Genomic DNA, 288,358 nt, shown 5'->3' with positions numbered 1-288,358 from the left:
AAAAACTAAGTTCCAATTGCAAATTAAAAAGATATCATTAACACAATTCCAAAAAAAAAAAATTAACCTCACAAAAAAAGTTAATTAAAATAAGGCCACATCATGTGTTACTTATCCTCTCTCGATCTAAAATATTTTTAAAACGCTTCACTTAAGCACTAACTAAAAACAAAAGATGTATTAGTTATTGATATTTATCAATGTGACACATGCTACGTAATCGTAAACGTACATAAACACAATTTAAAAAACAGTAAAACACATTAATAATATCACATCAGTATTTACGGCAAGTTTAAATTCCAAAAGTATAATCAAATATTATACAATACTTATACAATATTGTACAATTTTTTGGTATTTTTGCGAACAAGCCATTAGCAATTGAACATGGAACAGAATTCCTCTTCTTCTTCTTCTTTATCATAACTCATTTTGGCCTACAGTTTTATCGCAGCCATAAGCAAGTATAGTACCCCCGTTTCCATAGTAACAGCAAACAAAGAGCTCATATTGGGAGTGGTATAGAAACGATTATCAATGCTGCCCAGGGTTACTGCAAAAATGATGCAAATGCTGTATTGATGAGGGTGACACAACGACCTAGAGATATATAGACTGCTAGTGGGAGGCCATCTTTGATTCCAATTGAATTTGACAGAATGGTGGGCAAACAGTGCTTTGTTAGCAGACGACATACGTTGACAGCAGAAAAGTGGCAGTGTACTAAGTTAATTATGAAATTGCATTGAATCTGAAATATTAACAGTAAAGAGACAACTAAAACTCGTAATGAACGAATACGACTACAATAATAACAAACCCACACATCATTTAAAAGTGGTCATTATTCCATTGCAGTCGATTATTTTAAATTAATAGTACTTAGTTGAGATAAATTCCACGTACTGTATCAAATTACCTACACGAAATACATATTTAATAGGTTCAATAACTGATGTACATATATTGGTCACAAACGTTGGGTCGAAGAAGGGTTAGCTATTTTCTAGCGCATTTAATGTCGTAAATACACATCGCATTACAATGAAACTGTATTTATAATTATATTTCACTCGTTCCATCTTTAAGTATTACCCGCAAAAACTGTAAAATTGCGAAAAACCTACATTTTTAGGGAATTTACTAGCAACTTGCATCTTTCTCCCATAAGAACCAATGCTTTTGCAGCTATGTTTTGCCCACCATTCTGTCAAAACAGCTCTCTGTCTCTCTCGCTCGGATTGTAGTTCCCCAGTATGCCGTCGACAGCAGCAATTGGCGCTGAAAGCAGGGTGACAAGCAGTCTATATATCTCTAGGTCGTTGGGGTGACATCACAAGGAAGATGCGTAATTAGTAACCGATAAGGCTACGAGTCTGGTTTGTGATGAGCATATTTAGCAATTAGTAGACATAACATAGAGACATGAGAAAAAGGAAAGTTACAATGTGATATTTTTAACACTTATAAATGCTAACATAACTTCGTTAGACCGGAAGTTCAACGATGACAATACATATTCCCTAATTTATGGAGAATATAGACCACATGCTATAAGTATTTGTACATAACTCTTGTTTGAAAGATATGACATTGATACATTATATTGTGTACGCTACCCGCCTCGAACTGCTGTAGCCAATTTTGAAATGTCTCAGCTTCTGGCTTGCCACATCTGATTGAAAATTAAGAATTAAGAATTAAGACTTAGTCGTGTACTTACCATATGACTCTATGTAAACTAGTGGAATGGTTTATGATTGTCGTGTGTGAATTTTGTCGGGTCGTGTGTGAACCATATGATGACTTAAGACTTAACAGAAATGGTATTTTATATTTTTCGTTAAGACTTAAGGGAAGCGACCAATCACAACAATCCAGAACCTTTCAGCCGGAAGTTTATGTCTTGGTATTGGACCGAGTGAGGCAGTATTTTTGGTAAGAATTCGTATATTTGTAATTACGAATTAATTTATACATGAGTGAACATTCTGACGCCGACCGCCGGTGCTCCCTCTGGTTCGCACAGGCCGTTATGTCACGACAACACCTCGTAAGTGCATCGAACACGCCCGAGCATGATTTCCGCCGAGTGTGTAAAAGTGCGCCGCGACGAACACCGAAGCGACGACAGCACCCGGCCGGGTGTGGCAATGCGCCGAATTAAATACGTAATTATTATGTTCAAATCAAAAACAACCAATTTAATAACAATTTAAAACATAATTTGAGGGAAATCATGTCTAATTATTGTATAATCATATATTGTGTAACATGTCTTTTAAACCCAAAACTGGCCGGATCTGTTTTCCCGCGCTCCACGCGTTTAGGCGCGAGGCCGCAGGGCGGTCTCAAACTCAGTTACCGTCGGGAGCTCGCAGGGGTCGGACGCTCCGCGAACGTCGAGCCATCAACTTTCGCGCTACACCCACATATCAGCAATAGTGTAAGTTTTAAAATCCTTCTTCCAGCTCGGCACCGACCCCACCCAGTCGCACGATATTTCGTGCGACTCGTAACTAAATAATCTTATCCCAACAGGGAATTTAACATATTTTACGTAATTCCATGTCCAGTCTAAGGACAGCGTAATTAAGGTACGCAGCTTTTCGGCTTCACAGCCAATTAATTGTTATCGTCGAAGACTCTTAGTAACGTGTGTCGAGTTCTTACTCGTTAATTTACGTCTCTTAACTTTCATCGCCTGTAAATGTGTAACTTGTAACATGCAATCTAACCGAGTATCTTCTGATTAATAAGTGACTGTAACGTGTATGATTCCAGCGTAGCGGGTTACATACTTTTTCGGGACCTTAATATTTCGCCACAGGTTAGATTGTAAATAACTTTGGAACGTCCGTTTATATGTGCTGTTTTCAATGCTAACGTAACTGCCCGTAGAAGTTCTTGCAGCACAGGAGATCTGTGGCTATCCGCCGCGCCATTCACATGTATAATCGCCCACTGTAGAAGTTCGTGTACACCACTTGGCAACCTATCCTGGTCGCGCGTGATGTTCACCGTAGAGAAATACGCGTGTCGCAGCGGTCAGACAACAGAAGCGGCCAGTAACTGGACCAACAAGTGTATCGGTTCTGAATAAATGCAGTGTCGTGTCAAATCGTTTACCAGTTATTTATAAGGCGTCCTGGGTGGCCTGAACAGCCCGGGTAGGTTTCGAACAGAGACGCGCTCCTGCCTGCAGCCACGAGGCCGAACCCTCGTTAAAACCCGTGAGATAAATAAATCAACACGCTCTTCAAGCAAGTAAATAAAAAATCAAAACAAACTGAGCAGCTAAGGCCAACTGCTCAGATTAAATTAATATTCACCCCCCTTCCCCCCCTTTGAATTTAAATTTTTAACTTAAAGGGAGGGCTGGACAACACACGAGTTTAAAGTAGAGTCACCACACGAAATTACTGTAGATTATACCAGGTCACTTGCAACAAAACACAGCTTCGCAGCTTATTTAAAAGTCAGTCACACAAAAAGTCAAAACCAAAAACACATTAGGCAAAACAGGAGGTTATGGGTCGGCAGTAAGCCACCTGGTACTCCTAAAGGGTCGCGGAGTTCGATGCCAAGATGCGGCATTCGGGCCCCGCGGCCCTCATCGGCGATGATGTTATCCCTTTATCAGTCAGACGAGAGTCTGCTGAGGGGGTGCTTCATTAAGCACATATATACTGAGCCACTTTCAACATTAATAATCAATTTAAAAACTTAGACAGGCAGCGGGAGTGGCGTCGTATGGCGCGCAACTAGTGTGGCTTTTAAAAAACGAACTTTTGAACGTATTTTAAACTGCAAAGTACACCAAAATTAATTTAGCACGAGTGAGTTCTAAGGCCGGCAAGTGGCATTTAGTTTTTGTGACTTTTATAACATTTCGGGACTATTCACTAAGGAACATTTTGCCGTCACCCGACCTCTGTGAAAGGTCCGGGGGGTACCTGACGGGCGCTACGGGCGTCGCGATGCTCTTGTTGTCCGGAGGGGCGCCAGGCTAGCGGGCTGTTAGGCCATTGGTGTTGGGTCGTGGGTACTCTGCCCCCGCATGCCCCGCCAGGTACACGGCTTGAATGTAACCTGAATGGCTCTTCCTTGACTGTGAAGGCCGCTCGGCCGTGTGGAGGACGGAAGACTACGGAAAAATTGTGTACACCAGGTGGTGAGAATTACCTTTAATTTAGTCCTGCTACAAAACACTCTCACCAACACTTAGCGACGTCTAGCCGTTACACAATTAACACAAAAAACATAACACTACACGACACTAATGGTACCGCGGAAGTCTCGCGGGGCGTGGGTCGATGCTCGCTGGAGAAGGCCAGCGCCGAAAGTTAACGGGTGCAGGGGGGGGGGGTCGATGAGCGGGCTCCTAAGTTCGGCGAAACACTTACGTGAGTGATACGATACGCAGCGCGGTATCACGATGAAGACGGTCGGGATAGGCCCGGTTCCATAAAATACGCGCCGAGTCGACGTGGGCAGCGATGAATTAACAAAAGGTTTTAAATTTAAAGGTTTAGTACAGAATAAAAATAATCAATGAAAGAAACTTGAATGCTGCTTACGGAACACGTCTGTTCCCGGCGCGGCGTGGTTGGAGACTGCCGAACATGGCCGCCTCGCAAGGAAGAGAAACTTTCTCTTCTTTGTGAGTCGGCGTCAAAAAACTTATATTAATTGAATTTATTCTATCACCAGTTAAAACATGTTCCAGGTGCCTAATTAAAATGTAGCACCTGGTAATTGGGTGCTTAAGGCTTAACAATGGTTTTAATGTATTTAATTATTTAAATTGTGACATCAAGTTGGCGACTGTAAATTTACTAACATATTGTCCCACTGCGAATTGTTTTAGAGGGATTTCTCCTATTCTGACTTGATCATAGTCACGGGCATTTTAATTAAGGCCAGTGGCCGCGGTGACTGTTATGAGGTTTGTTGTCTGCTCCGTGCGTGGTGTACTCGCCCGGAGTGACTACTATGCACTTATTACATGTCGGGTAATTAGTAATTTCGTACTAATGGCTTTTCCCTTAATTGAATTATGGGTTCGAGCCTCCGGGGTTCCGTACCTTTAAATTTCATTATGTCTATTGGGGTCACGCCCGAGGCTCTCACCTGACTCAATCCGGCTGGGCAAGGGGCGCGCTCCGAAAACGGGATACGGTACCGGCGGTGCGGAGCACGGGCTTAACAGCCATGGTCGGTACAACGTCAATTTGTATTTCAAAAAATCTTAATTTTATTTTCATAACTCCAACGCGACAGTCTCACCCCAAGGCAGCAGCGGAAGCCGGCGCGCCAGGTCACGGAATACGGCGCCTAAGATAGCAACGGGAGACGACGCGGCGAGATAGCGACGGGAGACACGAGGATCGGTTTCCCCGCGACGTGATAACGTCGGCACCGCGAGATACGGCCGGGATTAGTTACACGGCGTCTCACCGTGATCAGTTACGTCTCGTAACCGCGGGAACAGCGCGCAGCAACTGCGGGACAGCTGCTCGGCTCAGACTGACGTCACAGGACACAGACAGCCGCGCACGGCCGCGCTCGCATCACCGGGCTTCCGCGGGACAGGAGGCGTGCGAGCATGGGACACTGACTCGGGGGTGAGAGGAGGCGGTCCTCCCTACCTGCTCGCGCCCTGTCATCGACGTCCTGATCCGTCTTCCGGACAGTCTGTGACAGGTCACACGTCAACATGAACGGGGACGACCCATGGGAGACGTGCTTACGGGCGGTAAAGCATACCGCGGAAACAGACGCCGCAGGGTGTCCCGGGGACAATAGTGACCAGACCGTAAAACAGGAGCCGCAGAAACCGAATGTACGAGTAGGTGAATGCGGGGCCTCGCAGTGCCGCGGACAGTCTGACGAGTTAACCACTTGCTACCAGTGTGGCACGCTGCGCCACCGAACATGTACCGTCGCGCGAGAATTCCTGGTTTTTCGTGACGGACTCTTTATATGCCAGGCATGTGAAAGTAAGGCGACCGCGCTGACGCAAGTAGCGGTCATGGCTGGCCCAGCCCGCGCAGGCACCGGAATTAGGCTCCCCGAGTTCGCCGGACAGGAACACGAGGACCCACGAACATTCGGTCGCCACTGCCACGACCTTTTGGCCCGTTACGGCGTTCCACTCAACGAGTGTACGGAGCGAGTGAGTGACCAGCTCAGAGGAGCCGCCCGTGACTGGTGGGCCATGGTCGGGGAAGGTGAAATGGCATGTGACGCCTTTATCTCTCGGCTGGAGAGCCGGTTCGACGACGCGCGTACACGGGCGCAGTGCCAGCGCTCCCTCTGGTGTACCCCGCAAGGTGAAGACGAGGACGTTGAGTCGTTCATATGAGCCAAAGTTCGACTTCATTGCCGTCTTACCACTGAAAGCCACATGAGCGAGGCCCTTGGACTGGTGGTCGAATTGATGAGGTAGGAGATGCGCCCACATCTGAGGGGCGCCACCGGACGTGGCCTAGAGGACTTCGTGCAACTGGCCAAGGAAATTGAGCGAGACATGCAGCCGCTACCGCAGCCGCTCACCACAAGAGCTCGGCAACAGGGGACGGCGCGACAACAGCACATAGCACCAGAAGACAGGCAGGTGGTGGTGCCTTATAGAGTTCCGGCACCTCAGAACGCTACACTGGTGGGCGAGGTGCGGGGGCGCACTCCCCCGACAACAACAGCACGCCTGCCTGAACGTGATGGTCATAGCATGGTGCCTTACTGCTTCGGCGGCCTGTTGGCCTGCTGGTAAGCGCGGCGATATTGCCCAGTTGAGACGCAGCACCGCACCAGTAGCGTTCTCGGCAGGCGGTGGCGACGGCGTCGGGGGCGGCGTAATCGGTTGCAGTGGCATCGGGAGTATACTCGTCTCAGGCAGAGACATTGTGAGAAGCGTGTTGGCGTCCGCACAGTGTAACCACTCGGCTTTCGTGGTTGTCTGGCCCCAAGGAGTTGTGGATGTGTGAACTTCCAGGGCCGGCATCGTGACGATTGCGGCCCCGCCTGTACACTGCTTCTTTCGGCAACGTTCACACCTCAATCCAAACACCTCCGCCTTTTCTCGAGCGATCGGATGTAAACACTCATTGTGCAATAAACTCCCGCACGTCCAGCAGAACCACCCGTCAGATGTCCTGCCGGGGCATGATGGCATACAGCACATCGTCATGCCATACGTCCGGTACTCGTAACTAAATCCACATTCATAATTTGAGTAGTGCCAGCAACTCTCGCCTGGTTCTGGGAAGTCCGCGTCGGCCCATGACTCATATGCTTCCTGGAAGTCGTTCATGTTGATAACGATGTGCGGCCTCTGTCACGCGGTCGCGGCAGACTGTCCGAACAATGTATCAGGACGTCGATGACAGGGCGCGAGCAGGTAGGGAGGACCGCCTCCCCTCACCCCCGAGTCACGTGTGTCCTGTGCTCGCACACCTCCTGTCCCGCGGAAGCCCGGTGATGGGTGCGCAGCCGTGCGCGACTGTCTGTCTGTGTCTTCTGTGACGTCACTCTGCGCCGAGCAGCTGTCCCGGGGTAGCTGCACGCTGTCCCCGCGGTGCCGAGTCGTAACTGATCGCGGTGAGACGCCGTGTAACCGATCCCGGCCGTATCTCGCGGTGCCGACGTTATCACATCGCGGCGAAACTGATCCTCGTCTCTCCCGTCGCTATCTCGCCGCGTCGTCTCCCGTCGCTATCTCGCGGTGCCGTATCCCGTGACCTGGCGCGCCGGTTTCCGCTGCCGCCTTGGCGTGAGACTGTCACGTTGGAATTATTAAAATAAAATTAAAATTTTGTGAAATACAAATGTTCTTTAGTGAATAGTCCCGGATTGTTATAACAGTTACAAAAACTAAATGCCACTTGCCGGCCTTAGAACTTACTCGTGCTAAATTAATTTTGATGTACTTTGAAATTTGAAAGACGTTCGAAAGTTCGTTTTTCAAAAGCCCCACGTTGGGCTCCATTTGAAGCCACTCCTGCTGCCTGTCTAAGTTTTTTTATTGATTATTAATGTTGAAAGTGATCTCAGGGGTTTTAACGGGGGTTCGGCCCCGTGGCTGCAGGCAGGAGCGCGTCGATGTTCGAAACCTACCCGGGCTGGTCAGGCCACCCAGGACGCCTTATAAATAACTGGTAAACGATTTGACATGACACTGTAATTTATTTTGAACCGATACACTTATTAGTCCAGGTACTGGCCGCTCCTGTTGTCTAACCGCTGCGACACGCGTATCTTTCTACGTAAACGGTACGCGCGACCAGGATAGGTTGCCAAGTGGTGTACACGGACTTATACAGTGGCCGATTATAAATGTGAATGGCGCGGCGGATAGCCACAGATCTTCTGTGCTGCAAGAACTTCTACAGGTAGTTACGTTAGAATTGAAAACAGCACATACAAACGGACGTTCGAAAGTTATTTACAATCTAACCTATGGCGAAATATTAAGGTCCCGAAAAAGTACGTAACCCGGTACGCTGGAATCATACACGTTACAGTCACTTATTAATCAGAAGATACTCGGTTAGATTGCATGTTACAAGTTACACATTTACAGACGATGAAAGTTAAAAGGCGAAAGTTTGCGAGTAAGAACTCGACACACGTTCCTAAGGGTCTTCGATGATAACAATTAATTGGCTGTGAAGCCGAACCTGCGTAACACAATTACGTTGTCCTTAATCTCTGGACACGAAATTACGTAGAAAAAGTAAAGTTCCCTGTTGGGATAAATTTAATTAGTTACGAGTCGCACGAAATATCGTGCGACTGGGTGGGGTCGGCGCCGAGCTGGAAGAAGGATTTTAAAACTTACACTATTTCTGATATGTTGATGGCTCGACGTTCGCGGAGCGTCCGACCCCTGCGAGCTCCCGACGGTAACTGAGTTCGAGACCACCCTGCGGCCTCGCGCCTAAACCCGTGGAGCGCGGGAAAACAGATCCGGCCAGTTTTGGGCTTAAAAGACATGTTACACAATATATGATTATAAAACAATTAGACATGATTTCCCTTAAATCAATTATGTTTTTAATTGTTATTAAATTGTTTGTTTTTGATTTGAACAGAATAATTAGGTACGTATTTAATTCGGCGCATTGCCACACCCGGCCGGGCGCTGTCGTCGCATTGGTGTTCGTCGCGGCGCACTTTTACACACTCGGCGGAAATCACGCTCGGGCATGTTTGATGCACTTAAGAGTAAGTGTTGTTGTGACATCACGGCCTGTGCAAACGAGAGGGAGCACTGGCATTCGGCGTCAGTCTGGTACCTAATACTTTCCTCAATTACTTGATGCATTAGTATCCAGATTCTCTTAAGGAATACCTCACTGCCATTGACTGCCAGTGCTATTTACAGCGAACCTTAAGAGGTTTATAAATTTAGATGTTAAGGGCGCCTTTAGACTACTGACTTATAAATTAGACAAATGAAAAAGGATCTTTCGCATGATTAGAATTTAATTTCGTTTACTTCACACAGTAACCAGAGTCACAATATATTTATAATTAACCATTTAAATTACAATTATAATTTAATGTTACTGTGAGAGATATACCTTCTTTAAGTACGTAAGAGTAAAGCCTTTCCTAACTAGTTGTATTTCAACATACTTTTGCATGTATAGATCTGTCTAACTCACCATCAACAGTCTAGGTACCGACTAAACTAGTATATCGGATAACACGGGCGATGATTCAGGATTTCTGGGAATCTTCCTGGATTCGGGTAGGCAATGGATTTAAACTGAAAAGAATGTCTAAAGCTACGGCGAATTCGACGTCTCGTTCCGCAGCGACTTGACGTCTCTCTGGCTCTGGAAAGTGTGAATACCAGAACAGATAAACCTCACCAAACAGTCCGCTCGCAGAAGAAGACACGGCCACGTCCGACGACAGCGGGATGTCGTCACGGCAAGGACTCGTCCTGCGGGTGTCGAGGTCGGCACTGACAAACGCTAGAAGCGTCTGATGTCTTCCTAAAGGAGTCGTTCCGAAGATTTTAAATGTCTTTCTCGTAGTTAATCACCAACAACCGTAACAACCGACGCAGTTGAATATTCTCTTCAAGTTCTGAAATTTGCCTAATTTCGTCAATAAAATTGCAGAAGTTACTATAAACTCATCGTCGTCAGCTATAGAACGCTTTCCGTGGTTGTCCCAGATCAATTTAGAGTATTTCGATAGAAAATAGCCGTCCAACCCGAATATACGTCTACTCTCTTCGGAGATCTCTTTTTTTTTAATGCCTAGAATCCTTCAAATGTTCTAACAAAAAAATATTATTTTGACAACCAACGACGAAGTAATTTATTTTAAAAAAAACCTAGTATGAGAAAGGAAGAAGATGACAGCGCTAAGTTTGAAATATCGAACATATAAAATCCATAGAAGACTGGAATAACCAATCAATACTTTCTCTACTGATATTTAAATCATAAAATAAATAAAATTTAGGCTTCACTCGCACGTATTCCAGAAAAATAACTCGTGTACCGGTACATAATTTGTTACATTAATTAAAATCAATTTATTTATCTACAAACGAATTCAGCGTTTATAATATCATTGATAGCCTGTCTGACACACTTACAGATACATCCTGGAGTATCAGAGAGGTTTATTTCGTGCAGGTGTTGCTTGAAACCACCTTGATGGGGGCATATATTAACAATGGTTGTTATTAATCCCCTTTTATTAATCACTACACAATACCATACTTCAGTCTATAGTTGCGGTTCAGCCAATCGGTATGACTGTCCTGTCTTTCAAGCATCCCAGTCCTTTGTCCACTGCTGTCAAATTTCCATCTAAATAAATTGAGAAGATTCACTAGAGTTAAATTTCCGAAAGAGTCACAAGAAAATGTATGCATTTTAGCAAGTTTGTCTGCATGCTCATTTTCTCGTACACCCAAGTGACTTGGTAACCAGATTAATTGGAAGTCACCACCAGTCTTGCACATTTATTATACATTGGTTTTCAGTATTAGATCGGCAACACCATTTTATGACTAGTGGGAAGAGGTCAATAATGAGATTGCACTATATGAATCAATATAAATGGATGAGTACACAGGATCTTGAGGAGAAAAACTTAACCGCTTGATAGATAGCATACATTTCTGTGTAAATGACACTGGTAGAGTAAGGGAGTTTATACAACTCAGAGATTTTAAGTTCAGCAATATACATCGCTCAACCAACTAGATAACCCAGTTAAGACTGACGTCGTCTGGCCGACGACCACCCCAGAGCCCGACCTGCACCCGCCAGTATACGCTCCCGCTAACGGAACACACCCCTGGCCATGGCCCACCCGAGTCAGGCGACCCGAACAGCAATTAAAGACAAAGCCGCGGAAACCTGAGTAGACAAGAGAAGAACCGTACCCATTCCTCCTGAAACATTAAATGAGGATTTTAGCGACAATAAAATCTCTTCCAGAGACACCCGTTTAGAGTCTAGCGTAATGAGGTCACGCCTGGCGCGAGAGAGGCCCAGCCTCCCTCGGACGCCATGCCAGTTCGGCAGTTCAACGCAGCTCACGGGCCGGGGCGGACCTACGTCCCACGGAGAGGCAACATCCTTTGTCTACATTGAAAGTAACGTCCGGTAAATATAGTCACTAATTAACCAAACCCCTTTTATTACTTAACCTCTCCGTGAGTACCCGGTCCCCTTTTTTTTTCGGTCCCGGACCTAATCCGGCCGCACCAACTTAAGGACACCCCGCACCACACTTGGTCAGCGGGGCTGCTCTTCAGCATACGGCACGGGCCGTCTCCCGCAACGTACAGAACTTTGTTTAAGGTCACGCGCACGGCGCTGACCACAAACCCGCAAGGGAACTTGGACAAACTTAATTGCGGTGCGTGTTTCACCACAGTGGGCACAACACCCGCGCCGAGACATTTGCATACGGGATTGGCCGTCTCCAATCGCCCGCCCCTTAATTCAGTGTATTTTTGTATCCCGTATTTTGTACTGCTAACTTACGTTACCCGAGTAACGAGTGCCACGTAACTTGTGCGCGCCCCCTTAATCCAGTGTATTTTTGTATCCCGTGTTTTGTATTGCTAACTTACGTCACCCGAGTAACGAGTGCCACGTAACTTGTGCGCACCCCCTTAATTCAGTGTATTTTTGTATCCCGTATTTTGTATTGCTAACTTACGTTACCCGAGTAACGAGTGCCACGTAACCTGTACGCGCCCCCTTAATTCAGTGTATTTTGTGTCCCGCCTTTGTGTTACGAAATTACGTTACCTGCGTACCCAGTGAGACGTCTGAGACATAACAGCATCCGAGGCCACGTAACGCGGAACACAAACAATACGGCGCCACGGAATAACAAGTAAAACCCCCCGGGGACCTCTGTAGAGTGTTGTATTGTGTACGACTCGCTCCTCTGAATAAAAGGTACGACACCGCCACCTCAACTCCACGTCTCTTATTTAAAATCATCTCACGCAACACCGCAGCCGGCCCTAGTGGGCCACGCAGGGGCACATACATCCACGACCCCAAATTCACGACTAGAAACGAGCTAGTCTGGCGCCCACCCGGACAACACAGATCAAGAACCGCCTTTTCCCACTAGGAGCCACACCGGGACTCGAGCCCGAGACCCCGGACGACGGCATTTGGCGCGCAACGTGGGGCGGAAAATAACGTGAAATTTTTTTTTTTCTCACTTCTGGACATTTTCGAAATAAATTCACCAACAGGCGACAGCGGAGACACGAAACGGCCATTTTGGACACAGGAAGGGTCGAAGGCCAGACAGACCGGCGCGACGAGGCGAGCGGACAAAGGACACTCCAACCACCCCCACCCCCGCACGTCATCACGGCGAGGCGAGCAACGGAGCGACGTCACCACCCCCACTCCGCACGGACCGTTTTCGCCTCCTCTTTGTGCAGCTGTCCGGGCACCTACCCCCACCTCGTCACCCCGCTTCACGCTCTCCGCTTCGGGCAACCATCCTGATACCCCCACTCCGCGCGGACCGTTTCCGCCTCCTCTTTGTGCGGCTGTCCGGGAACCTGCCCGCCGCTGATCTCAAACCCGCGCGCTACAACACGCGCCCAGACTACAAACAGCCCGTCACAGACGGCGAACTTGAACGTACAACATACAACTCAACATGCAGGCACCACCTACAGACCTCGTGTGCACGCGTTGCCTATTACCAAGGGAAATAGACCTATTGACGGGATCACTGCCGTGGTACAGGACATGCCAATGCGCGAACACCCGGGACAACGTCACTGAGCAGACCTGGGGCAAGCCCTGGAGCGAGACGTTACTCGGCGAGCCGCACACCCAATTACCGTGGTCATGGGCACCGCTTAAGACGGAGGCACAAGCTAACGTCACACTGGGAGGCATACTACCGACTATGGGCCTCACGAGTGCGCGGACCAATCCGGCACCCAAATACATCCCACCACCAAGCGCAATCACCGGACCAAACACGGGGATGCATACACGCAACCCGTGCTACACAGGGAAGTTAGCACTACCCGAGTTCAGCGGAATAGGGCACGAAGTACCCAGAGACTTCCTAACACACTGCGAGGTCAGACTGGCACGGTCCGGAATACCGACCGATGAGTGGTCGGGGCGAGCGAGCGAACAGCTGAAGGGGACCGCCCGCCAATGGTGGAACACCTGGGGACGCTTCGGCATGCCCTGGGAGGAGTTTGCCATGTCGTTCAACCGCCGATTTGACACGGAACACGCACTGGTCCAATGCACGACACAGTTCTATGGCGAACGCCAACGCGACGGCGAACCCGTCGAGCAGTTTCTGGCCAAGAAAATACAACTGTTCAATCGAGTAGCACCCGGCGCCGCGCCAGCCACCGCGCTCGCAACCATTACCACCCTCCTACACAATGAACTGCAACCGTTCATGCGGTGTTACCGCGCAGAGGAAGTTGAGGACTACGTCCGACAAGCCATAGACACGGAACGGAACATCCGGGGACTGCGACACTACGACCCCCCGAACACCGACCGGGACCTGGCCAGACGCCCAATGGGTCAGAGAATAGCCAGCGTCCAGAACCGGGAAGCAGGGGGCTACCCACCCGACCGCCCGCGACGAGCCATCGAGGACGCACCACCACCTGGTAGGCCCGATGGGTCATCGACACAGCAGGAACCCCCACTACCGCGATGCCAGTTGGGCTGCCCCGCAGGTACCCGCCACTGGCATGTCGACTGCCCACGCCGGCAAACACCACACCTCACCAACACGTCGGGAAACGCCCACCCGGGGGCACGGCGGTAAAACCCGCGCCTCCGAGCAAACCGAGCCAACCCACACCCGCCGCGGAAATAGCCACACCGCAACTAAACCAGCTAGTCCGTCCCCGCGACGGCCTACTCCGCATCCCCGTGAAAGTCAACGGACAACCCACGGAGGCCCTGGTAGACACGGGCGCGAGCCACGTGTTTGTGGCCCCCCACCTGGTACCCCCCGGCGCGCTGCAGCCCCACTAAGCCGAGTTACGGTTAGCAACCAGCACGCAACCGGGAAGGACAGTGGGGCAAGCCGAACTCGAGGTACGCATTCGGGACGACGTCACCACGGTAACCGCCCTAGTGGTAGAGGACTTACACGAAGGGATAGTACTAGGCCAACCATGGTTAGCGAGACAAGATGCGGTGATCGAAATGAAACCCAGACGAGTTTACATTGGCACCCGCGAGCGGCTCACGGTGTACGCCATAGGCACTACCCCCGAGAGTCAGGGGGAGAAAGTAACCTTAGACCAGTTCCACCACAACGTCCCCCACGAGTACCGAGCAGCAGTGGAACGCGTGTTGGCAGAAAGGCAGGACGTCTTCGCGGTAGCCGACCCACTGAAGCGCACCACCATCACCGAACACCACATCCCGACCACCCACGACAACCCAGTACACGAGGCCCCGAGAGGCTACGGGTTCTGGGAGCAGAGGACCATCCGGGAGCAAGTGGCGGACATGCTTCGCGACGGGGTAGTCGAACCGTCCAACAGTCATTACAATGCTTGCGTCGTATTAGCCCCAAAGAAAGACGGTTCGCTACGCTTCTGCGTCGACTTTCGGCCGCTAAACGCGATCACGATTAGCTCACCCCCACCTCAAATCAGCGTCGACGCCACCATAGCCGGACTCGGCCGCGCGAAAGTCTTCAGTACGCTCGACCTGAAGGCTGGGTATTGGCAAGTGCCCATACGGGCGGAAGACAGGGGGAAAACCGCGTTCACGATACCAGACGGGCGGAAGTTTCAATTTCGCGCCATGCCTTTTGGGCTAAAGTGCGCACCGGCCACGTTCCAGGGAATGATGACCCGAGTGTTGGAGGGGTACCTGGGCCGGTTTGCGATCGCGTACCTCGACGACGTGATCGTCTTCTCCGAGATGTGGGAGGACCACGCCAGACACCTGGCGCTGGTCCTAGAACGCTTAGCCACACACCATCTCATGGCCGCACACCACAAGTGTCATATAGGGACCCAGGAGGTCGAATTCCTGGGCCACCTAGTAAGCGCGGCTGGCAACCGACCCCAACCCGTTCACTTGCGCAAGATCGCTGAGGCGGCACCACCGCGGACGAGGAAGCAACTCCAACGGTTTATCGGCCTAGTGAACTGGCTCAGGGGGTACATTCCCGACTTCTCCCGTACCATCGCACCGCTAACCGACCTCCTGTCACCACGGGCACGGTACCATTGGGGCGAACCCGCGCAACGCGCCTTTGAAGAAATTAAAGCCGCCTTCACTCGCTGTCACACCCTCACACGAATAGACCCCGGACGCCGCCTCTACCTCCAGACCGACGCCAGCGCACTCGGTGTGGGCGCGGTGCTCTTCCACACGGACCCGAACGGGGTCCGCGAGGTCATCGACTACGCTAGCGCAAAGCTCGGACCGGCCGAACGCCGGTACCACAGCAACGAGCAAGAGTGCCTAGCCGTAGTCTGGGCCATGAAGAAGTACCGGCCCCACCTGGAGGGGAAGTGCTTCACACTGAGGATGGACAACAGCTGCCTCACCTGGCTGCGTACGATGCAGGGGCGGAAAGGCAAACTCATACGATGGGCGCTATTCCTCCAGTCGTTCGACTTCGACGTCGAGCACGTTCCCGGCACGGAGAACCAGCTCCCCGACTTACTGTCGCGGGAACCCGACGACCGAACAGAGCTGACGGACGAGGACGACTGGGAGGAGATTCTACCCCCAGACACACCACACGGACACGCATCGCACGACTCGGCATGCGCGCGCATCACGGCCGACGCGGACGGGGACGAAGACCCACCCAACACCGTGGCCGACGTCCAAGACTGGGTACGTCGAGCACAGGAAACGTCAATAGACGCGGCAAGACGCCGCCAGCAAGCGACCGCCGGACATGAGGCGTGGCGCGTGCAAGACAGCCTGATTCAGACTCACACACCCGGACACCAGGAAGACTGGAGGACCTACGTCCCGACGGAAGCCCGAGAAGCGGTCCTTCAGTTCTTCCACGACCACGACCTCGCTGGACACCTGGGGACCGATCAGACACGACGAGAAGTCACCCGGCACTACCACTGGCCCCGCGTCACGTACGACGTACGTACGTACGTGCGCGAATGCGAGGTCTGTCAGGCGAGGAAAGCGAGGCGGCGTGACGGCGAGGAGCAACAACGACCCAGGGAACCCACCACCGCCTTCCAAAAGATAGCCTTAGACGTAATGGGCCCCTACCCCCGCACGCCGCGCGGCAAACGCTTCCTCCTCGTCGTGACAGACCTCTTCACGCGGTGGACAGAGGCGTATCCATGCGGGAACGTGCGCACACCTACCATCATCAGCCTGCTGACCAGGGAATTCCTGTCACGTTGGGGATACCCCCAGTCGGTGTTGACGGACAACGCCAGTCAGTTCCTGGGGCGACATTGGAAGGGCTGGTGCGACGAACACCAGATCGAGCACCACACGACGCCCGCCTACCACCCGAGAGCGAACCCGACAGAGCGCCGGAACCAGGAACTGAAGGCACAGCTCCGGATCCGGCTGGGGGCGGACCACACGCAGTGGGACCTGCACGTGGCTGACGCCCTCTTCTGTGTACGACGCCGCACCAACGCCGCAACCGGCCGCACACCGGCCGAAATTATACAGGGCCACAACCTGCCCTTACCGGGAGAATGGGCCACACACGGCACTCCACACCCCGACGAGACGACGGAGGAACGTGACCAACGACGGGTGACTCAGCACGACGAGGCAAGACGTAGACAGGAGAGGTACGCCAACCGGATCACCCCAACCACAGATCATCCTCCACCCGCCGTGCAGGTCGGCGATCAGGTGTTCGCGCGACTACACCCACTTTCAGCCGCACCCCGCAACTATTGCGCGGGACTGGCCCCGCGCTGGGGCGGGCCATACACGGTACGGCGACGACTAGGCAGGACGACGTACTTAGTCCGCACGGAGGGACGGCGCCTGAAGAAGGTGCACAGGGACGACATCCGGCTCACCGCCCTACCTGGGGAGAGGAACCCAGACGGAGACGCAGGACCCCCCACTCCGGACGAAAACGGACGCCGTACGCCGGAGAGCGACGTAGTCCAGGAAGAGGACGACTCGCCAGAAGCGACCCCCGCTAGGAGCCGACCCGAACCGCGCCCATACCGCACCCTGGTGTTCACGAACACCACGTCCAACAGGCCCCGCGACGAACCCGCGGACACGCCCGTGACATCACCCGCAGAGGCCGCGTCAGACGACGAGGCGAGGCCACAACCACGGCGGTGGCGGCGCCCGCCCACGTACCTCGATGATTACGCACTTAGCACGGCCACGGGGGACACCGGGGGCGACCCCGCCCACGACGTGCCAGACGAGCCGGAAGAGGTCCACGAGGACGCACCGGAGACGGCAGTGGTACCTTGGGAGGGGAGCGTGGTGTACGAGAGCCCCCCACCGCAATACTACCCACGGGGCAAGGACGAAGAGGCCGTGGAGATCGCCGAGCTTTCGCACAGCATAGGTCAATCCGATGCATGCAACGACGACGGGCCAACGCCGATCGTCACGCAACCCGGAGAGACCGACTCGGAGATCGCCGCCTCAGCATCAGCCGCCATACCCGAACGGGAATGGACCCCGTACCAGTCCACGAACTGTCAACCGCCGCCGAAGGAGGACCTCCGCGGACCGGGACATCGACTGGGGACAAGCGAACCCGCCAGCGAGCCCGCGGAACGACCCCGACGGGCCCACAGACCTCCAGTTCGCCTGGCCGACTACGACCTGGGAACAGGGCGCGGAGCCTGTCAGCCGCAAGGCCACCTCGACGAGTCGACCCCCGGATGTTCGGCGTGGGACGACCCGGGACAGGTGCTCGGGCCCTACCAACTGCGGCCACCGCGAGCACCACCCGGGTGGAGCTGTTGCCGGAGCTAGGAGGCGCCACGACGCCGCCCCCGGCACGTCCGCCACGACGGCAACCGGGGCGGCGCGCACGCTGGCCCAGTCGGCCACGATCACCAGGTCCAGTGCGCTGACCCTATCAGCCGCTGAACCCGCCCAGGCGCCACGACGCCGCCCCTGGCACGTCTGCAACGACGGCAACCGGGGCGGCGCGCACGTTGGCCCAGTCGGCCACGATCACCAGGTCCAGTGCGCTGACCCTACCAGCCGCTGACCACACACCGGCACCACGACGCCGCCCCCGGCACGCCTGCCACGACGGCAACCGGGGCGGCGCGCACGCTGTCCCAGTCGGCCACAATCACCAGGTCCAGTGCGCTGACCCTATCAGCCGCTGACCCCGCACAGGCGCCACGACGCCGCCCCCGGCACGCCTGCCACGACGGCAACCGGGGCGGCGCGCACGTTGGCCCAGTCGGCCTTGATCACCAGGTCCAGTACGCAGAGCCAACCAGCTGCTGAGCCGCGAACCACGCCGGGATGGGGCGGCCGGAGCTAGGGTTGGCCCCATGTTAGCGGGACCATAAGCGGCGCAAGGTCGGGCTTCACAGGGGGGGGGGGGGGGCGTTTGACGTCGTCTGGCCGACGACCACCCCAGAGCCCGACCTGCACCCGCCAGTATACGCTCCTGCTAACGGAACACACCCCTGGCCATGGCCCACCCGAGTCAGGCGACCCGAACAGCAATTAAAGACAAAGCCGCGGAAACCTGAGTAGACAAGAGAAGAACCGTACCCATTCCTCCTGAAACATTAAATGAGGATTTTAGCGACAATAAAATCTCTTCCAGAGACACCCGTTTAGAGTCTAGCGTAATGAGGTCACGCCTGGCGCGAGAGAGGCCGAGCCTCCCTCGGACGCCATGCCAGTTCGGCAGTTCAACGCAGCTCACGGGCCGGGGCGGACCTACGTCCCACGGAGAGGCAACATCCTTTGTCTACATTGAAAGTAACGTCCGGTAAATATAGTCACTAATTAACCAAACCCCTTTTATTACTTAACCTCTCCGTGAGTAACCGGTCCCCTTTTTTTTCGGTCCCGGACCTAATCCGGCCGCACCAACTTAAGGACACCCCGCACCACACTTGGTCAGCGGGGCTGCTCTTCAGCATACGGCACGGGCCGTCTCCCGCAACGTACAGAACTTTGTTTAAGGTCACGCGCACGGCGCTGACCACAAACCCGCAAGGGAACTTGGACAAACTTAATTGCGGTGCGTGTTTCACCACAGTGGGCACAACACCCGCGCCGAGACATTTGCATACGGGATTGGCCGTCTCCAATCGCCCGCCCCTTAATTCAGTGTATTTTTGTATCCCGTATTTTGTACTGCTAACTTACGTTACCCGAGTAACGAGTGCCACGTAACTTGTGCGCGCCCCCTTAATCCAGTGTATTTTTGTATCCCGTGTTTTGTATTGCTAACTTACGTCACCCGAGTAACGAGTGCCACGTAACTTGTGCGCACCCCCTTAATTCAGTGTATTTTTGTATCCCGTATTTTGTATTGCTAACTTACGTTACCCGAGTAACGAGTGCCACGTAACCTGTACGCGCCCCCTTAATTCAGTGTATTTTGTGTCCCGCCTTTGTGTTACGAAATTACGTTACCTGCGTACCCAGTGAGACGTCTGAGACATAACAGCATCCGAGGCCACGTAACGCGGAACACAAACAATACGGCGCCACGGAATAACAAGTAAAACCCCCCGGGGACCTCTGTAGAGTGTTGTATTGTGTACGGCTCGCTCCTCTGAATAAAAGGTACGACACCGCCACCTCAACTCCACGTCTCTTATTTAAAATCATCTCACGCAACACCGCAGCCGGCCCTAGTGGGCCACGCAGGGGCACATACATCCACGACCCCAAATTCACGACTAGAAACGAGCTAGTCTGGCGCCCACCCGGACAACACAGATCAAGAACCGCCTTTTCCCACTAGGAGCCACACCGGGACACGAGCCCGAGACCCCGGACGACGGCAAGACCCAACTGTCAATGTGTAGGTACATAAAATCTTGAGTACAGCTTTAGTGTGTAAATGTATTATGCAGGCAGCATGCTTCTATTATGAGAAGCTGAGAACAGTTATGTCCAAGAATAACTATACACTATTAACTTTATTCAGCACTTACATTTTCAACAAAAAAAACTTATCCAATATGGTGTATGGGTAAATCATGAAGTCATTTTAATGGTATACTTCTCCTGTCGAGGAATAGTTATGAAGGTAAATCGTGTACTGATTTTTTTGGTGCAATTGTTTTGTATTTTTCATAATATTAAATGTACACATTATAAACAGGTCATCATTTGTCCCCCCAGTAACCCGCAATCAAGAACACTATTTAATTATTACGACCACATAGCACTGACAAGCATCTTACATTGTACATTAATTATAAAATACATACGCACTGTAATAAATGTCAATAATGCTTGATGCCATCTAGGTTTCGGTTGCGGTACCACTCGTCGCCTATATCCCAAAGCTTGCGTAGAGAAGCCTGTAGGATACTGCTTTCTTTGGGAGGCGGCCATGTTGGTTTCAGAGGGGAGCATGTCGCACTTACACAAGGGGCCGAGGCCAATTGCAGGACACGACAATTCGCCCCCTCCATCTGTGGCCTCGGCCTGGATCGTCGCACCTGTCAGAGGTCAGTAACCTGGGTTTCAGTCCCAGGGCTGACCTCTCTACACTGGCCACTGCACTCTGCTGAGGTTAGCCGGCAATGGGCTGGTCTGACCAGCTGTTCCCAGGGTCGTAGGGTCCTGGAGGTACGGCCCTTCCCTGGTGGAGAGGGACTAGTAGGTTCCTGGGGGTTCAGGGTTTTTTTTGGCAGATCTGTTTTCTGCCTCCGTGGCTGCAGGTGAATCCTGTTCTGGGGAGTCCATAGTCCTTGGTCTTGAAAGGACTCTTTATTCCAGCTGCATCTTGCCTTTATGGAGGCGTCGCTCAACGGCTGTCTCCATGACTGCATGGTCGATTTTCCCTTTGGGGTTCCTCCTTTCTGACACCACTGAAAACCGCTGCCTGAGTTATTTTGGCTCAGCTTCGTTGTGACAGAGCGTGGGGAAGGAGTTTCTTGGGGTCGCTGGTCCCCTTGCATCAACACAACCATAGGGTGGTCTCTTGGTTGTTCCGTGCAGATTCCCGGATTAGGGATAGCACCACTTTGATTAGGGGTGTTCAGGTCACCCATTCCTTTGGTGCCCCAGTTAAGAGTTCGGCGGGACGTTCGTCCGAAGTGTATAGTTTTATCTTCGAAGTCCAATGTCGCCTGCTGCTGCGTGAGCCAATCTTGGCCCAGCACGAGTTCTTCTCGAAGGTCCTTTGCGACTAGACATGGGATCTCCATCTCCACATCGGCTAAGCAGCATTGCACCACAGCATTGCCCAGTAAGGTCATGGTGGATCCCTGGGTGGCAAGCTGGGCCATTTGGGGTTGGGAATTAATAGGTGTCCCTGTTATCTGCACAACACTCTCACGCACATAAATAGTGGTGGCAACTGAGTCGATAAGAGCCTGAATGGGCTGTGAGTCCAGTTGCACCTTGACTCTTGGCAGTTCTTGTTGTGGGTGGTGCTGTACGCACATAATGCTCGGGGTCGGTCTACTTTTGAGCCGAGCTTGGGAGTTGAGGTATTCTACCTTCGGTGTAGGGGTAGGGCTCGTTGGCACCACTTTTTCCCTCCAGGGGCCTACTGTCTTGAGGCTGTTCCTTTCAGACTGTTTGCAGCGGAGCACTGGGCAGTCTTAGTGAAAGTGTTGTTCAGGACAGTGCCAACACTTCGGCAATCTTTTGTTAGGGGTAGCATACTCTTGTACCAGGGTTGGTGGTGACCAAGGTTTACATGTTAAAGTGCCCCTAGTTTCGAGACAGTCTCGCTGCACGGCAGTGGCTCGAACCATAAGTTCGGATAAATTCTCGGGAGGTGGATGCCGCAGAAATGGCTGTAGGTTGGGCCGCACCAGCTCCAACAAGGTAGGGAGAAATTTATTTGGGTCTCTTCCTGGGTGTAGCATCTCATAAAGTTTCTTTTCTGTAGTAATAAACTTTCGACATCTTCTGCTTCCTTTTGTTTGGTACCATACAATTGGGCGGTAAGCTTTGCCAGTTTTGGCTGGTTTCCAAAATGGTTCAGGAAGCACTCTGTTAACTCTTCCCAGGTGTCATACAGACCTTCATGGTTATTCCACCATCTAGAGGCTTCTCCAAGTAGTAATGGACCTATCATGTTCACCCATTCGGTGGGGTGGATTGCATATGACCGTAGGGCTTGCTCCCATTGGTGGACAGATTGCACAGGGTCCTAATGATCCTGACCTCTAAAGGGCCGAGGTGCAATTGCAGATCTTGTACTTGAAGGTGCAGTGGGATTAACTCTACACTGGGCGCAGGTAAATGACATCCAAGCAAGATCCAGTGGTGTATCTTCCCAGCCTAGACAGGCGAGATGGTAGTCTCGATAGCAGGCCTGGCAGGTGACGAGGACTAGGGCTGTCCCAGGGCAGTTTGGCATAAAGCAGTGCCGGGGAGCTGGAACTGTTGGCTTCTTCTCCAGCAGAAGTTGTCTGCAGGGCTGGCATATGTGGATATACGCTCGTTCAATGACTTGTTCCATGAAACCAAGGCATTGTAGGTGAAACTGGGCATTGCAGCATACACAGGGAATGCTGGGTCCATCTGCTGCACTGCAGCGAGGTGCTGCCCAGGATCCAGACATCTTTCAGTTAGATTGGGCGCCACCAGGTGTTTTCTGCACTCCTGGAAGTGAATGTTGCTCTGGCTGTGATGAGAATCTCTAGTGGTGGTTGATTGTGGTCCTCAGCCTATCTAGACTGACACAGGCCCCACGTTGGGCGCCAATTGATGTGTCCCGGCAACAGCGTCCAGTGCTGGAGTGGTGTGAGGTGGAGTGAAAGACCCCCTGGGCGTAGTGCGGTCACACGTTGTCGCAGAACAGCTCCTTCAGGCGGGTAGTGCCCAATGCTGAAAGGGGCTATGGAGGGGAGGGGTAAGGTAAGGAACGAGGAAGGGGTATCAGTCGGAGCCCTAGAGCGAGCTCCCGAAGGCCGCTCAAAAGGGGTTGGAGAGGTAGGAATCCTAGAGCGGGCTCCCAAGGGCCGCTCCAGGGGAAGGGAGCCTAGAGCGCGCTCCCAAGGGCCGCTCCAGGGGAGGGGAATCTAGAGCGAGCTCCCGAAGGCCGCTCTAGAGGAAGGAAGAGAATGAGGGCAGGAGGGGGAGATGAGAGGAGAGCAGAAAGCAATAAGCGAAATTCCAAATTCCTGCTTTATTTCCCCCAGGTTTCTCTGGGGTAGGGATCTCTGGCTAGTTTTTTTTTTCTAACCTAAATTAAAACTAAGTGTATTTGGGAGGGGTCTGGGTTAGGGAGAGACTCTAAGTGCGTCTCAGGCCGAAGCCTATACGCTCTAATCATGCAGGGGTTAGCCATGCGGGAGAGGGTGAATGCATTGTGTGCTAAGAGGGGATTGGCCAGCCATGGCAGCAATTGGCACCATGACTAACTCCCCTCACTGACTATTCTAGACTAAAAACTAGATAAGTTGGGCCCAGGTAAAACCTGCATAGACACAGGGAAAACCCTGGGCACTTACATGCGGGATGCAAAAATTCATGCATTATTGGCAAGCAGGTTTAATACGGGAAACAGAAGGATGGTTCAGGAAAATAGTTAGACAGAGTAGAAAAGATTCAACCATGCGGGGGGTTGGGGGCTTGCACATTGCTGTGCGCATTGTATTTGGATGGTACTGGTTGTTTTGGGGGCGACTTTAGTCTTTTCCTGCCAGGCTGCCAGCCAGCCAAGTTAATTGAAAGAACCTAAATTTAATTATATGACCTCAGCTCCCAGGTTTCCCCAGTCACCGTGGCTATGTATACCCGACACATTGTGCTGCCAGCCTGGGCATGTCAATCATTGGCTAGTCCAATGTTGCTTATTTGCACCGCAGGACATGGTCAGACACATGGTCAGACACCTATTAAACGATGGTGAGACTGCTCACTTAATAATTAAAATATGTGCATATTAAATAACATATATATGTCCGCAGCACCCAGGTTTCCCTAGTTGCCGCAGCCATGTATTCCGACTCATTGTGCTGCCAGTCTGGGCATGTCAATCATTGGCTAGTCCAATGTTGCTTATTTGCACCGCAGGACGTGGTCAGACACATGGTCAAACATCTATAAAGCATTGGTGAGTCTGCTCACTTAAATAATTAAAAATATGCATTTCTAAAAAATAATGGGTAAATTTTGTAGCCGAAGCTATGCGGATACGCACTCCAATGTACTCGGCACAAATCTGAAGGCTTTATTAGCTTACCGTGTCGTGCGTCTGTGTCTGTCGGGCCTCGCTGCTGGGTTACAGCTCAGCTAGTGTACTGGGAGTGGTGGGATCCGACACATTATGCTGCCAGCCTGGGCATGTCAATCATTGGCTAGTCCAATGTTACTTATTTGCACCGCAGGACGTGGTCAGGCACATGGTCAGAATCCTATTAATTAATACTTAATATTATACTTAATAATAGTATGTTTAATTCTAAATCTGAAGCTGTCAGAATACGAGTGTCGATCTGCGCGGAATTTTCTCGCCAGTCCGCAACCGCAGTGTTGGGGTCAGGCCTCGGCTCCGCGCAGGTGCGCTGTGATTGGCCGGAGCTGCCAGCCAATCACAGGCCACTATGGTGGTCTGTGCGCCAGGATGGATTTCGGGCGTTTGTATTTTTTGTTACGTCTGGATCGTAATTTCCAAGTGAGGAAACATGAGGATTTAAGTTATTTTCGCATTTATCATAAAAAGTTTGCGTTGTACGAATGTAAAAGTCTTGCAGAGTTTCGGACTCGGTTTCCCTATGCAATGCTTCTACTGGACAGTATCTCGGGGCATCTGTAGCGATTCGAATTCACCTGTTCTGTATTCGCTGTAATTTAAGTAAGTGTGTAGGGGCAGCTGTTGCCCAGACTGGGGCTGCGTACGTAATTATTGGGCGAATTAGAGCTTTGTACAGCAGTAGGCCGGATTTAACCTTGCTGCCGCATCGCCTACTCATTACTGTGTATAGTGCACTATTCCTAGCCTGCGCTTGCACTCGTTTAGTGTCAATGTGATTGCGCCAGAGTAGTTTCCTATCCATGTGTACGCCTAGATACTTCACTACATCCTTATGCGGTATTTGTTCGTCAAACAAATGTATTTGCGGCCTGTGTTCTGCAGGCGGGAGATTTTTGCGGGTAAACACAATAGCCTCTGATTTAGTTGTGTTTACTTTTATACGCCAAGTCGTGCACCATCGTTCGAACTCAGTGAGCGTGACTTTCAATCTATTTGTAGCTAGTCGGAGGTTGTGGGACCTGCTATACAGCACTGTGTCATCTGCATAACAGCCCAGCTTTACTAGTCGGTGTGCGGGGTGTGGCATGTCACTGACATATATATTAAAGAGTACAGGACCTAAAACACTTCCCTGTGGAACACCTGCTCGTATTTGTTTTATGTCGGATAGAGCTCCTTCAGTAAATACTCTAAAGGTTCTGTCTGCTAAATAGGACGTGACTAGTTTAATATAACAGTCCGGGAATCCTGTTTGGTAAAGTTTGTAGATTAACACCGCATGAAATACTCTGTCGAAAGCTTTCTCTACGTCTATTAACGTAGCGACTACGTAGTCTTGTATGTTAAATGCGCTTGTGATTTCCTCAGTCAGGCGCACTAGCTGATGCACTGTCGAGTGTGTACTGCGAAAGCCGAACTGTTCATTCGGCAATGTGTTATTCTCGTGAATGTGTACATTAAGTATGTGTAGTATAATACTCTCCACGTCTTTAGACACAGTGCTTAGCAGACTGATAGGCAGTGTTTTGTTTTTGCCTGGCTTGTGGACGACTATAACTCTAGCCTCTTTCCACTGCGAGGGGAAAATATTTAACCTAAACATTGCATTTATGCACTCGGCTAGATATTCTAGTGTTTCGTTCGGGAGTTGTTTGAGAACAACAGCCTGTATGCCGTCATTCCCGGGAGCTTTTCGCGGCTTCATTTTTTGATAGCACATTTTATTTCTTGTGCCTGTGTTAGCAGAGGTGCAGAGAGTGTAGGTAGTTGCAGTTTAACACGGAGTTCGCGGTAAATTTGCGCTGTGAATATCCTATCGCAGGGCTGCATGTTGGGCTGGAATGCTGTTTCCAGTGTGTCGGCGAAAGCTTGTGCCTTGTCGCGGGGCTGGAAAGCGACGCCATTGTTTGTTTCTATGGGTGGTATTTTGTTCGATTTGTTTAGAATACGCTTCGTCATTGTCCAGGCGCTTCCGTCCTGGGGGTCGAGTCTTACGATTTTGGTTTCCCACTGGCTGCTTCGCCAGAGGGAAATTTCGTCAGATATTACTGTCTGTAATTCGTTTATTCGGCGTTTCGTCTGTTGTTTGCGACGCCGTGTGTATTCGCGCCGCAGTCGATTTTTTTGTGTAATTAAGCTGCGGATGTATTCTGACAGTTCGTCGTGTGCTAACCTAATCTCCTTTTCTGGGATGCACTGGCTAATACCATCCTGGATTTTCTCCGTTAATTCTAGAATCGCGGAATTTAAGTTAACGCCGTTTTCAATGTTTATTTCAGCCGCGTCAGGGAAATTTATTGATAAATTATTTTTAAATCGTTGCCAGTTCACATTTCTGTAGTCCCTGATTTTTCGTGGTGGGTTAGTGTCTACGTTTGCATCATCAAAGATCAAGTGGACTGGGAAATGATCCGATGGCATGTCGTGTACAACCTCGAGTTTGAATCCCGTGTTGACACGTTTGTTCAGGGGTAAATCTAAAATATTAGGCATGACATTCGGTCTGCCTGAGTCATGTGTGTGCTCTGAGGGAGCATGTACATGGTAGTTTTTGTTAATTTGATGAGTGTAAAGTAGTCTGCCGTTCGCTGTAGCGCACCTGCAATTCCACTCTATGTGCTTGGCATTTATGTCGCCTACAGCGAGGAAGCTCGGGGCCGCCCCATACAGAGCGTCCAGGTCCGCCTCGCCGAGGGACCTACCTGGAGGAGCATACATGAAGATTAGTTTAATCTGCTGTCTATCTATGTTTAGATTAATACCTATAGCCTCAAGGTGCTGAAAATCAGGGAGCTGGTAAGCAGAATGTTTTACACTATTGTGGACAGCAAGGGCTACTCCGCCGCCTCGTGCGTCTCGATCGCGCCTATAGATGACATAATTAAGTATTGTCAGCCTGTCGGTCGGAGTCAGATGTGTTTCGTTTATCGCAGCTATTTTTATTTTATATTTATTCAGGTGGTTGATAAATTCCAGTAATTTATTTTTAATGCCGCGTGCATTCCAGAATAGGAGGGAATGTAACTTATTACTAGTGGCTGTGTTTGTGCTGCAATTCGGGGCCGAATTATTGCTGGTCATTAACGACTCCAGCAAGCGCACACACGCAATCCATGGTGGCACGTATTTTGTCGGCCATGGATTTGGACGTGTCTAGCCAGATGACCAGAAGCTGGCACAGAGGACCTATGGCACTCTGCAGTCGGGCATTGCCCCTGATGGCCTCGTGAGTGTGGATGACCGTCTGGATGTCCGCGAGCTGCGGTGCCTGTGCGCTGGTGGACAGTGTCAGCTGGGCAGTTGGCAGTTGTGGTGCTGCATCAACTGCCATTGCTGCCACGGTTGCGGCCAGCCGCTGGGTGGGGGCTGGCGTTCTCTTCGCCGGTGTTGGTGCTGGCTTGGTGGCTGCCAGCTTGTCTTGGGCGGGCTGTTGGGGCCTGTCCTGGGCGGGGCGCAGGGGCTTTCCTTAGCCGTTCTTGTGGCCCGTGGGATTCTTCTTGAATCCCTTCTTCCATTGCCACGGGTTGTTGGCAAGGACTGGGTAGTCCAGCTCGTTGTGGCTGGGCTCCCAGTGCTGCTGCAGGGGCGCGAACAGGCTCCCACTGGCCTGCGCCAGGTAGTCGCCGAAGCTCGATGGCGGAGGGCCCCAGGGGTTGTGTCTTGGGGGGCGTGGTGTCCCTGCGGTGCACGCTGTTGGGGCTGGGGCTGGTCGGTGGCGCGCGTGTTGTCGCACATGTCGCGGCGGGACTGCTGCTCCCGCTTCTTGCGCTCTTGGGGAGCAAGGTGCCTCCACGTCTCCTTCTTGTAGGCACTGCACCCCTTGAAATTGGCGCAGTGCGGTTCCTCGCAGTGAGCACACTTTTTGTGCTCCTGCTGGCCCCCGTGCGGGCATTCGGTTGCGGAGTGAGGGCCGCTGCACCATCTTCAGACTGGTGCCGCGCTGCAGCCCTTGCCCACGTGGTTAAAATGCTGGCAGTTGCTGCATTGTGCAGGGCCCTTTTGTCGCCTGTAGTCGTCTATGCGAATCCGCATTCCAGCGAATATGCGCAGAGCCTGGATTTTCACTGTGTCGCACGACTGCGGCACCTCGATGACGAGGGCGTCGCACTTCTCCCGCCTCCTCCTGTTTTCCAGGTACCAGTGGTTCTGGACAGGCAGGTTTAGCACGGCGAACTCCTCAATCAGAAAGTCCGCGGGTGTTTAGCGATGCACGCCTCTCAGCACGAACTTTTTGGGGACTTCGTGCTGTTGCAGCAGCACAGAATGTTGCGCCCCAATGGCCTGAAGGGCCTTAATGGCACGTTGGTATTCTTGAATGCTCGCGGTGTCCACTAGAATCTCGTCCCTACCGCGGTTCATGCACGTGAAGTGTTCGGTTAGGGCGTTTTTCAAGGCGTGGTACACATGCGGGTATTGATGTCCCTTTCAAGGAACACTAAGAGTGGCTTGACACGAGGGGCCTTGGTCGCTGTTGGATAGGGGGGGGGGTGTGGCCCGCCTGCTGGTCTGAGGTAGAGGCCACCATCTCGAGGTGCGACCTCTTGACCTTCTTGGTGGTGACTGTCTGCCAGTCGCCGTCAGTTGCTTCCTCCTGAGGGGAAGGCATTGAGTCGTCCATCTCAGTCATTTTCAGTCTGTGCCTCACACTCTAGCGCACCCACTGACCGACCCCCGGGGCTAAGTTAGCCGGGTTTAGGCTTGGCTGTAGGGGATATAACTCCCCAGGTGCCACAGAGCTCATTTTTCGTCAATACGAATACCTATACCTGCCTGCGCACACTGGGTGCACAGGATACCTTTCAAAATACCACTGTGTAGCACTGAGAAGTGCTAAACAACTTAGATTCGAAGGTCAGTACTAATAGCTCTTAGATAAATTCATCTTCCTCCAAAGCACATCTGGAACATCCTTTTCTTTTCTCTGACTGGGTAAAGTTATACCTAGCTTAAATGCAATGCCCCCATACAATAGTTACTGATACAAGCGATACACATTATAAACAGGTCATCATTTGTCCCCCCAGTAACCCGCAATCAAGAACACCATTTACTTATTAAGCCCACATAGCACTGACAAGCATCTTACATTGTAAATTAATTATAAAATACATACGCACTGTAATAATGTCAATAATGCTTGATGCCATTTAGGTTTGGGTTGCAGTACCACTCGTTGCCTATATCCCAAAGCTTGCGTAGAGAAGCCTGTAGGATACTGCTTTCTTTGGGAGGCGGCCATGTTGGTTTCAGAGGGGAACATGTCGCACTTGCACAAGGGGCCGAGGCCAATTGCAGGATACGACAGTATTGTGATTTTTAGGGAAGTTAAAAACTTATTTAATACATTACATATATTGATGATGATGATGATTTATTTATGAATTATAATTGGATTAGAGTATTTTTAAACATGTATTTCATCAATAATTACAGGTTATGTGAATTATATCCTTATATACGATCTTCAGTTCAAACACATACAACATAATTTTTTTAATGCCACCATGCCGTACCGTTGTCACCTAGCCACAAACCGGGCCGCGAACTCAGTCTAGCCAGTGGCAGGAAATTCACTCAAACAAAAGCAACGTCTGCCCATTCAGGTGCCGGTAACTGTACATGCTTGATTACTCATAATGCAAAGTGTTCAAGTATTTGAGACAAAACTAGAAGTACCTATTACGGCATGCAGATTGTCATGAAGGCGACACTTATGTTGGTCGCACATTAGTTTTAAGTAAGTCAACTGTGCGCACAATCGTATGAAAAAGGGACTCTTACCAAAAGTTTATATGTCTAATGCTGTTGGTTGTACTAGCGGGAATATATTTGACATTAGATACAGGAACAGAAATGAAGAGATGATTCACGTGGGAAAGGTTGTTAAATGAATGTTGCAATGAAAAAAAAATCATAGGCCTGACAGGATTGGTGTAAACCAGGCAGTGATACTCGAATAAGCACTTTATTTTTTAAAAAATTAAAATATAACTATCTGGACTGTAATATCGGTTTCACTGTCAGTAAAGAATGGTTTGGAAAGGTACGCGATGAGAGTCGAAGGTCACGCCGGGGCGGGCAAGTCAGGCAGCCGACTGAAGATAAAGTAAATAACCACGTATCTCCCATTACACTGTGTCGTATTTGTCATACAAAGTGTGATGGAGGCATATAAATATTAATGGTGTGACATATTTTTATTTGAGTGGTATTCAATGCATTAATATTACGTAAAGTTTATTTTCCTACACAATTTTGGAACACATTAAATAAATTAGCCTTGCTATTTATGGTGGCTAATGCTTCAGAATAGGCGATTTCGAATAACATGAGCATTGTTAGGAACGAATTAAGTGAGGGATAGGTGTATTGGAGATTCTGTTAAAATTTAAAAATTCCTTTTAATTGCAAAGTATTTTTTGAGTTAATTTTCTGGAAAATGCTGGTTTAATAACTAAAGGAAAAGAATGGCCAAGTAATAGCCTGAAGGTGACACACTGACACAGTTTCATAGATGGACTATCCCAAGCAGTTTATAGGTGTATAGCTAAAGCATTGGTGATATTGTAGCTGTTGACTTGATCATACATACCTACAAAAAAAACACTGAAATTGTGATATTCGGAACTGTAAATTAAGCTCCTTATATGTTTCGAGGTTATGACATGTCATAATTACTAGTATAGTTCCTAATGGCATAGATGAATGTCACAAAATTATTACAATAAAAAATCAATTACAAGTAACTGTCACAACTTTCAAAAACGGTCAGACAAACAAGACGTCGTCCGGCCGAAAGCCACCCTAAAGCCTGACCTGCAACCGCCAGTATCCGATCCCGCTAACGGAACGCACCTCTAGCCATGGCCCACCCGAGTCAGTCGAGCACCGCGGAGCAAAGGTAGAATTAAAGCCCATGCCCTAATCAACCATACAACACGACAGTTTGTGCATCAGTCTGATTTGTATGAGAAATTTGATTATGTCTACTAACTGAAAAACAGCTGCCAGAGTACAAATCGTTATTTACAATAAAAAAATTCTTTGAAGGAACACTAGACCTAGTTAACCACTTATCTAATAATGTATATACAGGTTTTACAGTTACTGGTAACACAGTACCAATGTTTCCTGCATTTCTCACACCACTTAATACCTTCTTAGTATTTAAACATCTATCTAAAAAAAAAAGTGAGTTTAGATGCACTGACAATAAATTCACAAACAGCATCACATATTTTTGTAGCAATTTGAAATTTGCCTTTGATATTTAAATGCAAGCCATGAGTTGTGTACATATTTCTGATCATAGTGTAAGCATCAACACATTTCCCATTTGGGAATTTAGCACATAGCATCTTATACTTACAATTTGTTTCATCAACCGCCAAATTTACACAAGATGTACTTATGAGATCATGCCTGTAGGGAATATTTACCACAATCACTGATTTATGATTTATTTTTCACAGATTCTCTTCCAGGCACTGAACAGCTTTCTCTCCTTCATTTTGAGCTACATCAATTGCACCACCAATTAACACTAATATATCATAATTTTTGACACTTGTAGGATCTTCTTGAATGCACCGTAGCACTTCACTTAGAGGCGCACCTGGTTTAATGAAGCCCACAGTACTGATGTCTGGTTTGATGGTTTTAACCTGCTCAGCAATGCCTTTAGCATGACTATCGCCCACAATCAACATTTTTTTAATCTGTTGTTTGATAGGCTTTTTATCTGTTAAAAACTCAAAATTCCCTCGGTGATAGCTCTTAGGCCCATATATCGATTTTTCTTTGTGCAATTTAGAACTTTTCCTTTGTTTCTTGATATAAATTTTACTATTGTACATTTTATTGTCTTTCCTATCAAAATTGTATGCAAGAGGTGGGAAGTCAGATATCGATTCAGCTAAAACAGAATATTTATTAGTTAACGGCGTAACAAGATTTTGTGATAACGAGTCGTGGTTCACTAATTTACTTGACCTACCATTTGCTTCACCTGTCCATACATCTTCCAACTTGTTAGGAGTATTAAGCATCTTACGACTCACAGAAAGTTCTTCCTTTAGAATACATATAACTTCTTTCAGCGAATCAATCTCTATTTGATTTCCATGTTCGGAGTCTGTTGTAGTAGGTACATCCGATTTCTTCCCTTCTATTCTCACTGGCTTCTTCGCCGAGATGGTTAATATCTTCATCTAAATGGTTAACACTTTTTACTGACACATTGCCACTTATTTTCCGGTATTTTATTTTCTTCAACATCGCAGCACTTGCTATAAAGATACCACATATCGCAATTATCACAAAGTATTCCATTACGTACATTTTTAAAGCATTTTCTACATTTACCATCATATAACACTACATTTTTGTGCACAGTTGATACAACGGACTTTCTAGTCGGCGCCATCTTTTTAAATACTATGCACTCAACAAGATATCACAGTAAACACAATTTTTAAATCAAGTGGAACTAATATGATTTAAAAACAAATATGAAATAATTAGTAATTATTTGTTTGGAGATTTGAAAGTTTTAGTTCTGGCACAAAGCTCAAGAAAAAATCCTAGTCACTGCTTATCCGTTTTGCTGCTATTTCTGTGTTAGAAAAAAATGGAAAGATGTTTGAATGGATTATTAGTTTTACTTAAGCACAGCTTGGGTGCAGCATAAGAAAAAATTTAGCATTTAAGTAGTCTAAGACAGCGCTTTCGTAATTCTTAATGCCTATAAACAACAATGGTTGAAAACTTTGTTTTGCCTAGAACATGGTGGCCTACCCAGGCCCTCTTGTTTACAATGTTTGTACAGGCATGTACTGCCTCCACTTCTCCTTCCCTTCTCTTTAACCATGGAGATAGCACAGCCATAGTGATAGGTCTGACATTTTCGACAACTTCCCTTTAATGTTTGCTTAATAAATTGGGTTTGAAATTTTAAAAAAATGTCAGAATTATTAACTTAACCTGCACACCGACGAGCATGTGCGTAAGTAATATCATGTATATGTTTGAAATAGTGGTAGTTTAATCCAGTCAATAAAAATGGACGGGAAAGTATCCATGTTATTTAAGTTGATTGTTTGTATTCATAGGTATTGTCTGCATTATGAAGTGCATTTCGTTTTGGAATCGTTATCGATTTATAATTTTTTCAACATAACATTTTTATCCATGGTGAAATTTTTAATGTGCCTACTTGAAACGCCAGACACACTGTTACGACCGAAACTAAAAATTGAAACATTTCAGCTTATAATCTAAAATCCGTACACAAATCAGAATCGAAGATATTTACGTTTAATATTTTAAAACAATTTACTTCTAATACTAATACGGTACTTACATATTAACGCCAAGGCAGCTACAGATTTGGCGGTTTTTAAGTGCCGCCAATCTACACCTAAAGTTTTTGTGACAAATCATAAAATAAAACATTTTATTTAAAATCAAAACACTTTCAAAATGCAAAACACTTTATTTAAAAACAAAGTAGTCAATCGGATTTCGGTGGAAAATGGGCCGATATAGAGATTAACATAGATTCAAAACAGTCTCTATTTTCTTTCACCTGATGTTTCGCGATATGAACTCTGATAAATAAGATTCCAAATGATGTCTCGCTGTCCCCCTCTATCTCTTGTTCCTCCATTTAACACTGTCCCACATTCTCTCAACTGTTGGAATATGAACTCCTGTAACAGGATCAATAGAATTGTATTTATGATTAACTTTAGCATGTAGGAAACCTATTTCTATTCTATTTGTTTGGTAAAATTTCCAACTGTCAGAATAAATTGTGCTACCATCTACAATGTTTTCAATAATTTTTATCAAGAAGGGTAGAGCCAGTTCTATTAGGAACAGTGACAACAAACGAATATTTTGTTTCTCTACATATACCACCAAACACCCACTATTCGGGTAATATTCGACCACAATTATTTTTATGTTTAGTAAACAAACTTTGATCAATTTCCACAATGCAATCTGGTCCACCTACCTTCTTTTTTAGTTTATTCTCTATAGCCAAGACACATAATTCACGCATGTAATTGTTCCAATCTATAACAGTTTTATCCGATAAATCAAGTTGCTTTTCACAAAATTTAATCAACGTTAACTCCTCGCACCAGCAGTATATGCATCTCAAAGCTGAACAAAATGGAATTCTGCTTCCCTCAAACCAGTTGTCTTATCTAATTCCCACTTGCTGATCACACTGTCTTAAATTACATTTCCAATACTTACGTTTACCAAAATAAAGTTTCATGTCATGGGAATTGGTACATTTTCGTTTGTTTTTTTTGACGTGACAACGTCTAATAAATCGATGAACGCCGGCTGCACGCACGAATAAGTGTCCCGTAACGCACATTGTCCCACTACGGATGTCCCACTACGGATGTGTCCTGTTATGCTCATTGTACGCATGCGTGGCATATCTCTTCCACTCGATTGGAACAACCATCGATTTGACTTTTCAATCATATTTTCGTCGTTTGAATTATTAATATTAATATGCAATTTAACGATCGTCCACCGATTTTAAGCACAATCGGTACGGTTATTAATTTCCCGCCTACAACTATAAGAAATAAACATGGCGGACTACATACGTTTTTAAAACTTCCACAAAACAAAACAAAATTTTTATAAATATATATAACATCTGAAACAATTGTTTCCAATATGGCCTCGTGGCCATGCGCTTAGCATCGCTGACTACGACAGATCGAATCCTGGCCGCTGCGAAATTTCCATTTTTGTACTTGTAAAAATAAATATGGCGCGCGCGACACTACAAAAGCAATAAATGTATTTGAATTAATGAATGCAAATAAAAGTAAATTTATCAATTAAATTGTAGATTTCATTTCACTCCTTCTTTGTATCCATACAAAATAGTGATAACTCGATAAAAATGATTCAATTATATTCATAAAAGTATGCAGAGGTAGATTTTATCATACAAAAGATAGAAAAATTTAAAAAAAAAATTCTTCCTCAAATAATATAATATTTTTAATGCCTAAATGGTTTGGTTGCAAAAACCTATTACGGCTCAGTCTCAGGCCGAACATGATATTTCATTTTCTTCTGGATCAATCATTTCATCTATGTTTTGTTATGACGTTGTCACGTTAAACTATCGTCCGTAAACCGACTTTACAGACAACCAATTTTTTTTGGGTAAAATATTTCGCTCCTGAAAAAATAAAATTGCATCTTGTTCTGTTTTTGGCAAATCCCAAATACGCATTTTCGTAGCACTAAAAAATGACGTCAAAAAGCAGCAAACTACAAGGCAACAAGGAATCCAAAAGATAACTGCATGTGCGTGCAAACAACAAGATTGCTCTTTATTGCCGCATTAGCGCAACTTCTGCTGCGTTGGCGTTAATACGTAAGTAACGCTAATACCTATCATATATTCAAGACACCATAAAATGGCTTCACAGTTATAAGCATATTTATAAATTGTAAATACATGTTTACATCCTCGTATATTTGCAAAAATTAACCACAAACACGTCAAAATAATTTTTTTCCGAAATCTTAAAATAAAATAGATATTCCAATCAGAGCTCTTTTAATGTTTCGTGCAATGTTATTCTACGTAACTTATCATTTCTTAAAATGATGCTAGTTGGCATCACCCACAACTTCGTGTTCGAAACCCGAGGTGATTCTAGTGGGTTTTCTGGCTCTCTGATGTAGATTATACGGGAGGGAACCAGGCTAGTCTACAATTAACCAAGTTTGATGAGTGGGCTGTTGGCCTCAGCATGGTCCCCCTAGGCCCTAGGCTGCTGGTTGGTGTCTGGTGGGCATTGTAGCTAAGTGATGGGTGAGCAGTCCCTATGCAGCATAGTACACTGATACATAACAGGGTAGTCTGCAATTACGGAATGAGAAGTACTCGGTTGGATAAACATAACTTTATTCGGCATGTGGCATTGACGAAAAGTTACATAAAATTAGCATGGTGCTCAAACCATTACACAAAATAAACACTTTAGTCTGACATTGACAACTAGTGTGTTACACATAAAGACACACTCGAGTTTGTTACTTATTTAGTTAGCATTAGGTACCCTGGCGTCAGTCTCGCTAGGGGAGTGAGGGTTGTGACTGGAGGTGATCAATCCCGTAAGTTTCTAGCGTAACTAGTCTCTTCACATGGCTGCTCAGGCTGTGAATCTATCTTAGTTAAAATCAAAGAGTTTACGGTAACAGCAGACGTATGAGTCTTCTGTAGTCGGCCAGTCCCATATAAGGTGGACTCCACGGTGTGGTCAAGTGGCGTGGTGAAGTTTAAGGCGATCGGGAAGCCCGTCACTGCAAAATGACCCGGAAAACGTGGGAAGCTAAGCGAAAAGGTTTCGGACGATGAATTATAATTACCAGAATTATGCTATCAGTCGATAATAAAGTTGGATGCTCCCCACGGAACAGCGCATCCGCCGCAGATCGTGGCCTGTTGGAATCTGCTGGGAGAGGTGGCATGAAGGAGAGTTACAACGCCAACAAGCGCCAAAAGCCACCAAGAAAATACGGTAAAACGAGAAACCAACATATTACCTAAATTTATGTGGCACACCTGCCCTAATGAATAATAGTGTATTGTAGTGACAATTAGTTTTATAAGAATATCAGGCATTCGTCATCAGATATTGTGCAATTTGCAGAGTTTATGGGGTAGTGAATGTGGGGACGGTGGGTATGGCCGTGACCGCTGGCCAGTGGGCGCTTTCCGCAAGTAGGGGCGACTGTTGATAACGGGTTGGGGACCGGGCATCAGTTTTCGTGAGAGGCACTACATCATAGTATCTTCGTAATTCATACTATTTCGTACTACATCATAACCTGCTTTCCCAACGAAACATTATTTTGCGCCAACAACACGTTCTATTTGGCACTTCCAATATTATTCCCAAGGAATAATATAAAATATTACCATCTCTGCTAGATTTACAATCAACATATGATTCAAGATTCACACACGACCCATCAAAATTTCTAAACGACAATCATAAACCATTCCACAAGTATACATAGAGTCATATGTTAAGAACACTACTATTTCTGATTTTTTTTTTTACCAATCATAAAGGTAGTAGGTATGTAATAGTTCCTCCGGGCACAGGCGCTCGCAGGAGGAGCCAGAGGAGCTGACCGCCATCTTGGATTGTGAAGTCACGGTGGCCATCTTGGATGACCGTGACCTTGACCTTTGACCTTGACCTTTGAGATTGACCTTGACCTTGACCCCAGTGGCCATATTGGATCCGCCATCTTTAAATCGAGTGCCTCACTCACTCATGATGAAATTTTCGTCACGGCCGCCATACCGATTATTTTTTTGTTCTGCTGGAGGCCCCCATCTTGGATACCGTCGACTTTGTTTCCGCTGTTTGTTCCTAGAGAGCGCCAGCATCGCTCTCTCTCATCACATATGGCCGATGTTCCATTACCTACCATAGCTATTATGCTCCTTATCGACATATTAATTTTAATTTTTTATATAAAATACATTGGAAGTGCTGTGATGCGAACCATCGCAGCTCTGATCTCTAGGTTGGAAAACATACTCCTTTAACCGCACGGCCATTGAGACATTTACCAGCCAGATATTTAAATAAGGCATATATAAAAATAACATGCATATTCGGACTTGTATTTTTTTTAATTTTAAGTAATAATAGCACCGCCTGTTCGAGACAGAACCACCATCTTGTATTAAGTCACAACTGTTGCAATTTCGCGTTACGACCGCCATATTGAAAATCCGTAATTTTAATGCTAGTATTCCGAAAAAATTCCAAAAAATATTTAAAAAATTGCATACTACAAATGTTTAGTTACTTTATTAATTCGGTGCTCGGTTCGATTCCCGGCGAGAGTAAACCAGTAATTTATTAATATATTTAAAAAATTCTACATAAAAAGTAATAAAAATGTTTTACACCACACGCGACATTCTGAACTATGTCACCACTTATATCAATTATTGTGAAAGGCGCCATCTTGAAAATCTATATTTATTATCCAATTTTAATGAAAAAAGTTCAAAATTCACCAAAACATTAACTTATTAGAATACTGATTGATTAGATCGATTCCCGTCCTTGGTTAGAAACCAGTAAGAACAAAAAAAAAATTATAGATTCTTCCTCCTCAGAAGCCACCTACAGTCTGACCTACCACCACCAATAACAAGGTATATATCATAAGCTGGTATGACATAATGTCCGCCATCTTGTCTTCGTCTGCTGGAGACCACCATCTTGTTTTCGTCTGCTAGAGTGTGCTGATGGCATGTTAGTATATTTTTCTGTTCACCATACATTTGACCTCGACTATAGGCACTGAACTTTGACATTAACCTTGAACTTTGACCTTGAACTTGACCTTGAACTTGACCTAGAACCATAAATTTGACATTGACCTTGAAATTTGACCTTGACTTTGAAATTCAACTTTGACCTAGACGACCATCATGGATCCGGCATTTTGTGTTCAGTACATGCTACCAGGAGCTACCACCTGCTAGAGGACATTGCTACCATCTTGTTTTCGTCTGCTGGAGGACACCATCTGGTGTGTGTACTCGCCTTATAGAGTGCATTACCATCATGCTAGTTTTATTCCAACCCGCTAGAGTGCAGTAATCATTTATTATTACTGAGGTGCCCACCATCTTGAAATTTGGGCACCATATTGGAATCGTGTAATTATTTAGCTAGAAATTCGGGAAAAATTCCAAAATTCACCTAACAATTTACAAACAATTTACAAATTGATTCGATCAGTTCCTGTCCTTTGTTCGATACTTGAACAGTGACAAGTGTAACTAAATATTAAATAAATTTTAGATTCTGTTTTCCATTACCTTTCGCGGAGTTTATTAATCATTCTCTCTTCAAAAATAAAACTCAAGACAATGTACGACAATGTTCGACGAATTAAATACGTTGCCAATAAGCCCAACATGAAAGTCTAGTTTTTCGATAATCTGAATAACCTATAAATCGTTCATGTTGTACTGCACGCAGAGCAAGCTTTTGAAAGCCCCACTTTGTTAGTTTAATCTGTAGAGCTACTATAGGAAAAAGACTCCACTTTGAGTAAGTCAGTTTGTGTATGTGCTATTCCTTCTAAGCCAAAGTTAGGTATTTAATTATGTGCAGTTACTACTAGCTTAACTGCTTTTGCTATTTGCTTATATTGACACATAGATGAGTATACACATGTAATTTATAGGTATGGAATACAGTTGGTAATTGGTAGATTATAATATCATACAAAACACAATGGTAATTTAATTATTTATAAATGAAATTCAAAGTATTTCAGGTTTATATCAAAAAGCAGAAACATTTATTGATTTCAAAAAACCGAACCATTGTTGGCACTGCAGAACACATATATATTGAAAATGTCTGGAGTGACGATGCGCACATTTATTAAATAATCGAGTGTCTCTTTTGTTCGGGTTCGAAAATCTCATACACAGATTCAGTATATAATTAGGATTTACATAAGTCTTTACCTTGGCTAGATCACAATAACTTAAGTCGGTAGAGCTCTGATGCTCTCTCTCCCAGACCACTGGGTGATTACAGTTGTGTTTTAAAATAGTGTGTCAAATTAGGTTCACTAAGTTAATTTTACAATAGTAGTAGTATGTAAATGGGGCTCCGAGATCTGGCTTCTGACTGTGGATTGAGATTGTCGGTCCGCCATCTTAGATAGTGACACTATGGCGGCCATCTTGGATGGCCTTGACCTTGGTCATTGACCTTGACCTTGGCAGCCATTTTTGGACCGCATTTTGGATTTGGGCGCCATTTTGTTTTATGATGTCATCGCCACCATGTTGTTTTACGATCGCAGCCATTTTGTATTCTGGAACATTACGCCATTTTGAAATTTGAGTGTTGCACGTTTTAGTTATGGTCGTCATATTTAACTCTTTTATTTAGTATCGAAAAAATTAGGGGAAAAAATTAAAAATAATAAAACATTTAATTACTAAAATGTTAATAAATTTTTTATATACAAGACTTACAATTAAAAGTCATCGGTTCGAACCCGGTGAGGGCAAAAAATGAAAATGGCGACAGGTTCTTCCCTCACTGTGGCTGCTGGCAGACTGATCCCCACCACTTATGTCAAAGTATATATATCGTCAGGGAACATGACATCATGTCCGCCATCTTGTCTTCGTTTGCTGGAAGCCATCATCATTGTATCGTCGGCTAGAGCGTGCTGACGCCATGTTAGTTTAATTCTTACCTGCTAGAGTGCAGTAATCATTTATTATTACTGTGACACCCGCCATATTGTCATTTGGATGCCATTTTGGAATTGTGTAATTATTTAGCTATAAATTCGGGAAAAATTCCAAAATTCATTAAATAAATCACTCATTAATTTACATATTGATTTGATCGATTCCTGTCCTTGGTTCGATACCCGATCGATGCAATAATGTTTAATTTTATGAAAAAATAATTATTATTTCAATAAACCATGTTCAAAATTCTTAAAGAGACTTTAAATCCTCTACTACCATCATCCTATAAGCCATCAAGACCACCATATTGTAAATTCGTAATAATTAACCTAGAAATTCAGGAAAAAGTTCAGAATTCATTAAATAAATTTGCAATCAATATACTGATTAATTAGATCGACTAAGGTCCTTGGTACGATCCCTGGGTGATACAAAACAACTTTAATTTAAAAAAAGTACTACGAAAGTGACAGGTTTGAGAAAATAAAAACACCACAAGTTCTTATACAAAACAAATAATTTTATTACATAAATTATACACTACTACAAGTACAAAAAAACAACAGACAAATTACTAAAGTCTTGTGGATTTCTCGATTCAATCAGTCTTCTTAATGGACAAAGTAAGTCCTTTACAATTACAAAAAAAAAAATACAAAACATATTCTGATAGCTTGTGAACTTCTTATTGTTGAGCAAAGATAGAGTTCTAGTAAAAGCCAGAAGTTTATGTATTTTTTGTAATTTATTTCATTTAAATTTTTTTTATTATTTATTTTTATTTATTAAATATTTTTCTGTAATTTCATGGTATCAAACAAAAGTGTGATGGTTTTCTCCGTGTTCTCCCGATTATTCTTGTCAATACGTTTGCTCCTGATTATTCTTGTCAATATGATGATGGTTTTCTCCGTGTGCTCCTGATTATTCCTGTGGTTTCTTAAAGTGCTTCTGTCTATTCTGTGAAACCTCTCTCTGTATGAAGGATTTTTACCTAATGAGTCATGACATTTTATTTGGAGTTACATTTAATTCGTGGAACTATTGTATACTACTCATAAATCCACCTTCGTGGCGACTTGCAAACTAATGGTGCTAGGAGTCGACACACCCGGACATAAAATTATGTTAAATTGGAGTTTGTTATATAATTTAATATTATTTATAAGTCTGTATTTTTTTAAAAACTTCGAAAACAGATTATTATTTTTAATTTATTGAAAACCTTTGAATGTGTTTCATGCATAATAATTACTTTGTATTTTTGCAGCATTTATTAGTTGCAGTTGAAGTATGTAGTGGGAATACAGAACCCAAACAAACACATTTCTTCATAACAAAGAGTGTATTAGGTGTTAAGTGCATATTTAAAATACGAAGTTACATGTGTTATCTATACATTTTGATCTTCCTTCTTAAAAATGAAATTTTTTGTGTGATCAAGAAGACATTATTTAAACTAAGCACAACCTGAGGACCAATTTTAATGTTTATATTCAAGTGTTTAGTTTGCATCTAATACTGGATAACATAAGACAGATTTTAAACTTTCCTTGTAGATTAAAATATATAAAACACGAATCTTATGGATTAAAAATATGTTACACCCAATAAATGCTATCTAACGTGAGAAATGTGTTTGTTTAGGTTTTGCATTCTTACAAAATTTTTAACTAACAAATTAGTAAAAATACAAGTACATAATTGTTATGCATTAAACACATACAAAGCTCTTAATTAAAGGTAAAGTAAGTATAACTCTGTAGTCGATGGTTTAAAATTGTGAAAGAATTAGGAATAACATTAAATGATATACGAAACTCATTTTAACACAATGTTAAGTACGGCTGTGTCAACTACTAGCGCTATTAGTTTGCAAGCCATTGCAAGCTTCACTAAGTGAATTTTTCACGCCAAAGGGAAGGATGGTAATTTGCTAGATCTTATATACGATATATGTATACACACAGACGACAGTGGTGGTGCCCACACATGTAGTTAGGAAATATCGGGCAATGGCACACTGTGACACGTGTGAAGCTACTTTTTTTTACCTCGCCATCGCTATATTGTTCTGTCCAAAACATTGCGGAAATAGTGCTTGACCATGTCTTACAATGGGTAGCAAGTATTGTGACGCCCCTCGTGCCTCAAAGTTTAATTATTTAAAATTAATTAAAAAAGAGCCTTGGAAACTGCTGGGAAAGAAAAATGAGACCATTAAGTTATTGACCAGAGGTGGCACGAGGTGGAGAACAAGATAATTTGTAACTCCCTGACACAAGCAACTGGGGAGCTGGTGGATTTTTAAGGGAACAAGGTATATCATAAATAAATTAACACTACACAAGTAGCTTGGTCTATAGGTTCCCTGTGTTATTATTAAGGAATTTTGTGTTCGTATTATTCAAACCTGACAATAAAAATCTTAGTAAATAACAAAGTTAAAGGGGGCGCCCCAGGATTAATTAAAACAGTACATGTTACACCTTAGCAAAAATTATTACATAATTAAAAATTTAAAAATTGCACCAAATTTGAATGTCCCAACAATTACATCGATGATTAGTTTTATTGATTCTACATATTCTTGAGGAAAGCACTGTTCGCTGGTAGGCTATTCATTCGATTAATGTAGTTCGTAGCTAGAAAGTGGGGGGGGGGGGATGTTGATTTCACATTACCACCCGGATCTTCAAAAAATAACGTCGGGTCGCGGAAACCTCTCTTCTAACGTGACCCGCAGTGGAGGTGCAGGACCACGAGCTGGGAGCAATTTGTCTCTCCAGCACTTCGACCCTGTCTGAAACCCAAATCAAATCCAAAACGAATTAGACTTGCTTCCAGGCAGTCCTATACCGTCGGCGCAAAAGGCCAACAAACAGGAATGGGGGGGGGAAAGAAAAAAAATTACTCACCAACCAGGGTGTAGAGTTCGGAGCTCACTAGGTGTCTCGCGCCGACATCAGGATGCCGCGGACCGAGAAATCAGGATGCGCGGACGAAACCGGAATTTTTAGAATTAAATAAGAAGAAATAAAAATTTAACTACGCATGACTTTTCTAAAAACTACCTCTACCTGGCTACTGTACAAACGGGATCACATCCCTTAAGCAAACTGACTACATTCTCGTGCACGCGAAAATCACCGTTCCCGCAAAAAGCCTCTTAGCGCAGAGGACGTAGAGGAGACGAGGTCAGTAGCCGAGGTCAGAGGGCTGAGTCCCCGCAATCGGCCAAAGCACCTAATTAAATCGGGCGGTAAGGCCCCGGGTCAAAGGAGGGGGTAGGTTCGGTTCTAAGCCGAAAATTTCCGAAGGAGTCCGAGGCGGTCGTGACAACAACACGACATGCGCGCTCTCTACCGGACCGAAACGAAAGCAAAGAACAATCGACTTCTCCGGGCCGCGAGAGGAAAGCATAGTGCCTTATGGCACCGCGACGCTGCCTTCTAGCGGCGTAAGGGGGAACTACTTGAGGTGGTGAGCAGACTTGCCACCAGGTGTCATTAGGGTAAGCTCTGCAAACTGGCGACCAGGCCCGCGGTTACTTTTTTTGCCGCTAGATGTCAGGGATGTGTCTGTCGGACCCGGGAGAAGGTTTTTGCATCAGGTCATCGTCCCGTCCGGTCACTGCTCTTAGCTTAATTTCTCAGAACTAAAGTGAGGAGGAGAGAGAGGAAGGGGGGGGGGCAGAAATAGCCACTAAGGTGGGAACGCAGCTCCACTGGAGACTGCTTCGTGACGAGACATGCTTTTCTCAGCAGGCCTCTACAAGGTAGCAGCTTGCAGCCCAGGAGCTGCTCAAAGCAGTTTTGGTCATGCAGGGAATTAAAATTACAAACTCGGGGCGTGACTGCAGGCGAGAGAAATTTCAACCGGGCTGACCATGTCCACATTAGACAGCAAAATATCAGATTGGCCCCCTGGTAAGGGGCTTCGGTCCACTGGCACCAAGTTTAAATCGGTGGCGTACACCGGCCTAACAAAAAGTAAATCACCCCCATTAACCACCAGATAAATTAAAAAAAATGGAAACCCCAAAAAATTTTAAAATTATAGAATAAATTAAAAAAAAGTGACGAAATGCCTAATTTCCGGCACATACTCCCCCACTTGAATGCGGAGCATATAGGGAAGAAAAAAAAGAACACTTACACTGCTCAGTAAAACTAGTACCAGGTTCGCCTGTATCCTACTACTTATATTCTAACACCTTTGAGACGCGTCTGCCTCTCAGGCACAACATATCGATAACCCTTAAACAAACTTATTAACTAAGAGCTTATTAACTAAGTGGCCACTTAAAACTAATACAACGTAAAGCTAGCATTCTTATTTCTAGTACCATGGATTTTTAAGACCTCGAGGATTTCTGGCATGCCAAATATTAGAGAGTCCCCTATGTTAGGGTAAAGAAATTAAACACATCTACTTTAAGTCAGCATGTGTTTTCTTTAGATGGGAGATGTGCGCTCTGGTCACGAATTCTCCTGAACTGGGGTCAGCTAGGCTAACCGTCACTGGCGTTAAAAATCGCTGTATTTGAAAAGGACCTCTCCAGCGGTACGCCAGCTTGGCGGAAAACTTATCCACTGCCTTGCTGAGTGGGTGTGCCTTACAAAGCACAAAATCGCCTACCCTGTAAGGGTTAGGAGATCGGTTTTCGTTGTATTTCTTTTTTCTGCTCTCATGAGCCAGGTTGAGATTTTTACGAGCTCTTCTCCAAATCTCCCTGATGTCTCTCGGATCATCGGGCAATAGGTCATTCAAAGACCAAAGATTTGAAAGAGGGGTATTAGGTCGGTAAGTGAACATGAGTTCGAAAGGAGTACTTTTGTGTCCTTCATGATGTGCATAATTAAAGGCCATTTGCAGCCACACCAAATTCGAATCCCATTTATCCTGCTCCTGCGCATGGTAAGCTATTAAAGCAGACCGGAGATTGCGGTTGAATCTCTCAGCATGCGAGGGCTGTGGATAATAAGGCGAGGTTGTGACGTGCAGAATGCCATGTGAGAAGCACATGTTCTTAAAAATCCTAGCCGTGAACTGGGTTGCATTGTCTGAAACTACTATAGACGGGACTCCCGACGTCTTGAAGATCTGATTACGTAGCGCAGATACAGTGTTTTCTGCGGTGGCTTTTCGCATGGGGATGAGCCAGACAAATTTTGTGAAGGCGTCGATACCCACCAGCAGCATAGTGTTTCCTGTCTTTGAGCGCGGGAAAGGCCCGACAAAGTCGATAAACATCTTTTGCATGGGGCGCTCGGCCACATCTGAAGTTAAATAACCGAAACGAGTGTTCTGCGCTGGCTTACTCAGCGCACAGATTTTGCATAGTTTCACCTGCTCGGTGATGTCCTTGTGCATGCCGTCCCACACGAAATGATGTCGGATAGCCTGAATGGTCTTATATATACCGAGGTGTGCGCCCACCGGCGAGGTGTGATAATAATGGAATATCATATTACGTAGATTTTGCGGGAGCACGATTTTGTATGTTTTTGATTGGGGGGGTGCGTTTTTGCAACAGCCCCTTAGACATCCTAAAGTATTTTGGCGCCGTTCCTAAATTAAAAAGTTTAATAATACTGGAAATGTGGGGATCAGCTTCCTGCTGGCTCTGTAAATCCTGAAATGCCAACGGAAACTCTGTCAATAGGGCTTGACATAAGAGTGGTGTTCCTTCGGGCGGAGCCTGAGTTGGATTTTCGAACATGCGCGACAGTGTGTCCGCTACTATGTTCTGTGTGCCACGAATGTGTTGGATTTTGAACTTTAAAGAGGAAATTTTTGCAATCCATCGCCCGAGTTTCCCTAATTGTTTCGGGTGTGCCAAAAGCCAGGCTAATGCCTGATTATCTGTCTCTAACAGGAATTCCCTGTGTTCTATAAATTGGCGGAATTTGTCGATGCCAAATACCACGGCGAGGCATTCTAATTCATAGATCGAGGAGGCTTTCCTCTCGGCGTGGGTAAGTGTCCGCGACGCAAACGCAATGGGCTGTCTACAGCCTTCGACTTCCTGTGACAGTACTGCGCCTATAGCCACACTGGACGCATCAGTCTGTAAAATGAAAGGTTTGGTGAAGTCTGCCATGCGGAGTACAGGCGGGGAAGAAATCGCCTGTTTCAGGAAATTAAAAGCTTTGTCTTGTTCCGGACCCCATGTGAAAGGTGTGTTTTTCTTACGCAACGTATTTAGTGGTGCTGCGTGCTCAGCGAAATTAGGAATATATTTTGAGTAAAAATTTGCCATACCAATAAAACGTGAAATACCCTTAGGGTTTGTGGGAGGCGGAAAATCACGAATAGCTTGAGTACGTGAAGGATCAATGGTGACTCCCTTGCTAGAAACCAGGTGTCCTAGAAAAGACAGTTCTTGGACTGCAAACTTAACCTTTTTTGTGTTGATAGTTAACCCCGCTTTACGAAATCTACTTAGGACTTCCTCTAAATGTTTGATGTGTTCTTCAAATGTTTCTGAATATACGACGACATCGTCTAGGTAGTTGTACACTATTTTGAATTTTAGATCTCCTAGTATCTGATCCAGGAGTCGAGTTAGTACTTGGGCTCCCGTGGCAAGTCCGAAAGGTACTACTGTGTATTGGTACAAGTTCCAAGGGACACAGAAGGCTGTGATGGGTTTTGAATCCGCAGTAAGGGGAATTTGGTGGTAGGCAGAATTTAGATCAAACACACTAAAATATTTGGCTTTACTGAACCAATGAAAAGCAGTGTTTAGGTCTGGCAAAGGTATGTTTTGTATCACTATTTTCTCATTAACTTTTCTGTAATCAATTACACATCGTTGTTGATCCTTGCCCTTAGGCACCAGAAAAGCTGGGGAACTGTAGGCGGAGGTCGAGGGTTCGATTACCCCTTTTTCCAAAAGCTCCTGAACATGATTGCGCATCGTCTGCATCTTAGGGCCTAAAAATTGATAAGGGTGAGATCTCACTGGTATTTTATCCGCTAACTCAATTTGGTACTCGACTAATTTTGTGCGACCTAATTTACTAGTCAAGACATCTGGAAAAGTTCTGCATAATTTATCAATGGCGGCCCGCTGCTGTGTATTAAGGTGCTCGTGTGAAGTGGTGTTACCCTGATCCAAGATGGCTGCCGTTGGCTCGGCCGGAGCTGAAACTATTTGTTCAGGGGTCCCACAAGGAATAGGATTACCCATGTTGAATTTGAAAACGAAATTCTTCGCCTGAAGATTAATGATTAGACCTGTCTTGGCAATGAAATCAGACCCGTAGATTAGGTCTGTGGCAAGTTGATCAGACACCAAAAATGGGAAATTCCATGAATATAAATCAATCTTCACCTTGATCACAACTGCTAACGTAATATTTAAAGGCTGCTCTGAAGCTGTGAAACATTGTAACTTAGTGGTCTCAGTCCTTAGAATTAATTTGCTCTGTTTTAACTTCTTATACAACTGCCCAGAAATTAGGCTGCGCGCTGAGCCCGTATCAATTAGTCCCGGTACAGTGTGTTCGCCAATCGTTGTTACTGCATACGGAATTACTGTAGGAATATTGCCAAAAATTTGGTGGCACTTTCTCTTGCCCTTATTTGTAGGATCAACACACGTTTTACATGAATACGTGTGCGTTGAATTACCATTTCCCTTATTTTTGTTATTTCTCCTGCTATTGTGCTTTCTTTGTTGATGTTTGTGACCTCGTTTGTTACTTTTATTCCTGGACTCCTTGTTGTTAGGATTATTGTTTTTGTGTAATGGTGTTTCTTGTGTACTGCTATTATTTGACGCCAGTTTAACTTCCCAATTATAAGAAAAATCTTTAACACTTGAATTTTTCGGTGGTCCTGAATAAGGTTGTTCAGGCCACCGCGTTATGCGTTTTTTTGGAGTGTCGCCATTTTGTTTGTTGTTTTTGTGGTAACACTGGGACAGGGAATGTCTGTCTCTTTTACAGAAATTGCAATGTGCATTTTGTTGATATCTCCCTTGTGGTCTTGAAGAGAAAAATGTATTGCCCTGATGTTTCTGTGCTGCATTCTTATACTGCGAATTACTGCGCTCCGTTACCGCGCTGCTACCTTGTTGACTAGCGAATGTGGCTTGTTTATTTCGCTGAAAATCAGCGTATTCTATGTTTGTGGTTTGTACGCAAAGTTTATCTAACTCAGCATAATTTTGGGGGCGTGCCTGGAACACTGAGCGCGAGCGCTCCGCTGGGTTCAAACCGTCTAGAATAGTACTCACGACCTCTCTCTCGGAAACCTTTAGCCTGAGTACCTGGTTGGCTTTGCGTATGTCAGCCACGTAATTTGGCAAGGCTTCATTACGCTGCTGCAGGCGGTTAAACCACTCCAACCGAATGTTTGTGAGTAGCCTACTCGGTATACAAAAATTTAACACGTCTTCATGAAACTCATCGAAAGTGAGGTCATTCTCAATGGCTGCCATGATCCTCTCACTTAGGGGAGCTTAGGTGTACGGGTAAACAATTTCAAAAATTTGTTTGTCGGGAATCCCTCCCTTTTGCCGTAGCTTTAACAAGACTCGAAGGAAATCAATCAGTTTGTGTGCGTCCAGACCCGACGCCTCTGGCAAATCCTTGAGTAGCCTTTCTACAGGATGGGTGATTTTTCCGTAGAAACTGTAGCCAGTTTCTGGGGCTGTCGTGCTCCGCAATACTGAGTCGTGGGGCTGAGCCGCGGCTCCTGCCGGCCAAGGTGAAGGCTGGTTTTGTGGCACCGGGTGCGACTGAATCTGTTCCCGAGTCGCACCCGAGGGACTGACCTGTGGTGGAGTGATCTGGGGCGTTATGAGTGGCGGCTGCAAAATACCAGCACTCGGAAGTGGGGTGGTTTGCCATGAAGGAAACTGTGGTTGAAATTGAGCATAAGGGTTAAAATAGCCCTGAGTGGTCGGATACGGGAAAAACATGTTTGGTGGGTATGGTTGCGTCATGTGGTGTGCCATGGTTGGTAATCCCTGTGAAAATGTCACGCTAGTGACGGGGTGGGTTGTCACATGACTCGTTGTAATGTTTGTCGCCGCTGTCGTCGACTGCACAAGCGGCTCTGAATGAGTGGTAGATACGTGTATCGGTTGGTTTGGAAGCGACGTTAGTGGCTGTGAGTCAGGGGCTGCGTCTGGTAATCTGCTCGTTTCCGTCTCCTGTCTGTTTACCGTCGCCCGTACTTCTGATTGTCGCGTGTCGGGTTGCTCTACTCCCAGGGGCAAGCTAGGAGCGTCCCCTTCCGGGAAGGCGGGACAATCGATGCCTAAAGCCTGTGCCTCAGCCACATAATGCTGACTGCGTCGTGTGTCTTCCAAAACGGCTGCTCTCGCCGCCAATTTTGAATGGAAACCTGCCGTCTGTTGCAAACATCGTTCTACCTCTTTTATATAAATTCCATGGAGAAGGTCTGCCGAAAGCTGTTTCAGGTTTTGCAAACGTCGGGTAACATGTTTTAGCCTGACTATATGTCGCTCGACATTGGGTAAATTTTCCTCCACATCTAGATAGCTTACGAAAGCCGATATATCATAAAACTTGGCGCAAGCAAGGTTGAATTCTTCAGTTACATCTAAATCCAAATTCGATACACTAGTGGGCACACCATCATGAAGGGCGGCCCTGAGCCTCTTCCTGAGGACTTGGACATTGCCACTGGAGGGCAAATTGCGTAGCTGTAACTCATAGGTCAGCTCGTCTGACAGCAATAACTCCGGCTTAAACATACTGCTCGGACGTAAATTACTGCTAATTAAAACAAAAATTTAACACACATGTACGATTCAAACGTACACCATAAATACTCCTCCCTTAAAAACTATCTTAATTTTAAATGCCTCCTAAGGCTTCCTATATTAATATAAACTACCAACTAGCCCCAATGCGCGGGGAGTAAGTCACACTTTCAAGGTGAGGGGGTATGTGCCCAAACTTATTTGCGTAAAGAGTCGCCGTATTACTCAGACAACTGCGCGAGCTTCCCCTGTCAGTATGACTTGCCAACCTGTATACGTCAACAGGGGGACTGACCTGCCGCTCGCAAGGTCGTCTCCCACGATGGACAAGGGAGAGGGGTGTGCGGGAGGAACAGGGCCATGTCGTCGCCCTCAGACAATGGGCGTGTCGCTGGCTCAAGCGGGATGATGGGGGGGGGGGGGGACGCCAGCTGAGCCGAGTGATAAGACACGTCTCGCTGCCGGCCTGCTAGCGGACCGCACGCCGCGACTTCTTGCGCCGCGCGCAGACTAAGTCCACACGGGCCTTTAAAACTCAATCATAACTTTAATATAGAAAAGCAATATAACTACCGGGTGTACCAGCGATCAGTTCACAATGTTATTATTACAAATTTGCTATCACAAAAATATAATAAATTTTTTTTTCTATATTTATTATTATTATTATTTTTTTTTTAGGTATGCCTACTCGATTTAGGTATGCCTATAGACCAGACCATGCTCTGCTACCTATTGTGACGCCCCTCGTGCCTCAAAGTTTAATTATTTTAAATTAATTAAAAAAGAGCCTTGGAAACTGCTGGGAAAGAAAAATGAGACCATTAAGTTATTGACCAGAGGTGGCACGAGGTGGAGAACAAGATAATTTGGAACTCCCTGACACAAGCAACTGGGGAGCTGGTGGATCTTTTAAGGGAACAAGGTATATCATAAATAAATTAACACTACACAAGTAGCTTGGTCTATAGGTTCCCTGTGTTATTATTAAGGAATTTTGTGTTCGTATTATTCAAACCTGACAATAAAAATCTTAGTAAATAACAAAGTTAAAGGGGGCGCCCCAGGATTAATTAAAACAGTACATGTTACACCTTAGCAAAAATTATTACATAATTAAAAATTTAAAAATTGCACCAAATTTGAATGTACCAACAATTACATCGATGATTAGTTTTATTGATTCTACATATTCTTGAGGAAAGCACTGTTCGCTGGTAGGCTATTCATTCGATTAATGTAGTTCGTAGCTAGAAAGTGGGGGGGGGGATGTTGATTTCACATTACCACCCGGATCTTCAAAAAATAACGTCGGGTCGCGGAAACCTCTCTTCTAACGTGACCCGCAGTGGAGGTGCAGGACCACGAGCTGGGAGCAATTTGTCTCTCCAGCACTTCGACCCTGTCTGAAACCCAAATCAAATCCAAAACGAATTAGACTTGCTTCCAGGCAGTCCTATACCGTCGGCGCAAAAGGCCAACAAACAGGAATGGGGGGGGGGGGGGGAAAGAAAAAAAATTACTCACCAACCAGGGTGTAGAGTTCGGAGCTCACTAGGTGTCTCGCACCGACATCAGGATGCCGCGGACCGAGAAATCAGGATGCGCGGACGAAACCGGAATTTTTAGAATTAAATAAGAAGAAATAAAAATTTAACTACGCATGACTTTTCTAAAAACTACCTCTGCCTGGCTACTGTACAAACGGGATCACATCCCTTAAGCAATCTGACTACATTCTCGTGCACGCGAAAATCACCGTTCCCGCAAAAAGCCTCTTAGCGCAGAGGACGTAGAGGAGACGAGGTCAGTAGCCGAGGTCAGAGGGCTGAGTCCCCGCAATCGGCCAAAGCACCTAATTAAATCGGGCGGTAAGGCCCCGGGTCAAAGGAGGGGGTAGGTTCGGTTCTAAGCCGAAAATTTCCGAAGGAGTCCGAGGCGGTCGTGACTACAACACGACATGCGCGCTCTCTACCGGACCGAAACGAAAGCAAAGAACAATCGACTTCTCCGGGCCACGAGAGGAAAGCATAGTGCCTTATGGCACCGCGACGCTGCCTTCTAGCGGCGTAAGGGGGAACTACTTGAGGTGGTGAGCAGACTTGCCACCAGGTGTCATTAGGGTAAGCTCTGCAAACTGGCGACCAGGCCCGCGGTTACTTTTTTTGCCGCTAGATGTCAGGGATGTGTCTGTCGGACCCGGGAGAAGGTTTTTGCATCAGGTCATCGTCCCGTCCGGTCACTGCTCTTAGCTTAATTTCTCAGAACTAAAGTGAGGAGGAGAGAGAGGAAGGGGGGGGGCAGAAATAGCCACTAAGGTGGGAACGCAGCTCCACTGGAGACTGCTTCGTGACGAGACATGCTTTTCTCAGCAGGCCTCTACAAGGTAGCAGCTTGCAGCCCAGGAGCTGCTCAAAGCAGTTTTGGTCATGCAGGGAATTAAAATTACAAACTCGGGGCGTGACTGCAGGCGAGAGAAATTTCAACCGGGCTGACCATGTCCACATTAGACAGCAAAATATCAGATTGGCCCCCTGGTAAGGGGCTTCGGTCCACTGGCACCAAGTTTAAATCGGTGGCGTACACCGGCCTAACAAAAAGTAAATCACCCCCATTAACCACCAGATAAATTTAAAAAAATGGAAACCCCAAAAAATTTTAAAATTATAGAATAAATTAAAAAAAAGTGACGAAATGCCTAATTTCCGGCACAGTATGAAATAGAATCTCAGTCGTTAAACACAGCCACATCCATAAATATACATCATTTTAAAACTGTTTCCACAATGCACTCACTATACTTCAGTTAATGTTTCTGGCATCCAACCAACATGGCACAGACTATTATCTAGAAAGAAAGAAAGGCTTCACTTGTCATCACCGGCAGTCCTGTGTCCAAAACATCGTGGTGAACTTATTGTGGTGGATGCGAATTTCCGCGAAGAGCGCCAGGCTAGTCCCCAGAGCTAAACACGAAAGAGGGATGGGTCGTCGGCCCCGTGTGGTACACTGAGTTCGAGGCTGTGATAGTTCGGGACCTATTGTAACTATTATTGCGGTGCTCCCCTGCTCAGCTTAAGACGCTGATGCCTAACTAGCATGGACAGGTGAAAACATATATAAATAATTAAAATTGTTTGGTCAATAAACACAACGTACAGTAAACACTTGTGACCTGATTCTGCGGCAGTCTCTTTAAACACGCGTCGCGCGGACAGTGCACGAGATACCATTAACTGGTCAATTCCGTGGAGTAAGTTCCACACACCAATAGTAGGCGTGTGCGCGGCACAATCACCCGCAGATCTTGGACGGAAGTCGGCCAGTGCCGTAAGTAAGCAGACCCGCACGTGAGGGTCACCCGGCGGTTGAGCTGTAGACAGACCAGGTTTTCTCTCACTGTGAAATGGTTCAGTGCTACGATGGTTAGTGTAGACCAAGGCTCCCGCTTACGGAACAGAACGACGGGATCAAAGTGGCAACACTGGAGGCTATCCCGCGACGCGAACAGTGTTTGCGTTCTAGACCGTGGCTGGATGCAGACTCCCTGTGACGGCGAAAGGTCGCGAGAGGGGCAGGAACATCCTCTCGAGCCAATTCCATACAAACAAAACTTAACCATTCTTACATAGACTTACAGACCAAGAGTCTTACAGAATTCCTTTATAATTAAATGACACTGAAAATTAAATTAACAGGTATTATTATTTACACTTGCTTCAACTATTCAACTTAATATCATACACTCCAAATAGTGTTGAAGGCGGTAACCACTAATAATTGACGTCCCTCGGCCTGTGGTCCCTAAGTCCCTGCTGCGAATTGTCCTGAGACTCGCCCTGATTTGCCCGCATAGCTCCAGTGGGAGAGAGAGTGGAGTTCAGGCCAACGTGGCCGGGACCAGGAGGGAAATTTACGTAGGTAGAAGGAATGGTAGATAGCAGCAAGGAGAAGATGTTGCTGTCCGTTTTCACGAGCTCCTTATTTCCGTTAAAAACCCTGTCGCAGCCTGGCCGGTACGTTGCAGGACGAGTGTTCCCCTCGCCACGACCCGGACTCCCGGAAATACACTCTTGATAACGAAACACGACTCGATGTGACTGCGAAGGCAGTCCCATGACGTAACGAACTGGTTACGAAATTCAGATGTTTTAAGTAGCGCATACGTGGCCTGACGCGTCTGTGGAGATAGTTCTGAGACGAAACATACTGGCTAAGAAGGTTCAGCAGTGCCGCGGGCCACGGAGGAGGGGAAGTGGAAATAGGCCGGCATGGAAGAGACTCGTCTCGCGGCGGGCCAGGTTGCGGTTTACATTACTAATCATAGCACTCGAAAGAAATCACATAATTTTTTAAGAAACGACATTACAAGTAATTGAATGGTAATTGATAAAACGTAAACACAAATTAATTAATTAGTTCGGAATTAATGACAAGTTAAGTATTCGTACAATATTTAGACACAATATTTGAGACTTGAGAGTTCTGTTAAGTTACATATTATATACAATCGTGGATGCTCGTGATTAATTAAAATGTACATAAGAAGTATAAAGATTTACAAAAACAATTATGTCTACTAACATGCTAGGGCGCACGCGGGTGCGTCCCTGATCGTAAACACTTCACTGATGGTGCACTAGGGGAACATGCCTCCCTTTGGCCCACGTCGGTGGACAGGTACAGCCTCTACATTTAGGAGGGCACTACGACTGTCGTCATATGCCCCCCTCTCCCGAGGCCGTCCTGGCCCCCGACGACGGCCTAGACCGGTAGCCGTGGTCGCGCCCGGCTATGTGTCTGGTCGTCGCAGTCAGTTACGTCACTTAGCACGGGTCTAGCGAACTGGGGCAGGAGCTGCATAACAATGCAGCGCAGCTCCCCGGCGGATGTCTGTCGTAGTCCCGAAGGTAGCGGGGGGCTGTCGTCTCTCATGTGGACCGGCACAACGCCGGTCCGCTCCTCGCGTGAGTGGTCGTCATCGGCTCTTCTGAGGGCAAGTGCAGGACCACCTGATGGGCCCTGTCGACGTCACCCTCCCCACTGTGGAGCCGGACCGTCACCCCATCAGTCATGTCTTCGTCGACGTCCATTCTCGTCACCCGCCATTCCCAGGGGTGGGCCCGTCTCCGTTTATGTCCCTGGTCAGGCTCCAGTAATGACACCACGGGGTCACTGAGGTCGACCAGATCACCCAGGATGGCGTCGTCATTGGTCACTTCCTCGATGAGTGGCCCGCCGTCAACGTCGTCGTCGTCGGGCGGAAGTAACCGGTCCACAAAGCGCTCCAGCTCTATCATGCTTGCGCCACACGGGCCCCTTCCGCCTGTCCTGTTGGGCGTCCTTGCCCCGCCCCCAGTCGCCGGTCGGGAGCAGCTGCCCCCCTTCTGACGCCCCCTCACGGGAGGTAGAGTCGGTTCCCTTGTGGTGTCATTTCCGTGCATCGCGTCCCGTGGTCGTCGTTTCCGTCAACGTCCCCACTTACCACCCGCCGTTCCCAGGGGTGGATATGTCCACGCCTACATCCCTGGCCAAGCTCCGGTGGCGTCACCACAGGGTAACTGAGTTCGACCAGTATTCCCACAGTGGCATCGTCATTGGCCACATCCTCAACGAGTGGCCTGCTGTCGTTGTGGTCGTCGTCGTGTTTCGTCCCGTCCGCCAATCGGATATCGTTCCTGTGTACCTTTATCGTGCGTCCGTCGGCGCGACGGACGAGGTAGGTCGTAGTCCCTAGTCTGTCAATCACCTCCTGCGGGCCTGTTCACTTAGGGGCCAGGCTTGCGCAGAAGCCCCTCTCGCCAGATGACAGGTGGTGACACCTGACAAAAACCAGCTGGCCAGGCTCCAGTTGCCCTGTGGGCTGGTGCGTCTGCGGCGTGCATCGGGCCAGGTAACGTTCCTGGCGACGTCGGGCGTCTTCGCGTAGATCGTCCGTGGTCGTGTCGTGCGAGTCGGCGAGTGTGCGCGCCTCCCCGGGCAGGGCGTGATTTCGGCCCTGCACCAGTTCAGCGGGGAAATATTTCGTGATGTTTGTCCGACGGCGCAGGCAATACAGCAGCGTCGGCAGGTGCAGGTCCCACTTAGTGTGGTCCTCGTCCAACCGGATGGGCAGCTGTTTCTTAATGTCCTGATTCCGCCTTTCAGTCGGGTGCGTGCGCGGATGGTAGGTGGGCGTTGTGTGATGCTCCACCCCCCAACCCGCGCAGGACATTCGCCAGTGTCTTTCCGTGAACTGCACCCCGTTGTCCGTCAGGAGGACCGCGGAGTACCCGTATCGTGGGAAGAACTCATGCTCAAGCAAGGCAATCACGGAGCCGGCCTTCACGTTTGGCACTGCGAACGCTTCTGCCCAGAGGGTGAAGATTTCCGTTACCACAAAGATTAAACGCTGGCCGCGGGACGTGCGAGGATACGGCCCCATGATATCCACCGCCACAGTGTGGAAGGGATCTCGAGCCCGTCGCGGGACCTTTTGCTCCTTGCTGTCGGGTCATCTGGACTTCCGCTCCTGGCAACGCAGTCAGGCCCGCATGTAGAGTCTCACTTCTGCCGCGTCGCCAGGCCAGTGGAACGTCCGTCTGACCTCACGCAGCATCTGCTCCGCACCCGGGTGTTCCGCCAAGGGAGTGGTCATGCAGGTAGCTCAGGACCCAGTGCCTAGCCTCGGGCGGCACGTGAGTCTGCCACCTGCTCGACCTGTGAGCCCCCTTGGTCTGGATAACCCCGTTCAGACTCCGGCAGCCCGGTACCACCCCTCCCCCGCACTCCTTCAGGCGAGTCTGGGTATCGGGGTCCCGGAGCTGCGCAGCGTGGACCCACGAAAGCAGTTCGGTCAAAGTTTCTAGTCGAGGATCAGGCGCAGGGGCAGTGAAGCTGGACAGCGCATACAACGCACACGGCCACGGCACAAAGTCCTCGACCCCGTGTTCGCGCTCAGGGAGGAGCACCTCCTCCCAGCCCTGGTCGTCACGGAACTCGCTCTCAGGATCCGGATTCTAGGACAGCTCGTCGGCCAGCTGATTCATCCAGGAACGTGTTCAACTGTGAACGAGAATTCCTGAATCAGCATGGCCCACCGAGTGAACTTAGACTTCCGGCCCTGAGCGGAGTCTAGCCAGTGGAGGCATTGGCTGTCGGTTCTCAGCGTGAATGAGCGCCCCTCGATGTGGTGACGGTAGCGCTGCAGGGTCCAGACCACTGCAAGACACTCCTGCTCATTCACGTGATACCTCCGTTCAGCCTGCCCAAACTTGGCGCTGGCGTACTCGATCACACGCCTTACTCCGTTGTCATCCACTTGGTACAGCACTGCACCCATCCCCTCCTGACTCGCATCTGTCTGGATGAATATGGGGTGGCTGGGAACCAGACGTGAGAGCATGTGACAGTTCCAGAAATGGTGCTTAACCTGCCGCAAGACCTCGTCCATGGCGGGGGTCCACCGGAACTTAGTTTTTGGCGACAGTAGGTCCGTCATCGGGGCCGTGATCGTGGCGAAGTCGGGGACAAAGGACCACAGCCAGTTGAGCAGCCCCAGCAGCTTCTGGAGATGCTTCCTGGTCCTCGGTGCCCCCTTCCCCTCGATCAGCTCCAACTGTTTGGGGCGGAGCGGCATCCTTCCGCCGTCACTATGTGCCCCAGGAACTCGATCTCAGTTGCCCCAATGTGGCATTTCTTTGAGGCACATGTCAGTCCGTGTCTGGTCATACGTTCTAGCACCAGCACCAGTTGGTGCGCATGTTCCTCCCACGTCCTGGACCAGATGATGACATCGTCCAGATAGGCACTGGCGAATACACCAATGTACCCATCCAGAACACGTACCATCAGGGCCTGGAACATGGCAGGGGCGTCCTTGAGACCAAAGGGCATGGCACAGAACTGATATCGCCGGCCGTATGGTGCTGTAAATGCCGTCTTCGGGCGGTCTTCAGGGCATACTGGCACCTGCCAATAGCCTGATTTCAAGTCAAGAGTTGAGAATATGGTCGCATCCCCCAGTCCGGCTAGAGCGTCCGTGATGTTGATTTGTGGGGGCGGGGCGGGAATAGTAAGTTTGTTCACTGCCTTGAAGTTCACGCAAAAGCGTAAACTTCCATCCTTTTTGGTGGCCAGTACCACCCGCGAGTTGTACGGGGAGGTGCTCCCCGTACAACTCGCGGGTGGTGCTGGGCTCAACCACTCCGTCACGTAACATTTCGTCAATTTGTGTCTGAATGGCCTACCGTTCTCGGAGACGAAACCCGTATACCTTCTCGAAAGGAGGATGGTGCGGTACCATCGGTATCCGGTGCTCCGTCACAGTCGTACGTCGTAGCCGGTCTTCGGCCGCAAATACCTGTGATTTGGAGGCGAGGACACTGTTGATGGCGTCGACGTGATCTGCGGGGACGCCGTGCTGAAGGTCCTCTAGGTGGATGACTGATCGAGAGGGACTGAGGGGAGCCTGGTGTACGCCGTACACCATCCAGTGCCCCCGGGTGCCAAAGTGGATCCGCCCAGCTCGTACCTCCACGGTTGCATCGAGCTTGTATAGCCATGTGACTCCCAGGATCAGCCCCTCGAGGAGCTCGGGGACCACCCAGGACTCGATGTGGCAAACGTGACCAACGATGCTCAATGTTACCTGAGTGGTGCCCCCTGCTGCGACAATGGCCTCTCTGGTGGCCAGCTGCACCAGCTCCTTCCTCGGGGTCATAACCCGCCATCACCAGGTAGGCTGCAGTGTAGGATCAGCTGGCGGCGGTGTCCACCAGGGCCAGCATCTCCCGTCCATTAGCGCGGACGGGTACTCGCAGCAGCTCCTGCTCCCCGGGGCCGACCCGTCCCAGCTGTGCAGTCGTCCGTTCCCCACCGCCCCCAGCCTCCGTTCTGTCGGGGCATAGGGAACTCGCGATGATGTCGGCTCGTCCCGGAGCTGACGTGTCGATGCTCTGGTCGCCCACCTCGCCGGTGGCAGGCCGACGAGGCGGCTGGTCCAGCCCCGGGAAACCTCCGTCGGGGCCGCCGTGGTCGTGGTGGCACCCTGTTGTCTCTGTGGTCGCTCAGGCACGGAAAAAGCTGGCGGGGAGCATTTCCGCCTCCCGTCATCCCCTGATGGTGGACATGATGTCAGAGTTCTTAGTGCGGGCGGTGGTTGACAAGCCGTTCTGGTTACTGGGTCTGCCAGTGGTTGGCGGGTCGGGGAGCAGCGCCTAGTTGTCCCTCCGCCCCCGTCCCCGTGTTTCTCGTCTGCGACGTGCTGCCATTGCGCGCCTCTTCCCACGCGGCTCTGGTGGGGCACATGCGATGCCAATGGTATGCCTCCGGGCAAAACCGGCACTGCGGCGGGCGCTCATCCTTTCCTGTGTTCCTGATGGCCTGGTGTCTGCCCTTCCGTGATGTCCCCCTTCTGCTGCAAATGTCTCTGGACGTCCCCTTGCACCACCTCGGTTAATCGCCTTTCGAGAACCCGCGCCGTCGGCGCACCTCACCATGGCCATGTCATTGTCCGTGACTTCCGTGACAGTCACTCCCCTCAATCCTGAGTGGGCCTGGTAAACTCGCGTGCCCCTGAGTGCCGTTCTCCACTGCAACATGTCGCGTCTAATTACGCGAGCGAGAGCCACGAACTCCTCGGTGTCTCGTATGGCGGCTGTCCTCATGAAGGGGCGGAACTCCAGTAACATCTGTTCGACGATGGTCGGTAATGCCGCACTCACGTCTCCACTTGTTCCCAACCGTCGGAACATGAGCAGCTTTTCGTAGATAAACTGATACGCGCTCTCGTCTTCGTCCTGATTCCAGCAATAAAAAGTCCACAGACACATCGCACGTGCCTGATCGTTGTCGAATCTAGCCTCGACTTGACGTACAAAATGTCCCCAATCGGTATCATAACTCCCGGCTATTGATCACCAGTTCTTTGCCTCACCACGGAGCTGTCTCGTCACTCGCGACGGCCACTCTGCCCATCGCACTTCGTACAACTTCAGAATGTGCTCGCACTCCCCACAGAAACTCCCGCGGGTCCTCATTGTCACTCCCCGAGAACACTGGCAACTCGAACTGCGCATTCACATATAGCACTACCAGCCCCTCAACGTCCGCGGGCCCGCCGCTCTGTTCCCGCTTGCTGCTGTTGTCTGTGCTCTCCATGCCGTCTGCGATCCTGGCTGCGCCACTGAACCCGCACACTACGTTTTTTACGTCAACTTTCCCAGAGTCCTCTTCCCCGTACATCTCTGTCTCGAAGCTGATCAGATTGTCTGTGTCTTGTTGTCTTTGTTTCCCCGCCATCCTATATGCCGGCACTACTGATCCAGGACGTAATCGTAATCTCCCCGGTAATACAGTCCGCGCCTTCCCGTCGCCTTATCATGCGCCGGTGATCCCGCTGCATCGCCGTCTTGGATTCCCGTCGCTCCCACGTCGTGTTATCTCTCGCCGTCGTCTCGGGTTCGCGCTGTTCCCGTGCCGCGATAATGTCTCGCCGACGTCTCAGGTTCGCGTCGCTCTCACGCCGCGCTGTCGCACCTGCTTCTGTTCTGTCTGCGTGCATTTGCGTGCGTTCGCTTGCGTTTATGTGCGTTCGTGTGCGTTTATCTTCTGGCCACACTAGTTGGGCGCCATATGACGTCCCTCGACATGTGGTCCCTAAGTCCCTGCTGCGAATTGTCCTGAGACTCGCCCTGATTTGCCCGCGTAGCTCCAGTCGGAGAGAGAGTGAAGTTCAGGCCAATGTGGCCGGGATCGTGGAACATGGGACCAGGAGGGAAATTTACGTAGGTAGAAGGAATGGTAGATGGCAGCAAGGAGAAGATCTTGCTGTCCGTTTTCACGAGCTCCTTTATTCTGTTAAAAGCCCTGTCGCAGCCTGGCTGGTACGTTGCAATACAAAGGTTCTCCCTCGCCGCGGCCCGGACTCCCGGAAATACGCTCTTGATAATGAAACACGACTCGATGTGACCGCGAAGGCAGTACCGTGATGTAACGTACTGGTTACGAAATTCAGATGTGCGAAGTAGCGCATACACGGCCTGACACGTTTGCGGAGATAGTTCTGTGAAAAAGGAAACGTACTGGCTAAGAAGGTTCAGCAGTGCTAAGTAACTCTGACACGGCTCGACACAACTGCGGTGGCAGTCCCGGAACGAATTATACTGATAGCGAACAACGTTGCCGCACTACATACGTCCCGAGCGGAGCGGAGCGAGCCCACGTCTGATCGGCTCCGAGTCTGGCTAGCCACTGCCCTCCTCCGCCCGTCCGCGCGCCGGAGCTCGCGGGCCGTGGAGGAGGGGAAGGGGAAATAGGCCGGCATGGGAGAGACTCGTCTCGCGGCGGGCCAGGTTGCGGTTTACATTACTAAGCATAGCACTCGAAAGAAATCACATAATTATTTAAGAAATGACATTACAAGTAATTGAACGGTAATTGATAAAACGTAAACACAAATTAATTAATTAGTTCAGAATTAATGACAAGTTAAGTATTCGTACAATATTTTGACACAATATTTAAGACTTGAGAGTTCTGTTAAGTTACAAATTATATACAATCGTGGATGCTCGTGATTAATTAAAATGTACATAAGAAGTATAAATATTTACAAACACAATTATGTCTACTGACATGCTAGGGCGCACGTGGGTGCGTCCCTGATCGTAAACACTTCACTGATAGTGCACTAGGGGAACATGCCTCCCATAGGCCCACGTCGGTGGACAGGTACGGCCTCTATATCTTGGAGGGCTTGACGACTGTCGTCTTAATGAATGTTGATTTACTATAATGTACTGAAGGGGTCACTCACATTCTTACAGTGAACTTCCCTTTTTTGGATTTTTCCACCAGATTGAAAATATATATACATTCTAACCAGGGTGGGGGGAATTCACTGGGACCTCCCTACTATCGCGTCGTCCATGGGCCCTGCGCGGACGCGAGTGTGCGCGCCGCCAGCGGGGAAGGATATTAGCGGGTTGCGGACTAGGCTTAGTGACCATAGCAGGTACGACGTCACACTTAGTTACCATGTAATCGTGGAGACAGACATTGCTACTCCCCTTGTGCACATGATATGATCGTCATTTTTCGAATCCACTATTTTCCATTTAAACACTCACAGTTCGGTCGTATGCATGGGATAGGTCGTGCGCATAGAAAGGAAATTTATTTATTTTGTTTACGGACGCATTACACAACAGCCAATGACTGCAGATTAGGGTGCCATTTTGGCGGTAGTCAAAATATGTTTACATTTATTTATCGTTAGTTGGTAGGGAATTATCGCGATAAAGATTTGCTCAAGCAATTCTTCATTTAAAAATTATCATAATAAATGTGGGCGCGTGCAAGTATTTGTCGCGGCCTCGTCTCTGGTGAAGCTGTGGAGATGGGGTGGACGTCGCTCGGTCGTTCAGTTGTTGTGTTGTTTGCCCGGCGCCAGCTCTTTGGTAGAGCAGCCTCACACTCTGAGGCGGGAGTAGACCGTTCGGCCCAGTGCAGCTGACCGAGGACGTGCTGACAAGGAGTAGCTAGCAGGAAGATTGGGTGTAGAAGAGAGGATGCCCGCGGTCTCACGAAGAGTCGCTAGCGAAAAGGATGGAAGTTGGAGAGAGGGATGCCCGCAGTCTCACGAAGAGTCGCTAGCAGAAAGGATGGAAGTTGGAAAGAGGGATGCCCGCGGTCTCGCAAGGAGTCGCTAGCAGGAGTGTAGGAGAGAGGGATGCCCGCGGTCTCACTAAGAGTCGCTAGCAGAGGATTGCCCGCGGTCTCACTAGGAGTCGCTAGCGGATAGGTGCGAGAGAATGAGAGAGAGAGAAGGAGAGAGAGAAGGAAAGCCCGCGGTCTCACGAAGAGTCGCTAGCTGAGGAAAGGAAGATGAGGAATTTAAGCCAATGATACCACTTTTGCCTGAGGTAATATTTATTCTCCCAGAATGGCTGGGAGAGAGGAAAGCTTACAATGGTGGTTTTCTCCCAGATTGGCTGGGAGAGGATAGCTGTCTAGGCCCGCCGCTTTTCATCACTGGGGCGAAGCCCCTCAGCGCGGGGGAGGTACAAGCCTTTTGAGGGGCTCTTGTCCTCCCTTTTTGGCATCATACAGTGGCGTGAGGGTGAGAGAGGGAAAGGCCCCCTCCTCCTCTCGTCTGTCAATTGTCTTTCTGAGCCTGCAGCGCAAACCCAGCCGTCATCTCGAAGGAGAGGAGTGTTACCACTCCTCTCCTTGGTACCCTTTTGATTCACCCCCCCCTCCCTGCCCACTAAGGGAGAGAGTGTAGGCAGGCGTCCCCCACCTGCCTCGTTCCCTGTCTAGTTAATTAAATTAAATTTTGAATATAGTGGGTCTTAATGATCAGAATTGTATGAAAATTATTATAGTTAAGCCAAAAAATGGGTGCATTAAGTGCCTAAGTTGCGCCAATTAGCTGTCTAGGCTTGTTAGCCCGCACAATTTATACACGTTTCGTCTACAATCATTTGTGTTAAAGTTTTACATATTTCTATCTCTTTTGCCTGATGATGATCTTTTGCATTTTACAATATTATTTCCACATCTACAAAACATACTTCCAGTATACACTTAATAATCTACCTAAATATTTACAATAATAACATATATAAAATAACTATGATACATTGTCTCTTTATATTTACACTGCCATCTGGTGACGAGTGGTAGCACTACCAGGGCCATGGCTGCAGTGTTGCGCCGCGGACAGGACTGTGACCTGGGTTTTTTATTTAATAAAGAGGAGGTACGACGTCATATTATAGAAATAAACTTATATTTCACCTTCGTGTTAAAAAATTATTAGTTTTGTCCCCCTTGAAATAAATCACAAACGATTCCGACACTACCATACAGTATATCTATATAGTACCTGGATGACCGAGCTTTGCTGTTTTATTTGTTGTAAATAGTGTTTTTTTTAAGAAATTATACTTAAATACGAATTACATACTGATGAAATAATGAAATATGAATAATATTTTCGATCTTACCGACATAATAATCGTTTTTTTTTTTCAAAGATCGTTTAGGCATTTTTAAGTGAACACATGAGTTAAAAAGACACAAATAATATAAGTAAAAAATTGATTTTTTGGTCTAACCTCAAACCAAACACTCATTGACTTAGTGTTGCTTAACAACGCCATCTACTGGAGTAGCTTTAGTGTTGTTGTGTCGTTAAAGCAGTTAGTTGCTCCCAATTTAAAATAAAAATAGTATTATTACTCGCCAATAGATGTCAGGAAGAGTCATTTATGTTTAGGTTGATTATCGATAAAGTTTATTATTGAAAACACGGATAAAAAGACATTTTCTGAAAATGAATCTTAGCTAGATCGATTTATCGCCCCCGAAGCCCCATGCATTCTAAATTTCATGAAAATCGTTGGAGCGGTTTCCGAGATTCAGATTAGGTATATATATTCATACTGGCATCGTCCGGGGTCTCGGGCTCGAGTCCCGGTGCGGCACCTAGCGAGAATGGCTGTTGTCGATGTTGTGTTTCCGGGTGGGCGCCAGACTAGCTCTGTTTCTAGTCGATAGGTGGGTAGTGGGGTCGGTTGCCCTGCGTGGCCCACTAGGACCGTCGGCGGTGTGGCGTGGGATATGAGGGATTCCCTACTTGGCGGTGGTTGGGAGTCGTATGGTTAATTGATTAGGCGCTGAAGTAGTGCAACAAATGACATGCGTTGTTTATTCATGCGACTGTGGGTTTGGTGTAATACCATTGATTACACACCACGTCGTACAGAGGGTGACGTCACACAATACAGAAGTTACACAATTACACAAAGTTAGTCTGAAAAGTTACGTAATAAAGGCGTGGCACAAGTTTACTGTAATACTACGGTATTATCAGACTAACTGAAACTGTTTATTATTGTTTTACGTTCGAGGTTAATACCGCTTCCCGATACTTTCGGCAGTGTTTTGTTTTGTTCCACGCATGGCGGCGCGCGCATCTCGTGCTGTGTCGTCATGACAACTGCTAAAATAAATAATCGCGCGGCGTTCGGAACAGCTTTAACGAGCCTATGCTTGATTGATATTGACATTTCATTGGCTTCATTAAAAAGGACGCTAACGTGTCGCGGCCGTGATTGGCCCTTTTCAATTAACAATTTAATTTCGGCAAGAGAGAAGAAGAAGAGTGGAAAATGACGCCATTTAGTGCGTGTGGTACTGTATTCCCTCTGGGAATATTTCGTTCGTGGCGATGCTAATTTCGGCGTTATTGATCTGGAAATTACGTCAAAATACTGGGCAATGTTAATTGACGCCCTGTAATTGAATGCAGAATAATCGCATTCAATTCACGTGAGCGACGAAGTATTTTACGAACGACATTAAGCATCTATAGTTAAGGTATGGTCTGCATCATCGCTATATATTAAAATTGGCGTAAATTTTACCGTCAACATACGCGAACTATAATTATATAAACTTTGGATTATAATAAAATTAGTAGAACATTGACTTTCGGCGATTAACAGCAAATTTACTCACATTGGCACAAACTATATGTACACAAGTCCAGAAGTCTTTTGGTTAGGCGTTTCATGCTCGAGCAAGCCGGAGCAAAACCCCAAAACTTTTACTCAGTGAACAATTTCAGGAACTTTATTTATTTTGTATTTTATTCAAGAGTCAGGTTATCTACGACATCCCATAGACTTTATTTAATATTTGTTTATTATTTCCATGACTCGAGGTTTCTCATTATGATTAAAACAATAAAATAAGTTTTTTTTTTGTTATTTTGTTGTTAATTCTTGATGACCTCTGGCGCCCTAGTATTAAGTCCTGGAATAACGTTCTGAGTAATTAAAAATGGAAAATCTTAGTTTCATCACATACACGTTTGTGTACAGAAGGGAATAAGAGACACAACATTTTATTTTCTGGCGCACGAACTGTGGGGCCGATAGTGTGCATATTTGTATTGTGTTCTTATGTTGTAAGTTATAAGTAAATATGGAAACTAGGGGAAGGAGTAGACGTGTCAGTCAGGACAGCTTCAGGGACAGCAGTGTGGAGTCTACACACTCTGTAGATGTGTCTGTTCCCACATCACCTAGCCAAGTACCTAACACAGATTTTGTTACCCCAGTAACACAGGCTGGAGCGGCTAGAGTGGATGTGACACAACCCCAAGCTACCACCACACCACACACACACTTACCTGCATTGCCAGCTGCAGTAAGTAATGAAACAAGTGCTAGCTTGCTCATCATGCTGCAGAGCATGTGGCAGGAGGTGAAAGCTAACCACAAACAACAACAAGCTAGTTTAGAAAAACAGAGTGCTAAGTTAGAGGAGAGTCTCCAGGGCACTAGTGCTAGGTTAGAGGAGAATCTCAATAGCACTAAAGATAGCATTAAACAACAACTGGAAGTCATAGATAGCACCCTTAAAAGTGAAATGGGTGAAGTAAAAAGTAGTGTGGCTGCTATTTCTGTGCGGTTGGCAGAACACGAAAGCTACACTGATACACAGTTGCAGCTAATACAACAGCAGTGCAGTAGTACTACAACTAGGTTAGCAACAGAGTTAAATACCCAGACCAGCCAGCTGAATGACAGGTTAAATCAATTAGCTGAGCAAGCTGCTCAGAACAGCTGTGGCCTGGAACAAATTCAATCCACATGCCAGACCATGATTGAAAATGTGGTAATCAATCACACCACAGACATGAGGGAGCAGGTGGACACATTAGTGAAAAGGCAGACAGAGTTTTCAATGGACATAGAGCAGCAGGTAGGCAAGCTACAAGAGAAGGTATTGCAGTTGAGGGTAGACAATCTTACTCGCACCTCCAGTCACCATGTAGCATTGGCCCCAGCCCTGAACACCAATGCCAATGAAATCCTCAGTAGCTGTGATTCACCGCAAGTTGAGCAACCTGAGCTCCCAATCACACGCTCCAACCCCGCTAACACACACACCACCTTGGATCCCGTTGCAGTGATGCACCACCCGGCACGCCAATGGTCAGAGGCGATGCCTAGGTTCTCTGCCCATGAAGGAGAGAATCCAATGAGATTCCTTCGACGTTTCGAGGAATACGCTGACATGTTCAGGCTAAGTGATACTGAACGCCTGAAATGCATGGCAACTGCACTGAGGCACCATGCGTATTACTGGTGGGAGGTATTACAAAGTACCATCACTTCCTACCAAGAATTCAAAAGTCATTTCAAACAGCAGTTTTGGAATGTGAAAATACAGGGAACATTGAGAGCACGTCTGCATACCGAGCGGTATGATAACAAGAAGAACCGAACTCTGGAGACCCACTTATCTCAAATGTTCGAGAGGACGCGATACCTCGAACCAGAGATGGGTGATATTGAGTTCATGGCGATGGTGACTTCCCAGCTACCCATCAAGTACCAAGTACATTTGACAGGGCGTAGCTTCAACAATATCACCGAATTCCGCGAACAGGTCCTCGCTTTCGACCGGTTGGAGCGGCTGTCCAGGAACAACAATAGCGAGGTGGAGAAAGACCTCAAGCCTACACATCAGAAGGCAGCACCACTCTACACACCCTGGCAGCGTGGTAACGACGGCGGCAAGGCCAACGTCCACTGCACGTCATGGCAGCCTGCGAAACAGTACCGGACAGGGAAGTGGAAGACCAGGAGGGAATTCCAACCTCAACATCAAGGAAACCGCCAGCCGAAGAAACCCTACACCCACAACCAAAACCAGTGGTGGGGAAAGCATTACCGTCCTGAAGATCCAAATGGAAGGCCACCCAGGTGGGAGTACAGGAGTTACTCTAACCGTCAGCCGCCCAACAATATGCAACAGCATATGTTGCATCCCCCTGTAGCAGACACCGCTCCTGTGAATCAATCACCAGCGAGTTTCTCTACACTCAACCATCCTCCAACCACATCGTATCCCATGCAGCGAGGATATTTTGCTCGGCAGCAGCCGATTCCGCCCAACTGCACAGTCACGCAGCCTCAGCAGACTGCGAATTGCAGCTACTCTCAAGCTGTAATTGAGGAGCATCAAAATAATTATGCTCAGTAAGATCGGAGGTGTTACCACCGAAATTAATACCGGAATGCGACAAACCAGAACAAGACATGGAGAGGCCAACTCAGGAAGAAATTGAAGAACTGGTACGAGATAAATTAACAAGAGAAGCCGACCTTAGGAAGAAAAGGAAGCCAGCATCCAGGATCAGTAAATTCACTGTAGGAGACTTAGTTCTGCGCCGTACAGCACCAACTAGTAACAAGTGGGCTCATCTAGCGAAGAAACTATTTTTATTGTACTCAGGTCCCTACAAAGTAGTAGCTGTGGAGAAATGTAACTGCTACACTCTACAGGACCCTGATACAGGAAAAATTGTAGGTAATTACAACTTAAGTCAACTTAGGCCTTACAAAACACCTGTGGTGAATTAGAACACCAAATATGTACCATTATTACTTGTGTTATGCTAAAAACCATTGTATTGTTTATGTTGCTAAGGAAATTTAATTATATATATCCTCATGAGTTGATAGAGGTAATCCAGGTGTATAGGTACCTCATTGCTTCGATATGGTAATTTATATTCGAAGAATTAGGGTGTTTGTCAGTTGATGATTTTATTCCAACTGATATTTGTGCTTGGAGCATATGTGTTGCCTGAGCGTTGGTTTGGTACATTGTCCTAGAGAGACATACCAAATATTATGTACTGTGTGTACAGTTACTGTGTTGAGACACAGTTATTATCACCCTATTAGTCGAGTTCGACCATATTAGCAATGGATATACACGTGAGGTTTAAATAAAATTTGGCATAAGATGTGTACAAACACTATGTGACATATTACAATGTATAACAAATGCAACACACAACTAAATACTACATATAATTAATGGCCTAAAGATTAGTTGACAAATATCCTACTAAATGAACACACTTGTTGGTATGAGTACTTACAGTTTGATCCAGGCTACTGCCTTGCCCCTACCTATGCTTCTTCATCATCTAGTAGTTAATAATGCACTTTGATTGGGTTCCCACAGGACACCCGAAACTATAATTGGATATCAACTTCATCCACACTCTTATGAATAGGATGTAAAAACACTCCACTTTATATTGAGAAAAGAAGAAATGAAGGATAAAGAATTTTAAAGATTGTCTTTAATGAACAGCTTTAAAAACATAAACACTATACACTAGCACTCAATCAATAATATTTATCTTGAGGTTATTGTCATTATTTCATAGCTGAGAATCAAATAATGTCTCTTCTTGTAAATAAGTGTAGCTATTGTATAACATGTGATGAAGGAAAATATTCACATATGATATGTGAGAAGCATATTAAATATGCTAATATGTTATTGAAAGCCCAATATTATTGACAAATCTCAATTAAGAAATTGAATGTAATTATTTACTAGGTGAGGATATTATGTTGATAACATCCATAAAATATATTTTATTTATTCATCACCTACAATAAAGGTAAACAATAACCTGTTGTTATTGAAAAACACTATGCAATGTTATTGTTGCAAATACTGTTTATTTATGCATTACCTTATTATTTAACAGAGTTATTATGTGTTCAATTAATGTTTATATTTATTATTAAGTTGTTATGAATTATTAAGTTTATGAGTTTGAGGAATCTCGAGTCATTTAATTTATGTTAGAGTAGGGGAGCAAGAGAAGAAGAAGAGTTAGTGATAGCATGAGGCACGATCACAGGACGTTGTATATTCATATCGCGCAAGTGATAAGAACTGTTATAGGACGTGTGATTAACGTGTGTGTGTCTTCTGATTGCCGACGAACTGAACGAGTTTTGTTGCGGTCCCCTTCGACACCATCTGCAGCAGTAGATGCAGCAGCAGCAGCAGCAGCAGTAGTCCAAGGCACATGTAGAGTCATGTGTTGGACATTTGACTCAGCAGCTCGTACCAGTTGGTACGACCCCCAGCGAACACGCCGCAGACCCGGTGGGTCCGCATCAGCACACCACAGCATCCATCGTGATGTCATTGGTAACATCAGGTGATGCGATCATCGATGAACAGCACACTGGTCCAGCAGTCTTCACGACGTCGATCGCCTACAACAGTGTATTGTTGGCTGAACCGCCATCCCAGCACTGTGGTTTACACCGCAGTCGACCTCTCTGCTCAGCTGTCACTTACCATGTATGGAGATTGGTGAGCTGTCTTCTACATCCTTGCTTCGCCTAATCAGGTAGCTGATATTCCACAACATGTAGACAGATCATGTTTACAAACAACAGTGCGACTGTCCAGCCTACGAAGAGTAGTGTCGTTTGGCAAGAGAATAACGTTTTTCAACTTTCATCGCAATGTTGCCAACTTGTGAAGTAACCAGTTCCAGTTATTTGTTTTAACGATCTAAATTGAATTTAACTTTTTGGACAGTGAAATATAAATTTATATCGGGAGCGGCACTGTAATACTACGGTATTATCAGACTAACTGAAACTGTTTATTATTGTTTTACGTTCGAGGTTAATACCGCTTCCCGATACTTTCGGCAGTGTTTTGTTTTGTTCCACGCATGGCGGCGCGCGCATCTCGTGCTGTGTCGTCATGACAACTGCTAAAATAAATAATCGCGCGGCGTTCGGAACAGCTTTAACGAGCCTATGCTTGATTGATATTGACATTTCATTGGCTTCATTAAAAAGGACGCTAACGTGTCGCGGCCGTGATTGGCCCTTTTCAATTAACAATTTAATTTCGGCAAGAGAGAAGAAGAAGAGTGGAAAATGACGCCATTTAGTGCGTGTGGTAGTGTATTCCCTCTGGGAATATTTCGTTCGTGGCGATGCTAATTTCGGCGTTATTGATCTGGAAATTACGTCAAAATACTGGGCAATGTTAATTGACGCCCTGTAATTGAATGCAGAATAATCGCATTCAATTCACGTGAGCGACGAAGTATTTTACGAACGACATTAAGCATCTATAGTTAAGGTATGGTCTGCATCATCGCTATATATTAAAATTGGCGTAAATTTTACCGTCAACATACGCGAACTATAATTATATAAACTTTGGATTATAATAAAATTAGTAGAACATTGACTTTCGGCGATTAACAGCAAATTTACTCACATTGGCACAAACTATATGTACACAAGTCCAGAAGTCTTTTGGTTAGGCGTTTCATGCTCGAGCAAGCCGGAGCAAAACCCCAAAACTTTTACTCAGTGAACAATTTCAGGAACTTTATTTATTTTGTATTTTATTCAAGAGTCAGGTTATCTACGACATCCCATAGACTTTATTTAATATTTGTTTATTATTTCCATGACTCGAGGTTTCTCATTATGATTAAAACAATAAAATAAGTTTTTTTTTTGTTATTTTGTTGTTAATTCTTGATGACCTCTGGCGCCCTAGTATTAAGTCCTGGAATAACGTTCTGAGTAATTAAAAATGGAAAATCTTAGTTTCATCACATACACGTTTGTGTACATTACAAAAAGTGTTACGTGATGGTGCGTTGCACAAATTTACTGAATGTTACGTGGTGGCGCGTCGCACAAGTTTACTCAAGAACGTTCCAGGTTCAAGGCGTCGCACAATATTACTAAATGTTACGTATTAGCGTGGCACTAGGCGGTTCTGAACCTAGTTACCCAAAAAGGGGGGTGAGGGCGATTGGAGGCGGCCAATCCCGTATATCAATGTCTCGAGGCCGTGTTCGCGTCCACTGTAGTGGCGCACGGACCGCAGCTAAATTAGTCCAAGTTCCCTTACGGGGTGGTGTCAGCGCCGGGGCGACTGGTTTTAGTTCAAGTTCTGTGGTTCGGGAGGCGGCCCGTGCCGTATACTGAAAACTACCCTGCAGACCAAGTGTGGTGCAGGGGGTTTTAAAAGTTATTCGGCCGGATTAAGTCCTGGGTCGAAAATTGGACCGAGTACGCATGGAGAGATTAGTAAAAAGAGGTTTCGAGGAAGTGACTATAATTACCAGAAGTGAGTTCAATGCAGACAATGGATGATGTCTCTCCATGGGACGTGCGTCCGCCCTGGTCCACGAGTCGCGCTGTACTGGCGTGATGTCATGGCATCCGGGAAAGGCTCGGTGCCCCTCGCGCCAGGGTTGACCTCATTGCGTTATTTTCTGATGTGACACGTTAATAAGAGATTTTAAGGGCGATAAATTCCTACATTAATTATTAAGGCTAAATTAACATTACTCATCCCTTCTACAATTTAGAGTTAGTATGTTTACGAATTATGTCCTTTAAATTGTACGTCACACCAGAGACTGTTCGTCTCTCGCCGGACTGCTCCGGTGGGGGGTAATAACGAAACACAAGGGGTTAATAATTATGTCACATGGGTTAATTAACTAATCTAGGCAGAAGGCCGCCAGGGGGACACTCACACACGTATCGACACCTTTACACACGTGAGTGCCCGGGCACTCCTATGTCGCACTTTCGTTAATCAACTTTTAATTTATACGTAATATTGTTTAATAATTTGTGTGTGTTTTAGCAACGTGGTCGGCTGTAATGTCGGTCTGTTAATTATGTGGCCGGGTTCTACCTTGGTTGCTGGTGACTCGCCTGACTCGGGTGGGCCATGGCTAGGGGCGCGTTCCGTTAGCGGGGTTGAATACTGGCGGTTGCAGGTCGGGCTTTAGGGTGGCCTTCGGTCGGACGACGTCAATACAAGAATTGCTCGTTTAAAGATATAAGATATGTGTGTGTGTGCATGTGCGTGTGCGCTCGTGTGCGCTCGTGTGCGCGCCTAGTTTGTAAGTCATTTATCTGTTTTCTGTCTTAGTTTCTTAATTTTTTAGGTGCTGACTGGCGGTGCAGTGAGTGGTCAGTGCAACCACTCACCACCAGGGGCGCTTGCGTCCCTGGTCACTAAATCCAGTACTGGACAATTAGCAGAGCGGACGAGTCCAAGTGCCCAACCCCCGCATGGTAGACTCTTTTCTACTCTGTCCAACACTTCATCCAGACCATCCTCTGTCTCCTGTAAATTCCTACACGTAATGCATGCCAATTTGCATCCCACATGAATGTGCCCAGGGTTTTCCCTGTGTCTATGCAGGTTTTACCTGGGCCCAACCTATCTCTAGTTATAGTCTAGATTTAAGAGTGAGGGGAGTTAGTCATGGCGCCAATCGCTGCCATGGCTGGCCAATCCCCTCCTAGCACATGATGCATGCGACCCTCTCCCTGCATGGCTAATCCCAGCATGACTAGACGTATAGGCTTCGGCCTGAGACGCACCTAGGTCCCTCCCTAACCCGGACCCCTCCAAAATACACTTAGTTTTAGTTAGGTTAGGAAAAAAAAAAATCGTGTGCGCGTGAGTGCGCCCACGCTTTTGTTCTGAACGATTTCAGAATATATGGTATTTAAAAAATGATTTTACTTGGGTTCAGGATATAGGTATTATTATGCTTTTATACCTACGTATTAATAAAATATCTTCTAATTTCTATTTCTATGACTTGTTATTAATTTCTAAAACAAAGGATTTTTCTAAGCTTTTATTAGAGTTTGAAGGTGGAGTTTGTTGATGGTATAGAAGAATGTTAGGTTATCATAGTTATTTCACAATATGTCACTATCTTTGACTCCTAAAATCACGATATTATTTGCATAAATACCCATTTAATGCAATCCACACAAATTAGATTGGCTTTATTGAAAGTTGAGCTATAAATACCGAAAATATGCCAATAGGAATGTACAATTAACTAGTGCCTTAAAGAATAAACTGATGCATAGAAACACACATGGGCGCACAAAAATTAACAAAAATATTGGTATTCAAACATAAACATATTAAATAAAGTCAAATGATCACTTTATATTTAGGTGGTACATATTGTTTAATAGTTATGCATCCCGGTGATTATTTTGCCCTCACCAGCAGTCTTGAGTTCGAGACCCAGAGTGTGCCTAGTAGAGACTGGCGTGAATGAAGTTTAATTTTGCTGCTAACCGATGATGTCTCGTGGGTCGTCGGCCCCAGCGTGACCCACTAGGCTCGGGGGCTGAAGTTTAATTAGAAGCCCAATACACACTGGACACTCGCGTCGCAGGTTAGGCTGAAAAGTCTCTGTATGATAGATGCATTTGGAAAACACAGCTGGCAGCGGTACACGGTAGAGGCGTTGCGCCGATAGAACGACAGTTCACTTTCAAATTGAATTGTCACGTTAAATTATTCGTTAGATGAAATAATGCACAACTCGAACACGCTGTATTTCAAGTTACGCACCTGCGTTCCACGGTAAAGTTGTGGCTGGCAAAGTTACAAATACACTGAACGAGACAGAAAAATATGTTAATTTTACGTGACGATGATGAAAGTTAAAAATATACACGTTGCACTTAACGTTACTTGAGATAGGATCTGGCAACAGTCTTGCACGGGTTTTTACTGGAGTTGGCTAGCCCCGTTTTTAGGAAATGAATATAGTTACCAGAATGAAGTAATCGATAAACGCAATGATGATGGTTACCCACGTGATAGTCGTCCATTCTGGGTCGTGGTCTGATGAAGACTGAAGACTGCCGTGAGGTGGTGGTGTTTAGTGTCAGTGAGTGTGGAAGGGGGGGGGGGGGACAGACCTCCTGTAAAACCGCGTAAAAGAACGAAAACTAATTTATGTGAAACTTAATAGCTAAACACTTCACAAATCCCTTAATTAAAAAAATATAATGACAAATTAAGTGACTGAAGACCCAAACACGTGGATTTAAATATTACGTAAAAATTAGAGTTACAATTACAAGTCAAGTTGAGACCATCATTGTTTTCTGTGAACAGCTCCGTGGATATATTTTAGATGCATTTAAAATTAAGATGGTGTGATTAAGCGTAACAATGAATTAAGTTAGGCCCCAGGCCGTAAGAGGAAACAATGTCTTTCAAAAATTGTTTGCCCAACACACTTGTATGACGCACTATCCCTTGTGGGCACTAAAGGGATTGATGTACATTGCACGGGCACACACGGAAATGTAAGAATAATCAACAACAGATGGCCGCTTACCACAGCACTGGTTACTTCCCTTACGTGTTGGCACAGTCGTGTCTTTGACTCGGGGCAAGGACGAGGGTTGCGTTCCGCAGCAGGGTCTGGTACTGGCTGGTGGGGACCGGGCTTTACTGCCTCAGGAGGTACGAAGTCAATTTTAAATACATCTGACAGACATATTTAAAAACACAACGATCTTTTGACGAGTGCGATAAAAAAAAAAGGAATCCAACCTTATAATGTAGCATTTGATGATTCGTACTAAGATGTACGGCACTAAAATGTTGTACGAGTTGAAGAAAATCATGTTCAGGAAGTAAAATTCGTTCGTTTTAAAGTCACATTATTAAAAAGTGTGTGCGTGGAGTCCACGCACAAAATAAGTGAAACTTAATGCTTATTAGGTATATAGAGAGAAAAATTATTAGTATTTTGAAGTGAAACTTCTTTGCTGAGAGGGTAACAATTTTCGAGCGTTACGAAAATTCCGATCGCATGAGGGGAAATATCTAGGTATGTGTTGGGGGGCCCGGGAAAGTAGGGGAATAGTTAGGTACGTGGTAGGGAAACCGATTGAGGAGACGGCAGGGAAAGGTAGAAATGACACACCATACTTGCGCTCTTGCCCTCTTGTGCTTTTGCGCTCAGGAACTCTTGCTCTCTTGCTCTCTTGCGCACTTGCGCATTAGCGCACTTTTATGTGCGGGGTTGTTTCTTAGGTGGTGAACGTCGCGCTATCCCCACTCCGGGGCCGTTGGCGCGGTCAGTAATCGCTGGAGCAGCCTTGAGCGGGCTCCACGTGGTGGCATGCGGCTCAGGTTGAACCCTGCCATGCTGCAGGGATAGGCGGGTCGCGGCGGTAGGGACCCGCCTGCGCCGGACGCCACCCTGACATTAGGGAATATTTGGGCAGAGGGCAACACAATAGGTTTGAAGTTATTGTTGTGCACCGTGCGATGGACCATATCAGAAAAAAAAATTTCATGTACGCATTATTAATTTAATTACTTCGGTAAATCAGTATTATTAATCAGTGTTATGTGAGTATTGTTTAAGCTGTGTAACTAAATATTTCTTCTGGTATAATGAATTTCACGCTTTAGTTTGACATGGGTATTTATTGTCACGAAATATTATTTGATTAACTAAATAACACACCGTTGGTATTATAGTTACCAGCCACGAGTGTGTAAATATATCAAGTTAAACTAAGATGCGTGAATATTTCTCAATCGGAATGTAGCTGTGCGTGACTGTGGCCTAACGAAGTAGCATTGAGCTAGGTCCTATTTGTGTGCCATGTTGTAACTTTCACATGTCAGACAATTATTTAAGCGGCATAAATTACATTATTATCGGCAAGCTTGAAGTTTAAGAATTATTTGAAATCACGTTTGTTTTAATGTACCAGAAAAAAAATTAGTACTTTTTTTTATCCAAAGAACCTACAATTTATTTATTCGTGTGGAAAAGGGTTATTTAAATTGAGATCATTCCCGCGTCCTTACTATTCTCAAATATGATCTCTTATTCTGTTAAAAATATGAGGAATTTATCTCTATCTATAACTAATAAGCCACTTAATAGATGTGCCTGGCTACCGACTGAGCGTACCTTGCCATCAACTCGACGTGTTAGCCTGTCCAACCGACTGGAAGTGTGTGCCTGGCCACTGAATAGACGTACCTAGCCACCGACTGGACCTAAATTGCCACCGACTTTAGGTGTTAGCCTAACCAACCGACTGGACGTGCATGTCTGACCAACCTATCTGACGTCTCTAGAGAACCAACTGGACGTGGCTGTTGGACATGCATTCCTGGTCACTGAATAGATGTGTCTGGCCACCGATTGGGCGTACCTTGCCACCAACTGGACGTGATATCCTTTCCAACCGACTGGTCGTGCGTGTCTGGCCAACTGACTGATGTGCATGGTCACCCACTGGACATAGCTGGTTAATCGGCTTACATGTGGAAATGTGCTAAAAACACATGTCAAGGCATGCAAAGTACTCGCTTCGCCTTTTAAGAAGAATGTAGACATTGATAAACTTTAGTACTTTGTTTTTTGTACAAGAAGAATTTATGTAATAATTTTTTAATTTGTAATTTTGTTGTTTTTTCTCGAACCTGGCATTGTTTGGTATTTTAATTAAATTATATTTTATTGCAAAAAGCAAGGATCGAACCAAGGACAGAAAATATCGAATCAATCATTATTTTAACAATTGATTTTTATTTAATAGTTTTTGGAATTTTTCCTAATGTCTAGCTTAATAATTAGAGAATTTCAAGATGGCGCCAAAATTACAAGATGGCGGATGCCACAGTAATAAATGATTCCTGCAATCTAGCGGTCAAAATTTAAACTAATATGTTGGTAGCATAATCTAGCAGAAGAAAACAATATGTCGGATCCATGATAGTGGCCTCCAGCAGGCAAAAACAAGATGGCTGTCTTGAACTCATACTGACTGACATAATATCTGCCTTGGCATTAGTGGTGGGTGGTCAATCTGCCGGTGGCTTGTGTGGAAAAAAGAATCTGTCATCATTTAATATCGATTACCCTCAGACCCCCCACAACATCCTGTGGGCCCCGTTGCTAGAAGTCATGATTCCCCCCCCCCCCCCTTTTTTTCTAACAGAGATAAAAAATGTTTTTTCCTTTATGTATATTGTTTTAGTTATCTATATATATTTAACCTTTTCACAATTATTTTGAAAACACATTAAAACTAGTTTTAAGTCAGTGTTTCGATTGTCAACGTAAATTGATTTTGAATAATGGCAAATAAATGAGTGTAAGTGTTCTGCACTGTCAACATGATGTCACGTCAATTGGTGGTGGTTTTGTTACTCACAGTTGTAGATTCAGACACGTTCTGTACGCACAGCATATTGCGAATAATATTACTCTGGTGTAATATTTCATCGGTAACTAAATTCAGGCCTTACTGTTTAATTGTTTTCTATGATTTATTTAAAATTGTCTACTTTTTTGTTTTAAGTTTTTTTTCTTTCCTTCGCAGGCCCCCTAACCCATGGGCCCCGTTGCCACAGCAACGGTAGCACCGGCCATGTGGGGGCCTTAATTACCCTCACCGGGTTTGAACCGAGGACTCCATATGCCAGTACATTTTAATTAAAATTTAATCAAATGGATTTTTGTATTAATTAAAAAAAATACAATTAATATCGCATAATAATTACGGATTTTCAAGATGGCGGCCATAACGAAAATTCAAAAGTTGACGTCATACACATACAAGATTACGACCGTAACGAAAATTGCAGTGTTCTAGAATCTAAGATGATGGGCGTAAAGAAAAGTGTAACATTCTAGAATCCAAGATGGCGGCCGTAAAGAAAAGTGTAACATTCTAGAATCCAAGATGGCGGCCGTGACGTAATAATCCAAGATAGTGGAGGTACATTTTATTAAAATTTCATTAATACATTTTTTTATAAATTTTAAATTTTCCGTTGAAATCGAATAATATTTACAAATTTTAAAGATGGCTGGCGTAACGAAAAGTGAAACGATGGCAGTCGAGGTCAAGGTAAATGACAAAACTTCTCTTCAGAGTCTTATTGGAGGCTTTCCCATGGGGAATTTAAGCCTCAATGGGGACATTTCAAGCCTCTGGCATTTTTGGGGAATAAAAACACTAAACTTTCCCTAAAAACGGGATTTTTTTCCTTCGAAATAGGGAAACTTTTCAGAATTTTTAGTCACTTTTAATCATCTTTAGGAATTTTGATGAAATTACACGCCAAAAATGACCGCCATGACGTCATAATTAAAAATGGCGGTCATAATCCACAATATTTGCACATGTATCAGTCCCTGGAGGAACATTTTTTTTATTGAACAAGTCATAATAATTGAGAATAGTAAGAATGCGGGTGAGATCTCAAAAACAATCCCTATCGGCACAGCTTGCAGGCGTAGGTATATTTCTAAGTGCTTACTTATTCTGGAAATCTTATGGAAACTTCTATAAACTTCTGGATTATTTAAAATACTTAATGTAAATAACATCCTTTATGTTCGCCTATAACCTATTCAAAAATTATTGATAAAACATTTTTTTTTCATATTCCTTGCAGTGAAAATATTTCGAATGTTATTAACTCAATGATTCCAGCAATGAATAACTTAGAACTAATTTTCACATTATGCTTACTAAGGTAATAGTGAAATATTTTTACCATCAAACACTATTTTTTATCATTTTCAGTAATATGTAGGCTTACAAAAAATAGGTTTGGAATAAGGCTTAGGAAAGTATTACCGTGGTTTAAAATAAATTTGAACAAATTTGATAGTAAGCAAGTTTAAATATTTATTAATTAAAACTTTCCCTGTTTTTTACTGTTAGAATTCGTTCTATAAACAATTGTTTCAGTCAATGGTTTAAGATAATTTATAGCATTTATACAATAAATTATAACGGATCTGATGGTATATGTATTAAAAAAAAGTAATGACTTATTTACTTTCAAGCCTTGTTATTTCCAACCCTTACAGTTTTGGTTCGTTGCATGAATATTTAATTTAGATGTAAATTTTAGACCAAATTAGGAAGTTAATATAAGTAAAAATTTATTCGATAATGTACATTGTATTTTTTCCAACTCATTGCAGTAATGGTTCGTCTTATCAATAATTGTTTCAGACAAAAGTTTTAGATAGTTTTAGATTATTTACAATAAATTGTTATAGATTCTATAGTTTACCTATAAAGGGAGTTATGAATGTTTTTTTTTTATTTTTCAATCTTGTTTTCCACCCTTTGCATAAATGGTTGGTGAATCAAAAATTTTTTCAGACAAAAGTTTTCGATAGCAATTTTTAATGTATACCAACAATATGTACCTACGTATTAGATTTTTTTCTACTAAGGGAGTATTGTATTTTTTTGTCATTCAACCCATTTTTTTTCCGACTCCTTGCAGTATTGACAAATCGTATAAAAATTATTTCAGCCGAAAGTTGCAGATAATATTTTACGGTTTCACAATAAATAAAAACGTATTTAATAAGTGTATGCCTACGTGGTACATAAATTATATTTTTTCCATGCTTGTTTTTTTTTTTTCAACCTCTGCAGGAATGGTTAGTCTTATCAAAACTGTTTCAGAAAAAAAAAACCAGTTTTAGATTAAAATTATAATATTTACAAGCAATTTAAACGGATTTGATATTGTGATTACTAAGGGAGTAATGTTTTTTTAATCTTTAACCCCTGTTTATTCCACACTTAGCAGCAATGGTTAGTTATATAAAAAAAAATGTTTTACGCAAGATTTTTTCATTATATTTTTAAGGTTTACAAACGATTCGAACCGATTTATTAGCGTCCCTACTAAGGGAGTTATGAAAGTTTTTTGTCCTTAAACCCTTGTTTTTTCCATCCCTTGCTATAATGATTGATCGTATAAAAAATTAGTGCGGACGAAAGTTGTAGATAATATTTTGAGGTTTTACATTAAATAAGAACGGATGTGATAGACATGGTACGGAAAATATGATTTTTTAAATATTCTACCCCTTTTTTTTTTATCCCTCCCTTTTCTGCAGTGGTTCATGTTTTCAAAAAAGGGATTTAGACAAAAGTTTTAAATAGAAATTATGCCATTTACAAATAATTTGATCGGATTCGAAAGTGTGCCTACTAAGGCAGTTATGAAAGTTTTTGTTCTTCAAACCTTACTGTTATGGTTGGTCTTATAAAAAAAATGTATTTAGACAAAAGTTTTTGTTGTTACTCCTGCGAGTTATAATACATTCAAATTGATGCAATATTAGTATAATTATAGGAGTTATAGTGATTTTTCTGTTATTTTTTTTTTCAAAAATCCTTTCTCATTTATATCCGTCTGGGGATTTTTTTTTTCCATAAACAAACTCGGCAAGAATTTTCCATTACTATTTATTTATCAGTTTGGAAGTAATTCGTGCAAAATTACGACAGTAAATTTGTGATATATGTATATGAATTTTGAGTTGACGATGACCATGAAACGAAAAACTATATAAAATTTTTCCGGAAGTTGCACCATCGTAACGGCTACCATAGGTAGATTTCAAAGCAGTGAACAAACACAAGCAACGTTACTAGAATTCCGTAGCATAACTGCTGCGTCATATCTACCACTCCCCTGTCGACTCCCAAACGGCCGTTACAATTAGCTTATAGAAAGCTACGCTACAAACCTATCCCCCTTTCTTCACATTCGACCGCTTGTGCATGCGTTGGAATGGCGTCGCAGCTGACAAACTCTCCTCCTCTACCGGTTCCCCCACCCCGTATCTGATACCCTCATACAATCGGAATTTTCGTAACGCTCGAAAATTGTAGCCCCCCAGCAAGGAAGTTTCACTTAAAATTATTTATGATTTAGCTCTGTATGTGAACGACATTCTGATGTTGATGCAGATGAATCGTAAGTGTACAATAGTGCATCGTCTTTGATTTAGTGACAGCCCTCCTGTGTGCATGTGTGCGTGTGTTGTTTACCTACATGCTGGTATCTAATATTTATGCTTACCCTATCATAATCTATTAAAAATTTATGATTTTACATATTTAAAATATGTATTTACTAACAGGGGCGTAGCCAGGGGGGGGGGGGTTCAGGGGTTCAAACCCCCCCCTTAGCACCAAATCTTTAATTAATTTCTTATTCATCACTCAAACAAATTTCATATTAATGTTAATAAAAATTTTATTATTACAATATTTAAATTTAAGAACCGAAAACTGCTAAAATAGCACTATTTTACACCTTAAAATCCAAATTTTCCCGGGGGAGGACCCCTGGACCCCCCGCTTTAATGAGGGGGGGGGGGGGCGCATGCTTCTTAACACCCCCCATACACAAATCCTGGCTACGCCACTGTTTACTAACATTACCTGCAGGGGTTATTTTCACCGCGAAATTTGGTTAAAATTAAAACATGAGAATTCAATTGTGAACTGATTTCGCATAGGTCGCGTGCATGTTTCGCATACCGTGATTTAATGTTAGTGGCGGCGTTAAATGCTTATGATAATTTTGTTTCAACTGATGCAATGGTAATTCTATTATTTTTCTTGTATTTTAAAGGTTTTGTTTACTAAATTTATCTTACAGACCTTCTCATCGCACTGTTGTGATTCCAGAATTAGTGAATGCTATGGCAATAAAAATAATTACGTATACACATTCTATTGCCTACCAATGAACGTATGTTTTTTGCTTTGAGGAAGGAAGTATTAATTTTTTTTGTTGTTTTATGCTAGCACATTGAACCATATTTAATATATAGGGGGAAAGCGGGGTAACTGGACGCAGTGCGTAATGGTACGCACGTCAGTATCTGGCTAAAGAAGAGGAGACGCACGCGGGTGCGCCGGTGCTGCCATGCTGCGAAAGGAGTAACTTCGTTCTAGTCGAGTTGCAATGGCGTGCGGCTGAAGTTGTGTCGGATATACGTGGTTTTTTAAATCGGAGATTTTTCCAATAAAATCCTGCATTCATTGCATTCGAGGTAAGGGAAAAACTGTGTACTTTTGTAGAATTTTAGATGTTTATAAATAATTAGTGGTGCTTTTGCTATAATTTAACGCGGTAAGGGCTTGTACTTTGTGATCGTTACAACTGTGACTGTCAAGCTGAACATGATACAGGGAACCTAAAAAAATGAAAAAGAAGAAAACAAAGACAAATATTTTCAGCGATTTCTCCGTTTCTTCTAGCAAAAACAAAGGAAATACAAAATATCTTTGACAAGATGATGACATTGAAGATTTGGATATGGCGGCTACATCTTTCCAACAAAAATAGTACTAATGAGATCTGTATGTTTTGTGGATAGTTTGTTAAGGACAGAGAACTGTGGTACCGCTGTGGCAGGTGTTCGGCCTGGGTCCATTCGTACTGTAGTGCTGCAGAAAATCATTCAAATTTTGTATGCTATTTTCGTCAAGTGAAAGTATAATTATTTCAATAACTTTAATGCTGAAATAGTCAAATAAAAAACTGTGATTAGTTATTTTGATGAAAATTTAATTTTTCCATATATTTGCAACTATGGTTTGTCAGTGTGTAAGTGTGTTGTTTTGTGTTAGCTATCCCTATTTTTTCATTAGCAATGCAAATAATGAGTAAGCTACGTTATAAACTATATATAATTTAATTCAAGTACCTACAAAAATATTTTAAAAATACTTAACTGCAAGCTTGAATTAGAGGCTATGAAAAATTAAAAAAAAAAAAAAACTGTATATAAATATAAAATCATGTATGTAATTAATTTGAAAAGAAAATAAATTTTTATGTCCCCAGTATAGTACAAAAAGTGTATTTTATTATTTAGGTACGTTGTCATATTTAAAAAAATAATATTTCCATTCAGGGAATATTCGGGAAAATTTTTATGCACCAGTATTGGCATAGAGGGTAATTGTACGCAACATAAATTTAGTGCGTACGATTACCCACTCAAGTCGGGTAATCGTACGTAATACATATTTTAACAGTTTAAGTAAGAAACCACACTTCCCTTTTAAACAATGTACTAATACTCGGCTATATATTTAAACTGACTTAATGTCGCTTTGCTACGAATTAATTAGATTGTTTTTTAAACTTTATTAACATAAATATAATGTGTCAAAGTTAAGTGCGTGCAGTTACCCCGCCTTCTATTTTTAAATAACTATATATACATATATATATATATACACATACATATATATATACATTTATATATACATATATATACACACATACATATATATACATATATATACATATATATACACATATACATACATACATATATATATATATATATATATATATATATATATATATGTAGGTTTATTATTTTCGATTATCATAGGTCAGTTCAGAATTCATTGCTAATGTACAAATACGTGAATATATATGTATATATATATATATATATATATATATATATATATATATATATATATATATATATATATATACACACACACACACACACACATACATACCAAGAAAAGTAATTAATAACATTTCGAAAAAATACGAGCTGATTTCACTAGTTTTAAAAGCCAAATTTTGCAAATGCAGTTTTACAAGGTCAATTCCTCTTTAAAAAAAAATAGCTATCTTTGTAACGCAATTTCGAAACTTTACGGTTATGAAAATATTTTATCATCGCAGTTCGTTGAGTTCGTTTACAAGTGGCAATATTCCAGTATTAGTACCGTATCCATCTCTTTAAACAATACAGAACTACCAACTTGTATGTAGGGTACATGTCAACTATTTATTTCCTATTTTCTTTGTTCTCACTTCGTGGCGTAATTAGTTGTACGGTCGTAATATACAATATCCACGCGGCGCCGGGAACACACCGGGAATGGCTGAATGCTTCCTTCGAAAACCGCTTGTAGCGCTAGAGTCGCTCGATTCGGCTGCCGGGGAAAGCGCCGTTCGGCAACCAGTCGCAGACGCAACACAAGTGCTTCAGTTGTGAGGTGGTGCTGGTGGAAGGAGGTGGGCTGCGTGCGTGCAACTGTCGTGTAATATTTTTTGTCTCGATTCAACTGAAGCATTTGCGTGTGTTAAAGATAGTTTTAGTTACTTAGAATTATCGAAAATGGACAGCAGTGGGAATGCCGGTTCGCCTTCAGATCTGCCCAAGACTAGTGCACAAGCGACCGAAAGTATATCTGGTCACCCAGGGTGTGGCTGCAGTAATTCGTCGGCCATCATTACCGTGCGCGTGACTCCGACGACCGGGGGCCAGTTCGATCTGCAAGTCGCGAAAACGGAAAGTGTGGAAAACTTGAAGAAACTCATATCGAAAAAACTTAAAGTTCCCAAAGAACGGATTTGCCTCCTGCACAGGGACAGGTAAGTACGGCCCCTCGAAAGCCTTGGGTTATCGGTTGAGAAATATGGCAACGCTGCATCGCCAATCAGCTGTAATAAAGGCGACTGGTGGAAAAAACCATGCTTTAAAAGGACCGTACCTGGGATTTAATTATGTTATTTACCTCATTGTATTCATTTATTGTGAGCAGTTATTTAAATGTAAATGTATTTTGTTCGTTTGTTTAGGCAACTTCGCGATGGAACTTTACAAGAAAATCAGTTAATGGACGGTAGCAGATTAACGTTGCTGCCAAGTGTTGAAACGGGTTTATTGGTGAGTAGAATTCATTTTACGATCGTAGATACTATCATTAACTAGTAAATAATTTTTTTTCCCTGTGGCTAAGCAGCGTAGCATTTCAGTGATGGAGATTATAGGCCTACTTCTGTGAGGTCAATATCGGAACTGGTTTCTAGTTTTGTAACTAGTCTTTAGGACATTAGTTCACAAGCAATTCTTAGCGCTTGCAAGTCAAAAATTCGTGTTTGTTGCGTTTTATTTATTTATCTAGAGTTTTCGGAAACTTTTTGGCTGTCTTGTAACTAGGATAGAACAGCTGAAACGTGTTTTTAACTATTTCTACAAAAATAAATTTCGTTGTTACACGCGTTATTTTAAGGAACAGGTCCTGTGCGAATTGGCAAATTTTGTTGAAAAAAGACCCGGTATGTTGTATTATGTTAAAAAAATATATATAAATATTTTGTGATTTAGTGTTTTTTTTCTAAGACCAAAAGAAAAATCACATTGATATTTGTTTCGTCGTCGAATTTCAAGAGTGCTTTAAGTTTCTTTGTTATGAAAACTAGTGTGAGGTGATAAGTTTAATGTTGAACTCTAATATTATAATTTGGTAAAATTCTTGCAGGATTTATATCTTCCTATAATAATGTTCAGTTTTCGGATGTAGGTATTTGTCAATTGCATTATGCAGCTGCGTTTGATTTTATGTATTGTACAATTTTTTAATTTGGTATTGTGTTAAATATCGTAAGATCTTAGTATTATAGCATTTGTACACGACCCTAGGAGTGTGTGAAACCAGTTTGAAATTATTTTGCTCTGGCCTTTTTTTCCCCCGTGAGGCAGAAATGCAGTGTTGCCAGTTAACAAGGTCAGCGTCGAGACAGACCTGAATAATTCTAATACAAATCCAAAGAATTTGTCCCGATTCTGTAGAAATCTTGGCATCAGTTATACGTTATTACGATTTCGTGCACATGGAAAATTCATTTGTAGGGAGTTATTTGTACTGTAGGCGTATTCGTTTACACAGTTTCAGTAACAGCTGCTGTGAACGCCATTGTCATAGGAAGCTTCCCTTCCATATGCTGTAGTATCGAAAAACCTGAAATAACACCGCATTGTGTAGCCCACTGTTAGAAACCTGACAAATGTTGACTATTTGTGTTTCATACATTTTTCACGGAAGATGTTTATCATTTATTTATTGTCCTAATTGGTGGCGAAGGTAAAGCGGTACGCCTTTTCTTACACTTTAACCCATTGACATATTTTCTACCATTACAGTACATACAAAAAATGAAAACAAAGGATAACTAAAATAGACGTAGAATGATTAAAACTACTACCTAAATGTTCAAAGCTGTCGGACGAAAAAGTATGTCTTTAAAAGTGACTTTAACCAAGGCAATAAATAATGATGGCAAATAAATTTAAAGGTTATTTGACTCAGCGTCGTTAACATTTTGAATGTAGTGTACCTACATTGCGATACACTGATGCAGAACAGTTGACGATTATTTGTTTGTAAACTGGAGTAGTGACGTCGGGAATCCTAACAAATTTAATAAGTGAGCTTTAATGTGGAAAAAACTTTTGTAAAACCATTAAAAAAAATAACTTGTATTTCTTAGTATGAAATTGTTATTTAATTTAAATATTAACTAAAGTAATATAAATAATTTGCTAGAAAGAAAAGTGATAGCTAATAAAAAATTTAACCCCTAGGTTTATTTGTGGGTGAAAAACCAAAATTCACTGGCCTTGTGTAATCAATACCCGCTGAGCTATCAACATCGAGCTCACACACGCATTTTTTTTTTACTTATATCTAGTGCAGTCGCCCATTTCAATGGCCGCTTTGTTGAAATCAAGTAGCACAATGGGCGCGACGCCTTTACTTTGCCATACAAAGTAAGTCTATAAATAAAATCACGTTTTATCTCTTACCACCGCGTCGCAAGCGTCAGAAATTTGTTTTTGAAAGTTGGTTAGACTGGTAGCCTGCGTTGGTAATACTATTATATTTTTTTAATATATATATAATATTTTATAGATTTTGTTCACTAACTTTGACAGATTTTTTTTTAAAAATTCATATTAAACATTCAATTTGGATGACATATTCTTCTCCTAAATGAAGATCTAATAAATGTAAACATTGTTGGGTGATGTTGCGCATTAAATGACAATCAACTAAATATATATTTGATTGTCGCTTCAGCAATAATGCTGGAATCACAATAGCGTGACTCCAAGGAAGCGATGCGAGAGCAAAAAGTAACATTATTTTGAACATATCTATTTTCCCACGCTACACACAAAAATAAACTGTATGGTAAATATGTAGTTGGGCGGTATTTGCGAAAAAAAATTTTAAAAATCCGAAAATACCTTAATTATATGCTCTTCAACTTCCTCTTTTCATTAAAAGCGGCGTAGATAAGAAATTCCAAATACTTTGGTAGATATCGAATTTTAAATTTCATCACAATACCAGTGCCGTGATGTGGCGGTTAACATTGTTTCTTGTTTACGTACGAGGTACGAGTATCTACTTTTTTTATTGGATAATGATGTCGCGTGATTGTTCGTGATAGGCCCGAATTCAAACGAACCAATACGTGATTATTTAGTTCATTTATTGTTTAAAACGGTGTTTAATTACCGCCTCCAATTTAGGTGAGTTTTTAACGTTTCTAATTTTAAAGTCTTATTTGTGTTTTTGATATTGTTGCGCAAGTAATAAGTAACAAAAAAAATTTACGTGAGTTGTTACTGTGCATCCTTTGTTACGGGTTTGTTAGGTAAGGTAAGTTACATTATAAATAATTTAAAACTAAAGAATAATTAAAATTAATTCACATTATTTTTAATGTCGGCTTAGTTTGAAAGTATTAATAATGTAACTGACCTGACCTAATCAACCATTTTATTAATTACGCATTGACGATTCACGTATTCACGAACACACGGCAAAATAACAAAAATGGCGTCGCTCGAATGGTTCCACAGGTCTTGTATTGCAAAATTAAAAAATTCGATATCTCCTTAAGTATTTGGAATTTCTTATCTCCGCCGCTTTTAATGAAAAGAGGAAGTTGAAGAGCATATAATAAAGGTATTTTCGGATTTTTAACATTTTTTTTTCGCAAATACCGCTCAACTACATATGATGAAATTTAAAAATTCGATATCTCCTAAAGTATTTGGAATTTCTTACCTCCGCCACTTTTAATGAAAAGAAGAAGTTGAAGAGCATAAAATAAAGGTATTTTCGGATTTTTAACATTTGTTTTCGCAAATACCGCCCAACTACATATTTACCCCCTATGAAAATTGTTACGAATAGGAAAGTATGTCGCGTCCGATATAATTGTCGCACTGGCGTCACAGATTGTTGAACGTGATTGGTTTTAAAAGTAATTTATTCGCATTGGTTAGAAAAGTAATTATTCGCGTTGCGTCCATGTTGCGCTTGATGCCTAGGACGTTATTGTGAACATGCTGTTCTCACTCACACTACGAACATAAATAAAATACTAATAATAAAATGTTTCTTGCTATTATATTTACAGCAAAAATAGTCATCATTGCGTGTAGGTTTTTTATAATTGACATATTGGAGGGTAACATGTTTGATTAATTTTATTATTACATTGGAAAAATAAGAGTTTTTGAACACAGTTTAAAGATTTCAGAAATACATTCAGTAAACAAAACTAAAAAAAAAATCCATGAATAATAGTATTATTGCTAATGTAACAGTTTAACCATCTTTCGTAAACAGAATTATAATTTTCATTTCAGTAAAATACGCATTGGAAAGATAAAATATTTTTATTCGAGACGTTTGTTGCATACGCCATTTATGTAGCAATGTCGTCACAGAAGAATGGAACCTGATTAGTTGAAATAATATTCGCGTCCATCGTATTCACGCCCTTCAGATCAGCATTTGTTGAACAACAAGGGTTACTTAGGAATTCTTGCATGACGCTTTGGCAAAAGAAACCTAATTTTGTTTCAATCTATTTTTTCGACTGCAACCGTTATTTGAAAAATACTTAAAAGATAGCGCCGCGTTCGTAAAGCTTTAAGAGAACCAACAAAAGGTTCAATATCGTTGATGCAATGTACGTTCCAACACAAATATTCCTGACTAATAAACTATGTGTATTTAAATTTGCGATTATATCTTGTTATAACTGTTCAAGTTTTAAAATGTATACATAAATAATGCTTATAGAAACTTAATACCAGAAAATCCAATTACCCATCGGTGGCGACGAAGCAGTGTTAACACCCTTCGCGCAAGTCTTGAAACTAAATCATTAAATTAAAAAATAAAAATTTAATGTCTTACTTTCAAGCACTAGTGAGTGTCTCTTTTAAAGTTTGCCACTTCGGTAAGCAAAACAAACTGCATACAGGCTAATGCTATAAGTTTATTAGCTTGACCGGAACTCTCTAGGAATAATCGTAAAATGCCTTCATGAAGTGAGTAATTTTAAGTATGTTAACACATCCCCAAGGAATATTTTAAATTGGAAATTCTAACCACAGTATTTACAATGTAGGAACTAACCTAACCAACCATCCAGCCTTTTAAAGTATTGAACAATATTCACTTGGAATAGAAAAGTGTTGTCCCCGGCTGTAACTTACTGGTATTAAACACCCCTGCCTTTTTGAAAACGGCCTAGGTTATGCAATATTCTTAAGAGGCCGTGTCACAAATTTGCGCTCCTATCTATATCAATGTTATTTTAAAAGGCAGTTTTTCTCAAAGTCTATAAGAGGTAGGGGCCAGAAATTTTGCCTACTGAAAGTATACAATACATTTAACATAACCGCTTTCTTCAAATTTAGTTATCATATCATATATTATTTCTGTGATGAAAAAAATATAATCAATATTTTGATTTGTCCAGATACAGTGGAATTTTGCTTATATTTATAATTATTTAGCAAAAACTGAAAAAGCCATTGAAATGTATTGTACATTACCTTCCGATCAGTGTCTTCATGATCATGATGGGTTTAAAAACCTGGTTGTAATCAAGTCTTTAACTATTTCATGACAACATTTATACTTAATAATTTGGAGATAGGCCTTTTCTATCCTAAGCCCCTGAGCTTTCACTATCTGGTCTGGCGACCGACCTGACACTCTTCAACCACCACAAGTGTCTCCGATTGCACATCCGATAAAAAAAAGCTGTTCGTTCATTTGTTTTTGTGTCACAGACTTCACACATTTATGCCAAGGGAATATTCCGCTGATGTGACGCCATACGAATGTATTATTCGCGACCATACAACTTTTTTGTTTGTCATCGGGAAGAAATGTTCATTTTGAATTGAGCATTTTTAAATGTCAGCATAGAATATGCTTATCTGCCCATTTTGTTTCTTTCCATAATAATGAGTAAAGTTAACATTGTCATAGACATTTTATTATATTCGTTTGCCGTCCAAGTAAAACTGTCACTATATCGCACGTAATTATATATTTTACTAATTTGTTAGTTGTCATTTTATTTAAGTTACAAATAACAGTAATCAAAAACTATTACTTAATAGTCCAGAAAAGAGATTGAGTTATTATTCATTTAATAGGGGTTTAAAATATGGTACTACATACATATTATATATATTATATATATTATACATATTATATATATTATACATATATTATCTTGTTGTCTTCTTTGTAACTTTACTGGAAGAATGGCATTTGGTATGTATGTTAACTCACAATGAAAATACTTCAGAAGTACTCAACAGTGAACAACCTAGGCCCTATACTAATTTCATTATGTTCATGGAAATATAATTAAAATTACAAATAATGAACTGTATGTGTTTCACGTAGAGATATCGTACGAACTGTATGTGGTACAGACCAACATTTGCTAAGGCTCTGAAAATACTTAATTTCAGTTAAAGTGTGGAGAATATTAAAAGTTAGAAATAATGATATATATAAAACAATGCAAAGTTATCAGCATAAAAATAGAAGTTATTTTTACGTAGCGCCTATTGGAATGAATATTTTGTGTTGAATTATGTGGCATGATTAATATTCTCTTATGGTATGTGTGTTTTGTTAAAATCTTATAAAACATAACTTACTGTTGAAGGATTTTCATTTTTTTTTGTTATGATCTTATTTAAACAAGTTTTAATTATATTACACATGTCTATTTTAAAATCATTTTAATGTATACTTATAGAATTGTAATAGGCTTTATAAGGACTCTCAAAATGCATGTGAGTATCTATAATTATCTACATCACCATTATGGCCGTTTCACAAGATCAAATATTTATTGAATTCAATCAGTTGCATTCATTGTACATGATTTTCAATTTGTACATTGAATTCAATACAAATTGAAGATGTTATTCAACTAAGCTTATTAACTTATAAGTATTTTGTTTGTCCAGTACATAAAAGTAAAAGATTCTTTATTATTTAAATAATGAGCATCTATAAGCAATAACGTTTTCTAAATATTTACATAAACATAATGAAATCTAATTTTTCAATACTTTATATCTACGATCACATCAACGGCAGTATTATGTAATCAATGAGGTAATGAAATATCTTTAAAAGATATTTTCTCCTCTGTAAAGTAAATTTGTGATACAGCCCTCTTAATGTTAGTCTAGTGAGTTATTTCGTCTTCTAATATGCTACAACAATATATAAAACTAAGTTTTGTTAGTGTTTTAGTCTTTTGTAATGTTAAAGTGTAATGTAATCAATTCATTTTTTTTTGTAAATTCTTATTCATAAAGATACATATCATAATAAGATAAATAGTAATATTTGTAAATTTAGATTCTTTGAAACAACATCGATAAGAGGTTCTCCTACCTCTGTTAAACTGTATGATGGTGCATTGTAAAAAAATTAGGTAGTCTGACTTAAGTGAGATTGTATTTAGATTGTGTGTAATGCATATGCAATATCTAAGCATAAGAATTTATGTTATTATCCTTTTAAAACGTTACACTATGAATTTCGTATACTTTTTAATGTCAACTACCATTATTTTTCACGGAATATTACATCCAGATAAAGAATAATTACCACATGTTTGAAGATTAATTGTATTCCGATACATTTAAAGTATTAAAATTTTTAGATACGACTCATACTACAGTTGTAAATGTGAGATTTCTTGATTCTGAATCCCTGCATCCGCAATTTCCTAGTAAGCCGCCGGTCAGATTGTCATCCTCTCAGATTGTCGAGGAACCAGATACATTTTTCGTCGAGTAATCTGGCGGTATAGTAGCTTTATCACGCGCTGCGGTTACAGTTACTTCGGTTGAATAAGCCACTAAATCTCACTGTTAAAAGAGAGAACTTCTAGACCAGAATATTGGAAATAAAAATTTACTGACACGGCCTCTTAAGAGGCCGTGTCACAAATTTGCGCTCCTATCTATATCAATGTTATTTTAAAAGGCAGTTTTTCTCAAAGTCTATAAGAGGTAGGGGCCGGAAATTTTGCCTACTGAAAGTATACAATACATTTAACATAACCGCTTTTTTCAAATTTAGTTATCATATCATATATTATTTCTGTGATGAAAATAATATTATCAATATTTTGATTTGTCCAGATACATTGAAATTTTGCTTATATTTATAATTATTTAGCAAAAACTGAAAACGCCATTGAAATGTATTGCACATTACCTTCCGATCAGTGTCTTCATGATCATGATGGGTTTATAAACCTGGGTGTAATCAAGTCTTTAACAATTACATGACAACATTTATACTTAATAATTTGGAGATATGCCTTTTCTATCCTCAGCCCCTGAGCTTTTACTATCTGGTCTGGCGACGGACCTGACACTCTTCAACCACCCCAGGGGTCTCCGATTGCACATCTTATCAAAAAAAAAAAAAGCTGTTCGTTCATTTGTTTTTGTGTTCGAGCGAAGGTTTACTTCTCCATAAGTGCCACAGACTTCACACATTTATGCCAAGGGAATATTCCGCTGATGTGACGCTATACGAATGTATTATTCGCGACCATACAAATTTTTTGTTTGTCATCGGGAAAATGACGCCGCAGTTTGATTTTTTGTGGTGATATAAAATAAATTTTCTTGCTAGGGAATGTTCATTTTGAATTGAGCATTTTTAAATGTCAGCGTAGAATATGCTTATCTGCCCATTTTGTTTCTTTCCATAATAATGAGTAAAGTTAACATTGTCATAGACATTTTATTATATTGGTTTGCCGTCCAAGTACAAATGTCACACTATATCGCACGTAATTCTATTTTTTACTAATTTGTTAGTTGTCATTTTATTTAAGTTATAAATAACAGTAATAAAAATTATTACTTAATAGTCCAGAATAGAGATTGAGTTATTATTCATTTAATAGGAGTTTAAAATATGGTACTACATACATATTTATATTATCTTGTTGTCTTCTTTGTAACTTTACTGGAAGAATGGCATTTGGTATGTATGTTAACTCACAATGAAAATACTTCAGAAGTACTCAATTAACAGTGAACAACCTAGGGCCTATACTAATTTCATTATGTTCATGAAATATAATTGATATTACTAATAATGAACTGTATGTGTTTTGCGTAGAGATATCGTACGAACTGTATGTGGTACAGACCAACATTAGCTAAGACTCTGTAAATAAGTAATTTCAGTTAATGTGTAGAGAATATTAAAAGTTAGAAATAATGATATATATATAAAACAATGCAGAGTAATCAGCATAAAAATAGAAGTTGTTTTTACGTAGTGCCTACTGGAATGTATATTTTGTGTTGAATTATGTGGTATGATTAGTATTCTCTTATTGTAAGATGTGTTTTGTTAAAATCTTATAAAACATCACTTACTGTTGAAGGATTTTCATTTTTTTGGTGATGATCTTACTTAAACAAGTTTTAATTATATTACACATGTATATTTTAAAAGCATTTTAATGTATACTTATAGAATTGTAATAGGCTTTATACGGACTCTCACGATGCATGTGAGCATCTATAATTAATAGAGACCGGAAAAATTCGCGGATTCATTCGGCGATAGGCTAGAAGTCAAATACATATACCTTTTAGATGATTTTGCTATTGGCTTACTGTTCATCTGGACGAATCTCAACCAATTATAAAACACCAACCAAAGAAGGATCGAATCACAGACAAACAAGCTGAGACGACTAACAAGTCAGCAGCAAATGAACTGCCGTTATTTGCCCGAGTGTACAGGGGAATGTGCAGTCTATCCTGAAGGCCGTCGAAACCGCGAATTTTTCCGGTCCCTAATCTACATCAATATTATGGCCGTTTCACAAGATCAAATATATATTGAATTCAATCTGTTGCATTCATTGTACATGATTTTCGATATGTACATTGAATTCAATACAAATTGAAGATGTTACTCAACTAAGCTTATTCTTATTAACTTATAAGTATTTTGTTTGTTCAGTACATAAAAGTAAAAGATTCGTTATTATTTAAATAATGAGCATCTTTAAGCAATAACGTTTTCAAAATATTTACATAAACATAATGGAATATATTTTTTAAATACTTTATATCTACGATCACATCAACGACAGTATTATGTAATCAATGAGGTAATGAAATATCCTGAAAGGATATTTTCTTCTCTGTAAAGTAAATTTGTAATGCAGCCCTCTTAATGTTAGTCTTGTGAGTTATTTCGTCTTCTAATATGCTACAGCAATGTATAAAATTAAGTTTTGTTAGTGTTTTAGTCTTGTGTAATGTGATAAATTCAATATTTTTTTTGTATGTTCGTATTCATAAATGTAGGCTACATATCGTATTAAGATAAATAGTAATATTTGTAAATTTAAATTCTTTGAAACAACGTCGATAAGAGGTTCACCTACCTCTGTTAAACTGTATGATGGTGCATTGTAAAAAATTAGGTAGTCTGACTTAAGTGATATTGTATTTAGATTGTGTGTGATGCATATGCAATATCTAAGCATATGCATTTATGTTATTATCCTTTTAAAACGTTACATGATGAATTTCGTTGACTTTTTAATGTCAACTAACATTATTTTTCACGGACTATTACATCCAGATAAAGAATAATTACCACATGTTTGAAGATTAATTGTATTCCGATACGTTTAAAGTATTAAAATTTTTAGTTTTAGTTTTAGATACGACTCATACTACATTTGTTAAAGTGAGGTTTCTTGATTCTGAATCCCTGCATCTGCAATTTCCTAGTGAGCCGCCGGTCAGATTGTCATCCTCTCAGATTGTCGAGGAACCAGATACATTTTTCGTCGAGTAAACTCGAGCTGTCAACCTTCCCACTAATCCTGTGATAAGGGTATAGTAGCTTTATCACGCGCTGCGGCTACAGTTCCTTCGGTTGAAAAAGCCACTAAATCTCACTGTTAAAAGAGAGAACTTCTAGAGCAGAATATTGGAAATAAACATTTACTGACACGGCCTCTTAAGGATCTCTGGAGAACCGCATCAAAAAGGAGGGCGGCAACAACAGGTTCAGGAATATATCTTAAGTTGAAATCTGTCGGATTCCCTCGGGGGGAGGGGGACTAGGGGGCGTATTAAGTTTATCATTTTCATTTCACAGTTACGATTTTGCAAGTCCAAGCAGGCCCCCTCAGAAGAGGGGCTTTTTGATTCCAGCCCCCCCCGCCCCCGCACAGGCGAACGTAAAATGCTTAATTACATGTTAAGTCCGTGTAAATAACTAAATGCGCCTCGACAGAATCGTTAGAAATGAAACAAGAAACTAAATAATTAAATTTTCGTGCGTATGTAGTAGAAAATTATCAAAAGTATTAGACATAGTTACCTTAACCTAACCAACCGTCCACAAAATTAAAAAAAATGGTCAGGTAGGTAACCTAACCTACTAGAGCATTCTCACAACATCACAAATTTGTAGTACTTACACCTAACCTTACCACTCGTTAAAATGGTAAACGACTAGTTTTGCAAGTTTTATTTTTTATTTACAAAAATGTGACTTTCCTTCCTAATTATGTACCAATGTTTTAACTCATGAAATTTAAACTGCCAACTAAATACAGCACAGTTTGGAAGCACAGTAGTGCTGCATAAAAAAAAGGGCCTAAGTTAATCGAAGGACAATTTTGTGCGTGTCGATAAGACTTAGAATTGTAGGTTTAATGTGGTAATGGGGGCGTTTTTTTGCTCGTCGCTCAATGGCCGGGCAGCGCAGTGTGCAATATGGGCACTCTAGCTGGATAAATTTGAGCACTTGGCGTGCGGAAAATTCTGCACCGTAGTAAACACAATTCAATTTAAATGCAATGGTATTTATTGTAGTTAGAAATTGTAGTAATTTTCATTCAATTTAAGATACTATTTGTAACACGATACTCAGTAAAAGTCAAGTATAACACGTACTTAAATATATTTACATATTTTGCAAGCAAAAACTATTCAATATTTGAACTTTTTTCCATACTCTTACTACTGAAAAAATTTAATATAACTTATAAATAAATAAATTGAACCTTAATTTTTAAACAATTATCATACGACACAATGATATTTTGATGCACAACTGTGATTGATAGATGTGCAGCAGGCGTTTAGAAGAACGAATCCTGGCATGCAAGGAAGAAATACCAGATGTATATTTGTCAGTATGATACCATACTTTGTGTTGTGTTCTCATCGTTCATTTTTCGTGAAGCCCTGCATATGTTGCAGTTGCAATTAATTGTTGACGATATCTTCTACGATTACATTAGACATTTCCCTAAACCATTGTCAAAAGTTTCGTGCTAACAGATATTTCTAAGGCCTCAAAGATAAACTTGATTGGACGGCAGTATTACGTAGCTTGATATCCCATCACATCCCCACTTGCAAATTAATATAAATACAAAATAATGCTCGGAAAAAGTTTGATCACTTCGTTTTGCAACTTCACTGTTTGTTCAGCTATGAAGTTTAGAAGCGGTTTAAAGTCTATTCTGCGTGAGTTTCGCTTATCGAAGTTAAATTATTTGGTTTTTTAATTAAACTAGTTGTAAGGTGCCCGTTGGGATGAATATAACAAACTTTAATCTAATATAGACGTAATATAAATTTAAAATTAAATTTCTTTTAATATCGTGGAAATGAAAAATATTTCTGATATGTAGTTAAATTAAAATATTCGACAAAATGTTTTTAATGAAGAACCTTTTGAAAAACTACATTGCGTTGTAATTGTCTTGTCATTTTTAAATCTTCCTTGTGGATTCGATTCACCAGGATAGCAACCATATTGATAGTATTCATTTGATGGTACTCAATTGAATAGAGTTCGCAACAACATTATCACGCTACTATTCAGATGTGCATTAATATCTATTCGCGATCAAATTAACACAACATTGGTTGGTAGATTCATATTTGCAAGTGAAGGCCAACAACTTGAATTATATTAAACAGATAACGCTGTCAAAAGGGCAAACCAAGCCACGGCTCGCTTCTTTAGCATTGAAAAATATCGGCCTGGTCATAATAGGACACGATGTCCCATGCATATAATATTCATATATGTTTATATTGATTTGTCATCAGACGTGCTTTAAGGAAAAATGTTAACATGTTATGAAATTTGTTTTATTTATATTGAAGTTATACTTAAGGTGCGTTATGAAAAAAATGAGTTGAGTTTTTACGACGCGCGTGCACCATGCAACGAAATTTTCGCAGGATAAGGCTACATACAAATAAAAATTACATATGAATGATTGATAGAACACTAGTCAATATATTAAAAAAATTCTATGTACATAATTATAAACATTTATTATTGAGAATATTAGTGATATAAATTTTTTTATAAACTTTTTCAGGCGTTTTTTCAAGTGTTTGAGTTACGTTGCCGTATGTGCGATTGTCAGGTTGTTTGCATGCCTAATTGTCGCTGGCAGGTAGTGTCTATGGAAGGTTTAATAATCAATCTACAGGCAGTTTTCAGAGGAGTGTTTGTGAGATTATGTACTTTTTTGTATAATCTTTTGCATTATAAATTATTACGTTATTATTTAAAACGTATTAAGCTTAATAAATAGAATAAACATTCTGAATATTTATTGTTCATTAATTTTAAAATTTATCTCGATTTTTTACTTAATTAAGTTATTAATTTTATACATGTGTTTTTATTAATATTAAATATTCAGTATTTATTTAAACTACCTAGTTAATTTTATTGAATTTCTACTTTCCCAACCATATTAATAATATTATTCCAGTCGTTATATTATTTAATTTTTATTAATTTTTTGCATGCGAAATTAATGAGTGTTTTTATTACGCCAAGTAGGTATAAATTCTAACGCGCGTACATTAGTACGCGCAACCATTTTTTTTGAATTCTCGTTGCTTTTTGTGGGTGTACCCTAATCGACATTTTGGTGATATTTGAAGCATATCGTTTACCAACTTGTTTTTCTGGCGTCCAGTAACGTCTGTAATTTTCTCACCTCTGCTACCACATTGTTGAACGTTTTTGTAGGACGTACGTAACTTGGTCTGGCAGGCTGATAACGTGTTTTCTAGATGACCAAGTAAATGACCCCGGGTAATAAATTTTTTTTCTCATGCTACTCATTTTTACTCAAACATCTGTGTAAATGTCTTATATTTGCACCATCATGCGTTAATTATATCAGAAAAACGTTTGATGCAGCATTTAAGGTCATTGAGAACATTCAACAGAATACTATTCAAGCTAGCAAAAAATTGTAAAGGTCTTTAATTAGTGTTTTTGGTTCGTTTTAACCACATGGCTCAAGTTCCTGGCCCCGAATCAAAAAAAAAAAAAAACGTGGGCTAGTACGCGCGTACCGAATTTTGTGTCAAACTGCAAAAAACAGGTGGAGACTAGGAAACATTAATTTGTGGCACCTCGTGATCCTTTCTTACGTTAATTGTAGTTAGTATTTAACCTGTGATGATGAACTCTAGAATTGATATTTATTGCATTATTTATTTTACATTGTAAAAATAGGTGATTGTATGCCTTCCATATCATACAGCTGCACAAAAAGTAAACATTTGTACAGGTATCGACACACGCGGCCGGCAAGGACTGAACAAGCTGCGGCGCTGTGCGTGGTGTTGGCTTCTTGCCAGTCCTGCCTGCCCCGCAAGCAATTCTCTGCCGAGCTACGTAATAGAGCCAACCTCTAGAGCAGTGGTTCCCAACCAGTGGTCCGCGGACCATCGGTGGTCCGTGAGAGATAAAATATGGTCCGTGAAAGATTTCAAACTTTAAATGAACGCGCGTCGGTGAACAAAAGAGAGCGCGACGCGCTGGCGAACGGGGGAAGGGCAAGCAACTGACTAAACATTATGGCGCAAGCCGGTCAGTCAATCGTTCGTTTTCTTTTGTTTTGCTCAGCAGTGTTGTGTTAGTGATTCTGTTTAGCGGGTCAACATCTGTAACTCCTCGATATTCTTATGGATATTTTGATAAAATATGAACAGGGTATGTAGGCTACGCATTTTTCTCTGTTAAACTTTTTTAATAAAAAGATGCTATTACAAAACAGAATGTGGACGTTAGTTTACGTATGATTCTTGTGTTTGTGTATTACAAATGTTCACAACAGTTAGGTACAATTAGTTGAAAACCTAATTACCTATAAATAAAATAAAGCGATATGAAATTAAAAATTAAGATAGTAAAACAACACAGGCCTCCCAAATTAAAAAGTGGAGCCAGCCATAACAATTCTTATAAATATGCTATCATAAAATTGTTGAATTGTTATTATGCCGTTTTAGGTTTTTCATAACGAAATAAAAACACTGTTAACTCTTTTAATGCCAAAGTAGGATAAATCGCCTTTTCTCTGTCGTACGAATATTTCTTTCTTTCAAAGACGCATTTACGACACTTGCAGCGCACTCTACCGTTGTCGGTTTGACTGGCCCTACTATTGAATTGCTTTTTCTCAAAATAGAGAGCAGAGCTGTCACGCTTCTGTCTTCCTTCCCTGATAGAAAGCAGGGTTCTCATGCTGTTTTCGAACAGCATGTGAAACAGATTGCTACTGCGTTTGTGCGCATTTCTTCGTTTTGAATTTAACTTTCCGTTGTGAGAAATTCAACTTCTATTTTTAAAAAAATTATCTTTTGATTCTTTTGTAAATTGTAAGTGTTAATTATTTTCTGCATAAGAATGTGTGTTCCTGCTTATAAAAATTTATTTTGCAAATATTTACAAAAATTATATATTTCTGGCAAAACAATTATTAAGTTGCTTTATCAAAAAATAATAAGCAGTTTCGTGGATATTATAAATTGCCAGTTATTCTTTATTTTTGTTTATTGTGCGTTGAAAATCATTTTTGTTATAGTTGAAGTGATTATATTTTCCCACGAAATTCTTAGTGCCAAGAATATTACTTTGATAACCATGCCCTATTCGCACGCCAATCCATTAAAAATAATATAACTTTTTCATGAGAACTTTAAAATAAAATAAATAAATAATGCATTATATGTTTTATTTAATCTTAAAAAATGACAAAGAATAATGTATTTATAAGATGTAAAAATTTATACTTCCATACTTAAAGGTAAAAAAGTTATTAAAGGTAAAAAAGTAACTAAAGGTAAAAAGTTATTAAAGGTAAAAAGTTATTAATATTTAACTTCAGATATGTAATTCATTTAAAAATGACTTGGCACTTTTAGTATAGAATTAGACAATTTGAGGCTGGCACCAAGAGGTCAAGGGAAATAAGGTACCGTACCTACCAAGACCCTTGTTTTTAACGATTAGACAACATTATTTTTTAAATTGTGTAGTAAAGATTTAAGTTTGTAAAAAAACGATAGCGAGGTTAGAATTTTTTGGAAGGCAGTTTATATTTATTTATTTAATGATTTATTTTATGAAACAATTTAGCTATATTATTTTTTATTCTTTTACTTAGCATAAAACATAATATAAGCATAACAGTGTAGGTACATTCTATTGCATTTTGGTTTTGTTTTCAGAAAATGCCGCCTAAGAGAAAATATGATAATAGTTACATTAAATTTGGATTTACTTCGATAGAAAGTAATGGAGAAATAAAACCACAATGTGTTTTATGCACAACTGTTCTCGCGAACGAAGCCTTGATCCAGCGAAATTAAAACTTCACCTAGAAACGATTCATCCAAATTTTTCTGACCGACCACCAGAGTTCTTTCAGGAAAATTGGAGAATTAAAAAAAATGAAACTCGGGCCTAGTGGTACAAGATATGCATCATCTGAAAAAACATTAGTAGCATCGTTTGAGATATCGAAATTAATAGCTCAATCAACAAAGCCTCACACAATAGGAGAAACTCTTGTGAAACCTTGTTTGATCAAAGCCGTCGAAGAAGTTTTAGGGTTAGAAGCAAAAAAAATTTACAAGATATAAGTACCTTTGTCGAACAACATGGTGAAAGCTAGAATTGAACTCATGTAAAATTATATCGAGGAGCAACTTGTTTCAAGAATTAAAATGTCGCCATTCTTCGCTTTGCAGTGCGATGAATCCACTGACATTTCTAATTGTGCTCAGTTACTCGTTATTGTCCGCTTTTTAGACGACGACAACATAATCAAAGAAGAACTGTTGTTTTCTCAGGAACTGGAAATGACATCAAGAGGTATCAACGTCATGAATATAATAACTGGATATTACCAGAAATATGTTATTATGTGGGAAAAGCTAGCCGGCTTCAGTACGGATGGTGCTCCTGCGATGTTAGGATCACATTCCGGTCTAGCAACGTTAATCAAACAGAGTAAGTAATCCGTCCAAATTAACATCACATTGTATCCTTCATCGCCAGGCGTTAGATTCCAAGACTCTTCCTAAATGCCTTAATGACACAATGAAATTGGCCATAAAAGTAGTAAATGTCATTAAAAGCAGTGCCTTAAATTCACGCCTTTTTAAAAAACTATGCACTGAAATGGACTCCAACCATGAGAACCTCCTCTTTCACACAGAGGTTTGTTGGTTGTCGAAAGGCAATATGCTGGAAAGATTATACGAGCTGAGAGGAGAGATTGACTTGTTTCTAGGTGAGAAAAAAATGGAAGCCTTACTAGTACAGTTTTCTGATTTGACATCCCAGATTCATTTGGCGTATCTTGTAGATATTTTTACAAACTTAAACAAGTTGAACTTGCAAATGCAAGGTTCAGGAAACAGACAATTAGAAGGTGTTGCAAATATTTTTAATTTTCAAGATAAACTTCGTGCTTTTATTTGCAAACTTAATTTATGGATTAGTCAAGTTGGCGAGGGCAAGTATAGTGCGTTTGCAACATTAAAGGCACTCCTTGACGACATAAAGTATGTCATGTTTAGGGAAAGCATACAAAAAAAAACAGCAAATGTAATTTTCAAATGTTGGTTAATGAATTCAACCGTTACTTCCCAGAATATAACAATACAGAAGCTAATATGGACCAAAAACTGATACCCAACCCTTTTGGCACTAACGCTAGAGAAGTTGCAGAAGAAATCCAAGAAGAACTTATTGAATTACAAAATGACAGGAACTGTAAGGACGCTTTTGAATCTGATTCTTTGGAGACGTTTTGGTGTAAGAAGGCAATTTCATATACTAAAATTCGAGAACTCGCTTTGCGCTATCTTATGGTTTTCTCAACAAGTTATTTATGCGAACAAGGATTTTCTTTATTACTGATCATTAAAAACAAATCCAGGAATCGACTGAAAGTAAATGATGATATGCGTGTAGCTTTTAGCAAAACTATTACCCCTAAGAATTCAAGATCTTGTACAGAAGATGCAAGCTCAAAAATCTCATTGATGCAAACTGAATTGTGTACTAAAAATATGTTTTAAATCATAACACTGTTAATTAGTGTTTATTTTGGTTTTAAAATTGCTTATGTTAAACGTTTCGATTAACATTGAACGGTTAGTCTTAAAGTTTATTTTTAGATTGATACAAATGTTTTTTTAACCTTGTGGTCCCTGCTAATAATAATAAAATTAAAGTGGTCCCTGATCAAAAAAAGGTTGGGAACCACTGCTCTAGAGAGTGCACTGTTCATTCAGGAACACGTTCCTAAACTCCTTTCACCCAGATTATAACGATGAAAAAAGTATTGACGCGTAAACGTCTATTCTCTCATTACGTTGATAGTAAAACTTTCTTGTGTGACAAGATACATTCAGTTTTGATTCGCCAATACCTAAGAATCTAATAATGCGTCAGTGATGGTTAGCCCACAACGGATAGATCATATCTGTACGTGTTTGTCGGGTAGTATTTGTTTTGCCTGTGACGTCATTGTATGCGCTTGTGTGGTAAGATTGATAATTAAATTAAATATTAATACGAAACACTTATCATTTTATCCCGACGTTTTCACGTAAGATCTACGGCGCGGACCCGAACTGGGCCTTTCTTAATTTTGTCTGTCCGACCAGAATGCTCATATTGCACACAGCGGCTGTGCGGCCGGGCGGCGGGGGTGTCGCGGGTTTCCCCGGCGCCGGTGAAAGTGAACGTTTTCTCCGGTGCGCCTCGCGCCGCCGTAATGAGTCGGCCCTCGCCCCGGGGAGAGAAGGCCTGCGCCCGTCTGGCCCGCGTTTCGGCGTTGCCAGATCTCTCGACTCGTCCCTGCTAAATGTGCAAGCCGAGCCCAACTCATTCCTGGCCCATCTGTTCTGTCCTGTGCTTAATGCATGCCTGTACTGCACCACGCATGACTCGAGCCCTGGGTTTTCCTTGTGCCCAACTTAAATATTTATATTCCAGTGTTCAGATAGGAGAGTCAAGACATCAGTCGCCGCCATTGCTGGCCAATTTCCAGTTGGAGCACACGATGCATGATGAGGCCGTATAGGTATAGGACTGAGACGTACCTACATGGTCTTCCATAACCCAGATCTGTTCCAACCAATACACTTAGTTATGTTGGGGAAGAAAAATCAACGGATGCTACATTATACAAGATTAGTGCAGTGGAATAAACGGAGATAGACTGAAGTTATTTGGAATAAAAAGTGGTAATGTCGAAAGAGGGTGTAATCGCAACACACATGGAGTAATGAAGATGTGCGAAACCCACCAATGCGAAGCACGCTCTCGCAGTATTGACCGTAGTTCGTCACCGCAGCGCAACGAACACAGTTCATATTAATGCGGCGGAACCACAGAAGGTGATGTGTTTGGACAGCTGCTGTAAAGGCTGGCGACCATTAAATCAGTGTTTCCATTTTTTCCACTTAGTTACAAATCATCGTGTGTTCTGTAGCAAATTCTGTCACCAGATGTATGCTATGTATTATCAGCTATTCGTAGAAGGCGAGTAAATAACAAAATGGATGAAGACACGTTAAAGTAGCGAAACTCCCATGCCGCGAGCCGGCGCTGTTTAGTCAGTTTAATGTAACCTATCTCACATTTTACAATTGTAAAATGTTCTAGCAGTGGTGTGCGTATTACTCTGCTACTGTTAGCTACAGTGTTGGCAAACAAATTCATGTAGTCGGTGTTCATAAACAGTCACCTCGTCGGAGCTCTCGTAGTTTCCGCCGAGTCGTGGGGAGTCCGCACCGGGGCTTTACGTAGACTTGAGTTGCCAGGCGTCACGCAGCCACACGCCCCGGGCTTCGCGGCGCGCTGCTCAGCTGTTTCCAGTCCCCCCCCCCCCCCTCGTGCAGCGCTCGGCACCGCTCGTGGGCGTGCAGCGGAAATCCACACAGTTCACAAATGAAAAACAAAATTTAGTTTTAAGGCAAAATGATAATTAAAAATACTGAACAAATTAAAATCTGACAAATTAAATTTTAAAATTATAAAACCTTATTTATAACCGGCTTAAAATTACTAAGCAAACTTAATTTTACCAACCTAGGGATAGTAAAATCTCTCTTTAAAAGGTTACCATGTACACTGGTAACAAAATGTTATTGTATGCTTTGCAAGGGACATTCTGAAAATGGGTGTCACTGGCCTGAACTGGACTAGCGAGTGGGTGCTCTTTCCCTGTCTGCCTAGCAAAAGCAGTTTCAATGGTATATTATAACGTTTAATTTAGACTATTTACAACAAATCATGCATCAAATTTAAGGAAAACTAACATAGGTTTTTTTTAAATGTTCAATATGTGCACCCTTAGTTATACAACAACAACACACATTCAACCTAGTCCAATTCTTCCCACATTTTGGTTACCTAACAATTCTGTTGTAATGGAAGCAGTAGCCTCTTCAATTCTGTGTGTCAACTCTGACAAATCATTAGGTAACGGCGGAACTAGAAATTATATTTTATAAAGCCACAAAGGAAGAAATGGTGATATGTCAGATGAACGTGGACCGATAAAGAGCTCTGTCGTCTCAACCATTACGACCAATCCAAGGTAAGGGACTTGGACTTTCAACCACTCTCGTACAAAGAGATTCCAGTGGGGAAGCCTGAAATTACAGATTCAGTCTTATCAAATTGCAGAACACAAAACGACTTACGCTCAGGAGTCGCCATTTTGCGTAGGTGGCACTGCAAGCGAGAAAACAACAAAGTAGTACTCGCCTATGCTCAGTTACAATACGCAATAGTAACTACTTGCCGTTGAGACAAGTCGTGGGGCTTGTAATCCAGCGAGTCTATTAAACAGGACTACTAAAACTATCCTGCTGGCTTTGTACATGATTTTATTTCTTCCAGGGTGTACAGCGTGAGGTAAAGCTTGGCATTGTCAGGAAATTTTATAATTTCGGGAAAAAACCGGGCCTTACATAATCATTTAGAATATGTGTCAGATCTGAAATGGACTTGTCAGAGGGTCAGTATATACCACTAACCCTTGTAACTGTCAATAATATGGTTTTTGAATTATAATAATTATTTTTTGTTGCAATGCTGGCGTGTAACGCATTTTTAGTAGTTATAGTTTGTGGTAGCGAGGCTGGATTTAATTTTGTTGATGTTGAGTACGATGTAAAAAAACATCACTCTCTGCATATTTACATGATTTTTCTTATGTTCCTTGAATTTGAAAGATTGGGTATGTCAGAAAAGTCAGGGAATCCTGTTTGTGGGTTTTGCTGGACACCTTGTTTAATCACTTTTTTTAAATAGTTATTTTTCTAATGTATTTGCATTTTTAAATTATGTAGGGCAGTATCTGAAGTGTGTGTTTTTAAACAAACTCATCCTTACTGTTCTTTTATCTGTTTTGTGGAATTCAGGTATTTTGCAGACCCATTCATTATATTTTCGCAAACTATGGCTTAGTTTGGAAAATTTTATGATGTATAATAATCCTCTTGATGGCGATTTTCAGTTAATCACAGTAATGACAACATTATAGTGTTAGGCAGAGTTTTCTTTGTTTTAACTGTCCAAAATTGTATTTACATTGCCCAAAAATGGAAATGGATTTTGTGGAAAAGAGCCGAGTTCTACAGATTTTTTTATTCGACGGTGCTAAGTACGGAATTTAAGTATAAATTGTTCACTTTGTTTATTAAAATTTTGAAAACATCCATGATTTTAAAAACACATATATTAATAACAAGCAGAGAATTTTAATTTACATGATGGTCTTAACTCACATTTTGTGAACTTTGTAATGTAATGTAGTACGTGTATAAAAATTCACGAATGATAACGAAAACTGAAATTTCACGATCCGAATAATAGGAAGTTTGATGTAGCTAATGACATAAATATTTGAGAAATACTTTTTTTTTTCCTGCTGTAAATATCTAAATTAAGGCCAAGGATTTTTTTTTTTTTAAATTGTGCCATCTTGTCATGGTTTTCAATATGAATTTCTTCGCACATTAGAATTAATGCGGCAGTAGTACAATTATAACGATGTAAATTGATCTTTATAAAAGTTGACATGCCGACAACATTTACCCTTCACTTGTCCTATCAAATTTCAAAATATCGATCCATCGACGTACATGACATGTCGATAGCTGTAGGCGTGCGGAAATGTTATATTCTGGTGTAGTAACCAGCATGCTGTCAAGAAATTCGGGAGTGATGTGTGCAAGCTTTATCATGTTAACAACTGAAGTGAAAATGAGGACTATCCTCTTCCCCATCTTATTGCAAAACATTTTTCGGTTGTAATGAAGTTTAACGCCAATTTTTTGGTGATATGTTAATATTTTCGTTTATTAACACTCAATGTTTTGATTCTTCTTTAGGGGATTAAATTTTTACCATTGGACTTTATGCAGCTACGATTTGGTTTGCTAAGAAATTACTAACTAGTAACTTCATCTTTAGAACACACCCACTTCATAGTAATGCATTGGCATGGTTTGTTGTATATTATTATTATTGGTCTCGCCGCCTATGAAATCAATTTTTTTTTTATTGAATAAAAGCATTTATGAAAACCAAACCAAAAAACCACCATGATGCTAATGGTGCGAGTTTATACCAACCTTAAAGAACAAAGTAGAGGTATAGTGGCAGAAATTATGGTGCACTTGTGACAAAGCTCGATAAGTCCGTTAAATAATGTCTAGTATCAAAACAAATAAAACAAATTGTTGATTAAGCATAAACTGAACGAAGTTAGTATGTTTTAATTATTATTTTGGATTCTATTTAACAAATACATTTAAATTTATAGTATATTCCATGAACCGTGTGCACTTCTTAACTTGATAGTTAGCTGGTCTCGTTATTTGGCAAACAAAGTGCAATGATTTTGATATGTGTGGTTTGCCAGCTTATTGCCTTTCGTGAATATTTTAACAAGGTGCATACATTTTTAACGTTATACATGTTTCACTGTTTTATTACGTCACAGACAAAATGATGGCACCAGAGTGGCCATGTATAGTACTAGTCCCATAACAGTGGGTTACTTGCACTAGCACCATAGTTTCGGTACGTTTAACAAACCTCTGTGGAACACTGGTTCCGGCGGAGCCCCGTCCCGTCAGCTGGACCGCGGCGAGGCGCTGCGTTGCCAAGTCTCCGCCACTTCCCCCCCTCCTTTCTCCCAGTTTGTTTAAAGTCCACTCTCCGGAACACGCGTATCTTCGGCGCGGAGCACGCGTGACTAGGGGCTCGATTCTGAAATGCATTAGCTTCGTTTTGTGACTCTCGCTCAAGTAAACTCATCTTCCGACAATAACCTTATGCTCAAATTCAAAAACACGATTAGGCGACATTAAAACTCTGGCTTGCTTGTCGTAACCTCAGAGCTGAAGTGATGTTGCAGGAATATATTTTTAAAATTTTGTAATGCCAGGAGCGTTGCCCATTGGAAAAGCGCGTGGCATGGCAATTTTCCGGTTCGGGTTCGATACCCACTGTTAAGACTTTTTTTACATTTTCGTTTTTCTCACAATATTAAACTATTAATCACAGAATTTAAATGTGTTTAAAAAGTTAAATTACATAATTGTGTGAGGTTTTGAATAAAATCACAAACTACGCTCTACTTTTAAAACAATTCGTGTTTATAATAAATTAATGAAATTATAGTCAATTTATTGAATACTAAATTTAAATATACACATTTAACTGTTTGAATTTCTGCAATTATTGGTTTTAATGCAGTGTGAAAATAAAGTAAAAAAAATGGTATCGGTGGATATATCGAACCCGAGGCGGAAGATTGTCCCGGACTTGACAATGTTAAAACATATTCCTGAATAATTTCAACTTGACTAACAAATTAGGAAACAATTTAAGGCATTGGTACAGATTAGGCATTTACCAAGCACCCAAACGAATGAAAATGTAGTAATCTGGGAAAAAATATCGAAAATTGAAATGGAATTAGGACTAATGTCATATTTTATACGACGAAGCTCCCATTTAAAACAATGTAAATAATGTGTTCAACTACTAGCGCCGTTAGTTCGCGGGCCGCGGCTAGCTTCACTAAGCCGAGACATGCCAAGGCAAAGGATAGGAAGTTGCCAGACATATCTGGGAAGCCTTCATTTCACAGACGAGAGAGTCACACCCGAAGTTCACCGAAGTTAATGCTCGCTTTTTTTTCCCCGTACCACTACAGGTGTATTTATTTGGGATGTAGCTTACTCATACGTCATACGCCGTTCTATCTCTTTGTATAAACCGGTGTGGCATTAAATTTTGCGGTCGATTAGGATAGGTTACCTACATTATAAATACTTTAAAACATTGTGGATGGTTGGTTATATTAGGTAAGTATAGCTACATTAAAAATACTGTAAAATCATTTTATGGTTGCTTAGCAAATAAGTTTTTAATATGTAGCTATCCAGCGCTAGGAAACCGTTTACATGATTTCACAGTATCTTTAATGTAGCTATCCTAACCAAATCAACCGACCACAATGTTTTGTCTGTCCTTTTATCAACACCGCCATATTTATTTACAATGAACAAAAAAAAAAAAACCGAAGATGCACGATCGGCCGTTTGGCTCTCGTCTGTGAAAAGAAAGCTTCCCGACCTATCTTTATGACCGTGCCCACGAGTCGAAGATGTCAAGATGGTGGTCTCGCGTGTGTGACGGCATGCATCCGTATATGTTAGCGTTTGTAGACATCGAGATAGTAAATACCAAACATATTGATGTGTCAAATGACAGTCATAGTTAAACTATCGTAGAATATATTTTGTAAACTTAAATAATTTAATCATGAAAAAAATCACATTTTTAAGAATGTATGATGTCACAAAAATGGTGTGTGTGTTAGAAGTACAGTAAAGAGCATGGTGAGGATGAACGAAACTTGTAGATGTGTCTAACACTGTCATTGCATTTCTGTGTTTTTATATACTTCATTATTGCATTATATATGCTGTACGTTATGCAAAATTGTTAATAGTTACATATTTCTGCCAGTTTGTTCTGTTTTTCATTTTAGTTAGGCCTACGAAAATGTTTTGAGCTTAGATTTAAAATAAACAATAAAAACAAAAGTAATTTAAAAGTTATGAATTTGTATTAAATTTGTAAAGACATTTACAAGGAAGTAATTACTCATATATTATTGATTTTTAAACAAACAATTTATAGGAATGCGAGTTTTTTTTTCACTTATGTTTTAGTTTATGATGAGGGCTTCTTTTATCATTAACTTTGCTTGTTTCTAGAGTTGTGGCCTGTTATGGCCTATTACAACTACTCAAAAAGCTTTATAAGTAATACAACACAGTAATATAATAAAACAAAATAATCTATTAAAAATGTGTGACTCTTTAACAATTTGCACTATTAAGAAGAACGAATTTATTGCTGTGGACATGCACTGTCGCTATGAATTAATTAAAAGTATGTTATTTTATGATTATGTATACATCACAAGTTTCCTACGTTAAATTAAACTCAAATTCTCTTGTATACTAATTAAAATAATAATAGTTGTATACATTTCTAAATTATCCCATCAACAAGGAAAAACTGATCTTATTTAGCCCAGAGTTGGACATTATTATTATTATTATTATTAATCGATAAACTTGTTGCAGTATTTTTTGCAAGTGACGTGTAGAAGAAAATTATAAAATGTCAATTTCGTGAGTAACATTTTTTTAATAATTAATTGCTGACGTCTTAAAATATTTTCAGTATTTGGATAAATTGCCAGCAATCTCTACACAGATACACAGCCACTATACATCAAATTTACCAAGGAAAAAACTAAATTTATATAAAAAAATACGTTTTATCACTTTGGCGTTCGTTGCATAGAAGCTTGCTTGTGTAAGTAAGATAATTAGTGTTGTCAAACATGAGGTTTTATGTAAAATAAATGTTTTAACAAGCTTTATCCTTGTGAAGCTCAATACGTGGTACAACATTAATGAATGAAATTTCGCAGTCCACATTTCAGCTGAGCAGCGATGTCTTAATGGTTTTAAGAACTTTGAAAAGCTTAAAGAAAGTCTTACTAAATAAAATATTTTGAAATTTAAACTAAATATATTTATTTCACAAATTAATTCTTTCGTGTTATACTACCCATGCCAAAATAAATTACACAAATTAAAATAAGTCAAATAACAGGAATTGGTGACCGTATTTCATAAGCACAGTTTACAGAATATTTTATTTAGATACATTTTGTGATATATCAAACAGCAGAGAGACTTTAGGTGCGATTCAGCCCGCATTATACGATGTTAAATTTCTGCCATGTCGTCTGTCATCCCCATCGGTATATAAGTGGGCAAGATAATTAGTATATCAGTAGGGAAGTCTGAATTCGGTTCTTCACACACACGATACATAACGTGCCAACAGAAAAACAGCTTCTGTAGTTGCCGACCAAAGCAGCTACATATATGAGTAGAAATAAACATTGCTGTAATGTTAACCAACCTTGAAAGGACAATAACATTTCAGCAGTGGAATCTAAAATTATCTAACTTGGGGAATGGATATATTTTTTCTATAGCTCACTTGCCTAAAGTGCAACAAAGGTGTGTTATATATAGTCATCAATTTTTTGAATTATTGAAATTGAATTTTTCTGCTATGCTATTGTGAATAACATTTTATCGTAAGAGTAATGCCCATCATTATTAAATACTTAGCGAAATAATACCCGGTCGCTTTTCCAAATAACAGGGATGCAATTATTGTAAATAATTCGTTTATCCATTAATAATATATGGAAAACACTTATTTACCTAAGTAGGTGTGTTCAATTATATGTAACTTTTTTTTCCAAGGTTGTGCTTATATCTTTATATTTTTACGATACGTAACAAATAAATGCTACTTAGTATGGTCTAATTTAACCAACAGACTGAGCAGTGTCTTATAGTTACTACAGCAATTAGATACAGAAAAAAATTAATTAATCCTTTTTTCTCAAAGAACAATTTTTATACTGTAATATTTATTTGTATAATTTTTTTTTTTCGGAATTTGAACCCAATCAAAAAATAATATTTTCTATTTAGGAGCACGTTTTGTCACTGAGCCATGAAAGCACAACACAAATTGCAGGGATATTGTTGGTAATCGATATAGTAATGGCAGATTACTAACGTATTTTTAAAGTTGCAGTTATTTCTATGACTAAGTTTACAATATGTATTTGAGAATAGTTTCGCTACTAAAAATTTTAATTTGGCATACCAATAAGATTGGTGTAGCCCCAATGTTTACGAATAGGGATATATGTAGTTTTATGCTGAAACACGTCGGTCCGCCATGTTGGCTTCGGTTGGGCGGTAGCGATAACGGGTTCTCTCGCCTGAAGGCCTCATTGTGGTATTCTTGAATACTAACGTCAAGCCACAAACGGAAATTCCACCGCACGTAGTTGCTCGTGACAAAATATCGTCAATTGCCAAGCTCCTGTGCACGAGGCGATATGTCACTGGTCACATGAATTAACTTGTTAAATGGAACCATCCGCAGGCACAGTCATTATTAGCCTCATATCTTGGGAGCTTGTAAAATAATGCCCTGGTTGTAAAACTGAACTGTTTAATAAAGAAAATTGTGTGACGTGTAAAAGTTGGCGCACTTATAATAAATCTGAATTACAAGTCAGCCAGGATTGTTTGTTTGGAGGGAACAGCAAATATGAAAAAAAAATATTGAAATAGAGCTTGGAAGGACCCGCACAGCCTACGTAGCAAACTATCGGTTCTTCAGAAAATTAAAACGTACAAAAATACAGGCTTTTTTCGGTGCATTTCCAGAAAAAAAAATTACAAACTAGAGCAAAAATGAATTTGTGGACTGAATTATACAAATTTGCACTGTCCGTAGGACTCTTCTCTGAACCCCCTCCCCCTTTATATATATTTCAGATGTTCTTTGACAAAACTTAATGTAACTTATTCTTGATTATGTAGGTTTAATATAAGTAGTAACATTTTTTTTTATCTGTAGCCTATGGGATAATAAGTTATTACTATAACAGCTGATGTTGATGTCCTGTTTCTTCACAAAATTCATAACGAACCAGAGTATGAAATCTCGGTCTCCTAACCACAATTATATCAGTGTCGTTGAATATCTTATCCAGGGTACATCTACATTATGCTTGTAAGATATTATTATTTGGTTTTGAATACTTGTAGAAATTGCTACAGATTTAACAAGTTCGTGTAGGGTACAATAAACTGTATGGAACACAAGTGTAATATTATTTGTAGAAACTGCTCGTGTAACTTATAGATCTGCAATTTTAATTGTTTCTACTTTTAAATTTGTGAAACAACTTCCTTAATTTTATCGTACCTACAAAGGTAATTCATTACTTGTGGCTTGTATTTCTAGGGAATCATGCGGAACAAAATTAATGTTCTTTAGATAAATGCTGTATGGTTGGTAGTGTCAGAATCGTTAGTATGTAGTGGTAGATTTCGAAAAGGGAAAAAAGTAATGTTTAGCATGGAACTGGAAGTTTTGTTTAAGACTTATTGTATCCCTTGATTCGCGGCGTTGGCCGGATGTGACGTCACTGCCACGTCATGAAGCGTCTTCCGCCCACGTGCCCACCTTTCTTCCCCCTGGGCCGGGGGGGGGGAGGTTTTTAACTACAATAAAATTGTACATAATTATTAATTTTAGCTTAGTTTTTTTGAAAGAAATTTATTTATAGAAAACATTTTCCACCAGTCTGTTTGACTGGCTAATACTGTTAGTAAATGCCAAGAATTGTACAAGTCCGTTTTGCTCATAGTAACTAAATATTTTTGTAATCTATATGGAAGTATGGTAATTCTTAGGTTTAAAGTTAAAATTTTTTTTGTAGCTATTTTTGTTAAAATATAATAATTTTTTGTAACACTTTGTATTGTTATCGTACAGAAATACGATATTAAAATAACAATTTTGTCAATTTAACATCTATTGTGTCACATGGCCCTCAAAAAGATGTCGACACTACTGCTCAAGTACACCACAAGGGCAACTTAGGCACGTGGAGTCGCAGTACAAAATTCTATTCGGACAGCGCCCAAAATGTCCGGTGACATTTTACTACCATCTATAACAGTTTTGTACGTAATCAATATTATATTGTGAAAGTTCACTCGGTCGAGCTGTATGGTGTTCAAGGCTGCTTCACCCGCCTTGCAGAATTTCTGGTATTTCGTTAATTGCATATTTTAATGGCGAAATATTTCGGAGAATGGATTACAGGCACAATTTGGTATGCGTGACCCAACTGTGGATATCAAGAACATGAACTTAAATCGAATGACCGCCTCAGTCGGGCATTAATTTTAATAATGAATGTGTGACAGTTTTTTTAGTGTCTGGTTACAAACTTTGTTATAGAGCACAAAATGCAATGTTTTTATAGCAGACCATGCGAATCAATTGTCCTACTTAAAAATGTCTAGCTTCAGGTAATATCTGAAACAGTCTGAGAATTTTCTATTTCTGTTGTTGGGGATATTTGTACTAGACCAAGGAATTTAATTGAAATGTTAAGAGAGAGAGGCTCGTCTTCCGTCACTAATACATGAACTTTGTCGTGAATTTTGTAGTGGGTTTAGTCTTTGTTGCGATGCTGTTGTGTTCTGAGCGCAGTCGTATTGTGTGGCATGTGAGGCTCAATTCCGTCTGATGGTGCGATGTAAGAAACACTTGGTGCATATTAAGGCTTTTCGTTACTGCGTAAACAGTTTTATCACGACGTTGAATCTATAAGTTACTACTTGGAGGTACTGCAAAAATGGATATTTTTTGGTCTTTATACAGATACTAGATGATGCGTCCATGCTTCGCAACGACAGTCTGCAGGCAGAAGTCTCTCTCACTCCTCGGTATACACGCCCCTCCTCGTGGGTACGCAATTCCCGCTTCTAAGAAGAAAAAAAAACTAAACTGATTGTGAAAATCAACTCGTGAAACAGAGAATATTTTGGCTAAGCGCATTGTTAGCAAGGTGTTCAAGCAAAGCAAATAATAGTTTAATAATGATCTGCAAGTGCTTGTATCGAATGCGGTTCCAATTCTCAGGCAGGAATGCGGGCCTGATACCCAAGCTATATAATAAGTATATTGTAGGGTATGCATCACAGGGGTGTGGGCCGCCAGCTGGTCATCACTGATTTACGACACAGAACCTGAAGAGGTGTGGCGGCGGGCGTCTGGGCTTAAAGTTATATCTTATATGCTCTCTATTATTTACAATTAAAATGTCACTACAAAGCACTCGAGACCATAAGTCGTATTTATGTTTTCAACTTATTTCGTCGTGATGAACCTGCACCTGCAGCCATAGTTTGTCGGTCGAATTCAGACTGAACCTGTTTTTTTTTGTAAGGGGCGGATCCAAGACAGCGAACTCACCCGCCCCCGTAAATAGTTTTTCATTTTTATTTTACTTATATGTCCAGTTTTATAACAACAGTTTTGTAAGAGCCAACAATATGTAGCTGCGGTAGCCGGCGTTGTCCGGGTAGGAATGTATATATATAATATATATAATATATTTATATAATATATTTATATTCCGTAGCAAAATGATAGGCGAGCTAACCTTCAGTTTGAGGCAGTACAGCAGCATTCCTAGCGCATTTAACGAATCCATAAATTCACTCGGAGGCCACAATGTAATATCAGTTGCCAACGAGATTATCGGGGGAACGTGGGCAAATATTAAAGACCGCACAGCCGGTTTTACCAAAATAGCTTAGAATGGACGGTAGACGAATGGCTTTCTGCCACCGCAACCGCGACTGAAAGCCGGGAGTGGTTACGGAGAAAACTTGAGAATTATAAAATATGAGGAAAAATAATATTTCTGCAATATTTACCACAAATGTTACCAATCACCTATACCGAGCTTCTTATTCCACCGTTTGTGACGTCACAACAGCCATATTGGCTACCACCATATAGGATCCTCTTCTCGTCTGCTAAAGTTTTGTGTTGTCGATCGTCCTATGTGTACATATGACTGGTTTTCGCCAGGGAAAACTTGAGACCTGCTGGCCTCCCTGAGTAACGCAAGATGGCGGGTGCAGCCAGCGTGTTTGGTTGCCGGCTGAAAGGCTGGTCGTGCGGCGAGCTCCGTTAGGGGAAGCGGCCGGCGGGCGGCAGCACCGCTGCAGTGGGCACTACAGTTAGCTGGTAACCGCTGCTCGTAACAGTTCGTCGCTGGGGGCCCGGGGGTCGTCCGAGTTAGCAGCCATGAAGCCTTTACGGTTGTTCGCCTCATGCCACCCAAAAAAAATACAATTAGGAGAGACCGAGCTGGTGGCCAGTGGTGCTTCTCCCACTCCATGCGCCATCTTGGATGGCTGTGCGAAATCTGTTCACGCCTTAGTTTTTAGTAAATGTAATATAGCGATGTATCAGTCATCTATTGGTAGTGTTGGTAAACAAATACTTCAACTATATAGTAATTATTCTACGCCAGATGACCGGCAGCACGTCAACAATTATTGTTTAAAAACATAAATTAAGTTTAATTGTGATGAGTGAACGTAAAATTTTCGAATTATAATTCATTATTTATTTACATTTTTGCTTATAATACGTTATATCTGCTATCTATAAAAAGCCGGGCAAATGTTACAGATTAAAAATGTTATCTGGTTATTAGTGTCGTGGTCGCTGTAACGAGAAAAGGGCGCAACTTAGTCGCTGATTTTTACGTCCCTTTGCTGGCGTAAACTTCCCAACTAGCTATACTGTGAAAGAGAAAACCCAACCCTCATTGTTCGCGAGGAATAGCCTATTGAAAAACGAGGCAGCACTGATATTCCCCGTAACGTTACTCTCAGAACCGCCAAGGCAGCGTTCAAGTCACGGATGTCACGCATCATAGGCGTACCCAGGAATTGTTTTCGGGGGGTGTTCGTCCAGATTTTTAAGAAAAACTGCATGAACACCAAAAATTAATTATTTCTTGAGTAAATAAATAGAATAGTCTCAAATTTAATTTTTTAACCAGGGCTATTGTTGATTATTATTACATATTATGTAATTTGTATGTAATTTTTCTTTCAATTAACTTAAGTTCACATTACAATATTAAAATACCTACAAAACCCCCCAAAAAGAGATATATATATATATATATATATATATATAATTAGTTAACTTAACGAATTTACGTACGCATTTTACAAACTTATTCCTAATAAGTTGACGGCATATAATAGAATAATTTCTGTATAATTTGATTGTATGGGTGTTAGCAACTATGGCCGGAATTACAATAGCCCGTCCACCCGTCATCCGTCTGTCAATTACGTGACCTGCACCCAATAAAATGGACTGAAAAATGTCATCCACTCGTCCGTCTAAACTCTAAAGCTTGGTAACTTTATACTTTTGACGGGTGCACGGATGAAACTATAACCACACCTCCTAATGTCTTCTAGGTGTTTGCATATAAAATATTATATTAAAATGTATTAAAGTTTGTTTAATTGTTTAGCCGATTCCAAAATCATTTCTTAGCTTACGTTTAGACACATTTCGAAAGCTCTTTTTTGTTATGGTGTAAGTATTATAATTACGTATGGTAACTCTGGAAATATGAAAATACACACTGAGAAAAAAACCACTCTGAGTTTAATGAGTTTCAAGTACTTACTTTACATAATTGTTTAAGTAATATAATTACATGTGATAATTCACCCCCCCCCCCCCAAATTGTTAAGTTTTCTCAACAGTTGTCAGCATTGACATGGAGAAATATTATGACGGACGAGCGGAGTGTTGTAAATCGCCAGCCGACCTCCGTAGCGTAGTCGGATGCACACCGGCTTATGGTGGGATAGGTTCTGGGTTCGAGTCCCGGGTAAGGCATGGGAGTAAAATTGAGATTTATTCAAAATATACACTTGCGATAAAAAGATGATGGAAAAGAACAATGAAATTGATATTTCTGGCTAAACGGATACCGCTCAAGGCCAAAATCCAAGCAGTGAAGTGAAGTTGTATATCGCTTGGCGGCTGACGGACGAACGGATAACGGACGGATGCGCAGGGCTGTTGTAATTCAGGCTTTACAATTCAAGTGTAGCAAAACAGAATTAAATCTTTATATATAAAAATCTCGTGTCACGATGTTTGTCCGGGCTAATTTCTGAAACTACTGCATTGATTTTAATGAAATTTCGTACAAATATTTGTATTTTTGTCCAACTTTATATATAGGCTTCATTTTATTTCGATTAATGACAGCGTTCTCCGAAAATCAGCTCCCAAGGCAAGGCAACAGTGGGTACTCCATCTCCATGACAACGGGATTTTGCATTGTTTATGCCTTGTGTGTCTTCATGGCAACGGGCATCGCTTAGATCTATTTTTTTTCAATTCGAGGCAGTAGTATATGAATGGGGCTCCGAGATCAGGGTTCAGGGTGTGGAGCCGAGAGCCGGCTCCGCCATCTTGGATTCTGACGTCACGGCGGCCATCTTGGATTGTGACGTCACGGCGGCCATCTTGGATAAGCGTAACGTGACACTTTTTCGTGCGTGCAGCCGGCGTAACGGGGCACAGTGTAACGGGACACCGCGTAACGGGACACATCGTAACGGGACAAGTAGATCACGGCGGCCATTTTGGATCCGTCATCTTGGATACGCCATTTTGGATGACGTCATTGTGTTCTCGAAAATTCCGGTGATGTGTTTTCCGCCATATTGGATGATGACGTCACCGTTGCAATTTTCGTTACGGTCGCCATCTTGAAATTTGGACGCCATCTTGAAAATCTTTATTTATTATCCGATTTTAATGAAAAAAATTCCAAAATTCATCAAAAAATTAACATATTTGAATTCTGTTTGATTATATCGATGTACGTCCTTGGTTCGATTCCCGACGAGAGTAAACAGTCGATCCTCCATGAAAGCTACCTAGACTGATCTATCACCACCAATACCAAGGTATATATCGTAAACTGATATGACATCATGTCCGCCATCTTGTCTTCATCCACTGGAGACCACCATCTTGTTTTCATCTGCTAGATTGTGCCGATATCATGTAGTATAATTATCTGGTCACCACACCTTTGACCTTGACCTTGAACTTTGACCCTGACCTTGAAATTTGACCCTGACCTTGAAATTTGACCTTGACCTTGAAATTTGACCTTGACCTTGATATTTGGCCTTGACCTTGATATTTGGCCTTGACCTTGAAATTTGACCTTGACCTTGAAATTTGACCTTGACCTTGAAATTTGGCCTTGACCTTGAAATTTGGCCTCGACCTTGAAATTTGACCTCGACCTTGAAATTTGACCTTGACCTTGAAATTTGACGACCTTGAAATTTTATTTTGTCCTTGAAATTTGACTTTGTCCTAGTCGACCATCATGGATCCGACATTTTATGTTCAGTACATGCTACCAGGAGCGACTACCTGCTGGAGTACACCATCTTGTGCGTGTACTCGTATTATAGAGTACATTTCCATCTGGTTAATTTTATTCTAACCCGCTACATTGCAGTTATCATTTATTACCGAGGTGCCCCCGCCATCCTGAAATTTGGGCGACATCTTGGAATAGTGTAATTATTTAGCTAGAAATGCGGGAAAAATTCCAATAGTCTCCGAAAAAAAAATCAATTAATTCACAAATTGAATCGATGGATCCCTGTCCACGGTTCGATTCTTGACCAGAGACAGTTGTAACTAATTATTAAATAAATGTTAGGTTCTGTTTTCCATTACCTTTCGCGGAGTTTATTAATCGTTCACTCTACGAAAATCAACTCAAGTCAATATACCGGACCAACGAATTAAATCAATGCCGATTAGCCTATTATGAAAGTCTAATATTTCAATAATCTGAATAACATATAAGCCGTTCATGTACAAAGCCACACATATAGATCAATTGCCTTCAGTCCATGAGACCGAGTCATGTCATTATCAGACGTATAGGCTAGTCATTTCAGGACCACATGACCTTCGTAATCCATCGTGACATTTTTATACATTCTAAAGGACCAAGTAACCTTGTAAAATATTTTAGTAACACCAAGAGGTGATAAACTAGTAAATATTCAATCACTACATTTTGTACTACGCGCAATCAACAAAAAAGGAAGCACCAACAACGAAAAGACAGCACCACCAACGAAAAGGCAGCACATTTGGAAGCACCGACAACGAAAAGGCAGCACATTTGGAAGCACCGACAACGAAAAGGCAGCACATTTGGAAGCACCGACTACGAAAAGGCAGCACATTTGGAAGCACCGACTACGAAAAGGCAGCACATTTGGAAGCACCGACTACGAAAAGGCAGCACATTTGGAAGCACCGACTACGAAAAGGCAGCACATTTGGAAGCACCGACTACGAAAAGGCAGCACATTTGGAAGCACCGACTACGAAAAGGCAGCACATTTGGAAGCACCGACAACGAAAAGGCAGCACATTTGGAAGCACCGTCATCGAAAAGGCAGCACATTTGGAAGCACCGACAACGAAAAGGCAGCACATTTGGAAGCACCGACAACGAAAAGGCAGCACATTTGGAAGCACCGACAACAAAAAGGCAGCACATTTGGAAGCACCGACAACGAAAAGGCAGCACATTTGGAAGCACCGACAACGAAAAGGCAGCACATTTGGAAGCACCGACAACGAAAAGGCAGCACATTTGGAAGCACCGACAACGAAAAGGCAGCACATTTGGAAGCACCGACTACGAAAAGGCAGCACATTTAGAAGCACCGTCATCGAAAAGGCAGCACATTTAGATGCACCGTCATCGAAAAGGCAGCACATTTGGAAGCACCGACAACGAAAAGGCAGCACATTTGGAAGCACCGACAACGAAAAGGCAGCACATTTGGAAGCACCGACTACGAAAAGGCAGCACATTTGGAAGCACCGACAACGAAAAGACAGCACATTTGGAAGCACCGACAACGAAAAGGCAGCACATTTGGAAGCACCGTCATCGAAAAGGCAGCACATTTGGAAGCACCGACAACGAAAAGGCAGCACATTTGGAAGCACCGACAACGAAAAGGCAGCACATTTGGAAGCACCGACTACGAAAAGGCAGCACATTTGGAAGCACCGACTACGAAAAGGCAGCACATTTGGAAGCACCGACTACGAAAAGGCAGCACATTTGGAAGCACCGTCATCGAAAAGGCAGCACATTTGGAAGCACCGACAACAAAAGGCAGCACATTTGGAAGCACCGACAACAAAAGGCAGCACATTTGGAAGCACCGACAACGAAAAGGCAGCACATTTGGAAGCACCGACAACGAAAAGGCAGCACATTTGGAAGCACCGAGAACGAAAAGGCAGCACATTTGGAAGCACCGACTACGAAAAGGCAGCACATTTGGAAGCACCGTCATCGAAAAGGCAGCACATTTGGAAGCACTGACAACGAAAAGGTAGCACATTTGGAAGCACCGACAACGAAAAGGCAGCACATTTGGAAGCACCGACAACGAAAAGGCAGCACATTTGGAAGCACCGACAACGAAAAGGCAGCACATTTGGAAGCACCGACAACGAAAAGGCAGCACATTGGAAGCACCGACAACGAAAAGGCAGCACATTTGGAAGCACCGCCAACGAAAAGGCAGCACATTTTGGATGCATCATCGAATAAGGAAGCACATTTGGAAGCTCCATCAACTAAAAAAGGCAAAAAGGAAGCACAAGTTACGAGATCTAAGTCTTAGTAAGAAATCATAATACAAGAAATAAAAACATTACATTCTTATAATTTGAATTATTTATTTTATTGCTTTACATTATACAAATGCAAGTAAAACAAGTCAATATTGTATGTAGCCAGCATTCCTCAGTTCCTTGAGTATGAAGGATATTTCTTTGATGCACGAATAGTTACCTGCACAAAGCGAACCATGTAGTAGTCTTAGCCGGTCAACCAATATGTTTGGATCTTTCCATGATGTGTAATCATTCTCTTCTACCACCATCTTCCTTGCAATTTTATAATAAATATTATGATCTCTGGTGTCTTCCGTTTTACCACCAACCTCAGGGTAACTTTCATGTTTGAGACGGTGATCATCACAAGCTTGATCAGATTTATTTAATATATCACGTCGTTTCCATCGTTTCGGTCTCAGGATACCGCCACATTCTTCGATCTTGGCAGCTTTAGGTGCTTCATCATAGTCTATGTCTTTGTCAACAGCCTCAGAGTCACTGTAACAATCACCGTAGAAGGAATCGTCTTCACCCAATTTACCGTAATAATTCGATGTTGATGATGTTGAAGTGTCTTCATCGTCTTCGTGCGTCCTTTTTAGGAGTCCATCATTTTTACAAAGTAGGAAAGATCTACTTGAATTCGGCTGGAATATATTCTTACTTTTCACGTTAAGGATTCTTCCATTGTCTTCATTCTTCCGTAAATCATCAACCTTCTTCAATTTAAGTTCTTTGTCGAGATCGGAAGAGCCAAGAAAATTATTGTCGTAATGCAGATCACTCTTCCTTAGGCTAGTAGATTCATCGTTGTCCTCTAGCTTGTACGCAGGCTTGGCGCTACAAGTTCTACCATGTCTTTTTAGGCTCTCTCTCCGTGTAAACGACTTGCTACATCGAACACAACTTATCATATTGCGCAGTGGATTTTTAACACAGTCATTCTTCTCGTGTTGTCTTTTATTCTTTCTCAAGATAAACTCTTTACTGCAAAACTTACACCTATGTTCTTTCGAAACAGCATCAGATCCCAAATCGGAATTCATATTAGTTACTGAGACTAATGCCAGATACCAATTGAGTGTTTTAAATTAAATTCAATACTTAAATAGAAATTTTTTCATATTTCATCAGCGAGAATTAATATATCTCATGCAAAAGTACTTTATGCATGTAGTTCTGCTTTTCAACAACAGATATCGCCACATGTTGCTTGCAGGTAAATAATATTTAGTTATTTTATGCGGGATGCGGGATGCTCACTAACGATCGCAAAAGAAGGATGGCTTCGTTAGACTCCAAGGAAAAGGAAGTTCGTCTTGCATGTTGGTGCTCCACAGATGTCTCATGGCGTAATATTAATTTGACTGAGTAATGATATTTGTTAATTCCACCTGATAAAAATATTGCAAGTTTTGATTTAGTAGCAGAAATTATCGAATTAAATGTAACTCCAAATAAAATGACATGTCTCATTAGAACAAAAAAAAATCCATGCAGAGAGCGGTTTCTCAGAATAGTCAGAAACACTTGAAGAAACCACAGGAATGATTGCAAGAACACGGGAAAAACCATCAAAATATTGTCAAGAATAATCAGGAGCACACTGAGAAAACCACTATAATATTAACAATAATAATCGGAAGCACACGGAGAAAACCATCATAATATTGGCAAGAATAATCAGGAGCACACGAAGAAAACCGCCACAAGTTTTCTTTGATATCATTAAAATACAAAAAAAATTAATAAAAAATAAAAACGAAAAAAAATTCAAACATTCTGCTAGCTTGTGAACTTCTCATTGTTGAGCAAAGATAGAGTTCTAGTACAAGCCAGAATGTTTGAATTTTTTTTCGTTTTTATTTTTTATTAATTTTTTTTTGTATTTTAATGATATCAAAGAAAACTTGTGGCGGTTTTCTTCGTGTGCTCCTGATTATTCTTGCCAATATTATGATGGTTTTCTCCGTGTGCTTCCGATTATTATTGTTAATATTATAGTGGTTTTCTCAGTGTGCTCCTGATTATTCTTGACAATATTTTGATGGTTTTTCCCGTGTTCTTGCAATCATTCCTGTGGTTTCTTCAAGTGTTTCTGACTATTCTGAGAAACCGCTCTCTGCATGGATTTTTTTTTGTTCTAATGAGACATGTCATTTTATTTGGAGTTACATTTAATTCGATAATTTCTGCTACTAAATCAAAACTTGCAATATTTTTATCAGGTGGAATTAACAAATATCATTACTCAGTCAAATTAATATTACGCCATGAGACATCTGTGGAGCACCAACATGCAAGACGAACTTCCTTTTCCTTGGAGTCTAACGAAGCCATCCTTCTTTTGCGATCGTTAGTGAGCATCCCGCATCCCGCATAAAATAACTAAATAGTATTTACCTGCAAGCAACATGTGGCGATATCTGTTGTTGAAAAGCAGAACTACATGCATAAAGTACTTTTGCATGAGATATATTAATTCTCGCTGATGAAATATGAAAAAATTTCTATTTAAGTATTGAATTTAATTTAAAACACTCAATTGGTATCTGGCATTAGTCTCAGTAACTAATATGAATTCCGATTTGGGATCTGATGCTGTTTCGAAAGAACATAGGTGTAAGTTTTGCAGTAAAGAGTTTATCTTGAGAAAGAATAAAAGACAACACGAGAAGAATGACTGTGTTAAAAATCCACTGCGCAATATGATAAGTTGTGTTCGATGTAGCAAGTCGTTTACACGGAGAGAGAGCCTAAAAAGACATGGTAGAACTTGTAGCGCCAAGCCTGCGTACAAGCTAGAGGACAACGATGAATCTACTAGCCTAAGGAAGAGTGATCTGCATTACGACAATAATTTTCTTGGCTCTTCCGATCTCGACAAAGAACTTAAATTGAAGAAGGTTGATGATTTACGGAAGAATGAAGACAATGGAAGAATCCTTAACGTGAAAAGTAAGAATATATTCCAGCCGAATTCAAGTAGATCTTTCCTACTTTGTAAAAATGATGGACTCCTAAAAAGGACGCACGAAGACGATGAAGACACTTCAACATCATCAACATCGAATTATTACGGTAAATTGGGTGAAGACGATTCCTTCTACGGTGATTGTTACAGTGACTCTGAGGCTGTTGACAAAGACATAGACTATGATGAAGCACCTAAAGCTGCCAAGATCGAAGAATGTGGCGGTGTCCTGAGACCGAAACGATGGAAACGACGTGATATATTAAATAAATCTGATCAAGCTTGTGATGATCACCGTCTCAAACATGAAAGTTACCCTGAGGTTGGTGGTAAAACGGAAGACACCAGAGATCATAATATTTATTATAAAGGTGCAAGGAAGATGGTGGTAGAAGAGAATGATTACACATCATGGAAAGATCCAAACATATTGGTTGACCGGCTAAGACTACTACATGGTTCGCTTTGTGCAGGAAACTATTCGTGCATCAAAGAAATATCCTTCATACTCAAGGAACTGAGGAATGCTGGCTACATACAATATTGACTTGTTTTACTTGCATTTGTATAATGTAAAGCAATAAAATAAATAATTTAAATTATAAGAATGTAATGTTTTTATTTCTTGTATTATGATTTCTTACTAAGACTTAGATCTCGTAACTTGTGCTTCCTTTTTGCCTTTTTTAGTTGATGGAGCTTCCAAATGTGCTTCCTTATTCGATGATGCATCCAAAATGTGCTGCCTTTTCGTTGGCGGTGCTTCCAAATGTGCTGCCTTTTCGTTGTCGGTGCTTCCAATGTGCTGCCTTTTCGTTGTTGGTGCTTCCAAATGTGCTGCCTTTTCGTTGTCGGTGCTTCCAAATGTGCTGCCTTTTCGTTGTCGGTGCTTCCAAATGTGCTGCCTTTTCGTTGTCGGTGCTTCCAAATGTGCTGCCTTTTCGTTGTCAGTGCTTCCAAATGTGCTGCCTTTTCGTTGTCGGTGCTTCCAAATGTGCTGCCTTTTCGTTGTCGGTGCTTCCAAATGTGCTGCCTTTTCGTAGTCGGTGCTTCCAAATGTGCTGCCTTTTCGTAGTCGGTGCTTCCAAATGTGCTGCCTTTTCGTTGTCGGTGCTTCCAAATGTGCTGCCTTTTCGTTGTCGGTGCTTCCAAATGTGCTGCCTTTTCGTTGTCGGTGCTTCCAAATGTGCTGCCTTTTCGTTGTCGGTGCTTCCAAATGTGCTGCCTTTTCGTAGTCGGTGCTTCCAAATGTGCTGCCTTTTCGTAGTCGGTGCTTCCAAATGTGCTGCCTTTTCGTTGTCGGTGCTTCCAAATGTGCTGCCTTTTCGTTGTCGGTGCTTCCAAATGTGCTGCCTTTTCGTTGTCGGTGCTTCCAAATGTGCTGCCTTTTTGTTGTCGGTGCTTCCAAATGTGCTGCCTTTTCGTTGTCGGTGCTTCCAAATGTGCTGCCTTTTCGTTGTCGGTGCTTCCAAATGTGCTGCCTTTTCGATGACGGTGCTTCCAAATGTGCTGCCTTTTCGATGACGGTGCTTCCAAATGTGCTGCCTTTTCGTAGTCGGTGCTTCCAAATGTGCTGCCTTTATCGTTGTCGGTGCTTCCAAATGTGCTGCCTTTTCGTTGTCGGTGCTTCCAAATGTGCTGCATTTTCGTTGTCGGTGCTTCCAAATGTGCTGCCTTTTCGATGACGGTGCTTCCAAATGTGCTGCCTTTTCGTTGTCGGTGCTTCCAAATGTGCTGCCTTTTCGATGACGGTGCTTCCAAATGTGCTGCCTTTTCGTTGTCGGTGCTTCCAAATGTGCTGCCTTTTCGTTGTCGGTGCTTCCAAATGTGCTGCCTTTTCGTTGTCGGTGCTTCCAAATGTGCTGCCTTTTCGTTGTCGGTGCTTCCAAATGTGCTGCCTTTTCGTTGTCGGTTCTTCCAAATGTGCTGCCTTTTCGATGACGGTGCTTCTAAATGTGCTGCCTTTTCGTAGTCGGTGCTTCCAAATGTGCTGCCTTTTCGTAGTCGGTGCTTCCAAATGTGCTGCCTTTTCGTTGTCGGTGCTTCCAAATGTGCTGCCTTTTCGTTGTCGGTGCTTCCAAATGTGCTGCCTTTTCGTTGTCGGTGCTTCCAAATGTGCTGCCTTTTCGTTGTCGGTGCTTCCAAATGTGCTGCCTTTTCGTTGTCGGTGCTTCCAAATGTGCTGCCTTTTCGTTGTCGGTGCTTCCAAATGTGCTGCCTTTTCGTTGTCGGTGCTTCCTAATGTGCTGCCTTTTCGTTGTCGGTGCTTCCAAATGTGCTGCCTTTTCGATGACGGTGCTTCCAAATGTGCTGCCTTTTCGTAGTCGGTGCTTCCAAATGTGCTGCCTTTTCGTAGTCGGTGCTTCCAAATGTGCTGCCTTTTCGTAGTCGGTGCTTCCAAATGTGCTGCCTTTTCGTAGTCGGTGCTTCCAAATGTGCTGCCTTTTCGTAGTCGGTGCTTCCAAATGTGCTGCCTTTTCGTAGTCGGTGCTTCCAAATGTGCTGCCTTTTCGTAGTCGGTGCTTCCAAATGTGCTGCCTTTTCGTTGTCGGTGCTTCCAAATGTGCTGCCTTTTCGTTGGTGGTGCTGTCTTTTCGTTGTTGGTGCTTCCTTTTTTGTTGATTGCGCGTAGTACAAAATGTAGTGATTGAATATTTACTAGTTTATCACCTCTTGGTGTTACTAAAATATTTTACAAGGTTACTTGGTCCTTTAGAATGTATAAAAATGTCACGATGGATTACGAAGGTCATGTGGTCCTGAAATGACTAGCCTATACGTCTGATAATGACATGACTCGGTCTCATGGACTGAAGGCAATTGATCTATATGTGTGGCTTTGTACATGAACGGCTTTTATGTTATTCAGATTATTGAAAAATTAGACTTTCATAATAGGCTAATCGGCACTGATTTAATTCGTTGGTCCGGTATATTGGCTTGAGTTGATTTTCGTAGAGTGAATGATTAATAAACTCCGCGAAAGGTAATGGAAAACAGAACCTAACATTTATTTAATAATTAGTTACAACTGTCTCTGGTCAAGAATCGAACCGTGGACAGGGATCCATCGATTCAATTTGTGAATTAATTGATTTTTTTTTCGGAGTCTATTGGAATTTTTCCCGCATTTCTAGCTAAATAATTACACTATTCCAAGATGTCGCCCAAATTTCAGGATGGCGGGGGCACCTCGGTAATAAATGATTACTGCAATGTAGCGGGTTAGAATAAAATTAACCAGATGGAAATGTACTCTATAATACGAGTACACGCACAAGATGGTGTACTCCAGCAGGTAGTCGCTCCTGGTAGCATGTACTGAACATAAAATGTCGGATCCATGATGGTCGACTAGGACAAAGTCAAATTTCAAGGACAAAATAAAATTTCAAGGTCAGTCAAATTTCAAGGTCAAGGTCAAATTTCAAGGTCAAGGTCAAAGTTCAAGGTCAAGGTCAAATTTCAAGGTCAAGGTCAAATTTCAAGGTCAAGGTCAAATTTCAAGGTCAAGGACAAATTTCAAGGTCAAGGTCAAATTTCAAGGTCAAGGACAAATTTCAAGGTCAAGGACAAATTTCAAGGTCAAGGACAAATTTCAAGGTCAGGGTCAAATTTCAAGGTCAGGGTAAAATTTCAGGGTAATGGTCAAATTTCAAGGTAATGGTCAAATTTCAAGGTCAGGGTCAACGTTCTAGGTCAAGGTCAAAGTTCAAGGTCAAGGTCAAAGGTGTGGTGACCAGATAATTATACTACATGATATCGGCACAATCTAGCAGATGAAAACAAGATGGTGGTCTCCAGTGGATGAAGACAAGATGGCGGACATGATGTCATATCAGTTGACGATATATACCTTGGTATTGGTGGTGATAGATCAGTCTAGGTAGCTTTCATGGAGGAAGGATCGACTGTTTACTCTCGTCGGGAATCGAACCAAGGACGTATATCGATATAATCAAACAGAATTCAAATATGTTAATTTTTTGATGAATTTTGGAATTTTTTTCATTGAAATCGGATAATAAATAAAGATTTTTAAGATGGCGTCCAAATTTCAAGATTGCGACTGTAACGAAAATTGCAACGGTGACGTCATCATCCAATATGGCGGAAAACACATCACCGGAATTTTCGAGAACACAATGACGTCATCCAAAATGGCGGATCCAAGATGACGGATCCAAAATGGCCGCCGTGATCTACTTGTACCGTTACGATGTGTCCCGTTACGCGGTGTCCCGTTACACTGTGCCCCGTTACGCCGGCTGCACGCACGAAAAAGTGTCACGTTACGCTTATCCAAGATGGCCGCCGTGACGTCACAATCCAAGATGGCCGCCGTGACGTCAGAATCCAAGATGGCGGAGCCGGCTCTCGGCTCCACACCCTGAACCCTGATCTCGGAGCCCCATTCATATACTACTCGAGGCATATTTCTGTATAGATTTAATTATTATTTTATGTAAAATTATTTAAATTTAAAAATATATTTGTGCGAAATACCGCTGACTGACTCAGTACGATTGACTTGAAATCTTTCAACCGATTGAAACTGAGCATAGTTACTCATTTTGTGATGTATGTAGACGCTCACTAAGATATGATTTTCCGAAAATCAGCTCCAAAAGGGAGTTTTGGGGGCGTAAAATATCAAAATTACAGTTTTTGGTAGAAAATCACCATGGCAACGGCTGTTGCTTTGTTGATGCTTCATTCGTCTCTATGGCAACAACTAATTCCCTCTGAGTGCAGTCCTCATCACTTTTGAAATTTTACAGGGACTTTAAATATCAAAAATTGCCCTTTTTTTTCCAATTTTATATCCTACAGACTTGAACTTGACAGTAATGTTCTTCATGTAATGCAGGATGACGTTTTCCGAAAATCAACTCCCAAGGGTGGTTAAGCCCGGGCAACAGTGGGACAGCGGGATTTTGCATTGTTTATGCCTTCTGCGTCTCCATGGCAACGAGCATTGCTTTGATTTTTTTATTCCATTCGAGGTGCGGCAGTGGCGTACCCAAAGGAGGGGCATGTATAATGAGCGGCGCAAGTGTTCTGCCTGTAGACTGCCGTAGCGAAGTACGGGTACATCAGTTGTACGTTGCGTGCTCGAGAATCGGGAAACCATCAGTGCTATTCGTTTTTTCTCCGGTACATTACAAAGCATTGTAATAAATTTTTGTCGAAATTAATTGCATTTTATTTCATTTATTATTACTGTAAATGGGCTATTTAGTCTCATTTTCCCCCATTAGTATAGCCGTGCGAAGCTGGGTCGGGCAGCTAGTATATTATATATATATTAATTTCTATTCTATTAAAATATTCGCTAACACCTACACATTCAGTTGAGCCATTAAGCTTCTGACTCAAACGCAACTTCACACCACGTTGCACTAATCGAGGTCCCTTTTATATGAGGCGAGAAATTTACATTTCAGCTTTTCAATGTTTGTAACAGTCGTTTAAAATTACGCACCTTGCGATAGATAATCAAACGTTTTTCTTCGTGTTATACGTGCAGATGTACAGTATTTAAATGAAAGTACCTGACTTGACAAAACGACCAAAAAACGTCCCATCCCTCCCCCCACGTTTAAATAGTTTTATAGAGTTTTGTATGAAATTAGGTCGCAATCACTACTGTTACTCAATGCCCAATTCTACTAAGCAAATCTAAAACATAATAAAAGTAGAGTTGAACTGATTATTCCATAGACCAATCACAGCGATTTGAGAATTTAGACTGACCTATCATGAACCAACCACTGCAATTCAAATTTGTTTACGTTTTTCTTACCTTTTGGGCTGCTTGGTGCCGTTATTTCTCTCGTTGCTCTGCGTTTAGAAATTGAGCTCGAATGACATGAGTGTTCATAATTTTCTTGCCTTATTTCGGTAACCTCCAACACACACACACCCCCCCCCTCCCCCTGGATACGCCTATGTCACGCATTGCTGGTTTTCATTTTTTAATCTTAACTTTTATTTAAGGGACGTTACTGTAAATTGATCGCGATAGCGCTCTTCCATTTAGTGTTTTGTCCCAAATTTTGACATCATATATTTACTGTTTTTTGCGCTCTGTAAAATCCAGCGTAATACATTATTAGTCAGAATTAAAAAAAAATACGTGTGTTTATTATATCAGATACATCTTGGTTAATATCTAGCGACAAAATTTGTAACGAAGCACAACATGTAAGAGAGCTGTGGTGAATAATTTAAAGGAATTGTACTTATAACAAGATAATTTCATGGAAAATTAATAACATGGTGTGTGTGTGACAGAACCTTAACTCGTTATTATTTCTATGTTTCGCGTTTTTATTAAATTTGTACGCGTTATTAATTGCAGCCATTAGATTGTCGCCTTGGTATGTTCATGTTACACTTGGAGTCAGCATTGGACTGATATAAACGTAAAGTATACAAACTAAACTTCAAAACGTGATAAAACAGCTATGTTGATAATCCAGTTAGCATGTATATTATTTTAATTGCTCTCAACAGGCTAATCGTTGAAATTTTAAACTTGGGAATTACTGTTTTATAAGCTGCTTTTTACTGGAACAAATAGTTCTGAGTAGGTTGCAATAAAGTAAACTACACAAATGAATTGTAAACAATTTCGCAATAATATACATTAATTTATAATGTATAACTACAAGGAAATTTTATCAATGCCTCAATACATTCAATATTTGTATATTTAACGGATTGGCAAAACTTAAACCAATTTTAATTTTAACGCCAGCGTAAAATGATATTATGTATTCGTGTGATAAACAACTGTGCTTGTAGCGTTTGTCGTGATTTGTATATTTTTAGGAATTGGTCATAAATCTGTTTGGACAAAATTTACCTAATGTCTTAAGATTTAAAGTTTAATGATTTTTTTTTTTTAGAGGTGGTGGTGGGGGATTTTTTTTCTGCATAACTTCACTATCCCATGTCTGACGCCATTTTAGAAATTTTTTTAGATGAAAAAGTATCAATTCAAAACTGTAAACAAAACAATTGCAGAAACACTCCCTTAAGACTGTGATGACTTAGTTGTCTACAAGACGTTTCACAAAATAAGTAAAAGTTGTGGTTTCTGTTTCAGGCGCAGCGACCGGAACAGAGCGTCATGCAAGCCCTGGAGAGTCTCAACGATTCTCAGGTAAACAACACCGCTTTGCTGTTTTAACTCTCAGTTCAGCGAACGTTGACCTTGACAGCTAAATATTCCTTATAAAATAGCTAATACATTATTAAGCTAAGTATGTTGCTACATCAATTTGATGGTTTTAGTATGTATGTCACAATATTGAGTTGTCAGTCTGAACGTTCGCAGAAACAATTTAATACGCAAAATTTCGGGTTTGTATAGTAATAATTATACATAGTTATCATAAAAAAATTAAAGATGTAAACTGGCATTTCTCTTGGTGTGGTTGGTTGGGTATAGTTTGAGTCATGTAACGTGTCTCATTTGACAGCTCTTAAAAGGTGTACAAGTGATAACCATGTTTCGCTAATGTCGCTTGCAAGGCAACATGTGTGTGTTACGAAAGCCGACAGCCACAAAAAGTTGTTTACAAACACTGTTTTGACTGAACACACTGGCAAAATGATACATAGACCCCGAGTACTACTATCGGGAACTTAAAATTTTTTAGTCAAGTTACTTGACTTGAGTACGGTGCAGTATAACCGAATATGTATTTCTTGGGAGAAATTTGCGATCAGCTGATTGGTATGACGTCAACGCTCTGTTCAGGGGCGTGGTGTACGGACCAGCTGGTTATCAGCGGGGAGATAAGGCTGCACAGCCCCCGCGTGATATTGTTTCAAGGCAGCTCGCAGTTACTTTTTTTATAGGATAAAAAAGGAAATTGGAACCGACAGCGATAGCGGACGAGCTAAAAGATATATATATATATAAAACTCCTTATTCAGCGTCGCAGGCCGATTTAAAATCCCACACTTCACGGTTCTGTGCTAGGCGTTATTTCCGGGTGGATTGACGCGGCTGTTTTGTAGCGCGAGGGTTCCCATGGACAGGGAAAACTGGAAACAGGGAGGAGTTAGGTAATTGACCATACCTAACTCGACATTATCGGTTATTTTTCATACTATGTTGTATCTTAATGTTTTAGAATTCACGTGTCGTTAATAATTTGTATTTGGTTCGTACTGACATTAATTTAACATAAGATACAAACACTTGTGTAATACTTAGACCAAAGTGCTACTTTGCCTGATGACAATCAACAATGTGTCGTTTGAAAGTTCTATCAAATATAAGAGTTCCAAGGCTGCTGGAGACGAGGTCCGGCCAGCCAGAACAGCGCGCGGGCCTGGGGAATTTAGGCCCGGTGCACACATGCGGACATTGTCCGCGCTGCCGCTGCGGCGCCGCAACGTTGCCGCAGAAACACATTCACACAGTACGGACAAATATCCCACACTCTGAATAATGCCGACTAACGAGATGGATGTGTACAAACGTAAACGGGTATTCTTTGTGTACCTAGTATACAAATTTTATTGGATACACTACTTTCTTGTCTGTATTTATATAATTAGCATATAGGCATTCATTAAAATGCCTTGTCATCCTTTTCGTCAGACGATTCGCAAAATTTACGGCACATGTTGATCCACGCACTTATTTTTTTTATTACGATTATGGTATTCTTCAACGGCTACGTTCCATATCTCTAGATAACTTTTAACTTCTGCAATTAAGAGTTCAACATCTAATATGTCTTCAAATTCACGTGATGCTGCCATCTCACTTTGCGGCAATCGACCGCACGTGTGCATTGCTCGATTGACACCAATGTACTAAGGAACGTGTTGGACGTGTGGCGCCGCAGCGTTCCTGTGGGATCTTCGGACAAAAATGTAAGCACAGTGAACGTGCAATGGACATGCGGTGCCGCTGCGGTGCCGCAGCTGTGTGTGCATTATTTCTTATCAGTCAAACCTTCCTAAAATGCATCTCCGGTGCCGCAGCGGCACCGCGCGGACAATGTCCGCATGTGTGCACCGGGCCTTATAGGGAATCACCAACCCAAACTCCCCAATAAACTGGCAAGGTAACCCCATCTCCCTTTTTTCCCCTCACAATCGCTACATGGAAGTCCCATTAGTGGGTCTATTTCTGTCCCGGGGTCTCTGGAGGGTTCGGCAGGTTTCCATAGCCCCGTCGCGTGAAGTGGCGTAACTAGGACATCATTGTTCTTGCAGCTTCGTGCGACTTTAATAACGCGACACTTCTGAAGGCGGAAGGCTAAGATATAAGATAACCTTCCCATGGCGGGACCTTAGAGGTGTAAAGCGAGCTGCAGTGAAGCGAGGAGGGTGAGTGACCCTCTTTGGGTGATCGATAGCGGGTGACCAGAGATGAGCTTCGTGTGCGAAGATCGTAATATCTGTGACTGTATTGCTGCGTGGCGGACGAGTGAGTTGTGTGAAGCAGTTGGGCCCGGGGTGCGTAGTAATGTACGAACAGTATAGAGAGCGCCTCTGTCGAGACGAGCTCCAGTGGTGAGAGTAATATTAGTGAGATTAGTTTGTGTACACTCATTTAAATTGTTGTAATTTACTGTAAATATTAATTAATAAATAAATCTTAGTTAATTTTGCTATCCATTTCGGACCTGTATTCGAAATGTTACCATATAATTTAATCTGACTGACGGTTGTATAGGGTTGATGGAGATGAGTGCAGGAAAACATTTTGTAGTCAATTTTATATGCAAGTATGTTGAACTGTGTTTTATAATAAATGCCACTATATGTTATCTTGCCAGATAGATAAACGAGACGGGGGGAAAATGCTGGGACATGTAAAACGGGTACAACTTGGGAAAATTGGCAGATGGTAAGTGTAGGAACAGTTTACTGAAGACATTGAAAAATTCACATGTCTGTACTATCTGACTATGGCGGTGTTAGAAAGAAGCACAACATTGATATAGTTTGTTTTCTATGGAGTTATTAAATTTTTCGGTTAGTGAAATATTAAGGACTTTGATACAGGGAATTCTGTTAGTTGGACTTGCTGTTGTATATATTTTTGTTTGGTTTGTCTCGTTGACTTCAGGGTCAGTTAGGCGACGAAGTGTGACGAGAATGGAGCATTATCGGAAAGCAATGATGGGGGACTGGAGCGCCTCGAGAGAGAGACCCTTTCCCCCCCAACTCACGGCAACGTCCGCCACGCTTCCCACAGGTTCTCCCTACTCTGGGAAGTAGAATCCTAAATTGCCTTGGTGGGAGGCCAGTGGTCCGACCACTCGACAGAATTTTAACACCAGCCAAATTACAGAATACGAGCTTACTCGCTGGCGTTCTGGGAAGGTGGGAAATGTAACGTTACTAAGTAAAAAGGAACAAGATTGGGGGGGGGGGGGTTGGGCCGGGGTTACCGTTGTCAGGGGCCAGCGGGCTCTACCTGCGAATATCGGGAGTGAAAGGCCCCGGTGCGAACTCTCCCCTATCACAGCCTCCTCCCCTCCCTCCTGTATAACTTCTGTAACGGGAGGCTGGCCTCACCGTTAAAACAGCGCAGCGTTCTGTAGGCTCCGTGCAGAGGGCCGTGCGTGTCCTTCCCCCCTCAACTGTACACGTAACCCGGGACTAAGTAAATCCCGGTTTCCACTGTGGAGTGTGTCTGTTTTAAAGTTTAAGCCTCTCTGGTTAGACCATACCTCAGGTGTATAAAAGGTAAAGCTTATGTTTGGTTAAGATATAAAATGAAATCGCTCGGCTGAATCGTGTAATGAAATGATTATTGTTAAAATATGTTAAAACATATTTGCAAGGAATCGGCTCAGTAACAAAAATGTGTTTGCTATCTAGATGGGCATTGTAGGGGGTGAGGAGGTTCTTCTTATTTTGACTCTCAATGATTAAGATGCTAAAGATAATACACACACACACTGTCTTGACTTCTCACCTCCATGATTTACACCATCCAACAAAGCCAGAAGTAAATCTAGATCTTTGGCTGTCTTTGTCGGAGCCCTCGGATAGCTGCCGCCTGACTTGTGGGGTTTGAGACGACGTCCGTAAACGAAATGTGCCGACTTTTCGGCTTGTTTTTTTTTTTTTTGCAGTAATTGTCTAGGGAAATTCAAATATGCCGACGAAGGTGGCTAGAAAAGACTTACCGAAACATCGGGAACGTGATAAGAGGACATTCTCTCGAATCAAAAGCCAACAATCGGTTACCACCTCTAGATTTAACCGCACGGTGAAGTATCTTTGTAATCTTGTCCGTAACTGTTTAATTTCCTCAAAATATTGCACGGTTGTTTTTACGATCTTATAATCACGGGAAGGCGGTTTGGGTTCGAACCCGGGACTGCTAGTCTCTGCGATCACTGCCACGCGAGGTTGGCCAGACGCGCGTGTCTGAAAAAGCTGCGAAGAAAGCCAGTCACGTGGCCACGCGCCGTGACGTCACAGTTGTGCAACGAGGAAGGAGAAATGCTCTCTTCCCCCTCTCTTTTTCTCATCGCTCTCCACGTGCGCCGCGGGTCTCGCTCGCGCAATAATACTGATCGCTTCCTTCCGCGCCGCCGATCCTCGTTGCGTAAATGCACGGCCGTTCTGTGTACAGTGTATCCATGCATATACACTTCAGAACTGCGCGGCATTTAGAGGTGGCTGACATGGCAGTGGACTTTTGGCCCCGTTACGTTGAATGCCATAGCGCCAGTGTACTCAAGTATCCATGCAGGGACGCAGATCTGTTGGATTCGCAAAGAGACCTTTGGAAGTTAGCTAGGGGGAGGGGGGGGGGGGCAGAGAGTTTCGCGCGTATGTTTTAACCGACATGAGTCATCTCTGAATAGGGCACTTGTATGTTGTATACTGCCTAAAGTTTGGCTTTTGTGCATACGTGAATAAAAAACTTCAAAATATGTAGAGTAAGTTTGTCATTAAACATAGTTTTGACGTTTACATTTATTACTCCCGTTTCACAGTAACGATTTTGCAAGCGCGAGCGGGGCCCCTCAGTGAGGTGCTGCTTAATTCCAGACTGCCCCTCCCCCCGGTATATACGCTTATGCATGCATATATGGTGTATTGTGTTCTGTGCGCACGATCCCTGTTCCACATAACAGGGATACAGTGTCCGTGCTGACCAATGGAAGGCTTCTCGTTATTGTTTTCGTGGCAAATATTTACAGAGCCCTGCTATCTTCAAGCTCTCAGTTAATTCTCAACCCTGAAGATGTCTGTTGCAATGTGGAGCGGAACGTCGGTACATTCTACAACAGCGGCGCGGCTCGGTATGTGAAGTCAAGCTTATCGGACAATGGCCGCGAAAGCCTGTAAGCTACTTTATTAATGAAACTTAATTATAATATTTACAATATTTCACACATAACTATCAGGGTTCTGAGATGAGTAGTATTACTTAGGTTTTATTTAGTTTTGAAGCATTTTTGGAAGTTACTTAACCTTTATCTTCATTTGACTACCAGAATTCTGGTATCTTTAGTTGACAATATGCTGTCAACATAGTATGTCACAATGTCAGAAATAAGTTTATTTACTGACATTTAAATGAAGAAAAAATATTATATAAACAAATAATTATTCGTAGTTATAGGTAACTCACTAATATATTATGTCTTAATAGTTAGTGTTGCGCTGTAAACAGGCAATAAATGTTCTGGCTATTGATTTAGAAAGGTTTCTAAGGTTCGTTAATGCTATCGAGTTCAATGTAACAGCATAACTCATATGCAGCATATTATGAAGATATTCACACATTTACGAAGATCCCAAGATAATTGGCAACCAGTGTTAATCGTATAGTTTTACGTAAAACTTTAAAACATTATACATACTACTTTGGGTTTTTACGTTTACAAAATTGGTCCGTATAGTTTTAAACAGTATGCCAAGCATCAAGGGAAACCGTCAACATCTAGATGGGCCATGAAAATTCGTCTCTGGAAAAATCGGGGAATGGTAAGTAGTTGCATTTAAAATTTCAGGGGAAAAAACCTGTGAATATTTAAGGAATTTAGAATTCCTGAAAAAATCGGGGAAATTAGCTAGGGAATTTAAATGAAATGTTTAGAGAAGTCTTGCACCTTGTGCATAGTATCCAGGCTTTTTGTTAGATTACGGTAAAACATTTTTTTTTCGGGACATATAAGAACCCGTTGGTAGGTGGTAAGTAGGGTATTGTAGGAATGCAGCGCAAAGATTCATGGAGATAAGTTTGTGTACAATCTTTGCCATGTTAATACTTGAAGTCAAAATGAGAACGACATCTCACCCCCTTTTTTGTATCTGTTTAGCAATACAATTTTTTTGGCTATAATGAAGTTTAACACTAATTTCTTGCAGATGATTTTGGTGGTACGTCTTTTCTTTATACGCAACCACATTTTCTGCTATTACATGATACTATTCAAGGCTACAATCCTGACATGGATATATTACGTGTTTTCGGTGTTAGGCCAATTGTAAAAGACCTGGGGTGTCGAGGGAAAGCCTGGAAGTTGCGTGTGTGGTTTCCGCCGGACACCTGTCGCGGTTCCGGCGCTCGCAGCTGACCGGCGAAGCCACGCCCCCGGAGTCTCGGACCGGCCGATGGCTGAAGAAATGGTCCGCATAAAGGGACGCTGAAGCGCGTGTCGCACGCCGCGTATTCCGCCAGCTCGACTTTCACCGAGGGCGACTTTCACCGCCGGTCTAGCGAAGCACGGGCGCTCGGCGGTCCCGAGTGGGCTATCACGGCCTGCAGGGTGTCTGCACTTGGAGTTGTCAGGGCCCTGGCACACGGGCGACTTTCTGTCGCGCTGTCGCAGCGATTTGATGGAACCAATGCTTTGTAGTTGATCCATGCACACGAGCGCCTTTTTTTTTTTATCGCCGCGACTAAAAAGACGCAACTGGTTCCATTTCTGTCGCGAGTCGCCGCGTCCAAACAGTCGCTGAGCCACAAGGACAATGAAAGCGCGCGTTTTAAACCTGCCCCTTCACACGGGCGACATACATGTAGCAACAACTGCCGCAGTATAACCGACACGTAAGAGTAGGGTGCTCGTGCTTCGTAGTGCATTGGCACGATATTCAACACTGAATATGAATCGGAACTGTTAATTTCAGAGGTAGAAAAACGACCTGAACTCTTATTTTTGTGCATTAAAAAACTCTAGTGATAGAAATTTGAAAACTAAGTTGTGGACAGATGTATGTGAAGAATATCATAAACTGGGATGACCTGGGTGCAGAAGAGATTGAAGGGAAAGTCAGAAAATTTTATTCATCAACACATTTTTAATAAGTCGCTGTCTTACTGGTGAATCACACCTTACATTATGTGCGCCCAGGTAGGCGGGCGCCGTAAATGGTTAGACAAAGGCTTATCTTGTATTGCTACTCCATTAACTGTCTCTTGCATTTTGTATTCGGGTTCTGTCTTCGTCTCAGTGCTGGTGTTCCAAGTATTTATTTGTTAAGAATAGTTGAGTTTTTTTTATATGAGAGGCTTATTTCGGAGCTCGATGTAAGAAACATGTGACTGGCAGTAAAGTCAGTATGTGTTTATTTAAGGGATTGGAAAACTTGAAGGCCAATTTATATTTAAACACTAGCATGAACTTTGAGCATGCATGTACTGATATATAGTTTTGAATTAACCGCGTTTATTCAGCTTTCGTCGTTTACACATTTTTAGGAATTGATAAACCTAAGTATTTCAGGTTTTTGTGAATGTCAAATTTTTTTTTATAACTGATAAAGATAGATAGGACAGAAGTCAATAGAACCAAACAAACTTGTGTAACTCACAAAATTCTTAATTTTTTGTTAAGACCCTTTATTACACCTCTTACCCTATATCTCGGCTCCATGCTTTATATAAATATTTATTAGAATTAAATTCACTTAATGATCATAAACACGACATTAAAGAATCTGCATATGAGGAAAACACCCCTATCATCTGGCAACACTGCGGTCCGGCCTCGCCGCATTAGCGCCGCGCCGCCTAGCGCGCGGGCCGTCGAGGACGCGCTTGCCTTGTGCAACTGTCAACTGTCAACTGCGCACGCACCTCGAGTGTGTTCTTCGCGAGTACGTTCTGGACTCTTCAAAGGATTCGCCTAAGGCTTATAGTGAGGAGCCATCCAAGGAAAAAGTGTAGAAAATCACATGGTGTCCACATTCTGGAAAGTAGGTTAAGTTGCGTGAAATCCTGGGAGAGTAAGGAAATTCCATAGTTACAGTATTTTGAGGTGAAAATGTCATGCGCCAGTCTGCCATCATTGCGTTATTTTTTTTTCTAATTGGGTTTTAGTGCATAGCCATACACACCATAAAATGGCGTATGCAAAGTTCTCTTTGAACTAGGCCAGCTATGTGGATGGAGGCTGGATTTACTTTATTTCTTTCAAAAAATTGAAGAAAAAAAATTTAAAAAACCTTTAAAGGAGATATAAATGTAATTTAGGCCATGGGAAGTTGGGGAAATTGCATTACAAAGTGTGCGGACACCCTGACACTTAAGCCGCCGCCTCTGTGGATGCGGGTCCAGTGTGTGCTCATTGCGCCACCACTTCCACAGTGAGGAACTAATGAGAGGCTGTTATTGCTTGCTGTGTAATATACCGGGCTAGCACTCAAGGCTCTAACCTGCGGACAGGTTATGAATCTAACAAATTTAATATTACTGAAATTTTTATTAAAAATTCAATTAATTTTAATATTGCAAATGAAAATAGTTTCTGATATATATATATATATATATATATATATATTCATTTGCACAATATTAAAATAAATAAAATTTTGAATAAAAAATTCAGTTGTATTATAATGTTTGTTATATTCATAATTTTTCAACGGGTGCCTTACAACCTTATCTTTATATATATATTTCTTGTGTGCGTGTGTATGTCACTGAACTCCTCCTAGACGGCTGGACCGATTTTGATGAAATTTTGTGTGTGAGTTCACGGGGATTCGAGGATGGTTTAGATTCACAATTGGATATTTTATCTGGATTCTGAGTTAATAAAAACTAAAAAAACACGCTTTAAAAGCAAAAATTGCAACGCATTATTAGAAGCCATTAAGTTTTGCTATTGTAAGGAACTAAGTAGAGAGTAAGAAAAAAATTAAGATCCTGACAGTTTATAGTGTCGCCATATTTGTTTCAATTTTCAATACCCTTTTTGTATATTACAATTTAAATTGCAGAAAAAAAATCATGTTTCATAGCCACACAAATAGTGAGTGTGTGTCATTTCTCTATGTCCACGAGGTCTCGCCGCGTCAATTTTCTCCTTGGAGCGAACCCGTCCGCTTAATTAAATAAACAGCTTTTATCGTTGAATGATTTCATGATTTATTTAATGAAAATATGCTCTCATAAAAAAATTAGTTAGACATTCAATAGGTGTCTTTCTCTCACTTTCTCTCTCTCTGAAATGTATGTAGCTTGCTCGCGGGTCAGTAATGCAGACAATCTTTACATTCTAGCTCGAGACGGAAAAAAACAGTAAATGTGGTTTACAAAGACATTTTATGAAGTGTCTTCCCGTCATTACATTTGAAAGTAGAAACATATTTACTCAAAATTTAGGTAGTAACATATTTTTATTGCAAAGACTGAAATAGAGGTGAGAAAAATTATCATTTGTGAACATAAGAAAACTACTACAACTGTATCAACTGTTATGTTATAATGTTTAAATTTCTAAATGGTGCAAGATAATACAAAATTCCATGCGGAAAAAGTCGTGGGCAGCAGATACGTATAATTATAGGTGTGGGGCTATGCATGCTGATTTTTCATATACTGCATGGATGCGAACATGTAAGAATAATCTATCTATCTTACTATAATAAAACAGTACTTTTTTCTGTTTGTCTGTTTGTACGCGATTTTGATGAAATTTTGTGTGTGAGTTCACGAGGATTCGAGGATGGTTTAGATTCACAATTGGATATTTTATCTCGATTCTGAGTTAAGAAAAACTAAAAATACACGCTTTAAAAGCAAAAAAACTAAGCATTGTTGATAATTAGCCTCCATGACAACGGGCTTTTGCATTGTTGTTGCCTTCTGCGTAACCATGGGAAAGGTTTTTGGTAACGGCAGTGGCGTGCCCAAGAGGAGGGGTATGTATAATGAGAAGATACAAAATGTCCAGCGTAGAAATACTTACCGCCATATCCATATCTCACAAAAAGTACATTTGGGCAGGACAATGTCTGTCGGGTCCGCTAGAAAGTTATATAGAGAGATAGAGATATAAATAGAAAGATAGAGAGAGTTATAGAGATATACATAGAGAGATAGAGAATTAGAGAGATAAAGAGAGATGCTTAGTATACGTTTAAAAAATTACAAAAAAAAAATTGATTGTGGCATTGCAACGCATGCCGGGCATTATCTAGTAATAAATATAAATACGCTCATCACTGACTCACTGACTTTACTGTAACGCTGTATGAGTTCTGTTTTCATGCGCTTACAGTGTAACATTTAACATTTTCATTGCTAACCTGTTCCTTCTAGCATTGCTGCCGAATCCGTGGCGCAAAAGATAATAAATAGGCATAAGGGGGATAGCGTCATATTTTGACTGCCGATATTTTCAGCATGTTTCAGTGATTGTTATATTCATACGTTTTCTATAAGTCTTTATCATTAATGAAATGAGGGACCATTAAATTGAATAAAATGAGATTATAGTTAATTATAACATTTGAATTGCAATCAGAAAGTATTTTAATCACAATTATTCTCAAATAAGAAACATATTATTCATTTAATTTCGACATAAAAATTATAAGTTTTCATTTTTATTAATTGAATAGAGATTCGAATTAAGGAAACATGTTGATCAAATAATAGCTGCTAACTAATTATTTTAACGGTTCAGCTCCGTTTATATTTCTATTTAGACGCCTTACAGCTAGTATATAAGAAAAATAATATCCTGACTTTAATATAAAAAAAACAAGTATTATTACTTAAAAATAATTAATACAAAAATAAATCATGTTTCTCATTTCTCTGAAGACTTACCAACGGCACACATTTTCTCTGTAAAGTGGGAGCCTGTTCTAAAGTTAAGTAATTGGTTAGCAAATCAAACCTGACCTATATGAAAGTTAATGCTAGAAATGTGTTAAATAGAAAAAAAAAACTTGCTAGGAAGAATGTTAAAAATATTTTATGAAGTTACTCAGTTTCGTATAAATTATGAATTCCTTATATTTAAAGAACACTTAAAATATTTCATGCAGGTGGAATTAAAACAAAAAAAAAAACATTACTCAGTCAAATAATGTTTTGAGACAGCTGAGAAGCACGTATCATGCAAGACAAACTTCCTTCTCCTTGATGTCTAGCGAAGCCTCCCTTCTCTTGCGAACGCATCCCCCATAAAATAAAATTTACCTTAGAACTACATGTGAGATACTATCTGTTGGCGGAAATAGTAACTACTTGCAAACAATTTCTTGCATGAGATAAATTAGCTCTCAGTGGTGAAATATAAAAAAAAATCTAAGTAATGGTTCTGAAGATGCAACTCATCATTAAGGAATAAACTTTAAATTTATATTTAAAAAAATGTACTTAAGATGACAAAAGATTCCACATATCCACTCCCTAACCTCTTAAACTCTGCGCTAGATGCAGTGTTTCTCAATCTCATTAGGACGTGTGCGTCGTGCGGGAAGCTTGGAAATAGACGAACAAAACACGTCAAGGTGAGCCGAAGGCCGGGCGGCGGAAATACCCGAGCTTGGGGTCTTAGCGTTCGGTCTTTCCCGGTAAGTACCGGCCGCCTCCCTCTACGCTCATGCTGGATACCGACCCGCCTTTCTTTTTCTTCCTTTTTTACAATCGTGACGTTTCGCCGCGCGTGCCGGTGTTGCCATGTGCCGCGCGCTGTTGCCATATCGCGTCCATTGCTTTTGTAGCCGGGGCAGGGTGCATTTCTCCCTGCCGACTGATGGTATTCACACGAACCGCATTGCCGATTACGAACCAACATGCGGCATGTTTGGTTATAATCCAAGAGACTCGTGAACCACGGAATAAATCTGCGACTTTAAAAGGCAACACCATCTGAATAGTTAATATGGTTGTTGAAATAAATATTTTTCATTAAAACATATTTTGTTTAATTGAAAAATCAAATGTTTATTTTTGGTATTCGATTTTATTGTTTCTAACATTCAAAGCCTCGCTAATTTGTTTATTTCTTTAAGTTAATTTTGCAGTACAAAATTTTGTGCTATTGTTTCCAAACATGTGCATTGCCATAGCTACCATTAAAAGCATTGATTTACAGAAGTAAACTACTCACATATTGTTATTGTTAACATTCAGTTTTAATATAGTTGACTCCTCAACACACTCACCTATATGCTAAAAGAAGATCTTGCTTATAAAATTTCACAATATTTCATACATGTTATAGTAAAATTATATGGTTGAATTTTTATTCGCTTCATACTACTAAGACCCGTTCTATAATGTCGCGGAAACGTAAATAACTGATGCGAGGCCACATTATATTTAAGTTTCGATAGCTTGGATACACAATTAATTAAAGGTTACAGTGTTTACCTTCACAGCGCCAGCGTCATTAACAGTCTGAGTTTAACGAAAAATGTTGCGTTTGTATTCACGTAGATTCTTTCTACGGTAATCGATGACCTTTGTTAACCGTATATTGCAGAATGTGTGTTCATGATCACCCGCTAGTCACCTCGAAATATGGGGACAACTGCCACATTGGAAAACTACCAGCGGAATTCTATTAATATTTATGTACAAAATAGTTGCGTATAATACATTTTTGGAAACATTTGTTTCTTCATGTGCGCTGTCTTTTGAATTAATGTCAAAGTTGCAATCACATATAAGTAATAGTAAGAAATACCATCTGTATTGTTTTAAACTAAATAAACACGGGTAATTGCTGGGTTGCTAGCACTACCTGCCGATGAATTCTAAACACTTCTTTCTCAAAACTCTTGAGAGCGAAACTGTTGTGGTCTTTCCATGGAGTGTGTAACACATGTTGGTAGAATTCGGCTGAGAGTGAACTTTGCTGGACATCCTGTTGGCAAATTGATCTGCCATCTAGCGGCTAGAGGTGACACCAAAAACATTTAGACCTAATTCTCGACAGCTCCAAGATTTTTGTGTGAAAACCTGGCAATAGATGACCGACGGTATGGTATTTCCAGTATGAACTGGGGTCAATTAATATGGTACCAACATTGACACGAAAATAAGTTTTTTATCGAGAGAAAAATCCCTTTTTAGTCATGCGGATTTATGGGGAAAAGTAAATCTCCATTGCTTCCAAATTTTCTTCGAAAGAAGTTAATCACATTAGACACCAGTAATATATAATATATTTTGTAGCTACACCTGCCGCTGGGTGTTTTCCACACCTTCGCCCGTGTTAGTAAGGAGCTAGTGTTATTGGCGGCACCAAGGGTAACGCGGTGTGCTCGACTGCAGTGCTGCGGCGGTCCTGAAGGTCCCAGAGAGGCTGGCGTGTCGCCATGGAGACGAGACGGGCCGTCTGGTCTGCCGCCGCCCCTGCCAATCGATGTGCCGGCGCGCTGGCCCCGCCCCTAGCCCCGGGGGCTGCGGCCATAGAGCAGCGACTGGGTAGACCTGCGCGCCTCGATGGCTCTAATGTATCGCGTGCCTTGTTCAGGCCCGGGGTAGTTGATGAATTAATATACTTTTATAATCTCAGATATTTGTGCTTACGAATTTTTATAATAAATTCGTAACATACGATAAGAAAACAAGTGTCTACTAAATGTTTTTTGAAACCTTGGAGACAAATTTGTATTTCAATCATAGCATGAATATAGAGCATGCATGCCTTTGTGTGTTATAACATTTTGTTTCAAACGTTTATGTGTGGCATTTTTGTAAAACACTATTTTTTTTATATCATTCGTAAATCGATAAAAATTTTTACGATAAAGCATAGGTTCGGCTCTGGGTAGCAAAAAAAAAGTAATATTTCGAGCAAAAAATGACAATTTAAATGAAAAAAAAGTTTCATTAAACCTATTTTAACCAAATTGAGTGAATATTTTTATGAACATAATTTTATAACTAATATGCTAAATGTTTTGTAATATAATGGTAATTTTTATAACAAATCGAAGTCACCGCTTGTATAGAAGTTGTTTTACAGATTCTGAACTATTATTTTTTACTAGGGCTCTTGCATTGCGTGGAAACTTTTACACGAAATTTTTTATTTATATACCCAGTGCCTTTAATTTATATTTTATTAACGGCCAAATTTATTCATTGGCTTTTTTTTACCATTTTTGCTTGCCAATATTTGCACTATTTGTAATATTTGCACTTCGCTTATCCGACATTGTGTTATCTGAAAGAAGGAAAAAAAAAAAATTAATCTGCAACAAGAACTGCAAGTTGCGAGCGTGAACCTAGTTTATTTTTTGGTGATCCCGATTCTACCATAACTAATTTTTTACCCCGACGATCAAAAATTTCTTTAAATCAACACAAGACTGAATTTTGGTAAAGTAATTTATTTAACTTCAGGTGATTCTATAACGGCTAGTTTCTTTTTTTTTCAGATGGTTTTTCTCTTTTTGGTTGTAAAATATGATTTTTAGGTTCGTAATGTGTAACGTTATAACATAACTGGACGTTTATTAGGCTTTTTCTGAACACCACCTTATTATCCGACTTTTCGCTTATAGGAAGACCTGCCGTCCCGTTTCTAGGATAAGCGAGGCTCTACCCCATATCAAAACAAATACTAAAATTTTAGGTTAACTAGATACTAACATGATACAATTAAAACATCAGCATAGCATATGAATAACACTGCCTAAGTTTAGGACTTGTATTACCCGATGAACGTACAAGTGAAACATGTTGCAGCTCTCCCGGTAGGTCATTCCACATCTCGCGTGCCAAGCAGAGGAATGAGTGCTTGTGATCTGGAGTGTGGAATTCGGGCGCCTGAAGCTAGTTGTCTGGGTGCAGGAGTGGGATAGGCGCAGTCCACGTCAGACACAGATGTGGTGGGCGGGCGGTGTGGGAGTGTGGTTGTGGGAGGAGTGAAGGAGTGGAGTGGGGGAGACCCTGGACAGCGTGGCGCGTGGGTTGGGAGTCGGGAATAGCCGCCCACGTGACTTCCGGGGGAAGCTCCCGCCATTCGAGCCGCATAGTTGTCACATTGGCCGCAGTATTCCCACGGAGTCAATTCACTCCAGGCTAGGCCAAACATCGTAATAGGACAATATGGGAAACTTTGGCCAATTTGCATAGGCGAAGCGCAAGACAAATTACTGCATTGCTTTCAAGCTATTATGTTTCGTATGTATACCCACGCCGCTATATGCCATTACACACGCACTTAAAACGTAGGTACACCCCACGCCGCCAGGTTTGCTGGCATCACTTATCTTGCTTATTTCTTACCAGTTTCTCGTGTTGTCCCTATTACAATATTTGGCTAGAATTAACTTGTCTAATATTACAAGCTTCTCTAGTGATCATTGTTCGATGACAGGACTCTTTCTTTGGCTAGATACACGAGATTGGGTAACCCCTTATTCTCTGTGTTTATAACTGGTTCAGGTTCTTAGACCACTGTAATTATCACGAATCACATGCACGAAACACTCATGAAAATAACTGTTTATTAAAAAAAGTCACCAACTGAACTCTGAATTGTAAAACCGTGTACACAAACTTTCCTCCAGCTTTTTTTGAGTTATATATATATATATATATATATCATAAAAAATTTAAAAAATCTCATTTATATACATATGTGTTACGTTTACACTGTGCGCTTGTTTAGTTAGTGACAACGCGACGCATTTAATAAAAAAAAATCTTGTAAGTGTATGTTTAAAGTTTCTGAACGCGTCTCTTCAAATGTGGAAGGCTGAAACACAGGCCAAAATACAAAAACCTGAAGTTGGGCCAATGCTTGCGTTGCGTTTTTGCGTCATGTTTATTTTATAAAATGATATTTGGAAACCTCTTAATTTAACTTTTTATTTGTGCTTTACTTGGCGTTCTTGAATCTCTTACGTAGTCTATAAACCCGATTTTAAAGATGATACTGCAATAAAAGTACCAGTAAACGTCGCTCTTAATTGAGATCAGAACCTTGGTTAGGTTATTTTCGTTTTTATCATCTTGTGGTGTATCGCGGGATTAAAAACGCCTCATTTTCACAGGCGGATGTTTAGCTCATTTTTAACTCAAGGCCTAGTGTTCGGTCGTGACGTCACGAGGATGCTAACGGGAGGTATTTTTAGACACACGTGTCGTGCTAGTTTTTCCCGCGGTGAGGTAGCAGCGCAGTCTGTGATACACCGTGGGCGGAGCAATGAAGGCAAGAAGTCAGGGAGCGGGCGTGTGCAGTCTTTGTCATGTTAATAACTGAATAACCCCACCGTTCCCATGTTTGTAATTAAGTTTAAACACTAATTGCTTGTTGATGTTTTTTGATGTGTAACATCTTAGCTTTCGGTATACGGTATTTGGTAGGAGTAATTTCGTGAATGGAATGGAAATGTGTAACCACGGTGCTGCCATCTGTGGCGGATAGCGCGAACCAAAGTAAACAAATACGAAAGGAAGCTAGTATCAACTGATCAATGAATTTTTAACAAGAAGCCAGTATTTAAATAAAATTACTTGTAGAATATCAGGTCCTAAGCCGGGGTTTAGTATTTTGCAATTTTTTTCCCCCTTTCGTTTTTTCGGAGCTGTCTCATCGATAGTCGACGTAGCTGCTCCAGCAACGAATTCTAGAGGCGGTTGCGGAATCTTTGCGATCATCGTCAATAAATGTATTTGAAAACACAATTTGCGTACATATTTATATAGCTCGGCATTATTTCAAAGAATTCTACATTACGTTTCGTGTCAGAGTTTCGGATTATAAGTGTATTCGCAATATGACAACGTATGAATTTGCTCGTTACCGATGTTAGATATTGTACATCTCTAGCGAGTACTGAAAGTATCGCTCAAGGTTTTTTTTACAATATTCACTTTACGATGACTTTTTTTTTACGAGTCTTCCTAGCGAGTTCTTTTCAAAATATTATACAAACGTCTAGCATTGGCCTCTATGCTGCGACGATTTTCTTTGCTAACCTATTGCTCACCAGACACTTTATCTTTAGAGCAGACACCTACTCGGAAACCTCCAGACGGAAACCGGCCGTGAAAAGGGTTAATCTTTCCTAACCTAACTAGATTTTAATAGAACTAAGAGGGGTTCGGGTTATGGAGGGACCTAGGTGCGTCTCATATGCCTAGTTATGCAGGGATTAGCCTGCAGGAAGAGGGTCGCATGCTTCGCGTGCTTTTTGCGGGAATTGGCTAGACATGGCAGCGATTGAAGCCACGAGTAACTCCCCTATGTTAAAGCTAGATTAAAACCATGCTGAGTTGGGCCCAGGTAAAATCTGCTTAGACAAATGGAAAAGAGAATATAGACAGAGGATGGTCTGCGCTAAGTTTTGGTCGGGGCAGAAGAAAGATTACCATGCGGGCGTCCATATTTGAAAACACAACTGGGATGTTTATAACCAGGGACGCAAGCGCCCCTGCATACCACACTCCGGCTAGCTTCACCTAAACAATAAAGGAAGAAGAAAAATAATTGGTTTACTGACATGGAGTTTTATTTTAATTTTATTTATCCCAGCCTAACCAAAGATTAAGTGCAATATCATGGAGTCGGATGCCGAACAGTTCCGAAAAAACACCCGAAGTTCGCCGCTCGTTCGAGATACCAAGCTACCTTGCGGTATAAGGGTGCGTTCACAGAGAAAGCTGGTAGCAAGTTAGGGTGCGTTCACAAAGAAAGCTGGTAGCAAGTTACTTGTTCCTAGCGCTTGCTTCCAGCGCTTGCAAGCGCTTGTGGTTAGTGTTGGGTGTTCACAACGAAAGCTTAGTAAGCTTTCAACTCTCATTGCGATAAATCTTCCTCTAGTGATGAAGAATATTGTTTTTACTAGAAAATGTAGATTTAAAAGTGCGAAGACATGTAATTAACCGCGGTACAGGAAGATTTGGTGAATACCACCATCTGTTTCCTCAGCTAAAACTGGACAAGGTGAGGTTTTTTTCTTATGTGAGGATGAAGTTGAGGACGTTCAATTATATCCTCAAGAAAATTGAAACTAATTTGGACAAATGATGGGGAAACTGGCATAAGCAACCAATTCATCCCGAAGAACGGTTAGTTATTTGTTTGAGGTAAGTCTTGATTGATAATAATTATTTTTAGGAACCATTTACTATATAATATTTTTTATATAGTTTTACTATGCACTATAAGATAAAACTACTATTTATTTGTGGTTTGTTTTATATTACATTACCACAGTTATAATAAATTTTTTCAAATAATAATTTGTAGTTAAATATAAACACATTATAATTTTTGCATTTTATCTTTGAGAAAATGTCTATTATGGATCTTGTATTGTTAAGATATTCTGCACTTATATCCTGAGATCAATTGAATTAATTATGTAATGGTATCGGAGTGAGTAATGAGGTTTTATTTATGTCTAGTAAATTAATTAAAGTACCACAAAACACAACATAGTTGGAGTTTCAATTATTTATTAATATAAGAACATAAAAATGAATAAATTAAAGGAAACACAAACAGTTGTGAATTTAAATATAATAGGCATGTTGTTGGAAATATTTACTGTTTTTTACACGCATAAAAACTCCTCAACTAGTTATTTTTATTTGAGATTTAATAATTGGTCAAGTCCGTGAAAATCCTAATTTGCTGAAATTGGTGTTGCCTCATATTCATCCATGGATGCGCTCTGGTTAGAAGTGCTACAAGTTGAAAATGGAGTGCTGTTTCTAGGTGTAGATCCAACACTGTAAGACATGGAGTATGCAAATTGCTGAACAACTTCCTGAATCCTTGCACGAAATGGAAAAATCTGTTCCGGACGAATTTTTCTGACATGTGGTAAAAGCGTCTTGAAGAATAATGCTCGTCTTCAGGTTCCTTTTCTTCTTTATTGTTCCTCTTTTGTGTTAAAATTTATAGTTTTTTTCTCTCGATTTCCAGCATTGAAGACGTATACTAGTCATTAGTTCTTCTACGTTTGATTCGATCCGTTGTATGTTTTCTAATGTTTTGTGTTTGTGGAGTATCACCCTCGTATTCTATTCCTCAAAAACGATCAGCTATTGTGGATATATCGTCATTATCCACGGAATTATCTTGCTGGGGTTGAACTACTACCACATCTTCAGACCCAATAACTTCTTCCTTGTCACCTATATCTGGAGAGTTCCTCTGCTTTTCAATATCTTAAAAAGTATCTGGGCTTTTGAGTGTGGAACAGTTACCTGAACTTTGTTGAGGTCTAACAATGTCTTTAAAGAAATTAAGTGCTTTGAAATACTGCCACTTACACGTAACTATTTCATCTCCTCTAGCTCCAAATTTGGGACGAGTCATCTTTGACAGCTCAGTGGAATATTGATCTCGTAAATATTTCCACTTATTCTTCAGCACATGTTCTGAAATAATAAATTTGCTTAACTTCAATGTTCATTTCCAAAGCTATCTCCTTCCAACACTTCTATACGTTAGGGTGCGTTCACAAAGAAAGCTGGTTGCAAGCGATTGCTAACAAGCGCCGACAAGCGCTGACCGGCGCGATAAAAAGTTTTAATGGTATCAAGTGTGTGTGTTCAGAGATAAAGCTTGTTCCGACTTGCAAGCGCCTGCTACAAGCGCTGAACGGCAAGCAAGAAAGAACCTGTTGATACTTGTTTTTCGGCGCCGGCAGCATTCAGTCGCTGACAACTACTTATACAGTCAACATGGATGTCGATGAAATTATTTCAAAAGTGTTTAGAAGAGGACCTATTTGGAACAAACGTCTCAAACAACACGCGAATAGAGTGTACGTAGAGAAGTGTTGGAAGGAGATAGCTTTGGAAATGAACATTGAAGGTAAGCAAATTTATTATTTCAGAACATGTGCTGAAGAAGAAGTGGAAATATTTACGAGATCAATATTCCACTGAGCTGTCAAAAATGACTCGTCCCATTTTCGGAGCTGGAGCAGATGAAATAGTTACGTGTAAGTGGCAGTATTTCAAAGCACTTTCTTTTTAAAAAGATTTTGTTAGACCTCGACAAAGTTCAGGTAACTGTTCCACACTCGAAAGCCCAGATACTTTTGATGATATTGAACAGCAGAGGAACTTTCCAGATATAGGCGACAAGGAAGAAGTTATTGGGTCTGAAGATGTGGAAGTAGTTCAGCCCCAGCAAGATAATGCCGTGGATAATGACGATATATCCACAATAGCTGATCGTTTTTGCGGAATAGAATACGAGGGTGATACTCCACAAACACAAAACATTAGAAAACATACAACGGATCTAATCAAACGTAGAAGAACTGATGACTAGTATACGTCTTCAATGCTGGAAATCAAGAGAAAAAAACTAGAAATTTTAACACAAAAGAGGAAAAATAAAGAAGAAAAGGAACCTGAAGACGAGCATTATTCTTCAAGACGCTTTTACCACATGTTAGAAACATTCGTCCGGAACAGATTTTTCCATTTCGTGCAAGGATTCAGGAAGTTGTTCCGCAATTTTCACCTTGTGGCACTTCTAACCAGAGCTCATCCATGGATGAATATTAGGCAACACCAATTTCTGCAAATGAGGAATTTCACGGACTTGACCAATTATTAAATCTCAAATAAAAATAACTAATTGAGAAGTTTTTATGCGTGTAAGAAACAGTAAATATTTCCAACAACATGCCTATTATATTTAAATTCACAACTGTTTGTGTTTCCTTTCCTTTACTCATTGTAATGTTCTTATATTAATAAATATTTGAAACTCCAACTATGTTGTGTTTTGTGGTACTTTAATTAATTCACTAGACATAAATAAAACCTCATTACTCACTCCGATACCATTACATAATTAATTCAATTGATCTCAGGATATAAGTGCAGATTATCTTAAAAATACAAGATCCATAATAGACATTTCCTCAAAGATAAAATTCAAAAATTATAATGTGTTTATATTTAACTACAAATTATTATTTGAAAGAATTTATTGTAACTGTGGTAATGTAATATAAAACAAACCACATAGAAATAGTAGTTTTATCTTATAGTGCATAGTAAAAACTATATAAAAACTATTATATAGTAAATGGTTTCTAAAAATAATTATTATCAACCAAGACTTACCTCAAACCAATAACTAACCGTTCTTCGGGATGAATTGGTAGCTTTTGCCAGTTTCCCCAGCATTTGTTCTAATTAGTTTCAATTTTCTTGAGGATATAATTGAACGTCCTCAACTCCATCCTCACATAAGAAAAAAACCTCACCTTGTCCAGTTTTAGCTGAGGAAACAGATGATGGTATTCACCAAATCTTCCTCTGCCGCGGTTAATTACATGTATTCGCACTTTTAAATCTACATTTTCTAGTAAAAACAATATTCTTCATCACTAGAGGAAGATTTTTCGCAATGAGAGTTGAAAGCTTACTAAGCTTTTGTTGTGAACACCCAACACTAACCACAAGCGCTTGCAAGCGCTGGGAGCAAGCGCTAGGAACAAGTAACTTGCTACCAGCTTTCTCTGTGAACGCACCCTAAACTCTATTCGCATTTTGTTTGAGAAGTTTGTCCCAAATAGGTCCACTTCTAAACACTTGTGAAATAATTTCATTGACATCCATGTTGACTGTATAAGTAGTTGTCAGCAACTGAATGCTGCCGGCGCCGAAAAACAAGTATCAACAGGTTCTTGCTTGCCGTTCAGCGCTTGTAGCAGGCGCTTGCAAGTCGGAACAAGCTTTCTCTCTGAACACACACACTTGATACCATTAAAACTTTTTCTCGGCCGGTCAGCGCTTGTCGGCGCATGTTAGCAAGCGCTTGCAACCAGCTTTCTTTGTGAACGCACCCTAAGGCGCGAGAAGCTGAGGGTCGCGCCATGTTTGTGGGACAACCAGCTGCTATCACGCTTCAAGCCCCGCTCTACGACACACAGTTTGGATTCAGATCAGCTCACTACAGTATATGCACTAACTGAAACCCGGTCTCCAATGAGGAGAATAACATTCACAATTGCTTTTTTTTCTGTCTATCGCCAAAGTCTTCGATATATTATGGATACTGGGGAACGTGCAAAACTTAACAATTTTAAATTCCCCGACTGCTATACATGTACAATTCAGTTCTTTTTAACACCAAGCATGTTATGTCACGATTGATAATGACAATCTACAGCAAGCCCTACTGCATCAGGAGTATCACAGGGCTCGGCAAGCTCTCATTTACTGTACAGTATTTATACGACTGATATTCCCATCTTCCACGCAACCATTCAAATTTATGTAGATGACTTGGATATCTTTACACACGATTCCAAACTTCCCTATGCGGTTTTTCGTACTCAGATTCAATTGAATGACTCGAAATTCTGGTTTAATATATGGAAAATCAAAACCAATCCAACAGTCCCAGGCTTGAGACCTCACAACCCGACGTCCTAAAAAAAAGAAAAACCGAAATGACTCAATTTCGTACACACAAATTGCCAAAAACCTGGCCTTAACAATAGACAGAAAGCTACGCTGGAATTCCCATATAAGTAAACATGGTGTCCGCAATGGGCAAACTAGACCAACTTTAACCCTTAATTAAAAAGCAATTAACTGCATTCCGATTAAAAGTATTAATCTAAATATCTATAGTCCGCTCAACATTCATGTACAGCAGTGAAGTGTGGAGAAAAGTAACTCGACACCAGAAAAACATTTTGAAAGTTGTACAAAATAAATACTAGATCTACATACACGTTTAAAAATCCCTTCCATAACCAATTATCTGCCATTCTGTAATAATAAATTCTAGGACTAACTCATGCTTCACACAAACCCAGTAATTAAACGTCTTGGCGACTACAACCCTGACACAAATCGCAAACTTGAATGCCCAAAAATCACCCCACTATAATTTCATAATCGAAAATTTAGTGCCAACTTATCGCTGTGCGCCTCAACGCAATCAAGTGCTTACTAAATTAATCCTCAACAGTCTTTTCAGCACCAAACTCGACACGAAACACCGCGGCCAGCTTTGGAAATCGAGCTGTGCTCTGATTGGCTAGAGCCAAAACCCAACAACCAGTCAGAGCGAAGCACCGTCCTCGCATAGTACGAATCCGTTTTTATTTATGATTGTATTATTACATAGATTAAATCTAGAAGCATCTTTCAGTAGACTTGGATGCTTTCCCTGATGTATCACCGTCGAGCAGTTTAATTTATGTAACTTGACGACCATATATTAACTTAAAGATTAGGCCTGCTTTTGCAAATTACGTGCTTAGGGCAAAAGGCCCCTTCTCTCCCCCCACACAGGAGGGTGGTGGGGTGCAGGACGAGGAAACAGAGGTACCAGGGAGAAGTCAACATTTTTTCTCTGCTTTTAAAGACAACTGCGAGGTTTGTTTCTGCCGACCTGGGAATATTCCCTATCCCTCGACATTGTAATGACTACCAAATGGGAGGACAAGAGCCACTGACAGGGCTTATACCACCCTTGCTTTGAGGGCTTGTCCAGTGATGCGGTGGCTTTGTGGAAACAGATTTAAAGGACTGTACGTCATGGATGTGACTGTCTTCAACAGCGGAAATTCTAATTCATATAAACTATCAGGCGTGGTCAAGCAAGGATTCCGCAATGTTTTGTATGTTGCAATATGGCGATGGTGAGGTAAAAAGTGACTTTAAACTACATCAGCATGCCATCTCCTGAAAATGACCAACCCTATTTAAAAACGCAGTTTTGCGTGAATAGTTAATTTCTACGATTTTAAGTGTATTTCAAATGTCGTTCGGCTAACCGAGCTAACCCTTCGTTAAAGTTACGATCTCCTAGATTTGTAAAAATGTACCCTCTCAAAGAAAAAAATAACAAATGTTTTAGAAGATTTTATTTGTGTAACATATGGAAGTATTATCCATGTAGGTATTAGTCTTACTATTTACCTCCATTGTATTATCCTATGGATTGGGTGATTATTCTCAAATTAGTCACACTGTTTAGCAAGTTAGTAAAACAAACCATAGCCGTATATTATAAGCTAATGCTAGTAGTTTGTTTAATAGCTCGAGTTGAACTCTCAAGTAATAATTGTAAAAATGCCATCGTTAAGTGAGAACATAAGTCCCTGCACCTTGTTTTAAATTTATTTTTAACATGAACTATTTTTAGTTTGAAGATAAACTATGTGATACTTTGAATATATTGCGTTGGAACATTTGAATAAAACACCCATGCAAATTTAAACGTCATCCTGTTAAATTTCCTTTGCACATCATGGGGAAATTTTGTTGCATACTAAAATACAAGACTAAAATGTCTATATAGTAGGTGCTCTTTTGAAAAAAAAAAAAAAAAATTGGTGTTTTGGCTGGTCATACTTGATAATTCTGTAAAATGACATGACATTTCATTTCAAGTATTATAACGGTAGTTTACTATTTGAACAGTTGGTTAGGTACATTTAAAATAAGGTTAAATCGTGTAAACAATTTGTTAGGTTAGCTTAATTTAAAATTCTTAATAATGGTGCGAACGATAGGTTTGGTTAGGTTAGCGTCATTTAAAAATACTGTAAATTATTGATGTGAACAGTTAGGTTAGATTAGCAACATTGTAAATACTATAGTTGAAAATATTGTTACGGGTGCGAAAACAGGTTCTAAAAGTATAGCCCAATCGATTAACTAAAGTTTTATTTATTACCTTATAGTTATAATACTATTTACTATTAAAAAATTACATTGTTTATCTACAAATTTATGTGTTTCCACAATTTACTCTCCTCACTGAAGCTGGGCTTTCCCTATTGCTCGCCTCTGTCTCAACACTGCCTCGCACTACCCACTCTTATACTGCATGCAGGACAGTCCCGATTCACCAGTCTTTGCGCATGAAGTCCGTCGCTTGTCATCCACCTTCGCCCACCGAGGGGTCACTCGCCCTCCTCACTTCCTTCCACTGCCTCGGAGGCTGGCGTCGTCATTTTTATATCCTTTGTCCCTTTTCTGGAATGGTCTCGCATTCCTTTTAAGTGTCGCGTCATCAGGGTCGACTTGACACCCGAAGCTCCCAGAATAGCGTCCTAGTTATGCAGGCGAGGCTCTGGGAACGTGCCGAACCCTCCGGAGCCGCAGAGAGTTCATTGAGAAAGCGCCGCGGAAGGGGGGTGGGAGGTAGCGAGGCGCTGTAGGAATCGGATTAGGCGTGTACCAGTAATAGACCTGCCCCACCCGCGGAAGAGTTGGCCTGCCTCGTTGCCTCGCGTCTACTCTCCACGTAACAGTATATTCCACGAAAAAACTAAATTTGTTGTCGAATTAAAACTAGGTCACTCTCAATTTAGCTGGATGAAAATGTGTTTGTGGAAACAAACAAGTGGTGGTTGTCATATAGACGTTCACTATTTGTACTCTCATATTCATTATTTGATATTTGCTTAATTTACGGGGCTACGTATTGAAACAATTTTATTAATTTATATAATGTGACGTAATTAGCAAACGAATGCTTCTATTTAAAAATAACAAAAATATACATGAATTTGAGTGAAGAAGAACACGTGTAGCGAATTTTTAATTTATTTACAGACTCCAGATATTACATAGCGAAAGATTTAGCAAAAGTTTGTATAGTTTTGTTAAGTGGTACTTGTTTGCCATTTATTGCTTTATTGTAGGCAATTTATAATGTTATGGAGAGTTACGAAACGGCCGGCACCATTTTATTGTAGCAGGACCTTTCCTCGAGGTAGCCTTTATCCATTGTTCCAACACAATTTTCTTGATTAGTAAATTATAGGTATTTTCAAAGTTACGATTATGTCTTGTCATGACCATCAAAGTTAACAAAGTGTACTTTAAATGATTCATCAATTGGAAATTTTGATTTAATACAATTTGGTGGACATACGCCATTGCAGTTTCGAACTGTTTGTCATGGGACATTTTACCATGACATTGCGAAACTGCAATGTGTATGTCCAAAAAATTGTATTATATAACAAAGTGTATTCCAGAATAGTTTCACTATAAAAAAGTTTTATTTGGCACACCAATAATGCGCTCAGTACGTCCATCGATGACCCAAAAAACGATTTTATACGGGTGCATGTTGCCACACCTGGATCCGCAATCAGGACGACTTCGGCTCGTGAGTACAGCAGGAACGCGCATGCTCATTGGACTTAAACCTGTTTAAAATTTCGTTCCGTTATGCGCGCGCATTACGTTTCATTTCCGTCGTATACCAAAATTTCACTCTCAGTGCAATTAAATAAGTGTAAGGTAAAAATGGTTTTACAACTGTCTGATAAAGGGAAGTGACTCACTTTGACTTCAGTCATTAACATGCTCAGATATGGCACACTCTTTGCCTTTTTTCCTCCGCGATGTACGAGGGTCTATAAGTATAGAAAGTTTCTCTTAATATTTTTTATTTAAGATAATGAAACAAAATCTTATTTTACAACATAAATTATACCTCAACAATTTTTCTACGTAGCCGCCAACAAATTTAAATTCCACTTTTCTAGGTCTTCTGCATACTCGGTTACCGCCAAGTTGTTGAACCAGTCATTAACGTCCTCTTTCAGTTCGTTGTTACTTCCACAGTCCATCTAATGTGAAATGTCTATCATGTTGAATTTTTTTCCCCTTAACCCTTGATTTTTGAGTTGGTCAGTTACAACTGAAGGTAGGCCCGAGTGTTCTTCATGGATATTCGTTCGCTCGCCATTAAACATGATGCACAGTTTTCGAACTGAAGCTTCATTCATCACATTACCTCAAATCTCGGTTATCTGCCGGCAAAAGTCGTTAGGGCAGTCTTTTTTTCGCATTAAAAGTGTATTACACACATTTCAAAGTCACGCTGTAAACAGTAAACGAGCGTTGCGGCACGCTGTTAGACTGGCGCGAAGGAATGGGCAGGTCCGTGGCGCGTTGAAGGGGGGTTGTTGGCAGAACTGCACGGATCGTAACATCAAAACGTTTTTAACACAGCCCACCTGTTAAGCTGGACTCCAATCATCCGTCTATACTGTCCGTCAATCACCTGCAGTCTATCAGATGACCCGAAAAAATCCATCAGTGCCTCCGTAAAAACCTTACCGAGCATTAACTTTCGACGGACGGACGGGTGAAATAACCCCCAAAATGCAAGATACCTACTTATTGCCGGCGACCTTTACTGTCAAAGCTTTTTAAGGATATTTATTTGTCTAGCTTCTTCCATTAAATATTAACACATGTTTCAACATATTTTTAACAATTGATAATACTTTAATACATATCAGAGCGAAAAAATTGAATTTATTTATTAAGTGTTTAACTTTCATTATCGTCAATATAATATATTTATACAAGATACATTTTCACCATTATTTTAAGATTTTTGGTCTGTTGGCAGCATTTAAATGAAAAATTATTTGACGGACGTGCGGATGACCTCAGCTTGTTAATGGACGGGCGGGTGACGGATCATTGAGAGTCCAGCTGTACCTTCTCCATGGATATCCGGAGACGCACGGAGGAGGACTATCGCTGGATAGCAGCATGTTCCTCGCAGCGGGCTCGTCGCCCCACCCGCCTGTCTGCCGAGGCGGGAGCATGTGGGTGACCCGGCCGGCGAACCAGACCAGAAACTAGCGGCAACCAAGCGGCCTCCGAGGAGTCGCATTGCGCCATAGTTTTGTCAATGTTTTTTTATACTATAACACTACAATAACAGGGCATAGAAGACTTTTAGAACTCAACGTTCAAAAACAGAAATTTAAGTAATGTTTTTTCTTGACAAACGAAAACTGAACATTTTATATTTTGTGTTTAAATGTTTTTAATAATTAGTTCTTAATTTGATTTCGTTAAGACAAGTCCTCTGTGTGTATATTTATATAATATATTAATGTTACCAAATAATACACATGTAAAGAGTGCATGCACGACATGCTTAACAATAACACTTGTACAAACCGGCATTAAATATAGATTACTGGAAAACACATTTCCTGCCGCTGCTGTGTATGAGCCTATAATGGTAGGAAATACATTGTTGTAGCCCACTAATTATTACAGTACTTCCAAAATACTCATTGTAACCTTACGAAGTTAAGTTGCTCTGATTTTCTTATTTCAAATCCTGGAAGGTGGGTTGCGGACTACACACCTAGCCACGTCTCTACCAGCGCTGCTATCAAAACCAGGGAGTAGTCAAGGAATGTAAATGAAATGATTATCACTAACCCAATAACTGTGCCACGTGTATTGTATTTGGTTCAGTGTGTTGTAGTGATGGTGTACTGGGTATTTTGAGCAGTCGCATTGTTAAGCACTGGCCACGGTGCCTCGGATAGCGAATAGTTTTCAAATTTTTTTCTGTGTAAACAGTTTTGTCATCACCTGTAAGAACCCGTAAGTACGTCTACGCTGTGACTGGCAGGGGTCGGCAACCTTTTGAGTCGGAAGAGCCAAAAATTACAATTTACAAAGTTTCAAAGTTTTTAAAGAGCCACAAAAATTTTTCTTGCCAACAATAAATAGTACTTGCATAAATAAAGTTTTTTGATAAGAAAACTAATGTATTTATTCATAAGAAATATTTATTCATATATAAGTAGTGTTTTTTTTCACAACAAATTAGATAATATATGGTCTTATTAGATAATAACTTATTATATATGTAAAAAATTAAAACAATCAAACACTTACAGCACTAACTTGTACTTCAATAACAATTAATTGCGCAAACACATTCAATGGGAGCGTTGGCTTTGCATGGTTTTAGAAAGAGTGGATACATTTGGCTCATAACTTGTGGTTTTAAGTTTCAAACACGACTCTAAACTTTCATTTGTTAGTTGGCTTCTTACTTTACATTTAATTATATTCATGCAAGAGAACGCTTGCTCGCACGAATATGTCGATCCGAAGATAGTCAGCACTCCGAATGCCAACTTCTTCACCTCACTGTAGCAATCATAAGACTATTCCATGCGTCGAATATAAGTGGGCATTTCTTTTAAAGCTGTCCACTTTTGTTGCGTTACGTACATACATTTCTGAACCTCCAACTCTTCCAACTGGCTTTTCAACTATGTAATTTTTCCACTCCACAAAGCTTTACTTTTTAAATCGAATAATTGCATTTCTAGAGATCCAGTATCAACTACAAATGGCTCAATGTGGATTTCGTTACCATTTGTGTTGAGAGTATTTACTATGAATGCTAGAGTGGTTTTGTTGGTTTTGAATTGTTGAAATCTGTCAGCATATTCATTTTTTTTATAACTGTACTGAAGTATTTCGTGTCAACAGTTGCACTGGTTTTATCACGATATTGCTTTAGAAATTTAAAATGAAGTAATTTACCGCTCTGAATATATTCTGCAAAAATAATTTATTTTTCTTCGAAACTAACCAATTCTTCTACCAAAACATAGGCTGGGTTTCCCTTTCCTTGCAGTTTTAGATTCAGCTCATTTAATTTCGCTGTGATATCCACCATAAAGTAAATTTTTTGCAACCATTTGCCGTCCTCTAATTAGGGTGATTAATGCCTTCTTCATTGAGGAATGTATTTATTTCATTCAAGCACAAAGCAAAACGTTTCAACACCTTACCTTTGGAAAGCCATCGCACTTTATTGTGAAGAAGGAGGTCGGAATACTGAGTCTCCATTTCGTTAAAGAATTCTTTAAACTGACGATGGTAGAGTGCTTTTGACAAGATGCTGTTAACAGTCGTGATTACCAAATTCATGACCTCAACTATTTCGGCTGGAAATGTTTGGGCACAAAGTGCTTCTTGGTGTATTATGCAGTGAAACGTAAGAATTTCGTGGTTTATTTTACTCTGAAGAATCGTTGCTGTCCCTTTATTTTTCCCTGTCATACTTCTGGTTGCTATTGAAACGATTTTATTTAAATCGATCTTATTATCTTCGAGGCATTTTTGCACGGCATTCGCTATATCTTCCCCTCTAGTTTGTCCCGAGAGTGGTAGAAATCCTAGAAGTTCTTCTTTTGGACCTTGGGAAGACATATACCTAACAAAAAGGGCAACTTGTGCAGTGTCTTTTATGTCGCAAGACTAATCTATAGCAAGTGATAAGGAAGAAGCCAGTTGCATGTCTTCCACCTGCAAATATGTTACATTTGAAGAAATTTTTGCCTTTCTGTCTTGTACTGTTTTAGCGGATAGTGGCAAATCTTTGATTTTTTTCAAGATTTCTGGTTTGTTTTTGAAATCACGAAACAGTTCTTCAGATGCACGTATGAAGCAATCTTTGACATACTCACAATCTGTGAATAGTTTGCCTTTTTTTGCGATTTCTAGTGATGCCGCGAAGCTTGCCAGATTAACATTACTTGTAGATTGCGTCCAGTTACTTAACATGGAACTTGATTGCTGTTTTTGTTTTTGGAACTCGTCGACAGCTTTTTTTCGTTCTTCACCGGCTGGATATTTACTAGCAAACTGAGTATGTTTTGTAGTGAAGTGTGCCTCTAAATTTGATTTCTTATTGTATGCGAGTGTTTCGTGGCAAATGAGACAGGTCGGAAGGCCATCTGAGTTGCATATGAAAGCCAACGACTCCGTCCAATCCCGATTGAATTCTCAATGCCCTTCTTCAGTTCTTTTTTTTTTTTTTTTTGTAGATGCCATGCTTGCGGTGAAGCTGTAATAAAGAATTTTTAAAATTATTATTTAGGTATCCAAAACAGCAGATGACAAGTTTTGCAATTATTTACTATTTTAATAAAAACACTTTCGCGGTAATATCAAAAAGTGTACTTTGTTTCTTTTTTGACACTTCTTATTGACTTCAAAAAATGAGTTAGGTATCGTATTTAAAAATGTATGTATAATATGTATATTAAAAATATAATACTTATTTTGTTACCTAGCTTTACTTCGGTTTTATTATTATTATTATAATTATAATATATGTACATACACACCCCTGAGAAGATAATTCGCTTTTAACACTTCTACTTGAAACAAAAAGCTATACGTCACAGCCAAAGCACTGGTGAAGACGCCAAACTGTCTTGTGTCGAAACGAATTAAATCCTACATAGAAACATCAGACGACGGCGTCATTCGAGAGCTTCCGACGGACCACAGAACAAGGAGGGAGATATAGAAGTGCGACTGATATGTTGGAAACTGAAAACATGTTTGCGCGTCAAGTGGCGCTATCTGTTGGGTGGGCCCGTAAGTACTAGTAAAACGAAAACCTCGGACGGATGGATAGCTTTAAATTGATAATTTAACTGCTTGATGACATATTCTCTAATATATAAAATTCTCGTGTCACAGTTTTCGTTGCCATACTCCTCCGAAACGGCTTGACCGATTTTGATGAAATTTTTTGTGCTTATCCGGTATCTATGAGAATCGGCCAACATCTATTTTTCATCCCCCTAAATGTTAGGGGTAGTCCACCCCTAAATTTTTTTTTTATTTCCAGTTTTTGGTAGGAAATCACCATGGCAACGGCTGTTGCTTTGTTGATGCTTCATTCGTCTCTATGGCAACGGCTATTTCATTGTTAGTGCAGTCCTCATCACCGTTGAAATTTTGCAAGTACTTTAAATATCAAAAATTGCCCTTTTTTTTCAAGTATATATATTTTACAGACTTGAAACTTCACAGTAATGTTCCTTATGTTACGCAGGTGGTTAAAACCAGGCAACAGTGGGTACTTTGTCTGCATGAGAACAGTATTTTGCATTGTTCATGCCTTCTGCGTCTCCATGGCAACAGGCATCGCGCGGCAGTGGCGTACCCACAACGAGGGGCATGTATTATGAGCGGCGCAAGAGTGATCTGCCTGTAGACTGCCGTAGCGAAGTACGGGTACATCAGTTTTATGTTGCGTGCACGAGTCGGGAAACCATCGGTACATTATACAGCATTGTAATAAATTTTCACGGAATTTTTTATTATTTACCATTACTGTAAATGGGAGATGTGGCATAATTCTTTTTCCATTAGTATAGCCGTGCGAAGCCGGGTCGGGCAGCTAGTTGTTTAATAAAATATAACAAGCGTGGAAAAAAAACAGGCTTACTACTGGTTTGTAATAAAAAAAGTATTTTTTGTATAAATAACCTGGTGATGCAGTATTTCTGGTACGGAACTAAAGAGCCACAGCTTCACATCCAAAGAGCCGCAGGTTGCCGACCCCGGACTATGGCAGTGCTAGAAAGTAGAGCAAAAATGCGCATGTTTTATATGGAAATTGGACATTTTTTGGTCAGTGCAAAATCAGTGTCATCGTAATTGTCTAGGTGACCCGCGATAAATGTACATATTAAGTATTTTAAAAATGTTTCTAGGTTTTTAAAATATTATTAATAAAAAGTTTAAGTAACTTATTATAACCTACTATAATTAAGAGTTGAAAAATAGTGTTTGCAGGTTTCTGCTCAGTTGACGCGTGAGAATCATACTATTTACTAACATTTCCAACAGACAAAATATTAATCTCGAAATTAAGTTCGCTAAAATTAACGCATAAGGAATCCGTTAACAAATTTCGCACAGGTGGTGTGCCTGGCCTGCTGTGTGCACTCGCTTATTTTAGGCAAATTTCGAAGAAATACTACCAATTGTAGTCGGTACTATGGTGCCACTTCCGGAAATTGTTTATATAGTTTTAGTTTCACGGTCCAGTGACCCCAAAACAATCGTAAACTCAAAAGTTTATATATATATATATATATATATATATATATATATATATATTTTGTGGATACGTTAACTGTCACTTTTTTTTACAAACCACTTCCAAACTGATACATAAAATCTAGTAGTGGAAAATCTCGGTCGAGTTCTTTAATGGGCAATATCCGACCAAAGGGGTAGACATGGGCAAGGTTTTTTTTAATGAAAAAGTCCCCGAACTCCCATAATATGGAATATATCACATCCGTTTGAACGTATATAACTCGGAGTAATACAAGAAACATTTTGTCTATAATCATTTTTAAAACTACCAACCATAACTGCAAGGGGTGGAAAAAACAAGGGTTGGAGGACAAAACAAAAGTCTGTTAGGCACACCATCTAATTAGTTAAAAGTGTATGTAAATCGTAATTTTTATCTAAAATATTTGTTTGAAACAATTGTTGATAAGATGCACCACTGCTGCAAGGGGTTAAAAAAAGGGGTAAAAATAAAAAAAATCATAAAATCTGTATCGTGTACGCTATTAAATTCATTCCTTTTTATTGTAAACCCTATAAATATTACCACAACTTGTCCGAAATTATTTCTTATATAACCAACCATTACTGGAAGGGTTAGGAATTAACAGGGGTTGAAAGACCAAACAATTCGTAACTCTCTTAATATGCACACTATTAAATCCGTTAGAATTGTTTGTAAACCATATAAATATTATCTAAAACTATTCACTGAAACAATTTTTTTTATAAAATGAGCCACTGCTGCAGGGGGTTGAAAAAAAGGGCGGAATTAAAAGAAAAATCATTATTTCTATACCACATACTTCATAAAATTCGTTCTTATCTATTGTAAAAACTTGAGTTTTTAAAACTTTTGTCTAAAATAATTTTTTATACGACCTAGCATGAATGCAAGGGGTGGAAAAAACAAGGTTAGAAGGTAAAAAATAATCATTACTTAAAAAAAATATATATACTATAAAATCCGTTATAATTTATTGGATAAATATTAAACTTCAGCTAAAATTTGCCTGAAACAATTTTTGAATAAACGAATTATTACCGTAAAAACAGGGTTTGAAATTTAAAGAAATTAAACTTTTTTTTAGTATAAAATTATTTCGAATTTATCTTAAACAATCTTAATATTATCTTAAACCTTGTAAAGCAAATTTTTGTTCGACCACGTTATTAGTGCAAAGGATGAAAAATAATGTTTAAAGGCAAAAAAAAAATTACCTGGGAATATAGCTAATGTGAAATTCGTTCTAAGCTGTTCAATTGTAGATACATTGACTTAAAAAAATTCCTAATATTTTCGCTGCATGGAAAATTAGGAGATATTAAATCGATATTTTTTTTAATATTGGAGAACATAAATATGTTGTGTACATAAGTTCTTAAATGTACCAGAAATTTTTAGAAGTTGCCAAAAAATTTCCAGAATAAATAGGTACTTCGAAATCAACCTACGCTTTTAGGCTGTGCCGAAAGGGATTTTTTAAATTGCGAACCCATTATTGTCGCGAGTGTACGTTTGGTGCACCTACAGTTTCAGGTAATTTCTCGATGGATAACAGCACACGTGATAACGTCGTCGGAACCGTTAACAGTACAAACTCCAGTTACTTAGGATAGGATAAAAACAGCAGGCGTAGAAGTTATTTACGCGTTTAAGGCCCTGTCACACTGTCAAATTCTCGGATCCAACTATATTTAAGAACAAAGTTTGGAACGTAATATTGAATAAAATATGGCCTCCAATTTGTCTCAAAGATAAATTTGAATTGTTAGTCTCCAAACATGTTTTTATCCTGTTTAACTATGGAAGTTTATGGGCTGAGTTATTATCGTTACTTTAAAATTAAAAGAATGCATCACATTGTTGAATGGAAAACTTTAACTTAGGATTTTTTATTAATTAATTAACTTTTATAACGATCCTAAATTTTAAATTTTATTATTACATGTATCATATTAAATTAATTTACTGCACTCACAAAAATGTTACAGTATTCCTTTTTCTCCAGTAATATTTCTTTACATACGTCATTCTGATTCATACTGACATTGTTGACCCTTAGTATCGTTTTTATCTCCCGTTTGCCATTTTAAAGATTCATGGAGCCTGAAACTAACGCCATTTCTGTTTTATCTGGACACGATTCTGAATGACTGATTCCATCAAACATCCATCATATTTTAGAACTCGTCATATGTACCAAAAAATATACAAAGCATTGAAGCCCACATACACGATGCCAATTTAAGCTATACCTTTTGTTATACCCATGGTTTTAAAAGCGGGCATAACAGTTTGTATAGCGGAATAGAAGAAATAATTCGTTACTCCATTCACACAATACCTAAAATGCTAATGGGAACTCAGTTATTCCACCTCGTCACTCATGACTGTGGTGGGTACGTTTAAGGTGTGGTCATAATAACCCTCGGAAATTATTCCAACTAAACAGGAAGGTATTCGAAGTGAAAGCATGACAATGCTACAAAGTTGTTTATTTCATTTTTCTTGCCATTGCTGTTTAAGGATGTTCCTCTAAATCTTTCAAGTTGCACAAGATCACGCACGTAATCACAGTTATTAATCGCATGACTTTTTCCAGCTCTCGTAAAATATTTAGTAAAGATCTGATGGAGGAATTTGAGACGATACACAAAATGCAAGAGATTTATCACGGTAAACTCACAGGAACATCCCTTACATAACAGCAATGGCAAGAAACTTATATAACCACATGGCGCGTGGGAACTAACCTAAATTATTTCGATTCTATAATTTTTCTTATTTTTATGATTCAAATTAAGTCAATAATATAACTTTAGTTTATATTTATTTCAGTTAACCATTTATAAATCAATTGTTTATTAAATATTTTTTAAGAACTTTAAGGGCCAGTCCTAGCATGAATATACAGCTTATAATCGCGTGTTAAAAAAATTTAACTGATTTTATATAGCCTTTGTATTTAAACTCGTCAAATTTTACGCAAAAGACCACACATGAATTTCTATTCATAACTGTATACAACACCATTACATACCCTTAGTTCATGGTAGGGTTGAAATATAAATTGGCCACAAGTTCTCAAAATCATTTAATGAAAACTTATTAAATTTTAAATTGATAAAACTATTTATATATATTAGTCTATAGTTATTCCTGACGGAATCGAACCCGGATTTTCGCAAGTGGGAAATGTGATGGACGATGCCATGGCTTGTGGGTTTTCTCGTGGTACTCCCGTTTCCCGCACCAATTCAAACCCCATCTAATCTCCCGACTCCTATGAGTGTCAGCACCATTCCATCCATGTTGACCCTTGCCTCAGGCGGAACAATGTGTCCATTATCAGGGTACTTTTTACAGCATTACAAATTTCAACCTTATATTTTGTTATGAATGAAATTCCTAATGTATCTGATATTCAATGTATTTTTTTTTAGTTAAAGGTATTGGAATTATTCACCAAAATGTTTGACAGTGATGCATTATCAGCAATATCCTGAAGCTGCGGGTTATATGCTAGTATATAATTAAAAGTATAAAAGGGAATTTGGATTTGCTTGCATGTATTTTATGACATATTCATATTACATTAATTAGACAGTTCATTGAGCTAATACATAGTAATAGTTGTCTTAATTTCATTGCAAGATTACAAAATGCTACCGAATCACATTTTTAAAAAACATTTGTTAATTACTTACCTATTAGAATAGTTTAAGAAATTGTAACTATCGATTCTTTACTAAGCAAAACTAAGAAACAAGCATAGTTAGTTAGTAGTAGATCCCATAATACTTCAAGCATAAGTGAAAGAAAACCATCTCCATTTCCATTTAGGATACGTAACAGGTGTGCAGTTCCTATTAAGTGTTTGTTTATTCACCAATAGTTTATGGCCATTAATTTACTAATAAATGTGGGCATTTTAGTTAGAAAATAAATTTTTATTATAAGTAAAAATAAAGGCTAAAGGTATACCTATTATGATAAAACCAAACTGAGCTGTGTTTCAAAGTTATGACAATTAAATACACAAGTGTTTTTAATACATTTGTGCGCAAAGCACACTTTGTGTAATTCACTAATTTGTTATAAAAAGGTAAAAAGTTTGTTTCATTGACAGATTTAAACCACGCCGAAAAAAAACTTGACACAGCTTCGAAACCGGTCGCTCTGCCGCCGTGTCACCGAGACACTGTGATATTGAAGCGAATACTATGTATTATCAAGAAAATAATGCTAGTTTAATTGCGTATTTTAAAAGCTGTGATTACTTTTTTGCTTTGACTATTTAAGTATACCAAACCTACTCCATGGTAGTTTCACTATCAGAAGCTTTTATTTGTCGATTAATACTTTTGGTACGTTCCTTAATGTTCACGAAAATGAATACATACGGTATTATGTTGCCACACGCGGTTCCGCCATCTTGCTGACTTCAGCTCGCGAGTATAGCAGAAAAATAACACGTGGTAGTGCGGCTTTAGCTAAAACTTGGGTGGGGTATGAAAACCAGACACCGTGGAAGGCAGCTGAAACGGGAGCAGGCGCTCTGGCAGATAAAAGGCGTGGGAACTGCTGATGAAATGGATGTCGCGTGGAGCTGGCTCGAGGGCCGCCAGAGCTCCAGGAGAAAACAAACTGGAGGGAACTGGCTGCGGCGAGCGTGTGGGAGTCGGGCTGTCTCCTGTCCTCGTGTCCGCCGGTGGAAAGCGCTGCGGTGAAAACGGCCGGCCCGCGTGTGTGTTTTCGCAACAGCGGGGAGGGCAGGAGCTGGGGTGTTGGGAAACTTAGCAGTCACCCTCCCGCCTCTCTTCCCCCGTCTAGTGCGTCTCCTTACAGCCCTTTCTCTGCGTGCACTTCGTAGCCCGGCCCGGTTACACATCGACCGTTCGAGAAACATTATCGTAATGACTGGTGATGCATGTATCGCACTCTAAGAAATAAATGTCCAACATAGTTGGAACGGGTATAGCACTCTTCAAAGCAACTCTTTTAAGAATTTTTGCAACCTCCTTGGCCACGCCTCACTTAGTCAGGGAGCACAATGTAATATAAAAATGTTCTCCGTGGCAAATTTAATGAAGGGAAGGTACCAGTTGTACCAATTAATACGTAAAAAACACTTCCGTTTGATAATTTCCATGATGACACTTTCACTGGTGTTGCGTGGGGCTGTGGTGACTTCATTCATGATGGCCACCCTATAACTTAACCCTTAGCCGGAGACGTGACAATATTTGACATATCTGGTAACGTGGTGCCCCTCAGACCCCCAAAATGTTTTGTAGAAATTAACTGATTAGAAATTATTTTTGTTCCATGTAAAATTATTTAATGCATTTTTATACTTATTAATTTAATTAAAAAATAAATTAGTAAATAATTATTTACGAATTATAAAATACAATTTTTTCCATTGGTGCTTGCTCAAATAAATCTAAAAAATGCCTATTTGTAATAATTGCTTTTTTTTTTTTTTAAAAAAAGCAGATGGTAGCCTAAAAGTTTTATTTGCTATTCAATATAGATATAGTGACCAAACAAAATATAGAAAACTTCTATGAATAATAAGACTTTTTCATAAAATCTACAAAAGATAAATTTTCCCAAAAAAAAGAAATTACTTTTTTCCCCCAAAAATTGTTTCCTTGCATAACCAATGCTTAAACCACAACAAAATATATAATCTAGCTAACTAGAAAGCACATGCATACTTATATATTTTGAAAATGGCATTTTTACATAAAATCTGTTAAACATTGTTTGAAAAAATTAAATTTGTACGAAAAGTCACTGTTTGCTCTGTAATCATCACACATTGCTTTTCCACACACACTTTGATCACTTAAGTCACTAAAAATATCTTTCAACCACTTAGAAATAGTTTCGTCATAATCTAAATCGCCCACACTTACACATGTTCGTTTAGAAGCCATTTTATCACTTCTGAGATAGAAACATAACTGGTGACGTGGTGCCACTACGACCCCAAGTTATCTTTGCGACCTGATATCTGGCGCCAGACAGCGTAAACAAATCTGACACTGCAGGAGGAGACTATGTGATATCCAAGCGAAAGGTAGATGGTACCACAAGCAAGTGCCTTGAACTGCACATAGATGGCAGCAAGTTAGTTTTGCTGGGGTCACGGAGACCCCACGTCTCCGGATAAGGGTTAAAAAAAAAAATTGTTATTTCTGTTATCACACCGATTTTTAATTTTGGGACCTCTTCGGAAATATATTTTTATAGCTAGAATATGTCAGAAGCATGTATTGCAAGAAACCAATATTTTGGTTGACAGGTACGTTTTTCCTTTTTCTTCCCCCTCCGCTCACTTGTTTCATCCACTCTCCTCACACCCGCGCTGATAAGCTCGTAAGACGTTTGGTCCGCCCTATTCAGTCAGTTCCAAGGAGTAAATAATTTGACAGTGTAAAGGCGCAGTCACACTATTAATTTTTTGTCTCCAACCATAATTGATACCAAAGTTGGATGAACTAAATGACTTATAATTTTCTTCATCAAAGTTGCACCAGTAACCTCAAAACATGTTTTTTAAATCCTGGTACACACGATTCAAGTTTATTTTGGCTGAGCTTGTCCAAAATTTTAAATTATATTATTTTTAAATTAAAATAATCCAAACTAATGCTGGGAGGAAAGTTAAAATTTATTATTTATTCGCATTTCTGAAGTTTTCAAACAATTGTTAGTTTTAAGCTCTTTCAAAATAACATTAATGTTCTGCCTTATAAAAGGTTACAAACAGATCCTAGCTTTTTCGAAATAAAATATTTTACTCCCCCCATTCTTTATAACATTTTAATACCTTAACTTTCATTGGTTCTTTGCCAGTTTAAAAATTCGTTGAGATTCTGATTGGCTGATTCCGTCAAACATGAAACATATTTTATAACCAGTCATGTATACAAAATATTTGCTGTAAACTCAAGTCCTCCAACTGTCTAACAAACAAGGCTGCGTCGTCACAACCCTCCAATGTCATTTGACCAACCTACGCGAAGGTGTTGGGAGCGAAAGTTTGACAGTGTGACAGGGTCTTTAGGGTAGGTTTTTATAGTATCTTCCGCCCTCCCCCCTCCCCCCCTCCCCTCTTCGCATCTTGGTGCCAGGTCGCAGGGGGCTGTAGATGCTTGGGTGTAAGCCGCCATTGTCCCCAGGGAACTGTTCACCCCTCCTCTACACCTCGGTCTGCATGCCGTCTTTGTCCGGCCCCGCAGCCAGCCTGGCCCGCCACCTGTGGACCACGGCTGCCAACACCTGCAGCTCGCGCACCGTAGCAAAGCCCCTGTGCCACGACGGTCTTCCATGGCAGCTGGTGCGGATGCTTCAGTGGAAGAATTAGCAGAGCGCTGGCGGTTTTCACGGAAGTTTTGATAATCGGTTGCGTTCGAATTTCTCTGGATGGTTTCGTACAAGACGGAAATTCATCCAATCGGAATGAAGTGGTAATGCACCCCTAGTGTTGAAAACGGTAACTTATTTTGGAGGAATTGAAGTGATTTGATTTATTTGAAAAGTTTTGAACATGAGCTCTAATGTGGTCTATTGAAGCAGTTAGCCCAGCCGTTTATTACATAGATAATACAATCCAATACTCAATTCCGAAAGATTAAAAATTTACATAGTTTTACATATGCAGGCTTAAGAACAAAGGACTGCATTCAAAATAAATTACAGCATGAATGTCATTCCAACCTATAAATTTCTGTGTTCTTGAAAGTTGGTAATTTTTGTTAGTGATTTTACATGAAAAGCCCGAAAATTTTCGAGTTTAAAATTTGGCATCGATTAGTGGTCTTGTAATGTAAGTACTTTATGTCGTTTCTGCATAATTCTAATTGTTTTTCACACAAAATATTGCAAACATGTTTTAGGTTTTTTATTGCATTAGAACAAGTGCAGGTTATATATGTATATTCTTAATAAAGCAGACACCAAATGGGATTAAAATGCACTTGAAATGACTCAGGATGTAAATCAATTTCTGTTCAATTACAGTATTATTGAATGTGAAATTAAAGTTTCTCTTTTCCTCCCTCATAAACCCCCCCCCCCCCTCCCTTTCCCAGTTATTCCTGCCATACAGGCAGATAAGTTTGGATATCATCCTTGAAAACAACACACTATTAAAACCCACACCAGTATTATTAAATACACTGCAGAAAACGATAGTTTATGAAATAAAATTTTATTGGTAAGTATGTTGATTATTTTTCAAAAGCCGCTATACTACAAATTTACCCATTTATTCCTTTTTCTTTCCCAACATTTGTCAAGGATTTGTTTCATTTAAAGGGATAATTTTATGTACTCTAGTGATTATAAAAATCAATGTACAAATTCATATCAGACTTTTTGATTCAACAAACACTATACAAAAGTTGTTTTTACCTATAGAACAGAATAGTCATACGAGGTTTAGTTTGATAATAATAAACTGTGGGCTGTAAATGGTGTTTTTAAAATGACCAGAGCGTTTATAAATACCGAAAAATGCAAATCTGTTTTTTTTCCCGTAAGTATTAATGTTTTCGTGTAATTAACTTAAAGTACTTATTTCCACGATAAATGAAGTTCTCCTGTTTATTGTAGATGCTGGGAGTGAAGTTCGTGACATAATTTATTCCATAGAAACATCCATAACCAGCTGCCATGAGGGCTTGGCTAGCAGTTTTGCTGGAAACATATAGCGGAGCCAGTACGGAACCTTCCATCATGGTATACAGGCTTAAGATATGAGCTGGACTTAAGGTTTTCCAATACAGCTGTTAACATCGTTGAGACGTAAAACGTATTAAATTCCATCAGTAATCAAATATCTATCACTAACTGCATTTTAACTAGGGCCACCAGAACGACGCTATATTTTATAACTGGAAAAACGAACCATATGCCCCTGTCAGACACCTGGCAGTTCTGCTGGCAAAGAAGCAGTTCTACTGCGCATTCTACGTCTATGTTCAGTCCGCCGCGTACTGTTTCAGGCTATCCGTGGTCTGCGCATGAGCGGGTTGGTTTGGATTTTGCTTACAATAAGATCCGCGTTTGTCGTGGCCAGATGATTAAAGACATGCAACATAGCAGTTTGAACGTTAGACATTTTATTTAATAAAAATTGGTCGTACAAAGAGCCTGCGGGGTGTGATGTTCCCCCTCCCCTTTTAAATACTAGGAGCGTCGCTTGGTGTGGTGGCCATTTTAAGGTGGTGGCTTCCTAAATGTGTTTTGTTTTCCCACATTATTTAAGTTAAGTTCATTCTATCGCAGTGGTTGATGGCTTGTAAACGGTTCAATTTAAGTGCTTCCTTAAAATGGTTTTAAGTGCTTCCTTAAAATGGTTTAAGAGGCCGTGTCACAAATTTGCGCTCCTATCTATATCAATGTTATTTTAAAAGGCAGTTTTTCTCAAAGTCTATAAGAGGTAGGGGCCAGAAATTTTGCCTACTGAAAGTATACAATACATTTAACATAACCGCTTTTTTCAAATTTAGTTATCATATCATATATTATTTCTGTGATGAAAAAAATATAATCAATATTTTGATTTGTCCAGATACAGTGGAATTTTGCTTATATTTATAATTATTTAGCAAAAACTGAAAAGGCCATTGAAATGTATTGTACATCACCTTCCGATCAGTGTCTTCATGATCATGATGGGTTTAAAAACCTGGTTGTAATCAAGTCTTTAACTATTTCATGACAACATTTATACTTAATAATTTGGAGATAGGCCTTTTCTATCCTAAGCCCCTGAGCTTTCACTATCTGGTCTGGCGACCGACCTGACACTCTTCAACCACCCCAAGGGTCTCCGATTGCACATCCGATAAAAAAAAAGCTGTTCGTTCATTTGTTTTTGTGTCACAGACTTCACACATTTATGCCAAGGGAATATTCCGCTGATGTGACGCCATACGAATGTATTATTCGCGACCATACAACTTTTTTGTTTGTCATCGGGAAGAAATGTTCATTTTGAATTGAGCATTTTTAAATGTCAGCGTAGAATATGCTTATCTGCCCATTTTGTTTCTTTCCATAATAATGAGTAAAGTTAACATTGTCATAGACATTTTATTATATTCGTTTGCCGTCCAAGTAAACCTGTCACTATATCGCACGTAATTATATATTTTACTAATTTGTTAGTTGTCATTTTATTTAAGTTACAAATAACAGTAATCAAAAACTATTACTTAATAGTCCAGAAAAGAGATTGAGTTATTATTCATTTAATAGGGGTTTAAAATATGGTACTACATACATATTATATATATTATATATATTATACATATTATATATATTATACATATATTATCTTGTTGTCTTCTTTGTAACTTTACTGGAAGAATGGCATTTGGTATGTATGTTAACTCACAATGAAAATACTTCAGAAGTACTCAACAGTGAACAACCTAGGCCCTATACTAATTTCATTATGTTCATGGAAATATAATTAAAATTACAAATAATGAACTGTATGTGTTTCACGTAGAGATATCGTACGAACTGTATGTGGTACAGACCAACACTTGCTAAGGCTCTGAAAATACTTAATTTCAGTTAATGTGTGGAGAATATTAAAAGTTAGAAATAATGATATATATAAAACAATGCAAAGTTATCAGCATAAAAATAGAAGTTATTTTTACGTAGCGCCTATTGGAATGAATATTTTGTGTTGAATTATGTGGCATGATTAATATTCTCTTATGGTATGTGTGTTTTGTTAAAATCTTATAAAACATAACTTACTGTTGAAGGATTTTCATTTTTTTTTGTTATGATCTTATTTAAACAAGTTTTAATTATATTACACATGTCTATTTTAAAATCATTTTAATGTATACTTATAGAATTGTAATAGGCTTTATAAGGACTCTCAAAATGCATGTGAGTATCTATAATTATCTACATCACCATTATGGCCGTTTCACAAGATCAAATATTTATTGAATTCAATCAGTTGCATTCATTGTACATGATTTTCAATTTGTACATTGAATTCAATACAAATTGAAGATGTTATTCAACTAAGCTTATTAACTTATAAGTATTTTGTTTGTCCAGTACATAAAAGTAAAAGATTCTTTATTATTTAAATAATGAGCATCTATAAGCAATAACGTTTTCTAAATATTTACATAAACATAATGAAATCTAATTTTTCAATACTTTATATCTACGATCACATCAACGGCAGTATTATGTAATCAATGAGGTAATGAAATATCTTTAAAAGATATTTTCTCCTCTGTAAAGTAAATTTGTGATACAGCCCTCTTAATGTTAGTCTAGTGAGTTATTTCGTCTTCTAATATGCTACAACAATATATAAAACTAAGTTTTGTTAGTGTTTTAGTCTTTTGTAATGTTAAAGTGTAATGTAATCAATTCATTTTTTTTTTGTAAATTCTTATTCATAAAGATACATATCATAATAAGATAAATAGTAATATTTGTAAATTTAGATTCTTTGAAACAACATCGATAAGAGGTTCTCCTACCTCTGTTAAACTGTATGATGGTGCATTGTAAAAAAATTAGGTAGTCTGACTTAAGTGAGATTGTATTTAGATTGTGTGTAATGCATATGCAATATCTAAGCATAAGAATTTATGTTATTATCCTTTTAAAACGTTACACTATGAATTTCGTATACTTTTTAATGTCAACTACCATTATTTTTCACGGAATATTACATCCAGATAAAGAATAATTACCACATGTTTGAAGATTAATTGTATTCCGATACATTTAAAGTATTAAAATTTTTAGATACGACTCATACTACAGTTGTAAATGTGAGGTTTCTTGATTCTGAATCCCTGCATCCGCAATTTCCTAGTGAGCCGCCGGTCAGATTGTCATCCTCTCAGATTGTCGAGGAACCAGATACATTTTTCGTCGAGTAATCTGGCGGTATAGTAGTTTTATCACGCGCTGCGGTTACAGTTACTTCGGTTGAATAAGCCACTAAATCTCACTGTTAAAAGAGAGAACTTCTAGACCAGAATATTGGAAATAAAAATTTACTGACACGGCCTCTTAAAGAACCGTAAAGTATTTAGATTTCGATCATAGCATGAATTTAGTCTGAAATCAGGTGGTATGCAGATTTATTCAATTAACATTTTGTATGTAAATTTTGTTGTACACTCCAGTTTTAGAAATACATTAACGAATCTCAAAAATGTTTTTCCAAAAATCTTAAAATAATTAATGTTCTAAAATATTAAGTATAATGGACGATATCCTAAAATTAGAGCTGAACATCAAATGCTACACAAAACTGAATACTACACAATTACACTATCAGTTCATGTTAGGTTTGAAATAAGCACACAATATTTAAGCACTTACCCTGATTATTGAATCGATAAGTTAATTTACATGAAATCATGATTTCTTATATTACAACTTAAATGTAAGCTAGTAGCAAAATCACAAAATATTTGAAACATAAGCCATTTTCTTCGGTAAATGGGATGCGACCTTCCGCGCGAAAGGTCACAAGTTCTGTTACACTGTAAAAAAAAGTAGTACTTGTACAAGGATAATCATTGGAAACTCAGTTGCCAACGATATCATTTGTAAAATTGCAAGGCAGAGGTTGGTACCATATCCCATTTTACAAAGCCCTGCCTTGTAGTTTTACAAGTTATATATCGTTGGCAACTGAATTTCCAAGGATTTTCCTTGTATACAGTACAATTTTCAGTGTACTAACATTTGTAATCACAGGTTGTTAACCGGCGTTCCACATGGGGTTTCAAAAGTTGTCATCAACACGTAAAAGTTTTATTCGTGTGTGACAAGGTGGTTCACTTTCAACCAACAATATTTGGCAACATAAACTTCATTACTTCGCCGGTAATAGTTTTGATTGTTTAGTTGCAGCTTGAATTGTTTATGATTCGAGTTAATTATTTTATTTTTCAATTGAACTCATTAGGTTAAGAACTAGACCACATCTTTCTAGGAGAATTGTTAGTAAACTTGTAAATGTAACCTACTTAAGGCTCTGGTGATTATAATCACTTGCGTGACTTTTTACACCCACTATATTACACTTAGCGATTATCTGTGAAAAATCTATGGCAGAACAATAAATGAAAGGGAGGTATAAAGTTAAAAATTTTGAAATAGCCCTTAAAAAAGTAATGACGAAAACTATGACTAACTAGGTAGAAAATTTTAGTAGTGAATAAGTTTCATCTACAAGTTTGTTAGCTGCAATTGTCAATAACTCGTGGTTTATTTTAGTAGCATGAAAGTAAATCACTCGGCGTGACAAGTGACAAGAGTTTGTGGATGTTTGTGAAGTGCGACTTGTTAGCACGTCCTCGCAGCTGCGTGCAGCGCGCTGTGCCGGGTTGGCCGGGTTGGCCGGGTTGGCCGGGTTGGCGGAGCTGTCTGGGCGGATGCTGCGACCCTGTCGGCGGGCCCGGGTCTCGGGCAAGTGTGTCAGCCAACGGTACCGCGGCCCGCACTCGGTCAGCAGCACCGCGAGGAAACCCTCGTTCCCCTTCCTAGTCGCACTTCTGTTTCATCCTGATTACAAAACTACATCGTCCGTGAACATACAACCGAATTAAGCTAGTAAAACATAAAAAAAAAAAAACACGAATAATGATTTAATTATTCATGCACCAGTTTAACAAGTTTTCAAAAACAAAACTCATATCAGTTGCATCGCGTCCACGACGCTATTGAAATAGAATAACTCTTAAAAAATGTATCGCGTTCGCCATTTTTTTTTGTCTTCCTGACGTTACAGATGTGTCAAACGAGATTGGTTGGAAAAAGATTTCGTTAGCGTCGCGATTATAGCATTACGTCGTGATGGACTAATGACTCTAGGAGTTATGCTTGGAAATACTTCGTATTGTTACATTTCTTGTTTTTATCAGATCTTTATGATGGAATATTTTGAAACTGTAAACTAGAGAAGCTGTGGCAACTCAGAAAACCTATTTTTGTTAATTAACAAGACGCTTAAGTCGGGCAATAAATGTAATTACGAATATGTGCCTGAAATGTTCAAAAAGAGCAGGTAACAAGTGGGACATATTGGCAACAACGTTTGCTACACGTCAGAACGGGCAATGTTTATGTCGTACGGATTTTTCTAAAAATTGTCTGTGCTTTTGCTGTTTGTATGCGAAAATAGTCTGAAAATGGTTCGCTGTGCTCAAGTTTTGAACAGGAAACATAAAATAAATTATTTTAAATTTGTCATTGAAACGCCTTTTGTTGCAATGTAATTACGTGGTCGTTTTTAATTTGTTTTAGAGCTAGCTGCTTGCTTTTAGCCGCAACAAGCTAATAGATTTGCACATATGTAGTACAATTTTATTCAGTAGACGTCTGGATGCTGAAATAAATTCATATCTCAATAAAGAGTACATTAACTTCACCACGAGAAGCTAGTGAAAAAGAACTTAGCAAACGAATTTCGCTTAAGTTTTTTGTACCCGGTGGTACCATTTTGTTTGGACATGGGATAAACAAAACAAGCTGACGTAACACACCATTGAAAATGGACTTTGCGCAGGCCGCTCACTAAAAGTTCGGACTGTGTGTTCTAAATTCCTTTGGCGACGAGACGAGTGTCATTTCTAAGTATCAAATTTTTTCGGAGGAATTAAGCTTTTAAAATAAAATTTTCACTAACAAATTGTATTTTGTGTCGTAACGGCAATAAAAGCGGATTACGCTATTTTGTTTTACGCACGATTAGGGCAGGAGAGTACAAATTTTACTATGTACAGTGGCGCCAGTGGGTATCGAACCCGAGCCGACGGATTGCCAGACAGTGCGCTTGACCATTGTACAACGCCGTTGAATAAACAAATTATGAAAAAAAAAAAATCTCATTCAGTTTTTAAAATTTTAAGAGCCTTTTTCTCGCTTCGTAGGGCCCACTCAAATGAGATATTTTAGGACGTTGAAACGGGCACCACCTGCTTCAACTCAGTTAGCCTCGACTTGGACACTCCCCTGGTCGGTCAAAATCTTCCAAAAAATAATTTTCTCTTTCTGGTGCGATATACAAACTGTTAGGCTAATTCCTTAATGCCCACTTCAAGTACAATTTATAAACACTGAAGTGCACTCTCCGTGCGTAATATATTCTTAGGTAATTTTCTTAATGTTTTATTTGTTTTAATTTATTTGTCGAACAAACTGTTGACTAGGTTATCAGAATGCGTTAATTTTTCTGTGTTTAAATTCGTTTGATTTACGTAGGCTTACGTGTGTACAATCATAAATTATTATTTAAAAAAAATTAAAACGCCACAATGTTTATGATTATTTCCACAAATCGGTAACATGACCACTTTTGTTCGAAGACCGCATTACTTAGCCCACGTGATGCGAAGAGAGGGTAGTCGCGCGATTTCTCCTTGCGGGCTGCTGATGGGAAGATGGTCGTGGTGACAACTATAGCACCGAGCCGGTATCACACGGAGTTCACAAACCCTCTGTAATTACTGGATCACGTCTGTACGTAAATAACTGTGCAACATGATATAATTCCATTCCATAGCTTGGCAAATACGTATTTTTGTCGCTTGTACACTGATCAAAAGTTTTCTCCTTAAATTTGCGAATCACGTTGGTTACAAAGATCCAGGGATCTTCCTAAATCAACAGTTATCTTCGTAAGTTTGAGGGTACTAAGCTCACTTACTTTGAGCATGAATTCACAAGAATCATCTTGGTATATCAGCAAAACTTAATAAACTTGTTAAGAAGTGCAAGAACGCTAATTTCTTCCACCTGTTTACCCTGATTATAACGAAATACAGAACTCTTTAAGATTAAAAATGGCGTGGTTTTTACGAAGATCCGGTTATCTGAAATTATGAAGAACTATTCGTTTTTTAGGCGAATTCATCGTTGAAAAGCCCGTAAATATACTGTATTGTTTTAGTGTGTAGTGCTGTGTGGCTTCCGTAGCTTGGCGGTGATTACGCAGGTAGCCAAACAGTTGTCCGCTTACATGCGCCTCTTCGACTTTTCCTTATCGGCCTAAACAGTCACTCAATCAATGTCTTATCACATTTAGTTAATTAAATGGTTAAAATAAATTTTTTTGGGGTAAAATATTTGGAGGGGGGGGGGAAGGCCATGAAATGAAATATAGAAATATTTGGGGGGGGGGGGGGTGGCGCCTTTATTCATGCTACGGTAAAAAATTGGCCTTAAGTTTCTAGAAACTATCAATAAATCCTTATGAAAATTACCTAAAATTTCATAAAGAATTGTTATATTATGAATTAACTCAAAATGGTAAGAAAAACACCCGAAGTTATAGAAACGAAATAATTTAAGGAACTACGACATAATTTAAGGAACTACCCACATAAGCCTATATGAAATAAAGAAATTGAACTGTTATGTGTGAGCGAGTCGGGCGTGATCCTGCCCTGGCGCCTTGCAGACGTGGCACTGCGCATGCGCCACAGCGCGTGTGGAGTGTGGAGTGTGGAGTGTGGAGTGTGGAGTGTGGAGTGTGGAGTGTGGAGTGTGGAGTGTGGAGTGTGGAGTGTGGAGTGTGGAGTGTGGAGTGTGGAGTGTGGAGTGTGGAGTGTGGAGTGTGGAGTGTGGAGTGTGGAGTGTGGAGTGTGGAGTGTGGAGTGTGGAGTGTGGAGTGTGGAGTGTGGAGTGTGGAGTGTGGAGTGTGGAGTGTGGAGTGTGGAGTGTGGAGTGTGGAGTGTGGAGTGTGGAGTGTGGAGTGTGGAGTGTGGAGTGTGGAGTGTGGAGTGTGGAGTATTCTTAGCTGTCTTGTTTGAGGTCCGGTAGTGCATCTCGTGGGAAACGTGTTGCTAAGTGAAATAAATAAGCCAAGAAAATATTTTATACACAAAGTTACACTGAATTCTTTATCAAACAAACACATAATACAACCAAAAAAAACCTTAAATGTTTCGTAAACTTTAAATTAGCCTATATATGGCTAAATACAAATTTTCGAGCACTTGAAGAAATTTTAACATAAGCAACAATAAAAAACAACAACAATTTATAAGTATTAAAAAATTTAAATATTAAAAAAGTAAATATGAAGAAAAATCTTGCTGGAGTTCGAAAATTTTATCAGTATTGCATAAAACTTGTTCGTTGAATTATATATTACAGTGTAAACAATTTGGGTTCAGTCTGAATTGCACAGCGAAGCAGTTTGTTCTTTAGTTATTGAACAAAATAACAAAAAAAAATGTTTTGGAAAGATCACGGAGTCACGGCACAATCTGCGTTCGTACATCTTCAGATTTTTTTTGCTGTTAAAAGAAAATATCGTATTACGACAACGCGGGAGACTCTGGCAAACAAATTATCATTGGCGAAGCGCAGTTACTGTCGCTAGATGCCACTACTGAACTTATTATGTCGCACTTAAACCCATTGTCAAGAACGTAGGTACACTCCACGGCGCCAGGTTCGCTGACATCACTTGTCGCTCGTATTTCATAAGTTTCCCATATTGTACCTATTAATATTTGGTTAAAGTTGGTTAAAGTATAATGTTGGTTAAGTTTGTTCCATTAACATACTAAAGTTATCGCAAAAATTCGTTAATTTTTTTTATCGAGAGGAGGGTTTAGCTCTTCAGGTGCTTATAATTAAGATGAAAGGTTGGCTGATAGGTCATATATTTTTAAAATACCATTAAATGGTGAAAATGTAAGAGAATACAGTGAAACTAGTTTTTTTTTATTACAACGGCGAAATTGCATGCAAGACAGAGAGCGAACTTCGGCTATGTTCGCGGTCTGACCGGGGTTCCTTGTCCGAATTCGCATGAAGTATAAATACATGTACGTACTTGTTCCCGGAAGAGACATTACCAACGAGGGTTGTCCGATATGGAAATGAGGCATGCAGGCGTGGAGTATAGAACTAAACAGAGATTGCACTCCCATGTTTAACATGATTCCTTATTTTTATCTCGGAAATCGGTCGCTTACGTGTTTGATACTACCAACTATATAGCATAAAAACAGACATTTAGTTTTGTCTCGTTGATTGATATCAGGATTTTGGTCTTCAGAATCGCTCGGGCTCAGGATCTAGGTCTCTTCAGTACATATATGCGTTTTAATAAAACACCGTCTAATGTGTATTTCCATGCCTTGATATTCATTACAAAAAATTAAGAATTTTTGTAAGACTGTGTCCATTGATGGTCTTGAAGAATGTTAGGTTAACCTAGTTGTTTCACAATTCATTCCTAAAATCGCTATATTTATTTACATAAATGCCCATCGAATGCAATACACACAAATTGGCTTTATTTAAAGTGGTAGCTATAAATACCGTAAATACGCAAATATGAATAAACAAGTAGTACCTTCAAAGAATCTACTGTTACATTCAAACACGCATGGGCGCTCAAAAATTAAAACATAAATGTTGTTAAAACAAATGTTTACCTAGGTTCCCCGATTACTAAAATTTAGGCGCTACACATTATTTATGCATCCTATTTATTATTTTAAATACATAAGACAGACATGTGCAAAACTCAAAGATCTATTGACGAGCACGATTTAAAAAAAAAAAAAAAACTCACACCTGACGCTGTGTGTAATCTTTGTTCATACTCACCTTTGTTAAAAAAAAAATGATTTCTTCAACACTAAAATATGGTAATAGTTGAAATAATCACATTTAAAAGATAAAATTATTGTTCACAAATCACATCATAAAAAATATTATTTAGCTCTGAATGTGAATGACATTCTGATAGTACAGACGAATCGTTAGTGTACAATCAGCGCATCGTAGGCCCTATCTAGTGACAGCCCTCAGGGCGTGCGAGCAAAGGAATCTGTGTACTCGCCACGCACATTTAGTTAACGAAACGTTGCCTATTAGAAAAAAAAAGTTATATAGGTAATATTTATTTGACTGAACACTTTTAGTAATTGACTCTTATAATAATGTTCATTTAATATTTTATCAGGACTAAGACTAATATATGCTTAATAAAAAAAAAGTGCTCTTGCAGGATGTACGCGCGTTAGAAGTTACACTTTTTTGGCATAATAAAAAACTAACTTTAATCTTGCCTTATAAATAATTAATAGAAATAAAATAACAAAAGAACTGGAGTGATATATATGGTTGGGAAAATATAAATACAATGAGTATTAAATTAACTATTTAATTTAGTAAAATAATATACATGTTAGTTAATAAGGAAAATAAATATAGTGAATGTTTATCTAGTTTATTAATTTTATTTATTAAATAATGTAATCCTATATAATCCATAATGCTAATAAATTATATCTACGGCAACATACCTCAGTTATATAGACTTAAAAAAGTTTATAAACATAATTTTATCACTAATATTTACAAATGCTTTTAATTATATGAACCAGTATTCAATATCAATAACTAAAGTATAAGATTTAAAAGCAGATATATAATTTGTATTTGTTTGTAGTCTTCTTTCATTCTGTGAAAATTTCGTTGAATGGTGCGCGCGTATTGTAAAAATTATTATTTTTTCTTCATAACGCCCATAAAGGAGAATAACTTCAAAAATATTTTAAAATGTTAATAACGAAGTTCAAATTACATGCAAATACACTGATCGTAACTTACGAAACAAAGGTATAAACTTAAGTTCATTGCCATAAATTTATATTTGAGTGTAAAAATTGACTATATAAAAACAATTTTTAGCTGGAATTAAATTTATTAAATCGGTAAAATATCAAATTGTATAGCTGGCTAAAAACATTTATGCAGACGAAAAATTATATCCTTCCGAACTGCTCTAGTACATCAAAAGGCCATTTAGGTGTGTGGGGTCGTAAGTACATAGCTGTGCGCTTGAATTCGGACACGGCAAGATGTTGGCTGTAAAGTAAATAAAATAAATAACATAGAATTAGGTGTCGTGCATCTGTGGTGAATGTGAAATCATGTTAATAAGACACAGGCTTCCTGTACTGAAAGCTGTGTCAATTTTTTTTTTTCAAATCCAAGATGGCGTGGTGTTGGGGTGGTTGGAAGAAAATAGGCTCGGAAACACTTCTGTTGGGTCGCGTTACTTGATGTACAACTTTTCAAACCCCACAATTAAAAATAAATAAATAAAGATTGTAAACTTTACCATGACCTTAACTTCTATGTAATATGCAGGTGTTGCATAACTAAGTTTCTAATGAATTCTGTTTGTGCCAAAAATTACAAATATATTGCTATCAGAGTAAACTCACGAAATTAAATAAATCGCGAAACTCGACCAACTTCGCCTCCCTTCCCCTCTTGCACGGTGGCCCTGCGTGTTATAATGTTCCATATGTGCTCTGTGTGTCTGCCAGGGAGAGTCGCGAAAGCGATCGCGAAATAGCCCGAGAGACGCCCGTTCGCACGGGACGTTACGTAATTTTCCCCCTTCCACTGTCATTCGCCCTTCCGCTTCTTGTAACTCCGTGAAACACGGGCCAGGTCCGGAGAAAGTGATGGAAACCGCGGGGGAGAAACTTTCGGGGCTCAGGTCCCGCCCGCTAGGTGGTAGCAGCTCCGTCGGCTAACACAACCAGGTATACAGTGCCGGACGCCCCCGAAGTTATGAAAATTTTTGCAAAATATCAATGCGGTTTGCAAAATATCAGTACAGTTACTGCGCGTGAGAAGCCATGTCGCCTCCAGCTACTACTATAGGCCCATATGCCAGTATGCAATAGTGATGTAAGTTTTTTGAATACATGTGTTCAAATTTTAATTTTGTTGTCAAAAATTCCCCCCCCCCCCCCCGGCCCGCCTACAAAAAATCCTGTATTTGCCACTGCAGGTTCGCTATCTATTTCTGAGCAATATTTAATAATATCTACTTGTTCGAACTTCATCAATTTATAAATAATAAAGAAGACAGGAGAAATAAAATAGACAGTTTGCTGGTTGAACTACCGGCTGTTGTCACATACTTACTAAAGGGAGCGCCACAAGCCCACAAGCCCTCAAAGGGCACAAGGATACAGTAAGCACGCGAGCGACTCGTCTTTCACGAAGTGCTGCAACGACGGTTTTGTAAGGATCTTTACAGTTCGGAAAGTCGAGAAAAATTGCCGAAATCCTTTTAAGATGCAATATTCAAGTATCCTTTAGGCTAAAGGTACCTTTTTAGAATGTATTCAAAAACATCCTGAGAATAGTTGTAGAGAGAGAGTGCACTGTGCAATAGGTACGTCACTGAGTAGACCAAACATGGGTTTCCCTCCAATCTAGCTAATGTATGATAAATTAAGGCAGTTTATAATTTTGGGACACTATTTTTTTATGTCGCGTATTTTAAAATGTTTTCTTTGTGTTCAAATTATTTTAGAAGCAATAATGGGTTTTAAAGTAGTTATTATATAAAGGTTTGGCTGTCCCTATAGTTATTTGAAGGGGGAAAAAATGTGCTTTCTTTATTGAAGACTTTGGTACTGATAGGTCAAGCGAAATTTCGCATGTGTGCGGGCCCATGATTAGTATTCTCTGAACAGGTTCCCTTACGAGTATTCTGGGACCAAGGCCCTCATATGGTGGATATTCTCTGGTGGGTAGTTGGGTGGACTTCGTACCGCTAGCATTTACTAATTCCGTGCAGGTCGTACCATAGGAAGTAACGCCGGTCTGGTTGTATCGTTGCAGGTGAACGACTTCCTGTCGGGGAAGGCGCCGCTGAACCTGACCATGAGGCTCGGCGACCACATGATGCTCATCCAGCTGCAGCTGTCCACAGTGACGCCTAGCGTAGCCCGCCGCTCCGGCGCCTCTGGGTCCGGCTCCAAGCAGCAGCCCGCCAGCGCCGCCTCCAGCTCGCACCACAGCCAGCGCCTCAGGGCGTCCTCATCCAGCACTACGGTCCCATCCTCCACCTCGTCTACCTCGACCTCGACCTCCACCTCCACCTCCACCTCCACCTCCACGTCCACCTCCACGTCTCCACCGGCGGCGGCGGCGGCGGCGGCGGTGTTCCCGCCACCCTCCCGGCCCTGCAAGTTCTTCCTGGGCAAGCCGCCCCCGGCGCCGCCGCCCGCCCCCGCTCCAGCCCCAGCCCCAGCCCCAGCCCCCTCCCCGGCCGCCGTCCCTGCCTCGCCGCTCCAGTCGCTGGAGAACACCGTGGCCGCCGCTGCGCCGTCGTGCAAGTGCGACCAGCAGCAGGCAGCGCCGCAGCAGCCGGCCGCCAAGCCCACCCTGGACACCCGCGCGCTCGCCGAGGCGTCCAGGAACCTCACGCAGACCCTCAAGCAGCTGTCGTCAGAGGTGCTTACGTCCAGGTCCGACCCTGTGGAGGTGAGGGCCCTTCCTCTTGCTTGCTGCTCCCCGGTTTGCCAGGGCCTGATCTCTGCTTGCAGCATGTCTCTATGATGTAGCATCGGTCAACTAACCCTGCTTTCAGCCCATTCTGTACCTGTATGTTGAGAGGTGATGTATCATTGGCAGTCTAACCCTGCTTGCTGTCCTGCACCTGTATGTTGAAAGAATGTGATGTATCATTGGCAATCTAACCCTGCTTGCAGTGCTTCTGTGCCTGTGTGTTGAGAGAATATGATAAAGCATTGATCACAAATACCTGCATGCATCCTTCCTGTCCTTTTTTTTTAGGTTATATACATTAGTATATAAATGTTACCATAACAAAGGGTCTAAATAGACTACTTACGGAATAATCTAATTTTATTTTTATATTTTGTGTTTGTCTAAATATAAAATAAAAAAAATAGGTTATCTGTAAAGTCGGTTTACGGACGATAGTTTGTGACGTAATAAAAAAACGTTGATGAAATGATTGCATACTTTTATGAATAAAATTGAATCATTTTTATTTTAATAATAAAAGAAAAAATACTTGAAATTATACTAGTAATCAAATTTTTAAAATGCAAGAATAATTAACCTTTATTGCCGAAATTGTTGTTGTAATAAGCAATCAAAACCACAGATAAAAATTCGTCGAGAATATTTTATGTTTTCATGTCTTCCAGTGCTCAAAATGATATGCAATTGTGGCCCCGGGCACGAAATTTTATTTATAATTCATTAATAATAACGCCCATCGCGATAAACAAAGGAAAATAATTATTAACGAGTGCCTGGTTCCCGCGGCAGCTGATAGAGCACGATTCGTTCGGTTCGCGTCCGTCACCGTAGATAGCAGCACTGTAGGGGAATAATATTTCGTTTTTATAATACGATTTTATAACAAATACGCATCCCAAATACACCAAACTTATTTATAATGTGTTACAATATTTTTTAAAATATTGTGCAAAAGATCCCGGGTGTAATTTGAATTATTATGTGTAACTGTAAAACACCATTGTTCGTTAAATACATATTTGAAAATTCAACATTACTTTTAAAAACCGTACCGATTATGCTGAAAATCGGTGGACGATCGTTAAATTATATTAATTCAAACGACGAAAACATGATTGAAAACATGAAAAGTCAAATAGATTGTTTTTCCAATCGAGTGGAAGAGAGATACGGCGCATGTGTACAATGGGCGTAACGGGACACTTTTTTGTGCGTGCAGCCAGCGTTCATCGATATATTAGATGTCACGTCAAAAATAGGTTGTCTGTAAAGTCGGTTTATGGACGAAATTTTAACGTGACGTCATAACAAAACATTGATGAAATGATTGCATTCTTTTATGAATAAAATTGAATAATTTTTATTGACTTATCACTATTTTGTATGGATACAAAGGAGGAGTGAAATGAAAGCTACAATTTAATTGATAAATTTACTTTTATTTGCACTCATTAATTCAAATATGTTTATTACTTTAACAAAGAGATTATTTTAACTATAACTTTTATACATGTTTGCTATTTAACTTCTTCAAATCTGTGTTATTCTGTTAAGGATAGGACGATGATAGGAAAAGTAGGAAACGAATGGGAGTGTTTCAAGGATGATGGGAAGGAAAATGGCTTACCCAGCACCAAGATGCAGTTAAAAATAATATATTTGCGCCACAGACTCTGCAGCAATGCTAGGAGGAACGGGTTAGCAAAGAGCAATGAAAATGTTACATTGAAATGCATGAAAACAGAATTACGCCACGGACTTGGTCGCAGTGCTAGGAGGTTCAGGTTAGCAAAGAGCAATATAAAATGTGCGTGATGGGACACAGCGAAACGGGACAATGAGCGTAACGGGACACTTTTTCGTGCGTGCAGCCGGCATTCATCGATTTATTAGCCTTCACGTCAAAAATTCTCTTTCTACAAAATTAAAAATAAAGTTAGACACATTAAACAACCATTAAAAATTTTGTAAGATAATATATATAAATAGGATGTTGGTAAGTGTGACTTTGAAGAACTTAGACACTGTTTGACTTATCACCATGAAAGTTGGCACATCAGTGTTTTTCCACGGAGAAAGTCTTTATGCTATCCAGTTTTTGTTAACTCGCCGCTAGATGGCGCTGCAGTGCATCAACTTCTATACAGTTTAACCGATCACCATGAAAATTGGTACATATAGGTATTTCACATGGAGAATAATTTTATCCATTCCGTTATATTTTGCCAATAGATAGCACTGCAACGAATCAACTTTTGTTCCATTCGGTCAATATATTGTGATTTTTACTGTTCTTAATCCTCAATAACAATAATTATTGTTTTTAACTGTGATAAAATTACATTCAAATTACATACAAATTACATTCAAATTACATTCAAATTACATACAAATTACATACAAATTACATACAAATTACATACAAATTACATACAAATTACATACAAATTACATACAAATTACATACAAACATCCATTTTAGTTATATAGAGATAAATAAAAACACTGTCAGGACAGCGTATGCCTGGTTCTGCTAGTAACATTATAAATTTCAACCTTTGCATAAACTAATACTGGTTAGACTCCAGTTGTAATTTTTCCTTAAATAACTCAAGGCTCAGTTTCGAATACTCACAAAATTTTTTTTTTTAACAAAATGATTCATTACTCACTTCACTGTTTATTTATTGTGTTTGGTTCACAGGACACGGCCAGAGCCCGTCGTCAAGGGGCCATCATAGAATCAATGCATCACCACGGCAGAGGAGTTTATTCCGGGACATTTTCAGGTAAATAGTGTTTTTGTTGGGTTTTGTATTATGTAATTATGCGAAGGCTCAAAGAATTTAGTCCCTGGATCTTTAATTATATAATGCACATTCAGGATAATTTGCCAGATCACCGAACACCAATCTAGTTTTTATGTGATTGCTTAAGAAAAATAATATATTTTACAGTGATATTTGAAACAAGAAGTTATAAGTTGGTTTATAGAAAGTAAACAAAATTCAAATTAGTATTGGTCATCTTCAAAAATCATTATGACAATGTACCTGTGAAGTGTAACTGCTAGAAAACTATAAACTTTGTACTAAATAAAAACAAATGATAACAATCGCGACTATACATAAGCAATATAAATGGGTAGACCGTATCCTTCCCTCCCCTCCTGAACACCAAAACGTAATTATTCGTAGCATTACATACACACCGGCTCATGTGCCAAATCATCCCTCAACACACGTGTATCCTACCCCTTGATACGATTGATTCTACAAAAGTGTGGATTCCACATTGAAAAACAGAGCACAGTGAGTAGTAGGCACTTTGGTTTCTTGTCTGGCACACTTATTTGCCCGGATGACAGAATGATGGATCAGAGTTTGTGATAAATCTGAGAGAACTAACAGTGCTGGCAGCGCAGTGATGCAACTTAGTGGCTAAGGTCCAACAGTCAGAATCCACCTGTAAATATCGTAATGAGAGAGGTTCGATGGGTGTTGGATTACAGAACGTGCCTAGAATTCCTGTTTAGATGGTTCACTGTATTTTGAATTTAATGTTACTTACTCTGATGTTAAGCATGATAAAAGCATAAATCATGTCTTCCCAAGCTTTTTTAAATGGTACAGTTCTCATATTAATTATTAGTCTCAAGTCTATAACCAATCTGGTTTTTATTCCCAGTGCAGTTAATCTTAAATATTTTGCAATCTTGAATATATTGCAATTTTACAATTGGAAACATTGTAGAAGTTGCCTTAAGCTGGTAGGTTTTTCTTGGGGTGCTGTCATTACTCCAACAATGCATTTCACCACCACTTCAGCTCATTGTTTCACCGATTTTTTTTATTTAGGGACTTCAAAGAGGAGCTACTAAATCCTAATTTATTCAGTTAGTTTTAGCTGATAAATTTATTAAATTATTAACAGTTAATATAATTTATAATTAAAACATTTATTTTTCGAGAATTGAGTCTAGACTATTTTTATACTAGATGAAAGAAAGAATCGACATTGAGGCATGTACGAAAGCACTAATGAGCAGAGTGCAGTTTGCTTACTAAAGCATTTGTCCTAAAGTAATTTTTTCTCTAAAAGTTAGTTGAGATAAATAACTTAGAGTATTGGCGTATTGCTAACATTTGTATGTCCCAAAGTAATCAATCTTTATATTGGTTGCCATTATGTAGATTGTCCTAATTTTAAGACAAACTTTTAAGATGTGTGATGTAAGGAAGCTTTTTTAGGATCATTTCTTAGACAGACCATTTTAAGACATTTTTTTAGGAGCAACCACATGTACTTGTAAATTTTTCATGGTAATGCAGTGAACTGTTCGTGATATACAAAATTCGGTAAGGAGATGGAGCGGTAGAGTCGTGGCCTTAGAGAGAGAGAGAGTGAGGTGTGCCGGCGTGCTTGCAGGCACCTTGAACCCGGCGCTGCAGGACCGCTTCGGGCGACCCAAGCGTGACATCAGTACCATCATTCACATCCTCAACGACCTGCTGTGTGCCACGCCGCAGTACCGCCGCCACGCGCGCCAGGGCCACGCCGTGGTGGTTGAGGCCTCCTCGCCCCGGCCGGCTGCCACGCCGCCCGCTGCCACACCGCCCGTCGTGCCCGCCGCGGACAAGCCCCGGGGTCTGAACGGGGAGGAGCGCACAGGTGTGAATTTACATTGTGTTGACTTCTCTAGCAGTGTTGGATTTTTACAATTTTAGTAAAATATGTTGAACATGGGACTATAGAAGTAGGTAATTTTTTGCTGCGGACAGTTGGAAAGAGTGCAACTGTAAAATATTGACTAACAAATTTGGGAGGGTTTTCAGTTTTGTTCCATCCATCCTGATTAGTGTTTTTCAAGGTTTAGTTTCCAAATATTCATGCTAGGCAAATGCTGAGATAGTTCCTTACTGTATGGCGTGTCAAATTCCTTTCCTAATTTCCTCAACTTGTATAATGTTTGTTCATCTCCTACGACCTCTTTGTCAACGAGATGCAACATAAAAGGAATAAAAATAAAAATTATAGGTTGCAGTATCTAGACACTGGTCAACTTAATTGACTTAAACTATGTATAATTAACATTTTGGAAGCCCTTTTTAAACCTAGTTTCAGTAGCCCTACTCCATAGGGCAGATCTAATGTTGTAGGCCTATCGACTTGTAGGAATGTGTCGCTCAAGCGTAACTGTGGAATTCACTTGCATAAATACAAATGTAAATTTTACTCTTAATGTTAGCGAACTAGTATTAATGTAATCTAGTTGGTAGCATTTTTTAATGGGGTGTGTTCATTAAGACCAAGTTGTAAAAATATTTCTTTTGCCACCAAACTAACAGGTGTTAACAGGTTTGTAAACCTGGCTATATATATTTTTTAAAGTAGAAGCATTATGGGCATTGATATATATATATATATGTGTGTGTGTATGTGTGTGTGTGTGTATGTGTGTGTATGTGTGTGTATGTGTGTGTATATGTGTGTATATATGTGTGTATATATGTGTGTATATATGTGTGTATATATATATATATGTGTATATATATATGTGTGTGTGTGTATATGTGTGTGTGTGTATATATATTTTGTGGTTTCAGAAGTGTTGATATGGGCCTGAATGGACTGTAGATGATGTAATGGCGGCATGTGTGGGGCTAATGTGTCATCAGAGGACGCAACGAAGCTGTCCCCGGAGAACCAGGCGACGCGGGGCAAGATGGAGCGCCTGCGCCTGGTGATGGAGGAGCGACGGGCCCGGCGGCGAGCTCGGCGCGAGGCGCGGTCGGCGCCCTACACCACGCAGTGGTCGGCCAAGTCCGAGAGCCTGCCGCAGGGGGCGGGTGTCGATGAAGCGATGGAGACGGAGCCCGGTGCAGGGGCCCCCGCCGGGGAGCCCCAACTGTGCGAGATGAACCCCCCAGAGCCGGTGGTGGCCTGATGCCCATCGGGGCTGCAGGTCCGGGTGTAGCGCCCCTTCCCGTGCTGTCGAACTAGCGGTACCGAGCCGTTCGTCGTGAAACCGCAGTACTAACGTCAGGGATGTTAGGTCGTCGGTGCCCTATTGTGGTGCAGGACATTGAACATGATGAGACATAAAAAGTAATATCACAGAACATTGAAAATAATAGTGCACTCACCTTAACCTAAAGCATTGATTGCTGCAGTAATGACAGACCAAGAACACTATTTAATCTATATTAGTTCCAATTTAATATATATATATATAAAAAAAGGTACATTTAAATACAAATTAACTTTAAAAAAGAAATAGAAAAATAAGTATTTCCTGGTTCTTGCCTTTTTAAAAATTCTGAACACGGTTACATGCACATAGGGCAAATGAACTTACGAAAACAAATATTTATAACATTATTTCATAAAAAAATATTATACATAATTATACTGTCAGTGTTTATTTTCAGTTCATCTAATAATGGTATGTTTGTGCACCATAATTGGTATAACATGGTATGTTGTACAAATGGCTCGATTTATGATAAAAGTACCATGACAATGGGACGCCTAGCAGACCTGACAAATGTTAGTTTTAAAATAAAATCTGCTGCCGCTGCAAGTTTTTTTATTGTACGTTTATTTTTTTTTACTGTGAGGCAAGCGGATGGTGTTTGCTTGCTCAGTAGATGTCGGTCGTCTAAGTTCAATTTTGGGTTCGTGAAGGAGCTGTTTTTTAAGATTGAGAAACGACTCCTTTCATGTAGAGATGAGACTTGTGTTCATTGTACCTCTATTAAAGAGATTTGTGGATGAATGGTTGTACGTAGTTTAGAATATTTGAATACTTTATTTGGGGTCAGTGAAAGGTTGTAGTTAATATTTGAAATTTTTGTGTGTGTGTGTATGTGCGTGTGTAAAAAAATGTTTCCAAAACTTGCATGTGTGAAAAAATTTAAGCTTGTATTTGTAGGATGTTTAAAACATTTTTTGTTGAGTTGAAGATATTGTTTCCTAGTTGCTACACAATGCTGTATATAATTATGTTGAAATCTACCATACCATGATAAAATCGTGTGATATTGGAAGCAGTTGTGCTAGAATTTTAGGTGATTTATAATTTTTTTTAATTGTTATAGTTGGTACTTACTAGAAATATGGGCAAAATGTATCGGCAGATGTTGTCTCGTTTGTGTGGATATTGTTTCCGAACTACGAATTTCACTGACCTAGGCCAATGTAACATCATTCCTTCGTGGAATGTTCACACGATGAGAATATTTTTCCCACCTGAATAACCATAAAAAGTGACGTTTATTTGAATGCACAACATGATTGCAGGAAAAAGAAATCGTGCATGAATACACTTTGTCTGTTAAGTAATTGTGTTGGAAATAAAGCCCTTAATAAATTCACTGTTTGTATTGATTTAAGTCCCTTGTTCAGTGAACACATGGATAAGCAGTTGAAATTTTAGTAGAATGAAATTGAAGGAAATTATTATTTTTTAACAGTGTCCAGACAAAGGTTTGTCCTACATGGAAACCCATTAACTGTGTCATGGCATATTGCATTTGGGTTCAGTCTTTGTTGTGATGCTGGTGTGCCAAGTATTTTTAAGCGGGGTTTCTTTTTTTGGGTATGTGAGGCTGACTCCATTTGAAAAGGTGCATCTGAATGCTATGTAAAAACTACTATTTGAACATATTGAGGCTTTTCTTTTTTATTTGCAAATAGTTTTGTCACTGCATTGAAGAATCTGTAAATACCCAAGTCAATGATAGTGTTAGAAAGTAGCGCAAAATTGATATATGGAAATATTGCAAGTGTTTGGTCTGTGTAATATTACAAAAGAAGTTAGGGAAAATGTCGTGGAATTCTGTTCGTAGGTTTTCCTAGACATCCTGTAAAGTATTTGTTAAATATAAATGGAAACCGGGAGCAAAAACACAACTTTTACTATGTGAGGTCGACGACTTATACAAAATGTTTTTTTGTTAAATTTGGTAGCCAAGCAATGACTTTATAAGTAATTTTTAATTTTTATTTTTGCTCTGTTCCTTTCATAACTTTTAAAGAGTCCTAGGTTCGGTGATCGCTAATGCTCATTCTGGCGCGATTCGTGGGTTTGATCCCAAAGCGCTGACATGACTGTAGCACAGAGTTTGTCGAAGTCCATTTGCCTGAAGTATGACAAAGTTAAAAAGGTTAAAAGGTTAAAATAAGATTTGGTACTGGATTTATTAAAACTCCACCACCACAGTCTAATATAAAATGTAGCAAATAAAATAAAGAAAAAACCTGTGAATAAAACACACAAAAGATATACATAATGACTTAAGAGGTTTTAGAAGTAAGGTGACAATATAGTACAAGTTTTACAGGAGAGACAAAAAACTGTTTCAAAGTGACATGTATAACAATATTATATCAGAAACTATTTGAAAAAATAAAAGTTACCAAGACATCTATAAATTTAATCATGATATAATAGTATTTACTCATTTGTATGATTTTTTGATTAAATTAGAGACTTACGAGGTTTTATTTTTTATATCTATGTAAAATATAGACATACGAGGTTTTGCATACAGAAAAACTAGTAATGGGGAAATCATCACAAGCAAACAATTTTATATTATTTTACTTTTTCATTCATTAAAATTAATAATAATATACTGGTATTCAACACTATATTAAAAATATTGCCTAACAAATATGTTATAACTAGGGCCCCCTGAAAGTGGTAAATAAAATGTTCAGATTTTGTCATTAAAAATTACCAAAAGCGGTGTTAAAATTCACTTTAAAACACAAAAGCGGTGCTAAAATTCACTTTAAAACACAAAAGCGGTGCTAAAATTCACTTAAAAACACAAAAGCGGTGCTAAAAAAAAAAAAAAGAAAAAAAAAGTGTGTGTTACCGTAAATATATCTAAAATTATTTAAGTTAAATAATTTTACTTGAATCTACTCATTACTGAATACCCTAAACAAATAGGTTACATATATTTATATGACAATACTTTTGATTTAGACACTGATTATTAGTTCGTTCCCATATACTAATCTGGAAAACTATTAATCCCTTTAACAAAATCGAGTACGCACCACAACGCCGAAATGCCAAATTGATCACAACGACGATAACTAGAAAACTGCTGTGTACCACAACGCCGTAAAATGACATTACAGGGCTGCCACAAAGGTTGTGTTAGGCTAGGCTAGGCTAGGCTAGGCTAGGCTAGGCAAGGCAAGGCAAGGTTTGATTGTGGTATTTCGGCGTTAAGGTACATTTAAGAAACGCACACAAATTCATTCAGTTGTTATTTCGGCTTTGTGGTCAATTTTGACATTCGGCGTTATGGTATTTCCACGTTGTTGTAACGACCCAACAAAATCTATAAAAACTGTTGGCCAACTAATCATCATCGTCACACCATTCGAAAATTAATGTTTGTTTTTGTTTACATTTTTCCGCTTTTTGGCGCGATTTAATCTGCTGTTCCAACTATATGCCAGCGCCCCCAGCTGACGTGATATGGCCACTCACGTAAGGCTGTTCCAAACACCGTTTGCCCAATCATCTGCTTGCTTTTGTATTTATCCGGTGTCGCTGTTCCAAGCTGACGTCAGTGCCCCGAGCGGTGTGCGTACGCTTGAAAACTTCGCCTGTTTGTCTTATCTAACCAAACATTATGCCGGAAAGGAAAATAAATGCCGTAGTTTTGCGTATTTTTACAGTATATTTTTGGGTTTAACATTATAACGTGAGCGTGTGTAAGCTTTTGTTTGCTTTAGTGCAGTTATGATTAATGTTTGGCGGCCATGTTGCGGTGTTTGTTTACCATTGAGGAGACAAGTCTTTTAACCAGTATTTAAATTTCGCGTAAAAACACTGCGATTTCGCGTTTTAATACAAAATTTCGTGTAAAAACGCTGTGTTATGGCGATTTCGCGTAAAAACTGTATTTAACGGTGATTTCGCGTTTGTCATTTAATCGCGATCGCGAAAAGAACAGGCCCCTAGTTATAACCAAAGCAAACTGTCATAAAATGATCGGTAACTCTGATTCATGTTACTGATAAAGCAAATTATCATAAAAACTGATAATCTTGAGGCATGACTTTTTTCAATTGCTGGAGGTCACGATACTTGTCTCCTTTTAGTTTTAAAGGAGCACTGTGAAGTGATTTTATGTCCACATTTTTACAGCACTTCAGCGTTCTTCTTTTCCGTTGCTGTAGTTCTTGCCATTCACCTGCAAAATAAAGACAGCAAACCAGGTCAATATAAGGATAGTGGAATCATTTGTTTTGAGAAGTAAAATAATTCACTGTTATAATAATTACCTTTTAAGCTAGTTTTCACCCATACATTCAATCCTGGTTGGTACTGAATACATTTTATATCAGCCACAGTGGGATCCCCTTGTTTGCAACCTGGTCTTATTGATAACATAATTTGCACTGTGCTGTAATCCTTGAAAAAGTTATGTTTGAGGTATGAAACTTCATAAGGTCTGGGATGCAGCCTTGCCGTTTTACAAATTGAGACATACCCTGCAGGTGTGAAAATTTCTTGTCTTCGCAGTTTCCTCTCAATTGTTGAATGCATTGCATCACATTCCATTTGCGTGTGGCCTTTGGTCAGGTACTTTTGTGTAATGGTGATTTTCTCTTGTTGTGCCAAATTTGTAAGTGCATTTGCCAGTGTGTGGAGTTGCGGTTCTGGTAACCACAGCCATCGCTATAAAATATCACTTCAGCACCTTCGTCATAGGGTACTTTATCTACAATAAAATTACAGATAATACTTGCAAATTCATTTTCTGAAAGTCCTCCTTCACCCTCGTGCCAAATAAAGCAGTAACCATCGCTTGTTTTCAAGTCAAAGATAGTGAAGTTGTGCACCTTTAACTTCATCTTGTAATACAACGCAGATGCTTGCAAGGAAGGACACAGTAGGACTGACTGCAAATCCATTGTATATACAAACTTAGCTCTTATTTTGTCTGCTGCCTTTTCTTCCCTTGCAGCATCCTTCTCTTGTATGTGTAAACTGTACTCATCCTGACATACATTACCTGCACGATAGCTGCAACAGAGGTCACAATGGTCTTTTTTCGGTGAAAAAAGACTCAACTTCATTTCGTGAAACACCTCATGAAATGGTTTTATGGAAAGAAGTTCTACTTCCAATTTTTGGCAATAGTTTTGGTATTCCCTGTAAAGATTAGTCTTCGATGCCCATACTGGTTCTAAATACAACTTTGATGTTAAAGCTCTACAGTAGTGAGACTTCATTTTCGGAAAGCACTGAAAAATTCAACAAGGTTTTTCCTTCCATCAATCTTTCGTGCATCTTTCTTCACTTTTCTAGAGCTTGCTTGAGGAAATTTCTTATCTGATAGTTTTTTATCTTCTTGAACATCACTTATAACAGTGGTATCCTTCAGCCAACTGTGTACTGACCATTCTCCTACACAAAGTGTGTTTAAAAACATCTGTTTACACACACGTTTGTGATTACCATTCACTTTGAGATGGAAGTATAGTGTGCTGGAACGACGTGATTCTTCATTTTTCACATTCCTCTTATCTTTCGGTGCTGCAATATCTACAAGTTGCTTCACAGTTGCTCTTTTTGTTTCCCAAGATGTTGTCCAAAATGATTCAAAAATTATCTTTCTCTCATGTTCACTGACATCCCCACACACAATTTTGGATGAGTGTTTACTCATTTTACAGTTGCAGTGTGGTTTAATTTCTCTTTGTTTTCTTTGAATGTTGTAGTTCCATTTACCATCATCAGTTTTCTTTGTTCCACTGTACTCACGGCCATTCATTCTATTTATTTTATTTTTCTTAGAACTCCATTCAACACTGTCAGTCACAGTCTATTGGAAGTTTCTTCATGTTCTTGTGGATTTTCTAAAATCACTTCATTTTCAGTTTCGTTGTTGGGGGGCAATACTATTCCATGATTACCAGCATCATTTTCTTCGGAAACAGCGACATGCCTACCTATGGCTTCAACATCTACATCTCTAATACCAAATAATGTAGTAACAGTAGTTTGATCTTTCGGGCTAACACTAGAAACATTTGAAATGTGGTGTTCAAAATTGTTTTCCTCTATGGTATTGCCTGTAAGCACATTACATGATACACTTGGGTCAATCATATTCAAGGAAACCTCATTATCAATCATTGGTATGCTTGTAGTGTCTTTGACTACACCAAGAACATCAGTACGGTAACTGTAGAACCTCCTCTTTTCCCTTCAGAACTTGATATATCACAAATAATATTAGAAATGTCACTATCGGGATTTCCTTTATCTACATTAACTGATTCCTCTTTATCATTGACCCCTTGTGCTCCATTCGAAAAAGTGGGAACTAAGGTGCCATCGTCATGAACAAAAAAGTCTCCTGTAGGTACATCATCACATTCACATAATGTAATGTTACTTCTTGCTGAACTAATAGAATCATTAGGGAGATATTTTTTTTTTCATTTCCTAGTAGAGTTGTCGTACTTGCGTTTGGCATGTGGTATGCCTTCCTAGGGAAAGTTTTCTGTGCTGTTTGGCCATTGTTGAAGTCAACACCAGACATGTGAAGAATTTTCACAGTTCTCGAATTCATTATGACTTTGTTCTGAAAACAAGATTCATTTTCATATAAGTTTATTTATAATTTGAAATAGGACTATAATGCTATACAAATAAATTAATATTGTTGACAACAAAACATCAATAAGTAACTAAATTATATTTATTTTCTATTATAAAAGTAATAAAATATTAAAATATTTACCTAAACTAGTGCATAAATTAATAATTCTTGATCAAAATCCATCAAAATACTGCAAAATAACATACAAGTAAATTACATTGTAATGTATTACACTATAAACCATTAAGCATTCATTGTTTCCCTTGTCACACTATTAATCCATAGACATACGAGATTTTAGGCAATGATTTATATGCAAGGCAGAAACTTACTAGGTTTTATTTTTATGTTCACAAGGCAGCAGCACTGTAAAATAAACATACGAGGTTTTAGGGTATGGTTTTGGTGCACTGTGACATACAAGGTTTTATTTTTCTTGGATAAATTCCTCATAATAATCACAGTACATACGAGGATTTAGAGGCTAGTACACAAGCTAAATATTCACCTATCGGCAATAATACCTCAAAAATGAAAAAATCTGGACTTGCGAGGGTTTAGAAGTAAGGTGACGATATCTAGAATAAAATCTACACAACAACTTCAAAAAGTGACTAGAAGTTTATAAAACATAAAGCTTTTCTGAACGGCTAAGGCAAATTGTCCCTTGCACGTACAAAAAACACTTGAAAAATATTCCATCTGAGGTTTCAGGTAGTTGGGTTAGAGTTCTACGACTTGATTTACTTGAAACTGTATATGGTTATTTTTAAAATAATATTTTATAATGAATTTTGAAATTTATTCTTCTCCTGATTAAAAATACATGTCTGTTACAAGATTCCATAATGTACCATAGCATAAAAAAATAAAAAAGAATTCAGAATTCTCTTTATGGTCCACTGCCCTTGATGTCTTCTATGTACCGAAAAACGGAACTACGTCCCAGTGGACCCACTGACCACACTGGGCCTATGCCCCATGTCTGGGGCCTAACTTCTAGTTGAAACGTCCAAAACTTGAAAAAAAAAAAATAATAAAAAGATTAAAATTAAAACTTATTGCGGCATGACCCTGGCACCCAGGCATGATATTGTCCGCTTCTAAGCACTCGTAATAATTCTGGTGAACTGCTGAACGGTGCGACCTCTAGGCACAGCATTTGAACATCTGATAAGGCTATGCAACTGTGTACCACCTCACACAGAAGCAAGTAGCGGCTGTGTGACCTCACCTACCAATCACAACACAGCTCTGAACGTACAAGGACACATCAATATACAAATTATGTTACCCTTGCATCTGGGTTTTTGTGTAAAAAAAAACACAATATTAGTCTCTTCTGTTTGGCTCTAATGTAAACATTACTGTTTCCTGTGGGAGCAAACACCTGCTGTTTTTCCCGATCTTAATAAATATATTCAGAAAGCACCAAAACGTCTTGGTAATTCTGTATTGTTGGTGCTGCTGTCTCGTGCACCTCTCTTGTCCTTTCTTATGTGAACACAATATACAATGTTCTATAACATAATGAAAGCTTCTAAATAAATCCAGATATATAATATGGGTTTAAAAATATTGTAAGTAAAAAAAATTCCTGAAAAATGCATTCAAACAAATACTTGGCAAACAATGTGAAAACTTGTGAAATTATATCTAAAAGGTTTATAAATATGTAAAAATTATCTTGCGCTAGTCACGCCCCTCTTTCTACCATCTACAGTCGTTATGCACTTGTGAGATGCTTGATAATTTTTTCCCTCAAAAGAATTCCAAAACATTATGATACATTTTAAATTTGAGATATTGTAGGGAACAACATAATTTATTTAAAAAATGAACTTTATTACCTTTTGACATGAATAAATTGAAAGGTCACTTAGTATAAGTAGGTAACTCGAGACTTTTTCTAAATCACACTCGGTCGATTAGAACTCTTAATACTGAAAGAAAAAGGCAAAAACTAATGACTTATTATGAAATGAAAACAATGTTCTTTAAAATTTCTTACCAACACCAACATTAAAAACTAAATTCAGTTAATTTTTTAAGTCCTACGACAATTGATATTACTGTATCAGACTTCTTATTTATTACAACCTACTAATCATAGCCTCGGTGAGCTAATTTCGTAGGCATTGTTTCGCTGAGCAATGTTTTGATTTTTGTTATTCTTGGTAAAGCGGAATTATGTTGCTTGGACACACACTTCCCACAAGTAGCACAAGAAAATTTGGTGTTTTTTTTGCAGTTTGTCAAGGTATTAACATGGATCACACAATTTTTTTTAATGGTGCCTTCTTGTGGTATGGGTGCTGCGCTCTTTTAATGGCTGCTTTGTGATATCCGCCAACCGCAACTGAAGAACCTTAGTCAGATTCTTCTCTTTGTTGTTTTGTTGAACCTTTATTTTCCATAATCTGTTTTGTCTAATGCAGACAAAAAAACCGGCTGCTGTCCACGTGAGACTGTTTCCAGTGAATATAACCTGCCAGTTTATCGCGACTACTTTGAGAGTAGAAAAAAAAATTGCCATTGGCCAACACCGAACATTTCTGGACGAAACGTAAGTTGTGCACAACTTATCCTCTATCAATGTACTCTTTCCTCTTATTTTTTTTGTTGTAGAATGTGATCTCTGGATTTTTCATAGACCCTGCTTCTTTGTAGTTTTAATTTCAAATTAAAAATCACAATCACATTTTTGTTTCTGCGGAGAACGTAGGAAATGCTGAAACTAAAAACTTGGATTTGTTTTTTCTATGCGATACATTTTTGAGCCCAGCTGGAATATGTTATTTAATTTTTTTAAAAATGATGATAATTTAATTTTTTCATCAGCCAATTCTTTCATCAGGGGTACATCGCTGAATCGGTTATCAGTGGTTAGGTTGCAGCCCCTCTTGACTATTGGAGCTACTATTCTGTTAACAGCAGCAAAACATTGATTACTGACAATACGGCCTCTCCAGTTGCTTGCCAGCATATATTTCCATATTGGAAGTGTAGTACATTTTTGCATCAATAAGGGAGAAGACTTAAGAGTGGATGTACTGATGAAAACAACGCCCACGGAAGGCTTCCAATTTTTTGTCAAGCATGGTATTTTCTCCAACACAGGAAGCTTTCATGCAGTTAGTGACAAATCTTTCAAATAGTTCTCTAATTAGAGCTATTCTTTTCTTTCTTTCATCTCGTATCTTGAAGTCATCAAATCGAATGCACGTCATCCAGAATTTGAAACGTCTCAACACTCTGAACCTGAATGATGCTACACCATCTCTGTTGGTGCATGTTATATACCAGCAAGGTATAACAAACCTATAACAGCTTTTATCTCAACTGTATTTGCCGGACCAGCATCTCTGTAGTGTAATAATTCAGATCTCACTTTATAAATAAAATGATTTCTCCACATAAAAATGAGTTGTGTATTGACTCATCAAAAAGAAGCCAGGTGTCTAACATGGTCTCTACCTGTTGTGCTTCACCGATCACCCCTGGAAGGCACACTTATGAATTCGCTTATTGATTTTCTTTGTGACGAGGACTTTTTTTCCAGTGAATTGATTCAACAGCCTTGTTCTTCACGAGGCTTTACCTCTTGTCCAATTCTAAGGATTCTGGTGCAACCCGTTGGTCAACTTCAAAATAAGCAGTGCTGGAAACAGTAAATGATTGGCATTTGGTTTTTTTTTTTCAATGTTGTTTACTAGATATTTTAACGAAACACTTATTATGACTGTTCATGGAACAGTAGTTCCCAACCTTTTTCAGCTGGCGACCCACCTTTTTCGGAATACCTCCACGGTCCATCGGTCTATGGTGCAGTTCTGTGACCCAATTTCGAACTGTCCAATCTCCTATGCAAAAAGTATTTATAAACATTGTTTTACACACCCTTTTCCTTGTGCCATTTTGTTGCAAGTGAAAGATGAGTGTCATGAAACGTCAGGATACAGTATTGGTCTTGCGTCTAGTATCTTTAGGCAAATTAATGTCTACAAGGTGTTGAACTTTGCTTTTTTAGATTCCCATGTTTGCTCCCAATATGAATGAAAAATAGCTTTCGTATCTTCTTCACTGAAGTCAACACACATGAGTGTTGATGATTTTTGGCTCAGTAAACAATTACAAGTTGGTTTAAGTTCTCTAGGTTTCCTTTCGATATTGTAGTCCCAGCCCTGTTCTGTTTTCTTCGTGCCATTATATGCTAGGCCTTGCATTCTCTTACGTTTATTATTATGAACTTCCCATTCTGGATGTGTTGTCAGTTTTCGTTTTTTCCTCCTTTGAATAAGTCCATTTTCTTCAGAGCCTAACTCTGAAATAATGTTGTCAGTCTCGCAATTTTGATCATCAGTGTCATGGTTTATGTTTTTATCATTTCCGCTATGTTTTTTACACGTAGAAACGTTTTATTCTGGCACATTTGAATTAGTTAACATCATGTTCAATATTTTCTTCTCTATTTGCATTGTTGTGTGGTATAACTTCTAGCACTCCATCTTTACCAACATGAAGTTCACCTTCTGGTACAGTGTTATCTGCCAATTCAACTCCATTTTGAAGTGTTATTATGTTCCTATATGTCACATCAGAACTATCCACAACCATTCCCAGAATTTTGAGTGCTCTTGATCCCATTTTCAGTGTACCATAATAATTATCTGTAAATAAACATGTCATTCTCTTATTATTTGTAATATAAGAATTTAGCTATAATAAGAGCATGAGTTCAGTGCCATTAATCTGCAAAATGTATTAAATTATACCCCGTGAATTTCTAAACACAAACTCTAAATTTAAACCTGGTATTCTATTTAACGAGGTTAGTATAATGGTTTATGTTTATGAACTGCATTAATATCCAGATATTATTTTATTGTTTACCAGCGGTTATGCTTAGTTTTTGGGTGCAGTGGCATTTTAATAAACTCTAGCCTACTATTATTCCTGTACACCACTCTAGAATTTTCCAAATAAAACTGAAATTGTTCATGGCACTTAGTACAAATTGCTGCTTAATGTTCTCTTATTATAGCTAACTCATCACTATGTGCTTCATAGCCCTATTAAGAATAATCTTGGTTCAAATAATATAAAATATATTATAGTAACACCATAAGTCAGTAATCAAATACTCAGTCACTATAATATTTACATTTATATTTCTTAGTGCATTAAAAACATTACTATTCTTAAGTGAAAAGAATAATACAAACATAATCCATCATAAATAATGACAATGTAGATAATGAACCTCAGCGTAATTTTGTAATGATTGACCCAAGGAATAACTCTGTGAAAATACCTAGTTGAAATGTCAGAAACCTACCTGCATCGCAATGTCAACCATGATATGATTTATGTAGTGTAAACACATTATTATGAGTATACATATATACATACACACACACACCAACACACACCAACACACACACCAACACACACCAACACACACACACCAACACCAACACACACACACCAACACACACACACCAACACACACACACCAACACACACACATACACCAACACACACACATACACCAACACACACACATACACCAACACACACACACATACACCAACACACACACACATACACCAACACACACACACACCAACACACACACACACCCACCTATACGTGTTTAGGCCCCTATTCGAGGACCCCATTTTTTACCCTTAAATAGAGGACGGGAATACACAAACACTAACGTAGCTTCCGAGGACTATTACTTTAGCAAGCATATCAGAGGACCTGTCAGACTGAGGACCTTCACACAAAGTGTGTCTGGCGCATTATCCGAGGACTGTAAAGTTTTACAGTTAACTGCAGGACTAGCAAAATCAGTATAAATGTTTCAACAAGACAGGGTTCCTGTTAGTCGTGTAGTCGAACCAGTGGTCCTTGCTAAGGTGATACGGAGTCGATTCTCGGGGTTCTTCCGTTTTCTTCCCTCTATAATCCCGCTGCTGCTCCATTTACATTTGACTTCGCTTCATCGTTACTAAATACCTATATGTTATAATTTCCGTAAAAGTTTTTTTTTTGATAAAACCACTTATCCGAATTTGTGTAAACATACAAAAAAATATATATTTTTTAACTGAATTAAAACATAAATTTCGCTCCAAAAACTTTATTTATTTAAATGTTATTCACGAAAAAATTGTTATGATGATTAATTTTTCTATTAATTGAGATTTTGAACTATGAATTACAATTCAATATTTGTAAGAGAACCCGTAGAACCCCGTTTTTCAGTTCTATATGTTCCAATTCCGATATAAAAAAAATAATTAATGTTTTATTTGAAGACATCAATTCTTCTGGTATTGAACGAAGGTTTCAACCAACCTAAATAATAAACTAGATAAAACTAGTGATTTAAGAATAAGAAGTCAGAACTATATCCTACTTATCGTATTAAAGGAAAAATTTAATTTTCATACATATTAACATAGAAATCTCAACATATAAAATATTTAAAAACCAACAAATAAATTCTCAACGAAATGTTTAAACAACAGTGCAACCAATAATAAGTGTGATACAATTACAAAAATGTATTCAGTTACATTTTATAAAAATTAAAAAAAAATAAGGTATAATTAGTTTTTGGTAAGAGAATAAAACTTTCCGAAATTTTTGTCCAAACGAATGTTATTAGTTTCACGAAAAAACTGAATTACGAACTTTAAATAAGAACTATATTCTACGAAAAACAATGGACATTAAATAGTTTAGAATATTGTTTCATGTTTAATATTTAGACCGCATGGTTATATTTACACACCAGCTTAAAATCAATTCTTAACCGAAGACTGTGTACTGCACCAATCAATCTACGGACTTTTACACAGTTTGATATATACTATTTCATGTTAAATAAGAGTACCGCGTGGTCATTTACACATCAGTTTAAGCTCAATACTTAAACGAGGACTGTGTACTGTACCACTCAACCTAAGGACTGTTACACAGTTTTATATACTGTTCCATGTTTAATAAGAGGATCACATGGTCATTTACACACCAGTTTAAACTCAATACTTAACCGAGGACTGTGTATTGTACCACTCAATCTAAGGACCTTTACACAGTTTGATATACTGTTCCATGTTTAATAAGAGGACCGCGTGGTTATATTTACACACCAGTAAAAACTCAGTATTTTACCGAGTATTTTGTCTTTTATCACTCAATATAAGGACCTTTACAAAGTTTATATACTGTTCCATGTTTAATAAGAGGACCACATGGTCATTTACACACCAGTTTAAACTCAATACTTAACCGAGGACTGTGTATTGTACCACTCAATCTAAGGACCTTTACACAGTTTGATATACTGTTCCATGTTTAATAAGAGGACCGCGTGGTTATATTTACACACCAGTAAAAACTCAGTATTTTACCGAGTATTTTGTCTTTTATCACTCAATATAAGGACCTTTACAAAGTTTATATGCTGTTCCATGTTTAATAAGAGGACCGCATGGTTATATTTGCACATCAGTTTAAACTCAATACTAAACCAAGGACTGTGTATTGTACCACTCAATCTAAGGACCTTTACACAGTTTGATATACTGTTCCATGTTTAATAAGAGGACCGCGTGGTTATATTTACACACCAGTAAAAACTCAGTATTTTACCGAGTATTTTGTCGTTTATCACTCAATATAAGGACTTTTACAAAGTTTATATGCTGTTCCATGTTTAATAAGAGGACTGCATGGTTATATTTGCACATCAGTTTAAACTCAATACTAAACCAAGGACTGTGTATTGTACCACTCAATTTAAGGACCTTTACACAGTTTGATATACTATTATATGTTTAATAAGACGACCATTTGGTTAAATTTACACACCGGTTTGAACTAAATACTTAACCGAGGACTGTGTATTGTACCACTCAATCTAAGGACCTTTACACGGTTTCCAGGGTGGTGGTGTTTTTGTGTTTCTGGCGCCACTCCCGTCCCCCTCCTCCCCACCATCCTCACCTCACTCCACCCTGCCCGCTCGTCAACATGCTCCATCGCAACTTGCAGTTCGTGGAAACGTGCGACTCTACACAAAATCACCTCAACACGTGTGTCTTCTCTCCAGTGCTGACAACTTATTCGTCACTCAGTGGCGGATCCAGCTTCAAATATTGGGAGGGACCGATGACCCAGTACCTCCTACTTTAATTGTGCGTCCGAAAATTTCGAAAACTAACAGCTTCTCAAGGGGCTATTTGAACACATGTATGACGTCACGTAAACATAAATTAGATAAACAAGTATCACAAAAAAATTAAAAAGTATTAAATTGAAATATTGAACCAAATTCTAAAGGTCAGATGCGGCAGGAAGCCTATTATATTTTTTCACACTTCAGTTTTTCGACAGTTTTTTTTCTTTCAATGCGAAGTAGAGAAAAATCATAAAACGTTACCTGGTCCTAATCATCTCAGTGAACAGATATTTATTTCCAAACTTGGCCTTCCAATGTGCGCCAACTTACCACAAAAACTCATACATTCCCCTAACCTTTCTATTTTGAAATGCCTAGATTCCTAATGTACCAATTTCTAAAAATACCAAATAAATATTGGAATAAAATGTACTTATAAACAAAGTCCTCGTCATCAGCATACATAAATTAAATTTTTACATGTGAGATTTTTATAATAATCACATACCAAATTGTATTTTTGTCGCCATAATTTTATTAATTTTGAAATTTCTCTTGCTTCAAAAGGTTGAACCTTTATTTTTTTTATTGAGAATGTTATGGTTTTTTGTGCATTTTCCATTTGAATCTCCTAAATGAAAAAATTATGGTCTGCGATTTTTAAATTTACTCCATAGAATAATCTATTCTCCTACAAAACACTAACAAATCACAGACAACACTTTAAAAGTTCTGTTATCATGTAGATGAAACTAGAGATTGATAGATAGATACGTCAATTTCTTCAATACCAACTGGACACTGTTCAGTCTTGAAAAGAAAGATGTATGTTCATATGTTTAAATATAGAGAACACTTACGAAACTGATTATACAGTAGAAAATTTTTGTATTTATACATCTTTAATGCACCTGTACAGTAAGTTTAGGCTAAGGTTATTCTTCGAATAACTTTAGTTTCTGCTTTGATCGAAAACTTTTAAGGACGAGATACATTCCGATAATGGTTTTTATGTTTTTATAGTACTTCATGAAAGTTGTATAATTCTATGGGAGTGAAATGTACAAATGAAATATTCGAAACATATAATGAATATCAACTTGAAAGTGTTAAAAACAATAATAAAGTTTTATAAAAACTATGTGATTATCACCATGTATGCCCTTATGTGTTCTTATTTGATTAGCATGCCGCTGTTTTAAATAAGTAATGAAGATGGGGTTGGAGAACGTTAGTTTAAATGTTTTGCATATCATAGCCGGATATATTTAAGGAGGTTGGGCAAAGGGGCATTAGTTCAGGTGGCTTGTCACATTGTGTGGGTTGGGGAGAAGTGAGTGGAACATTGTGTATAAATGTTATTTATTTATATACAGATAAAAAAATATTTTATCATATTGCATTACAACAAAAGATAAGGTACAAATCGGGCAAACTTTCGGCACCGGAAAAGTGAAAAAAAAAAAAAAGTGCCGATCCTAAATACTGAAATACCTATGATGTAAATATAGGTAAATTACGTATTTTGTGATGTCATTTCTGTAAAAATATTTACATGAAGCGCTCAGTTTATCAGTGAAAACTGCCTACCACAAACAAATTTTAAGTTCTTACTTCCAAGAACCCTTAATGAAAGTAGCATTTTTCGTGGATAGTCAGGAAAAATGTATATCAGGTGAGACAATATATATTTAGTTTCCTTGAAACGTGTTTATGTCCAATCGAAGTGTTGAAACAGCGTAAACATTTCAAGCGTTGGAGTAGGACGGTGGAAGGGGTGAAGGAGGGTGGGAGGTTGGGTGAGTGGGAGGGAGGCAGGCAGGCAGGAAGGCAGGGAGGGAGGTAATGAGGTACTCTCAACCCATTCTTAACCAAGTGCAACGTTGCCAAATTAGCGCAGTAGCTGTGTGTGGGATAGCTCACTTGCATTTTTCCAACATTGCCTGAAACTGGTATCAATACACACACCAACAACAGAAGAGATATCTTGTATGTGAGCTTGGAAAGTAAGAGAAATTAGAAAGGGAAAAAAGATTAACTGTTACTAAAATACTGTTTACTCGCAATGATAATTAATTTTTTTTCCCTTGTTTTAATACATCTATAATGAAGAGGTGGAATGAACATGACATACGACGCGTGAAAACATAATAGCGATAAATAAATAATATGTTTGTTCGTATTTATGGATTCATAAAGAAACGCACATCTACGCATTAAAATCAAAAATGTTTTTTCAAACACTTTTGTATTTATTTACTTACCCAGGTACCGAAATGGATGACTCTGAGTAAAGCTCAACAAATATAAAACAAACTATCTCGAAAACCCCAACTTGTAAAAGTGTTAATTCACAACTCAAATTCTATTTTCCCGACAGAATGGTCAATTCTTATAACCAGCATTTATTTATAGTCACAGAAAATGGCATCGAATAAAGAAAAACTGATAGTAGAACTGGAATAGGGTATTTTTCATAGTACAGGTAACTAGAGATGATATTTTATTATATTTTTGATATATGTCTACAGAAATGACTTAACAGTTGTCTGTAAAAGTGCATTAAAATTTAATTGCGATACCTACCTTTTGCGATTATCGTTTTAAAACTGCATTTTAAAGACTTAAGTAGATAATATCATGTACATATGTAAGAACGCAATAACTTGCATTTGCATATGGGCGCAAGTTTGGTTTCGATGACACAAATTCACTTTGTGAGAACTAATTTTCATAAAAAAATCTACCCTATCCAGTTTTTATTATCGTTACTTACATGATATTGACTACGAGAACTTGTGCAAAACCAATTCCCATATCTTCGCATAAAGTTATATCTAATAATTTATTGATATTACAAAAAAATAATTATACAAAATATTTATACGTAAAAAGACGTGCATAATTTAAATTAGCAGGCTATACATTATCAAGAAAATTCCCTTAAATAATACTTTCGTTGCACGGTTATCTTATTATAGTGTTGATGACAGCAGGAACTGCAACATGATTAGAGTGGGATCCTAACCAAGTGGATGCCAACTCGGCCCTTATTTTTAGTACATTTAAAAATAACAAATAATATTTAATAATGTATGTTTTTAAAATATTAATTGAATATTAAGTATGTAAATTATATCACTAAAAATATTTATGTAGGTATGTTTATAAAGCAAGGCAAGGTTAAAATTTAACAATTCTAAATAAGTAAAACTACTTTAACCAACTATCTCTGTTATCCGTCACTACTTGTATGCGATTTTTTATGAAAAGTTATTCATGCTGTTTCCGTAAAAAAAAAAAAAAACAGAACATTGCTTGAATAAAGCTCGAGCTGCAAATAAACAGAAGAAAATGACTTCTTTTTATTAGGATGTAAACAATTTAACTTAAAGAAATTCTCCAAAGTCCGTACATATGTACACATTGTACAACATTGCACATTAAACTATGTTATACTAAATTGGTAAATAAAACTACTATATATGTTATCTAATTAAAAATGGCTTACTTTTTTTCCCAAATAATTTAAAATCTCGTACTACTTATTTACTTATATTTAAATGTAACTGTTCACGTTTGAAATTGAATTTCTATTGTCCGTCTATTAAATTATCCGTCATAGGACCGGTCCCGAGGGTGACTATTAAATAATTAGGTTTTACTTAAAAAATATGTTTAGTCTGTAAATGTTAGAATAAAAATTAAATCTGTGTAAGTTGGAAACAAATAAATATTGAATTAAGATAGATTTCAACTTACAAAACGTGATTGGTTTAAGTTACTAAGCCATGACCTAACACACTCTTTCACTCCGCCACGAATATCTAAATTGGTGTAAATATATATACTTTCAAAAACATTATGTATGTTTTAGGTACACTTTTTTCGAATCACACGATGTTTGTCTGCTTAAGTGTTAAGGTTACTGTGGATAAATTTTTACGGTTTTTCCACTATCTTTGACGTCATCATCCCCTAACACAACAGCAGACTTGAAACCCAGATTTTTCCATTCTCTTTAAATTTTCAAATCCGGAGTTTGTAATTGTGCCTATTACTTGCTTTGTCTTCCTTTTGATTGTAACACATTCTAGCATCACCTTTTGTTTCATCCAACGAGAGAACTGTAAAGCGCTCTCTTGTTGACACGATAGCAATTGAAAACACAAAATCTCTCAAGAGAGCAGCTGCTAACGGTAAAATAATTATTTTACTAAAGCTTCTATAAAAACTCAAAGATTTCCAAAACAACAGTAATTTAGCAGGAAGGCACGTGTTGTCTGACCGCATGTTGCTAAAAACCAGCCCAAGGAATATAAAAGTAGACAGAGATTTCACCCTTAGAATAAACATGATTTCTGTCCCCCCCCCCCCCCCCCCCTCCTTCTGCTACTATCGGCTATAAATGATTCTGACGCTACTAACACAGCATAAAACCAAATGATTTAATTTTGACCCAAAATATATTAAATTCTAGGTTTTCTTCGGAATTCATCCAGTACAGGATTTGGTATTTTAATACACATATACGTTTAAATAAAAAAGTCTTACGTTGGATTTCCTTGTCTTGATATTCATGTCAAAAAAGTTAAGTCTTTGTTTAATGTTTTATTACAGATTAAATGTGTTTAGATTATAAAATACTTGATTCACACTCCATTAACATCTTTGGGTTCTAAAATAACTTTATTAATTTACATAAATTCCCATATATTGAAATACATTATTGATAGAAGTTGTTATAAATATCGTAAAAATGCAAATAGGAATTTAAAATTAGTGCCTTCAAACACTCGATTGTTACATTAATATACACATGGGCACAAAAATATTAATATACATGTCTGTATTGAAATACAAATTTTTGTCGAGGTAACGCTGCTCATTTATATTTGATGCAATTCCCATTATTTAACATCTATGCATCCTGTTTATTTTTTATTTAATTCATAAGCCAGACGTTTGCCAAATAAAACGATATTTTCTTGAGCTCGATTAAAAAAATTACAAGGACTTCACCCTGACCGTGTAACATTTGTTGATTTACTTTTTTTTATTTAAAACCATTTGTTAAATGGTTTCCTTAAAGCTTGAATAGTAAACTTTATTTTCTTGGGTGTAATATATATATAATTTAACTCTAAATGTGAATGGCATTTTGATATTAGTACAGACGAATCGTTAGTGTTAAATAAGCACATCGTGAGACCTATCTTGTGACGACCCCCTGGGCTTCCCCGTGACGTCACGACTTCCAACCATGTTCCCGTTACTCCGCCGCGCCGGGACAGTTATGGCCCTAACGCCGTTGGCGCGGCCCACACGGTGTTAGATGGAGACTTTCTGCGATTCTGACTTGTGCTCCAGGACACTTTTTTTTTGTTCTACCTTTATTTAACGAATTATTTTAAAAAAACTTAAAACCTTTCGCTTTAGATTTTCCATCCTTCATGCCGATATAAATTATTTTTTTGACAAAAATGGTTAAATACCTAAGCATCACCAACGCCTTCTTAAACACTTTAAACGTGAAGTTTCAAAGTACTTATTTAAGTTTCAGGTATATGATATTATTTCTTAGTTATCATAGAGAATAAAATTTTGAAATTAATAATCATTTTTAATGATACTACTCATCTTAGATAAGCTTCTTTAGTTTACAGTAAATGCAAGGATAGTATTTATTTAAAATTTTCATTAACCTTTATTGCCATAGAAGTTCTAATTTCCAGTGCTAAGTATATATTAGGGCCTACTGCCACAGCTACATAACCAAGCTTGCATCTAATAATTAAATACATGGCATTTAGACTGAAAAGCAGGCTCGCTCGATAATACAGTTCATAGCTATCTTTAGAAAAAAATATTTGCCAATTAAAAAGTTCAACATTTTTATAAAAATATATTTTATACAATACTTGATTTTTTAAATGTATAGACAATGGGTTTGAAACAATTCATTACAAATAATTTCAGCCCCTTTGAGAAATAGGTCACACAAAATTTATACCTACGCGCGAGATAAAAATGTAGCCGGCCTTAGTTTCATTTTTGACTGAAGTCAGTCGATAGTTAACTTAACAAAACTAGCTTTCCGTCTGCTTTAAAATAAATAAGTGTTGTTTTATTATTATGAGCTTATCTCATTCCTATTTTCTATGACCTGAAGATTGTACATGAAAAACATTTGTTTAGATAAAAGTCAACTTGTTACTGGTTGTAAAATTCACACGCTGTGAAAAATTCTGTTTGACGTTTTAACCAAGTCATGTTTAAAAATAATCTAATAATAAACATATCCAACAATTTTCCAGTAACAATAACATAATAAGTCTAAATAATAAATAAATTATCATCAGATAGTTTACTTAGATTTGAAACTATGACTAAATTATCATATAAAAATAAAACTATTTTAGTGACAGCTGCAGAATAACACTACCATTGTAACATGGAAAAAATAATAATATGCTAAGCAATGGAGCCTTTTCATAGAATACATGTTTCATAATTTTGTTAAGTATATTCTTAAACTTCAAATATTACAAAAGGTCTATTGCATGACTAATAATTTAGCTTTTTCCAACAGTCTGTACATACAAAACATAACACACTACATAACACTACATACATAACACACATACGCACACTTCGTCCACATCAGTAACATGAATAGTATTGGAATTCTTTCAATTTATTGTAACAGATTTTGGAAGTAATTTATAACACCAAGAATATTTTGTTCATTTTATTTCAACCAATTTAAACTGCACAGTATGAATAGTTTACAATTTTCATTTGTTTATTCATTTTATATTGTTACGTAAAATAAAAACTCATAAATAATATTTATTTTATTTACAAATTTAACTAAATACCTACATATAACGCGTGTGCTACGTAGTTTTGGTGACAGTTACTTACGAAGTTCATAAAAATCAGAGTCGCTAAAAAAATTTTAAATAATGAAAAATTCTTAAAATGTAACTTATATTATATTTTTAGATGACTTGCAAACTTTCATATATATTAACACGAAGATAAGAGCGTTTTCATGTGACACTGTCACATAACGTCGTGAAATTTATGTGAAAAACTTGAAAAAGAAAGTTTGATTTTTGTGCTTCAAAGATTACACACAATCCCTTACAAATTAATAGCTATAATCCATAATTCATCCCAACCTATTTAAACAGAGGCATAATACAAAATCCCACTCTATTGACGAGGAATCCAACCCATGCCCAGGACGGATCTAGGGCTTTCCTTCAACGGGGTAAAAAATGTGTTTGCGATTCCCACTCACAATGTATTACAGACTAACAGCAAAATTTTTCATTTGCGTCCGTGTACATTATAGACCTAGTATAAAATTAAAGTTAACATTCGTCCAACCCGTGTACTTGCATTTCATTTCACAGGTTTTAGTATTAAAAAAAATTTGGTTTGATGAAGCACGGACTGGATAAAAATTATTAATTTTCCTAACTAAGAAATGTGGTGAATGTAGCCGACGCTCGGTGGGTTTACTTGGGGCTCTCTCGTGTTTGATCAACCCTTGAGGAAACTATATTTTAAAAAGATAATAAAACTTTTGTCGCTATTTATTACATACAGCAAGCACTACGCGGCTTTCACGAGGGACTTCCAGAAAAACAATCTGTCGCTCTCATGCCCACCCTTCTTTTCCTCCCGCGGATCAAAACAACTGCATTCCATGGTGAACACACCACAGATTGCACAAGTCACTGGTGATGTTCTGGCTTGCGATGCTCGAGCCGATCCCCCAAGAGAGACTTCACTCCTCACAGCACCGAGTCGGCACACAAGTCACACAAGTGATTCAAAGCCCACTATCGCCAGGCTCAGGCTTACACGCTATATTAATTCTTCCCCATCCCCCCCCCCTTGCTTATTTTTCATTTTCTCTCAATAAGTATTGGTTAATAGGTAGTACCATTGAATGGTAGTACTGCTAATTGAATATAATATTTATTTTGCGTGTGTTGTTCTGTCACAGATATGTGTAACTGATATTTATAAAGTGTAATATAACGGGCGTAAAATGTTGCGTAAGTGTTAATTATTAGCAGTTTCGCAGCTGTCTACATTCATTTTGTTGTAGGAGAACTACAAATGCAAGAGAGTTCTAAAGATAAAATCTACAGAAATAGCATTTATAGTAGAGAAATATCGTAAAAATGAAGTCATCAACATACGCAGGCCGGGCTCGGCTTGGCTTCAAGATCACAGGTAGTGGAGTTAAGACGGGTCCTGTTGTTTTTCTGTAATATAAGTTTATTGTGTTCGTTGGGGGAGGGGAGTGGAGAGGTTTGTAAGCTGTCACCAGCTACCTACCCAGTAGCAAGATAGGCACACATAGTCTAGCCGTGGTTTTACTTCGCTCCTGACTGTGCGACCGGCCGAACCAACAGCAATTAGATACGGCACGCGGCAGAAGCGCCACGAACTCTTCGGCTGTGCACTTGATTTGCGCTGTAGGACGCAGCAAGCCTTGATCTTTACATTTAATGACCAATCCCCAGGTGCTTAGTCGGAGGAATTAGATTAGTTTTTCTGCGAGTCCGCCGGGATTCTACTTTAAATTAAAAATGACAAAAATCTCTACAGAAATTTGTAACATAAATTAACCTGGCATCTGTAATAAGAGACCAGCATTTAGTTATGAAGATACCTTTATGAATACGTCCTGTTGACAGCGACGAGTTTTGTTATGACTGCAGAATTTTTGAAATTAAACTTTATGCAGACAATAAACGCATTTATCCTTAATACTTGATCTATTATTTGCAATAAACGATTTGTTCATCTCCAACTTAAAGGCGTATATCATATTTGGAAAGCACTAATAACCATCAGTTGTACATTTATGGGTTATTTTTTCGTGATAAACCTTCAGCCGAAGTTTTTTTGAATTCTTACTCACACTGGATAGCATAAGTTCTTCTTCATTCCACTAACGGCACATATATCCATGATCTTAAATCCTTTCTCTATTAATAGACGTACTTATGTCAATGGAGCAAAATTTCCTTGAATACACCAGCAATAGTCTCCAACAATAAAACACTTACATAGGTTGGTTACTAAATGAGATTTTCTCCATGGTATCTCAGCTTCCTACATATAAAGAAGAATATAATAACAGTCATACATTACAAATAAAAAATAAAAATAATTAATATGGCTTAGGAAAATATTACCTATTATAGATAATATCAACACATGTAATAAATATTTTCTTTCGTTTCACAATCATGATCCTTGATTTATCTTCTCTTTGAAAATTTTATTTTTTACTTCCAAAATTTTCCTTGGTCCTGTATATTATTTTACTTACCTTTGTAAATGATCAAATCTATAGGGAACAGTCGGTTAAATTACGCGTTTCCTTCGTTTATGCGAAGTGGAAATTAACAGAAATACCGGCCTTCCTAATTAAAATCACTGTGGTTAAGTAACGAATGGTACATTGTGCGTACCTCTTGTATTTCGAATCTGATTTTTTAACAGTTTAACTATAAAACAAATGCGAGTAATTAAAAGCACGTTTTTAAATATTACTATAAAAGTGTTATTCAACATACCTAAAGTTAGTATTACTAAATTAAAGTAAATAATTTTATTATAAGCGGGGGTGAATATGTCAACGCAACTTAACAGATCAATACAGTTGCTAAGTTATTTAAATGCACTGTATTTATTTCAGTAATATACTTATTTTCTAGTACACATTTTAGTCCAATTTTTTATAGCGCGAGTGTAATAAATACTATTCATTATAAAATTATTTGTTAGGGGCTAGTTTTAGAAAACCAAAAGGTTATGCAAGTTTTGTTTCCAACAGTTAACCGTATTAACACGTCCGTGTACCACAACATTATCTAGTGAGAAGTTAAAAACATAAATTTCAACAACAAATAGGTTTAGTGGTTTAAATTTTTTAATGGCTTTTAAGTAGATAAGTTTCTTACATTATTTACGATTGGTATATTTCGTGTGCCTTTGCTGGCTATAAACAAGAGCGATTATAATAACAAATAAATAATTTATAGACAACATTCCATTATCATGTTATGAATTAAAATTTGTTTCTAAACAATTATTATTAATAAAATAACTTAAAGAGAGGTAAATAATAATTTTAAAATACATTCCTAAGAACTACAGCAGAAAATTTAAATGTGTAAGTGAAACACATTTCTCAAACATGCATGTTATTCGGAAAGTCTTAGTTTTGCACCACGCGCGCAACGCGTGAGAAGAAGACGTGAGAGGATGACCTTGCGAAAGGGTTGGTAACATTCCAGGAAGGAGTTAGCAACGCAGCCTGCCTACGCCTCCTCTCCTCCTGCTGAGACTGCGCCCAGACGCGTGCTGGAGCCTCGGGCCCTCTATGTCTCCATTAGAAATGTGCTTGCTGTGTTTATTCTGTGTTTTGACTGTTAAGTTGATTAAATGACTAGTCTGGAACCTATACTATTTGGAAATTCTTCATTTTTAAATATAAAATAAATATTTACGCCATTCCTCTACAAAGCTCTTGAAACTCTCAGTTTCTTTAATCACAATGGTGATAACGGTGCGAAGATTTATTTTGCATATGGATACCTGTCCGGCAGCCGGTCTGGATTCGAATGATTCAACCATGCGACTTCGAAATCTTCTTAAGAGGATAGGAAAAGTATCAACGTGCATGACTCACGAAAATATAAATACAAAAATAGAATTTGAGCGACCTCAAAGAATACAACGGGGTTTGTTATGTCGTCTAAATATTTTCATTATGGTGACCTGAAGTACAGAGAAAGTAAAAAAAAAACAATATTTAGTTTTAAAATTTTTAACTTTCTTCATAAAAAATGGGCTTTAAAATAAAATTATATGGAAAGAAAAAATTGATTGTAAAGTTATAAAAATCAGTCAAGTTAAACCTCTACAATAACCAAATAAAAGAAAGAAATTCATAACTATTTTCGTTTTCAATTTTTAAATTAATGTGAAAATAATTTAAAATTATTATTTTGTTAAAATATTTAGTAATTATATTGCTTTTTCTTTTATGATTTCAATAATTTTACAGTTATGTTTATTTCATAGATTGTATTTTTTTCTAGGGTTTCACAAGCCATTATTTTATTTTAAAAAAATTCGACTAAAAATAACAATACACTCTATTATTTCAGGAAATCCAGGTCTCCATAATGAAAAGATCTAGTCGCCCAGATTATATATATAGATAGATAGGTAGATAGATAAGATATATAGATAGATAGATAGTTTCTCAAAGATGTTTTTGGTCAGTTCGCCATACCTTCCTTACAACTTCAAAATTAATGATTTAATAACGTATATAGACAATTTACAAAAATTAATGTTTTGAATTAAATTATTATAAAAACATGTTTATAAAAGCCTTATTTTGGTCACAAGTCTACGCCATTTTTGAGATTGCCATAGCTATATAAATAATCTTACATGCATGACAGCTGTTGAAGCGAATTAACCGAAGTAAGTTCCACATACTTTTATAACTTAATTTGTAACATAACTTATTTAATTTTTTCATTACTTATTTATATAGAGTTTGCAATGTTACTTTATATTTATCTAAACCCCAATAACACTGATATTGTCTGCTGTTAGGCTATATATTATTTCTCATAGGTGTTTCTTTGCCGTTACGCTAAATCTCCCATTGTACTTCATCAAAATGTATGATTTGCATTTACACAGCAACTTTGCTCATAGACTCCGCATTATACTCACAATTTATTATACAACTTTGTATTTCCAAATGATGAGGAATGTATTTACAAATGATGAGGAAATAATTCCCAAGAAAAGTAGGCATAACAATGACCATTAATAAAGCACAAGGTCAGACGCTTTAAAGGGCAGGTTTATATTTCCCAGAACCTCTTTACCACGTGGTTTTTTCACGAGTTCGTATATTCAATGGTAGGCCTATTTATGTTTGTATCAGGCACATACAGCCAAAAAGTAAACGATTATCACATTATAACTTCTAACATTGTTATTGAAGAAGATTTTAACTGTAAGAAGTGTAAAAATAAATATTCGATACGGCCAAAATCTGTTGGTACTATATTTTCAATACTTTGCATTAATAAATACTTGCATTTACATACTCTCCCATTATTATATTACCATTCGATGTCTGATCAAGATAAAATGTTTTATTCGCACGGGTAAGTTATTTGTTTTTATATTCTCGTCATTCATCCTTACAGCTCCCGCACACTAGGCGACTAATCACACAAATGACATGGTCTGCATCCACCTTCAAGTCGTAGCGACACGCCTGAGCCTGGCCGCCGCGGACAAGTGTGTGCTCTCTCAGTAGTTGCCACGCACTCTCAGGTCGCGGCGAACTGGCCACGGCAACTTGGCCGTCTAGTGCGGGAGCTGTTAAACATTATATTTTAGGATTGGCATCCATGTTTTCTGGACCCGGCCACAGGCTGAAAGCAGTGATGATGTTAGCCATGCGGTGTCATTATTGACAGTTGAAATAACCATAAAGCCATTAATTATTATCTACTTTAAAGAGTTACTTTATGTGATTAAATACTACATATCTCAAAATAAATAACCTACTTTAATACACGTGCTGTTCTGTTAAAACCAAAGTTAATACAATTGTTGATATCAATCACTTCACCACTTGATGCCGGGAACATAAAATGGGAACGTTTTAAAAACTGATCTCATCTAACTTACGTCAAGTACGTCACAAACCATCTCCCGAATGGTCTTTTGCTATAAAATACGTAAAGAGGCCGGCAAAAATGAGTTTAGTTCAAGTCCTACAAACGTTCATGGAAGTTACTTAGTTATATATTTGAGTTCATATTATTATGATACGCAAACACAAGTATCTATAGGTGTAATTTTGCAGAACTACACAGCGTTGTCTATGTCAAAGTTATTCTGTTTATTTTACCAAGGCGTGAAAGTGAGAATTTCTCAAGAATATCTGAATAACTGTTTATTTATCCTTACATATACATTTATTATCTCAAAGGCGGCCATATTGTGTTTTCGCTACGTATGGCCACTTGTGACACAACGCTAAGGCGGAAGAATACTGTGATCCTTACGGTGTTCCCGAGCCGTGATAAAACAGACTGCGTTTGAACATCACTGTGAGAAACGATAGCAACAACATTCACTGAAATACCATTTGCAAGTTTCATAAAAATTATAATTTGTCATCATTATAAAACTATTGCAAGTAGTGTTGTACTTTTTCTCGTAAAAATACATATTTATAATCAAATTCCCATGAACGTAATGAAACACACAGTAAAATATTTTCGGGGCGGTAAATTTATCTTAAGAAATATGTTGTTCAATAATAAACTTTTTTCCCAAAAAATATATTTGTTTAATGAAACAACGTAGGTTACGTAAATTATTTTTATTTATTTTCTAGGGATGAGCAGTATGATGGAGGAGGGGGGGGAGGAAGCAAATTGCCAGAAGTATTAAAAAAACATTGGTTAAGTCAAAGCGTTCAGAAGCATAAAAATAGACTATTTGATGCCCCTGACTTTTTACTTACTGACATCGGCGATAAAGTAAACTTGTATAGACGGTTGCAGTGAATGTCCGAAAATATTCGTGTATGGACTGCACTACACGAATCTGAAATAACAACTAAGAAGGCAAAATTCGTTTGTAAAACAGCGTTTTATACATTCCAGGAAAACGCAAATTTCAGCTCTTGTATTCAAATGGTTGCAACTTTTATGTTTAACCGCATTCAGTAGGCTAAATTGAACAAGCTTAAAACGTCCACACACCATTTGGGTGTATATATACGTACACACACATATATATATATATACATATGTATAACATATAAAATCACTGTTCGTACAACGTACAAGTCCTCGTTTACCACCATAAAATGCAAGGCCCTCTGATAGCAGTGTAAATACCAACGTGTGTGTGAAGCTATAGGTCCGCACTTCATATGGGTATATTTATATCATATTAACACACTGTGCCTACAAGTCCTCGTTTAACACCAGAATATGCAAGGTCCTCCGATTGCAGTGTAAATACCAACGTGTGTTTGAAGCCATAGGTCCGCACTTAATATGGGTATATTTATATCATATTAACACACTGTGCCTACAAGTCCTCGTTTAACACCAGAATATGCAAGGTCTTCTGATTGCAGTTTAAATACCAACGTGTGTTTGAAGCCATAGGTCCTCTTTTCATATGGGTACATTTATATCATCTAACACACTATACTTACAAGTTCTTCGTTTAACACCAGAAAATGCAAGGTCTTCTGATTACAGTGTAAATGCCTTTGTGTGTTTGAAGTTATAGGTCCGCATTTCACATGGGTACATATATATATATTTATATATATACATATATAAATATACATATATATACATACATATACATATATATAAATATTTGGTTTGGCACCGACTTTAAAACGATTAGTAGGTAGCACCTACCAATTATAATATTTTATTAAAATTATAGGTAATAATTATGTTTGGACAAGAACTGTCACATTGCAATTTATTGTATTGTTTATACAATTTTATTGTTTATACAATTACAATGTGAAAATTCGTATCCAAACATATTACCTATAATTTTAATAAAATATTATGATTGTAATTATTTATTTTTCGATTTCTAGTACCTATAGTATTTTGTTGTGTTTTTTTAGGTCCGTTCGGTTTTTTAAAAATATTATTTTTATGTTTTAATGTTCATGTTCGAAGGCTTAGGGTAATTATGACTTCCAAATAAAATTAAAAATACATAGGGCCTATTTCTAATAATATATATTCCTACTAAGAAGTTTATGATTTGAATGTAAGATAAAGGTTGTAAAGTAACGCGTAATAAAGAATTAATTGTTCATGTAGCACAGCTTACATGTATACGCCTGAAATGGCACCCAGTTAAGGTCCTCGGATCATGCGTCTGTGGCTTCGTAATGTGTGAAATGAGAGACGTCCACCACGTCCTCGCAACCAGCGTTAGACACTACGGAGATGTGTATTAGATGTGTGTAAACTCGAGCGAAATGTCCTCGTTTGGAGCGTTGAGAAACATGGGATACACACCGTGTGTAAAGGAGTGTAAGTGACAACGATACTAGCGCGACGTGGTGGTAACACACACACACTACATACTTGATTCTCTACGGTCTATCCGAGGACCTCAAAAAAAAATTTAAAAATCATGTTTTCACACACTAGGTTGACAGAACAGCGTGAATCCGAGGTCTTTTAATCCGAGGACCTGGGGGAGGTCCTCGGATTGCCAAAGGTCCTCGGATCCACGCTGAAATATCATGCGCAAGTCCTCGGATGATATCCTAAGTCCACACACCAACACACACCTATACGTACTTAGGCCCCTATTCGAGGACCCCATTTGTTACCCTTAAATAGAGGACCTGAATACACAAACACTAACATAGCTTCCGAGGACTAGTACTTTAGCAAGCATATCAGAGGACCGGTCAGACTGAGGACCTTCACACAAGGTGTGTCTGGTGCTTTATCCGAGGACTGTAAAGTTTTACAGTTAACTGCAGGACTAGCAAAATCAGTATAAATGTTTCAACAAGACAGGGTTCCTGGTAGTCGTGTAGTCGAACCAGTGGTCCTTGCTTAGGTGATACGGAGTCGATTCTCGGGGTTCTTCCGTTTCTTCCCTCGATAATCCCGCTGCTGCTCCATTTATATTTGACTTTTCTTCATCGTTACTAAATAACTTACCTATATTTTATAATTTCCGTTAAAGTTTTTTGTTGATAAAACCAATTATCCGAATTCGTGTAAACATACAAAAACACATATATATTATAACTGAATTACAACATATATTTTGTTCCAAAAACTTTATTTATTTAAATGATATTCACGAAAAAGTTGTTATGGTAATTAATTTTTCTATTAATTGATTTTTTTAACTATGAATTTCAACTCAATATTTGTAAGAGAACCCGTAGAACACAGTTTTTCAGTTCTAAATGTTCCAATTCCGATATAAAAAAAAATAATTAATGTTTTATTTGAAGACATCAAGCTGGTATTTAACGAAGGTTTCAACCAACCTAAATAATAAAACTATATAAACCTAGCGATTTAAGAATAATATGTAAGAACTATATCCTAATTATCGTATTAAAGGAAAAATTTAATTTTTATACATATTAACATAGAAATCTCAACATATAAACTACTTAAAAAAAACTCTCAACAAAATGCTTAAACAACAGTGCTATCAATAATAAGAGTGATACAATTAGAAAAATGTATTCAGTTACATTTTATTACAATTTATAAAATTAAGATATAAGTTTTTGGTAAGAGAATAAATACTTTCCGAAATTCTTGTCCATTACGATTGTTATTATTTTCACGAAGAAACTGAATCACGAAATGGACATTAAATAGTTTAGAATGATGTTTCATGTTAAATATGAAGACCGCATGGTTATATTTACACACCAGTTTAAATTCAATTCTTAACCGAAGACAGTGTATTGCACCAATCAATCTAAGGACTTTTACACAGTTTGATATATACTATTCCATATTTAATAAGAGGACCGCTTGGTCATTTACACATCAGTTTAAGCTCAATATTTAAAAAATGACTGTGTATTGTACCACTCAATCTAAGGACTTTAACAAAGTTGGATATATTGTTCCAAGTTTAAAAAGAGGATCGCATGGTCATTTACACACCAGTTTAAAATCAATACCTAACCGAGGACTGTGTATTGTACCACTTAATATAAGGACATTTACACAGTTTGATATACTTTTCCATGTTTAATAAGAGGACCGCCTGGTTATTTTTACACACCAGTTTAAACGCAATACTTAACCGAGGACTGTGTATTGTACCATTCAATCTAAGGACCTTTACACAGTTTGACATACGGTTCCATGTTTAATAAGAGGACCGCGTGGTTATTTTTACACACCAGTTTAAACGCAATACTTAACCGAGGACTGTGTATTGTACCACTCAATCTAAGGACCTTTACACAGTTTGATATACTGTTCCATGTTTAATAAGAGGACCGTTTGGTTAAATTTACACACCGGTTTAAACTCAATACTTAACCGAGGACTGTGTATTGTACCACTCAATCTAAGGACCTTTAAACAGTTTCCAGGGTGGAGAATATACCACCCTGTTGTTGTTTTTGTATTTCTTGCGCCACTTCCCCCCCACCCCCCCCCCCACCCGCCAAACCGCTCTGCACGCTCCCCAACATGCTCCATCGCAACTTGTAATTCGTGGAAACGTGTGACTCTACACAAAATCAGCTCAACACGTGTGTCTTCTCCAGTGTTGACAACTTCTTCGTCGCTCAGTGGCGGATCCAGCATCAAATTTAGGGAGGGACTGATGGCCCAATACCTCCTACTTTAATTGTGCGTCCGAAAATTTCGAAAACTAACAGCTTCTCAAGAGGCTATTTGAACACATTTATGGCGTCACGTAAACAAAACAAGTATCACAAAAAATTAAAAAGTATTAAATTAAAATATTGAACCAAATTCTAAAGGTCAGATGCGGCAGGGAGCCTTTTATATTTTTTCACACTTCAGTTTTTCGATAGTTTTTTTTTTCAGTGCGAAGTAGAGGAAAATCATAAAACGTTACCTGGTCCTAATCATCACAGTGAACAGATTTTTATTTCCAAACTTTGCCTTCCAACGTGCGCCAACGTACCACAAAAACTCATACAGTCCCCTAACCTTTGTATTTTTAATGCCTAGATTCCTAATCTACCAATTTCTAAAAATACCAAATAAATATTGGAATAAAATGTACTTATAAACAAAGTCTTCATCATCAGCTTACATAAATTAATTTTTTACATGTGAGATTTTTATAATAATCACATCCAAATTGTATTTTTGTCGCCATAATTTTATTAGTTTAGAAATTTCTCTTGCTTCAAAAGGTTGAACCTTTATTTTTTTATATTGAGAATGTTATGGTTTTTTGTGCATTTTCCATTTGCATCTCCTAAATGAAAAAAAAATTATAGTCTGCATTTTTTAAATTTACTCCATTGTATAATCTATTCTCCTACAAAATACTAACAAATCACAGACAATACTTTAAAGGTTCTGTCATCATTTAGAGGAAAAGAGACATAGATAGATACGTCAATTTCTTCAATACTAACTGGAGACTGTTCAGTCTTGAAAAGAAAGACGTATGTTCATATGTTTAAAGACAGATAGCACTTATGAAACTGATTATACGGTAGAAAATTTTTGTATTTATACATATTTAATGCACGTATGTATATCTGTACAGTAAGATTAGGCTAAGGTTATTCTTCGAATAACTTTTGTTTCTGCTTTGATCGAAAACTTTTAAGGACGAGATACATTCCGGTAATGGTATTTATGTTTTTATAGTACTTCATGAAAGTTGTTTAATTCTATGTGAGTGAAATGTACAAATGAAATATACGAAACATATAAAGAATATCAACTTGAAAGTGTTAAAAATAATAATAAAGTTTTATAAAAACTATGTGATTATCACCATTTGTGCCCTTATGTGTTCTTATTTTATTAGCATGTCACTGTTTTAAATAAGTAATGAAGATGGGGTCGGAGAACGTTAGTTTAATTGTTTTGCATAGCATAGCAGGATATATGTAAGGAGGTTGGGCAAAGGGGCATTAGTTCAGGTGGCTTGTCAAATTGTGTGGGTTGGGGAGAAGTGGGTGTAACTTTGTGTATAAATGTTGATTTTTTATTTATACAGAAATTAAAAAAATATATTTTATCATATTGCATTACAACAAAAGATAGGGTACAAATCGGGTAAACTTTCGGCACCGGAATAGTGAAATAAAAAACATATGCCGATTCTAAATACCGAAATATGATGTAAATATTGGTAAATTACGTATTTTGTGATGTAATTTCTGTAATAATATTTACATGAAGCGCTCAGTTTATCAGTGAAAACCGCCTACCACAAACAAATTTTAAGTTCTTACTTCCAAGAACCCTTAATGAAAGTAGCATTTTTCGTGGCTAGTCAGGAAAAATATATATTAGGTAAGATATAATATACCTAGTTTCCTCGAAACGTGTTTATGTCCAATCGAAGTGTTGAAACAGCGTAAACATTTCAAGCGTTGGAGTAGGACGAGGGAATATGAGAAGGGAGGTGAGAGGGAGGGAGAGGGAGACAGGCGGGCAGGGAGGTAATGAGGTACTCTCAACCCATTCTTAACCAAATGCAACGTTGCCAAATTAGCGCAGTAGCTGTGTGTGGGCTAGCTCACTTGAATTTTTCCAACGTTGCCTGAAACTTGTATCAATATACACACCATCAACAGAAGAGATATCGTGTATGTGAGCTTGGAAAGAAAGAGAAATTAGAAAGGGAAAAAAGATTAACTGTTACTAAAATACTGTGTACTCGCAATGATAATTAACTTTTTTTCCCCTTGTTTTAATACATCTATAATGATGAGGTGGAAAGAACATGACATACTACGTGTGAAAACATGATAGCGATAAATAAATAATATGTTTGTTCGTATTTATTTATTCATAAAGAAACACACATCTACGCATTAAAATCAAAAATGTTTTTTTTTTTTTCAAACACTTTTGTATTTATTTACTTACCCAGGTACCGAAATGGATGACTCTGAGTTAAGCTCAACAAATATAAAATAAACTACCTTGAAATTCCCAACTTGTAAAAGTGTTAATTCACAACTCAAATAGTTAGGGTTTCTATTTTCGCGACAGAATGGTCCGTTCTTAAAACCAGCATGTATTTATAGTCACAGAAAATGGCATCGAATAAAGAAAAACTGAAAGTACAACTGGAATAGGATATTTTTCATAGTACAGGTAACTAGAGATGATATTTTATTATATTTTTGATATATGTTTACAGAAATGACTTAACAGTTGTCTGTAAAAGTACATAAAATTTTATTGCGATACCCACCTTTTGTAATTATCGTTTTTTAAACAGCATGTTATAGACTTAAGTAGATAATATCATGTACCAATGTAAGAACGCAATAACTTGCATTTGCATATGGGCGCAAGTTTGGTTTCGATGACACAAATTCACTTTGTGAGAACAAATTTGTATAAAAAATCTACCCTATCCAGTTTTTATTATCGTTACTAACATGATCTTGACTACGAGAACTTGTGCAAAACCAATTCCCATATCTTCGCATAAAGTTATATCTAATAATTTATTGATATCACAAAAATAATTATACAAAATTTTTATACGTAAAAATACGTGCATAATTTAAATTATCAGGCTATACATTATCAAGAAAATTCCCCTAAATAATACTTTCATTGCACGGTTGTCTTATTATAGTGTTGATGACAGCAGGAACTGCAACATGATTAGAGTGGAATCCTAACCAAATGGATGCCAACTCGGCCCTTATTTTTAGTACATTTAAAAATAACAAATAATATTTAAAAATGTATGTTTTGAAAATATTAATTGAATATTAAGTACGAAAATTATATCACTAAAAATATTTATGTAGGTATGTTTATAAAGCAAGGCAAGGTTAAAACTTAACATAAATCTAAATAAGTAAAACTACATTAACCATCTATCTCTGTTATCCGTCACTACTTGTATGCGATTTTTTATGAAACGTTATTCATGATGTTTCCATTTTAAAAAATACAGAACATTGCTTAAATAAAGCTCGAGCTGCAAATAAACAGAAGAAAATGAATTCTTTTTATTAGGATGTAAACAATTTAACTTAAAGAAATTCTCCAAAGTACGTACATATGTACACATTGTACAACATTGGACATTAAACTATGTTATACTAAATTGGTAAATAAAACTACTATATATGTTATTTAATTAAACATGGCTGGCTTTCTTTCTTTCCCAAATAAATTAAAATCTCGTACTACTTATTTACTAATATTTAAATGTAACTGTTCACGTTTGAAATTCAATTTCCATTGTCCGTCTATTAAATTATCCGTCATAGGACCGGTCCCAAGGGTGACGATTAAATTAGGTTTTACCTTAAAAATATTTTTAGTCTGTAAATGTTCGAATAAAAATGAAATCTATGTAAATTGGAAACAAATAAATATTGAATTAAGATAGATTTCAACTTACAAAACGTGATTGGTTTAAGTTACTACGCCATGACCTAACACACTCTTTTACTCCGCCACGAATATCTAAATTGGTGTAAATATATATACTTTCAAAAAAATAATGTTTTTTTTAGGTACACGTTTTTCTAATCACACGATGTTTGTCTGCTAAAGTGTTAAGGTTACTGTGGATAAATTGTTATGGTTTTTCCACTATCTTTGATGTCATCAAATCACTTACAACAGCTGACTTGAAACCCAGATTGTTCCATTCTCTTTAAATTTTCAAATCAGGAGTTTGTAATTGTGCCAATTACTTGCTTTGTCTTCCCTTTGATTGTAACACATTCCAGCATCAACTTTTGTTCCATCCAACGAGAGAACTGTCAAACGCTCTCTTGTTTACACGATAGCAATTGAAAACATAAAATCTCTCAAGAGAGCAGCTGCTTACCGTAAAATGATTATTTTACTAAAGCTTCTATAAACACTCAAAGATTTCCAAAACAACAGTAATTTAGCAGGAAGGCACGTGTTGTCTGACCCATAGGCGTGCGCAGGACTTCAGTAGTGGTGGTGCCAGATTACACAACAGCCCTATCATTCACGGACCCGAGCCTAAAGCGGGGGGTCCGGGGGTCCTCCCCCGGAAAAATTTGGATTTGAAAGCGCGAAATTGTGCTATTTAAGGTGTTTCCGAACAAAATCATTACATACACAGATGTAAAAAATTTTAACATTTTTTATGACAAATTATGGCTTTGAACGTTTTAATCGCCAGGAAAACTACTAAACCAATTACAGTTTTAAGCTTTGTTGAGCCATAAATTAAATTGCACAAATTGTTTGCACGGAATTCATGCTGGTGGCTTTGAAAAATCGTACTTGCATGTTTTCTGAAGACACCAAATAAATGCTAGAAAAAACATTCTCATATGTTAAGTTTTAAAATCAACAAATCAAGGGAGTTTTTGTAACATACCTCAAATATGTAAAATATTAAAATAATAAAAATACACAAATAAGAGTGGGCAAAAGTTTTAACTTTTGGAATACAACAAAAATGTTTTGTCGGCGACTGCATATAAGTAATCGAGTAATCCTTTTCGGGATCCGGCTTTTTAATTTTAATCACCCATTTATACATCATACAGACAGATATATACAGCAATTAACGAACTATAACAACTGTCAACTAGTGAAAATAAAATGATAATTAATTAATGAGTGATCCACGTAACAAACACAGGCTCTATTCGTGTACTCATTAGAACAGTAAACTGATGAGTAAACAGTAAGAGTAAACACTACACAGTAGTGCTACCTGGCGGACGCAGTGGCGTAGCCAGGATTTGTGTATGGGGGTGTTAAGAAGCATGCCCCCCCTCCCCCCCTCGGTATTAAAGCGGGGGGGGGGGTCCGGGGGTCCTCCCCCGGGAAAATGTGAAATTTAAGGTGTAAAATAGTGCTATTTTAGCAGTTTTCGGTTCTTAAAGTTAAATATTGTTACGGTAAAATTTTTATTAATTTTAATATGAAATTTGTTTGAGTGATGAATAATAAATTAATTAAAGAATTGGTGCAAGGGGGGGGGGGGGGGTTGAACTCCTAACCCCCCCCCCCCCCTTATGGCTACACCCCTGGGCGGACGGCGGCTATTATTCCGTGCGCCTGCCGAGTGGAGTGAACAGTGGACACCGAGCGCGCATTCTATGTAATTCGAGGAGAACTAGGAGAAGTATTTACATTTCAGAAGTTTCGTAGCCGCGGCCCGCGTGTACAACACAAGTAATTGCACCTGGCTTGTTTCCGTGTGTATAGTTGGTTCGATTGATAATTGCTATACTGATATTGTTATGAGCACATATCTGTAACTCGACACAATTGGAAAACATTTTTTTTTGTGGAAATAATACGGTTTTTTGTAAGTATGTATTATTTGTGCTTGTAAAAAATAAAATAACGTTAACCCTAATGGTGGTGCCAAGGCACCTGTGGCACCTACCGTGCGCACGCCTATGGTCTGACCGCACGTTGCTAAAAGCCAGCCCAAGGAATATAAAAGTAGACAGAGATTTCACCCTTAGAATAAACATAATTTCTTCTCCCCCCCCCCCCCCCCCCCTCTTCAACCAAATAACGGCCTTAAATGATTCTGGCGCTACTAACAACACAGCATAAAACCAAATAATTTAGTTTTGACACTAAATATATCAAATTCTAGGTTTTCTTCGGAATTCATCGGGTACAGGATTTGGTATTTTAATACACACATACGTTTAAATAAAAAAGTCTTACGTTGTATTTCCTTTTCTTGATATTTATGACAAAAAAGTTAAGGCTTTGTTTAATGTTTTATTACAGACTAAATGTGTTTAGATTATAAAATAGTTTTTTCACACTGCATCAACATCTTTGGGTTCTAAAATAACTTTATTAATTTATATAAATTCCCATATATTGAAATACATTATTGAAAGAAGTTAAAAATATCGTTAAAATGCAAATAGGAATGTAAAATTAATGCCTTCAAACACTCGATAGTTACATTAATATACACATGGGCACAAAAATATTAAGATACATGTTTGTATTGAAATACAAACTTTTGCCGAGGTAACGCTGCTCATTTATATTTGATGTACCTAATTCCCATTATTTAACAGCTATGCATCCTGTTTATTTTTTTTAAATTCATTAGCCAGACGTTTGCCAAACAAAACTATATTTTCTTGAGCTTGATTAAAAACAAATACAAGGACTTCACCCTGACAGTGTAACATTTGTTGATTTACTTTTTTTTATTTAAAACCATTTGTTAAATTGTTTCCTTAAAGCTTGAATAGTAAACTTTATTTTCTTGGGGTAATATATATATATATAATTATATTATATATAATTTAACTCTGAATGTGAATGGCATTTTGATATTAGTACAGACGAATCGTTAGTGTTAAATAAGCACATCGTGAGACCTATCTAGTGACGACCCCATGGGCTTCCCCGTGACGTCACGACATCCAACCATGTTCCTGTTAACTCCGCAGCGCCGGGGCAGTTATGGCCCTAACACCCATGGCGCGGCCCACACGGTGTCAGATGAAGAATTTCTCCGATTCTGACTTGCGCTCCAGGACACATTTTTGTTCTACCTTTATTTTAAAAAATATTAAAAAAAAACGTAAAACCTTTCGCTTTAGATTTTCCAACCTTCATGTCGATAGAAATTATTTTTTTGACAAAAACGGTTAAATACCTAAGCATCACCAACGCCTTCTTAAACGCGTTAAACTTGAAGTTTCAAATCAGTTTCAGGTATATGATATTTTTAGTTAGCATAGAGAATAAAATTTTGAAATTAATAATCATTTTTAATGATACTACTCATCTAAGATAAGCTTCTTAAGTTTACAGTGAATGCAAGGATAGTATTTATTTAAAATTTTCTTTAACCTTTATTGCCATAGAAGTTCTAACTTCCAGTGGTAAGTAAATATTAAGGCATACTGCCACAGCTTACACAGTTACATAACCAAGCTTGCATCTAATAATTAAATCCATGGCATTTAGACTAAAAAGCAGGCTCGCTCGATAATACAGTTCATAACTATCTTTAGAAAAAAATATTTGCCAATTAAAAAGTTAAACATTTTTATAAAAATATATTTTATACAAGACTTGATTTTTTTTATTTATAGACAATGGGGTTGAAACAATTTATTACAAATAATTTCAGCCAATTTGAGAAATAGGTCACACAAAATTTATACCTACGCGTGAGATAAAAATGTATCAGGCGGTAGTTTAATTTTTGACTGAAGTCAATCGATAGTTAACTTAACAAAACTAGCTTTCCGTCTGCTTTAAAATAAATGTGTTGTTTTCTTATTATGAGCTTATCTCATTCCTATTTTTTATGACCTGAAGATTGTACATGAAAAACATTTGTTTAGATAAAAGTCAACTTGTTACTGGTTGTAAGGTTCACACGCTGTGAAAAATTCTGTTTGACGTTTTAACCAAGTCATGATTAAAAATAATCTACTAATAAACGTATCCAAGAATTTTCCAGTAGCAATAACATAATAAGTCTAAATAATAAATAAATTCTCATCAGATAGTTTACTTATATTTGAAACTAGGACTAAATTATCATATAAAAATAGAAATATTTTAGTGACAGCTGCGGAATAACACTACCATTGTAACATGAAAAAAATATGCTAAGCAATGGAGAATTTTTATAGAATACATGTTTCATAATTTTGTTAAGTATATTCTTAAACTTCAAATACTACGAAAGGTCTATTTCATGACTAATCATTTAGCTTTTTCCAACCGTGTGTACATACATAACACACTACATAATACTATATACATAACACTACATACATAACACACATACGCACACTTCGTCCACAGTAACATGAATGGTATTGGAATTATTTCAATTTATTGTAACAGATTTGGAAGTTTTTTATAACACCAATAATATTTTGTTCATTTCAGTTCAACCATTTTAACCTGCACAGTATGAATAGTTTACAATTTTCATTTGTTTATTTATTTTATATTGTTACGTAAAATAAATCATAAATAATATTAATTTTATTTACAAATTTAACTAAATATCTACATATAACGCGTGTGCTACGTAGTTTTGGTGACGGTTACTTACGAAGTTCATAAAAATCAGAGTCGCTAAAATTTTTAAATAGTTAAAAGTTCTTAAAATGTAACTTATATTTTATTTTTTTATTTCAAAGACTTTTTAGATGACTTGCAAACTTTCACATATATTACACTAAGATAAGAGCGTTTTCATGAGACACTGTAACAGCCTGGAGGGGAACCAAACGTGGAAAGTAAAATGTGATTTGTCGCCTGCTGTCAGACATGGCGTGAGTAAATTTGCGAATTATGGTTAACTGGTAAAATATGCTCTATACAAAACACTGACTGGCGAATGCGATTAAAATTGAGTACATGCACAAAAACCTATGCGAATGACTTGCGCGTTTCACACTCGTAGTGTTAAACGTCGTGAAATTTATGTGAAATAATTGAAAAAGAAAGTTTGATTTTTGTGCTTCAAAGATTACACACAATCCCTTACAAATTAATAGCTATAATTCATTCTAACCTATTTAAACAGAGGCATAATACAAAATCCCACCCTATTGACGAGTAATCCAACCCATGCCCAGGACGGATCTAGGCCTTTACTTCAACGGGGTAAAAAATGTGTTTGCGCTTCCCACTCACAATGTATTACAGACTAACAGCAAAATTATTAATTTGCGTCCGTGTACATTATAATCCTAGTATAAAATTAAAGTTAACATTCGTCCAACCCGTGTACTTGCATTTCATTTAACAGGTTTAGGTATAAAAAAAATTTGGTTTGATGAAGCACGGACTGGATAAAAATTAGTAATTTTCCTAACTAAGAAATGTGGTGAATGTAGCCGACGCTCGGTGGGATTACTTGGGGCTCTCTCGTGTTTTATCACCCCTTGAGGAAAATATATTTTAAACAGATAATAACAACTTTGTCACTATTTATTACATACAGCAAGCACTACGCGGCTTTCACGAGGGACTTCCAGAAAAAAAAACAATCTGTCGCTCTCATCCCCACCCTGCTTTTCCTCCCGCGGATCAAAACAACTGCATTCCATGGTGAACACACCACAGATTGCACAAGTCACTGGTGATGTTCTGGCTTGCGATGCTCGAGCCGATCCCCCAAGAGAGACTTCACTCCTCACAACACCGAGTCGGCACACAAGTCACACAAGTGATTCAAAGCCCACTATCGCCAGGTTCAGGCTTACACGCTATATTAAATCTCCCCCCCCCCCCGTAGCATTTTTCATTTTCTCTCAATAAGTATTGGTCAATAGGTAGTACTGCTAATTGAATATTATATTTCTTTTGCGTGTGTTGTTCTGTCACAGATATGTGCAACTGATATTTAGAAAGTGTAATACAACGGGCGTAAAATGTTGCGTAAGTGTTAATTATTAGCAGTTTCGCAACAGTCTACACTCATTTTGTTCTAGCAGAACTACAAATGCAAAAGAGTTCTAAAGATAAAATCTACAGTAATAGCCCTTATAGTAGAGAAATGTCGTAAAAATGAAGTCATCAACATACGCAGGCCGGGCTCGGCTTGGCTTCAAGGTCACAGGTTGTGGAGTTAAGACGGGTCCTGTTGTTTTTCTGTAATATAAGTTTATTGTGTTGGGTGGGGGAGGCGAGTGGAGAGGTTTGTAAGCTGTCACCAGCTACCTACCCAGTAGCAAGATAGGCACACATAGTCTAGCCGTGGTTTTACAACGCTCCCGACTGTGCGACCGGCCGAACCAACAGCAATTAGATACGGCACGCGGCAGAAGCGCCACGAACGCTTCGGCTGTGCACTTGATTTGCGCTGTAGGAGGCAGCAAGCCTTGATCTTTACATTTAATGACCAATCCCCAGGTGCTTAGTCGGAGGAATTAAATTAGTTTTTCTGCGAGTCCGCCGGGATTCTACTCTAAATTAAAAATGACAAAAATCTCTACAGAAATTTGCAACATAAATTAACCTGCCATATGTAATAAGAGACCAGCATTTAGTTATGAAGATACCTTTATGAGTACTTCCTGTTGACAGCGACGAGTTTTGTTAAAACTGCAGAATTTTTGAAATTAAACTTTATGCAGACACTAAACGAATTTATCCTTAATACTTGATCTATTATTTGCAATAAACGATCCAACTTAAAGGCGTATATAATACTTGGAAAGCACTAATAACCATCAGTTGTATATTTTTGGGTTATATTTTCGTGATAAACCTTCAGCCGAAGTTTGTTGTTTGAATTCTTACTCATACTGGATAGCATCAGTTCTTCTTCATTGCACTAACGGCACAGATATCCATTAACTTAAATCCTCTCTCTATTAATAGACGTAATTGTGTCAATGAAGCAAAATTTCCTTGAATACACCAGCAATAGTCTCAAAAAATAAAACACTTACATAGGTTGGTTACTAAATGAGATTTTCTCCATGGTATCTCAGCTTCCTACATATCAAGAAGAATATTATAACAAAGTCATACATTACAAATAAAAATAAAAATAATTAATATGGCTTAGGAAAATATTACCTATTATAGATAATATCAACAAATGTATTAAATATTTTCTTTCGTTTCACAATCATGATCCTTGATTTATCTTCTCTTTGAAAATTTTATTTTTTACTTCCAAAATTTTCCTTGGCCCTGTATATGATTTTACTTATCTTTGTATATGATCAAATCTATAGGGAACAGTCGGTTAAATTACTCGTTTCCTTCGTTTATGCGAAGTGGAAATGAGCAGAAATACCGGCCTTCCCAATTAAAATCACTGTGGTTAAGTAACAAATGGTACATTGTGTGCACCTGTTTTAGTTAGAATCTGCTTTTTTAACATTTTAACTATAAAAATGCGAGTAATTTAAAGCACGTTTTTAAATATTACTATTAAAGTAAATAATTTTATGATAAGCGGGGGTGAATATATCAACGGCACTTAACAGATCAATATAGTTGCTAAGTTATTTAAATTCACTGTATTTATTTCAGTAACATACTTATTTTCTAGTACACGTTTTAGTCCAATTACTTATAGTGTGAGTGTAATAAATACTTTTCATTATTAAATTATTTGTTAGGGGCTAGTGTTAGAAAACCAAAAGGTTATGCAAGTTTTGTTTCCAACAGTTAACCGTATTAACACGTCCGTGTACCACAACATTCTCTAGTGAGAAGTTAAAAACATAAATTTCAACAACAAATATGTTTATTGTTTTAAATTTTTTATGGCTTTTAAGTAGATAAGTTTTATTACATTCTTTACGATTGGTATATTTCGTGTCAATTTGCTGGCTATAAACAAGAGCGATTATAATAACAAATAAGTAATTTATAGAGAATATTCCATTATGATTTTATGAATTATAATTTTTTTCTAAACAATTATTATTTATAAATTAACTTAAAGAGGGATAAATAATAATTTTAAAATACATTCCTAAGAACTACAGCAGAAAATTTAAATGTGTAAGTGAAACACATTTCTCAAACATGCATGTTATTCGGAAAGTCTTAGTTATGCACCAAGCACGCAACGCGTGAGAAGAAGACGTGAGAGGATGACCTTGTGAAAGGGTTGGTAACCTTCCAGGAAGGAATTAGCAACGCAGCCTGCCTACGCCTCCTCTCCTCCTGCTGAGACTGCGCCCACACGCGTGCTGGAGCCTCGGGCCCTCTATGTCTCCATTAGAAATGTGCTTGCTGTGTTTATTCTGTGTTTTGACTGTTAAGTTGATTAAATTACTAGTCTGGAACCTATACTATTTTGAAATTCTTCATTTTTAAATATAAAATAAATATTTACGCCATTCCTCTACAAAGCTCTTGAAACTCTCAGTTTTTCTTAATCACAATGGTGAAAACGGTGCGAAGATTTATTTTGCATATGTATACCTACCTGTCCGGCAGCCGGTCTGGATTCGAATGATTCAACCATGCAACGTGCATTACTGACGAAAATATAAATACAAAAATAGAATTTGAGCGACCTCAAAGAATACAACGGGGTTTGTTATGTCGTCTAAATATTTTCATTATGGTGACCTGAAGTACAGAGAAAGTAAAAAAAAAAGACAATATTTAGTTTTAAAAATTTTAACTTTCTTTATTTCAAAAAAATGGGCTGTGAAATAAAATTATATGGAAAGAAAAAATTGATTGTAAAGTTATAAAAATCAGTTAAGTTAAACCTCTACAGTAACCAAATAAAAGAAAGAAATTCATAATTATTTTCGTTTTCAATTTTTTAATTAAAGTGAAAATAATTTAAAATTATTTTGTAAAAATATTTAGTAATTATATTGCTTTTTCTTATATGATTTCAATAATTTTACAGTCATGTTTATTTCATAGATTGTATTTTTTTCTAGGGTTTCACAAGCCATTATTTTATTTTAAAAAAATTCGACTAAAAATAACAATACACTCTATTATTTAAGGAAATCCAGGTCTCCATAATGAAAAGATCTAGTCGCCCAGATTATATAGATAGATAGATAGATAGATAGATAGATAGATAGATAGATAGATAGATAGATAGTTTCTCAAATATGTTTTTGGTCGGTTCGCCATATATCCCTTACAACTTCAAAATTAATGATTTAATAACGTAAATAGACAATTTACAAAAATTAATGTTTTGAATTAAATTATTATAAAACATGTTTATAAAAGCCTTATTTTGGTCACAAGTCTACGCCATTTTTGAGATTGCCATAGCTATATAAATAATCTTACATGCACGACAGCTGTTGAAGCGAATTAACCGAAGTAAGTTCCACATACTTTTATAACTTAATTTGTAACATAACTTATTTATATAGAGTTTGCAATGTTACTTTATATTTATCTAAACCCCAATAACACTGATATTCTGTCTGCTGTTAGGCTATATATTATTTCTCAAAGGTGTTTCTTTGCCGTTACGCTAAATCTCCCATTGTACTTCATCAAAATGCATGATTTGCATTTACACAGCAACTTTGCTCATAGACTCCGCATTATACTCACAATTTATTATACAACTTTGTATTTCCAAATGATGAGTAAATAATTCCCAAGAAAAGTAGGCATAACAATGACCATTAATGAAGCACAAGGTCAGATGCTTAAAGGGCAGGTTTATATTTTCCAGAACCTGTTTACCACATGGTTTTTTCACGAGTTCGTATATTCAATGGTAGGCCTATTTATGTTTGTATCAGGCACATACAGCCAAAAAGTAAACGATGATCACATTATAACTTCTAACATTGTTATTGAAGAAGATTTTAACTGTAAGAAGTGTAAAAATAAATATTCGATACGGCCAAAATATGTTGGTACTATATTTTCAATACTTCGCATTAATAAATACTTGCATTTACATACCACCCCATTATTATATTACCATTCGATGTCTGATCAAGATAAAATGTTTTATTCGCACGGGTAAGTTATTTGTTTTTATATTCTCGTTATTCATCCTTACAGCTCCCGCACACTAGGCGACTAATCACACAAATGACATGGTCTACATCCACCCTCAAGTCGTAGCGACACGCCTGAGCCTGGCCGCCGCAGACAAGTGTGTGCTCTCTCAGTAGTTGCCACGCACTCTCAGGTCGCGGCGAACTGGCCACGGCAACTTGGCCGTCTAGTGCGGGAGCTGTTAAACATTATATTTTAGGATTGGCATCCATGTTTTCTGGACCCGGCCACAGGCTGAAATCAGTGATGTTGTTATCCATGCGGTGTCATTATTGACAGTTGAAATAATCATAAAGCCATTAATTATTATCTCCTTTAAAGAGTTACTTTATGTGATTAAATACTACATATCTAAATATAAATAAGCTACTTTAAAACACTTGCTGTTCTGTTAAAACCAAAGTTAATACAATTCGCCGCCTGAGTATTGGAGTGTTCTATGTCCACTTTTTAGGTTTTTTATGCTATGGACACGAAATTAATATTAGTATTCATTTGTACTATATCAACACACGTCTATGCACATAAAAATGTTTGTTCTTAATTTAAGACCAATATTATTTTGTTCTATGTCATGCTATTCATAGATATTTGAACTTTCAAATGCTTATATCTCAGTTCCGACTTCAATGGACATAGAACACTCCAATTCTCAGGCGACGAATTGTTGATATCAATCACTTCACCACTTGATGCCGGGAACATAAAATGGGAACGTTTTAAAAACTGATCTCATCTAACTTACGTCAAGTACGCCACAAACCATCTCCCGAATGGTCTTTTGCTATAAAATACGTAAAGAGGCCGGCAAAAATGTGTTTAGTTCAAGTCCTACAAACGTTCATGGAAGATAGTTATATATTTGAGTTCATATTATTATGATACGCAAACACAAGTATCTATAGGTGTAATTTTGCAGAACTACACAGCGTTGTCTATGTCATTAACATTAAACCAGGTCAAAGTTATTCTGTTTATTTTACCAAGGCGTGAAAGTGAGAATTTCTCAAGAATATCTGAATAACTGTTTATTTATCCTTACATATACATTGATTATCTCAAAGGCGGCCATATTGTGTTTTCGCTACGTATGGCCACATGTGACACAACGCTAAGGCGGAAGAATACTTTGTGATCCTTACGGTGTTCCCGAGCCGTGATAAAACAGTCTGCGTTTGAACTTCACTGTGAGAAACGATAGCAACAATATTCACTGAAATACCATTTGCAAGTTTCATAAAAATTATAATTTGTCATCATTATAAAACTATTGCAAGTAGTGTTGTACGTTTTCTCGTAAAAATACATATCTATAATCAAATTACCATGAACGTAATGAAACACGCAGTAAAATATTTTCGGGGCGGTAAATTAATCTAAAGAAATATTTTTTTCAATAATAAACTTTTTTCCCAACAAATATATTTGTTTAATGAAACAACGTAGGTTACGTAAATTATTTTTATTTATTATCTAGGGATGAGCAGTATGATGGTGGAGGGGGGGGGGGGAGGAAGCAAATTGCCACAAGTATTAAAAAACATCGGTTAAGTCAAAGCGTTCAGAAGCATAAAAAAAACTTTATTTGATGCCCCTAACTTTTTACTTACTGACATAGGCGATAAAGTAAACGTGTATAGACGGTTGCAGTGAATGTCCGAAAATATTCGAGTATGGACTGCACTACACGAATCTGAAATAACAACTAAGAAGGCAAAATTCGTTTGTAAAACAGCGTTTTATACATTCCAGGAAAACGCAAAATTTAGCTCTTGTATTTAAATGTTTTGCAACTTTTATGTTTAACCGCATCCAGTAGGCTAAATTGAACAAACTTAAAACGTCCACACACCATTTGGGTGTATATGTACACACACATATATATACATAAACAGGAGCGCAACAACTAAATTTCCAAAGGGGGGGGGGGAAATATACCTTTTTATAAAGAATCATCGATCCCCCCTATTGAAGCGGGGGGTCCGGGGGTCCTCCCCCGGGAAAATTTGCATTTCAAGGTGGAAAATGGTGCTATTAAGCAGTTTTACTATCTAAAAATTGATTACACAGCACTTTCTTTGCCCCTGTTTGCCCCCACTTCAAGGTTTCAGAGAGGGGGGGGGGGGGCAAACTACCCTTGCCCCCCCTGTTGTTGCGCCCCTGTACATAAATATGTATAACATATAAAACCACTGTTCGTACAACGTACAAGTCCTCGTTTACCACCAGAAAATGCAAGGCCCTCTGGTTGCAGTGTAAATACAAACGTGTGATTGAAGCAATAAAATTCTGCACTTCTTAAAATAATATTATACTAACACACTATAGATACCTACAAGTCCATGTTTGCCACTAGAAAATGCAAATTACTCTGATTGTATTGTAAATACCTACATGTGTTTGAAGCTATAGGTTCACAATTCATATGGGTATAATTATATTATCTTAACACACAACACTTACAAGTCCTCGTTTAACACCAGAAAAGACAAAGTCCTCTGATAGCAGTGTAAATAAATATATAATAAATAAATATATATAATAAATATAAATACCAACATGTGTGTGAAGCTATAGGTCCGCACTTCATATGGGTATATTTATATCATATTAACACACTGTGCCTACAAGTCCTCGTTGAACACCAGAATATGCAAGGTCTTCTGATTGCAGTTTAAATACCAACGTGTGTTTGAAGCCATAGGTCCTCTTTTCATATGGGTATATTTATATCATCTAACACACTATACTTACAAGTTCTTCGTTTAACACCAGAAAATGCAAGGTCTTCTGATTACAGTGTAAATACCTTTGTGTGTTTGAAGCTATAGGTCCGCATTTCACATGGATATACACACACACATATATATATATACATATATATACATATATATATATACATATTTGGTTTGGCACCGACTTTAAACCGATTAGAGGGTAGCACCTACCAATTATAATATTTTATTAAAATTATAGGTAATAATTATGTTTGGACAAGAACTGTCACATTGTAATTGTATTGTTTATACAATTTTATTGTTTATACAATTACAATGTGAAAATTCGTGTCCAAACATATTACCTATAATTTTAATAAAATATTATAATTGTATTTATTTTTCGATTTCTAGTACCTATAGTATTTTTTTGTGTTTTTTTAAGTCCGTTTGGTTTTTTAAAAATATTATTTTTATGTTTTAATCTTCATGTTCGAAGGTTTAGGGTAATTATGACTTCCAAATAAAATTAAAAATACATATTTCTAATAATACATATTCCTACATATTACTACTAAGAAGTTTATGAATTGAATGTAAGATAAAGGCTGTAAAGTAACGCGTAATAAAGAATTGTTCATGTAGCACAGCTTACATGTATACGCCTGAAATGGCACCCAGTTAAGGTCCTCGGATCATGCGTCTGTGGCTTCATAATGTGTGAAATGAGAGACGTCCACCACGTCCTCGCAACCAGCGTTAGACACTACGGAGATGTGTATTATATGTGTGTAAACTCGAGGGAAATGTCCTCGTTTGGAGCGTTGAGAAACATGGGATACACACCGTGTGTAAAGGAGTGTAAGTGACAACGATACTAGCGCGACGTGGTGGTAACACACACACACTACATACTTGATTCTCTACGGTCTATCCGAGGACCTCAAAAAAAAATTTAAAAATCATGTTTTCACACACTAGGTTGACAGAACAGCGTGAATCCGAGGTCTTTTAATCCGAGGACCTGGGGGAGGTCCTCGGATTGCCAAAGGTCCTCGGATCCACGCTGAAATATTATGCGCAAGTCCTCGGATGATACCCTAAGTCCACACACGCACACACACCAACACACACGCACACACACCTACACACACGCACACACACCAACACACACCAACACACACACCAACACACACCAACACACACACCAACACACACACCAACACACACGCACACACACCAACACACACGCACACACACCAACACACACGCACACACACCAACACACACCAACACACACACCAACACACACCAACACACACACCAACACACACACCAACACACACACACACCAACACACACACACACCAACACACACACACCAACACACACACACACCAACACACACACACACACCAACGCACACACACACCAACGCGCACACACACCAACGCGCACACACACCAACGCACACACACCAACGCACACACGCACACGCTTGGTTGTTTATTACATTCCAACTGAAATTAAAGTGATTACTCTGACAGAATACAACACAGACTTACGAGCTTTGAAGGCTGGGTTCCGTGGAACAAGATATGATGTTTTAGGTACCTAAGACTTAAGAGCTTTTGGAGCACGGTTTAGACTGACAGATACGAGGTTTTATAATTTGTGAATAGAAAAGAGACTAAGTAGAGTTGACTTACGAGGTTTTATCAGCATATGCACTATGAAAAAATACACCAAACACATCCGGAATGTAAAACTGGGAAAATCTGGACTTACGAGGTTTTAGAAGTAAGCCGACGATTTGCATCAGCAAGGGGGAACATTAGTGGCAACGCAACTGTGAATAAGATGTTAAGGTTGCATTTATTTTGAGGTTCAGCTATGTAAATACTATTTGTAAATACTATTTGTGTTAACTGTAACAGTATTGTTATATTTGAACCTGTTGCTGATATTATACACGGCTACCTTTCGCCTCCGGCTGGGCCGTGCTGAGCTCATGCTCTTTGGCTGAGCCGGGCCGTGCTGTTTTGCGTAGCCGAGCCACATACCATGCTCTCGCCGTGTCCGATAGTCGATAGTAAGTGAGTAGTTGGTGTCGAAGTCGAATGTTTATTTTCATCTTGCGCTGCTCCTTTTGTTGTTTGGCAAATGGCGGCGTGTTTGTTTGTCTAGAGCAACGTGAACATGTCTGATAGAACTGTTTGTAAAAGTTACAAAACAAGTTTTACGAAAGCTTACAGTAACGAGTTTCCATCAATACTCGAGTCACGTAAAGGAAGCAATTTCGCGTTTTGTAGCGTGTGCCGTGCTGATTTTTCTATCTCGCATAGTGGAAGAGGAAACATTGTGAAACATGTTGCTACAAAAATCAACGAACACATGAAGTGTATTGCTTCCAATAAAAAACTAAATTTTGCTGTGAACAGTGTTAATAGTGTTACACGAGCAGAATGTTATTTTACATCTTTTTTAGTTGAACATAATTTAGCGCTGTTGTGTAGTGATCATGCAGGGCCGCTTTTTAGAAAGATGTTTCTCGATAGTGACATTGTCAAAAAATACGGCTGTGCGAGGACCAAATCTGCAATTGGGACAAATGAATCAAAGCTCGCATGAGAAACTTGTATCGGTGTTACATAATACACACCATTTTCCATCACAACTGATGGTAGTAATGAAAGTGATTGCAAACTTTACCCCATTGTGGTTACTTTCCACAGTAAAGACAAGCTCGAAATTCAAAATAGGCTCTTGGCAGTACCAGTTCTCAAAGACAACTCAACAGGAGTAAATATTGGTAATCTTTTACTTGATACCTTAAAAGAAAACAACATCCTGTTTTCAAACCATTTTCAAAGTACTGGAGAAGAAGAAAGAAAGAAAGAAAGAAAGAGAAAGAAAGAAAGAAATGACTTGGTACCCTGGTTGGTAGAACAATGGCAGCCATTAACTAGTTTTTTTTTTTTGGTAGAATGTGGGCCTGAATTTGCAGATGAAAGCAGGAGCACACTTCAGAGCTACAAAATCCCCAAACTAGTTTCAAAAATAGGTGACTGTTCAATTCCATCTCAACAAGGTAGTAAAAGTAACCTCACAGTTTTGTCCAGTGCCACAAAAACAGAAAGTAGTAGTAGTAGTACAAACAGTAGCCATGCAGTGTCTTCAAATGATAAAAAAAAAAAAAAAACATTTACAAGTTCACTTTTCCCAGTAAAATAACTTCTAAACCTGACAGTTCAAAGAAGCGCAGTTCTAAAATGGATGTGACCAGCTCAAAGAAAATCAAGTTAACACACAGACCTAAAATGAAAACATCAGTTCCTCAGGTACCAGCAGAAAAAGGTAGATCTATGTCATCCCAACTTACTAGAGAAGAGAGGCTATTCATGTTTTTATCTAGTGATTTAAAAAAGGCATTTTTCATGTTCCTCTTAAATGTAATCCCTATGTTCGACAAGACCAATGTACTACTACAGTCGCAAGAACCTCAGATTCAGAAACTGAAATCCACACTTTACGACCTGTTGCGAAACTTGATGTCAAAATTTGTGTGTGCTGATGTAGTAAATCATCTACTTCTCTTTTGGAGATTATCACACTCATGATAATAAAAAAATGAAAAAAAGGGATAAACATTTGGTTATTGGTAGTGCTGCATTCAAAATTGTGGGTGGCTTGAGTGTTGAACAGGGAAAATTATTTTACAGTTCAATTCGGCAGTATTATGTGGCTGCATGTGACTACATAGTACACAAATTTCCTTTAAAAAGTACATTTCTAGCTCATGCAGAAGTAGCATGCATTGAAACCATAAGCCATGCATCATTTTCTAGTGCAAGATATTTTGTTGATAAATTTCCAAATATTATTATTAAGGAAGGACAATATATAGATGCTGCAATTGATGTTTTAGAGTCACAATTTTCTTCATTTCAAATAGAAGATATTCCTGAGGAAATATTTAAGCAGGAAAGAATTGACTCTAAGTGGTCATTGATTGGACAGATGAAGACTACAGATGGGAGTTTGAAGTATGTATGACAAGTTAGCTCAACTTATGCTAGGTATTTTATCCATTCCTCATAGTAACGCCGAGTGTGAGAGGATCTTCAGCCAGGTAAAGAAGACAAAAACCCAATTCAAATCGTCATTGTCGGATAAATCGCTTGAAACATTGCTAAAAGTAAAATATATACAAGAGGACGTGTGTTATGATCAACTCTTTGATGAAAAATTTTTGAAGGCTGCAAAATCTGCAACCTATAATTTGTTGAAATAAATTTTGAAGCAGAGACCATGTAACATATGTACAGGTATGTCACTTAAATTTAAAGATTCTCATGTGTTGTTTTTTATATCTAACATGTATTTGTGGGCCTGAAATTTTTATCGAGGACCTCATGATATTTTTAATTTGAATGTTGGCAGGTCTGCTTCCTTATGTATGATACTGTATGAATAATTTACCATCAAATATTAAAGATACAAAGATACAGATTGATTATTGATAAACAATTTTTGTTCTGATTGGAAAATGGTTGACAAAATATAAGCACTTTGTAGCAGAACTGTTATTTATTTAACAATAGATATATGTTGCAATATATGCAACAACGGTTTCATACTCACTAACAATTGTTCCTAGGTGAAGATAAAATATAAAATTATAAAAGTACACAAAGACCATTTTAACTTATCAGGCAAAAAAATCCATACAGCTTTGTTATGATTACCGTTAAGAAAATTATCAGTATGTAAAATTGCTGTTTTTAAGTAAGAATACTGTATTGAGGTTTTTTGGGAGTGTTTCAATTGAACTAACAGGTCAATGTCAGGATTGAATGAAGATGTTTTTAAACTTAAGTCACTTTCAACATCCACTTGATTTCTGTATTTGGTTTTTAGGAAAACCAAAGTTTAAAAAGTATGTTCGCATAAATACGTAGTGGTGAATAACATCAGAAACCTTAATGCAGTTATGGATATTGTTGGATATTCTGTCCTCTTTTTCATCCAAAATGTTGTTAAATCTTTCTCCTTATAGACTGACTTCATCATGGAATCAAAAGACAGTTCAATGAGTTCATTTTCCTGCAAAATAAAACAAAATAATATTACTGGTTTTTTTAAAGAGAAGCCTAAAAAAATAAAGGGAAAGCTAAAATAGCCACACATTTCAAACTTAGTATTTGAATATAAAACTTCACAAAACTGACATTTTGCAATAAAAAAATAATAAATACAGTATTATAGTATTATTATTAGAAATAATTCAATTTTGTTTAAATATTTTAAATTGATGCATTTACATTTAATGATTGTGATTAGTTATAAATTTCATATTGTTAAAAAAGAATAAAACATGTTTAGTTACAGTAATATTTTAAGATTTAAAAGAGTAATAGCTTGCCTGGGAGGTCGTGAGGTTAAGATTCTTCAAATTGTCCTTGTTGTGTTTTCATACTGGCTTAATTTTTGTTTCTCATTTCATACCAACCTATGAACTACTCTCAATTCACATCTTCCTCTTTTACACTTAACACATTTTCAGGCATTCCAGTCCCCACCACAACACTTTGTCTACACTTATTTGTTTAGTCTTCCCTATAGTTACATGGCACTTTAATTTCTCTGCCTGACCTTGTGTATTTCGCAGGCTGTAGCTGCATTAGGTTGTGGAGTGTCTTTGATTTCCCACTGCCATGTGAAGAATCTTGTGTGGGAGAGGTAGTGACACGTTTGAGATGACCTTGTGTTTCTTTTTGTTTCTCACAGTTCTCACTGGCCGACTGTCCACAAGCTTCTTCTGGAAATCCCTTAAAGTCTGGTTCCAGGCTAGGCTTCCTCGCATGAACATCTGGGTTCAGATGTGACGTTTGCAAATGACTGGAATTCCTTCTAATCACACTACCATTTTCATCTCTTACCCAATATGAACGATGAGTAGATGCTGGCTGCAACACCTCTGCTGGTTGCCATTGCCCATCCTTGTGTAACAATACTCTATCCCTCGGGGAGAACTGAGGCTTTTCTTTTGCCTGTTGATCCTGATACTGTTTGCTTTTGTCCTGTTTGGCAGTGAGTGCTCTGGCCACATTTTTATTGACCTGTGGGGCCAGTAACTTCTGCTTCATAGGCAATTTCGTTCGAGTTAGGCGGCTTATGAATAGCTGGGCTGGTGTTAATTCAAGACCGGAAACTGGTGTGTTTCGGTGCTCCAGAAGCATGACTGGTGATTCCGCTCTTTTCACTTTTTAAGCATGTTCTTGGCCACTTGAACAGCTCTTTCTGCCTGACCATTTGACCTGGGATAACGAGGGCTGGCTGTGATGATTTCAAAATCCCAGGATTGTGAAAACTGTTTGTATAAGTACGAATTGAATGGCATATTATCTGATATGACTACTTTTGGCACCCCATGTGTCGCAAACAAAGTTTTCATTTGAAAGATCACATCACTTGCTCGTTTTCTTGAGAGCAGAAGGACTTAAATTCACTTAGAATAATAAACAGCCACCAGATAACTCTTACCACCATAGTCACAAATATCCACCCCAACTTTCGCAAACGGCAAATCAGGAATCTCATGAGGGATGAGGGGTTCTCGAGGACACTGGCTGAGTAATTTCTGACACAAAACACAACTATTCACCAGTCGTTCAATGTCATTTGCCATCTTCGGCCAGTAAAGCACCTGCCGTGCTCGTGATTTGGTTCTTTCAATGCCCATGTGTCCTTCATGCAGTAATGACAACATAGCTTCACGTAATTTGGAGGGCACAACCACACGGTCACAAAGAAACAACAAACCCTTGTCTACATGCAGATCATGTCTTTGATTGAAAAACATCTGAGCATGTGTACTCACATTCTTTATGTGCTCTGGCCACCCTTCTTTGCAGTACATCACCACTTCACTAAGTACTGCATTATCAACTGTGGCACTTCTGAACTCTTCTTGTCTGGCCGGCGACACTTGCAGTGTGTCAGCCACACTCACCAAATGCACCATTTCAGTTGACAACTCCTGATCTGTAGGGTCACACTCTGGCAAGTATGATCTTGACAACAAATCTGCCAAGTACATTAATTTTCCTGGGAGATATTCCACCTTCAGCGAATACCGTAGCAACTGTATCTTCATTCGCTGCAGTCTCACAGAAAACACATCAGTTACCCTCTTTTGGAAAATAGGCACTAATGGCTTATGGTCTGTTTGCACAGTAACATCTCTGCCATACAGATAATGGTGAAATTTCTTCGCAGCATAAACTATGCTGAGCATTTCTTTTTCTACCTGAGCATAGTTTTTCTCTGTTGGCGATAGGCTACGAGATGCAAAACTAACAGGTTGTCCATCACATATCAAGCAACATCCCAACCCATCCTTTGATGCATCACACTGAAGAGATATTTTCTTGGTGGGATCAAAGATTCCTAGCACTGGAGCTTTGGACACCAAATCTTTGACTTCCGACAATACTTGTGAGTGAACCGGAAACCACTGCCACTCACTGTTTTTCGTCAGTAATTCTCGAAGCGGTGCAGTGAGGGCGGCCAGATTCGGCAAGAACTTCCTTAAGTAACTCACAAATCCAAGGATTTTTTGTAGTTCCTCCTTATTTGTTGGTGTTTTGATCGCTTGTACTGCTTTAACTTGTTCAGGGTCTGCTTGGACACCCTGCTTCGAGAATACATGTCCAAAGTACTTGACCTCTTTTTTTTGAACTGAATTTTCTTTTCGTTAAACTTAACATTCAATTTTCTGGCTATCTCTGCAACCACCTTCACTATTTCATCATGTTTTGTTCATTCTCTGCCGAAATTAGCAGGTCATCAAAATAAACAACCACCCCAGGAATATCTCCAAAGTTTGTGTCATTCACTTGATGCCTTCTGCCTTCTGCCGAGGTGATGTTAAGGGTATGGAGTTGCTTTTGGGCGCCAACTAGCAATATTAACTACGTGCTAGTGCGTAGCCGAGACTCTTGGCTCAGGGCGTGACGTCGCCACGTGGCTGGCAGGCAGTAGGGGTCGTTCCATCAGAGTTACCCCTGGCTGTTTTAGCCATCAGGCACACTATACATGCACTGCGTCGTGCATGGCCCACTTACTGGGAGCGGGGCTCTACAGGCCACGTTTCTGATGGACTTGTGCCGCGCTACCCTAATGTTCCGTGCACACTTCACACTACACACTACACTAACCTTAAACAGTTCCGGAATTTAAGTAACACTGGGAGTTCCGGTGATGAGCACAAATTAAGTAAGGGGTGAACTCAGGTCGACTAGCCGCGCTGTCCGTGAGGCTCGGAGCTGACGGGTTTAAAATATCACGCAATTCCAGTAGAGATGGCAAGGGCGGAGGTCGAGAGGCTCCGCGGGCGACTCGCGACTAGTCTCCTTGGAGGGCGGTGATCAACTGGCGATGGCTGTGGCGTCCGCACGACTCCCCAGCCTCGCTCCCGCGAAAACGTGTCGTGTGCAAAAGTAATCCCGGGCCATGCACACCGCCTGATCGCGCTAAAGTCCCGAATTACAAATAACATTTAACCATAGCCATTACTCAATTAAGATTGTTTTTAAGAGCGCTGAAAGTCAATAATTAATTACACCTTAATACACCTTAAGTTAATAATTATTACAAAGTCCAGATAATCAGGTCACCTCACAGTACCCCCATGGTCGACTATCGCGCGGGCGACAGTCGATTAGGTGGGGCAGCTTATGTTCGAGGTGTTGCACCACCCTGCACCCAGGTGCATTCAAGTCGCACACGCTCGGGACGAGGCAGCGACGCGCCATAGCGGTCTGTGCGGATTCGAGGAGCACTAACGGTTGGCGTCACACTCTTTGAAAAATTTCTGGAGCACATGACAAACCAAAGGGAAGTCTTAAAAACCGGTAACAGCCAAATGGAGTGCTGAATGTGCAATAATGACTTGACTCTTCATCAAGTGGTAACTGATGAAACCCATCTTTCAAGTCTAGCACCGTGAATACAGATTTATTTTATAATTTACTACTCATCTCTTCCAGGGTTGGAATCATGTGAAATTCTCTGCAAATCGCTTTGTTTAATGCTGTCGGATCTAAGCATAATCTTAGTGTTTTGTCCCCCTTTTCCACTGCTGTTAAGTTGCTCACCCACCCTGTAGGCTGATCAACTTTTGCTATTATTCCTAACGCCTATAGTGCTCTCAATTTTTCATGCAGTCTCTCTCTTAATGATATAGGTACCCTTTTTGGAGGACTGGCTACTGGAGTCACAGAGTTGTTTACTTTTAACCGACAGATAGTTGGCACACACCCCACACCTCTAAATATTTCATCATAATTGGTCCTGAAGGTCTCTTCTTTAAGGTCAGTCTCATGGACCACGTCCACACGAGCACGGGACACAAGCCCTAGGTGAGTGCACCCAGGTAACCCTAAAATAGGCAGTTTGCACTGCGTGTTCTCAACAACAACAAAGTCTATATTTTGGGGCTGTTATGTGATCCCATTTGCCAAGCACTCTAAATTGACGATCCCTAGTGGCCTCACCTTGGTTCCTCCAAACCCTTCCAGTGTCATGTCCACACTCTGTAGAGTACTTTCCTCGCCCACTGCGTGCATGGCACTTTGAGGAATAATATTTACTTCAGATCCAGTGTCCAATTTAAAAGCTATACATTTGTTTTTCACTGTGATAACCTGAATCCACTCACGAGAAACATACTTAACCCTTTCTTTATGTGGTTGGGTTGCACAATCTTGCGCTGAGGTTATGTTCACTATTTTTACTATGTCAACAAAGTACTCCTCAAAGTCATTGTTCGGTAACCAAACCTCCTACACATTTTGTCTACAAGCTACCGCAAAATGATTCAATTTATGGCAATTGTGGCATACTTTCCCAAACGCTGGACACTCCCTTCTCTTATGTATCCTTTTACAACTTCGACACTGAAAGGTATCCTTATTCACACCATTGTCTCTCTCGCTCCTCTCAACTTCTCTTGAAATAACTTCTGATTGTTTACCACACCCAAAGCCTCTTTTATTCACTATTTGCCATTTTACTGGTGTCACGACAACCTTATTTGCACCATATCTGTTGGTTGTTTCCCGAAATTAGCCACGCGACATTGTTCGATGGCTTTCGTTAGCGTAAGGTCTGGTTCTCCAACAAACACTCTTGAAGACTTTTATCACGTATACCTAACACAATTCTGTCCCGCACTACACTGTCTGCTTGATCCTTGAACTCGCAGCTCTTTATTAGCTTCTTCAGATCTGTCATAAACGAGTCAAACGACTCTCCATCCTCTTGACATCGGCTATGAAACTTAAATCGTTCCACCACAATATTCTTCACAGGATCACAATACAATGAGAATGCCTGCAAAACTTTATCAAAATCCTTTTTGTCATCTTCTGATAAGTCAAAAGTGTTGTATAATTCTACTGCCTCTTCGCCTATAACATTTAACAACATCACTACTTTAACTTGAGGCTGCTTTGAGTCATAACCAGTAGCTAGCATGAAAATCTCAAAGCTTTGTTTAAACCTCCGAAAATTCACTAAATTGTCTTGTCTCTTCTGTACACTTTATCCCTAATCCTCAATCAGTTATTTGTTTATATATTTCATTTTATATCATTTCTGTACTTAGTCCTACCGACTGCGCCATGTTGTGTTTTCATACTGGCTTTATTTTTGTTTCTTATTTCATACCAACCTATGAACTACTCTCAATTCATAACAGTCCTCATCGAATGGAATTTTAATCCACTGCTTTCCTTTTATGGGAAGGAAGTAGCATCTTAGGTTAGAAGCCAAGGCTTCGAGATGATCAAAGATCATTTTTGAAGTTTATTCATTTACTGTAAGATCATTCTCGTCCAAAAAATTGTTCAGAAGTGGAAAGGCATCAAAGATATTTTTCTGAACTTTATCAGACCACCGTTATCTTATTGATAGTGGTAGCATCAACTTTGTTTTGCACAAAGAATTTGTGGACATCTTTTCCTTGTAAGGTCAAATTAAGAGTATTAGAGAACTGAAAATATCTTCTAAGTAAGACAACTTTATTAACCAGATATCATTATTAAGGCAGTTGTCCAAAAAGGCTTGAGCTTTCAACTGATATTCTGCTTGCAATTGTGATAAGAACAACCGTACCTCATCACGAAGCTAAAACAACCTGGCCAGAACTTTTACTGTGGATAGCCAACGGACTTCACTATGCATGAGTAGTTCTTTATGCTCACTCTCCATTTCATCGCACAACACACCAAAGACTCTTGAGTTTTTAGGTTGGGACTTGATTAAATTTATGATTTTAACAGAATCGTCAAGTATATCTTTGAAGTTTTCTTTCATTCCTTTCACCGCTAAAGCCTCCCTGTGAATACTACAGTGAACCCATTCAACTAATGCAGAAACTGCCTTAAATTTTGCTGCTAGTCCTGAGTATTTGCCAGACATGGCACGGGCTCCATTGGTTGTTACTCCGACACACCTAGACCAGTCAATTTCGTTTTCTTTAATAAAACCATATGAAAATATCAGCCCCAGTCATACTGGTAGGTAAAGGTCTACAAAATAACATTTCTTCTTCTACTGATTCATTGGTCTCAAATCTTACAAAAGCTAATAAATTGACATCAGCCATATCAGTGCTTTCATCCAATTGTAAGGAGTAAAAGTCACTTCGTTTCAAAACAGAAATAAGTTTGTAACACCCCTCGTGCCTCAAAATTGAATTATTTTAAAAGGAGCCTTGGAAACTGCTGGGTAAGAAAAATAAGTTAAATAAATTGATTTACCAGAGGCGACACGAGGTGGGGAACAAACAAAATTTAGGAGCTTCCTGTAACAAGCAAGGAGGAAGTTGCTGGATCGTTAAAATTAATAAATAAAAAACTACACGATTAACTTGATCTATAGTTTCCCTGTTTTATTTGCCCTGAAGAATTATCTTGTTTCCATTATTTTACATACAAAAGGTTTTAACAAGTTTCAAAGATTACAAAAGAAAAACGAAAAGGGGCCGGCCCGCGCTTATTTAAAACAATTTACATTCTTAGTTTGAAATATAAACATTTTTGCATTATGAGTTTCACACCCAAAATTGGATGGATCCGATGATTACATTGATAATTAGTTCTATTCGTTCTACATGTTCTTGAGAAAAACACTGGTCGCTGGTGGGTTGGTCATCCGCTTAAGATAGTTCGTAGCTAGGTAGGGGGGAAATGTTGAATTTACATTACCACCCTAGGTCTTCAAACGATCACGTCGGGTAGTAGAAACGTTTCTTCGAATGTGACCCCCGGAACAGGAGGGGGGGGTTTGCCCACGAGATGGGAGCAATTAGTCTCTCCCTGTCATCGACCCTGTCTGCAAAAGTCCAAATCAAAACTGATTAGAACTTGTATACAGGCAGTCTATGGGGCAGAAAATGCCCCAAAAAAAATTTAAGGAAAAAAAAAAGGGGGGGTCGCGAATTATCACTCACCAAAACAGGGGAGTTTCCCAGCACGCTGCAGTCGTGGAGTCAGCCAGGGTCTGGAGCTCGCGAATTGCGCGGCAGGACACGGATGATTTCTTCATGATAACATTTAAAAAAAAAAATTTTTGAAGGAAAATATTTAAACTATGCAGACAGACTAATCTACTAGGATTGACTTGAGGGATAGCATCCCTTATACAAAGCGACTACATAGTCGTTAGCGGTCGGATGAAGTCTTGCAGAGTCTGCCGATTCGCCGATACTCGCTGGAGATCTGTCTGCAGACGCGACGCGAGTTGATCTGTGTCGCGGCAAACCGCGTCTCGTAATTAAAAGTGCCCGCCGGCTCTTACAAGTGGAGGGGGGTCTGGGCCGCCGAAAGATTCCGAACTTGCCCGAATGCGGGCGAAAAAAAAACTCTGGCAGGAGTTTTGAAGTTGGCATCACTGGGCGACAGTAGAGAACTCTGTCGGAGGGGTCTGAGTTGAAAACAATCGACTCGCCCACGGCGTCCATATAACTCAAGGGAAAGCAGGTGCTGCTCTCTGGCACCCTAGAGGGTAGGCTAGCGGAGAAGTTCGCGACTTGGTCGCTAGGTAGCGCTTGCAATCAGTTCTGGCGCACTCGTTTTTGCGCGGAGACCTTGAGGAGGGTCACAGTTGCCCAGGGGGTTACGACCGGTCATTGGTCTTACTGGGAACTGAGAAAGGGGGGGGGGAGAGTAAAATGCAACGCTGCTGGGAATCTACGTCCCATCGTGGCTGCAGAGGAGCGAACATAACACTAACACGTGATGAAAAAGGCCAATCTCAGCTCGTCTCTGAGAACTGGTCGCCTGCAAGCTACAGGCTTGTCTATGCAGTTAGGGTCACGAAGAGAAATGATATTACAGGCTTGAGGCGTGACTGAAGGCGGGGGAAATGGTAAGCTGTCTGCCAGTCAGGGATTAGGCCAGCAAAATATCCGATACGCCGATGGGAAAGGGGCTTCAGAGCACTGAGACAAAGTTTAACTCAGAGGAGTACACCAGACTAACAAAGTAAAATCACTCTATAGTAGAGCAAATAAACTTTCCACACAAAAAAAATTTAAAATCATAATAAAAATTTAAAATATATCGTGTCGAAATTACTAATTAACGGCACATACTTCCCCGCTTGAATGCGGAGCATATAGGGAAAATAAAAAAACAAACTTACACTTATTAGTAAAACTAGTACCAGGTTCGCCTGTATCCTACTACTTACAAAAAAATATTACGGTCAATTCGAAAGTGTATTATAATTAATTAAATTACCCTTAACGGTGAATGATGTCATGAGGAAAGTTGATCTCAGATGTTGGGAATGGTGTCACGTGACAAATACTCTAAACATGGGCGCTGTGAGGCGGGCCTAAAACACTGGGCCGGAACCGGAACTTGGTCCGTCGGGTGCCAGTTATGAAGGTGGGGATTTGTGTACCCCTGAAAATAGTCTTTCCATAAGAAGCCGAAGGCATTGGGACTCAGCCCTGCACAGTCAGGCGATGGAGAAGACAGTCAAATTTGCTGCTTGCCCGAAGGCGAAACAGAGCCTCAGTCCCAGAGTGACACATGACCTAAGGAAGGATTCCCTTGGCGGAATTTTAAATTATTGGGGATGAAAACCCCAAAAGATCAACAATCCGTAGGAAAGCATGAATTTAAAAAATATTAAATATTCGATAAATTAAGAAATTTCAGCGCATACCACTCTGATGTTTATTATTAATACCTAATATTTATTATTTTTAAGTTTTCTGGAAACAAAACGATAAATTAACGACTCTTCGCACTCAAATTTAAATTATTTAAAGAAATGTAAAATGCAATAAACCAACAATTATAAATCAAAAAGGGATAAAGTATAATGGAGCGGTTAGATCTTCCATGACTGCTGATAGGCTTCGCACTGCCTGAGAGGGGGTTTGAACATAGGCCGTCCAAAGATGAGTGGTGGGAATGTAACCCAAAGAACACTCGAAAATGGTCATGAGATTTTTCACTCAGAGGACCTGGTCATGGCTCGTTGGCTCAGAGGACCCTAACTTTTGCGCCGTTCGTTGGCTAGCTTGACCTAGCTCCTATTTTAGAAAAACACATAAAAGAAACCAGTTTGCCGTCTGGAAGTCACGTAGCTCTTACTTAAATAAACAATCTCATCGATAACGATGTAAAAGAAATACAACTTTGGGGTAGAATGCAAAAGAAAAAAGAAAAATGGCTAGATGTGACAGCTTCAGTGCTCAGACTCTATGTACGTCACTGTACATCACATTTACTTGCAAGGGAAAATAAAGAAATAAACATGTACAAGTATTAATGCAAAATCAGTACAAAAAAACACTACAAACATTATTTTTGCTTACTTTACGAATTATGGTTATTTAAAAAAAGGAACATAATCAGAAATTAAATATATGAAATCGTGGAACAAGATTCATGAAGATTCAAAAAAAATATCAGAGAGGTATTTCTGAGTAAAAAGATTACAACTCTTTGCGTCAATTAGCTTCTTAAAGACTGAACTTACGTAAGTAAAAAAAAATTAAAAATTAAAATATCTTAAATTACCTAGCTTGTGCTAGCCTAGAAACGGGATGCTCAAACATACCCAAATTAATTCAGTGGACCTCTCGTTGGGGGTTGAAAGTATTTCAGTACTCTTGGTGATTACCTTCAATATTAAAATGAGACTAGTCACCTCGTAGCTGCTTATTTTCAGGGAAAAACCTATTTTTAAATGCATGATTATATTATTATTATTGAGCAAAAAAAAAAGGATGCCTGTTGCCCTACTACTTGTAATAGAAGCCGAATTAATTCCATGTCCTTTGTCTGTAACACTTTATGAGTCAAACACAAAGTTTATAATTAAATAGAGTCCATTTAAACTTGGTTTGAATTATTCAAAATAAATCCTTAAAATCATATAATAAATAAAAAATATTAAATTCAAAGCTTAAATTTAAAGTACCTGTATGCTTACAACTATTTATGTCTTTGCTATATTAATGAAATGAAATTCATCCCGTTGATCTCAGATTTTGGATATTGTGTAGGAACACAAAATGGGCGCTATGAGGGAGGCCGAAAAGCACTGAGGCCGAAACAAGGGAAATGCGTCCTTGAGCACTCAGTGAAGAATGGGAACTGTAACCCCTGTAAATGGGTATGGTAACCCGTAACTTACAAACTAAATTTGGGAATATAACCCCTGTACATAATTGTTTCGCTGTCCATAAGAAGTCGAAGGCATTGAGTCATAGCTCTGCACAATCTGACGATGGATCAGACGAAATGGATGAATTTAATACTTGCTTAAAAAGCGAAGTACACCTCGGTCCCGGATACCTACATTTCTTAACTCACATAGGCTCAATATGTTCAAGCTCTGACGGTTGATCAGACCACCAGGCTGAAGCAGAGAGACCTACGAGGGAATTTCACCCCTGAGTTAGTTCGGGTTCGAAACCCGAAAGATCAACGAATTTGGATGAAAAATTGATTATGTAAAGAAAATTTAGATTATAAGAAATTTACTGATATAATAAAAGTTAGTAAATGGTTTACTCAAAAATCATAATCACAAAAATATTATTTATCCGTTACTTAGCCTTCTTAGATTAATTGGCAAATAGCTTATAGAAAACTCGACGGTAAAAAAGTATAGTACTCTATCTTATGATAAATTCCTCACCTCATGGCTAGCGTAAAAAGTATTGGGGATTCAACCCGTGTATATAAACAATTTAATTCAGTACCCTTTCCTTAAAGGCATGAGTGATTGCACCTCTCGTTGGGTGATCACGAAATAAATCTAAACAAAAGCTAGGCGCATGGATGTGTATGGTGACACAATGAAATGGTACGTCGAAGTATATTCACGTAGCTTGTGAACGACGCAATTGGATTAGAGTACTAGTTAATATTACTTAAGAGCCTATTCTTATTTTATATTACGTAATGAATGGACCCTTTATAAATTTATTTTATGTACTATTAAAATACTTAATCGTTAATTTTAAGATACTTAGAAATAGTAAACAATGGCAGTTTCTTAGCATTAGCTAAAACAAAAGGTTTATATTATCATATTATTTGTATTGTTAATATTATTATAAGGTATATATAAAATTATTATGTTATATTTTAGTAACCCTAGATTAGAAAATACCTTGCTGCTAGATTTAAGATAGTATAGATTATTTATAGTGCTTGTTTTGTGACATAAAAATTATATTATTAGGACCTACAAAGCATGGGTAGTTTGTTTACAAAATACTTGGCACGTGGCTGGAGCACTCTGGAGAGGAGAGGGGGTTCCGCACGGTTGGAGGCCCTGTCATGAGGTGACGAGATAACATGGCGGCGCGCGGAAGCGCAGAGAGACAAAAATACAAACAAGCACGACAGTCCGAAATGACATTATAGTAATTTTTTTTTTTTTGGGGCCTCATTAGTAAACAACATACTGGTCGAACACACAACGTGCTCTGTTTATTATTATTACGACCGGCAGACGTATAAGTTGGTACGTCTGTCTGTGTCCCGCAGAGGTAAGCGACCTCTGGGACTTGTGAAGGAGGAGGGGGGGTGAGTCCGCACGAGCGCGGAGGCACGTACCTATGATAAGCTTACCGCTGTCACAAGACGCGGCGCGGCGCTCCGGCCGTCGGGTGAGGAGAAAGGGGGGAGGGGTGTCTGTGATCTTGTGCATGTCACGTCTCAGGACGTGCCGCGGGAGGGACAGCTGTTGGCCGCTGTGCGCTACTAAGTCCGCCTGGGACTTTAAAACTCAATATAAATTTGAAAATTTTAAGCTCAATATAATTACAGGGTGTACCAGCGATCAGTTTACAATATTATTACAAAATTGCTATTATCAAAAAATTAATTTAAAAAAATTTGTTTTTGTACTTTTATTTTAATTTTAGATATGCTTATATTATTCAGGTATGCCTATAGACCAAGGAAACCACGCTCTGCTACCAAGTTGTAACACCCCTCGTGCCTCAAAATTGAATTATTTTAAAAGGAGCCTTGGAAACTGCTGGGTAAGAAAAATAAGTTAAATAAATTGATTTACCAGAGGCGACACGAGGTGGGGAACAAACAAAATTTAGGAGCTTCCTGTAACAAGCAAGGAGGAAGTTGCTGGATCGTTAAAATTAATAAATAAAAAACTACACGATTAACTTGATCTATAGTTTCCCTGTTTTATTTGCCCTGAAGAATTATCTTGTTTCCATTATTTTACATACAAAAGGTTTTAACAAGTTTCAAAGATTACAAAAGAAAAACGAAAAGGGGCCGGCCCGCGCTTATTTAAAACAATTTACATTCTTAGTTTGAAATATAAACATTTGCATTATGAGTTTCACACCCAAAATTGGATGGATCCGATGATTACATTGATAATTAGTTCTATTCGTTCTACATGTTCTTGAGAAAAACACTGGTCGCTGGTGGGTTGGTCATCCGCTTAAGATAGTTCGTAGCTAGGTAGGGGGGAAATGTTGAATTTACATTACCACCCTAGGTCTTCAAACGATCACGTCGGGTAGTAGAAACGTTTCTTCGAATGTGACCCCCGGAACAGGAGGGGGGGGTTTGCCCACGAGATGGGAGCAATTAGTCTCTCCCTGTCATCGACCCTGTCTGCAAAAGTCCAAATCAAAACTGATTAGAACTTGTATACAGGCAGTCTATGGGGCAGAAAATGCCCCAAAAAAAATTTAAGGAAAAAAAAAGGGGGGGTCGCGAATTATCACTCACCAAAACAGGGGAGTTTCCCAGCACGCTGCAGTCGTGGAGTCAGCCAGGGCCTGGAGCTCGCGAATTGCGCGGCAGGACACGGATGATTTCTTCATGATAACATTTAAAAAAAAAAAAATTTTTGAAGGAAAATATTTAAACTATGCAGACAGACTAATCTACTAGGATTGACTTGAGGGATAGCATCCCTTATACAAAGCGACTACATAGTCGTTAGCGGTCGGATGAAGTCTTGCAGAGTCTGCCGATTCGCCGATACTCGCTGGAGATCTGTCTGCAGACGCGACGCGAGTTGATCTGTGTCGCGGCAAACCGCGTCTCGTAATTAAAAGTGCCCGCCGGCTCTTACAAGTGGAGGGGGGTCTGGGCCGCCGAAAGATTCCGAACTTACCCGAATGCGGGCGAAAAAAAAACTCTGGCAGGAGTTTTGAAGTTGGCATCACTGGGCGACAGTAGAGAACTCTGTCGGAGGGGTCTGAGTTGAAAACAATCGACTCGCCCACGGCGTCCATATAACTCAAGGGAAAGCAGGTGCTGCTCTCTGGCGCCCTAGAGGGTAGGCTAGCGGAGAAGTTCGCGACTTGGTCGCTAGGTAGCGCTTGCAATCAGTTCTGGCGCACTCGTTTTTGCGCGGAGACCTTGAGGAGGGTCACAGTTGCCCAGGGGGTTACGACCGGTCATTGGTCTTACTGGGAACTGAGAAAGGGGGGGGGGGGGGGAGTAAAATGCAACGCTGCTGGGAATCTACGTCCCGTCGTGGCTGCAGAGGAGCGAACATAACACTAACACGTGATGAAAAAGGCCAATCTCAGCTCGTCTCTGAGAACTGGTCGCCTGCAAGCTACAGGCTTGTCTATGCAGTTAGGGTCACGAAGAGAAATGATATTACAGGCTTGAGGCGTGACTGAAGGCGGGGGAAATGGTAAGCTGTCTGCCAGTCAGGGATTAGGCCAGCAAAATATCCGATACGCCGATGGGAAAGGGGCTTCAGAGCACTGAGACAAAGTTTAACTCAGAGGAGTACACCGGACTAACAAAGTAAAATCACTCTATAGTAGAGCAAATAAACTTACCACACAAAAAAAATTTAAAATCATAATAAAAATTTAAAATATATCGTGTCGAAATTACTAATTAACGGCACAAGTTGCTGTCTCATATTTTCATACATTTCTTCTATTCTCCTTTTAACCGTGTAATTTTATAGTGGTATTTCCCTTATTTTATTTGTTGCTTTTTTGTCAAACAAAGAGGCAGAAATAAGCTTAAGAGCTAGTAAAATGATCTTCTCACCTGCAGTATGAGGTGCACCTTTTTTGGCAATCAACAGTGACAGTTGGTACGAAACTATTGTAACCTTTTCATTTTCACGTCCTGTTGAGACATTTTCCATACTGGTCCTAGTCTATATCAAATCTTTTCTTATTTTAAAAAAAAGCTATAGGCTTATTAACACATTTTGGGTGTTTGGTTGAAATGTTTCTTTCTAGCTTAGAAGGCTTCATGCTATGATTTGCCAATGTTTCAAAGCAAATTACACAATGAGTTAATGGTTTTCTCTGTGCCTACAAATGTAAACCCATATTTAATATACTCGGTACTATAATTCCTGAAGAAAATTTTTGGTTTCATTGCATTCGTCTGTACTTTACCCTTTTCATAATTTATTAGGTTAGTATTTGATGGGCCAGGCTCACCTTCATCAATAGTTACTTTAGAAATTGTCCTATTACCAAAAGATCCTGTTTTCAACCATTTGTCCATCTTCAAAACTTTACTAAACCACAACACAACCACAAAGCGAAAATCCAAACCAAACACCAACACGTTGTACAACTAGCTGCACCAAATATGTAATACTGCACAATGTCCACAGCAAGACTGAGCAACTGAGGTTAGTTAACAATAGTGCTCACGTAGCGTGACCTTCGACAGTGTCGCGGTAGAACTGGAGGGGGAGCGGCGTGGTCAGTGTGTGCACAACCTGTGTGACTGTGTGAGTCATCTGAGAGGGATGTAGTGGTTCTGTTGTCTGCCCCAGATGCTAAAAATCAAGAACCAAGAAAACAATCAAAACACAATTAGATTTGTTTCGATTTTTCTTATCTTTTCTGATGGTTTATTATAGTTTTAGGATCGAGTTACGACCCACCGGTTGGGAACCGCTTCTTTAGAGCATTAAAACTATCATGCGCGGTGCACCAAAAATATTAAATATTACTAAAATATACTGAGTTAATAAAAATAGCACATTATGTATGCAACAAAAGTGCTTAGTAAAATTGATGTTCAAATCTGAACACACTACAAAAGTATGAATGTATTTAAAGTATTACTGAAAACAAGGAAAAAAAAAAAACGATAAATAATAAAATATATAAATTGCTATAAATTAAATTACAAATCGTTTATATGGCATTCAAAAGAGAAAAAAGTATTTGCGTAATTAAAATGGCAAAAATGCAGATGAGTGAACATAGTGAAAACGTTCATAGACACAATATTACACAAAATGCTTTGATAAAGTTTTGGTGTGACATAAACCACAAAATCTTACGTCTTTTGCAAACAAGAGTATACAAACTCAAGGTATAAGTACATATATATCAAAAATGTGGGCTGTCAACTTACACTGTTTCAGAGATTAATTACCGGTACTTATGTTTTCAACATTACTTAAGTAGTTCCCGAGATGAAAATCTGGTAAATTATAAATTATAAATAAACGTGGCACATTTCGCTGCAGCTAAATCACTTCTTTATCTTCAAAAATAAGCAAATTATTGCTTTTCTTTCAAAGTGTTTGCTGATGCATTGTTCCAATGTTTACATTCCTATGGCACAAATTTTAAGCATTCAACTTAATATGTCAGTACTCACCAGTAGCGGATCCAGAGGGGGGGCTAAGGGGCTCAAGCCCCCTCCAAAAGCATCTGGGTCCACTATTGTTTTAGTGTTTGCCTTGATAAAGCCTAGCCTCAGCTGGGTCAAGCCCCTCCCAAACCAAAATCCTGGATCCGCCACTGGTACTCACAGATAAAAATAGTTGGTTTGCGACTTGAGAGGATTTTACTACACTTGTAGAACACATCAATTTAACCATCACTTGAAGTAAAGCAAAAACCAAATGTGTCTGGTTTGCAAAATAAAAAAAAAAAATTGCTTCGAAGAGCATGTGCAAGATATCAAAGAGGTCTAATTAATGTTGGTTATTTAGCCAGAACAGACCAAAAACATACACTTTGTGTTCTCAGCATTGTACTTGGCATGTTTGGTTACCACACTTTACGCACTTGGCACTGTCTGTAGCACAGGCGATTGGTGATATTATCTTGACCTAGTTTTTGGACCACAAATTCAAACAGCTGTCAGATGAGTAATGCACTAGAGGACATATGCAAGAAAATAAATGACCTTGTAACTTCAGGGTTCCTGCAGACAGGCAAAATGTAGATGTTAATGACTAAGCTGTATTAGTAAACTTTAATACTGGCCAGTTTCTTAGTCTTGAAACCAATCTGTGTTTTAATCTCTCATTCATGTGTCATTTGTTTTTTTCAATATGAATTAAGTGTAAGAAATTATAAAGCAATAAAATCTGTATTGATATAATAACTTTATAACTATCAAATGTTGATAGTCATTCACCTAACCACAAGCAAAAATTTGTTGATTATTTTTCAATAAAAATTTGCTTATAATCAATTATATTTGTTATTTTGATAAATTGATCGATTAAACTTGGAAAACTTATTAGACAGGTATGAGAAAAACTCAGAAGTTGTTTAAAAAGTGTGTAAGAACACAAAGTACCATGAAATGGTTGTAGGTATGTTAGGTTCATCATACATTACATATTTTTTTTTACATTATAGCTATAAGATGAAAATTCCTTGAATTTAACAAAAGTGCACATTGCAAGAAAACACAAACACACCCACCCACATGCGCACGCCCACGTCACACACGCATGTCCACGACACACATGCCCACGTCATGCACAACACACAAGCACACACACCAAACACCACACACACAGCAACCACACCCTTCCCCCTCCCCCCATGTGCCCTAATGATCATAGGCGTGCCCAGACATTTCCATTAGGGGGGGCCCTGCTAAATTTTTAAATCAGAAGCTGAATTTAGAATGTTAAATAGCCTAATTCCATTTACTCATTGACTTGTTTATATTTTTGTGCAGTATCAACGAGATATGTTTACTAGTTAATATTTATATCCGTATAATTTTAACAAATTTGAAAATATGTTTTTTTTCCATAGACAATGTTTAAAGGGTACTTACACATTTTCCCCCCTCGAATTTTCCAATAGCTTGGTCCAGATATACCTTGAAATAAACTTCTTTTTAGTGAATGCAAACACAGCAATTCAGACAACAGAACTTTAACAAACCTCTTAAAATTTTATTTATTTTTGCTTTGAAATACATACATCATCGTAAAAAAATTAAAACTGCCCTTGTTTTACAATGAATGATTGTTCAATCCATCAAATTTTAAAAACATTAAAAAAATATATTGATTTATGTGGTGATATATTGTACTCAAGTATTTTCAAGTTAACTCAAAGCACTGATTACCAACACAAATTTTAACAAACCTGCAAAATATTCTTATTTACATGGTAATAAATTCTACGAAATTACGTTAACGCAAACGTTATCTCAAAGTTCTGATTACAATCACAAACACAAATATTATAAACCTGCAAAGCATCCTCTTGTTTTCAATCAATTACTTAATTTAATAGACTCAACAAATTGAGAACAGTTTTGATTACAAAATTTTTTAGAAACATTCTACTGTATTTAATTACGTTCAAGTTAACCCAAATTTATGGTTACGAACACGCAAAAAAGTCAAGGTAACTTTCTCTCAACAACTTGGAACTATCTATCATAATTTTAAGTTGTTTTCCAATGAACAAAAATATAATGATATCCAGGCAATTGTAAGTGAAACAAACCGGCAAGCATTTTCATTTATCTGGCAATACTTGCTGCTAATTTAAGCATAAGTTTACTCAAAGTTCTAAATTACAGACACAATCAACGCTCAAAGGTTACAATTTTTTTGAATTCTTCAATAACTTGGTCCATATCTACCTCTGTCACAAGTTGTTTTTCAATGAACGGAAGCATAAGGTCGTCCAGTTGTCCTTGGCTCATTTTGACCTCAGTTTGTTTTTCACATGAACTAATTTGGAAAATGTTCGTTCACAGGATGCATTACTTACAGAAATGACACTTAACTCAGTAGCAACTTTCTTGAATTGTGTAAATATATTTCCTAAACCATTATGCCATTCATTACAACATTGTTTAGAAAGGGCTTTGTCTGCGTCACTTTCACGTGTTTTAAGTAGTCTTATTTCTCCTTCAATTCATCTGGAGAAAGATCAAATTTCTTCGACAGAAGAGCCTATAAGTGTGATATTAAGTGAAGGACACTATGTCCAAGCTAGGATTTGAAGCCTGGACCCCTCACATCGCAGACCAGCGTCTTAACGATTACACTATGGGGGCCGGTTACAGATAAACAGGTATAGGCTACAGGCGAACACTTATTTACAGAAATATATTATTAGGAATGTCCCTTACGTGATTACAAAATAATTGGCGGGGGGGGGGGGATTTAAGTAATGTTGTACCTATTGTTATGTACTATGTAATAACAAAACGACGCACAAAAATCAAACTGTTTCCATTTTCAACGAAGTCTGATTCATCTTAGTTTTAAGTTTTGACAACTATTCAGTTTTTGCTACTAAAATAAATAGTTTTTGAGAGGGATAGGAGAACCCCGAGAAAACACGCCTACTTGTGGTATCACCCTAGCACGATTCCTATCACGTGCGAAAAGCTGGGAGTGATTCCGCCGGAAATCGAACTCGGAGCATCTTGGTGGAAGGCTTATTCTCTTACCACTTAAAAAAATGTTTATGGTATGCACCTGGTTAGTAGAAAATTACATACTTTTCTAGCATTATTTCGTACTTTTTAAAATGATCCTCACACGACACAAGAATGAAACTAATTGCACTTTTTTTATAATTTATTTTCTTGGGTGGATATTTTTGTTAAGTAGTTGAAAACTAAGAAATACATATTTGTTTAATCTAAACTAGAAAATTCAAACATACATACCTTTCCATTGCTAAAATAACGGACCACTGCAAATGAAGCACTCATTCATATTAACATTTTAAAGGCACACCACACAAGCTTTTTCTACTGAGCTTGACCTGATCTGGCGAAGTCGGAGAAGTCACTGTTTTAAACGAAACAACAATCGTGACAGGTTGGATGAGTTTTCTCACGGATATCGGATAGAAATCCCGCAGATAGTTTTCAAATCCAGGAAGAAAAAAAAATTAATAAAAGAGAGAAGAAAGATTATCTTGTGTTTACTGGCTACAATCGCATTCTAACTTTTCATAGGCTGCAGTCTGCACGTATTTATGACAGCGATATTGGAAGCTATTTATACATGTTGACTTCCCCCATTTGTGTCACAGATGCAGGAGAGCAATAAACATTCCGGCGTGTAAACTGTCTGACCGAATTCAAGTATAAGCTATAGGCCATTTTAAGGGACCTCATGTTTTAAATAAACTAAGGCGGCTATATTTCCTGAAGGATAAAATGTTTAAAAAAATTGTTAATTAGCACGCTGCAACACTGAAACAAAGTTTGAGTGTCACAGTGCCAGGAATATACGAATATTAACTAACGTATTAGAGAAAATGCCGATCTGAGTGATTACATTAGGGGGGACCATGGCCCACCTGGCCCCCCCTGTAGGCACGCCTATGCTAATGATGTGTCGTACATGAACGATTTGTGAACTGAATCTTTGAGCGAAGAAAAGTATATGATTTTTTTGCTATCTAAAGAATCAGTTCTTTGAGAGTTAACAACTCAAAAGCTGAACATGTTTTGGGAGAATATAAAACACAGAGAGAATGAGTTGTTGGAATGAGAGAAGTGAACAGGCCAGTCTGATTGTTCCTGAAATGACTTATGACATCGGTAGTCAGAGTAATAAGTAATTGCAGCATGTGTATGTTCACAAAAGCAAACAATAACTAATTAAAGAAAAATGTTAAATGATTAGGAGTGTGAGTGAGGTTTAGTGACTCAAGAATTGCATCAAGATTTTGTTTACGTACTAAATTTATTTGTGAGAGCTGAGAAATGTGTTCACGCAAATAATTTGTACCTTTATACAGATAGATATGTGGATTTTCAGCTATTTGTACGGACCAGATTACGATAAGCCAGTGGACGAGGCAAGCCACCAAGACGTAGAGATGTGCCGGAGCCTGTTGTCGGTGGTCAGAACGAAGTAAACAAATCTTTTGAACGAATCATTACACGGAACTTATTCAGATGATTAGATTCTGACAAATTGAATCATTCTGCCTGTCACTAACGCGTACATGGACACACACATGCACACTTAAAATAATGCACACGCACACATACTCATACACACTATAAAGGTTGAACTTGTTAATTTCACATAACAAGATGGATGAACAAAATTAATGTAGCATATTTATAATTTCACTTCACTACACATTTTATTTCTCTATGAACCATAAAATCAGTAATTTGTATTTATATCTTTGAATGTAATACTTCCTTGCTCAAGTAATGATATTTGTTTAACGAATAAGAATGTTTTTTCACAGTTCATATGTAATATTATATGACGAATATTTGTAAAACAATCTGGTATTGGTGGAAAAGATTTAACAAAAATTATTGCTAGCTAATAAAAGTTTTGTTTGGAAGGAATAGAGAAAACGAAAGGGAATTGATATAGGAACTTCGAATAGGAAAGACATGATATTTTTATGACTGCAGAAATTGAACTTATAACTGGTGAAATATTTTGAAGAATTATAAGAAATGATAGTAAATAGTAATAATATTAATGATTTGAAGAGAGTTAGGGAAATAAAGAAGAATTATTATTTATAAGAAGATTTGAGTACTACAAGTCGATACCAGGAAGAAGACTACGAGTATAAACTACGAAGACTGAAATCAGATTAAGGCGTTTCCAGGACGAAGAAAGAAGTATTTCTAATTTTCAACTGTACGAGAACATACGGAAACGACGCGAGGCGTTCCCAGGACGAAGACGATCAACGATAGGCGTTCCCAGGACGAAGACGATCAACGATAGGCGTTCCCAGGACGAAGACGATCAACGATAGGCGTTTCCAGGACGAAGACGATCAACTATCGGCGTTCCCAGGACGAAGATGGTCATCTAGAGGCGTTTCCAGGACGAAGTTTGAAACAACGAAAGGCGTTCCCAGGACGAAGACTACTCGTTAATACTAGGCGTTCCCAGGACGAAGGTACAAGACAGCGAATGGGCGTGCCAAGGATGAAGACGCAGAAGATTCATTGCTGAGGTCCTGGCTGAAAGAAGGCAAACCTAGTAACGCATAGTTCGTTACCACGGAACTATAATAACAGGTCGGTTATATAATGATGAATGAATGTCACCACATTTACTAGCTTGCAAAACTGACAATCGGGAATAACTAATATCACTTGAAATCCCTTACTAAATCTTTTCACACTACCAGATTGCTAAAGTTAGAGACAACTTGAGTTAAAATTCACAAAATCGTTGTATACAAGCTAATCCAAGGTTTTACGAATTTTTCCACGACATACCCAACTCTACCCCTGAATAGTCCGAACAATAATAAAATATATTTTAATTAATGGTGTGTATTACAAATTAATTAAAATAGAAGTAATTGTAATGGTTATTCATTATTACAACTTCGTAGAAGTTGCTGGCGCTCACAAATTAAACTAAATGATTCGTTCTTTTGTTCTTATCATATAAATACACCAGAACGAGTCTAAGTACTTTCGAGTCTTATCAAATCAAATATATTTATTATAAATAATAAAGAATTTGATAGCTAAGGCCCGTTTAGATTGGCTACCACAACGTGGGACCATAAATCAAAGGATTAGCACGAAGTATATAGACTACAACAAATTGAAAATTTTAACTTACGTTTAGAGATCCCATAGACATGATGTCAGAAGAAAACAGGAACACTTATTTCTTGAGGGGAAATAATTCAAGGGCTACATCAGAAACAGATCCATCTGAAAACACAGATCAAATTGAAATAGACAGTAACATCAGACAGGGCGACGTACCAACACCGCAAATAGGCGAAGTAGATACGAGAATAAGGGAAACTAACATGTCAGGAATGGAACAAATATTTAGGTTCATGCGCGAAGCGGAGGAGAAACGTAGACAGGAAAAGCGCGAAGAGGAGGAGAAACGGGAACAAAAAGAACGTGAAGCGGAAGAGAAACGTAAACAGGAAAATCAGGAACTATTAGAAAATATTAGGCAAATGAATACAGCCATGAATAGAATGTTAACGGACACAGAAAGGAAATTTTCTATAGTATGTGATAGGTTAGAAGGAATAGAAGGAGATCTATCTAAAGTAGAAGAGAAAGTAGATGAAAAATTGAAAGAATGTGAAAGTAAATGTCAAAATATCGCGGTAACTATAGTAGAGAAAAAATTAGACATGACCAACAGAAGGAATGAAGTGAGATTTGAGGGAGTAGAAGGAAGAATCGGTGAAATAGAAAAAGAAATGCAGTTGCGAAATACCGTCAGAAATCATAGAGAAGTAGAGGTAATACATTCACAGACTACAATACCGGAAACTATTAATCTAACTAATTCCGCAGGAATTATTCGAGGTTCGGATACGAATAATAGCATCATGCAAACAGCTATAACAGATCCGATATTAGCTTTACATCATCCAGCTAAGAAATGGTTAGACAGCATACCAACTTATTCCGGAATTAGCACTGAAAATCCTATGCGATTTTTGAGAGCATTCGAGGAATATTGCAAAACTTTCGCACTACACGAAGCAGATAAGTTGAAATGTGTGAGTCATTGTTTAAAGAACACAGCTTTCTTTTGGTGGGAAATGTTACAAGATACTGTTACTGAGTATGAAACATTTAGAAAATTATTCACACAACAATTTTGGAATACTAGGGTTCAGAGTAATCTAAGAATCCAGTTACATGCCGAAAAATTCGACAAGAAAAATAAAAGTTTAGAAGCACATGTTAGTGAAATGTACGAACGAACCAGGTATTTAGATTGTAGAATGGAGGATGCGGAATTCGTCGCACTAATATTATCGCAACTACCTATTAAATATCAATTACAGTTTGCGGGTAGACAATTTTCAAATATTGTCGAATTCAAAGAACAGTTATTAGTGTATGACAAACTCGAAAAGTTGGAGAGAACGACGACGAACAGGGAAACATACGAACGTAGAGAACCGAATGAAAATCGTAACAATAGTAAACCGAATGTACCTCTGTATTCTAATTGGCACCAAAGAAAATTTGAAAATACAGGAGAACAGAGACCACCGCGAGTTAACACATTGGGATTCGATAATTATAAACGAAACTGGTATGACAGAAACCAATACAATATGAGGAATTTTTGGAAATATGGTAACCAGAATTATAATAGAAACAATTATCATGAATCAGATAGGAGATATAAATTTTCAAGACCACAAATGAAGGGAAATTGGAGAAGGAATGACGACTATTGTAAAGATACACAGAACGCAGGAGGGGCGGTGACACAGATGACACGAAATGCGAATACCGTTGAAAATACGTCACAGGAACAGACAAATACTAGATTTCCGACACAAGGAAACAAACCAAGGGACCAAGTCGTATGTAATTTAGTTAAAACACCAGAATGGAGACCAAACACCAAACTTACGTTTGAAAATTCAACGCATCCGAACGGACAAGGAGGAAGTAATGTAATGAGTTTTAACAACCGTGAGTTTAATTCAAACGCGATATGGCATTCGCCAGAGGCTAACCAAAATGCGCAACAGTTAAACTAAGTAGGGTTAGAGAGGATAGACTCCGAACGTCTAACCCAAAACCAGAGAATGGAGTCGAAAATAACTATAGCGGAAAAACGTTGAATATGTCTATGAGAAGCAATACGAAACAATTACACACTATAATTTTAAATAACAATGACAGGGAATTTTTAAGCGACGAAGCAAATGAAGAAACCGCGATTAACGACAAAGAAGCTTTATGTCCTGAAATAACTTTAATGATAAACGGAGTAAAAGTACCAGTATTGTTAGACAGTGGGGCTGAAATTTCTTGTATCAGTTCTGACTGCGTCGAGATGATTGAGAGTACGGGAATAAAATTACCTATTCTGCCTGTACCGAACTTAAAGATCTTGGGTGTGACGACTAAATGCAGTACGATCATCAACAAACAGACATTACTAGAAGTGAATGGACTTGGAACAACTAAGTTAGTACCAGTACTAATTGTTAATGGATTGTCGAAACTCATTATTCTAGGTACTGATTTTCTAACGAAATTCAATGTTATATTAAATTTTAGAAGATGTCTAGTTACTATTAATGACGACGAATCGTCATCAACCACATCGGAAAATTGGAAATATACTGATCATTGTTTATGCACGTTAAAGAAGGAAAGAAGGGAGGAACAAACATGTATTAATATTAATGATTCAATAGCTTCGGAATCAGATTTTAAGAATGCTACGGTAGGTAACTCGTTAAATGAAGAAAAATTAACAGGACGTTTATTTGAAGTTTTATCATTACATAAGGAAAATTTTTCTGACAAACCCGGATTAAATAAATCATACCAACCTAAAAATGAAATTAAGGAGGAAGGAATATTGAAAGAAATTCAAGACATGGTAAAATCTCGTTAATAGCTGCCGCCGACGCGCGCAGAAGAAGACTGAAACCTGCAAATAAAATTAATTTAGCTTGTGGCGATTAGTACTAAAAAGAACTAATTACAGTAGTCAATTTTGGGAATTAGTTACAAAGAAACTTTTCTTATTATATGAAGGTCCTTATCGTATAACTAAGGTTATAAGAGAAAATTGTTATGAATTAGCAGATATTGACACAGGGAAAATCATAGGTCATTACAATATAACCCAATTAAGAATTTATAAAGACCCTAATATGATAGAGAATTAAATTTTCAACCTTATTGAAAAAAACATACCATTAATTAAAGTTTGGAGGGGCAAAGTAATCGTTTATTTGAAAGTTTGTCTTATTTACACACACACTAATGATATGAATGCATCATATTTGTATAACGTGAAAGGTTAATGAAGTTACTAAGTACGAAAACAAAACAAAATTATGATACAATTGTTTAACTATGTTTAAAATAGAAAACATGTACTTATTAAATGGAGAATTGTTGTTTTATTATTTGAGTGTGAATTGTATGTAACTCTTGTAAATATGTAACGATGATATGTGTTCAAGTGTAATTTTGTCCATAGTGTATTATTGTTATTGGAAGAATACCTCCAGTGTATAGTGTCACCATACACAATGTAGACATTCTTCGGAGGGGCATTCTATAAAGGTTGAACTTGTTAATTTCACATAACAAGATGGATGAACAAAATTAATGTAGCATATTTATAATTGAGGCGCTGGGTGCAGTAACAGCTTAAGTCAGAAATAATAGTTTTGAGTAAAATAGGCTCAAAGATTTGAAACATTGTAGAATGAAACAAACAAACATTACAACCATCCAAATTCTTGTGGGCATTCCAGGTATTATATCTTATCTCCCTCCAGCATAATTGCAGTTTTTAATTTAAGTAATAATTTAATATAATTAAATAAAAGACAGGTAAGTTAAGTCTTTATTGCATATAACACTAAATACTTGCATTATGTGTGTGTCATTTTGCTAATAATTAATTAAAATAAGAACATTTAATATTTAAATGGTCATAAACATAGTTGTAACATCTACATAAATATTTTATGTAATAAATCCATAACATACAAATGATATAATATATGGGTTTTAGAATGAAAAACAAAAATTTTTTTTTTTGAGATTGGGTTTTTGCACTGATTAAATATATCGTAGCTAAATAACATATAAACTAGCTGTTCTTATATATTAGTGATGAATGTCAAACATCATTCTCACTTTCACCACTTTTTTCACTTTCACTTCCTATGTCTTCTTCCGGCACAGTCGTGTACTCTAGTAGACCTTTGAGGCTTTCAGCATTTTCTGGTTTCAAGAATTTCAAGAGAGAAAGAACATCATTTTTCTTGGACTCCTTCAAACCAGGGCGTGCCGGTTTTTTGAGGTAAAGCTCTTCTTTTGACTTCATACCAAAACCGACTGAGAAAATGAACGGCTCAAAAATAGCATTGTAGGAAGCCGATACTGCCAGTGCCCCTGTAGTAGGAAAGGTAAGGATCACATACTTCTGTATTGAAAATTTGCTACGTTTTGATTTCGGAACTTTGTGAAACAAAGGCTCTAACGCTGTCGACCAGTCTTCAACAAGATGAGCAGCCATGAGAACCTGAAAAGGTGACTGGCTATTTCGAGCAGACTTTATGATCGTTAGATAATCCTCTACTGTTTCAATACTTTCCAGTCTCTTTAAAAGTGTGCCATAAAGTCCAAAATTCCGATCGCACTGGCAATACGAGTGTCCGCGTACAGGAAACATGTGAGTTACTTTCACTTTGGTTATTTGGGACAACCAAGAACAAAATCTCAAAACAGTAATATTTTTATTCTGGCCTCCTGCAGCATCCGATAAAAATATTATATTCTTAATATTTTTGTAAGATTTCATTTTTTCACAGGTGAAGTGGTAGACAAAGCTACAAACTGAGTTGGCATTTTTCTTTGCGTCACACTCTGGAAAACAATAAAAGGTACTGGCTGAATCATTATGGCAGTGAACGTTGAACACATTCAACCACAATAACCTTTTGTAGAATTGGGATGTAACATTAAGTTTAGGGATTGGTAGATTTTGTCCATAGTCAAACTCTATTACTAATGTGTCATCTTGCATTGTATTGCCTTTTACTTTTGCTAAGTGCTCTTGTTTTAAGGTTTTGTATTTTTCAACCTTGGCTAAATGTAACCTATATGTGGTTTTACGCGGATCATTCGGATTAATATCCAACAGAGTTTTAGATTCAGTACAAAAGTCACACACGTCGGTCCTTGGCTGTCTAAAACAATATGGACTATTTTCTCTGAAGTATCTGTGATATGTGGAGTATTTCATAGTAAGTGTCTTACCTGTACTATCAAAATAGTATTGCTGGAAGGCAATGAACATTTTCTTCACATTTAAATCAGGATTCTCAAAATACTTGCGTTCTGTGTGGCCCCTGCTATAATGTGATTGCTTGCTTGGAAATTTGGCCCAATGTTCTTCTACTTTAGTCCACACATCACGAGATAATTTGATTGGACGTTCAGTATGCTTTCCTCTATTTTCCTTAAATACCGGATTCCCTGTTGAAAATAAAGCACAGATTTTGTTGACATTGCACATCAGCCAATGCACACTTCATTCAAAAGGAAACTGCTATATAAATATTTTGTTTTCATTATATTTTAAGAACCTAGAACAATACTGTCCAAAATTTTTAATGTGAAATGATGTAAACACTCACCTACAATACTAATAATTTTTGAATAATATTTCCAAAAAAATAACAATATTAGCTATGTCACTAAGCAAATTATTTACTCTTTGCGGCAATCTTCCATATCGCACAATAACTAAACATATAAAAAATAATTTAAAATGCACAAGGATTAAAAACACAACCACCTACCTGAAGAACAAGCACGTAGAACAGTTTTCATTCGTGATTCGGACACCTGTAGCACTTTAAGAACAAAAGCTTTGCAGACATCTTTCCTATCAATGCCATTTTGTAGGTGATACCGCCATGAATACCCTCTGTTCTTTCCAATGGGATTACTCTTCTTTAACATTATTTCTTTTTTCTCAATGCAACCATAAAGATAAGTATCTTGAACTATTTTGTCTCCTAGTTTCCAAAACGAACTAAACAACCATTCTTGCTGTTCATCTGGGAATAACGAAAAACACTTTTTCCTACAGCATTCATTGATAAATTTGAAAAAATTTTTAGGAACTGTCTTCCCAGAACAACGCTTGTAGCTATCCCCACTGTTTCGTTTGACTTTATTTTCCACACGTCGCCAAGAGTCTCTTTGAAGCAATCTCTTCTTTCCTTTGTTTCTTATTTTTACACTTACTTCCATATTTTCACTCTCACTCTCACTTGTCTCCATGTTAATAACGTCCAATTTTCAAAACAAATATACCCTTAACACATACGTAGCAGTATTACAATAAAGGTATTAGGCCTATACCAATAACGAGCCTGCGTTCGACAAAATGGGTCGAGACACATGTTGTTTTCTCGGGTGTGTTAGCCGTTCGCCGGAAGAACGACTTAGCGCGCAGCGCTACATTCTTCATTCTCCTGCCATCTGTATATTCTGGAGCGAACTAATATTTATGTGCCACATAGAGGACATATCTAGGTTTGCAAATATGCATTGGCCGGAAAAACGACTTAAGTTGGTTTAAGCTGTTATTGCACCCAGCGCCTCAATTTCACTTCACTACACATTTTATTTCTCTATGAACCATAAAATCAGTAATTTGTATTTATATCTTTGAATGTAATACTTCCTTGCTCAAGTAATGATATTTGTTTAACGAATAAGAATGTTTTTTCACAGTTCATATGTAATATTATATGACGAATATTTGTAAAACAATCTGGTATTGGTGGAAAAGATTTAACAAAAATTATTGCTAGCTAATAAAAGTTTTGTTTGGAAGGAATAGAGAAAACGAAAGGGAATTGATATAGGAACTTCGAATAGGAAAGACATGATATTTTTATGACTGCAGAAATTGAACTTATAACTGGTGAAATATTTTGAAGAATTATAAGAAATGATAGTAAATAGTAATAATATTAATGATTTGAAGAGAGTTAGGGAAATAAAGAAGAATTATTATTTATAAGAAGATTTGAGTACTACAAGTCGATACCAGGAAGAAGACTACGAGTATAAACTACGAAGACTGAAATCAGATTAAGGCGTTTCCAGGACGAAGAAAGAAGTATTTCTAATTTTCAACTGTACGAGAACATACGGAAACGACGCGAGGCGTTCCCAGGACGAAGACGATCAACGATAGGCGTTCCCAGGACGAAGACGATCAACGATAGGCGTTCCCAGGACGAAGACGATCAACGATAGGCGTTTCCAGGACGAAGACGATCAACTATCGGCGTTCCCAGGACGAAGATGGTCATCTAGAGGCGTTTCCAGGACGAAGTTTGAAACAACGAAAGGCGTTCCCAGGACGAAGACTACTCGTTAATACTAGGCGTTCCCAGGACGAAGGTACAAGACAGCGAATGGGCGTGCCAAGGATGAAGACGCAGAAGATTCATTGCTGAGGTCCTGGCTGAAAGAAGGCAAACCTAGTAACGCATAGTTCGTTACCACGGAACTATAATAACAGGTCGGTTATATAATGATGAATGAATGTCACCACATTTACTAGCTTGCAAAACTGACAATCGGGAATAATTAATATCACTTGAAATCCCTTACTAAATCTTTTCACACTACCAGATTGCTAAAGTTAGAGACAACTTGAGTTAAAATTCACAAAATCGTTGTATACAAGCTAATTCAAGGTTTTACGAATTTTTCCACGACATACCCAACTCTACCCCTGAATAGTCCGAACAATAATAAAATATATTTTAATTAATGGTGTGTATTACAAATTAATTAAAATAGAAGTAATTGTAATGGTTATTCATTATTACAACTTCGTAGAAGTTGTTGGCGCTCACAAATTAAACTAAATGATTCGTTCTTTTGTTCTTATCATATAAATACACCAGAACGAGTCTAAGTACTTTCGAGTCTTATCAAATCAAATATATTTATTATAAATAATAAAGAATTTGATAGCTAAGGCCCGTTTAACACATCACATATACACACACATCCAATTCTCTCTCAATTTAACTAAAAAAAAAAAGTTTTCATTTTATTCTCTACTAGCTGCCCGACTCGGCTTCGCACGGCTATACTAATGGAAAACAATTAAGACACATCTCCCATTTACAGTAATAGTAAATAAAAAAATTCAGTGAAAATTTATTACAATGCTGTATAATGTACCGGAGAGAAAATGAATAGCACCGATGGTTTCCCGACTCGTGCACGCAACGTACAACTGATGTACCCGTACTTCGCTACGGAAGTCTGCAGGCAGATCACTCTTGCGCCGCTCATTATAAATGCCCCTCCTTGTGGGTACGCCACTGCCGTGCGATGCCCGTTGCCATGGAGACGCAGAAGGCATGAACAATGCAAAATCCTGTTCTCATGCAGACAAAGTACCCACTGTTGCCTGGTTTTAATCACCCATGGGATCTAATTTTCGGAAAATGTCATCCTGCGTAATATAAGGAACATTACTGTGAAGTTTCAAGTCTGTAAAATATATATAATTGAAAAAAAAGGGAAATTTTTGATATTTAAAGTACCCGCAATATTTCAACGGTGATGAGGACTGCACTAACAATGAAATAGTCGTTGCCATAGAGACGAATGAAGCATCAACAAAGCAACAGCCGTTGCCATGGTGATTTCCTACCAAAAACTGGAAATTTTGATATATTACGCCCCCGAAACTCCCCTTGGGATCGGATTTCCGCAGAATCCGTTCTTAGTGAGCGTCTACATCACAAAATGAGTAACTATGCTAAATTTCAAGTCAATCGGGTGTATAGTTTTAGAGATATCGTGATGAGTGAGTCAGTGAGTGGTATTTCGCTTATATGTATATATCTATATATATATATATATAGATACAAGTCCTTGTCAGTATTGTAACGGGAGAGGAAAATTATTGATGGTCTGAAAAATGAAATTTAATTAAAAAAAATAAAAATAATTCTAGTAAAAGAAAAAAAAAACAATTTAAACACAGAGAGAGGAAAAAAAAACAATAGTTTAGGTTTGCGATTTAAAGTGATAAAAAGTATTTAAATACTAATTGAACTCTTATGAGGGTACTGATTGCTACGTTGTTAATATCACACAGGTGCTTTTTACTTGTATGGGAAAATTAAGAATGATAAGGCATCTAGTGCGTGGGAACAATGTTAATAGGCAACAGGAAATAAACTTCTAGCGCCTGCGGCTTTGTCAACACACACTCATAGGTGTACTGCATGTTGTATCTAACCCCCTCCAACTCATTAGATTTTAAATTGGACTTTTAGTAAGGATCCTTAATGTTATTGATAGTATAATATAGCCTATAGCCTTCCTCGATAAATGTACTATCCAATACTGAAATAATTTTTAAAATCGGACCAGTGGTTCCTGAGATTAGCGCGTTCAAACAAACTAACAATCTTTACTAATATTATAAAGCTGAAGAGTTAGTTAGTTAGTTTATCTTCCTACGTGTTGGCATTATCTTAGATAAATTATGCTTTTGTTAATGTCAATGGACTGTGGAGGCTTTCTTACGAGAAAAGGTTATATTTTATTTTTATTCTAGTTGAACAAAAAAAAGAATTTATTAATTTGAGTGATATTTTGCTAGATATCTTTACCTAATTGTGCAAGCTGATCATGGTTTATGCAGTCTTTATATAGTTTTGCTAAATTATTTTTGGATTACATACTGAATTAAATTCAAAGTACAAAATAAGGTTTATTTTACAGAAGGTCTGAACAACAACACACACATATTTTTCAACTGTTCAAACAAACTCTTGAGTTATATTGCTTTTTTTTAATTTCATTAATAGTTTATATATTTGTGATTTCAAACAACATGTCTCTTACTTACCTGCTGTAAAAACTGGGCTACCTATAGTTACGGCTTTAATAGTGTAATCTGTATTTCTTAAAGATTGGTGTGCCAAAATACAACTGAAAAAAAAAATAAAACACACTCAAATCGGTATACTTCATATTTTATTTATTACTCATAGGATATTCACATAAAATAATGGCACTCAGGACGTCAACAGTGCAAACTGCTGCTAATCGCTTCTTCAACATACTTTCCGGTAATATTTGCGTGTTTTGTCACCCAAATAGACCCTTTCGTGATGACCACGTTTTTCAGTGTTACCTGGATGGGTTTGTCATCGCTGAACCCATCAAAGGTGAACTTTCCCGGAGTCAGCACTCTGATGTTGTGGAAGATAATGTCCTTGTACACTGGTATCAGGTTGCCAGTCGCAGTTTTACTGTACTCTGTATTCAGGACGATGGGGTTGGTGACGTTCCTGAGGCAGACATCTGTGTAGCTGATGTCTGTGACCAGACCGCCCTTCGAGCGATCGCTCTTGATTTGCAGCCCGTTGAGCGAGTTCTGCTGGGTGAGCGTGGTCACTGTCACATGGCTAACCCCCGCGTTCGTCTCGCTCCCTATTGACATGCCGTGGCCCGCGCCGAAGTGGTTGTTGGTCACCGATATGTATCTGGACGGGCCGCGTCCTGCCTTGATGGCGATGTTGTCGTCCCCGGTGCTGATGCTGCTGTGGGCGATCGTGATGTTCTGCGATCCCGACGGGTCGATGCCGTCGGTGTTGCGGGCTGAGGCAGGCGTGTAGAGGCTGACCCCCCATATGGTGGTGCCGTTAGACTGATTGATGATGACATGGTAATTAGGTGCATTGTTGATGGCCACTTGATACAGCGTAATGTCCCTCGATGCATCAATCTCGATCAATGTGGGGTTGTTCTGGTACTCGTTCTTGACCTGTGCCTCGTGGGCCAGGTCCCACCAGCTCTGACTCTTCCCCGTCAGCTTGATGCCGCCCTGGCCGTCGATCTTCCCTTTGCCGTATATCCCGCTGCCAACCACGTTCATCATGCTGATCAAGGGGTTACAGCCATTGTACTCCTTGCTCACAGTGCCACATATGTTCCTGCCCTTGTCGAACAGCTTAGCGTTCGAGCTGGCCTTCAGCACCGCCCCGCTGTCGATCCACAGACCGACTCCGGAAGGGATGGTCAGTGGGCCGGAGATGAAGTTACCGGACGCCAGATGGACGGCTTTTCCTTTGCCGCAGGAGTTGAGGGCTTTCTGGAGGACTGCAGTCTCGTCACCGCCAGTCCCTATTAGGGACATGCAGGCTGCTGGGATTTTGGGTTCGGTCACGTGTCGCAAATCTGCTGCAGCTGCCTTGTGGACCACACAAGCCACCAGCACTACTGCGAAGATTCCAGTCATCAGGAAAGGAACTGGGCGTGTCATTCTTGCAGTACACAACTGCAATCAAGAATATTGTACAGGTATGTGATACTGTATCAATTTACATACTCATCTTTGAAAATGTGTACCTGGTTCAGTATGAGTATGATCAGAAATTCCCTTAATAAATTGCTTGGTTATACGTTACACCAAATTAATTAAATTGCTATGAATGTGGGATGTATGAATTGCAAAATGTGAGTAAGAGGACTAGGCCCTAGTTGTGGACGTGCCTACTATCAAGGCATTCCTGGGTGGTTGCAAGCAATAAAGAAGTTAAAAAATTATGCTTGTTGAAAAATTCACTAAAGAATTTTAAGATGTACAAAATTTTTTTACTAGCAAAGACATTTTACATAAAAGATTTTTGTAATTTGGTCGAATGAAAAGTGATAATGTATTGATACTTTAGCAATCAAGAATCTTGTCGGTATACATTTTTGTATAAGTCTTTCATCTCCTTTGGTTCATAAACTGCGATACCCACTTATTATACTTAATGGACACGAACAGAAGATAGTGGAATTTAGTCCTTGTAGAGTAGAGGCTTCAATACCTTTGCCTTCACAGTTTTAAGAAGTCTGGTGTGACAAAAAAAAAGTGACTTATTAATATGACTGAACTAATTTTTTTTCACAGGAGGCTTGATGGGGGATGGCTTACAAACAAAATAATTCTAAAAAAAAAAAAAACACTTGCATGAATCTACGACCCCAGTCTTATAAGTTGGGTACACTGACCTTCAAATTACCAGTGCTGTTAAAACATTAAAAAGTTCCATGCCTTAACGGGGAATCGTATTCAGTACCATTCTTGCTTAAGTCCTGTACTGGGCCATGGCTCGAAGTTTGACAATAGCTGTTGTGAGAGCACTGTTCAAACATGGTAAGCAAGATCCTAAAAATATCTGCCTGAAGTGTAACCAGCTAGTGCACATGAATGGGTGGACAAAGCTGTGTTTTTTGTTTTAGCAATCACACTGGGACCGAAAATTGTGCAGTTAATTTTTCTTTCTGTCATATATAGTGTGGGCCAGAAGTCGAGAAATGAAGGTGCTCTGAAGAGGCTGACATAATCAAACAGCAGAGAGAGCAATATACGGTCAATTCAGCCAGACCTGGTTACGCATCAACTGTTCTGACAAAATTCACCTTTGATTTGATACTGCAGTGTGTATCTTTAAAATATTTATCAACACTGATATTATTCTTTTGGTCAGTGAGTTTTAATGCGTTCCACTAAGATAAATTTATCCATCCTTTCATCGCAAGCATCTCCTCTTTGTTTCAGCCTTTTCATCATTTTTATTATTTATTTTGATAAGATTTTAATACATGCCTTTACTGTGGCTCTCCATTCTTCCCTTTTCTAAACTTTTGCACATGAAACCAGTGTTGAATATGATATAAGTGCCCAACCTTGTTTTAAGTTTTTTCCTAGTAAACCAGCAGACACCCTTACCCTTACTCTTCTCTCTCTTCACCCTTGTGCTGATGGTTTGCAAGATTTATGGCCCAAACTGTGTGTTTTTTCAGATTTTAAAAATTTTTTGTCTGCCGACCATGTAGAAACAAGTGCAAGTAAAACAATGAAAGTAGAATGTACAGCATATAATAATTACAATATTAAAAGACATGGAAACCAATTTGTACCTAGTGCCTTACAAAGTCAATTAAGCAGGTAACATAATAGTAACACGTAACACTCACAGTATCCGCAATGTGGAATGAACTGTTTGCTTTTCTACTTGAAAATAATTTTCATTACCTATCTTAAGATCTTTATACATACAAATTTTGACCTTCAAATTTATAAAGCAACTTATCATTGCTCAATAAATATGAGGACCAATTGTTGGAATAGATAAAGGCCTTGGTATGTGGGAGATAAAGACATAATTGTTTACAGCTGCAAATCTTGGTGGTTTCCCAAGTATTGGAAAGATTATATATACAAAGAAAAAAGATTACAAGAAAAATATTGGTAGAAAAGATAGTAAATTAAAATATTCAACATTGAAAATTCTTAAGTTTCCTCAGTCTATTTTCGTTTTTTCTTTTTATCTGTCCTCTTAAGTAGTATATAATAGGGCATCCGGGGACAGGGTTCAGGGTGTGGATTGGGATTGTCGGTCAGCCATATTGGATTGTGTCGTCACGGCGGCCATCTTGGATGGTTGTGACCTTGACCTTTGACCTTGACCCCGACGGCCATTTTTTATCCGCCATTTTGGATGACGTAATTGTGTGTTCTCGAACATTCCGGAGATGTGTTTTCCGCCATATTGGATGATGACGTCACCGTTGCAATTTCCGTTACAGTCGCCATCTTTAACTTTTTTATTTATTATCCGATTTTAATGAATTTTTTTTAAAAAATCATAAAAAAATTAAATAATAAAATTTTAATAATTTTTTTATAAAAAATATACTTTTACGACATGGAGTTCGGAGTCCTCGGTTCGAACCCGGCGAGGGCAAAAAAAAATAAAAATGGCGACCGATCCTTCCCCCGTGGTGACTGCTGGCAGACTGACTCCCACCACTTTTTTTCAAAGCATATATAACATCATCTAGTATGACGTCACGACCGCCATCTTGTCTTCGATGCTGGAAGCCATCATCATCATTGTATCGTCGGCTAGAGTGCGCCGACGCCATGTTAGTTTAATTCGTATCCGCTAGAGTGCAGTAATCATTTATTATTGCTGTGACACCCGCCATCTTGTCATTTGGCCGCCATCTTGGAAATCCGTAATTATTTAGCTAGAAATTCGGGAAAAGTTCCAAAATTCATTAAATAAATTGGCAATAAATATACTGATTGATTCGATCGATTCCCGTCCTCGGTTCGATACCCGATCGTTGCAATAATGTTTTAATTTTATGTAAAAAATAATTTCAATAAACCATGTTCAACATTCGTAAAGAGACTTTAAATCCTCTACTACCGTCATCCTATCAGACATCAAGACCACCATATTGGAAATGCGTAATTTTAATGCTAGTGATTGGTTTAAATATCTCCTCATTTGCCATCTCACGTGCAAGACTGGTTTGTCTAGCAAGTAAATATTTTTCACGAACAGACTGAATAGCTCGATGAAGGTCACTGGCCAGGTCCGACATTGTACTGGCTGAAAACGTATTGCAAGACCTCCTTTTATACTTTTTTATTCTTTCACAGAAACTTCTTTCTTGTGTTTGGTTAAATCTGAATTTGTTGACAAGTGAGATAGTGATGCTTTCAGACTACTTTGAAAAGTCCTCAGATCGTCACGTCTTTGTGCATTCGATACTTCGATCATGTCGCGAATGCGTGAATCCGAGGCTTCCACACGCTGGTCGATGGCAACGAGATACTCTAGTAATTCCTTTTTCACACTGTCTACTTTTTGAGCCAGTAGCGAAATGTATGTGTGGATAACGTCGTCATGAGACTTGAGAGCAGTACGTAAGTCTCGACTGCTACGACCGAATTTCGAAATGCTATGACTCATGTTTGGCGATAAACTGATCGAAACCTCGTCTGTACCTGCCCTTATATAGCGGCCAGTCCTTTACGATGACTAGAAATCCGTGTTCTTCTTTCCAACACAAGGAGCACATGTCTTTGAATTCATGGAATGTCATGTCGGTGTTGACGTGATCATCATAAGCGTGGCGTAAATTAAGTTCGTCTATGCGAAACAAAACTATGACATTCGCGTTGTCTCGTAGGAGATGTTTTGGAATACGACTGTACGTCTGACACAGGTAAACGCAGTCTACTTTGGCGTGTCTGCCCATGGAAAAGTACTCTTGTATTATGCCTTGTTTCTCGCACATTACATCGTCGAAAACAAACACGGAATTAGGCTTTGCTTCGTCGGTAGACACCACATCGGTATTATCGCTAAACGGAAAATACTCCAGACCATCCACCGACCGTAGAACAGTAGCTAGGTGCTGGTACTTTGGCTGTTGCAACGACTTGGAATACAAGTAAACGTTCTCGAACCGAAGACCATTTGACTCCTCCAGTAAACTCAGCAGAACACACGTTTTGCCGCAGTTGGACGGACCCGCCATTATGCAACGTACGGCAGAAGGCAACAGTAAGCCATGTCGTGATTCACACGCACTAAATACATCGTCTTGCGTAATGCGCACGGGCAAACACACGTCTTGCTTGACGACCTGCATTGTACTAAAGAAATTGTATAAAATCAAACACATTTGTACTTTCTGGTCAGTTGTGCGTAATGACTCGAAGAGGTAAGAACAAAAAACACATCGGTGCAGGACTCGTGAACTCGCTGATAAACAATCTACCATTCGAGCTACACATTCCCGGCTACAGATTCTGCGGCCCCGGCACTAAACTAGCGAAAAGGTTAGCTCGCGGTGACGTGGGCATTAATTCTCTCGACGAAAAGTGCAAGCAGCACGATATCGCATATTCATTAAGCAAGGATCTGGAATCCAGACACCGGGCCGACGAGATATTGGCACAGGAAGCCGAAGATATAAGTAAATCGTCGAACGCGGGACTAGGAGAGAAAATCGCAGCGTGGGGCGTTTCCAAAGTCATGAAGGCAAAGACGAAATTAGGACTGGGTGCTCGTCGAGCCAGCTCCATCAAGTCAAAAACTAACTCACGCAAGACCAAACGCAAGACTGGTGCAGGCGTGCAAAAAGCCAAGCAAAAATTACAGACTCTCGACAACAAGATTATAGGAGGATTTCTTCCTTTGCTTTTGCCTGCATTGGGTGCTCTCGGCGGCCTCATCGGTGCAACGAGCGGTATAGTGCGGGCAGTCAACACTTCGAAGAATGAACGCAAGCAGTTAAAAGAAGCACAGCGACACAATGCCAGCATGGAAGCCATTGCCATCGGTAAAAAAAAACGGCGCAGGACTGTACTTGCAACCTCACAAGACAGGTCGTGGCATGAAAAAGAAACGAATGAAAAAATCCTAAGTTCCCTACCGAAACGACCGCTCACCAACGTAGATTTAATAAAGTACGCACGCAAACTTAAAATACCAAATTTCCGAGGCGTGTTTATGCGAGACTCTTTGCCCAGCAAGCCAAAAACGCACGAACGTGCCATCATTAATTTAGACACGTCGGCGGGTCGCTGCACGCACTGGGTGGCCTATGTAAAGTCTGGAAAAAAAGCTACTTACTACGACAGTTTCGGTAATTTACGCCCACCGCCCGAACTGCGACAGTACCTGGGCCGGTCCACGACGTTGTTTTACAATTACGAAACGGAACAGAGGCCTAATAAAAAAAAACTGCGGACACTTGTGTCTTCGCTGTTTAACAAACAAAAATTAGCTGACAAATAAAAATTGCTACTTAAAGGTTGTGCAGTGATGATAATTTATTAGTCATGTCGATAACACTTACCTTGACGGGTCACGCATCTGAACTGCGGGCGGTTCATTTCCCGCCTCTGGATTTAGACGGAGAATGGTGTATCGGACTCGTAGATTTTCAAACGTATAATGCCATACCGAACATTGACGAGGAAAACTGCAAGATCTGCTTCCTGATAAGCGATGGGACCGCTCATGAAATACAGTTACCTGTTGGCTCTTACGAAATTGATGACATTGCAAATTACATCAGGGACATGTTACCACAGGATGTAGACTTTCAACTGCGTGGAAATCCAAACACTCAAAAAAGCATTCTATCATGCAGTGAAAATGTCGACTTTACGAAACCTGGCACCATAGGTACGATGCTCGGATTCGAATCAAAGGTGTATGATACAGGAAGAACGTACGAATCTACGCGCGCAGTAAACATTTTACCTGTGAATGTCATAAGAATAAACTGTAATTTGGCAAGTGGAACGTATCTCAACAGAAGACTAAGCAACATGCTGCACGAGTTTTCGCCGATGGTCCCGCCAGGATATAAACTGGTCGAAGTACCGCAAAGTATCATTTACGTTCCAGTCGTCGTGAAGTGCGCACACGAAGTCGTCGTCAGAATCGTTGACCAGCGAGGACGATTGGTGAATTTTCAAGACGAAGAAATTACATTACGTCTGCACTTGAAGCGAAGGGGCATAAAGTTCGTAACACCGAACAGTTATAAAATAAATCGTATTGCAGTGAATAAGAACAGTTCTCTACCAGACATCGGTGCATTAACACCTGACAGCATAAAGTATCTTCTCAGTATTGGACAAGTGCCGTGTAAATATGGAAGACGAAATCCTCAACGTGGAAGATCCGGTCATATTTGATGACAGCATTACGAAAATGGAATTGCACGAGTACCAGCCTTTCCTGCTCGGACCGTACGCACTACCATCGGAAGTAGGCCTACGCATTGCTGTACAGCACCAAGATATTTGTACTTTACCTTCGCAGTCATTTCTACGTATAAGAGGCACGCTGACAAAAGCGGATGGTACGCACCCGACAACAACGTCAATATCCTGCAATGGTATTCTTCACCTAATCGAGCGCATTACATATGTACTCAATGGCGTCGAGGTAGACCAGACGAGAGATGTAGGCATAACATCTACTATGAAAAATTACCTTTCGCTCACGCCAAATGAACTGTATGCTGCAAAGATGGTCGGTTGGGCTCTCGAGGATGAATATAAGCTTCCGGTTTATGCCGAAGGGAAGTTCGAAGTTTGTGTTCCTCTGTCCATGCTTCTTGGATTCGCTGAGGACTACAAGCATATAATCATTAATTCGAAACAAGAGCTCGTACTGCTTCTAGCCAACACGCACATTAATGCAATTGTCGCCGCTGCAGAAAACCCTCAAGATGTCTCGCTAACACTACAGT

At 39.2% G+C, this 288,358-nt stretch overlaps 3 protein-coding genes across 5 annotated transcripts; 2 read left to right on the top strand and 1 right to left on the bottom strand.

Moving 5' to 3' along the window:
• The first annotated feature begins 85,476 nt into the window (after positions 1–85,476).
• LOC134527731 (midnolin homolog) lies at positions 85,477–195,441 on the top strand. Of its 2 annotated transcripts, none has more exons than XM_063360651.1 (7): positions 85,477–85,880; positions 86,088–86,175; positions 132,901–132,957; positions 187,394–188,008; positions 190,770–190,854; positions 192,494–192,736; positions 193,744–195,441. In XM_063360651.1, the coding sequence occupies exons 1-7, from the start codon at positions 85,624–85,626 to the stop codon at positions 194,010–194,012; spliced, it is 1,614 nt and encodes a 537-aa protein (XP_063216721.1). In that variant the 5' UTR covers positions 85,477–85,623; the 3' UTR covers positions 194,013–195,441. The 2 variants fall into 2 exon arrangements, with proteins under 2 accessions (XP_063216721.1, XP_063216720.1); XM_063360650.1 differs by having other exon boundaries at positions 85,478–85,880; positions 187,394–188,038.
• LOC134527730 (protein FAM200A-like) lies at positions 100,455–110,897 on the top strand. Its single transcript, XM_063360649.1, is given in 2 exon segments — positions 100,455–102,996; positions 102,998–110,897. Coding segments are annotated over 2 exon segments (969 nt in total). The 5' UTR covers positions 100,455–102,708; the 3' UTR covers positions 103,679–110,897.
• Positions 195,442–280,247: 84,806 nt separating the features above from the next.
• Positions 280,248–283,363, bottom strand: LOC134527729 (endo-polygalacturonase-like). 2 transcript variants are annotated; one of them, XM_063360647.1, is made up of 2 exons: positions 283,262–283,363; positions 280,248–281,570 (listed from the first exon to the last, which is right to left on the bottom strand). In XM_063360647.1, exon 2 carries the CDS (start codon positions 281,553–281,555, stop codon positions 280,314–280,316), a length of 1,242 nt encoding a protein of 413 aa, XP_063216717.1. In that variant the 5' UTR covers positions 281,556–281,570; positions 283,262–283,363; the 3' UTR covers positions 280,248–280,313. The 2 variants fall into 2 exon arrangements, with proteins under 2 accessions (XP_063216717.1, XP_063216718.1); XM_063360648.1 differs by having other exon boundaries at positions 283,205–283,310.
• Between the last annotated feature and the right edge of the window lie 4,995 nt (positions 283,364–288,358).

The sequence above is a fragment of the Bacillus rossius genome, chromosome 1, assembly GCF_032445375.1.
Source record: "Bacillus rossius redtenbacheri isolate Brsri chromosome 1, Brsri_v3, whole genome shotgun sequence".
NCBI lineage: Eukaryota > Metazoa > Arthropoda > Insecta > Phasmatodea > Bacillidae > Bacillus > Bacillus rossius.
Note: the sequence above shows the minus strand (reverse complement) of the source record. Positions and strands in the feature narration are given on the sequence as shown.

Excerpts from the sequence above, each read along its gene's own strand:
- LOC134527731 (XM_063360650.1), top strand. The coding sequence starts at position 85,624 with ATGGACAGCAGTGGGAATGCCGGTTCGCCTTCAGATCTGCCCAAGACT. Across the intron at positions 85,881-86,087 it reads TGCCTCCTGCACAGGGACAG|GCAACTTCGCGATGGAACTT; the intron begins GTAAGTACGGCC and ends TCGTTTGTTTAG. Across the intron at positions 190,855-192,493 it reads TTATTCCGGGACATTTTCAG|GCACCTTGAACCCGGCGCTG; the intron begins GTAAATAGTGTT and ends GCGTGCTTGCAG.
- LOC134527729 (XM_063360647.1), bottom strand. The coding sequence starts at position 281,555 with ATGACACGCCCAGTTCCTTTCCTGATGACTGGAATCTTCGCAGTAGTG.